At 34.5% G+C, this 209695-nt stretch overlaps 25 protein-coding genes across 31 annotated transcripts; 9 read left to right on the forward strand and 16 right to left on the reverse strand.

Moving 5' to 3' along the window:
- Nucleotides 1-6088: 6088 nt before the first annotated feature.
- On the reverse strand, nt 6089-9773 carry BXL2 (beta-xylosidase 2). 3 transcript variants are annotated; one of them, XM_022048846.2, is made up of 7 exons: nt 9195-9773; nt 8436-8714; nt 8173-8342; nt 7986-8083; nt 7516-7866; nt 7032-7445; nt 6089-6946 (listed from the first exon to the last, which is right to left on the reverse strand). In XM_022048846.2, the coding sequence occupies exons 1-7, from the start codon at nt 9600-9602 to the stop codon at nt 6345-6347; spliced, it is 2322 nt and encodes a 773-aa protein (XP_021904538.1). In that variant the 5' UTR covers nt 9603-9773; the 3' UTR covers nt 6089-6344. The 3 variants fall into 3 exon arrangements, with proteins under 3 accessions (XP_021904538.1, XP_021904537.1, XP_021904539.1); XM_022048845.2 differs by having other exon boundaries at nt 8173-8714; XM_022048847.2 differs by having other exon boundaries at nt 8173-8631; nt 9195-9356.
- Nucleotides 9774-16900: 7127 nt separating this feature from the next.
- Nucleotides 16901-18738, reverse strand: LOC110819534 (multidrug resistance protein ABC transporter family protein). The gene has a single exon (XM_088220310.1). The coding sequence runs from the start codon at nt 17797-17799 to the stop codon at nt 17188-17190; it is 612 nt and encodes a 203-aa protein (XP_088076436.1). The 5' UTR covers nt 17800-18738; the 3' UTR covers nt 16901-17187.
- Nucleotides 18739-18867: 129 nt separating this feature from the next.
- LOC148253683 (uncharacterized) lies at nt 18868-19738 on the reverse strand. The gene has a single exon (XM_088220311.1). It carries the CDS (start codon nt 19568-19570, stop codon nt 19076-19078), a length of 495 nt encoding a protein of 164 aa, XP_088076437.1. The 5' UTR covers nt 19571-19738; the 3' UTR covers nt 18868-19075.
- Nucleotides 19739-21797: 2059 nt separating this feature from the next.
- Nucleotides 21798-29869, reverse strand: LOC110819593 (small COPII coat GTPase SAR1A-like). Its single transcript, XM_022048832.2, has 3 exons — nt 29504-29869; nt 29074-29205; nt 21798-22344 (listed from the first exon to the last, which is right to left on the reverse strand). The coding sequence occupies exons 1-3, from the start codon at nt 29630-29632 to the stop codon at nt 22024-22026; spliced, it is 582 nt and encodes a 193-aa protein (XP_021904524.2). The 5' UTR covers nt 29633-29869; the 3' UTR covers nt 21798-22023.
- Nucleotides 29870-33569: 3700 nt separating this feature from the next.
- On the forward strand, nt 33570-34484 carry LOC110819595 (large ribosomal subunit protein eL29z-like). The gene is made up of 3 exons (XM_022048834.2): nt 33570-33730; nt 33838-33941; nt 34096-34484. Exons 2-3 carry the CDS (start codon nt 33840-33842, stop codon nt 34177-34179), a joined length of 186 nt encoding a protein of 61 aa, XP_021904526.1. The 5' UTR covers nt 33570-33730; nt 33838-33839; the 3' UTR covers nt 34180-34484.
- A 2694-nt stretch (nt 34485-37178) lies between these two features.
- LOC110819594 (Adenine nucleotide alpha hydrolases-like superfamily protein) lies at nt 37179-38401 on the reverse strand. The gene is made up of 4 exons (XM_022048833.2): nt 38104-38401; nt 37872-37981; nt 37639-37757; nt 37179-37436 (listed from the first exon to the last, which is right to left on the reverse strand). The coding sequence occupies exons 1-4, from the start codon at nt 38300-38302 to the stop codon at nt 37358-37360; spliced, it is 507 nt and encodes a 168-aa protein (XP_021904525.2). The 5' UTR covers nt 38303-38401; the 3' UTR covers nt 37179-37357.
- A 9300-nt stretch (nt 38402-47701) lies between these two features.
- Nucleotides 47702-51105, forward strand: PIT1 (RING/FYVE/PHD zinc finger superfamily protein). The gene is made up of 7 exons (XM_022048649.2): nt 47702-47964; nt 48083-48154; nt 48615-48691; nt 49053-49203; nt 49764-49844; nt 50238-50333; nt 50727-51105. The coding sequence occupies exons 1-7, from the start codon at nt 47830-47832 to the stop codon at nt 50829-50831; spliced, it is 717 nt and encodes a 238-aa protein (XP_021904341.2). The 5' UTR covers nt 47702-47829; the 3' UTR covers nt 50832-51105.
- Nucleotides 51106-53821: 2716 nt separating this feature from the next.
- On the forward strand, nt 53822-56740 carry LOC110819535 (pentatricopeptide repeat-containing protein At3g62470, mitochondrial-like). Its single transcript, XM_088219589.1, has one exon. It carries the CDS (start codon nt 54500-54502, stop codon nt 56438-56440), a length of 1941 nt encoding a protein of 646 aa, XP_088075715.1. The 5' UTR covers nt 53822-54499; the 3' UTR covers nt 56441-56740.
- A 9785-nt stretch (nt 56741-66525) lies between these two features.
- Nucleotides 66526-79800, forward strand: CKI1 (Signal transduction histidine kinase). Its single transcript, XM_088219816.1, has 8 exons — nt 66526-66629; nt 66724-66814; nt 75853-76092; nt 76364-77065; nt 77161-77536; nt 77621-78198; nt 78289-79497; nt 79591-79800. Exons 1-8 carry the CDS (start codon nt 66526-66528, stop codon nt 79798-79800), a joined length of 3510 nt encoding a protein of 1169 aa, XP_088075942.1.
- Nucleotides 79801-80446: 646 nt separating this feature from the next.
- Nucleotides 80447-83859, reverse strand: LOC110819505 (uncharacterized). Its single transcript, XM_088219927.1, has 5 exons — nt 83669-83859; nt 82170-82458; nt 81941-81988; nt 80782-81790; nt 80447-80666 (listed from the first exon to the last, which is right to left on the reverse strand). Coding segments are annotated over exons 2-3 (276 nt in total). The 5' UTR covers nt 82445-82458; nt 83669-83859; the 3' UTR covers nt 80447-80666; nt 80782-81790; nt 81941-81987.
- Nucleotides 80570-81934, reverse strand: LOC148253684 (uncharacterized). Its single transcript, XM_088219817.1, has 3 exons — nt 81917-81934; nt 81435-81621; nt 80570-81221 (listed from the first exon to the last, which is right to left on the reverse strand). The coding sequence occupies exons 1-3, from the start codon at nt 81932-81934 to the stop codon at nt 80875-80877; spliced, it is 552 nt and encodes a 183-aa protein (XP_088075943.1). The 3' UTR covers nt 80570-80874.
- An 835-nt stretch (nt 83860-84694) lies between the features above and the next one.
- Nucleotides 84695-113649, reverse strand: LOC110819538 (WD40 domain-containing protein). Of its 2 annotated transcripts, XM_088220970.1 has the most exons (25): nt 113477-113649; nt 113301-113364; nt 110008-110370; nt 109232-109386; nt 107239-107499; nt 106338-106447; nt 106175-106252; nt 105989-106095; nt 105600-105694; nt 105387-105517; nt 105107-105210; nt 104845-104922; nt 104629-104707; nt 104278-104446; nt 95774-95844; nt 93328-93408; nt 93163-93233; nt 90511-90607; nt 90224-90283; nt 89864-89918; nt 89376-89773; nt 87518-89296; nt 86575-87126; nt 86021-86079; nt 84695-85081 (listed from the first exon to the last, which is right to left on the reverse strand). In XM_088220970.1, exons 3-25 carry the CDS (start codon nt 110367-110369, stop codon nt 84868-84870), a joined length of 5166 nt encoding a protein of 1721 aa, XP_088077096.1. In that variant the 5' UTR covers nt 110370; nt 113301-113364; nt 113477-113649; the 3' UTR covers nt 84695-84867. The 2 variants fall into 2 exon arrangements, with proteins under 2 accessions (XP_088077096.1, XP_088077097.1); XM_088220971.1 differs by having other exon boundaries at nt 107239-107478; nt 113301-113649.
- Nucleotides 113650-115389: 1740 nt separating this feature from the next.
- Nucleotides 115390-122359, reverse strand: PRL (Minichromosome maintenance (MCM2/3/5) family protein). 2 transcript variants are annotated; one of them, XM_022048583.2, is made up of 15 exons: nt 122201-122359; nt 122044-122111; nt 121697-121756; nt 121368-121591; nt 120774-120951; nt 120421-120543; nt 120240-120329; nt 119657-119799; nt 119088-119265; nt 118561-118752; nt 118056-118228; nt 117707-117910; nt 117196-117361; nt 116674-116895; nt 115390-115735 (listed from the first exon to the last, which is right to left on the reverse strand). In XM_022048583.2, the coding sequence occupies exons 1-15, from the start codon at nt 122229-122231 to the stop codon at nt 115637-115639; spliced, it is 2151 nt and encodes a 716-aa protein (XP_021904275.1). In that variant the 5' UTR covers nt 122232-122359; the 3' UTR covers nt 115390-115636. The 2 variants fall into 2 exon arrangements, with proteins under 2 accessions (XP_021904275.1, XP_021904276.1); XM_022048584.2 differs by lacking the exon at nt 121368-121591.
- Nucleotides 122360-123128: 769 nt separating this feature from the next.
- Nucleotides 123129-132488, reverse strand: LOC110819512 (Vps51/Vps67 family (components of vesicular transport) protein). 2 transcript variants are annotated; one of them, XM_088219793.1, is made up of 20 exons: nt 132000-132488; nt 131169-131308; nt 131025-131079; nt 130829-130936; nt 130484-130582; nt 130275-130352; nt 129797-129874; nt 129349-129504; nt 127769-127869; nt 127633-127700; nt 126590-126663; nt 126390-126456; nt 126028-126143; nt 125584-125850; nt 125352-125468; nt 125181-125252; nt 125027-125077; nt 124510-124740; nt 124223-124399; nt 123129-123752 (listed from the first exon to the last, which is right to left on the reverse strand). In XM_088219793.1, exons 1-20 carry the CDS (start codon nt 132168-132170, stop codon nt 123633-123635), a joined length of 2346 nt encoding a protein of 781 aa, XP_088075919.1. In that variant the 5' UTR covers nt 132171-132488; the 3' UTR covers nt 123129-123632. The 2 variants fall into 2 exon arrangements, with proteins under 2 accessions (XP_088075919.1, XP_088075920.1); XM_088219794.1 differs by lacking the exon at nt 129797-129874.
- Nucleotides 132489-136912: 4424 nt separating this feature from the next.
- On the forward strand, nt 136913-138174 carry BZIP53 (basic region/leucine zipper motif 53). Its single transcript, XM_022048838.2, has one exon. The coding sequence runs from the start codon at nt 137550-137552 to the stop codon at nt 137991-137993; it is 444 nt and encodes a 147-aa protein (XP_021904530.1). The 5' UTR covers nt 136913-137549; the 3' UTR covers nt 137994-138174.
- A 9355-nt stretch (nt 138175-147529) lies between these two features.
- LOC110819474 (calvin cycle protein CP12-2, chloroplastic-like) lies at nt 147530-148153 on the reverse strand. Its single transcript, XM_022048685.2, has one exon. It carries the CDS (start codon nt 148091-148093, stop codon nt 147683-147685), a length of 411 nt encoding a protein of 136 aa, XP_021904377.2. The 5' UTR covers nt 148094-148153; the 3' UTR covers nt 147530-147682.
- A 734-nt stretch (nt 148154-148887) lies between these two features.
- On the forward strand, nt 148888-154835 carry LOC110819406 (Prolyl oligopeptidase family protein). The gene is given in 11 exon segments (XM_022048575.2): nt 148888-149268; nt 150160-151144; nt 151431-151559; nt 152191-152490; nt 152578-153036; nt 153176-153241; nt 153849-153909; nt 154003-154152; nt 154284-154421; nt 154572-154626; nt 154629-154835. Coding segments are annotated over 11 exon segments (2715 nt in total). The 5' UTR covers nt 148888-148961; the 3' UTR covers nt 154694-154835.
- Nucleotides 154836-157954: 3119 nt separating this feature from the next.
- LOC110819412 (cytochrome c oxidase subunit 5C-2) lies at nt 157955-159768 on the reverse strand. Its single transcript, XM_022048585.2, has 2 exons — nt 159634-159768; nt 157955-158440 (listed from the first exon to the last, which is right to left on the reverse strand). Exon 2 carries the CDS (start codon nt 158410-158412, stop codon nt 158218-158220), a length of 195 nt encoding a protein of 64 aa, XP_021904277.1. The 5' UTR covers nt 158413-158440; nt 159634-159768; the 3' UTR covers nt 157955-158217.
- Nucleotides 159769-160654: 886 nt separating this feature from the next.
- LOC110819461 (uncharacterized) lies at nt 160655-163191 on the forward strand. The gene is made up of 2 exons (XM_022048670.2): nt 160655-161231; nt 162403-163191. Exons 1-2 carry the CDS (start codon nt 160793-160795, stop codon nt 162972-162974), a joined length of 1011 nt encoding a protein of 336 aa, XP_021904362.1. The 5' UTR covers nt 160655-160792; the 3' UTR covers nt 162975-163191.
- Nucleotides 163192-172361: 9170 nt separating this feature from the next.
- On the reverse strand, nt 172362-172688 carry LOC148253685 (uncharacterized). Its single transcript, XM_088219818.1, has one exon. The coding sequence runs from the start codon at nt 172686-172688 to the stop codon at nt 172362-172364; it is 327 nt and encodes a 108-aa protein (XP_088075944.1).
- A 1257-nt stretch (nt 172689-173945) lies between these two features.
- On the forward strand, nt 173946-177392 carry TBL6 (TRICHOME BIREFRINGENCE-LIKE 6). The gene is made up of 5 exons (XM_022048586.2): nt 173946-175049; nt 175181-175373; nt 175668-175858; nt 176746-176904; nt 176995-177392. Exons 1-5 carry the CDS (start codon nt 174307-174309, stop codon nt 177308-177310), a joined length of 1602 nt encoding a protein of 533 aa, XP_021904278.1. The 5' UTR covers nt 173946-174306; the 3' UTR covers nt 177311-177392.
- A 166-nt stretch (nt 177393-177558) lies between these two features.
- SWN (SET domain-containing protein) lies at nt 177559-185422 on the reverse strand. Of its 2 annotated transcripts, XM_088219508.1 has the most exons (17): nt 185267-185422; nt 184764-184865; nt 183945-184216; nt 183498-183659; nt 182939-183023; nt 182611-182754; nt 182480-182527; nt 182327-182398; nt 181294-181925; nt 180587-180737; nt 179799-180019; nt 179251-179382; nt 178744-178831; nt 178605-178652; nt 178398-178526; nt 178151-178228; nt 177559-178069 (listed from the first exon to the last, which is right to left on the reverse strand). In XM_088219508.1, exons 1-17 carry the CDS (start codon nt 185399-185401, stop codon nt 177878-177880), a joined length of 2691 nt encoding a protein of 896 aa, XP_088075634.1. In that variant the 5' UTR covers nt 185402-185422; the 3' UTR covers nt 177559-177877. The 2 variants fall into 2 exon arrangements, with proteins under 2 accessions (XP_088075634.1, XP_088075635.1); XM_088219509.1 differs by lacking the exons at nt 184764-184865; nt 185267-185422 and having other exon boundaries at nt 183498-183664; nt 183945-184107.
- A 3522-nt stretch (nt 185423-188944) lies between these two features.
- On the reverse strand, nt 188945-191148 carry LOC110819417 (DELLA protein RGL1-like). The gene is given in 2 exon segments (XM_022048590.2): nt 188945-189810; nt 189812-191148. Coding segments are annotated over 2 exon segments (1740 nt in total). The 5' UTR covers nt 191029-191148; the 3' UTR covers nt 188945-189287.
- Nucleotides 191149-195759: 4611 nt separating this feature from the next.
- Nucleotides 195760-196976, reverse strand: LOC110819586 (uncharacterized). The gene has a single exon (XM_022048827.2). It carries the CDS (start codon nt 196761-196763, stop codon nt 195915-195917), a length of 849 nt encoding a protein of 282 aa, XP_021904519.1. The 5' UTR covers nt 196764-196976; the 3' UTR covers nt 195760-195914.
- A 9584-nt stretch (nt 196977-206560) lies between these two features.
- Nucleotides 206561-208219, forward strand: LOC110819483 (uncharacterized). The gene is made up of 3 exons (XM_022048698.2): nt 206561-206920; nt 207072-207209; nt 207489-208219. The coding sequence occupies exons 1-3, from the start codon at nt 206826-206828 to the stop codon at nt 208060-208062; spliced, it is 807 nt and encodes a 268-aa protein (XP_021904390.1). The 5' UTR covers nt 206561-206825; the 3' UTR covers nt 208063-208219.
- The last annotated feature ends 1476 nt before the right edge of the window (nt 208220-209695 follow it).

Genomic DNA, 209695 nt, shown 5'->3' on the forward strand with positions numbered 1-209695 from the left:
AATATATATGTATATATATATATGTATATATATGATATCTTAAACCTAATTAATAATCCTAACGGAACAATACAAACCAAAAAATAATCTCAATATAATCCATATATACACACGTATACAAATGTATATTATGTACGTACGTATATATGTATTAATTAATTAATTAAAAAGTAAAAGTAATTAGAACTTTGTTAACGGGAGACGCGCGCTTCCATTCTCTAGACATGTTTGTATCCAAGGAGGCAAAACATGACGTTAAGTCCTAAAGATTCTCTTCTGAATAACACAAACTAATAATACTTGTTATAGATAAGGTCCATACAACATATACATACATATATACACAATTATTTTAACTGTATACATAACTTTCCCCCACAGATAATTCATTATCGTCCCCATTAATTACCATTTGGAGAAAGTATTCTAAACAATGAAAACAAAAAATATAAATTTATTTGTAAATTATATACGTGTAATGTTTTTGATTTATTTAATTAATGAAAAGATTAAGACCCAATAATCGTGCTTTGATCAAATCAATAACCTATATGTATGTATATATATATATATATAGACAAATATGTATGTCATAACGTTTCGATATTTGAAACGGTGTGCAGAGTGGGGACAGGGGGAAGTGTGTGGGGCGCACGTGTCTGGTCCATGAAAATTTCACGAGGCCATGTGCGAGCCAAGGATGTGGAGCTCGTTTACATTACGCCTGATACGGCCAACTAGGCCAGCCAGATTTTGGTAGTCTCCCTCTGGTTTTTCCTCTCACATACACATATACATACACACACACACACACACATTTCACACACATGTATATATTCTCTATTTTCCCACTCTTCTAATCGTACACATACACACACACATATATATATATGTATGTCCTTCAACTTCAAATTAATTTGCAAGCTCACAAATAAGCTGTAATATTAACAAATCTTAAATAATTGTTTGCTCATTAATTAACATAATTGGATGAATTGAATAAAGTTAAACCTTGAAATTTCAGAAATTTTATTATAAAATACGAATGATGGGTGGTGATATATAACAATAACTCTTACGAACAAAGAAACAGCAGTAATAAATACAGATATATAAATGTATATATACACACATACATACATACATACATACATATTACTTATCAGCTGTCTTAATTACATCAATTAATGATTTAATTTATTATGTTATTGGGTGGGATCAATTTATTAAATTTTGATATCCTACAACATTTAAGTTGATTTTGAGTCTCCAGTTGGATGGATCAGATATGGCAGGGCATACAATAGGGATTGAGCAGGAAAGAAAATAAATAACCACTTCAAACCATAAAATTAAAAATTAAAACCATATTACTGCAGAGAATCATCAGTTTTTAATTAATTTGAACTATTGATTATATCATAGTATTAAATTAAAGTTTTTCAAGCGAAAATAAGTTAATAATATTAAATATATATATATATATATATATATATACTTTCAACCATCAATACATTTTATATATTAAACTTACATGTTCTTTTCAAACTGTCAATTATATGATTAGAAGTGAATACATATATATTCTATATAATATATATTTAATCTGTAGAAATATCAATCTAAAAGATTAAATAATTTACCCATATAGCGGGATAACCCACCCAATACATAGATATATATATAGATCCGACATAAAGTCACCATATACATACATACATATATATATATATAGATATATGGAAAATAAAAAGATGGAATATGATCCAAAAAATAAAAGGGAATACATGAAAAAAGGTTGTAGAACAATAATTAGAAACATGTGAAAAGTATTGATAGAAGCATTTTCTGAGAGGGGTTTTTTCCATAAATTAAGAAAGTTTTTGGAATCTTATCAACACCACTCAGCCTTTTGCCAAAGTTTTTATCTTTAAATGTAATTATTACTTTTTTTTTTTTTTTTAATAAGTAATAAAGAAAATAAACTACTTTGCTCTCTCTCCGTGTATTTATATATTGTGTATGTATATATATTTGTTGCTGATCACGGGGGAGATGAACTCCAAAGACTTTTTGTTGCCTGCTTTTTTCAATATTTCCAAATCTCTATGCATAGACTCCAGAGAAATTGACAAAACAAAACTTGAAATGCAAGTTATTTAGGGTTAATATATATGGGTATTTCCATTTGAGGTTGGTAAGGTAATGTAATGTAATGTAATGTATATACACACACACGTATATGCAGACACTATGCAAGAACTTATATAGCGATCAATTTTAATGGTATAATATTTTTAAGTAAACATTAGTCAACTATATGGAGATCGAAGTCAATTAATATATACACATAATTTCTACCATGTACAGAAATTCATGAGATTCAATCTAGGATATTATATAATTGAATATAATAATAGAGTTTGGATAGGATGGGATTGTAGGTAGCAATCAAAGGTGGTATTATACAAAAACATTATCTCTATCTCCCCCTCAAATTTATTTATTTTTTTTTTAAAAAAAAGAAATTATCAGTCTGAGTTCTCAAGGTGGCCACGGCAGTAGTAGTAGACGAAGAATGCAAGTTGTTTGTGTGTATAGTAATACAAGTGCTGTACCTTGCAATGATGGGTTTTGACATTGGAGACAAATATAATTAGATTGCATGTACGTATACACATACATATACATATATATATATATATAGATGAGGGGAACGTGTTTAGAAAATGTCAAAATCACAGGCCATACTGCTCCCATAATTTGAGCATTTACTCGGCCATTGCACATGCCAAATATTCAATCATCACTCATCTGCATGCATGCCCCTAACGTTGATTCTGATCTTCACCCAGTCTCCATGGCTATCCTGAGCTCAACAAATCTATAGAGATAAATGTATTGGGTGTACAAAAATTCATCATTGTAAAATTAAAATATTTTATTTTTAACAAAAATTTTTTGTTTTAAAGAGTTTAATTAATGTTGAGACTGTAAATGAAGTCCCATCCTGCTGCAAAGGAAAATCAAAAATAATTCTCCTGAGAAAGACTTTGGTTATGATATTTAATACATGATTTAAAAAGAGCACATATTTTGTGACGAAATTGTTCGTGATTACTTTTTTTCGTACAAAAAAGTTAATCTGTTTCGATATATTTAGTATGAGTGTGAAAAAGTTGATCAACAAAAATATCGACGACACTAATGTTGTCACAAAATAATTAAGGATGATGAGATAAGAATGCAAGCCAAGTTATTTCGACGATAGTGGATGCCATTGGCCTGCGTTCTGCCTCTGAACTAGATCGAATAACAGTATGTTACTTTTTAAAACATTATGAGATGCAGTGTGCACTTAAAAAGGAAGTAAAAACTAGTTATGTCTTGTTTTTTCATTCGACTGTAACGAAACGAAATGTAAATCTATTAGAGTGTTAAAAATAAATAACTTATAAAATACCTAGTTTAGAACAATGTCGATTCATGCAAAAATTTGCACTATAACCATAATTTAGTTTCTATTTAAACCCTTTAGCTATTAATTATGTTTGAGAGTTAAAATTATCCCCCCCGTTTTTAACTCCTTCCCCCCCAACAGCAACAGCAAGCAATGCATTTATTTTCACTTCGAATAACACCAAAACAATCCCTAAAATAGGAAGACCAAAATGGTAAGTCCAAAATAGCCCCTATTTCCTCATTTATTTCATTCCCAAACAGTAAGTAACAGCACTGAACAGTCCCTAATTGAAGTCTAAAACAGTAAGTTTTGAAAACACAAATAGAAAACCAAACATGTGTTGTATCCAATTGAGAGATCGGAGCAAATTGATAGCATAAGATTTGAATTCCTACCCTTTTTCCCCTCCCCCCCCTCTCACCGTTCTCTACTCAACTTCCTTCCCAGCTCGTCTCTCTGTCCTCTGTTGTTGCTGAGAAAGCAGGAAGAAGACAATCAACGCCCGAGACGCAGGCCTTTTTAGGTTTACTTAGGTAAACGGACTGGGCCTTGCTTTCAGAAGGACTTGGATTTGTGTTGGGTTTTGGATTTTAATTGGACGGGGCTTGGGTTAAGAACAATAGAACCGCACAAAAGATTAAAAATGTTGGGCTGTTTGGGTCTCTCTAATTGGTTTAATAAGATGGTTTTAATGGCTTTTAGCAAAAATGGCCTTTGGGTTTTAATTAGAAAACGAGTTTTTCGGCTTAAAAAATGAGAGATGGCCCTTTAATAAAAAAATAAGTAATAATAGCAATGATAATAATAATAATAATAATTTTAAAAAATAAAAACATAAAAATTACTACAGTCCAAAGGCATAGATCCTAAAAACTTAAACCCCAAATCACCAAACCCTAAACTTTAAATCCGAAAATCTTAAACTTTAAATCCTAAACCATCAGCCTAAAAACTAAAAAGCCTAAATAAAAAAACTCTAAACCCTAAACCATTAAACTAAAAAACCTTAAACTCTAAAACCCTAAACTTTAAAAATATAAATTTTTTAAAAAATACTAAACCATAAACTATCAACCCAAAAACCTTAAACCATCAAACTAAAAGTTCTAAACCCTAATGAAACTCCAAACTCTAAACTATAGACACTAAATCATAACTCTAAAAATCTTAAATTCTAAACACTAAACTATTAACCCAAGAATCCCAAATTATAAACCCTAAACTCAAAATCCAAAACCATCAAACCAAATACCCAAAACCTTAAATCCTAAACCTCAAACTTTAAACCTAAATCCTATAACTTAAACTCTAAATAATAAATCATAAACTCTAAAAATTCTGAACATTGTAAATTCCAAAACTTTAAATCTTAAATCATAAAACTATAAATCCTAAATAAACTCTAAACTTTAAGTTCTACATATTCTGTTAAATCGTAAACTCTAATATATAAACTCAAAAACTTTAAAACACAAAATTTTAAATCTTAAACTTTAAACCTTAAATATGAAAACCTAAACCCTAAGACATGAATACTAAAATCTTAAACCCAAAACCCTAAATTCTAAACACTCTAAACTATAAACATAAACTCTAAATCTTAAAACTCTAAATTTTAAACTGTAAATTATAGACCATAAAATTCTACAACCTTAAACATGAACCGATAAATCCCTAAACATTAAACTTTATACCTTAAATCATAAATCATTATTTTGAGCTATTCATGATCTATACAATAAGAGTTCATGTTATGGGATTCTTCATGCTTCTTACCTTGTTCATTTATAAATTTACGAGCATACCTTAGTTTATTTTTTTATTTTTGTCTTATTTTAAGAAAATTATTTTGCATAATCAAAACTTGGATTTTCTTTTCTATCTTTAGTTTTTTTAATTTGTTATGTTTATCCCGACAATACTTAATTACTTATTATAATATTCTCTTGAATTATGATTTTTTAAAATAAAATTTGTGTTATATTAATATTTATTCGATTCTCTTTAACATCAGGTACATGAATTTTTAGATTTTAAATCTTAATGTCATATTGCTTAATGAATGTTAGAAATATCGAATAAGTAAAAGTAAAAAATTTGAAGTTTGAATTTTTGACTGCATTTGGTACATAAAATTATTTATTTATTTTTATTTTCTATAGTTCGGTATATTTATATGTAAAAATATGTGTGATATTTTAAAATGAAATTAACATTTGAAAAATGAATGAAACAATATGTTTGTTAGAAAATAATAATAATAATAAAGAAAAGTTTTTCATGTTCAAACTTTATACACAAATATTTTTATACATTTTAAAGTTTGTAATTAAATTTTATACATTAAAAAACTAAAATTTCGAAGATTCTAAATTGTTGAACCGCATTTATTTTGGCGAAGGGACAGATATTTGATTGAGACGTACCAAGGAACGACGTGCTACCTTTTTGGGATTTTGGGTAGGGGTGGGCTTTTTTATTATTATTTAAATCTATGGAATTAATGGGCCGCTATTTGTTTATAATAAAAATTAAAATAAAATTGTAATTTGCAAGTAAAAAATAAAAATAAAAATAAAATATTCATATATTTTTATTAGATATAATATTAGCTATAATTAACTGTTTAGCAAATATCAAATTGAATAATGCAATTTATTACACTTCTTTTTTCATGTCATTACAATTTTCATTCACTTGTGTAATTTGAATTATTTGTTACTAAATGGTATAACTTCACCAGTCAATTGTATAAAATAACCTCATCAATCTATAACCTACAATTGCATCACTGCTAACAAGTAATCAAAATACCCAGAAGCAAATTTCTCCCAGGAACAGAAAATTCCATAATCTCTTAAACAATTAATAGAAATAAATTTCACGACTTGATTATTCCCAGAGTTGCAGCTTGCAGCGAGACTCTGTGTTTAATCCCTCCAATATGAAGATGGTGTTCGCCCAATGGAATTCTTCGAATCCCAGATCTATCCACAACGCTCAGATACTTACAAACATGAATATTCATTTCAACTACTCGCCGGCCGCCGGCGGCTACCTGCACTTTCTCAAACCCCACCAACTGTTTTTCCGGCGCCCAGTGACCGGCCGGCGGCGTGGAGAAAACTAGCAGCGTATGAGAACCGTCTTTAGAACCTGTGTTCTTTACCTCTACTTGAACTCCTAACGACAGCCCGCTGCATTTCGCGTGCGTCACTCTTATCGCCTTGCCCGAAACGGTGCCGTTTTGCGAGCCGTGGCGGCCGTGGAGATGGATTGAGAGGACGGTGGGCGCGTTGGCTATGGTGTGGACAAAGTTGCTGTAACTGAGTCCGTAACCGAATGGGTAAACCACAGGTCCCTTGTAAAACCTATATGTTCTTCCTGGGTACCCTTTTGAAGGGCTTGAACGCATTGCCATTTCTGTCATTGCTAAATTCTTGATATATTCTTGTGGGTACCATGTCATTGGCAATTTCCCTCCTGTAGATATAAATTACCGTTAGATAATTGAGAGATAAGAAGGAATTAATTAGGTTTAACTTTGGGTTTTGCTCTTTTCAAAAACCTGGGTTTGTTTCTCCATACAAGATATCAGCAATGGCGGCTCCTCCGGCTTGACCAGGATACCCAACCCATAAAATGGCAGAGATCAACTTATCATTCTTTACAAATGAGAGATCAACAGGTCCACCGGACATTAAAACTAATATGGTTGGACCCTTTGAGGCTTTAGAGACTTCAGAGATAAGATCTTGCTGGTGACCAGGTAAAACCAGCTCTGTTCTGTCCTTAAACTCTGCTTCAATGGACTGGTCAAGTCCCATCACCAAAACCGTAGCATCAGCTTGACGTGCACTATCAATGGCTTCATCGAACAAGTTTTCATCACCACAGGCTACATTACCACAGCCCATTTGATGAATTACCTTCGCGTACTTCCCTATCCCTTGTATGGGACTTGTATATTCACACGCAACACCTAATACCCAAACGGAATAAGCACCAAACCTGATTTTTCAATTAGATAAACACACGGGTTTAATACTTACCAGCATAATTTCCGATCATGGTGACGGTGGCATTGGAATTGGGACCGATGACGGCGATTGTGCGGTGACGCCGATGAGATAGAGGCAGTGAGGAACCATGGTTCTTGAGAAGGACAATGCCTTGTCTGGCGGCTTCAAGGGCTAGTTCTTTATGGGCCAGAGTGCACACATCTCTTGGGCCTAGTTTCCCGTATGCATGGGCTGATGGCGTCCCATCAAACATTCCGAGCCTCATTTGGACCGTCAGCGTGTTACTCAATGCATTGTTTATCTCGGCCTCGCCCAACAACCCTTGTTTCACTGCATCCTCCGTGTGCTCCGCTAAGAATGGTCCGCAGTCTAAATCCAAACCTGAAAATTCAGTTCGTTATTACAAAATTAATAACTCTTTTTTTTATTATAATAATTAATTATAATGGGGTTTTTATTATTTGAACAATTTATTCATATGGGTAATTTTAATTACTAGCCTGCTTTGATAGCATCCGCAGCAGCTTCTTCAGGGGTCGATGTATAATGCTGGTTTTCATAGAACACACCAACAGAATCACAATCTGACACAATGTACCTGTCGTGTCAACCGCTGATTAATTAGTACGATCTAGGAAACGTAGTCAAATGACTGGATGATCAGATGATGACGTGTCAAAATCTTACCCGTTGAGGTTCCAAACTCCGCGTACGGTCTTCCTCAGGAGATTAGGGTCAGCACAAGTGGGAACGCCGTTGACTTGATTATAAGAGCACATCACACTTGCAACCTTACCTTCCTTAACGCACATCCTGAATGGCACATCAAATGTATCCTCGATATCCTGCTTGCTTACCTGGGAAGAAGCTCGGTTCGCACGTGAGAAAAAGTCTGCACGTGCGGACCAGAAAAAAATAAAAAATAAAAAATAAAAGAGAAACAAACAAACCTTAGCGTTAAAGTGGAATCTATCAACTCCATTCCAGTTATCGAGGTCATACGCAGTGAAGTGTTTGCAACAGGCGGCAACCTTCAACCGGTTACCGTCATCTCCCTGTAACCCCTTGACGTAGCTAGCAGCATATTTACCGGCCAGTACAGGATCCTCACCGGGTGTTTCCTGTCCGCGACCCCACCTTGGATCCCTGAAAATGTTGACATTAGGACTCCAATATGTGAGCCCCGCCATGCCTCCGTTGTACATGGCTCGAGCCTCGTCTGACACAACCTGCGCATTTAACTTTTTAAGCCTATCACTGCACTTTCCTCGAATAAAATATGCGCGAACTTGACCACTAAATTCTTGGCTCCCCACTCTTATCTCATCAAAAATATCATTTATAATTATTGACCAAGTTGGTGGATGCTATGGTTGCTTTTCTTTTAACATTATAAAATTAATGTATATGTTGGTAAACTGTAATTCCAGTATATTTTGGTAAACTATAATATATGTGTTAGTATATATATATATATATATATATATATATATGAATCAATTAGAGAGCTCCGTGGGTTCACCGTGCCTATAACCGACCGGGGAAATCAGGGAATAGTATATAGAAGATAACTGCTATTCTGTAAATTGTTGGAAGCTGATATGTTTGGTCACCCTCCCGAAAAACAAGTTGCTTCTCACTTAATAAAACTTTTTTAAAAAATAAATAAAATATAAAATTTACTTCGAAAATTTAAGAAAAATTCTCACCCGTCCAATTTCCTCCCACAAACTAGCATTGAACGAAGCAGCGGTTGTGATCACTTGAGGGAAGCTAGTGGCCCCAGGGAAGGCCCCGCCAAACTTTGTCCCCGGGCCCACATTTGATACTCCGTGAAGAGCCTCAGACCACCACTCGTACCCTTTGATTCCCAGCCGTGGAACCGCCGCAGCATTGTTCACCAGCAGCCTAACTTTCTCCTGCAATGTCAACCGTCCGATCAGGTCATTCACTCTCTCCGATATTAGCGCCGACGTCCGACAAAACGGCAAGTTGTTCGTCGTTTTATCTGTCGGGTCACACCCAAATGGGTCGCGCCCGCGAACTAGAACACCCGAAAGGAAAAGAAAGAGAAGAGTGAGGAACGACGACGTATGAGCAGAGCTTCCGCAAGCCATTATTGTTTTCGTTTTCTGATGAGTCTCTGCCCGTGTCGGATGTGCAAGAATGAAGTGAATGAAGGGGTGTGAATATATAGATGGGCTGGTTTAGAAATGGGAGATGGTGTGTGTGTGTAAGAGAATTGTACGCTTCTTTTAAACTGTGCGAAGTAAAGTCTCCTGTTAGGTTTTTTCTTGGGATGGTAGAGTACTTGAAAAGATATATATTTATTTTTGAGTAGTTGTAGGTAGTGGCTGCCAAATTGAAAACTTAATTAATTTATTATTTTATTATTATTATTTTTAACTTTTTCATGAATTAATTTTTTTTTTAAATAATGGGTAAGATACTTTAGGGTCGGTTTTTTTTTATATAAACTTTAAATTTATTTTAATTTAGCGAAAGAAAAATTAAAAATTCACACTGTCATTTGCTAAATTTAATATAGAAATCAGTGTTTATAGGGGTTTGAATAGATTGTTTTTATTTTTAGACACTGCGCTTTCACAATTCATAACACATGCATAAATATGTGTTTTCAATTCTCTAACCAGGGTTTCTTTTCCAATAAAATGTTGATTAGAATATATAATATAAGGATGAGGATACTCCCAATTTGACTTCTATTATTATTATTATAGAGAGTAAATTATTCAATAATTTTAATGTTTCTATAAAATCTAAAAATATATATAATAAAATAAATATTAAAAACTAAATTATAATAAATTCCAAACTTCAAAAAATAATTGATAAATTACCCTATTATTAATTAATAATTGTGAATGCATTTGCAAGTTAAGCGTCTGTAAGTATTGGCATGGTTGGAAGTCATAATCAAGTTGCTTGAAAAAGGTCCCAATCACAAAAATTCATTTTTTTTCATCAAAGTCAGATATTAGATTTTGAATTTACTTTTTCACATGGGTATGATATTTTTGGGATATTATTTTTTTAAAAAATATTATTCGTATAAACCATTGAAAATTTTATGATTTATGGAATTAAATTTTTAGAATAAAAAATTCAATAAAATTGGTATGGTAAAGACAAAAATAACGGGGATCAAGAAGTCACGAGCTTCAAATGAAAAATAAAAATTGTGTTACTCTAACCGGTTAAAAGTAGGTTGGCTTGAAAGAAAAGCAGAGTAAGGAGTCTGAGTGCCTGAGCATTCCAGCACCATGTCCATGCTTCACGGGATATGATAAAATAAATTTGAATTTTACAATTTTAATTGTTGCGCATTATTTTATTAAATTATAAATATTATTGTTAACTAAATAATGTTGTGATTGAATAAAAAGACCCATCCTAGTTTTATTCTCAAATTTATTAAATTATTTATATAATAAATTATTATATGTAAAGATCCGAAAATAAAAAATAAATAAATTTATATTATAAATACGGAAGCAAATAATAATATTAGATTTAACATTCCTTACACAATAAATTAAAATGTCCAATAAGATTACGAAAATGTTCATTTCTACGAGAATGTCGCCTCAGCCTAGCTGGTTTTGACCGATTTTACGCGTACCCCTGCAGAAAAACACGTTAGAGGCATCGGTTAGTCGAAAAATCACCAAAAAACACCGAACATACCAGCAAGGGGGGTCATCGAATGCGGCAGATCCGTCGATTCTTCTTCGTGGCTGGGGTTCCTTCTCTGCCTAACCTGTATAGAAAATAACGATAATCACAGTGATCGAAAAATTGCGTGAAACGAAAAACGAAAATGGGCTCATCGGATGAATTTTTGGGTTTTGGTCGTAGCGATTCTGTTGCGCTTTGTCTGCGATTTTCGGCTCACCCGTCGTCCCTCTTACTCCGATTTGGCCACAGGGATGCTCGAAATCGAATTTCGAGCGGTTATAAATTTTTTTTACCTATTTTGGCGATCGACAGTGACTCCGGTACAACGGTGATCGGCCTCCTTCTCTGGCCCATGGTTCTTTTTCTCCGGCAGGGGCTGACGGCTAGGGTTTGGGCTCTCATGTGACACGAAGTATTTATATGCATATCGCATCGATTTGGACTGTTCATCGCGATTAATCTTGTCTGTCCGATCGTGCCTAATGAAAAAATGAATTTAAATTGTTTATCACGATTTGATCTCAGCCGTCCGATCGTGCCTAAGAAGAAAATGAATCTGAATCGTCCACGCACGTGGAATCGATCCTAAGTCATCTGATTGCGAGGCATGCAGATTGCCCACGTGGCCTCATGTGTGGCACCGACGTCAGCGTGCCTTGCCATACGGCGAGATCCGATTTGTTGGAGCTGCTGACTCGGTTTTCTTACATGACCGATTTTTTTTTATTTGTACTTTGACCCTATATTTCTAATTTTTCTTTCAAAAATACCATTCGAATCCAAATTTTTACTAATTTCTCTAAAAAGTTTTCAATTACATCCTTACTTATTTTTATTAATAATTTAATAAAATTAAATTATAATTAATTCTTTATTTATTTTTTTAAAATATAAAAATTAATCTTAGACCAAAATTGAAGTCCGGGTATTACAACTCTCTCCCTCTTAAGAAGAAATTTGTTCCATTAAATTTGTCATCCTCTCATTTAGTCAAATAGTTGGGGATACTGCGCTCTGAAGTCTGATTCTAGCTCTCATGTGACCTCTTTCTCTGTGTGATTCTGCCATAAGAGCTTGACGAAGAGAATTTTTCTATTGCAGAGTACTCTGCTTTTTTGATCTACAATGCCCACTGTTACCTCTTCATATGATAGATCCTCATGGAGTGAAGGGGGCTTGTGAAATAAAATATGTGAGGGATCCGAGTTGTACTTACACAGTATGAACACATGAAACACATTATGAACTCTGGATAGCTCTGGAGGTAGTATCAGTCTATAGGTTATCGTACCAATTCTGTTTAAGATCTTAAATGGCTCAATGAATCAGGAATTTAATTTTTTTCTCTTGTCAAACCTACTGATTCCTTTGAAATTGGTGATCTTGAAAAATACTCGATCACCTTTCTCAAATTCAAAATCCCTCATTTGGGTGTTTGCATAACTTTTCTGTCTGTTATGAGCCGTTTGGATGTTCTTCGTGATCTTAATTATCTTGGTTGTAATTTCTTCCATAAGATTTAAGTCGAACAATTTTTTATCATCCATCTCTTCCCAATAGATCGACAATCTGCATAGATAGCCATACAATACATCGTATAGGCTATGTCGATACTTGTCTGGTAGCTGTTATTATAAGTGAACTCTATTAAATGTAACTGATCATTCCAATGGCTCCTGAAGTCTATAGCATAAGTTCGGAACATATCCTCTAGTGTGCAAATCGTCCTATATGATTGTCCATTGGTATGATGGTGGCATGCAGTATTAAGAGACAGTTTTGTTCTCATAACTTGCTGAAAACTAGCCTAAAATCGATAAGTGAATCTAGGGTCTCTATCAGATACTACTGTCACTAACACTCTATGTTGATCTCGGGCCAAAATTCGAGCTTGGGTATTATATTCTCATCATCCAAATAACTACTAAAGCATACCAACACCTTATTTCATATCATAATCAATAACCAAGCAACCAGATAATCAAATAAACCAAATAATCAAGAGGAGCATATAAATTGTTAATTTAAATACATATAATATAATAGCAATTTAGACAGTAAAGAAAAATAAACAGAAAATCAGGACAAATATGAGTTAACCGGTTCCAGCTCTACTAGCGACCTGTAATATTTTTAAATTTTTTCTAATTTTTTACAAAATACACAATTATCGATTATTAATCCTCAATTTACTGTAACCAAGAATAGGGTGAGGGATCCTAACTCGGATCGATATTTTAAAACGTTATACTACTCACTACACCTTCTGAAAGGGTTCGGGTTTCTTGAATTATTACTAAAAAATTAAAATACTCGTCACATACCTAAAAATACTTTAAAATTTTCCAAATCGGTGTCAAAAATCCTTTTCGGCCAATTTTAGGGTTCTGACACGGCGGCACCGCTGTGCTCCGGTGCAGGCTCCACCTTTCATGGTGGTAGTTCGTCTCGGCTTGGGCAATTTTTGCCGATTTTGCACGTATCTTTGCAAAAAAATACAATAAGGAGCCTCGGTTGGCCAGAAGAGCACAAGAAACTGAACCTATCGGCAGGGAGTCTCTTAGTGCGGCGGCTTCGCTAGTTCTCCTTCGTCGCTGAGGTTTCTTCTTCGGTTAACCTGTACAGAAAAAGATGGTGAACACCATGGTCGAAAAATTATGTGAGACGAAAAACAGAAAGGGGCTAATCGGAGGGGTTTTAGGGTTTTAGTCGCGGCGGCTTCACTAGACTTTATATGTAGTTTTTGACTCACTTATTGTCATTTTTTGCTCTGATATGGTTATAGGGATACTCAGAATCGAATTCCTAGCAGGTAGGAAAGAATTTTTTCTTTATTGGCAGTCGGCAGTGGCTCTGGTGCGGCGGCGACCAGGGGTCGATCTCCTTATCTGGCTGCTGTTTCTTTTTCTCCAGTGAGGGCAGGTGCGGCTAAGGTTAGGGTTCTCCTGCGACGCGATATTTTAATACCTATCATGCGTCGATCTGAGCCGTCCGTTCGCGTCGGTGTGGAGCGAGGAGGGTCGTCCAATCATTGCCTATTTAGGCCGATTGCGTGGGCGAATCTGAATTGTTCATCACGATTGATCTCGTCCGTCCGATCACGCCTAAAGAAGAAATGCATCTAAGTCGTTCAGTCACACGGGATTAAATTTGGGTCGTCAGATCGCTGGGCATGCAGATCGCCCACATGGCGCCGATGTCAGGGTGTTATGCCACGCGGTTCGCTTTGGTTCGTCCTGGTTGCTGACTGGGTCATTCTACGTGGCCGAATTTCTCTTTTTTGCATTTTAATATCTATATTTCTAATTTTTCTTTCAAAAACATCATTCGAACTTAAAGTTTCACTCATCTTCTTCCAAATTTCTTTCAATTTCGTTTATAACTTATTTTTCTTAAAAAATTAAATTAATATATTAAATTATTTATATATACAAAAATTTATTCCGGACCATATTCTGCGCTCAAGTATTGCATTATAGAAATATCTTTAACTTTTTTCTATTTAAAAATGAAAGAAAAATAAATATTTAAAATAAATAAAAAATATTAGAGATTATAACAAGTATAAAATTTCAAAAACTAAATATCTATTTAAAAATAAAAATTAAAAAGAAAAATTAATCCAGCAGTAATGATAAAAAAAAAAAAAAATACTAAAAAAACGTAATTAATTTGAGTGTTGTTTGCTCCACCTACCAACTAATAATTTAATAACATGTAAATAATTAATAACAGTCAACGTGTGTTTATTAGGAGTAGTGCGAGCATGTGCGTAGCCAAACCTAATCATGTAGTATACGTTTGTAAAACACCATGATATTCAACCAATTAGATCGGTAATCAAATCTGTATGTACTTAATTATAAAGAATCATTTTGGTCGCTTATGCAAATCTATATATATTAGCCATAATTGTTAGTTTAAGGAGTAATTAATTTTTATTTAATGTTTCTAAATTAATTCACATCAAATATGTAAAATACAAATAATTATTGACAAATTAAAACCAATAAACTGAAAGATAATTGAGTCATGGGACCAAATTCAAATTTTTTTTTAAAAGTATTATTTTATTGAACCGTGAAAATTTTTATATCAATATGAAAAAAAAAAAGTAAACGAAGAACACTCGAACCCCTAAAATTAATTTTTTTAAAAAAGTAAATAAATTATTGAGTTTTTTTTTTGCTCATAAAGAAATTAATTTAGTTTGAAAATAAAGACATGGTAGCTTCAATTTGAAACAAAAGCAAAGTAAATGGCAACAAAAGGCACCCAGTTAGTTCCTGACCACTACTCACTAACTCCCTAGTTGTTTTCATCTGTAACATAAGTTTTATTTATATTGTATTATAATTAATAATTTATTTATATTATTTTTGTTTTTCTTATAAAATTTATGCGGTTATGATATTTTATAGTATTTTAAATCTATACATATAAAATTATAACTACAACTCATATTCAAATCGTTTAGAGAAATACGATCGAATTAAATTTTGAATCGTGAATCAGGATTTCGCTGTTAGGAGAAGAATAAGAGCGAAATTCTTAGCTGTATGGAACTGTAAAAGCATAACTAAATCATCAAGGCTGCCGGCCTCTTTTTTTCTTTTAATTTTTTTTTTATTTTTTATAAAAAAATGTGAAAATAAATTCATGAAATGTCTTAACAATATGAATTGTATCAGTTGGTTTGCTCCTTTTTTGTTGGGTGCCCTACAAAACAACATGTTCTTATCCATTTCAAGAAATTTCACATGATTTACATTTAGATATATATATTTATTAGGTTGCAAGTAGCAATGACCAAGTTTAATTTAACATTCTTACCCTTTAATTCTGCATTAAAATATATTTCTTTTTGGGCGTATTCCCAATAAATATATTGAAATAACTAGAAAAATCTAATTTCTTACCCAATAAAAAAAAATGTAATTATTCCTCTTAAGGTATTTTATTTTAGAGCCATCAATAATTTACAAAAAAAAAAAAAGGAAAAAGTTCACGTGGATAAATCATATTCCGAAATCACTTGACCAAGTTGGTCTCATCCGAATCATTAAAATAAATTTAATCAAATATTATAATTTATTTTTCTCCTTTTATGACTTGAACCCCAAGAGTGCGGATCTTGGCAAGTGGCTGGTCCCCGAATCATGTCTCTATCTCACTGACTCAGTCACCAATCAATCATCAATTTTACTCCTTGCCCCACTAATAATATATACACACACGTCTATATATTAAGAATTTGGAAATAATCGGCACGTATTTATTCTAAAAATTATATTTATTACTTCAAAAATAATATATCATACATTATAATTATAATCAAATCTTAAATTTTTTTTATGGCATGGTAAAAATGAGTTTTAGACTCCATTATTTAACTATATTACAAGTTAAATGTATTATTATTTTATTTTGGTGGTGACAATTCAGTGTATATAGTAACTTACTTTCTATTTTAGATAATAATCTGTTAACTTTTTTAAAATCTATGTACTTAAATTTTTAAATATGAAATTTATAAAAAAACAAAAATAATTTATAAAATCAAATCAGTGAAATTATATGTTATTTGAATTTTTTTTATTTTTTATTTTAAAAAAGTCAGTTATTAAGCATATAGAAATAAAATTGCATCACCCTCTTTCTAAAAGTACCAAAGGCCCACAAGTTATTTTCGACTGCAACAGTATTGGGCCTTATTTGAACAGGCTCTTAAATATCAAAATCTCCTAATAAACCAAACGACACCGTTTTTATGAGGTTCTTAATTTATTTTTACCTCTTACGAATACTCTATTTGTAAAAATGCCCCAACTTACTAAAATCACGTGCAAATTCATCGATTCCCGATTTTCATGACAGAAAAAAGAATAATAATTTATTTAACTGGATATATATATTTCTTCTCACCTGATTATAATCATAGCGAACCAGAGACTATATCAAAGATTCGATTATATAATATTTTTCTGCAACCGAATTCTCTCTCTAAAGCAACCAATGAGACATCTTTGTCCCAGCTTTCTTCTCCGTTATGGTATCCAAGCTTGGTTTCCATCCTTTCCCTGAAATCTGCCTACTCAAGTACTCCGGTATCCCCTCTATATTTTCCGGCATAAACTCCGGCAAACACCTTACCACCTCCACTGCCGGTGGCTTCTCCTCATCACTTTCCACCCGCACTCTCCCTTTTCCACCCATGTTCTTCCCCGCAGCACCTCCAGCAGCGCAAATATTCCCAGCAAACAAAGCAAGAAGCAGCTTTGACGACGATAAACCCATAGCCGACGTCTTCAATGCTGCCTTCACGTCGAAAAGAATCCGACGAGCTTCTTCGGCCGTCAATGCCGCCGGTTTTCCCTGCTTAATCGGCAGCATTAGGTAGACTTTGTTCTTGTCCAGCTTCTTGTCCGCGGGTAATGGAGTTGGCCGCCGTTTCTCGATAGCTGCAGAATGGAGCTCCACCACCACCTGCTGTGGGTGCTCCAGCATTAGCTCCGCCGCCGTCACAGGCTCCTCGAACTCCTGCAGAGTGCCGTCCAATAGGATGACCCTGCCAGTGGTCTTTGCAGATGGACGGTATCTGATGTAGTTTCCCATGACTTGTTTTGATTAATCCGACTTAAATTCGGGTTAGTTATATAATTCTGTGTGTTGGGGAAGGTGGATTTCGTTAAACGGCTCCATGTTGTTGAAGCTTTATTAATGACGGACTCTGGTGGCACTGATTGGTGATGGTAGTAAAATATTATACGTTAAAGAAGATGGGGTTGTTGGGTTTTGATCCGGTCGTCAATTTTTTGACTTGTTCGTTTGTAGGAGACTGATCTGACGGTGGGAAATGGTTTGGAGACGTGTGGGGTCCATGCGTGAAAAAGAAGTCAAACCGGAACGGTTCAACTGTAACTGTATTAACTACTACTAAAAAATATTTTTCTTTTTTTTTAAATTATCAGCCCTGTCATTTTTAATATTTTGTTTTTTATTTTCGCTTGGAAGTTGCAGTAAAATTGGATTTGGTAGGTAAGAAGCACTTGACGATGGGGATGAAAAATATTGATAGTTATATTTCATAATTTAATAATATTGATTATTAAACTAAAATTGGAAACAATATTGTGATTGGTAATCAACCGTAATTTACACATTATTAATTAAATAATATTTCTTATATATTCTCAATATTAATAAATAAATAACAAAAAATTCAATTTTCAAATTATATATAAACTTAATTAAAATTAAAATATTTCTTTCCTAAATTATATTCATATCGAATAAAATTTTAAATTAAATTAAATTCACCTGCATTTTCGAAATGAGTCATAACATAACTTATCACTTCAAATGATCCTACACTTTATACTCAAAATTGGAAACGTAAAGTAGATAATAATGATTCAAATTAAATTGGGTAAATTCCTAAAAAGGGTTATCAATAATATCACGCAATACTTATTAATAATGGGTGGGTAGGAATTTAGTTTTAATTTTATAATATTAATTACTTTGGTTTTAAAAAAGAAAGTTGAAAAAGTTAAAATCGTAGTTAAAGGTTTAATCAAATTGTATTTACGAATCTTTTTAAAATTTATGTATTCTATTTTCAATTTGTTGTGGGAAGTTATAACTACTACATATACAAAAATATACATGTATACATATATATTTAAAAGTAAAATAGCTCTTGAATTATTTAATATTATGATGCTAATTACCGAATTAGTACGCCAAGTACTTTTCATATAATAAAACAGGCTACTGAATTAAATTGAATTCAGATTCGACCTCCTGTTTATATCATCATAACAGAAAATAAAGCAATTTGAGGTGTAAACACTTTAAATTTTAAAATTAATTTACACAAAATTCTTCATCATTCATTAATCGGCTCCAAAACTGGATTCCACGATCGTAAGTTTCTCAACCGGCAACCGGGAAATCCCGAATCATTCGCGCCCAAAACAGTACCTTCAAAACCCTGTATTTCCTCCGTCAATTCTTCCGGCGCAGCCGGTAAAACCTTGGCCCCACTTCGCTTCTTCTTACTCTTCGTCTTCTTCCTCGCGCAAGCGGCCTCCGCGACGGCCATTTCCGCCTCACTCATCTTAGAGTTGACCCGACCAACTGGGACAAGCAAATAGATTTTACCCGCTAGAAGCTCATCGTCGGCTCGCATGGCAGATACCCGGCGAGTTAACCGGAGTTGCTCCGCTGGAGAAATAACGTGGCCGGGCTCGTCTAGCATGAGCTCGGCGGCTTTAATGGGTAGCTGTACTTGTCTGAGGTTTCCCCGGGTGTCAATAAGTTTTGCTGTTTTCTTGGTTCTCGAGTCGTGCACGAAGCAGCCGGTCGAAGTGAAATTCCCCATGTCTATATCTTCTTTCTCTCCCGTGAGTAGAGCTTTGAGTTGATCTGATCAGCCTATCAAAGCAGGATTCTTTAGCTGAGGTTTCGTGTTATGTAATGATGAGAAGGAGTTCTTAGCTTGTGGGTAGCGACTGATGGAGTTGTGTCTGTGTGTGTGTCGAAGTGTTTATGTATGTATATATATACACACACACACACGCGCGCACATGCTTATTAGAGATGCAGCTGGCGGAAGAGTCAAAAGGTCAAAGGTAAAAGGGTAAAAAGAAGAGTGTGTTGACAGGATTTGTGGACGTCGTGTGTTAACGGAGTTTGCAAAGTGTTAGAAACGCGGATATTTAGTAGGTCGTCTTGTGAAAAAAAAAAAAACTTATCCATTCGTTAGGGGTCTTTTAACCTTAAATTTATCGGTTCCAAATGTTGTTTATTGGTCTAATATTATTGTTTGAAAGTGGTGTGCCGTCAATAGTTTCTTTTAATGTTGTTTAGACATTAAGAATGTGCCAATAATTAATAAAATAATAATTTATTAATTAAAAATTTTGTGTTCTTAACTTTTAATATTATTAAAAAATATATAATTCTTTGTTCTATAACATATTATAATTTAGTGCTGACCAACCTATAATAAATTATTCAATTCAATTAGTAATTTAATTTAAATAATATATTAATGAGATTCAGTTAATAAATTATGTTAAGTTTTAATAAATTTTTTCGTCTAACAACGATTAATATATAATATTTAATTTAATTAGATTGATAATTTAAGTTAAATAATATATTTAAAAAAATTATTATATTTAAAATGAATTAAATTTCAATATATATATATTTTATATAGAGTTAAAGTAACAACCTATAATATTTAAGTTAAATAATATATTGGTAGGAGTAGAGTGACTTTAATGTAGTTGTGAAAAAAGTATATATATATATTATTTCAAAGTGATTGATGATATTATGACGATTGTGGTTGTGGATCACCGGGCGACTACTACACGTGGAAGCGCACCATAATATCTTTTTTTGAATGGAGTCGAAGCGTGAAACGACTTTTGAACTTCCACATGAAATGCTTCCACTTGTCATCATCTCGTGTATGGAATAATATTTATATATACCTACGCGCGTGATATGGAATATTCTAGAAGGTGCAATATACACGTAGTCTTTATTTACTATTTTTGAAGAATTGAAAAAGCTAAGGTTAACATTTATTATACAAAAATGTTTTTTATTTTTTAAAATTTATATATTTTTATACATATTTTAAAACGTTCAAAATAATGTTTAAAAAAAATACTAAAAATAGACAGTCTATCCTTAACTTTTTTAGATTTTTATTTTTCTATCTAACTAATTTATTTAATTATTATTTATATATTTTCTTAATATTAACAGTTGTATACAAAATAAATACATGTTATAAAATACTATTAAAAAAAAAATTATTTCTTTGAAAATTCATTAAAAAAAAAAATCAAGATCTATTTGTGTTAATATTAAAAAAAATTATATAATTGAAAAAACATATAAAAAAAAAAAGACCTACAATATACTATGCTCATAAATATTGAGTTGCTCCGGAAAATTAAATGTACGTACAAGTACCAACCTGTTACAATTTTTATTCTTTCAATATGTTTTTTTTTTTTTTAAAATAAATAATGCATTCATTCATCAACTAAATAATATATATATATATATATATTAATCATAACACTTATATGTATAATTTTTAAATGATAACACATATAAGAACACAGTTAAACTGAAATTTATCATCTTTTATAAAATAAAGAATATACAAACTAAAATAATTTAACAATGATATATAGTAACATAGCCCGACAATTCGATTGCAATCTTCAATGTATGTTAATTATGTTAAATAGTGGTTTATAATGAAAAAAAAAAGTTTGAATCAATGCAATTCTTAAGTTCTTCACCAGTAACGAACAGAGCATTTATCAATTATCAGCCAAAGTGCTAACTATTATATACAGCAAACAATGCGAGTATATATGTTTATACAAAACACACACACACACACACACGTGTGATCACTCGCAATTCACAAAGCTCTTGAGATTTTTAACTTTATTTCCACTACTTTATATTTCACATTGCCCTATTGCATACACCAACCAAAATACACACCACCTGGCTGCTAAACCATATAGGAGACTATATGTAGCAAGCTATGAAATTTATGAACAAATTACTACTGCCACGAGGAAATTTTATGGAGCACTGACATCCATACAACCTGCAACACAGATGCAAAACACGGAGACATCATACCTAAGGAGCCCCCCCCCAAGAAGAGCCCAGAACAAACAGCAGGATATTAACAGCGTCTTCACCATGCCACCGGACACGGTAGGTTTCGTGGTGGAAATCCAGGATTTCATGATATGCCTTCTGATAAGCAACCACCAGACTACTCCTCTATTTGATGTACTGAGAGAGCCACTTGAAGCCATCACCGTAACCCATTTTGCGAACAATGCTGCACATAAATACTTCTAATGGACGGATGTTTGTACCTGCAAGATTTATGTTACCCTTGCCTGTGGTGAAATTGGTCAGGCCAAAATGATTTCGTAACTCATCTTCTGAGGCAGCATATGGTATGTCAATCTTGTTTCCTAAAATAAGAAACGGGGCATTGGCTAGAGACTCATCAGAAAGGAGGGCGTCCAATTCTTTTTTTGATTCTGGAAACCTTTCTTTGTCATATGCATCCACCAGGTATATCACCGCATCCACCTGCAATACAGCAAGCATGGAGGGAGTGTAACACTTGAAGAGATGTGAAAGTGAAAATTATAATATTCAACAATCAAATCTGAGAAAGACACCTCAGAAGCAATGAAGAGACTGGAAAACCAGCGGTAGCAAACAAAGCTCCTTTCTTTTTCTTGACCAAGAAACGTCAAGGGAAGAAATGTTTGGGAGAAGGGAAGGGGGAGCAGAAGGTGATAAGCCATTTCCTAGTCTCATTGTGATATCCTAGTTTGGTTCAAATTAAAATATAATCTAATTTTATTCAACATTTTGTTGGCTACAAAACTGTGCCAACCAGCCTACTATGATCTTCAACTAAAGCATCACGGCAACCTTATGATGTAATTACAGGTTCAATAGCACCATAAATAGCTCACTCTACAACTGCAATAGAGTGGAACCTGAATGCTTACTCCTTATGGCACGCCAAGGTCAGAATATAAGGCATGGAAAGGTTGGTCAAACAGTGAAGAAGGTGCATTTGCAGTTAGACATCAATGGCATAGCTCACAGATTGTCAAGGCCAGAACCCAACACCTTCACAGCTGATTACATCCAACAGTAATCCATCAACAAAAGATGGTAACTTGTCTTCGTATATTTCGACTTGATCTAAATTTGACCATTTGAACCATATTCTACCTTCGTAAATATGGAGAGAGCAAGGATAGGTGGAAAACACACCAAATATATACAGGAGAATTGTTGTACTTCAAAATCAAATTTCTCAAAGTTACAAGAAATTATTCCATGGAGGATAAAACCACCAAAAGAACAACCAGAGAAGGACAAGGGAAAAAAGAAATTTTTATGGGGTCATGCCATATCGTTTTTTGAGATTTTTCGTGATAAATGCAGAACATGTTGCATGCTGGCTGTTCACAAAACAAGACCACGTATTTGAATGTGAAAACATATTGCACACTTGAAGCTAGACTAAAAACCTTGGCTAAACAGATACAGATGACTAGGTCAAATGGTACATACTGTTAGGTCCCTGTCAGAGCGTGGAATGGTAAGTAGTTTTTCTGCTTTTGGTGAGAAAGAACCAAGAAGAGTTTTTATAAAATTGATCTGCTTTATTGATGAAGTTGCGGTGCCTTTAAATAGAGTTCTTACAACTGAAATTTCCTACTTCTACATTGCTGGATAAGAATTAAGGATACATGGAAATCAAAGAACAAATCAGAAAATTGCTGAAAATTGATAGAGGGAGAGTGGATCGCGGGATTTGGGTTGAACAGTTCTAGAGGCTGTTCTGTTTTGCTGCAGATTCTGAGTTGATCGGGTTGGCGGTTATCAGTCCAGATACTTCAGATTCTTGGTGGGAATCCGTCGAGATCTTCGGGGCTTACTATTACTCCCCTCTTGCAATTCTTTCGAGTCTTCCCAGGTTGCATCTTCTGCCGGAAGGTGTTTCCATTTCACCAAGTTTTCTTCTATAAATTGGGACCCTTTTTTGAGCCAGCGTGTGTCCAGGATTGCTTCCGGTTGGAGGATGATTCTCCCTTCTTCTGTGGTAGTTGGCAGATCCTTAATGGGGAGGACTGAGCTGCCAATTTTCTTTTTGAGAAGAGATACGTGGAAAACCGAATGAATGCGTGATTCTTGGGGGAGCTTGAGTTTGTATGCTACTGAGCCAATTTTTTCCTCGATCTGATAAGGTCCAAAATAGCAACAAGCGAGCTTTTGGAGGGCTCTTTTGAAGACCATTTGCTGTCGATAAGGTTGCAGCTGGAGGAAAACCCAATCACCAACCTGGAAATCCACATGGTGTCTCTTGATATTTGCTGTTTGCTGCATGCGGTTGTTGGCTACGTGTAAGTTGGCCTTGAGCTGATGGAGTAGTTCATCTCTAGCTGTTAATTGCTGATCAACTTTGTTTACGGCTGTTAGCCCTCCGACATAGCAAGGAATAGTCGGCAGTGGTCGGCCATAGAGAGCTTGGAAGGAAGTCGTTCCGATGGATGAGTGGTAGGTGGTATTGTACCAGAATTATGCCCATGAAAGGATGGCGTTCCACTTGTTGGGCTGCTGATGGGCGAGACATCTAAGGTACTGTTTTCCACATCTGTTAACGAACTCTTATTGTCCATCCGTTTGGGGATGGTAAGAGGAGCTCACTTTGAGTTCTGTACCTGATAGTTTGAAGAATTCATTCCAAAAATGACCGATAAAAATAGGGTTTTGGTCACTTACAATGGAGCGTGGCATGCCGTGCAATTTGACTACTCCCTCAACAAACTTTTCTGCTACTCCTTTGGCCGTGTAGGGATGAGCTAGGGCCAGGAAATGAGCTGATTTGCTGAGGCGATCTACCACTACTAGAAGTAGTAGACATTCAATAAAATCCATGGTAATCTCATCCCATACTTGACAGGGGATAGGTAGAGGTTATAATAGTCTTGTCGGTGATAAGGTTTCTGACTCGGCTCTTTGGCACGTTTTACAGGCGGCTACATATTCTTGGATTGTCTGTCTCATGGAAGGCCAATAAAACTGTTGTACAAGTCTTTTATAGGTTCTGAGTATACCTGAGTGTCCCCCGATAGGTGAGTCATGGTATGCTTGCAATAGTTGTGGGATGATACTGGACTTGGGTGGAATGACAACCGATGCTTGTTGTAGAGTAACCCATCTTTCTCATGGTAGGGTTGTCCCGGGTTTTCTCGAGCTAGCTTGCCTATCTTCTGTATATAGAGGTTGCTTCTGGACTCTTCTCGTATTTTGTCCCAAAGTGGTGTGTTGGCGGTAAAAAGAACATGCAAGGTGGGACTGTTGTAGTTGTAGGAGAGAGCATCAGCTGCTTGATTATCTTTGTCTGGCTTGTACATTATCTCGTAGTCATAGCCGAATAGCTTGGAAACCCATTTTTGTTGTTCAGAGGTTGTAATACGCTGCTCCATCAGATATTTTAAACTGCGCTGGTCTGTTTTGATGAAAACTTGCGATAAAGCCTCCAAGTTTGGACGGCTACTACTATGACTAGCATCTCTTTGGCGTATGTGGACTAGGATGCCTTTACTGCTCCCAAGGCACGACTCATGTAGGCAATCGACTTCCCTTGTTGGGTGAGTATTGCTCCAATTCCTTCACCGGAGGCGTCAGCTTCAATGGTGAAAGGGCTTGGTGAAATTGGGAGGTGTCAGGGTCGGTGTAGAGGTCATGACTTGCTTTAGGTTGGTGAAAGCTGTCTCGGCTTCAGCAGTCCACTGAAAGGACCCCTTCTTTAGTAAGTTGGTCAAGGGTTTGGCCATGATCCCATAATTTGGACGAATTTACGATAATATCCTATGAGTCCCAGAAAACCACAGAGTTCTATGATGGTGGTTGGCCTTAGCCAATTGAGCATGGCCTGAATCTTCCCTTGATCTACCTTAACTCTTTCTGGTGTGATGATATGCCCCAAATATTCCAATTCTTGATGACCGAAGACACATTTCTTCCACTTCACAAGGAGTCTGTGTTGCCTGAGGATCTCAAAGACTTTTCGGACATGGGTTATGTGTGACTTCCAATCAGTGCTATAAACCAAAATGTCATAAAAAAAAACCAAAACAAATTTTCGCAAGTGTGGCCGGAAGGTAAAATTCATAACAGCTTGAAAAGTAGAAGGTGCATTACACAAGCCCAAGGGCAATTACCAAGTATTCATAATGGCCATTGTGAGTCCTGAATGTGGTCTTATGGATGTTGGCTGAATAGACTCAGATCTAATGATATCCAGCAATGAGATCTAATTTTGTAAAATATATGGCCCCATACAGTTCATCCAACATGTCTTCTACGGTGGGAATAGGAAAACGATCCTTGATCATGACACCATTGAGTGCTCTATAGTTGGTACAAAACTGCCATGTCCCATCTTTCTTGCGTACCCGCAAAACCAGAGAAGAAAAAGGGCTGATGTTTGGCCGTATGAGCCCGGAGTTGAGCATCTCATATACTTGCCTCTCGATTTCCACCTTTTGGAAGTAGGCATACTGATAGGGCCGAACGTTGACAAGTTCGGTACCTTCCTCGAGGGGTATCCTATTATCGATGTCTCTTCGAGGTGGGAGCTGATCGGGCTTTCCGAATAGATTTACAAACTCCTTCAGCAAGCTCTGCAATTCTGGTTTCTTCATGGGTTTCTGCAGTTTGCTTTCTGCCACAAAATAAACTGCGTATACAGAGTGGTGGCTGGGGAGTGCTCGGCCAACCTCTTCAAGAGACGCCACCTAGAGTGGAGGAGCGCCCAAATCGCACAGCCTTTGAGGCTTATCCATCTACTTCCATGGTTTTTTTTTTCCAGTCATGCCACCATCCCTAAGGACTCCAACCACTGTACTCCGTCCACTACATCCAACCCAATCAATAGCAGTGAGTAAAAAGTGAGGGTAAAAGGGATACATTGGATGCAAATCAGTACGTCCTCGAATCGGCCGATGCATTTCATGGGGTTTCCATTCGCGACTTTTACTAGAAAGGGAGGGGTCAGAGTCACGGGAAGCTGTAAGTGTTCTGTGACGCGATTGCTAATGAAGTTGTGGGTGGACTCACTGTCCATGAGGGCCGTGACCCTCTGTCTTCATATGGATGTTGGATCCTTCATTGTCCGGGCTGTAGGCCACCCCATGAGAGTGTGGAGGGAAATCTCCACTTCGTCCGTGCCAGCTTCTTCGACACCCTCACCTTCGAGTATTAGTAGTTGCGACTTGCGGCACCGATGGCCTGCAGTGAACCGCTCGTTGCAGTTAAAGTAGACTTCTTGAGCACGTCCTCGTTGCATTTCATCCTAAGAGATGCGTTTTGCCATAGTCGGGGCCGGTAGGGTTTGTTGGTTTCGAGTTACCAACGTGTTGGAAACTATTTGGCCAGGGGTCGAGCCAGTCAGAACTCGCCCCAACTAGTTCAGTCTCTTCTGGCGGTCCATCTGTTCTTCACGCATTCGGGCTAGGCCAACCGCGTCTTTTAAGGTTTTGGGCCGAAACATGCGTATTCTATTTGCGAGTTCGGGCTTAAGCCCACCAATGAAGGTACTTACCAAGGCCTTCTGGGTCCAACTGTGTACCCGGTTGCCCAGACGCTCGAATTCTTGTTGATACTCCCTTAATGGGCTAGTCTGCCTGATGCGCAACAAGGCCTCATCGCACTCCTCGAACTCGGTCATGCCGAACTTGGCCCATAATTCCTCTTCGAAGGTGGCCCAATCAACCACTCGGCCCTCCTCTCTGTTGGTTTTGCTTTGCCACTGCCACCAGTAGTTGGCCTCCCCTTCAAGGTGGAAGGAGGCAAGGGCAACACGGTTCGATGCTGCTGTTGCTTGGAAGTCAAAGAACTGTCCTACCCAATTGAGCCACTCAGTGGGATCGCTACCGGAGAAGGAAGGAAACTCGAGCTTGGTCAGTTTGGGGAAGATCGATGGTCTTCCTTCTTCGCATTCAGGTGCTCTTTCACGTACCAGTTGCAGTGTACCGGGGCGACTCAGCTGGTTGCTGTTGGACACTTCGCAGCTAGACGCAATGGAATCTGACAGACTTTTGAGGTTGTCTTCTATCAGTCGCAGCTTATCAGCAAGCCCAACTTCCATGCGGCTAAACCTATCCTGCAAGCCACCAAGACCTGCTTCCAGATTTTCAATACACTCTTTGTTAGTCGCCATTGTAGTCGAGCTCTGATACCAATGTTAGGTCCCAGTCAAAGCATCGAATGGTAAGTAGTTTTTCTGCTTTTTGTGAGAAAGAACCAAGAAGAGTTTTTATAAAATTGATCTACTTTATCGATGAAGTTGCAGTACCGTGAAATTTCCTACTTCTACGTTGCTGGATAAGAATTAAGGATACATGGAAATCAAAGAACAAATCAGAAAATTGCTAGAGGAAGAGTGGCCGAGCAGATCGCGGGATTTGGGTTGAACAGTTCTGGAGGTTGTTCTGTTTTGCTGCAGATTCTGAGTTGATCGGGCAGGCGGTTATCAGTCCAGATACTTCGGATTCTTGGTGGGGATCCGTCGAGATCTTCGGGGCTTATCATATACAAATGGATTCAAGGACAATGCAAGGAAGCCATCCAGAAGGAAATTAGGGGAGGGTGAAGGAGTACTACTAATATGCATACTTGAACATAAGACAAACATAAAGTGTCACCAGTAATACATAATGACATCATAACTGCAACCATCAATTAGACATGAACAATAAATAGATAAAACATCAAAGACCACCAAGGAACACTATGAAAAGAATTAGGAAATATAAGAAAACAGAAGCAAACATAAGATCCAATCTTTCTGCAGCATAACACTCCATTACAATGATAAAACACTCTGATGACATCCAACGCTGACACATAGGTGGCAACTGCAAAAGGATGTCAAATCGAAATTGGTATGAATAAACAAACAGGAAACCTTTATAGGTGATGAAAATTTCAGAAATGGGTATAAATTGATTTATCTAGAAAGTAAACCTGAGGGCAGCATATAGAAAAAGGCAACAATTGACATTTTCTTTAGGGTTCCTGGTTGGGCCTTTTCCTTGACCTACTTAAAACCGAAGGTAATAGGGTAAGAAGGCCTGAGCAACAAGTGGGTAACGCGAGATCAGTAGCAGGACTAGCAAAGTGCTTAATCAAGAACTGCAGCCATCCGCTAAGGTGCCAACAATTGACATTAATCACATGGACACAAAAACCAGAGATGAACTCAGATGAATCACAGTCAAAGCTTACCTTAGCATAGTAATCCTTCCATACTCTGCGCGCTATCTGATGCCCCCCCAAATCGAACGCCTTGAACTTAATTTTCCCAATACTAAGCTCTTCCGATGTAGGATACTGGGTCGGCTGATGCTGAGCCAGCCTCTGAAATCAAGCCACAATCAATCAATCACTCAAACAATAATTCCCGGTGAAAGCAAAACGGAATAGCTTGGTTGCCGAGAAAACGAATGAAAACAAATATCATACATATATCACAATGAAAACCATGAATCCTTTCGGAATAATTTTAAATTTTCGAACATGCAAAATAAACAGAGTAACTATGTTAGACTAAACATAAACACAAGAAATATCAGTAACCTATGAAGAAGAAGTCGATCGATTAGAATCAGGAATTCCTAGACTACAAGAGCAAAGTAGTAGGGAAACAAAAACAAACCTCGTCTTTCAACATGTGAAGCAAAGTTGTTTTACCAGCATTATCGAGGCCCAGGAACAAAATCTTTGCCTCTTTTTGCCATAATCCGAGCGAAGCAAGAACACTGTAGAACCAGTCTACTAGAAACATGGTTTTTTACTCTTTTCTCTTTTGTAATCTAATCGAAGATACAGAGTGAAGCGAACAAGACTTCCAAATTTACGTCTGGACCTCCTTGGAGCTGGAGACAAAGATGGAGAAGCTGGAAGAGAGGAGGAAGCTGCAGGACAATGAGAAATTGGAAGAGATTAGCAGGAACCTCCGGCCTGGTAAGTGATTGGCATTCTTAGACTAGTTGCGTTGCAGAGCCGCTACTTTCATGTTATGTGACGTCGTTTTTGTCCCACCGTAATTCATTAAAATACTACGCAATGCCGATAAAAAAAAAAAGGTCTCTCATCATCCGAGTTTTTTCTTTTTCCGGTTTTTTATTTGTTTTCTTTAAGTTTAGATTCATTTGCTACCTAAAATACTTCATATTTTTATTTTTGAACTATACGTATATTAATCATAAAAATTAATTAATAGTATAAGAGTAAGAATTATTATAAAATTATATAATAAGTTTCGAAGTATCATCTTTTATATTTTAACTTATCCTACACATGTAAAACTTATTTACATTTTCATAAATAACATATAATTTAAAGCATGTATTTGATTAAATCCATGCACTGAATTAACTTGGCCAGATAGTTATATTTTTTTCTGAATAAACAATTTTCAGTTTGATATTTTAAAAGTTTTTTTCCAGCTATTAAATTATAATGAATCTATTTAAAATGTAATGTAATATATTTATTCAGTCTTTATGAGTAATTTAAAAAATAAATATTTATTAAAATAAAATTATATATACGAGAAAAAAAATACTCCGGTACGTGATTATCGAATATGTACCACTAAGTTACTTATAATTGTGTTAATTTATAATTGTTAGTTATATTTTAATATGTTAACTGTAATAATCATTTATTTTTAAGTTCTTATTTTATATTGTAAATATATTTATATTAATATCAAAAAATAATCTTATATGCATATATAATGTAGTAATTGAAGAAATAAAAAAAAAAGGGGGGGAGGGGGGGAACGACGTTGTTTTGATGAGACAGGTGAGGTATAAATAGGAGACGAAAAAGAAAAGAAAGAAATAAGGGAAAAAAAAGAAAAGAGAAAACAAATAAGGGAGGGGAGGAAAAAGAAAGAGAAAAGAAGGTTCGAGAAAGAGAGAGAAAGGAGTCGGAGCGGAGAGGAAAGAGAAGGGAGAGAGAAGAAGAAAGAGGACGGTGATAGTGCGATCAGCGGGAGGAAAGAAGATGGAAATGGGAGGTACGGTAATTTTAAGTTTCTTGTTAGTTGATGTGGATTTGAAAATTTACTGTAGGTAGAGGAGCTGTGTGAACGTGAGTGGAGGCGTATGGAGGAGGTTAGACCGCGGAAGGAGTGAGAGAAAAAAAATGTGGCGTAGAAGAGAGGTATGTGAGGGAAAGGTGAGGTCGTGCGTGAGAGAGGGCGTATGGAAGAGGTTAGGCCGTAGGAGGAGAGAAAGGAAGGAGTGCAGTGTGTGTGAGTGTGGTCTGTGAGGGAGAGGAGTTATTGTGTGTGCGTGAGTGCGAATGGAGGAGGTTAGGCCGTGGGAGGAGGGGAAAGAAGGAGTGCGTGTGTGTGAGTGCGGTCTGTGAGGGAGATGAGCTATTGTGTGTGATTGAAGGCGTATGGAGGAGGTTAGGCCGCGGGAGGAGAGAAAGGGAGGAGTGCGGTGTGTGTGAGTGCGGTCTGTGAGGGAGAGGAGCTGTTGTGTGTGAGTGAGGGCGTATGGAGGAGGCTAGGATGCGGGAGGAGAGAAAGGAATGAGTGTGGTGTGTGTGAGTGCGGTCTGTGAGGGAGATGAGTTGTTGTGTGTGAGTGAGGGCGTATGGAGGAGGTTAGGCCACGGGAGAAGGGAAAGGAAGATGTGTAGGGTGTGAGTGAGGTTTAAGAGAGGGAGGAGATGTTGTGTGATTACGAATGGAGGTTGGCGGAGGGGACCATGGGAGGAGAGTGAGGTGATTTCGGGATTTGAGGGTGGAGTATCTATAATAGGCCGTGGAGGGGGAGAGAATAAGAGATTTGGTGAGTGAGGTAAATATGTGTAAGGGAGGAAGTAGTATGTGTGGATGTAAAAAGTTTGGGAGGAGGAAATAGAGGCTATAGACCGTGGGAATGAAGTGTCGGAATGGAGATGTGGGGGTGTCTCTATGTAGGACGAGGGGATATGTGGGGTAGCTGTGTGGCGTGAGGGTATGGGTCGTATATAGGTTGGTATAGCTACTGTAAATTTGGTAGTTAGCAAGGGAACGTTACAAGTGTGGGTGTGTTAAGTGTTAGTGCGTGTTTTATGAGGAGACGGATGTAGTTTAGGTACACAGGTTAAAAGTATAAGAAAGCTTCAAGATAAGGTGGGGGAGTAAGGATAGGATGATGTCATGTTGGGTCGGTAGCATCGGGGGACGCCGATATTGGTTGTCGCTACCTATAAAAAGTAAGCTGATCGCCGATGGTGGTGATGGTCAGGAGACTTCGATGGGAATGGATTTGGTCACCGATATTGGCGACGGTAAAGGATGGTATCTCTATGTGTGTGTGTATGGCCTATCAGGGGTCGAGAGATAAACGGTTTATTGGAGGTCGCCGATACTAGTGACGAGTGTGAATATTTGTACGCTTGGGGTGACGTTGGGGGATGTTCACACATGGTATGCATGATATTTAGGATACCGGGATATGTTTTAGTCCTGCGTAGTCCCATAGTGATGACAAGGTAGGCTTAGGTTGGGTGATTGGGTACATATAGAAATACTGGATTTCATATTTAGTGCATATCATAATTGTAACTTAATTTTTACTATACTGAGTTATATGAACTCACCATCTATTGTTCATAGACAATGTAGGAATTAAGTCAGGATTGGAGTTGCTGGTTTCCGAGCCTAGTGTATAGAGCAATATAATAAGGATCTTTATGGACAGAATTGAATGTGTAAAAATTAGTAGTAGAGTTGATAGTATGTATGTTGATAGTGTATACAGTTGTATTTCACGTGATGTTACATGTATGATTGCCGGTCTATCTTAACTCTAAACAATAGATTGTGATGGTGTTTCTATGTGCATGCCTGACTTGAAATGAAATTTTTGTATTTGATAATAGTTTTGTTGTAAACTACGTCATTAGAAATAAAATAAAATAAAAACATTACATATAATAAATTAATACATTAAATTATAAAAAAATATTAAAAATCTCAAAACAAGAATAAATATATACTTGGAAAAATATTAAATATAAGTATTAAATAATAATTTTTGCTACCTCAAGTGTAATGAATAATCTCTTTTTTTTTTCTTAATATTAGAATGGAATGGAACAATTTATTTATAACACAGTCAAATTTTTGTTACTAAATAAACATAAAACAATAAAAAACTGTATAACTACTTCAATTATAACATATTATTTAATAAAATATAAAAAATATACTTTAAAAATAGATACTTTATTCTAATTAACGTCATAAAATAATTTAAATATATTCCAATCCAACAAAAAAAAAAACTAATTTGAAAAAGAAGACATATGATATGTCATTTTTGAATAATTATTAATAATATTTTTTAATAAAATAAACATAAGAATTATTTAGTTTTAAATTTATAAGTAGAATAAGATAATTTAAATTTTAGTATACTTAATTGTAATTTACCAGAGACATCATGTAGCGTGCTTAGTTTTATTACTAAAGTATCCAATAGCATTAAAATTACAAAATAAAATAATTAATTTATAATATTTAATTAAATAAGATCAAAAAATTAATTCATTAATATATTATTAAAATAATAATAATTAAATTAAATTAAATATTAAAAAATATGATTATTAAATTAGATTAAATATCAATAATTTTATTATATTATTAAAAAATAATATTTTATAATGATTAAATTAGTATTAATTAAAAACACCATCTAGTCCATTATTAATAATAGAAAGGAATAGGGGGGCCATGCTCCTAAAAATACCAGGTTCCGATTTGTTTCGTTTTAAACTCCTCATTGAAAACCCTAACCCTAATCAAAAGCAACGATAAACCCTCCTCGTTTGCGGGCTTCTTCTCTCTTTCGAATCAGTTGCCGATCCCTCTGGTACGTCCTGGTTAGCTTGTTGGTTATTTTCCAATGTACTTAATTACCAGCATCTTTGTCTTCCATGTATGTTTAAATCATGAGCGGATTGATATTTTGCTCCGCAGAAATGGCCAAGTCAAAGAACCACACTGCTCATAACCAGTCCTACAAGGCCCACAAGAACGGAATCAAGAAACCCAGAAGGCACAGACATACTTCTACCAGAGGGGTATTCTCTTTTTACAATCTCTCTGTTTAGTCCTTTTTTTCCCGTTGGCTTTCAAATTACCCATAGGTGTTTTATATTTGAAGGCGGATTAGTACATTTAAAAGGTTACGGATTGTGTATCTCTTTTAATTTTTCTTCTTGTTTGACAATCTAGATGGATCCCAAGTTCCTAAGGAACCAGAGGTACGCAAGGAAGCATAACAAGAAGAACGGTGGATCAGCCACCGAGGAAGAGTAGACTCTTAGCTATGCAGTTGTTGCTTTTTATTTTGTTTTGATCCACGTCTTACAAGACAATGCCATGCTTTACAATGACGTTGTTTATCAGATGATTATTCCATTTCGAGATTTAGTATTTGACTATTCTAAAATTATGGTTGGTGACCTATGAATTTGATAGTTAATTTCTCTCTCTGGGATAACTTTAATTGTTGTTGTTTGCACAATGTAAGCTGCTTACTTGGTCCCTCAAAATGTGAGAGGTAGTATGGAAATTTTTTTCTCGTTTCTACTGCAATGGAAATTTTATGGGCATTCAATGGATGTTTTCTGATGTTACTTTAGCACAAATTTGAGATTTTCTCAGGTCCTTAACCCATTCCTGAAGTTACTGAAGCTCGTTATATGATTGATTTTAAAAGGAGTTCATTATAGGTTTTTTGATGGATATTTGTTTCGATATGGTGAATGTTTAAGTGCAATACTGGTGGTTTGTGGCCGATATTGTGGTTTTCAGGCATTTTGCCCTAATTTCTTATTATTCGAGATCAGGAGTTTTATTTTTATTTTCTTTCTGCTAATTTATGGTTTGATTGTATTATCTCAAAAAAAAAAAAATTATGGTTTGATTGTTTTTGTGATGTTATATATGTTGCTGGTTCTACCACAACAATTATGGCAAATTTCTTGATGATTTATTGAAATTTTCACTCTTTAAGATACCTTTCATTAGCATTTCCTAGGTGTTCTCTATTTAAGCACTGTTTGAAACAGTCATTCGGTGGCTTTTATGTCATTTTCTTGAAGGTACTCAAGGCTGTTATGGTTTATACTATGATTATTTGACTGTTATATGAATATTAATTTGAAAAATACTGCATTTTTTGTAAGAATTTGTGGTTTTGAGCATCTTGTTAGGTATTATATCGTTAGCATCTGGAGCCTCTTTTATTCTTTGATTTTTTTTTTCCTACGGAGGGGGCAAAGCTCCTTTGATAATTAGAAACCTATGACCATAAACTCCATCCACCTAACCTCGGTGGAGAGAAGTACCATATAAACCATCATCAATATGGGGAAGTAATCCTTATCATGGCATTATGGTATATGCTTACAATTGTGCTGGTCTCGTATTAGGGATTTTTCTGAATACATGTTTTCAGGTTTCTATGAGTCCTAACGGATATATTGGTATTCTCAGAAGGAAATGGGGAACATATTGGGTAGACTTTACAGATAATGTATATCACCAACGTACATGCTTATGTGACTGCTTGTGCTGGGTTTATGTTTAGGATCTACCTAATTTAGTTTTTCTAGTTTTCTATGGCAGGTCCTCCTACATATATTGATATTCTCGGGGGAAAGTGGACCATATGGATTAATATTTACTGATGTTGTATATTGGTCCTCACTAACAATTAGGATGTCCTTGGGGATATCCTTGGTACGAGGGTACCTTGATCATAACATGGGAACCTGCTAGTTGTGAACTTTTAAGACCTTCAAACTTGGATGGATGTGTTATTTTATTGGCTTGGTGTCTATGGGTTTCATAAGTTGAATATTATTTGCAGTCCTTTTTTCTCCTTAAAGAAGTTAAAATTAATTTGCATTACTCTGAATATCTGCGGGGTTTATTGAATATGTACTGCCGTATGGCATATAAACATTACCATACAAGCACGATTTGTATGGTATTTGGGATATTTTCTATGCACCAGTGAAGTTTGTTGTTTCCTTGAAGAAAATATGTAATCTCTGAAGCCATTTGAGTAGAACATTGTTGAAGGATCTAGAACATCATAAAGGCTTAGTAAAATGGCATCTCAGCTAATGGATGCTCCGTTTGATTATCATTTGTTGGGGAAATAGGGCTTACTAAAAGTAGACAAGATCACTGAGTTTCTGGTAACTAATATTTACCTTTGGCCGTGCAGTAAACTTTTTCAGGATTGAGAAATGATATCTTTAACAGGGCAATAGATGGTATGCTGTTCAAACTTGGAATAATGGGTTTTCTTATTTGAAACTGGTAAGTACTTTCGGTGTGCTTTTACTTGGTGGCATTGTCCTTAGTGGCTTAATTTGTGGGATGCTATTATGATGCTTAGAAGCATCATTTCTTCCTTTTCAGTTTCAGTATTTTCAGTAAGTTATGGTATTGTGTTGGAAGCCTCGCTCATGGTTTCGGACATGAGAGAAAGAAGAGAGGAAAAACAGAGCAAGAGTCAGATTTCTTGAGGTAATTTTGATTGTTTTTTAGATGATCTTCATTCATAGATGAGAGGCCTATTATAGGCAGGTTTTTTTGGCAGGGCATTGCAACGGCCAACGAGCCGGAGGGTAAGAGTCTCTTTCTGTCATTTTTGGTTAGTTGTAGCGGCAACTCTAATCCTAATTCGTTACAAATAAAATGACTATTTTACTCCTGTTCTGTTTGTGAATTTTCCCTTCTGCCCGACTGTAGTAGAGTATCAGAGGCGGCCTCAACATATTTTCAATATGCAATATTACTTAATGATTATCCTATTCAGAAAAATAAGATGACACACAGGGCATTTGGTTTCTTTGAGAGCATTATAATTACTCTTGTTACTACCTTTGTTTGAATATTTTTTTCATTTTAATTATCTTTAGAGCACTTGATACCTTTACTTATAGATTTCTACAGTGTGTTATAGAAATTACTTTGTATAATCTTTGATTTATAGTGACATGTTGATTGGGTTGGAACCGAATCAATTAAATAATATCAGAAACCAATCATAATTCCAGGGCGTTCAATAATTTTTGCTTGTAGCAAGCCATCATATTCCACTTCATGGGACCCTGCCAAGTAGGTTAGAAAAAGTTTGCTAAGCAACTTTGCTTGGATTTTTTAATTGTGTCACCTTCTAGAATTGAATTCTTCGTCTGGTGGGATGTAAACCTCTCCGGTTCTCAGCAACACACAACTCAGATAACCCATCACATCACAAATTTCCAAACACTTTTGCAGAATCTAAATGAGAGTACTTGTGAAATAATAAGATTTAATTTAATAACTGCTTCATAAAAATACACCAAACATGCCCTCTTCTTTTAACATTTTATATATATAATAGAATATATACTGCTTAATTGGGACATGTATGCTCCTCGTTCTTGATAGACTAAGACTACATTGGCTATGGAGAGAGAGGAGGAAGAACAGCTTATTTGTCTTTCTTCACAATCACAACAGGACACTTTACATTCTTTGCACAATAATTGCTCACACTTCCCAGAAGGGCCCTGTTCAAACCAGAGTTGGAATTTTCAGATCATCAGGCAGTTACCCAATTAAGATTATGGGTGAGTTTGAGATGAATTTCAACTATTTTTCAAGAATATATTTGAAAATTTCTACTTAATTTAAACACAAAAATTTGATTCTAAATAAAATTGAAATCCTTTATCTTAAAAAAATTCAGGATTTTTATTTATAATAAATTACCTCTTGAAGAAACCATAACCATGGCTTCCCATGACCAGAGTCTCAGCTTTGAGTTTCTTCACTGTGCTGCATATTACATCCTTGGCATCTCCACTTCTAACTACTCTCTCCACATTTATCTGCACAAAATTTACCAACATCAATAGAGTTCAGCCGCCATACCTCTATACATCTACATATATACATATACATATATATATGGAAGAAATTAGGGTAACTAGTTAACTATTTACATTATATGAAGACTTCCTACACACAGCTAGAGCTCGTTCCATCACAGAATCCACCAAATCACTGCCATACTTTTCCATGGCAGCAATCACATCACTAGAAAACATATACCCTGCAACAAAAATTAACCATTAATTTTGCTAAACCCTATTCTAGAACAATCCACTCATTAAATCAAACCACTAACTAATCATAAACGACAGACGAAAACAAAAGCACTGATGAGTAATTCACCTGCTGCATCAATGGTGGAGTAGACCGGAGGCGGAGGCTTGACGTAGAGGAGAGCAAGAGTGTTGTCAGAGTTAGTAGAAAACAGATTGCTGAGACACCATGAAAGAGCATACATACTCTCTTCGCTCTCGTCTACTGCAACCACTATCCTTCTCTTTTCCTTCTTCGTGTTCATCATCATCCTGGTTTCTCCTTCCATTTCTTTTTTTTTTTTTTATCGAAGAGATTTTTCAGGGCTTCGAAGAATTTGAAGATAACAAGAGAGGTATGGATTATATACAGAGGGTGGGTTTCGGTGTGGCTCCTGGTTTTGGTGTTGGGTGGGTTTTTCTCGTCGGCTATTAATTATTTGTCCTGGTTTTTGAAATGAAAACCGCTGTCCTTTGTCATTATTTCATTATTGAGTTGGTAATAATTAAAAGTTTAAATTATGTTTCAAGTTAATTAAAATTTACCGCCAGTACCACGTCTTACTTGTTGACGAAGAATTTAAACTTATTCAAAAATATAAAATTTAATATTTTATGTATGAATTATAAGTTAATACTGATTAATTTATAATATTTAATTTAATAATTTTATTAATGTTTTAGCACAGTTGTAATGATTAAATTCAATTATTTATGATGAAATGTCTTGTTAATTCAACAGGCATATATAAATTGAGCATTTGATTATATCAAATTTTTATATATAATGTTCAAATAATTATATATTTTTAGTTTAGATGATTCCTTTGACCAAATGCATTTTCTAAATGTGATGAATTTGGTCATAGTCTACATTTTTACATCTCATTTCCAAAGAAAACATTATTAATACTAAGGTTTTATTAAAGTAAAAAATATTAAGTTACAAAAATTTATTTTTATTTAAAAATATAATAAACTGATCAAAATTTTATTTAATTTAATTATTATAAGTCTTAGCGACCTAAATTATTAGTTTTACAAAATCCGAGATGTTTTAGTACACTAATCACGTAGTTTATTCTCACGTGCCTCTTAACGTTCAAAACAAACGGCTTGCAAGTCAAACGGTTAGAGGTAAAGTCAACATGCTTCACCTCACTGTTTGATTATTTAAAAACAATATTGCAATATTTAAATATCAACTAAAATACAATATATAATTAATTGTTTAAATAATTTTGGTTTAGTAATAAATATCATGAATTTGAATTTTACAAAAAACGTAGAATTTATTATGCAATTATTGGTCTGTAATATTTAATTCACTAATTTTTATGTGCACGTAGTACTTAAATTTTAGTAATATGATTATATTTATAGACGAGATAAATACTTCGTAACAATTATATTTTATTAGTTGGTGTAGAGATAACGAATTAATTTTTTTTTTTTTTTTTAATTTTAAAAATTTGAATAATTTAATATTTTTCTTAATAAATTTAAACAATCTACTTGGAATGAGAGCGATCATTCTTGGTGCAGTGCTCGGCGTCAACATCTTCCCAAAGGGTAAGCTGGCTAACATTTTCAATGATCAAAATATCTTCGTGTATATGTGTGTGTTTTTGTATGTCCTCCTGTACTTATCCAGTTATCAAGATATTTCCATTTAAGCACCGAGGATACCCAAGCAATAATTTATTTTATTTTCAAATTTAAATAAAGTATTGGGGTTTATAATAAATTAAAAAATTATATAAAAAAAAAAAAGTATCGGGGGTTCATAATTCATAATATTTGAACAAATACATAATAAAAAAAAAATGACAGCCTGTAAATTTATTTTTATGATTAATAAAATTCTAAACTAAAATTCAAGGGAAGGTGCAGTGCTTTACAGTCCAAATCAGTTGCTATTGCCTGTTCAAAATTGAGAATTACAGGCTGTTTTTGTTTTATTTACTTATATATATTCATTTTCAAATTTCCATATCTTAATTTTTTTTTATGAAGATATTTTTATTTTTTTAAAATATAAATTTATAAATTTTACTAATTAAATAATATATACATACTGATTAAAACAATCTATAAAATTAATCAGGATTTTATCAAATTTATAAAACGATAGGAATATTAATATTTTATTTATTAAATAGTTTACAAATGTTTTCGTATTAAAATTATTGAATTTATTTTTTTAGAAACTCAATCACCGGATTAAAATATAATTACGTAGCTCTAAATGCTTAATCTTTCACTTAAACGAAATAAAGAATAAAATTATAAAGTACTCGACGAAAGAGACACTAATACAAGTACTTTGACAAGTTTTTTCTGTTCGTTAAACGACGTCGTTTTTTTATTGAGTTGTTACTCTGTATTCGGACGTGACGCACTTTAATGTTTTTGTATAAATTATTAATTGTAAATTTTGAAAATGAAGGCCCGACCCAAAACATAAGAGGATTAAACCGGGCCTGCTCTTGCTTCATAGACAAATTACAGTGGGCCGGAACAAATTAACCTACTAAATTTTGCTTCCAATATAATTAATAAAATATTGCTTTTAGTAAAAATACATTTAAAAAATTATATTTATAAAAAAAAAAAGAATGAATATAAATGAATTTTACTGACCACATATTTGACTTCCATCGCGTAGTATACGAAACAAATCCTTAGTTTCATATTCTTTATAAATTTGATTTAAAACATCATGAAACAATTTGATATGCATCCACTGGGAGCATCGAGGCACTGAGAAAACCTTTTCCTAGTGAGAGAGGATCAACAATGATGCACCTCTAGGGAATTATCAAGCTCCCAATAAATGCTTGATAATTAATTTAGAGCGGATAATCTGTGAAAATATCTAATAATAATAAGTATATCCTAATATGAGTACTCTCCTATTCTAACTTTCTTAGAACCTTCGATAATACAACAAGACAACAATAGATTCTCTACCAATATAAGAACAGAATGATGGAAAATTTGAGAATTTAACAAAATGTCAGGGCGAGACGAGTCGTTTGTCATCACGAAAAGTGTCAAGTAGAAGTGCGATAATGCAATGTTCGGGCTCGAAAATCAGCCCGAGATGAATTTTATATTCATAAAATAATTATATAAATAATTAATTTATTTTATTTTATTTTAGTTTTATTAAATTTTTTAGAAAAAATGAATTATTGACGAAATTGAATACAATCTTAAAAAAAAAAAGTGAAATTTTAAATCAAGTGGGTATTTTTGAAAGAAAATTTGAAAACATGGGGTTAAATCATAAAAAGAAAAAATTTGATCACGCGGGACGGCCCGGTCAGTAGCCTCGGTGAATCAGAGCACGCCGCGTGGCAATTTGACGGTCCAGATCTCATCCCGCGCGCATGAACGGTCCAAATGTATTTCCTCTTTAGATGCAATCGAATAGTCAGATTCAATCAAATCGTGTGGTCCAGATTCATTTTCTGAATAAGATAGACTCAACAGATGAGAGATGACCACGTATTCCCAAGCGGATGATGCAGATCGACACAGGGTGGATATTTAAGCATCATGTTCCAAGGAACCCTAACTCTAGCTGCACAGTATTCACTGGATAAGAAGAATCAGACGCCGGAGAAAGAGGCCGACCATCGGCCGTCGCCACACCACAGCCACCGCCGATTGCTAAAGAAGGTAAAATTTTTCAATTTCTGCTCGGAATTCAATTTCGAGTCTTCTTGTTGCTATATTGGAGCAAAAGGGATGGCGAGTGAGTCAGAAACCACGGGCAAAGTCCGACGGAACCCCCGCGGCCAAAATCCAAAATCTTCTCCGATGACCCCCTTCCTATTTTATGTTTCACACGATTTTTTGAATACCGTGTTCACTGTCTCTTTCTTGTTCAAGTTACAAAAAAAAAGAACCCCATACATGAAGGAGGACTAGCAAAGCCACCACACCCGGAGACCCCCTCGCCGGTAGGTTTCGAGTTTTTTACTTTTTTGGTCAACCGAGTGTTTCTAACATGTTTTTTTGCAGGGATATGTGCAAAACCAACCAAAATCGATATAAATTGGTAAAAACTGGTCAGGCCAAGGCGAATTGCTGCGGTGGGCGACGGAGCCGGCATTGGAGTACGGTAGTACCGCCTTGCCGGAACCCTAAAAAATGTCAGAAAAGTTTTCCAACACCAAATTTAGTTTTTTGGGGTATTTTTTGGTACGTGACGGGTATTTTAATTTCTGCATAAAAAATTTAGGAAATTTGAGGACTGTTAGTACCCTGAGAAATGGTGGACGGATCCGGTACATAAAGAATCCTACTATGAACATTATCTCAGTCAGACGGGGTTAAAGAGTTTTATACTGAAAGAGTTTGAGAGATATAGTTCATCTTCATACCAGACACGTTATTGAGGTGATGGTGGATTTGGCGCCCATTACTGAACAAGGTATGGATACGGTTAGGTTAATTGACAAATCTATATATTAGATTCATGAGTAGAAAAATATCCTTATGGACCCCCAGAAGTACCGGTGGACAAAAAATGATGTGAGTTTAATATTATTGTTCATAAATATGTTATAAGAATGATATTCAAATTTATTGTTTTCATATATCATTTTGAAAAACTCGCAACGGTAAGTACGAAATAAACGATTTTCTTTATGTTAAATAAATTTACTAAAATTAATGACTTTATTAGTTGTTTTATAATTTTTACAAACATTCGGTTTCCTGTATCATTGATTAACGTGATATTCTTACTGTATTAGTATAACTCACTCTTCTATTAACTATTTCATATTAAGAAAAACAATATCCAGATTATGATCAGGAGGAGAGTCGTGAGTAGATTAACTCCCGGACCCCATCAAATGCTAGTGGAGATTAACCCCTAAGACATATATTTACCTGTTTTTAATCATTTATTTATTTCTTTTTACGAACTACTATATAAGGTATATTCTCATAACCCTATTGAGCATTCAAATTTACTGTGTAAAGAATATAACCCTAATATTATTATTTGCTCCGCATTTAAAAGTACAAATTCATTTCTTTTAAGTTTCGAGTTATTAATGATGATGTATGCAATTGAAATATCTGAAAAAATATGTAGACTTCAACTTTATTCGTTTGAACATATAATTTGATTTTTTTTAAAATACTGGTTATGTAATTTTTACATTTTTAGTTTAATTTTTAAGTTATTATCAGGGTTATATGTAAAATAAAAATTAAAAGTTGCGGTGAAATTCGTATGTAAATTCATCATTATTTCAAGAAGAAAATAATTAAATATTTTATAAACTTATGAAATTTGAGATCGTATCAAATTTCATATGAAATTATAGTTCTAAATTCCATTAATTTTAAAAATACTTTAGTATTCACATTCTACGCAATAAAATATTCAGGAATTAATTTTCATCATCATCCTGCTACAAAACAACACCAGCTCAAATTTCATCTATCTAAAATTTTCCAAATAGATTTCATATTGTTCGGCGGAATTATTCCAAATATATTTTAAGATTATATTTTTAAATTTTAATTCAATTATTTGAGTAATATTTTCTTTAAAAAATGAATAGACCGATTTTTTAATTTATTATGATTATCTAAATTAAAAAATATAATAATTTTACTTTAAACTTAATCCAATTTAATTAGACTAATGAAATAAGTGTTTAATTTTTTTTTTTAAAAAATTGAACATTATAAATTAATTACTATCATTTTATAATATATTTGTAAAATAACAGTATTTACATACTAATAAAATTCAAACTTACCTGTAGATATCTAATAGCTAAATGACAACTTACTGTACAGTTCATATCATACACAACTTTGAAGCTAAGAATTCTGGACGGTGAATATTTCAACTACCATACCCTACCCTCGTAATCAGCCATTAAATTGACATGCACTATTATATACAATAAGATATTTGAAATGTTTTAAAATTACTACAAATATAATAAAATCAATTATATTTTTAGAGTCCAAAATTTGTTACAAAAAATCAATATATAAAAATATAATATAATATATATATATATGTGTGTGTCGTAGGTTGCGATTAATGAACAAATAAAATTATTTGTAGCGTGCGAGATTATGGATATATAATCCCATTATGTATGTACCCATACAAGATCAGCTGTTTATGTTTCTTTATCTTGCTCGAGTATAATGTGGGTCGTATATATATGTATGTATATAAATTTATATAGATTTCATTTTATTTGTGAAAAAATATACTTAATTATCATGACTGAAATTATAAATTATAAATATTAAATTTTATGCATCAATGTGTTCTGAATATGAAAGTTAAATTATAAATAACCTCCAATTCATTTAAAAGAGTACAATTTTAAATTCTATTAGAAATAATATATATTTATAAAAAAAAAATATGATAGTCTAAATAAATAAATATTTAAAAATACAATTAAAATCGTGCAAATACCATTACACACAGCTAAATACATTTAATTTTTATAAATTATTTGTAAAATCCAAAATATCAACCTAATTCCTATCGTTTACCGTTCGACGCCTTATCTTAAGACTTGGACACCGAGATATCCTTTGTTCGAAATGGACGGCTCAGATCAGTTTATGTGACTGCCGGTTCCTAAATGGCGATTGGGCCCACCTAGTAAAGGTTGGCCCGTTCTATTTAAGTTCCTAAAACATTCATAATCTTGCAAAGAAGGCCCGTAGTGGCATTTGTGCGTTCAAAAAAAAACAAAAAACAAAAAAGAGAAAATTGCAATTTTTATATAATTAGAAATTTCCTTTTTTTTTAAAAAAAAAAAAAGAGAGAAAACGATAAGATCAATGAAGGGATAAGCACATACGTCAGCATCCTAAATGATGAGTCTGCTATAAATATATATCCATAACTGAAATCTAACCAAAAAAAAAAAAAAGACAGAGATTAAGAATAAAATTACTGTAATAATACAATTTTGTGCAAGAATATAAGTTTTGTTAATAATAAATAATATTTGGGCTGAAAAATTATTCACCGTGCAGGTAAAAAGTAATATATAAATTGCCCAAAATTCAAACGTAATCGATGTAACAAATTTTAAAAAAGTAACATCTAAAGTCGTGTAAAAGATCAAACGGTAAAAATATTTTAAAAAAAAATTAATATTAAGTTTACGAGGATGAGAAAGTAAGATAATCGTGGGTCAAAATCGGGGCCCACTAGGTTACAGCAATTGATGATTTCGGCGAGCGCGTTTTCCTTTTTTTTTTTTTTAAATATATATTATTTATTGTGGGGCCCAACATTTTAAATTTGTAGTAACCAGAAAAGCCGAAGAATAACCGTTGATCAAAAATCATGGGTCCCAAATTTAAAACCTCAAAATAGGAGAATATGAATTGGATACAGATGAACCGGCAAACAACCAACAAACAAAAGCCACCCTTTAGTTAAATAATATTCCATTAATTCATCAATCAATAAAAAAACTATATATTAAAATTCATGTGACAATCTCGTACTTAATGTTTTATTAAGAATATAAAATTTATATGTAATATTTAATTTAATAAATTTATGTATTAATAAAATTAGATTTTGTTTTTATTTCATTTTTATAATAACAGTTAATTTTTTTTTTTTTTCATAATTAAAACAACTAAGTTAACATCTAATATTTAATATTTTCACAGTAGAAGTATTATTTGACTGCTCAAAACAAGCTATAATTACAATATTGCCCCTCTATTCTTAAAGCATTACATCATCACTAGTAAATTATTGCCAAGGATAGTTTTGTCCAATTATTGAATGGCCAATCAAAATTAAAAAATAATCTGTTTATGCACAAACTAATTGTTTATTAGCATTATTATGACTTCGACCCTCTTTTTTTAATATTCAAAATTATACGTTCTTATTTATATGAAAATGTTTGAAATTATCGAATATTTATATATTTGTATAAATTTATATAATATGCTTATCATGTATTTTTATAATCTTCCCATTTAATTAATCCATATGTAACATAATTAATTAAGCTTGTTTATGAAATAGACGGATAAGATCATGAAAAATGCTTTACCGTGAAAATAAATTATTATGCATGTCAAATCCAAAACAAACCAAACTATGACGTACCTAAGCTAAGTTTGATTATAAAATCAAATCTATATATATATATATATATTTAAATTCAAATATGTGTAGAATTAGAGTCTTGCATTTGTTTTGATTCAATTTTAAAATTCCAAGTAAAAATTAGCAACACATTTAATATATATTATATAGTTTGACTCATGTCATCAATTTTACAAATAATGAATTTGTAATTTTACTTGTCATTACAATAGTTATAGAAGCAACTAGTTTGAATTGGAATTGTAAGGAAATTTTTATTTAAATTTACATCATATTTATATTATTATATTCGTATTTATGTTTTATGAAATTAAAATTTGACTAAAATTAATATAAATCTATGCGTATAATAAATAAAATACATTTGTAAATAGACATTTAGTAAGAAATGATGAAATCATGGATAAATCGTATAAAAAAAAGAAGAGTTCATATGAAATTTTGTATAGAATTTTAAATGTATAATAAATAATTGAATATGATTAAAATAAACATGCATTCACATACACATATATATAATAAGACAAATGAGTTTGAATTATAATATGAATGATTAAATGTATTGTTGAAGATGATTCTCTTTATATTAAGCATTTATTTCATAAGTTTAAAGGGGGTGGTCCCTTATCACTAAGATGGAAGCCCATATTATGAAGTTTCTCAATTATGATTGGGATGTCTAATTTATCAGCGTCTATTACTTTAATTATTGTGTTACTAATTGAGTTTAATTAGTCGAGTATTAGTTCTTATTATGTGCGTAATTATATATAATCTATAAATAAATTAGGTTATTTATGAACTAAATTAAATAATAAATGACACTTCAAGTTTGGTACAAGCAAAGAATCACATAACAAATGGAAAGAATATAATTTTGATTCAATTCTATAAAAGTAAAAAATAAAATAAAATACATATATATATATTTTTAAATCAAAGATTTTTGTCTCTTAAATGGAACAAGTGAAGCCTTACTTTGACCATATGTTATACGTGCATACATAAAAGGTCAAAAGACATATTAATTCCAGCTCTTTTAAACCGCGTATAAGGATATTTTTAATATAGTTTTGCATATACACGAATGTTTAAATATTAGGAACATAATAAAAAATAATAAGACAACACAAATTAATCCCAAAATTTGAGGGGAAATTCTTAATTTTTGTGATTGAGTATTACCTAATCAGTATTTTATCACATGAATTCAATATTTTTATAGCTGAAAAACAAAATATTTTATCGAATTAGCATCATAAATACATTAATTCAATTTTAAGTAGTAATAAAAAATAATATCATCACACGAATTCAATATTTTATAACTGAAAGTAAAAAAAAATACGTTGCTGTTATTAGTCCTTTATATTTTTTTCTTTGTTTATTTATTGAAAAAGAAGTGAAGAAAGAAAAGTTTTTTAATTTTTAGTTTTCAAATTAAATTCTATATTAAAAGTAATATAAAATTTGAAAACTACAAAGGGTACTTTTGGTATTTCATATTCCGTTTCTTATATTTAAAGTCCAAATTCCACAGAGAGAGAGAGAAGAGCAGAGCATAATACACAATAGAGGAAACCAGACAGAGGAAGTTTTTGAAAAACAGAGGAAACGTCTTTTTGAAAAACCGAAGAGAAAGAAGAAAAATTGCTGTGGGGAGGGAAAATGAAGGAAGTTGTGTTGTCAGTGGATGATCTACAGTCAACTTTATGTACAGCTCACTGCAGAATTTGCCACGAAGAAGAATTCGAGAGTCGCAAGAGCCTTGAAGCTCCTTGTGCTTGCTCAGGAACCGTTAAGGTATTATACCAGAGAAGAAATCAAGATGATGCTGTGTTTCCTGCTTTTCGATTCTAGTTTTTTCTTTTTTTTTTTTTAAATTTTCAGAACTGATTGATGATTTCTATTCTGGTTTCAGTTCGCGCACAGAGATTGTATACAGAGGTGGTGTAACGAGAAGGGAAACACAATCTGTGAAATATGTCTCAAGGTTTGAATTTCAAAATTTGAACCATCCATAACTACGAACGATTTTCCTTTCGATTTTTCTTCGTCTTCTTTTTCTTCTTGTTTCAGTTAATTGTTTCTGGATGAAAAAAAAAAAAAAAAAGTTCTAATAGATTATTCCAAAATATTGTTCTGATCCTCGTTCGGCACGGCGTCGTTTTTGATCATGAGTTCTTCCTTATCGTTTTCTTCTTGTTTTGAATTACTGGTATCTGAGATTTGTCTTTTTCTTTCTGTCCAAGTCTTTGGCAAATTCATGATCAGCTTCTTCCTTCTCAAAATTGATCAGCTAAACTCAAAAACTGAATTTCCCAACGAATGGATTATTTTGTTTCAGCACATATATTTTTTACCTAAATAATTTTTTTTCCTATTACGAAATATCCGTAGAAATTATAAAATTATTATGATTCCTCACGATGATGGATTATGTGATCATGCAGGAATATGGACCTGGATATACAGCAGTAACTCTAGCTTCAAAGAAGTCTCAGCTAATTGAAGCAGCAGTTACTATTCGGTAAAGTTTTCCCTAATTTTAATATTATGTAAATAACATAAATAGTTTAAAGGCGCGTGAATTTACCGTCTATGTCTGTAGCGCGTTTTGGGATATTGTTTCCCTTCATGTCTAAAAATGCAATCATCTTTAATCACTAAAAAAGTGATTTAATTTATATGAAAAAAGAAAAGTTGAACATGCTTTACAACTAAATTGTTCTAGACTCTACGCTTCTATTAGTAACCTAGGACTGGTTGCTCAGAGCATTTCCCTTTCTTTTTCAATATTCTTTTTTTAAAAAAAAAAATATAAAACAAGTGTTTGTTTTTAAAATATTAAGATTAAAAATTAAATATTAATTTATTTAATTATGTAACAGAGATAGCTTGGAAATTCCAAGAAGAGATCATGGCCCACGAAACCCAAGATTAGTGGCCATAGCTGAGGGAGTGGCGATGGAAGCTGAATTTTCCGAATGCACTTCTGCTGCTGATAGAGGCGCATCTTGTTGCAGGACATTGGCTTTCACAGTAAGTTTTTCATTCTTTTTTTTTTTTTTTTAAATAAAATAAATAAAATAACATATTTTGAATTAATTGAACTGTTTGTTTAGAATAATAATATTAAAAAATGATTTTATAATTAGTGTTGTAAATTAACCATTATTCTCGTTTTGAAATGGGCAGCAAGCACTAGTTGTACTTTAGTGGAATTATTTTCTTTGCTAGGGTGGGGAACCAATAAGGAGGTTGACTTGGCAAAGATGGTGGACTTTTAAAGAAGTTTGTAATAATTATAGTTTAATTATTTTGTGCACAAAGTAATTCGATTTGGGGTTATTACCTAAAATTCAGTTATAATTGAACCATTTGCATTTAGGATTAGTTGCTATATTGCTGGTAACCAATATGTGGGCCAGTAGTTGCCTCACGACCAAACGAGGGCCGTTCACCAAACTAATAACGGATGCTTAATTTTACATTCGGGAGGAAATAATTAACGTTTAATTATTACTGATGGATCAGTAAACTAATTTTGGTAACTATGATTACTATGTTTTTACTAATTCCCTGCTTATTTACAATGACAGTTTACAGTGCTTTTGCTTCTTAAACATATCTTTGCCGCGGTAACTGCTGAAACTAAAGATTACCCTTTCACACTGTTTACGGTAGGTACTCAATTTTGAAGAGGGAAATTCACTTCAGTATTTTATGCTTCAATTTTTTTTTTAAATTTAATGTTGTTTGTTGATATCTTTATATGTCTATGAAAATATTTAAAAAAAATTATTTTTAAGGTTTGAAACCTGAAAAATTAGTTTTTTTATGTCAAATGGTAACATATTATACATGAATGTAAAAAAAATAAAGATTTTAAGAAGTGAAAAACATTATAAGTTTGATGTTTGAGTTAATTTTTTCTTTGACATATTATGATTAATTTGATAATTAAATAAGAAATTTGAACCGAGTGGAACATGTTTTTTTCGAACTTTGAGCTGTCATCATCGTTTTTCCAACTGAAAAGGGATTTATGTCTTATTGGGTGTATATCTATGCAGGTATTGATTTTAAGAGCAGGTGGAATTGTACTCCCCATGTACGTATTGATTCGGACAATCGCAGCCATTCAAAGAAGTATTAGGCGACAGTATCACGTGAGTTTCTTTACTAACCACCAATTCATCCTCTCGACCCCATACATATTATTCACCAGAAAGAGGAACGAACTTTAATGAGATTAATTTGAAATGCTTGTATAAAAAAAGCCACCATCACTTTCAAATTTCTAACCAATACAATGCAATTGCTAAGCTACAAAGCCTAGAGACTATGTTTGGTAATTGGTACAAACAAATATTATATGTAAAAAATTATTACAAAATTCATCCTTAATTTATTTATGTTAAAATGATTGGAACAGACATTCTAAATTAATTCTGTTAAATGAAATACATTATCAAATTTATTTTCTTTCCAAACATAGTGCAGACTAAAAAAGTTGTGATTAAACTGAAACTAATTTTTCATCTTTATATTTGGGTTTATAGGGATACGATGATGAAGATGATGATGATGATGACGAGCACGATGATGGCATTTCAACCTTCCAAGAAGATGAAAATCAGCAGCGACAGCAACGGAATATGGTTTAATCCTAAAATGATTCTCACATTTTTTTTCTTTCCTGAAATTTCAACGAGCATTTACTGTGCTCATTTTGTCCAAATCCCACTCCCTCTTTTTTTCCCATGCAAAAAATTAAAAAAAAAACAAAACAAAAGTATTCATTTTTATTCAAGTCTAGGAAGAAAAAATGCAATTGTATCTGTACAGTCTTAATCTTGGATTTAAGTAGAAGTACAGAAACTCTATTTGCCCAACTACCCAGAATAGAAATTAGCAACAGTGTAACATCAACTTTTGTAAGTGGGATGAACAACCCTACTAACCAGACCAACTAAACTAACAAACATGTATTCTCACTTTCAGGACAAGTTAGGCAAGCCAAATGAAATTAAGATAATAAATTTCATATATAGATTACAAGCTTCTACAAAATTTAAACATAAAGTCTTAATTTCACATTAGATAATTAGAAATTTAATTTTTATCATCTGGTAAATATTTTTTGCCATCTCATATTGAAGATACACTTCAATTTTTAACTGAATTCCACAAAACAATGTTGTCTTGTTTTGAAAACAACTTTCGGTACAAGTACGAAAATCCCTATTTGTTCAACAACCCAGAAAAAAAATAAGATTTTAAAATAAAAGTGCTGGTTCTACCATAAACCATAATTTTGTCGATATACATAGGGGTAAGGCGAACAATTTTTCACTTTCTTTGGTTAAAACTACTTCAATTGACATTACAACCCCTTAGCATTATCTCTCTTACCAAGTTAAAACTAATTCAACGTCTCTCGCGGTTTTCATGAATGTGACAACTATTTATACATGGATACAGGAAATGAGTTAGCTGGCGCAACTTACAAAGAGTGAGATTTTGGTTGTACTATAATTACAACTGAAAAAGCAATTCTACCGAATGTCCCTAAAGGGAGCGGATGGAAAGTAGTTGTTGGCACAATCATTTACACTTCGTGCTCAATTAAATGTAATGAAAAAAATTCCATTCTGGTTTTAGATGATTCCGAAAATTGAAGGCTATGTCTCAGTAACAAAGCTGAGTAAGAATGATTCTGTATTACAACAGTGAGTTTAAAAATATACCTGCAGACAGCAAAGTAGGTGTTGAGAGGGATTCAATCAGCTTTGCTGCAGAAGTATCCTTGCTCTATGTTGAAGTTCAACCATGAAACCCATTCCAATACCTTCAGAAGGCTTGAGATATTGCTGACTAATTTCGGGATGAAGACCACTCTTCCTGTGTTCTGATCCTCTTCTGTGTTTGCCACATACAGCCTCAAATTCTTGCCATTTAGTTTAGCAGCAGCAGTTTTTCAAAGCATAGAATCAGGGAAGTCCCGAAATTGTTACAAGCAAGAAGTGGAACATAGCTTAAGGGTAAGGCAATAATATTAAAAACACTGATTGGTAATTTAAGAAAATAAATTAGATGCAAATTTTCATTTTCTGAACAGATGCCCATAAACAAACTTGAAGGAAACTTGAAGTATTTAGATTCATTATGCGATCTGTCAACTTGATGCCTAAATCATACCCAATCTGAAGAAAGGACTAAACAAAACTTCTGCACACAAGTACTTGTGACCTATGCACACAAGTATAGGTCACAATGTATCACTTGAAATAGCCACTAAACAAAACTTCACCTTGTTAACATGGAGACATAGAAGTGCCAAACTGTCTTATCTACTAATCTGAAGAAAGCACAGATTTTGGGGCATGAAACTTTTAAAGATTTACCTCATAGTCTACAGCTAATCAGTGATAGTGAGCTAAAAACATTCCCTTGCACTGGACCTCGTTAACAAAATGCTCAAGAAGTGATTCTCTGTCAAGAAATGAAATTAAGAAACTGAATACTGGATATTGCCACACTAGCATTTTAACAGAACATGCTGAATAAGTGGAAATAACCACTTCTAAAAGCAAGGGCCACTTACAGGATGGCTTGTCCATCTGAAATTGCTGTCATGCTCAAGCTCATCCATAGCAACCAATGAATCAGCAGTTGCTGATGATTGTATTAACCATCATAGATTAGCCATTGGTTTGAACATGCTAACAACAAAATTGCACCTATGGTGTTAATGTGTTAGGCAACTAAAATGCTTTGGGGCTCCACAGAAAAGAACATCATGATAAAATGGATAATAATTCTATTTGGTTGACTTGGTAGAGAATGCAAGCACAATTTTTTTTTTTGAAAAGCAAGTATAAAATTCAACTTTATATGTTTACAGTAATTCTGATGGATGATGTCCCAAAGTCAGAATGCTTAGAAAGATTCATCCCTCCTTTTACTTTTTTCTTATATTCAACAGCTTTAACTTGATCCAATCCAACTCTTATTAGATCTGCTAACAGTACCATATAACATTGCATTTTCCAATATGTTAATCCAAACCGAATATACACTCACCAGGATAAAAGCAGTTTCAGAAAGTTCTACCAAGAATGTTTTTGCCCTGCCACAGGTAAAAGGCCAAAGGTCTCCCCAGCCTGGGCAAACTATTAAAAGGTTCATTCCTGACCAATACACCCAGCTCTGCAACATGGGATAAGCAACTTCATCGCAAAAAGTTAATTGGAACTATATTCATGACCATCACTGAGAATTCGTCAACTTCCTACAAGTAAATCAAAATCTTGGACACTCAAAACTAACGGAGATTGTGGATAATCCGATCACCTATGTTTTCAAAGGAAAATGTAGAAATAGCCATTCCGAAGTTATATGCTTGTAAATGATATAATAGAAAATGCTTGTAAATGATATAAGCAAAACCCAATTCACACTCATGAAACTATGCCAGTCTACCTGCGTTTGTGGAAACCAGCCGTCGCCACTTCATAAACGTCTGACTAGTCTCTGCAAAATCGTTTTCAAAGTTGACTCATTTTCAGATTTAGCTTCTGAGAGCTCTCTCAGGAACTTCTTGATGGGAGTTCAGTACTGAAAGAAAATCAGAAACGCTGCATGTATCAGGAAAATAATCTTGACTAAGAAACTGTTCTGAAAACCAAAAATAAGCAGTGAGAAATTCAGTGGTGAATTTGAAAGCTAAGAAATTCTGTTGTAACTTTTGAATAATTAAGTACAGAATTCGAAAGTACTGAATTCGATTGAAATGTCTGATAAATGCAATGATTGAAAGCCGAAAGGCATAAATATAATAATTTCTTCCCCTTCTTCACCTCCTCATCCTCAATCACAACCCTACTGGATATGGAAGAACCTCGCAGCAACCGCTTGAACTTCTTCCCACTGTCTCCATGATTTTGAATCCACTTAATCGTCCCCTCCCCCAATGCCAACCTAGGGCAGTTCTTTGGCGGCAAAGTTCTGCATTATCGCCGTCTTCATGGGCTTGTCTTTCGGGTTCGTTTATGGGCTTTGGATAGGTACCTATGACCCTAGATCCGAACCCGAACGCGAAACCGAACCCGATACCGAGCCCAATAACCCGAATCCGAATCCGAACTCGACTCCGAGCCCACAAAACCGACTTGAGCTTCTTCAACCTACTCCCAACTTGTTGAAATCAGATCACTCAACTACATTGAACTGAACTAACCGAGCAGACTGTCGTGGTTTTCTACCGCCACCGCCACCGCCACCGTCACCGTCAAGCCGATCTCTAGCTCGATTACTTGTTAATGGCGATCAAATGGCTCTATCTCTATCTGTGAGAAACCCCAATAAAGTTTCAATTTTGCTGCAGCCCTCTATCTACTCTAAATCTCATTTGATAGCAGCATTCGATTTCCATGGCGAGCTCTACTCGAGCGCAGAGTCACATGTTCTCGGAGGAGGAGGGCAAAAACGACGCCGTCCAGGGGGAGGGGAAGTGCGCTTGCCTTGTGGTTGCTCTTTGTCCCTGTCTCGTCTGCATCATTCTTCTCCTTATCGTACTGTCTATAGTCCTTATTGTCAAGTTTCATTTCTTCTGCCACACCCCTCTTCACTCGCTCCTGTACAAGAAAAGTTGCCATTAAAGGCCCAAGAGAGAGTTTTCAGTTTTAGAAAATTTTTATTGTTACCTAGTAGAGGAGACATGTTGGATTTGGGTCATAGAGGTTTCTCTAGCCTTCCTGGAACTGATTCAGGTTCTGAAGATGAAAGCGACGTTAACGGAGAGGATAGAGGCGAGAAGGTTCAGTCAATTGCAGATCCAGATGAAGTTGAGAAGGTCTGCAAGGTGATCGACGAATTGTTCGCATTGGATCGTAACATGGAGGCCGTTTTAGATGAATGTGGAGTCAATTTATCGCATGATCTGGTTGTGGAGGTATTAAATCGATTCCGCCATGCTAGAAAACCAGCATTGAGATTCTTCTTCTGGGCAGGAGACCAGCCGGGATTTACCCATGATTCAAGGACTTATAATTCGATAATGAACATATTAGCAAAGACCAGACAGTTTGAGACTATGATCTCCATGCTTGAGGAAATGGGTGCTAAAAAGCTCTTGACAATGGAAACTTTTACTATTGCCATGAAAGCTTTCGCTGCTGCAAAGGAGAGGAAGAAAGCTGTAGGAATCTTTGAGTTGATGAAGAAGTACAAATTTAAAGTTGGTGTTGACACTATTAACTTTTTACTTGACAGTCTTGGAAAAGCCAAGCTTGGGAAAGAAGCAGAAGCTCTTTTTGAGAAGCTGAAAAACAGGTTTACTCCCAACTTGACAACTTATGTGATTCTGCTTAATGGCTGGTGCAGAGTGAAGAACTTAATGGAAGCAGGGAGGGTATGGAATGACATGGTTGATAAAGGGTTTAAGCCTGACATTGTTGCTCATAACACCATGCTTCAAGGATTGCTGAAGAGTAGGAAAAGATCAGAAGCAATCAAGCTGTTTGAGGTTATGAAGGCCAAAGGTCCGTCTCCTAATCTCCTAAGTTATACAATTATGATTCGTGATTTCTGCAAGCAATCGAAGATGGAAGAAGCAGTCGAGTATTTTGGAGAAATGCTTGATGCTGGATACAAACCAGATGCTGCAGTTTACACATGTTTGATCACTGGTTTTGGCAACCAGAAAAGGCTTGACACAGTTTATAAGCTGTTGAAGGAGATGCAAGAAAAGGGTTGTCCTCCTGATGGGCGCACCTACAATGCTCTAATCAAATTGATGGCAAGCCAGCGAAAGCCAGAAGATGCAACAAAGATATACAAGAAGATGATTCATGATGGAATCGAGCCATCAATCCACACGTATAACATGATAATGAAGTCGTTCGTTCGGACAAGAAACTATGAAATGAGTCAAGAAATTTGGAAGGAGATGATGCGGAAGGGATTTTGCCCGGATGATAATTCGTATACAGTTCTCATTGGAGGTCTTATAAGTGAAGGAAGGTGTGGAGAAGCTTGCAAGCACTTGGAGGAAATGTTGGAGAAAGGAATGAAAGCTCCTCAACTAGACTACAACAAGTTCGTAGCTGATTTTTGCAGAGCCGGGAAGCCTGATATACTTGAAGAATTGGCTCGGAAGATGAAGTTTTCGGGCAAGTTTGAAGTCTCCAATGTCTTTGCAAGGTGCGCTGAGATGTTGAAGAGGAGAGTAAGGGGAAGAGATCCAATCAAACCGGATGGACAATGCGCTTAATTGACTCAGGTTATTACTCATAATTCAGTAAGTTTGCGTAGTATTCACTTGATATTGAAGAGCAATTCAATTATTACACGATCAAAATTATCGAATTACTACACAAAGTTATTGAATTACTAGGAAGCAGGAAATAGAGAGGCATGGTAGATATTCTTTGAAAAAATTACCTTGGATTTGAGTGTTGTACAATCTGTATTTCTTATTCTATATGTATATTTTAAAGTAGTTCTATCTGTTAACTTCTGTTTTCATGGCTGAATTAGCTGAACTAATGTTATGTGATTCTTTGGCCACTTATATTTTCTTCTCATTAATTGGAAGAATCAATTAGTGTATATATATGTATAAGGACTGAATATATTTGATTTCATACAACAAAATTAAATGTTGAATATTTTATTTTGTTGGTGAAGTAGGGTTCAAATAAATTTTTTTAATCAAAATTCATATATTTATCAATCAAAATTCATATATTTAACAATAACACAATAAAAATGTAATTTTTAAAGGAGGACATACAAAAATACAGTTTAATTCAGACAGAAATATTTGATAAGAGATAAATAACACAGAAAAAATTAACACCTTTGAGAGGGATGACGGGTTAGCGGGTAATGAAATGGACCGTACCCGATAAGTAGGTCGGGCTAAATTTGGCCCAATTAGAATTCGTTCCTTTTGACGCAGATCAAGCATGACCCAAGTTTAATATAAATCTGGCCCAATTAAAAATAAAATATTCATTGTAATGGAAATGCATATAACTGCTAAAAGTATTTCATTATATATTAAAGTTTTAAATATTTTTAAAATTATTTAGGCCAAATCTTTGTCTACACTCAAACTGGATAACTTGCTTATATCCAACCCAAGGTTTAATAGTGTTCATTAAACTTTATTTTACCTACATCAAACTATTTTTTTAAAAAATAAATTTCAATTAAACCTTTAAATAAAATAATATTTTAAAATAAATAAATAATAAAAAATGTTTTGTATTATATAAACTAATACCTAAAATAAAAATTAATTAAAATTTAGTGAAATATTTATTTTTAGTTCAAAATAAACTCAACTAAAATCTAAACTCTTAAAAATTTAATGTGAAGACCTGGATGATACTATTCATTTTGTTTAGTATGAGTTTGAGTTAACATAATTTTTTTTCTATTTGGATAGAATAATGAACACTTTTTTTTTTTGTTTTTCAAAAAAATTAAGTTGGATTTGTAACATATTGTGATTATTCCAATAAAAGAATTTAATCATATCAAAATATTCTTTTCATTTAGAACGTAAAAGACTTGTGAGATTTAGTCGAAGTTGATCATCACAACTCTACTAACACACCACTGAAACAAGTCTTCAATTTTATTAAATCAAACATTATATATTATAAACTGCCAGTTTATAATACGTCTATAAAAATGACGAATTCTATGTTTTCGATGAAATTTGAGTTCATAATTTCTGATAAAACTTTCAAGTTGACTTTACCTTATAAAATGACTATAAAAAACTATAATATCTCGAGAGTGGAATTTAGCCTCGAGATGACATAATTTAATTTGCTTAATAATAATAATAAGAGTTAATTTTTATTTTTTTTGAGAAATATAAATTTTGGATGAATTTGAAAATAATTTTAAAAAATATGACAAAATTGTAAATAAAAGGAGAGTATATTTAAAAGAAAAGTTTGAAAACAGAGGCCAAATCGTAAAAAAGGGAAACACAGATATGTGGGATGGCCATGTCAGCAGCATGGCGAGTCAGAACGTGCCGCATGGCGGACACGCTGGCACGGGCTCCACGCGAGAGCCAAATAGGCTATTCGCGTGCCTGGGCAATCCAACGGTCTGTGCTCACTCTCGCGCACACGAACAGTTTGGATTAACTTCCCGGATAAGAGCGATCGGACAGTCCCCAGATCTATTCTCGTATTAAGCGTGATCGGACGGTTGAGGAGGCACCATGTGAACCCGGATGGACAACCCAAATCGAGGGAAGGAGAGTATTTAAGCGCCTCTTCCACTGAAACTCTAACCTTAGTCGCACGCTCGCTCGCTGAAGAAGAAGAAGAAAGGCAGCTAGAGGAGAAGCCTAGCCACTGGTGCCACCACACCGGAGATCCAAATCGTGCTGGTGATTGCGATTTTTCTTCTCATTCTTTCCGTTTCTCCACCCTTTAACCACCTAACAAGTTTTTTTTAAAGCAAATTAGCCGAAAACAGCCACAGCCCGCGAGGAATAAATGATGGAGCTCGGCTGAGCCACCACACCAGGGACCGAAAAATACTCTGGTAAGTTATATCCTTTTCCCGTTCACTCTATTCTCCCTGCCCTTTAGCCGTATAACTTGTTTCCGATGCAGGGTGATCGAAAAAACCACGAACCGTGAGGAAGGAACGATGGAGCCCGGCTGAGCCGCTGCATTGAAGACTGAAAAATGCCAGTAAGCCTCGATTTTCCTTTTTTTCCGTCGATAGAACCTCCTAATTATGAATTAAATAGGTTTTTATCAAGAATCGACCAAAAACAACCTGACCAAGAGGACGAGCCACTGGAGAATGAGGACCCAGCGGTGGAGCACGGCGGCGCCGCAGTGCAGGAACCCCAACCCCAACCCTGGTGAGATGTTTTTATCCTTTTGTCTATTTATTGCGGTGGGGATTCACAGATGATTCTCAGCATAGAAGAGATCTTAACAAGTTTGATCACCATCTATAGAAGGATTGGACGAGGGATTGATCATCAACTCAAGCATGTATTGCTAGCTTCACATTACAACATGTCCCCTGAAAGGTTAACAAAGAGCACCCCCCTCCACACTAAATTGAAAAACCGGACCCCTTAAGCTAAACCAATAAAGCATTCCATTGAATGAAGCCCACTTCCCTCCGTCAAAGCCACTTTCGAAGAAAACCTCTTTCCCAAAGAGATACCATAAGGAGGAAGGAAAACCCATTGAGAGAGAATCTATCAGTTACTTAGTGTGACACAGCTACCTACGCCGATATGTGTATGTGTACAGGAATGGGTGCAGGAGCTACCCTCTGGTGCTTTGCCGGAAGCCCTTTATCCATCTCAATATATGGAAATTCTACGCATAAAGGCTTTAGTCATGTTAGCAGATGTGGTCACAATCATAGGTGCTCAAGATATTGTGTTTGGAGAGGTGGATAGATAGGACTACTAGTTGCTCGATCAGGACCTTAGCTTTATTGCGAGCTTAGAAGTCTCTATTTTTTCGGTATATCACTCCGCTAGTAGTGCAAAAAAATAGAAATCTAACCTAATATCATGAATATCCTTTGAAAGACACTTTTCTTTTTCTTCTTCCTTCGAGTGTCTATCCTTTTTTCTTTTTGATATCTTCTTTTTTTTTTTGGTGGGATAGGACCCGAGTGGGCTAGTTTGTTTTCATCATATGTAATGGAGCCTCAATTAGGGCTCAATCTATATTTTTATGCTATTTTGATGTACGTTTCTATTTTAGCAGAAAAACCCAAGAAATCCAGGAATTGATAACCGTCGAAAAAAGTAGTGAAAAAGATAATGTTATGTACATCGACCCAGTGTAAGAATCCCTTACTCATTTTTGTTGTTACGGTTAAATTGAAGTTAAACTGATAATAAATGAAAATTTTAGTTAATTGATGGTCTTTTAATTAATTAAGTAGAAGTGACCAATGGAGTAAGTAACTGGTCAGTCTATCTCTGTTTTGAGTTCCAATTGCAGTAATTATTTCTTCAGTAGTTTATTACACTTATATGTTCACTGTTATTCGCTTTAAGTCTATGGCTAACGTGGTAAGGGTTCTTAATCTATGTTGTCCGATCACTCTATTGTATGTATGATACATTTATGTCGATATAATACATACTTATTTCACGTATGTACTCAAAAATATGAATTTTGTACTCATGTGTTGTTTGAAATACTGATATACGTGTCTTTTAAAGTTAAACAGTAAATAAAAAGAAAAGAAAAGCCTGAATTAATGGTGTTGAATGAAATGGCCCTACCAGGTGTCTTGAAAAAGAGTATACAGACTTGAAGCATAGAGTGAACCCTACAATAGATGTTACCCTCAGTCGTACGAGGTTGAGAAGTCCCATACTAAAAGGAGTTGAGAATTGTTTTAATTATGTTCATACCGGATGAGGTATTGAGGTGGTTGTGTGTTTTGGCGCCCATTATTGGACGAGGTATGAGAACGACCATTTGATCATAGAGAGAATGTTCGTGTCCACGTATAGTGGAGATCCCTATGGACCCCCAACAACACCGGTAGAAAATATAAAAAATAGAGATGAATATAGTAAGGAATCCAATTTTGGAAAATGACATAAGGTTAATGGTTATATGTCTTTTAGAATGCATATTGTAAATTACTATTTTGATTCTTGCCTTAATAAATGATATTTAAAAATTTACAGGTGAGTTAAAAAAATATTAACGTTTTTAGTTAAACGAGTTTTATTAAGAATGAGCTATATTGATTGTTTCATATTTTCTACAAACTTTTAATTTTTCATATCAATAGTAAGACGTTGATATTTTTACTGAGCTAATGTAGCTCACCCATTATTATTAACCATTTCAGATCAGGATAACCAAGATCTGGATTTTGAATAACGAGAAAACTAGCTAGAAGATTGCCTCTCCGCTTCCCCAGTTTCGAGCAGAGGTTGATCATAATTGTTTTCTTTATTACTTTTTCCATTTAATTTTCTCTAAGGGCATTTCCATAGCCTTATTGAGTATTTTAAATAAACTGTGTAAGGAATGTAACCCTAAATTCTAAACTGCTTCCGCTAGATTTTAAATTTTAGTATTGTTTTATTCCACTACTTTTGGGTTATATTTTTTGGAATCCCTAATAGAGGTTCAGACGTTTACAGTTGGTATCAGAGCCATATTTTTCGGAACTATTCCTTACACATAAGGTTAGAGTAATTTAATGCAACCTGAATCTCAAACCATTATTATAAAATGTAGGTAAATGAACATGAGGAGAGGAAGACCCCTGCTAAATAGAGCAGCCCAGGAAGGATTGCTTCAGGAGGATGTTGATTGGCTCTTCGAGATGCTTGAGAAGCTCATTTATGCTCAGCAGGCCAAGGAGGAAAGAAGGGAGTTATTTGATCCCCCTCCACCATTGCCACAGTATGAACCACCCCCACACCGAGAGGATCCAGTACCCCCATAGTACAACCTAGCTCATCTATAGTACCATTTGACACGACTGCAGTACAATCTGGTGCATCCACCGTATAACCCGGTGCTGTCATAGGGCCACCCGATCCCTCCCTAGCATAATTCAGTTTCCCTTCAACAGGATCCAGCTCCATCTATGATAGACCCGGGCTACATCGAGAGGTATAAGAGACTTAATTCATCTACTTTTGTAGGAGCATCCACTTTTGAAAAAGCTGAGTACTGGTTAGCAGAGATAGAGAAGACCTCTTTGACTATTATGGTGGTTCCTAAACAAAAGATTATCCTCATTACTTACATACTCGTAGGTGAGGCAAGACATTAGTGGCAACTTAAGTAGGCTACTTTACCCACTCCCGTCACTTGGGAATAACTTTTGGCAGCCTTCAATGCTGAGTATCTTTCGGAACACCTCCGACACCTAAAAGAAATAGAGTTTGGACACTTGGTATTGGGAGATTTGTCAGTATCAAAGTATGCTAAAAAATTCCTAGAGTTAGGCTAGTACTTCCCTATGAGCATGAGAAATGAAGGTAGGAAGACAAGAAGGTTTAAATGTGGTCTTCATCGTGAGATGAGACAACAACTGTATGTTTTTGAGCTTGACACTTATTTAGCACTCTTGGCCAAGACACAGTTAATAGAGAGGAACTTTTGTATTTTTTCCTCAATAGCGGGTAACTCTAGGTCCTCAGTTCTGCATCGTATGCCAACACTTACTGCACTGAACCAGCAGAACAAGAGACCAAGACCTGCAACTCAGGCTCCTCTCTGGTCCCCGATAACAGGACGCGCAAGACTTGCTAATACTATGAAAAAGATCATGGAGACTGACCTTGTTATTGCTTCAACAACACCTGTCACATAGTCCAACATTATGCAAGAGAGTGCCTGCGCAATCAGAATCAGACCAGACCCGCAGTTCAGGGTAGAGTCTACACGCTAACCCAACAAGATTCTGAAGCCAACCCAAATATAATACAAGGTACGTGTACTATCTGCAATCACCTTGCACATGTTTTGATTGATACTGGTGCTTCACATTCTTTTATCTCATATGCTTTTACAAAAAAATTAAATGTGTTACCTTAAAGTCTTAATTTTGTATTGTTCGTGTCTATACTTGGGAACGAAATATTATTAGAAAATGTTATATACAAAGCTTGTATCATAGAGATAGCAGGTATGAAATTGAGTGTAGATCTAATAGCGCTTGACATGAGAGATTTTGATGTAATTATAGGAATGAAATGGTTAGCAACGTATCACACTACTGTGGACTGTTTCCACAAGAAGCTGGTATTCAACATTCCACTTCACGAATTAATAAAATTTTAGATATTATTAATATATAGTAACTGTATTATTTATTAAATATCTTTAACTTAGCTATTCTTTTTAATGCTAGGCAAGCCTAAGAAAGAGATTTGCATTCAAGATATTTATGTTGTACGAGATTTTTTGGACGTATTCCCTGACGAACTATCAGGACTGCTAGTAGATTGAGAAGTCGAATTTGCCATAGATTTTCAGTCTGACACACAACTCATCTCGGTTGTCCCATACCGAATGCGTCGTGTTGAAATAGAAGAACTAAAAAAACAGATCAAGAAGTTGCAGGATAATGGGTTCATCCGATATAGTATATCCCCTTCGACAGCAGGAGTTACGTTCGCAAGAAAGAGTGATGGGTTTTTGAAATTGTGAATAGACTACAGAGAGCTGAATAAGATCACAATTAAGAATAAGTATCCTATTTCCAATATTGATGACCTTTTTGATCAGTTATACGATGTCTAAATTTTTTCCAAGATCGATATGCGTTCAGGATACCATTAGATAAAAATAAAGGCAGAAGACATTCTTAAGACGACCTTTAGGACTCAGTATAGGCATTATGAGTTCCTTGTGATGTCGTTCAGATGACTAACGCACCTACAATCTTTTTGGATTTGATGAACATGATCTTTAGGCCATTCTTAGATCAGTTTTTCATAGTTTTCATTGATGATATCCTGGTTTATTCTAAGAGTAAAGAGGAACAAGCTCAGTATCTGATTCAAGTCTTACAGGTTCTCAGGGAAAAGAAACTATATGCAAAGTTGAGTAAGTGTGAATTTGACTTGAACAAACTTCTTTCCTATGACACATAGTATAAAAAGATGGAGTATTAGTGAATCCTGAGAAGATTAATGCAATGATGGGTAGGAAGCAGCTGACATCGGTCAAAAAAATCAAAAGCTTTTTAGATATGACAAGTTATTACCGCATGTTTATAGAAGGGTTCTCAAGTATAGCAACCCCTTTGACATGACTTACGAAGAAAAATATCAAGTTCGAATGGAATGAGTAATGTAAAGGAAACTTTATAGAACTTAAGGAACGACTGATTACTGCACCAGTATTGGCTCTGCCGAGTGGAACAAGTGGGTATACAGTATATAGTGACGTGTCCTACCAAGGACTAGGTTACGTTCTGATGTAGGACAGAAAAGTCATAACTTAAGGGTCTAGTGAGTTGAAAATTTATGAAAAGAATTACCCCATCCACGACTTGGAGCTTGCTGCCATCATTCACATCTTGAAGATTTGACATCATTATTTGTATGGAAAAATATTTAAAATCTATACAGACCATAAGAGCCTAAAATATATATTCATCCAGAAAGACCTTAACATGCGTTAGAAGCGTTGAATAGAACTCCTTAAAGATTACGATTGTAAGACTTTATACCACCTAGGCAAGGGTAATGTAATAGCCGATGCCCTCAGCAGGAAGAATGCAAGTATGTTAGCTCATATAATGGTCTTTGAGTACAAGATGATAAATGCCACATAACATATACAACTCCAAGACTTAAAAAAGGCCACATGTCTAACTTACTTAACAATCCAATCTGAGTTAATTCGGAGAATAAATGAGGCTCAATTAGACGATTCAACTCTAGCAGCTCTCAGAAAAGACACAGAACAGGGTTTGAATTCAGAGTTCTGAGTCTTCGAAGATGGGTTACTCAGGTTCTAGGATAGGTTGTGTATCCTTAGTGATAAAGAGTTGAAGAACGACATCATGCACCCAGGGAGCACCAAGATGTATCAAAACATGCGATCCCGATTCTAGTGGAGTAGGATGAAAAGAAAAATTGATGATTTTGTCTCTAAATGGCTTATATGCCAATAAGTCAAAGTAGAACATCAACACTTAGACATGCTACTTCAGTCGCTGTCAATCCCAAAATGAAAATGAGAATATATCACCATGAATTTTATAACAGGATTGCTTAAGACACGCTCGGGATACGATGCGATCTGACTAATTGTTAATTGACCCATTAAATCCTCCCATTTCCTGCCTATCAGAATAACATATTTCTTGAGCCAGGCTTGCTAGAATTTATATTCTGGAGATAGTCAGATTGCATGGAATTCAGGTGACAGTGGTATTAGACAGAGACCTCAAGTTCATTTCTAGGTTTTGGACAAGCCTTCAACAAGTAATGAGAATAAAATTTTCTCTTAGTACAACATTCCACCATCAGACAGATGGACAATCAGAACAAAATATTCACACACTGAAGGATATGCTCAAAGCTTGTGTTCTAGATTTTGGAGGGCACTGGGACGACCACCTACCCCTAATAGAATTTGCCTACAAGAATAGTTATTAGACAAGTATTGGTATGACTTCGTATGAAGCATTATATGATCGACCTTGTAGGTTATCGATCTATTGAGAAAAAATGGGTGATAGAAAATTGATTTGCCAAGATCTTGTAGATGAGACCATAATGAAGATTGCCAAGATCAGAAAAATATTCAAACGACCCATAGTAGACAAAAAAGTTATGCGGACACTCGAAGCAGAGATTTAGAATTTAAAATAGGCAATCGAGTGTTTCTTAAGGTCATCCCTTTTAAGGACATCACTAGGTTTGGAAAGAGGAGAAAGTTGAATCCTTGGTTCATCGAACCATTCGAAATTTTGGACAGGATTGAGATATCCGCCTACAGACTAGCACTATCTCTAGAACTATCTAGAGTTCATAACGTCTTCCATGTATCGATGTTGCACAAGTATAACCTTGACCCCTCACATGTTTTGTCTTATAAGCCACTTCCACTTCAATAAGATTTATCTTATGAGGAGGTACCGGTGGGTATTTTGGACTGAAAGAGCAGAGTGCTTCGCAACAGAGAAATTCCATTTATCAAAGTTCTATGGCAAAACCATTCGTAGGATGAGGTCACCTGGAAGTTGGAATCAAGCTTCAGGGCTACATATCCTAAATGTTTTGACTAGAGAGCAACGATTTGAGGAACTAAATTTTCTTAAAGAGGAGAGAGTTGTAATATCCCAAGTCCAGAATTTAGACTCAAGATGACATAATTTAATTTTCTTAATAATAATAATAAGAGTTAATTTTAATTTTTTTTTTGAGAAATATGGACTTTGAATGAATTTGAAAATAATTTTAAAAAATAGAGCGAAACTATAAATAAAAAGAGGGTGTATTTGAAAGAAAAATTTAAAAATAGGGACCAAATTATAAAAAGAAGAAACGCGGCCACGTGAGACGACCACGTCAGCAGCACGACAAGTCAAAACGCACCGTGTGGTGGACACGCTGGCACAGGCTCCATGCGGGAGCCACACTGGCGATCAACATGTTTGGGCGATCCAACGGGCCCGTGCTCACTCTAGAGCGTATGAATGGTTCAGATTGACTTATTGGATAAGCGCAATCGGACGGTCCAGGCATATTCGATATAACGGTCCATATCTATTCCCCTATTAGGTGTGATCGAACGGCTGAAGAGACACCACACAGACCTAGATAGACGACCCAGATTGATGGAAATGGAGTATTTAAGCGCCTCTTCAATTGAAACCCTAACCCTAGCCGTACACCCATTTGTCAGAGAAGAAGAAGAAGGGCGATCAGAGGAAAAGCCCAGCCACCGGTGCCACCACATTGGAGACCCAAATCGCACCAGTAAGTGTGATTTTTCTTCCCGTTTCTCTGCCTTTTAACCACTTAATACATTTTTTATGCAGATTAACTGAAAACAGTGGCAACCCGCAAAAAAGGAACAACGGAGCTCGGCTGAGTTGCCGCACCAGAGACCGAAAAACGCTCCAGAAAGCCGTATCCTCTTCTCGTTCACTCCATTCTCCCTGTCCTTCAGCCATATAACTTGTTTCCGATGCATGGTGACCGAAAAATCCACAAACTGCGAGGAAGGAATGGTAGAGCCATCGCTCTGGAGACTGAAAAATACTGGTAAACCTTGATTTTTCTTTCTTTTTTGCTGATAGACACCTCCTAATCATGAATTAAATAGGATTTTATTGAGAATTGGCTGAAAATGGCCTGAACGAGAGGAGGAGGAGCTGGAGAAGGAGGACTCGACGGCAGAGCATGACGACGTCGTTGCCCTGGAATCCCAACCCGACCCCCAATGAGATGTTTTTTTCCTTTTAGCCGTTTTTTGTGTATTTTCATGCTATTTTGATGTACGTTTCAATTTTAGTAGAAAAATGCACGAAATCTAAGAACCGAAAATCGTCGAAAAGCATAGTGAAAAAGGCGATGTTCTGGACACCGACCCAATGTAAGAATCCCTCACCCATTTTTCCTGTTATGGTTAAATTGAAGTTAAATTGATAATAAATAAAAATTTTAGTTAATTAACTGTCATTTAATTAATTAAGTATATGTGGCCAATGGAGCAAGTAACCGGTCAATTTATATATGTTTTGTGTTTTAGTTACAGTAATTATTTTTTCAGTCGTTTATTATGTTTACCTATTCTTTATTCTGCTTACTTTAATTTATTCGCTTTAAGTTTATGGCTAACATGGTAAAGTTCTTAATCTATATTGTCCAGTCACTTTATTGTATGTATGATACATTTCTGTCGGTATAATGCATGCTTATTTCACGTATATACTTGAAAATATTAATTTCGTACTCATGTATGGTTTGAAATACTGATATACATATCTTTTAAGGCTAAATAGTAAATAAAAGAAAAAAATATACGTGAATTAATGGTGTTGAATGAAAGGGCCTTATCGGATGTCTTGAAAAAGAGTGTACGGACTTGGTGCATATGGTGAACATTACAGTGGACATTACCCTCAGTTGTACGGGGCTGAGGAGTCCCATACCAGAAGAGGTTGAGAATTATTTTAATTATACTCATACTAGACGGGGTATTAAGGTAGTTGTGTATTTTGGCGCTCATTACCGGACGAGGTATGAGGACGATCATTTGATCATAGAGAGAATGTTCGTGTTAACATGTAGTGGAGATCCCTATGGACCTCCAACGACATCGGTAGGAAATGTAAAATGATAGAGATGAATATGGTAAGAAATCTAATTTTCAAAAATGGCGTAAGGTTACTTGTTATATGTATTTTAGAATGCTATTGTAAATTGATATTCTGATTCTTATCTTAATAAATGACATTTAAGTATTTACAGGTGAGTTGAGAAAATATTAATATTTTCAGTGAAACGAGTTTTATTAAGAATGATCTCCATTTGTTGTTTTATATTTTCTACAATCTTTTGATTTTTTGTATCAATAGTAAGATGTTGATATTTTTACTGAGATAATATAATTCACCAATTATTATTAACTATTTCATATCAAGATGACCAAAACTCGGGTTCTGAACAACAAAAAAACTAGTTAGGAGATTACCTCTCTACTTCCCCAATTTCGAGCGGAGGTTGATCATAATTATTTTTTTATTACTTTTTCTATTTAATTTTTTTAAGGGCATTTCTGTAATCCTATTGGGCATTTTAAGTAAACTGTATAAGGAATGTAATCCTAAACTCTAAACTGCTTCTGCTAAATTATAAATTTCAGTATTGTTTTATTCCACTATTTCTGGGCTATATTCTTGGAATTCCCAGTAGGGTTTCAGACGTTTACATAAACACTCTTAATTGAAATTAGATAATAGAATTTTCTGATGAATTTATCACAAAATGAGCAAGAAATGAATTAAAAAGGTTACAAAATAAAATGAAGTTAATGAGTTGAAAGGGGAAAAAAATTATTACCAATTATTGGTTTGCTAATTCTGTTATGTCTTTTATGCTAATTGTACTATCAAACAATTAAATATTAAGAAAAGATATTCTCATATTTTATTAATCACATAATATTAATTATTAAATCTCATCGATTCAACAAATTGAAGAAGAATTTACCTACTGAGGAATTTGTTCTATTAAATTTTCGTTCACTGAGAATAAGAAACTAAACCCTACCAATCGGTAGTGTATGTGAAAAACTAAAACTTCTAATGGGCAATTATGAATGAATCCATATTGTTTAAAAGAATGAAATAAATGTGTGGTATAAGAAATTTCTTTTTTACAAAATATAAAAGAAATATTCGTTCCTCTATGAGCATGAAGATATAAAAAATTATTTTTTCGTAAAATCTTATATATTAATATAAAGACTAATAAATTAATAGAAAATAAAATCTAATAAATTTTTACTTTAATGTATAATAAAAAAGAACGACGTACAAAAATAAAACGTATATAACTGAATTATCACTTAATTTATGAGAGAATTAAAGAAGGATGCCTAAGAACATAACATGTTAAGAGCACTGAATAAGTTACTAATGCTCTCACTAAGACATTGCACCTCATATCACTACATTTACATATATTCAAATTGGGAGTGGGAAATATCTACTCTTTATTTTGCGGGTGATGTTAAAAGATAATATTACACATAAAGCACAAGAAAGGCCGATTTAGTGAAGAGCTATGCATGTCTGCACATATGATGATGCGTGTGTATATAGATGTATTTTAATGGAAATGGTGCCGTTTGCAACTAGGATTATGATACATATATGTTTATATGTGCGCGATGAGTAGGTGCATTCCTTTTTACACTCATATAAATATTCTTTTTCTTTATTTTTGAAATAGAAATCAAGAGAGGTAAATGATTGATTTCGAATTTCGTTCTTCCGAAATTCTTTATCTTTTTTACATGTTGATCGTTCTGTGTTATTTATTTATAATTTTTGTCAAGATCTTTGTACAAAAAACATTTTATAAATGAGTAAAAAATAAATTAACGTGGATGAATCGAAAAAAACAAAAAAACCATTTATTTATTTTACTAATTTTTTTGTATCTTTTATACAAATTATAGTATCAAAAAACTAAACATATATGTTTTCATAAATTTAATTACTTAATCACAATAACCACATTAAATCTCATCAATTCAAGAAATTGAAGAAGTTTTGGGTACCCACTGAGTAATTATTTTCTTTTAAAAAAATTTCCTTCACTCAGAATATGAAGCTAATCCATGCCAACTGCCTGTGTATGATTACAAACTCTTGACCAAGAACTTTTTTTAATTGAGCTATTTTTTTTTGTATTATTTTTAGTTACCATAATAATATTTACATAGATAATTATAAAAATAATTTTATTCTCGTGATGTTTGATAAATAGGATATGATCAACATTACTTCGTTAATATTAAAAAAAAATCATAATTTTTTTAAACTTTTTAAATTATTCTCTTAAAAACTGCGTTAACCCGTTTATGGATGAAGGGACACCATTTAAAAGAATAAAAAAAATGTGTGATATAGAATTTTTTAACAAAATATAAGATAAATATAGCTCATATAACAAAAATAATAATTAATTAGTATGTAAAGAAAAGAACATATAAATAACACTAATTTTAAGAGAGAGAAGGATACATGCATAGAATGTAAAATTCTCATTCGAAAACAAAATATTTGTTTCTGCTATGAGTATGAAAATGTGAAAGACTTTTTTTTTTCGAAAAAACTCGTTTGTCAATATAAAACTAATAAGTTAATAAAAAATAAAATATAATAAAATTTTATTTTAATATAAAATGAAAAAATAACACATAAGATAAGTGAAAAAAGTTATGATACTATTTAAAAGAATAATATTTTATATTGATAATTTTAAAGATTACAAAAAAAAAATATTGGAACTCCTTCAAAATTTTGTAGAGTGATAAATACCACTCCTTCAAAATAAGAACATTCTTTATGTTCATATTTATACGAATAGTATTCACTATACTTGTGTTAGTCTTTGGTTTTCATTATATATATATATATATATATATTTATATATGAGAGAAAATAATTTAAATTTTGTTCGACAAAGGAAAAAAAAATATATCCTACAAAAGTAAAAAAGATAATTTTTTTTTTATATTATATGACGTCTAGTCGAGTTAACAAATACCTTTTGCATAAGTGCATCAATTATTTTATTACAAATTTAAAATATTAAAAAAAATTAAAATAAAATTCATAACACGATAAAAAAAAATTAAAAAAAAAAAAATCAGTAAGCATGCTGATAATTTAATTGAATTTGGTGATGATAATGATAATGATAATTGAAATAATATTCTCTTATCACCAAAAACATTACAAAATTTATATGTGAACATTGATTAATTATTCTAATCTAGTTAGAAGATTTCACTCACGCTTGACAATGTTAGTTCTATTCCCCTCTCCTCTACGTGTGATTTTTTTTTCTTTTTAATTCTTGATTGTCATAGTTTTATGATATATACGTGTATGTGTGTATATATAGGACTATAAACTTAACATGGTGGTACTTGAGAGGAAAAAACTTAGCCAGATATAGCTAACTGGATATACTTAAACATCTAATCAGATGAACCGCAAATAATTGATATACATCAATGTATGTATATATGCATGTATCTGTTGTGTACATATGTTTATTTCTTAATCACCCATTAAATAACTTGGGAAATAATGGAGACAAAAGGTATACAATTAAGCAAGATATCTTCTCGGATAATATGACATTAATTATAATTACCTTATAGCAAATCATATCAAATTAAGAAGAAGGACTCGCTAAGCATGTTTTTCTCTTGATCATCAAATTAATTAACAGACCTAATTGATTTTCAAGAGCTGGAAACCATATGTTAATGGCAGAGGGGCAAAAACTAGAAGTAATTCTGTCGCCATTTGATCCTATGAACGAAACGAGGTCGTTCCGAGGGTGAACAAAAAAAAGGTGCCTACTTCTATTAACTTTTTCATTGTATCTTGATATTGTAAATTAGTAGAGGATAAGGGATTTAATCTGTTTTCTTCCTTCATTTTACATTGTATATACCATATGAAAGTTTTCATAAATTGTTATTTTTCAGTTGTATAAATTTAGTAAATATATTTTATTATTATTGCATGAGATTCTGACGGTTACGTATATAACATTAAACGGAATATCTTTAACATATTTAATAATACTAGTTGACGTCATTTGAGTGGAATGTCTTTTAATGTTACAATAAATTTTGTCTATATTGTATGATATCTAATAAAATATTTTTACTATGTCTAACACGTTTACCCGGTTTCATCTGAAATAATCTTTTTAATATTAAAATAAATTTTAATTATAATCACGTGTATATTATATGTACGTATATGCATGAAATAATTATTTTAATGTTAAAATGAACTTGCATGTGTAAAATATTTAATAATATAAATGTTTATCATTTATAATATAAATAATACAAAAAAATGAATATCAATACCGCGAGATTTTAGAAATGAAAATTTTGCATTATACATTATATTGATTGTACTTAAATTTATATATATATATATATATATATGAAACCATTATAATTAATTATGTAAATAATGATACATACACATATTATATATCTTGAGTATATTGTGTTCTTTAGTTGCTATTTATCTTTGTAAAATAATGAAATATCATCCAACCCCCTAAATAATTTTATTTTTCTGATTTTGCCCAATATTTTTCCCATTTTCAAATTTTTTTCCCAAAATCTAATTTCTCTAATAGAACAAAAAAAAATCCATATACATTAATTGTGTAATCCAGTGTGCTACGTGTATGATATACCATCAATCTTCTTGCACTGGTTTTCAAGCTTAACCGTGGATTATGTAAAAGCTGATTTTAACACAAGAAAACCACTTATTATTATTTTTTGACTCGCCAGCTGATTTCAACATACAGGATTTCTCTCCCTCTCTTTATATATATATATAATAAAGTCAACCATGTAATGATTTTCTTTTCCTTTTTTGGTCAAAAAAGTGAAAGAAAGAGATTTTGTAAGTAAATAAAACGAAAAATTAGAAGCTGAAATTATTTATATGCAGCCATTTGTCTTATGTTGCATGAACTCTTGGTGATTCTTTTGTATCAACTCTGAGTTTTTCGCTGTTTTGAATATAAAGGTGGGAGATTGGAAATACCCAATATGACCCTCGCCAACTTTTGTTATATCTGAGAGACATGGCAGTATGTCTATATAAACATGTACTGTATACAAGGATTTCACATTGTAGAAAACAGTAAAACCTAGTTTTCTGAAGATTATAGATTGAAAGAGAGAGAGACAGAGCTTACTACAAAATTTTTCCTTGGAGAAAAAGACATGTAAGTCCTGCTCTACGTATACTTTTACTTTCCTGCATATCTCCTGTCTTTATCATTGTCGTCTAAGTTTCAACTTTCTTTCTCCGGTGATTTACACATCTCTTAATCTTTCTTAATTGTTTTCAATTATATTTTTTATTTTTTTAAATTTTTAAGGGTTTATATTTTAATATATTTCTCATATTTTATTTTGTTTGATCGTACTATTTGAAAATTTATTTTATTTGTAATATATTACCACGAATTGTATACGTTATAAGCTTCCAAAAAAAACAAAATATTAAAAAAAAAAAAAACAAGACGATATACATGCATGAAAAAAATTAAGAAGAATCCCATGGGGAGATTATTTTCTATATATATATAACAGGATTTTTTTACTACTATTACAACAAAAAATATAATTTTTTTTGCTTAGTTTGAGATTTTTTTTTGGCCAGTTAATATACGTTTTCTATTTCGAGATGTATGATTCATGGAATTTTGTTTACATGTTGATTTCGTATAGATCTAAATAATATTAAGTCTTTGAATTAAGTTGAATAATTATAGGGTTTGCTAAAGCATACGTATATTGACAAATTTTGTATATATGATCAATTAACTTAAAATCTATATAAAAAATTAAAAAAAAAAGTTAAATTACATCAATCACACCATATTGTGCTTCTGAAATTCTTTGATATCTATTTCATTTAATTGTTTTCTTATTTCTTCATACATTGTTATTTTATAAGTGGTGTTATTCTTTTTATTATTTTTACGATGATAAATTTATAAAAAAAAAAAGAGAAAAGCATGCAAAATTTCAAAAAAAAAAATTAAAATAGTACTTTTAAACGACGTAAAGGTTGCATGCATGCGTATGATGATGCCGAGTCTCAGTATTTTTTTAAAGATTAAATTTAATAAATGTAACGTAAAAAAAATATAAAATATAAAAGAATAAGTTTTTATTTTTATTTTTATTTTTTAAAAAATATCTAATTTAAATTGGAGATAAAAGTGATTTATAATAAACCAATTATTTTCATTAATTTTTTTTTATTTACATTGTATTATTATTTGAATTATATACAAATAAAATTAGAACTTACCCTAATAGGTAAATTAGTCATGGAGCATGGTCTTCGAAAACTGATCTTCTTGTTCGAAATCTCATATATTCTCGGCTTCTGTAAATATTTGCTCATGTCTTTCTTCCTTTATAATGTCCTATATTTTCCGTTAATTTTCTTCTATATATATATATATATACATATTTGCAGTAATAATCATATTATTCTATTAATCATTGTTTTTACTTGCAATATATACATATATATATAATATATAAAGGGCCGATTAATATATCTAATTTTAAATTCGTTTGGTTAAGTTAATTATTTTTTTAAAGTTAATTATTACCATATCTAAGAGTGAATGTTCACTTTACATAAGAGTTTGTTGCATGCATCATAATTCTCAAAGAAGAATTTATTATTTAATTACCTCTTTTGCAGGAGGATTATTATAGAGTACACACACATATATATACAATATTTCCCATATATATTTCCTATTTCAAAACAAATATATAAATCCAGTTTGTATATCCTATATAAGCAGTTTTTTACATTAGAAAATCTTACATAATTATTAATCAGAAAAATATATAGAAAGTGGGAGAAAATCTCTCAATATATCATACGATAAAGGAAAATAAAAAATGTAATTATTTAATTATTTTCTAATATGTTTATACTGTATTTTATATTTCTTTTTTCAAGAGATATTAACAATTTTTTTTTTTTTTTTGTCATTATCATTGAAACACAGCATGAACCTAATTTCAGTGGCAGCTTCACGCCCAGTGCTCGTCTTCATGCTCCTGGTAACTGCTTTTTATTTATTTATTGTATTTGTTTTTGTATCTGTATATACGTAATATCTGTATCTTTTTTGAGAAAAGAGTTATTTGAATAAATTTATTATACAATACAAGGTAATTCTGCCATTGATGCTGAGAAGCTATCTTTGATTTTCTTCAACTTAATTTGGACTACAAATTAATCTCTATTTTTTATTATTAAACTTTTTGATTTCTGAGTTTCTCTCCTCCATCCCTAAATTCCATTGTAGACTTTTGTTGACTGAACGACCTGTATATATACGTAAAAATATCGTATAACTTTCGCATCTGCCCTATCAAGCAGTCCAACAAGAGCCCTTTCTCATATACTGTTTCATTCATTGTTATTCTTGAAATCCCAGGAATGAACAATTAGAAAACAAAAGCTTTTCTTATTGTTTATAGATAGATATAGAATGTTATTATATATATATATATTATTTATTGTAATAATAAAATAAAGCAAGCGACCCTTTCACGACTCAAACTGCCGGTACGCTTTCCGGCTCGCAACGACTCAAACGGGCGGGGGGCTCTCTATTTGCTTGCAATGCCGGCTGTTCGCGTTTAGTTAAAAGTAGAAGTAGAGGGCGGCCTTTGCCCCGCACTTCAAAAAAAAAAAAATAAATGTAAAAAAGTAAAAAGTACATAAAAAGTGAGAAATATATTTACTGTACTTTGAAAAAATATATATATTTTTTGTGTACTCAGTTTAATACGGTGTCGTTTAAACTTAGTTTTCCTTCACAACTTTTTGTTGCAGGCATTTGTGGTGGTGTTACTTCCCAGCAGTATGATCCCTTGTTGGTACAGGACTGTTAAAGAGATTGAACGCGATGTGAAATTGAGTGGCGAAAAACTTGGTAGTGGACTGAAAGTTGAGCTTGACAATACTTCTAAATTGCTTCATCCAATGAATTCATCCGCTACAAATTTGGCTAGGGTTTTGACTTCATCTCTCAACACCATTGATCTACTCTCTTTCACCGACATTAACGACAAGGTTAGTAAATAATATATATTCATATATACACATACATATATATACATATATACATCTTAACATTTCATTATTTTAAGTTTAGGTTCTTTCATTGGTCATTCATCATTTATATTGAAATTTGATTGAGCTATACATATATATACACATATACATCTTAACAATTCGTTATTTTAAGTTCAAGTTCTTTCATGGATCATTCATCATTTATATTGAAATCTGATTCATTACTACTTATTTTAAGAGTTCATAATGAATGATGTAAAATATGCAGATTGCCCCCGTGTTGTATCTGGCATTTTCAACAGTTTCTCATGTAGTCCAGGTTTCATATATTGGATCAGACGGCTTCTTCTTCTCTTATTATACAAATGTCAACAATGAAACTCTCGCCATGTACTGCAACGCTTCCTTCCCTTCAAATTCCAGTTCAGAGTTGGAGAAGAAAGACTATACTTGGTACACCCAACCTGTAGATCTGAACACTGGAAATCTATACGGTGAAGCCACAAAACAACTTCCCTTGGACATAGTCAACACAGACTGGTTTGAAAAGGCGCTGAGCAGTGGATCCCAAGGATATGTATCCTTAGGAACCGCATGGAAAGAGTCTAAAGACCCTTTAGTTTTAAGTACAGGAAGTTTGAATGGGGCGGCAGTTGTGTCATTAGGATTTTCAGCAAAGGCGTTGACCGATTTCTTAATGCGTGGAGTTAACATCTATGGAGGACATCTTTACTTGTCGACTACTGATGGAGAAGTGCTTGATCGAGGTCTCCCAAATGCTCGTATGGCGTTCAATAACAACTCAATCGATTTTAGTTTATTGGATCCAAATGGTAGTGACCTGGTGAGTCATGTTGGAAACTTTTCATGCTTGGCTAGCAATGGAGGATACAAACCACATATTTTGAAGATTGGAGATTCAAAATATCAACTTTATTGTTCATCAATCGATCTTATAGGGCTCCCAGTGGTATGTGCTAAAAAATTGATCAGTTATTTAATTTCTATGAATTTAATATATATATATACACACACATACATACATAACCCCTATTTTGATTTCAGGTATATGCATTGCTAGTGCCACAAAAAGGGTTAGTGAGCATTGTTAATAAGAACAGCAAACTGGCGTTCCTTCTTCTGGCACTTATGATTGGCGCAGTAATAATCTCCGTTTTTACTTTTGTGTACTTGACTGTAAGAGCTGCAAAGAGAGACGTCTTCTTGTGCGCTAATCTTATAAAACAAAGAGAGGCAACTGAGCAAGCAGAGAGAAAAAGTATGAATAAGAGTCTCGCCTTCGCCAGCGCCAGTCATGACATTCGCACTTCTTTAGCTTGCATTAGTGGGTTGATAGAGATGTGCTCTGCTGAGGTTTCTTCCCATTCGGAGATTGCAGCAAATTTACAACGAATGAATAATTGTACAAAGGACTTAGTTGGTGAGTTAATCACTTCGAAATATGATAATATCTTAAATTAATAATCGAGCATAATATAATTATTTACTTGCTTATTTTGTTCAGGATTGTTGAATTCCATACTTGACATAAGCAAAATTGAAGATGGTAAGATGCAGCTTGAAGAAGAAGAGTTCAACTTAGCCCAACTTATTGAAGAAATTGTTGACTTGTTTTATCCAGCCGGAATGAAGAAAGGTGTTGATATTGTGTTGGATCCTTCAGATGGGTCTGTTATGAAGTTTTCAAATGTTAGAGGTGACAAAGGAAGATTACAACAGATCTTGGTGAATTTAATCAGCAACGCCATTAAATTTACTTCAGAGGGACAAGTAAAGTTAAGAGCATGGGTGCGGAAGCCGTCCTTAAGAAACACAATTGTTGAATCCAACAAGCAGAATAGATTCTTGAAATATTTATCTTGCTTGATTTACAAGAATAAAGATGCACGTAACGACTTGGAAGCCGTGAATGCTATACGAACGAATCCAGATTCGATGGAGTTCTTCTTCGAGGTGGATGACACCGGGAAAGGAATACCAAAGGAGAAGCGAAAGTCGATTTTTGAAAACTATGTTCAGGTCAAAGAAACTGCTCTCGGACAAGGAGGCATCGGTTTAGGACTTGGTATCGTACAATCACTGGTAAGAACTAGAGTAATTTTGGTGTATTGAGATCTTGATTTTAAGTATCTGACAAGTAATGACATAATTCGTATTTAAATTTTGAACCAGGTTCGTCTTATGGGTGGGGAGATAGCAATCGTGGATAAAGAGATGGGTGAACCAGGAACTTGTTTTCGGTTCAGTGTTTTTCTTTTAACAAGCCAGACTCCTGCTTCTAATATTAATAAAGAAGATTTTGAGGAAAAAGAAGATTCTCCATCTTCTTTTCCGCAGAATCTATCGGTTCAAACTGGAAATACTCCAACCCCAACCCGGATTCAGAGTCCTAGGTTAAATATTCTTAGCTCTAGCCCAAAGCTTGAGGGATCAAAAGTTGTTCTCTTAATTCACAACGATGAACGACGAAGAATCACCCAGAAATATATGGAGGATTTGGGGATTAATGTGTCGGTTGTTGATCGATCGGAGCATCTTCGTGATGTTCTCAAGAAAATAAAGTCCAAGCATACTTCTTCTCATAATTCAATGGCGAAAATGGATTCGAGTTCAATAAGTGACATGCCTAGTCCTAGCTCAAAAGATGTGCCTTTAAGTGCTTTAGATGGGAATGATCACAATAAACCATCATTCTATAAAAAGAGAGGTGGCCTTGGTTTCATACTTCTGGTGATTGATGCTTCAGCAGGGCCAGTTAAAGAACTCTATAAGATTGTTTCTGAATTCAGAAATGGTCTTTCTGATGCTTGCTGCAGAGTTGTCTGGTTAAACAAACCAAGTAGCAAGAGTACTCTTTCCGAAGATGACGATGTTTCATTTTCAATGCCTTTGCATGGTTCTCGCCTGCATCAGGTGGTCAAGCTTTTGCCAGAATTTGGGGGCAAATTGCCGGAAGAAATGTATAATCCCAAGGATGATGATGAAACATTTGAAGGAATGTCTAAGCTGAAGAAAGATGACGAACCATATGAAAAGCTTGCTCATACCCCAGAAATATCATACTCTGCACCAAAAGAGATTGAACAAGTGGAGATCCAAGAAGTTGGTGCAAGCAATGAGAAGGGAAAGAAAGAAATTATCGAGAAAAAACCAGTCCCAAACAAAGACAAACCTTTAACTGGGAAAAGAATCTTGGTTGCCGAAGACAATGCTGTGATGCAGATGCTGACAAGGACTAGGCTTCAGCAGATGGGTGCCATTGTTGAGGTCTGTGGAAATGGAGAAGAAGCTGTGCAGAAAGTTAGCAATGGCCTCAAGGATCATGGGGAACATCAAACTTCGTCCTTTCTTCCATATGATTACATATTCATGGACTGCGAGGTAAGAATTACAAATATACGCAGCACCATTCTAGTATAAGAAATATATTATGTAGACTGCGTTGACTAATTTTCAGCTTTGCATATTTAACAGATGCCAGTAATGGATGGCTTTGAGGCTGCTCGGAAAATCAGGGAGGAGGAAAAAGGTTATGGTGTTCATATTCCGATCATTGCATTAACTGCTCATACTTCGGACGAGGCGGGGCAAAAGCCACGTGAGGCTGGGATGGATCTTCATCTTTGCAAACCGCCAGTGAAGGAGAGTCTAGTTGAAGCCATCAAAAACCTCGACAGTAAATGAACATGTGTGTATATGTGTCTCTATTGTGCTATCTTTCGTTGTATGGCCATAGAGAAATATATGTGACCTCCTCAAGTAACTTAGCAAAAGAAATATATGTGAAAAAAATAGTGTAAAGTGCTGAAATATATAGTGATTAGCTAAATAAATTCAGTGTCTGAATAAAAGAAGAAATCAGCTTTTTGATCAGTATGTTGCATTTTTATCTATTCCCTCAAAGTAAAGGCCAAAGTAACACGTATAACAACAAATGAAATCACTTTTTGGTGGTAAGAAGAGAATGTTTACCAATTACATGAAATAAAAAAAATAAGGTAAGTTTGTCTTCTTGCATCGTATTAACAAAAATAGGTAAGAGATTAATGTAATAATAACTTGCTTACTTCAATAATTTTTTACTTTTCACGATAGTCCAACTTACTTTCTTAAATTTTTATTATTACATATCTTTTTACTCTATAGAAGATTTATAAGATCTTATTAACATATTAGTAAATATGTAACTACTTGGTACCTGGGTTACTAAAATCTTAATGCGGATTATTAATGATAACTTCGTCTTCCTATCTAAAAAACAGCATTAGTCAATTTAGCACTGCATATATGTGTAAGGTTTACTCCATTGATGGAAGATAAAGTCCACAACTACAAGCCAATTGATATTTGATTTATCAAATTGTGGTCCACAGAAAACATACAACTGCCATTTGGGTAATGATTAATTGAATCCATCAATTCACCAGAAACTAACAAATTCAAAGCAGCAAACTAGTTTGAACACTAACATCCACAATTGGTTAAAAAGTTATGAAGTGCCTTTACCATAAGATAGTCATACTCAGACAAAAAAGGTATTTCTCCATTACCTGAAAATGGAAACTTATCAGGTTGACAATGAAGAAAACAATAAGGATGTTTACAACCAAAAGGCTGTAAGTTACTACTTCTGTTTATTGTTTGTCTGTAAAGATGAAGCCATACCATCTGCTCTCCTCTTGGCAAACACACTATTTCTGCTTTCCAGATCCTCATCATCAACATCATCATCGAGGTGTTCATCTCTGCCTGCTGGGGTTACTCCATACATTTGGCAGCCTTTCTTTTCCTAGAATCCAACTTGGCTTGTAATTTCCTTTCAACTGGATCATTTGAAGGATGGAATTTGAATTGACATGATACTTTTACACTGAGTCCAAGCCTTGGAGGTCTGCTCTCTGATTCTACACTTGTAGGTTCATCCTCCACAGAAGTCATGCTATTAACCCATTGTTCAGCCAGTTTCAATGTTTTGTCCATTGTAACAACCTGAGGAGGTCCCTTCTTTTTGGGTGTTGCTGTGCTCGTTGCAACTTCCTTTTTCCGCAAATCACCAGGAAACCAAGTGTCTTTCTTTCTGCTTTTTCCACTCTGTGGTCTCCCTCAATTTCTCTAACCCAAAGCCCTAGCCTTCACCACACACAAATTTCTCTCCCCCTTTTTTTCTCTTCCTCCGCTTGCTCTCCCCAAATCACCTTCTGATTTCACTCTTTTTCAAACTCCCTTTTCGCTTACTCCTCCCTTCTCCCTCTCAGTTCACTCCATCATCTCTCTCCCTAACCAATCCCCTTTGTTTTCAGATTTTTTCTCTCTCAAACCCGAAGTCCACACTCTCTCTTCCGCCTCTTTCTCCCCCTTTTCTCCTTTTTCAAATTTTCCCATATAGCTGAAAGAGGCTTCAGAACCCAAAGCACATCGCCGACTTTGAAGCTCTTCCTTTGTCTGCTCCCTTTCAAACCCAGTTTTTTCTTTGCTAATGCTTCCCTGTGCTTGGACTTTGATTTCCTGCAACCGCGAACCACAACCTCTGATTCTCTCTAGATTTCTTATCGGACTGACGTTCTTCCTCTTTCTCACTTAAAGGCCTCCTTGACCAATGACTACCACTCTCCCACTGTGCTATGCAAGCTTCTCTCCCATCTTAGCAGCTTTTCTCCCTCTTCACATTATCGATCTGGACATAAGATAGTCACACTCAGAATAAAACCAGCACAGCCTAACATTCAATTTCAATCCCAATTCAGCTTGCCAGGCATAAAAACCATTAGTTTCCTCTAGTAGAAACTATGATAAAGCAAACCAGCAAAGCGTACAACATTCTTACTGAAAAACAAGAAGTGTAAAGCTCCAAAAGCTGATCTATCCCAAGTATCTGCAAAGAAGTATGAGCTCAAAATTAGTTTGCAACATATTTTGCATCGATTCTCATAATAAACAATAACTTAACAATATCTCATTGGTAAAACTTCGGTGAAACAGAAAGGAAATATAGGATTGCATGCATTATTGCATTCAATACTTGAAAAAAAAAAAGATACCAAAGAAAAACATACCAAGTTAATTTAGTTTTCTTTGACTTCGCATGAGGCTTCTCTTGGGCTTCCTCATCTTCTGAAGAACTATCAACTAACTCATCAGGCACATCATTTGGAACGTTATGCTTGGTGATAAAATCCTTGAGTATGTTCATGGTTTCCTCTTTCACTGAAAGTAATTGCTCAGAGATACTGCCACCGTTCCTGTTTACAGAATATTTTTCTGATTCAAGCCGAAGTGTGACTTTAACCCGAGGGTTAGTAGGGATAACCTCATGAGTCTGAACATCCATGATCACCTTGCAAGCTTCAGATTTTTGCCATAGTAACAATTAGTATCCAGTGTCTAACTCTTCAACTATAATTAAACAAGAACTCCCTAAACATAAATTTTAAATTAAATGTTTTTCGCATTCACAACAGTTAGAAATGGAATCAAACACCACAAATTTATTGATTTGATTTTAGAAGTTATCAGTTCAGGAAAAATATAAAGCAGGAAGGCGTAAGACCCTACCGTATAATGCAAGCTATTAAATAATTTGCATAAAACATTAAAATTCTATCTAAGGTGTCAGTACATTTGTCCTTCATTCATCACTAATTAAGATGTCTACAAACCATGGGTGGGAGATTTAAAATTCACCAAAAGAAAAAAAATATAGACTAGAAACCACAAAAAAGGAAATGAAGTAAAGTACAATAAATAAAATGAATACTTCATGTTACTTCATGCATCCTTTTGACATTTTCTTTTCAGATTTTTATTTTTTGTCTCTCGTTTCTACTTCTTCTTCATTATCATTTCTAATCGTTCTGAGTTCAAGAATCCCAATTTAATACAACTTAGATGACTCAAATTAATTCATCCTTCTCTTTGCATCAGATATCCCCAAACCATGATTTAAATAACATACTAAACATTGAGTGTGCAAAAATCAGAAATTTAAAGAACAGAAAAAATCATGATAAAAGTTGAATTCACGTGACTCAGAAGCACAAAAGAAACGGTGATAAAGGAAAAAAAAAAATAGTACTAAAAGAATGATGACACACACGAGAGAGAAGCACAAAAGAACAGCAATACCCGAAGTAAACACAACCGGTAGACTAATTAATTCCTAAATTAGGGTCTAAATTAAAACTACAAATTAACCATAATCAAAAATAGAAATCCAACTCAATATTAGAGATTTATGCTGAGCAGTAATACCCAGAACAAATTTAAGTGATTTCCACAATCATTTCATTACCTGCCGGTCACTAAGAAATCCATATTTCAGTTCATAAACCAGAGCAAACAGTGATAAAAAAAAGCAAACGCATATATGTAATGACTCATTTGACCGAATTAGACGAACAATTTCATGCACTGTTTACTTAATTCTTAAATCCTTGTACATAAAAACATCAACGTATATTCATCCTTTCGTATTGTTTCAAGCAAAGCACGCATATTTCGATCCAAGATGGTATTAAAGAACCAAATAATTTAAAAGAAAAAAAACATATCTTACATTGGACTCAGACACTCCAAACCCCACGGACCTCTTAGAAGAGTCGATGAAAGAACCCTACAATTGCTCCTTTTCTCCTCCACCAGTTTTCCGTTACTCTTTCATCCCCAGGAACATTCTTCCTCCAGGCGCTAATTTAGTGCTCCGCGACCTCACATTCTTCACGTGTACCCTTCATCATCTTCACACAGTTCTCTCTTTCTTTTGTTTCCAAAGCTTTAAGAGGAGACGACGCCGTTTCCTTTTTCCCACTCTGGAGCTGCATTGGCCCTACTTGAGCAGCTAGATTGGGCTAGGCCACATAGGCTAAGCCCGGGTCAAAGATAAATTGGGTTTGAGTTTAAGTTTATTTAAAACAAGAGTAGGTTTTAATAATATAAAGGAATGGACTTGGGGAAAAACAAGCATTTTGGATTTGACTATGAATCTGATTTGGATTTTTTCCAGTTTATTTTATTATTAAAAGTACATGTCTCATTGAAGAAATACTTTTTCTGTACGCTCTATTAAATACAAAAATTTTGGGCTAACTATTATTTTAATTCTAAATTATACTTTCATTTTTTTATTACTAACTAATAATATGTTTTCATTTTACAGTAAGAGTCAAAATTATCATCAAGGTTTTTAAATTAAAATATTCTATTAATCTTTTTAACATATGTACTTTTTGTTTTTTCTGAAAAAATCGTATACATTATGATAAAAAAAATTTTAAATAATCAAAAATCATAATACTAATAATTAGTTGTTGATTTTCAGTAAAGGAATATCAATTTATTCGAATAGATCCAAAATCAAACCATTGGCCTAAGAAAAAATTGTTGAGAGTTTTCAGCAGGAGAAAAACCAGTAATAATTTATTCTCGTTGGAATCATTTCTACTCAAAACACATCCACATCCTCACCTCCACTGATATTTTACTGTGAAGATCAAATAGTTCTCATTCTTTTTCCGGTCTTCCCCTTCTCCTTCATTTCTCTCCGACCAAACTAACCCAACGAAAATGAGAACGGCCGAACAGCTCTCTTTAATACCAATGCAATAAATTATGGGCCAAGAATGCGGAACATCTGTACATTATGCAAATGGTATGCTAACTTTTTCTGTTCTATTCTATCCTATCAATTTGCCTAAAAAGAGTATGTTTTACAAAATTGGATAGATCAGTTGAAAAAAATCATATTTTGTACATACATTATTTCAACTTTGTAAGTGACAGCCTCGAAAACAATTTCAAAAAATAATCTGACAGCCGCCTCATCTTTGACAACACCTGAGTATTTCTGGCAAAATAAGATTGGGCATTTGACATCATTACCTCTACGTCGTGCTCTACCGCTTCAAAATTCCGATAGTAGTTGTTCACAAGCCTCAAACGGATCTGTTCAGGATATAAAGGAACTGGAAACCTGAAATAATTTTAGATAAAAATCGTCAATGCCCATGCTCACATCAGAAAACAGTCATTTTTCATATTTTAAACTAAGTTTATTTCAAATATTAATCTGAAGAAACAAAAATATAAAATAATATAAATAAAATAAAAATTTTAATAAAGTATTATAATTCTAAATCAAAGGAGTTATTCCATTATTTAGATCTATTTTTGAATTTAGTTCAATTATTCATCAATATCTGTGAAGAACTACAAATAGAATGAAAATTAAAAAGATTTGAGCTAAACAAAGCACTTCTTATTTTTCTTCCACGTTCTAACATCAATTAAAGGAGGTGCAAATGATCAAATTGATTATATTCTCGAAAAGGTTGTGCATCTCATTCAAATCCCAATACAAACTTGAAGAGTTCAGCACAGGGGCGGTAAACGTGCAAATATCTTTCCTATTAAACTACCTATCTAGAATTGAAAAATAAAACTAACTTCTTCACTTAGACAACAAATTAAAAACTCACTGACCTAGCAACAAAATTTACATGCTCAAAATGATAATTAGTTTGGTCAGCTTTTGATCCACTTGTTTTGCTACCACCAAAGAGCTCAAAATATGATACTTCAAAGATTATTTAATTCAACTATATACCAGCCTTTTCTAATGCACCACCTATATGACATGTATCAAAATCAAACAAACGATCAAAGAGTGTTTGAGCTCTCTGGGAAGGTAAGAGTTAGAAGCTGGATTCCATCCATAACCCTGCTGGCTGAGTGAAAATCAATATGTTTAGCTTTCTGTTTTGTACTTTTTTGCTTTTTTTTTTTCAACTTACAAGATTGGATTTTCTCTCGCACATTATGAGTGGCCAAGAGAAATGTTCCAATAGCATAATCACATCACAGCAAATGGGAACAAGGAGAGAAAGGGAAGAAGGCACACAAAAACAGATACCTATTACAGAAATCCAGCTTCTGAGCAGCATCGTTCAGTTTTTGAATTCCATAATTGTCCTGCGGCAGTTACAGCAACATTTATCAGGAATTTTTGGGAAACAAAAAGGGAAAAAACCTGAACTGTCCGCCATTTTAAAAATATGAAACTAAGCCTGCATTTTATAATAAAGCTTTACAATTTTCATTTTCTATCATACATGCATATGATATGTACCTATTTTAGGCAAATGTATAAACATGTATGGTTGTTAAAAATTTTAACAGTTTTCTAAAAATGAATGTTTTCTAATGTTCGTCACACATGACATGGAAGTGCTTACCAATATAGATATAAAACGTTTGTGTACATAACAATACATATACATATATAAATATATATGAAGTGGAAATTAAAAAATGTTTTTATACATAACAGTAGATATATCTATATAAATATATGTAAAATAATGAAAAGTAAGAAATCTTTTATGTATCAAACACAGCCTGAATTTTCTGGTGCAAATTTTATTAATTTCAGCAGATAAGTTAAAAGATAGAGTGATTTATGCTTACAGAATGCTCTAATTTCTCAAAAGCAGACAGCAGCTTGTCTCTGATAGCACCATCAATATGGGACCCCTCCCATGGAATTTCAGGATCATGCAGTTCCCACGGACTATGATAATACTCTTCTGAACCCTTGTAGAGGATAAGGTACCTTTCCCATGGACTGTCACAGAAATTTTCAGATTTGGGCTCTGTAGAAATAATTCTACCTGCCCACCAACTCCCACCTTCATCATCTCCATTCTTCCACCACACCAGGCATTTATCCCTAACAGTCCAGTTTCTTTTAATTGCAGCATCATACCTGGTCTTCTCGACAATGAAATCAGCAAAGTTAACTAGTTCAGGCAGGGTCAACTTGAATGTTATACCACTGACACGTGATTTAGGATCCACAAATTTAAGGGTGATTTTACAGCAGCTCTCCCCAGAACCTGGATATGTGGCATAATCAAGTTGCTCAACCTTGCATATCTCAACTGCCCTTAGAGAATCCTTATGTGACTTCCAAGGACCCAATTCTGCTAAGCCTTGATTCTCAACAAACTCTTGATGGCCCTGAAGAGAGATTCAAATATTAATTCAGAAAACAGGAATACACTTCAAACCATGTTTGCTTCATTTCCTATTCTGTATTAGGATATCTTTAATATTTAGAAATGGATCATAATTTTATATTTGACAGTTTAAAAAGTTGAATGCCTATCTTAAATTCCTTGAAGATGAATTTTTGAATCTTGGCTAGGTAGGAAAAATTCAACCGACTTGAACAAAACTTGGACTTAAAACTATTCTCATGTCAACCTTATCTCATTTCTGTTATATTCTTATTTCTACTTTCTGGAATTAGTATTTTTGAACTGAAAGTAACTTAGATGTTAAAAGGTGTAAAAGAACAGTTAGAGCATACCAATTGGAAGTTCTTTCAAAGAAAAAAAATATAAAGTACCTGACGGATGTATACAACCTCATCCCCTAGCTGAGGGATGTAACGGTAACCCTCCTCATGCTCTGACAACATCAACCAAGATAACTTTCTACAAACATTATTTGACTTCTTTGCAGCTGAAATGTCTGGATTATTATCAGAACCTCCATATCGCTTACTTCTGCCAGACCTTGATCTGGCCCCCACTCTTGAACTCGATGCCGATTCTCCAGCTTGGAGCTGATCACATGCTCTCATTGAGGACCTTTCTAGTTTCTTTGATGGAACCTTTGATGCCTGGTTTACTCTTACCTTCAACTTACAAGCTCTAGTATCTGGCTCCTCTAAAGTTGCCTTTGTCTTCATGGATCTTGTTCTGCATATTGCTCTGCCAGAAGCTTCAGAAAGATCCCTTTGTAGAGCATGAGAGTCAATGGCATGTGAATCATGTTGTTCAATAACAGAACCAGTTCCATAGTTATAAAGCTTGTTCTTTTCATATGAAGTTGATCTGCTAGAGCCTTCGCCATTTTCTTGCATTTCCAAAACCGCATCCTGATCCATGGATGAGCTCTTTTCAGTCATTATATTACCTGCATTAGTTGGACTATCTGTTGCCAATCTTAGTTTGGAAGGACTGCTAGCACTCCTCAATTTTCTTATTATTTTAAATTTTGTTGATTTGGTTGAAGGATTCACTTCCAGTTCATGTGAGTGGTGCATGCCACCGGATCCATTTATTTTTGATGGCTTGTAATTTGTGTGTTCATTTGGTCCGGGAAAATCCATGCTTTGCATGTTGAGATTTCCATTACAAGTGACCATAGAAGCACCATCTTCAGTTTGGTTTGCTACAAAGTGTCTTGACAGATCCTTATCCCTGCACAAGACATATCTGTCATTATAAGTTTCTTGTTCATTTGAAAATTTTCTGTGTTCATTCTCAGACTTAACGAACCCATTGAGATCAACTCGATCATCTTCAAGGAAATCAACCCCTGCATTAAGTTCCTTAGCTGCATCAATTGGGACCAAATCTGCAGATTTTGAATGTTTGGTTGTCCGCATCTTGACCTCCCCCCATCCGACTATGTTCTCCTTAGCATCTGCAGATTTCTCGAAACGATTCTCAGCCTTTTTAGCTTGCCTAATATCTTCATCATCCAGTCCATCAAAGCTTTTGGATTCCACATCAATTGCACCTGCAGAAGTTGATGCCAGATCTTTGGAGTTGATACGAATCTTGTTCCCTTCCGAGGCTTCTTGTGGAGATCTAGAGGATGCATGTAATAGAACAGCCTGATTGTCATCTTTCAATATGGTTTCAGTTGGAGTCATTGGCTTCTTAGAATCACGCAATGAGAACTTAAGAACAATTCTCTTCCTGTTCCCATTTTTCAAATGAGATTCAGGACCTTCACTAGGCTTTGATACATCCTTTGACTTGATAGACGGTTTTTCCTCTTCTATATTTTTCTGTTGCATGTTTGGCATGTTTCTGTACGCTTCAGAGCTCTGCATGTCTGAATCTTCTAGCACCAACTCACTATTTGATGAATCATCATCTAAGTCATCTGAGTCATCCCCATCTGTAGATGTTCCAGTAATTTTAGAGAACATGGATCGAGCATTGCGTGCAGCAACTCGCTGAGGTCTCAATGTCTTTGCTTCAAAAGATTTCCCCTTTGAAGTTCTACGCCCAGTTTTTGGTTTCTTAGTCTTACTACTCCCAGATACGGAACCATCATGCTCACCCAAATTCCTCTTCTTGCTGCGCTTTCTAGAAGTCATTAACTCAGCCTGAAAAAAGGAAATGAGTCCCATATACATGTAGATAACAATATAACAATAGAATTGGTACAAGTCAGACAAGACTTACTTCACTGATGTGTTTTCTTCTTCTTGATCTGCGAAGGCCGTCTCTGTAACCACGTTTAACTTCAATATCTTCACCACTACACTCTGGATCACTAGAAGCACCAGAACAGAGACTTCCCTGTTCAGCTTCGCTGGAGCATTCTTCAGTAACATTGTACTCTGAATCATTATCATCACTTATAATTTCATTTTCAGGTTCCCAATACATGTCTGTAAACTCAGGTAATGGCTCAATCGTTGGTTCCAAATCCGCCAACGGAGGCATTTCATAATCCTGCCCTATGGAGATATCAGGGCCAACAGCAAATTTTATAGAAGAAGGTCGCCACTCAACACCAAGCGCTCCAAGCCTGCGTTGCTGGTACACACTCTGATAAGGCTCTGGATATGGCATCATACCTAGCTTTCCAAACAAGGTATGATATGAGTATGTGATAATCTCAGAATAACATTACGAATAACCCATATATCAAGAAGTAATGAACATACTCGAATCACAGAGAGGATCCTGAAGGTTCCTTCTGTGTGGAACAAGCTGTGTCTCCTACACAAGAAAGCAAATTGTAGTTAAATGAGTAAAATAAAAAAAATAAAAAAAAAGTTTTTACCACCAAGCACTCATATCCACACACGCTATTGTTATTAAGATAAGATTGGGATTTTAAGTTCATGGGTGAAAAAGTTGGTTTTTTGTGAAATTAATCTAAACAAACATTTAGGGAAAAAAAATTGAGGGGAAAAAGACTTGAGAAATATAGCAGCTTGTGCAAGTATAATGCATAAGAATTTACACGTAAATTTCAACCATAAATTTCAAGATTTGCAGATGAATTAGAAGTTACAACTAACCTGATCAAGAACATTTCCAGCAGAATCTCTGATAAGGGGCCTATAATCCCCAAGAAAGAACTGCCAGGAGATGTAAAAACGAAAAGAAAGCCCAAAATAATTCAGCAACATTAAAATGATGAAGAAAAAAGAAAAGAGTTGTAGATGGAAGCATGCTCTGTAATCATATTTTTCTAGCATTATTTGAAAGGGCGAAGACAAAAGTGCAAGAGAGAAAGAATTAGGCATCCCCAGCAAAAAAAAAAGAGAAAGGCCAAGATAAAAATATATAATCAGTACTGTAGTACCTGATCATATTTGGCATCCTCTTGAGACTCACCCTGGCCTGTGTTTAGCAGATATATCTGCCCAACTTCATCTGAAAGTACAATCGATGTCCCATCTCTACATGATAACAAAGGAAAAACTAATTTTGAATACTGTGAGAGAGATGTGGCCTAATATTTTAAGTTCACATGCAACAAATGGGAATTTAAGAAAGCAAAATACCTAACTGGGAAATTAAGCGCTCAAATATAAATCTAAAATGCATACAGTTGAGGTCAATAACATGGTCAACACTATAATTTAACGTACCTCAAAAACAGTTAGGATGAAAAATAAAATTGCAAAAATGGTAAAAATAAATAACATAGTAGGATTTCATCATCCAATACTTATCATGGATGATCCCCCATTAAGGATCATCAAGAGAGTATAGCCTAAACCTAGCTATACTTATTATAAAGAAAAGAAAATATCATCAAGAGGGAACGAGCATCTTAAAAGAGGAGAGAACATATCCTCCTAGCAATAGAACAGAAGAAGGAAAAGAGGGTGTGACGTCAACATAAGATAACCTCCCAATTCTTTTCTAGAATATGTGCAGGGCAGTTCAGTTACTAAAGACCCCGATATTGTGTTCTAGCTACAAAACCTAAAGAACCCCTTCCATAACATGCTATATCCCTTCCACACCTCAAATAGCCCTCAAAAACAGGAGGGCAAATCTAACAAGCCCCAAAGGGTGGAAAACAGTTCATCACGAAGCTCTAAAGCCACTTCACAGTGTGAAAATAAATAACTTTTAGTCTCTAATGCCTAGGAACATATAGCACAAATCTAAGGGAAATAGCTTTATTGGTTCGTCGCATCTAAGACAAATAACCATGTTTGTGCTATACGGCATCAAGGGGGTGCCACTCATGTATGAAATATTTAAATCTCAGTTACAACATCAAATACCTTCCCAAAATCATCCCACCCATAAATATCATGATCCAGCAAAAGAGTCCCAAAAACATTAATCCATGTGTCCCTAAAACATTTGTAATAAGCACAGAACGTTGAGATAAAGACATTAAATTTTTGGGAACTTTCACTTTCTAAGAAGGGATAGCAGTACAAGTTAGAAATGTAGAGAACGATTTGAAAGAGGCTGAATTTAAAGAAACTATCAGTCAAGTCTGATTATCAGGTCTAGGCAAAGACTCAAGCAACATAAGGAAGCCATAAAGTCTGAAACCTCCCTATTATTAGATATCTAAAAACTTAGAAAGTTAAAACTTCAGGAGAAAGTAGTCTTTATTAAGTAACAAAGCATAAGTACGATGGTGATATGAGAAAAGATCATAAAGGCAAGGAAACAAAGTAAAAGAAAAAAGGACTCTCAATCAAGTATCCTAGGACGAAACAGGAGACAACTCCCCATCCTCAACTGTTGCAGCAAACAAAAAATGAGGATATAATTGAAATGTAAATTTCCATGGGCTTTGTTGATTCTTCTTCGGCCCTATTTCCCCATTTGGACAAATACCAATTCCTAATGAAAGCACAATTTAGTCTATTTAAATTATTCCAAATTATGCTTGAAAAAGAAGGTCAATAATTTACAATAAAGACTTTTTCTCTTCCATCATTTGGATGTGCAAAGTTTGTGTCACATGTATAGATAAAACTAGCGGGAATCAGCATCTAGTAAGTATCTCTAGGTATTTAAATAAAAGGGAAAAATTATAATTTCACCACTTTTAGTTTGGTTTTTTTCAAAACCCTCTGATTGTTTCACAAGCATAATCAGGCGAAAACCATGGGCCAAAGGGCAACAAGAAGGTCTATTTAGGATGAGTTATAGGCTTGGCAGGGTATATAGGGAAATACGAGAAGGAGAAAGTTACTATATCGTCCCTGTGACTACCTCATGGATTGTCTGGAAGAAACAGAACCATATAACTCAGCAGATGTAATTTTTTCTGTTGATAAAGTTATAGGCTCTAGGCTCTGATTTTATCTTTTGTTCAAGGGTTCATTCTCTCACTATTAATGAAAACTTCGAAGACTATATAAATATTTTGACTAAGCTGTAAATTCTCTTTTTATACACGAATGATAACGCTTGGTGCCTTGCCTATACTCGTTCATATTTTCCTCTAAAAGAAACCTATCAAAAGATATACCATTTGTCCAGCGGGGATAACACTCTTACTTTACTGACGACGTGAGTATCTAGTGGCTCTAATCCTATTACATGCTGAAGATTCTGTTGTAATTATCAATAAATAGATAAATCTGAAATGTTATTTACAGAATTCAGCATATTATAGAGGTTCGAGGTTAAGTCTGAGATAGGACAGTTTGCTGGGATGAGGAAGAAAGATGAGATATTTTCTTACTTCTTTGAGAAAAATGAAGAGCCACATGATACTTAAATAGTTAAATATAACAGTTTTATCACTTTTATCTAGTGATCCTCGGAGGTAGCCAACTATTTTACAATTACAACAAAATTTAGTTGAAAAAGGCTCCACAATAAGAACTGAAAATTGAAGTTAACAATAAGGTAATGTAATTGTTCTATATATGATGCTAAGGAAACATTTTAATAATAATAATACCACCACCAACACTGATGACATAACATAACATAAACTACAGTTCTATGCCATTGTAAAGCAACTTACTGAGAAAACTTCCCATCAATCAACTTGAAGCGTCCAATTTCATATATACGAATGGGTGTGCCCTCCCAGATCTAGAAATGCAAGACATAAAAGAAATTAGCAAACAAGCATGGAAGAACATTTTCTAAAATTCAACATGAAGTACTTTAAGAAGCAGGAACTTACATCCCAGATTATTGTTTTTCCATCATAACCGGCACTCATGGCTATTCGGGGATTGAAAGGATGAACATCCAGGACATATGACTGCGAAGAAAAAACAAAAATTAAAAAAATTCCAGTTCAATGTTTCCTCCAATGGGAATCCTAAAGCAGCAGATTTCTAGATGTGAAAACGCTATATCATCTACTACAAAAAGTCCCTTTTCTGTTCAAACACCAGTCACCACACTAGCTGGGCATAATCATTGACCATGAATTGTCAAGGAACACGCAAGAAGATTAGTCTTGTTATCAGCCTCATAATCATTCAACTTATTAATCAACTTGACATCTACAGGAAGCTAATGCTTTTTTATGAAGGCAGCACCCTTGTCCCTTGTCAATAAAATTTCTAAAATACAATAATATCATTTTAACTCGATCCTAACTTATGAGGAAAACAAGCTCCTTATAAATATATAAAGATACTCACCATTAACTCTGTTTGTGCCTTTGGAAATAATAATAATAATAATCAATGTACTTAAGAGTTAACTCTTTTCTTATCCCACCCTTGTCCAACCTTTAGAAAAAAAAAAAGTAATGATACTAGTTGAGAATACTTAGAAAGCTTTGTTAGCATTGTTGAGGGACACAGTTTTGTCAAGGTCTTAATAAATTAAAGATCTTAAATAATAAAAATATGTAGATAGATAGACTAAAGATATTAAGTACCAATAATAATTATAATTTTGTAAAAAATTTTAGCACAACTCGGGTGGTAAATCCTCAAAATGATGTTTCTCCATGAGTTGTGTTATGGCTTTTAGGCTAGCAAAAACATATAAAGGGCATTCTAGATAGTAAAGTTATGTAACTACACCAGATATCAGTTTTATCGTCAGTGTGCTAAGTCAATTCATAATCACATAATTAAAGAATATATAGAGATAGTATTTGGGATTCTCAAGTATTTAAAAATGAATTTGAATAAAGATTGTTTTTCAAGAAAAACATAAGTCAAGAAATTGAAATATGTATTGATATAAACTTGGTTGGTTCTATAACTGATAGAAGATCCACATCTACATACTGCACGTACATTTGGAAAAACTCTAATTACTTGAAAAAGCAAGAAGCAGTCCGTGGTATCAAGAAGTAGTGCTAAGGCTGAGTTTAGAGCTTTAGCACATGATATCTATGAAGGAATGTGGCTACAGAGGGTATTAGGTGAATTGAGAATTTCTTCTTTAGAACCTATGAAAATATTATGTGACAATCAATCCATAATAAACATAACAAAGAACTCAATTCATCATGATCGAACTAAGTATCTGGAGATTAGGCACTTTATTAAATTGAAGCTAGAGCCAGAAGTGCTATCTTTGTGGTACACTCAGTTTTGCTATCAAACTGCAGATATTTTAATCAAGCTATTACGTAGGAAGACATTCAAAGAATTGAGTTCCAAGCTTGATTTACTCAATATCTTCAAACCAACTTGAGGGGGAGCGTAGAAATCCAACTTCTTGTAGAAGTTCAATTCATATATATATTGGTATTTTAAGAAAAATCCCCATATAAAGCAAAATTATAGTCAACCTTGATAATTAGAAATATTTTTTATAGAACTAATATTTATATTTAGTTTCCTATTAAAAGTCTCTCTAATCTTTCCTATATATATTCCGCTGTTCTAAATTAAGTATCATGAATAAAAATTCAGTAAACATAAAATTTAATTACAAATTTCCAAAAATAGAATAAGCAATTAAGACTTTTTAGAGCACTATATAGAGAGTGAATAGTGCTTATTCACCTCGTTTGGCATGAGTAACACTAACAACTGCAGGATAGACAATGTGTTGCCCTATACCAAAAAAAATTACCAGCCAAACATTTGATAGAGTAGAGTAAGGGGTCTTAGATACCATAACCTACCCATACACAACATACCAAACATAGTCTAAAGATACTCTATTTTAAGCTTATTCTGCCTCAAAAACAAAGAGAGATAAAGATAGAAATTAATTTCATTCCAGTTTAAGATCTTCTTCAGCATCAATACAGCAAGAGACAGGAAAAAGAAAATGGATAGGTAATCATCCAATCATCAAATCTTTTAAATGAAAGAGGTCAACTTCATCAGATCTTTCAATAATAGAGATCAAAATTGAGATGTCAAGTTAGAGGGGAGGCAGGGAGGGATGGGAAGGAGAAAGGGAGGAGAGGGACTCATCAAATCTTTTAGTAACAGGGATCAAAGTTGAGATGCCAACATAGAGAGAGAGAGAGAGAGAGAGAGAGAGAGAGAGAGAGACAGAGAAAGAGATGGGGGGAGGGAGGGAAGGAGAGACAGACAGAGACAGACAGAGACAGACACAGAGACAGAGAGAGGGAAGGAGGTGGGCCAGTGCCCTCATCATCAAATCTTTTAATGAAAGAGGTCAAAGTTGAGAAATCCACTTACTGATGCAGTGTGACCAGTCAAAGAATGCACTAAGCTACCGTCAACAGCATTCCATACACATATCCTGCAATCTGAACAAAGAAAACACAGATTTAGGCCAGCACTACTTGAAAGGAGCAACAACATGGAACTGTCACTTGGGAAAATCTCTATAATTCTATACATATTACAAGACAAGGAGCAGTTTTTTTGAATGAGAAAGACAATGAGCATTCTTTACCTGAAAGTAAAAAGTAACTTTATAACAATATCATTGCACATTTACAAAAGAAGAAAAAGGTTAAGCACTACTTTCCTAAAATATTTAAAGGGAGAGGAGAGTTATGTTTCAGAATCAGGATGCCGATAATTAGATCAAAACCTAAAGGGAAATTCTAACCAATCTTCTGAAAACTTAATAACTAACTACTAAAACTGCAATCATTGCATCCTGTGCATCTGTTAAACCAAAAAACACCAACTTCTATAACTTGATGAATGACAAGATTAGCTTTAGAAGTGGGAATGCTAGAGTTTGGAAGTGCATCAACTTTAATAAATAAAACATTCTAGTCTTTTGCCAGCATGATATTGATTAGTCAACAACTCCACGATACTTTCATTTGGCTTTTCTTTGGGAAAAGAGAAAGTTAGTACTTCACTTTGCTTTCAGGCCAAGATCAAAAAGCACATGGGTATCTCTGTAACATGTGCATGGAATTTAGCTAATATGTCTGCATCATGCTAGGCAAGCACTAAACCTGCAACCTTGCTCCCAGCCATTACTATGGACGGTTGAAATTCCATTTGGCTGTTTATTGGGAAAGGTTCAGTCCTAGAGACAGCCTCAGATTCATGCAACAGATTCTTGAAACAGTAGTGTAATTGTTTATAAACAAAATGAGGGATTTGGATGACTAGCATGGTTATCCAACTTAATCTTATAGGCTATCTGATTCAAGTAACTAGCAGGGTAAAGTAATTGAGTAACCATTGGAGTACCTCACCTCTGAAAATATTCTATCTTGAGTCACAACCACTACTCTTCAAGCAAATTCATTGTTACAACCCCACCAAAATGTTAGGATGTAAATAATCCTATTAGCGGAAAATCAGTTTAGGAAGTGATAGGTTATCCAAAATCTCAAGTTCTTGTCATTAGTTTCTAAGTCATTGAACTGGAGGCCTCATATTTTGCGTCCTGATCAAAAACCATTAGACCAATATCTCATGAATGGATAACATAATCTTAGCATCCAAAAATTTGGAGCCTATGGTAACATAATTCAACATTTAGAAAGTTGGAGCTCTCAAGTTATAACTCCCCCAAGAGAGCTTAATGGGTCATCTTTTCCATGAGAATGCAATTTACTTTTCTTAAAAATGGCCACCAATCTAGTTTTATATATTTGGATCATCAGTTTTTCTCTATCATCACGGACCCCAACACTGTTGTGAAAGCAAAAGAAAAAAGCTCAATTTCAAGATATATTTATTGCCTTTTTCTAGTTTTTCATTTTTGAAAAATGCAAATTTTCACTTTCAGGGGGAAAAAAAGGTTACAAGAGGTAAGGTCCCGAAGAAGTTCTCACTTCTAAAAGTGATTTAGGACAACCTCACTTTGATCGCAGTTAATGTAAGATAGTTTAGAAAATAGCATAAAGAAGGGTGATAATAGAAAGGAAAACAGGAAATAAAAGTTAAGAACAAGGGATACAGGAGCCAAGCAAGACTAAAGGGAGACTAAGGTGGATTGGTAGTACAAGTAGAGTTTATTTGTCTACATGGAGTTTTGGGGATAGAATCTAGATATTACACCTAGAATTTCTTAGACATTACATCAAAAATGTCTGAAGCATCACACAAAATTTTTTACTGAATCACAAAATCAAAAAATTGAGAAACTCAGAAAGTATTACTGAGCAACTAAATCTATTCCAAAAAGTGAATACAAAGATATTGGCGGAGAATAATGGTAGTGCTGTTTGAGATAGCAAGGAAAAAGTGCATAGACGGAGAAGTCCAGAGCGGCTCTGTCGTGAAGAAGCTAGCGCTGAACCCGGAAAAATGTCAAGAAGTTTCGCCAATTTTTCTTTGTTGTCCTAACCGCCAAACAGAGTTGAAAATGAGTCTGAAAGCAAAAGAAGATATGAGCTTCATCGAAGCAGCAAAGGGAAGATCGGGGCAGCGGGTAGGGAAGACAAGACCCATTTCCAAGACAGGTCGGGTGTATTTCAAAATTTCAAAATTTTAATGCCCAAAACGTGGAGGAAGATCGTTGTTTCGATGAAGACCAAAATGCATAAAGCAAAAGTCATTCTGGTCAAAAGGTGAAACGAATTGGGCCTCAACGAGGAGGACCCAGTTTAATGAAGGAAGATGATCATCGGTTAAACGTTTTTCACAGATTGAGAAAGCAAAATGGGTCATTCGAACTGAGCCTGGGAGATGGGTTAAAAAGATGGGTCATGAGTTAAAAATTTGGATCTATAACCCAGAGAAAATAGCAAAAACCCACAACTGGGTGTGGGGGAGATGAGGGTTTGGATCGATCAGCAGCAGAAGGAACACAATTATGGAATCCAATGGCGGAGAGAACAACAGAGAAGGGGGGTTTGACTGACTGGATCAGGAGGAGCAAGTTTCAGGCTGCAGTGAGGGGAGAGAAAATATCATTTCTGTGGAGGGCCGCAACGAGGCCAAGATCACCGTGACAGATCCCTCCAGAGTCCTGGCGGTGTTTCTGAGGGAGAATGGAGCGGTGTTAGTTACTCCTAAGAGGGAAGATATAGAGGAGGTGCAGAGGAGGGTGTTGATGGTGGAGGAGATGCAGGGGGAGAGAACTGGGAACCCGATTGAAAAAGAGAAATTCAAGATAGATACTCCAAAATATTCAGCGGATCAGTAGCATGCTAGGAGTCTCTTTTGATGGTTTAGAGGAACAAGCTATGTAAGTATTCAAGAAGATAGAGAAAAGAAGGAAGGAGAAGGTGAGAGAAGAGAGGCTAAAAGAAAAAACAAAAAATAAACAGGGGTAGAGGGTTCCAGAGAATTAAGAAGACTACAGTCTAGTATTAACTATGATAATTTAAGTAAATGAGACAAGAAGGGAGGGGGGAGATAGGGAAAATCTTAATCATATTTGGTCATATCATTTCTTGAAATGTAGAGAAATAGATGACCATAAGAAAAGACAAATAATTAGGAGCTGCATGGGTAGATGGAAATCAGATGTGATTTACTTGTAGGAATCCAAAATGGAATCCATTTATGATCAGATTGCTTGGAGCCTTTGGAAGACTATGAAGATAGGTTGGAAAGACCTACCAGCAAGAGGAGCATCTAGAAGGATTTTAGTCTTATGAAAGGAGGGATCTATTAAATGCAAGGAGATTTTGATGGGAGAAGTTTTCCATCTTATACATGTTTGAAGATCGCAGAAATTAGTGGAAATAGATGTTCACTGGTATTTATAGCAGATGTGAAGAAAGAGAGAGGCTTGTTGTGGAGGGACCTAAAGGAATGCAAACAAAAGTAGTACTTTCATGAATACTGGATGGAGACTTCAACACAATTTTGAACAGAACTAAAAGATCTGGTGAACACATCTCGAGAATTTGTACTGAAGAATTAAAGAAGACTCTTAACAGACTTGATTTAATAGATTTACCTCTCATGAGAGGTAAATAAACCTGGTCCAATCAGAGACTCAATCTGGCATGTTGAAGAATTAATAGGTTATTGGTTTCGGTTTTCTGCCAATTTCAAGCAATCATTATAAGCCAAAAGCTTCTGCAACAGACCATATCTAATCACTTTCCTACTTGCCTTGTCAAAATAGGATCAAGTGGTGCCCTTTCCTTTCAAATTTGAAGACAAATGGCTGAAGGCTAATGGTTTATGTGATAAGATCAGTGAATGGTAGCCAGTGACAATGGTGAATAGTAGAGTCAATTTTATCGTTGTTCAAAAGATAATAGTAGTGAAAACCAAAATCAAAAAGTGGAGTAAGGATGATATGAGGAGTGAAGGTATGCACACACAATTTTTTTTTTCTTGAAATATATGTACATCCAATCTTTGTTCCAAGATATTGAGACAATTTGTAGGATGGAGGACGAGAACGTTTTGTCTATTGAAGAGTTAGCTTGCAAGGATCTTTAAAGACTGAATTGACAAATAAACTACAAATGGAGGAGATTTTATGGAAATAAAAGTCGAGCCAGGTGGATTAAAGAGGAGGATAGAAACACAAAATTCTTTCATAGTATGACAAATCATCAGAGAGAGATTAACTATGTGGAGGAAATAGAGATTGATGACTGGATTGTTAAGGATAACGAATAGTTGAGGCAAGCGGTTAGGAAGTTTTTCTGTAGATTATATGACAAGGAGTTTGGGTGGAGGCCCAAGTCCGATGGAATCACTTTCAAATACTTAGATGAGTTGAATCGTGTCTCGCTTGAAAGAGAGTTTACTGAAGAAAAAAAATTTTAGGGACTCGTGTTATGTAGAAAGGATAGTCCCTGGTCCAAGTGACTTTAATATAAGTTTTATTCAAAAATTGTGGCACGTATGAAAGGAGACCTAGTTGCCCCATCTCGCCTGCACCATCTTCCTCCACAACTTCTCCTCCTCGAAAAGAGACCTCCATAACCACTTCCCTTGGAGAGCACAATTCATCTCTCTAATAGATCTTAAACCAAGGCCTCCCTCCTTAACGAGTTTCTTCATCTCTTCCCACCTAACAAAATGATATTTTCTATAACCCTCTCCATTCCCCAAAGGAACCTACATTAGATATTTTCAGGTTTAGCCGCAATGCTAGCCGGAATGGTTAAAATGGAAAGTTGGTATATTGGTAAATTTGAAAGGGTACTCTTGATCAACGTGAGTATACCCCCTTTTGATAGGAAATTCTTCTTCCATCTTGCCAACCTTTTTTCAAACAAGTCCATAATAGGCTTCCAAGTTTTCACATCTTTGAATTTAACCCCAAGTAGTAAACTAAGGTATTTGATTGGTAAAGTAGTGACCTTGCATCCCAACACCGTAGCCAAACTCCTTTCATCCCCTCTATCGCTAATTCTTACCAATTTCATCTTCCTCATATTAATTTTAAGTATGGACACCATTTCAAAACAAAGCAAAACCTTAAATGCAGCAATGGCTGCAGATCCGGTTCACAAAAAATTAATGCATCATCCGCGAAAAATAAGTGCGACAGCCTCACCCTTATATCCTCACTCCCTACCTCAACACCCTTCAACACATTCAACCACCTCGCCCTATCCATCAACTTGCTGAATGCTTTCATAACCGTAAGGAAAAGTAAAGGTGACAAAGGATCATCTTGGCGAAGACCTCTTGAAGCCTTAAAGAATGTCGACGGACCTCCATTCACCATGACAGAAAACAAGGTTGTAGAAATACAGTTCATGACCCATTTCCTCCATTTACAGCAAAAACTCATCCTCTCCAACATATAGTTCACAAAAATCCGAACACACATGGTCGTAAGTCTTCTTCATGTCAATTGTACAAATGATACCCTTTTTTTCTGCCCCACCAATTAATCAACAATTTCATTGGCAATCATAACAGCATCAAGGATTTGGCTACTTTCTATAAATGCATTCTGATTTTTCCCAATCACCAACACATTAATAAGTTAAACATTTGATCTCGCTGAATTAAATATTATGGATTGGCACCATTCGTCTATAATAACCTACAAAGTGGTGATTTATAACACATTCTCTCCCAAATTCCACCGCAAGGAAATAATTCACTGCACCCATGTCCTTGATCTCAAAAACATAAGTCAGTTTCCTTTTAGTTTGTTGAGCTCAATATCATCATTTCCTCTCAAGATTACATCATCCATATCAATAATTAAAACAGCAATTTTACCTTCAAGTGAATATTTAAAAACACTATATCGGCTTCACTTTGACAATAGCTATGACTTTTTATAACTTTGCAAAAGTGTTCAAACCATGTTCTATGGGATTATTTGAGGCCATAAATAGACTTCTTTAACTTGCAAATTTGTTGGAATATATATCTTTCTTGAAAACTGGATGGTATTCATAAAAACTTCATATTCCAAATCTCCATTAAGAAATGCATTTTTTACATTCAATTGATATAGATGCCAATTAGAGTTCATAGAAAATAACAATAGTATTTGGGTTGAATTTATCTTGGCAACTGGAGCAAAAAGTTTATCGTAATTTATTCTGTAGGTTTGAGTAGAGCTCCTCGCAACAAGTTTTGTCTTGTATCTCTCCACACTTTTATCAACTTTGCATTTAACTGTAAACACCCATTTGCAATCTATGATCTTCTTGTCTTTTGGCAAATAAATCTCCTAAGTTTTGGTTTTCAAGAAAATTCATCTCAAGTACCACCAGCCTGGAAAATTCAGATCACCTAGGGCTTCCTGAAAATTTCTAAACAGGAGGTAAATGCTCTATGATTCCCAAAAATTTTGTTGTCAGAGCTATACTTGACAATAAGATATTTTGTGCAAATTTGGATTCCTTTTCTTACGCTACAAGCATATCAAGGTCCGAAAAAGATCACCTGATGAAGTTATAGAGACTAGAGTAGGAGATACAATTAAAATTGGAATAGATGGAATTACCTGAAATATCTGGGGAATCATCCCCTCGGGCTTTGATTGATTCTGTATTGGGATAATAGCCCAATCTTTATTCCTTTCATGACTTTTTTTTTCTATTATAAACCATAAGCTCATAATTAAAATTATGATGATCCTTTCGTAGTATTTCTCCCTTGTTGTAGATACATCTATATTTGATTTCTTGACTAGGATCCTCATTATTTCCTTTATATAAGTTTCCTTTACTTCCAACAACATGATGTTCATAAGATGAGGTTTCAAGGATTTTATTAGGTAGTGGAATAGACATTTCCCAAAAATTATCCCTCCTAAAGAAATTTTTAGTTGGAATAAGGGGTGTTTTCTAGAAAAGAGATATCCATGCTAATATGGACTTTCTTGATGATAGAATTGTAATACTTATACCACTTTTCATTAGAAAGATATCCTAGGAAAATTCATTTTTTGTTCTAGAATCTAGGAAATGTATCTTACCTGAAGGGTGATTTCTGCTGATTCCCCTGTTTCCTCCCTGCTATCCTAGCCATAACAACCCCAAAAAATACATTTCCTAAGAAGAAATATTTTTCACTTCTTGTATCCTATAAATTGACATTATGTAAAGTACTGTCTGGAGAAGCATAAGATCAGAAAAGTCACTCTTCAAATATTCTCTCTATTTTTGTTCTCTCAATCTATACATTCCGAGGGAGGTGTTATCCAAGGTTGTTCATAGCTTCCATGCCACCTTACATTGAATGAATGGATGGTCATATGTTTCCATCCCTCTCCAGCACATTACACACATTGGAGACAAAACTCGATCAGAACTACGAACTTGTAACAGCTCATTGGTGTTTAATCGTAACTGCAGTCCATGGAACTTGTAACTGCAGTCCACAGAACACCTTCACTTTAGAAAGATCCTTAACTTGTCAGAATGCCGTTGAAGAAGGATTTAGAAGTGAATGTACCTAATAAATCTAGAGACAACACCCTGCTATCTGACTATTAGGATGATTGGAAAAATTCTAATAGGCTCAATAGGCTAAGGAGTTCTCCAGTTTCTCTGTCATTCAAGCTGTGAAAAAAAAAAGTAGAAGTTTCAACTTTCGTTACCATTGGTGAGGCAGAAAACTAGTCACTTGGGCCTTTGTGGCGTGAAGAAATTCAAAATAAATAAGGAAATTATGTACTTAGGGGGTAACAAGCAAGAGATGGCTTTGCGTGGGCTTTGAGCTAGGTGGATCTCCTGGCCATTGCATCCCATCCATCCCATTGAGTTCCATGGATATTTTGATCATTTTATGCAACAAGGAATTTGGTTCCTACAGAAAACCCTATAACCACTTAGCCAACAATGACAAATTCCTAGATTTTAAATTCTCAATACCCAAACCTTTAAACGTTCTAGACTTACAACACACCTCCTAATTCACCAAATGATCTCTGTTCCTCTCCAACATTACTATAGAAATGTTCTCATTACTCCCTCTAGTCTCCCACTTTATGTGGCATAAAGTGATGCTAGATAGACAAGTCTGACCATCACAAATAGAGCCGTTTTCAAGCTCTAACCACCTAGACACTTTACGTATCACCCCATCCCAAAGTGAATTACACCTAGGCTTCTCACTTAAAGGATGTTTAAGTAGAAATTCTACTCCTAATAGAAATAGGAAAGCTTAATACTAATGAGAATAAAATCCTAAAGTTACTATAATTATAATAATAGATTCCTAAATAGTTTAATAGTTTTAAATTTAAAAATTTATGATTTATAATCTATTTAGATAATCTATAGTTACTTTATTCTGCATCAAAGAAGTGTCAGAAAATGGCTCTTTTATTAATGCTAATCCTTCAATAGATGGGTCTTCATAAGTCACTACTTTACCCATGATAGCTGCAAGCACAAAGCGATTATCCAGGCTCCACACAATCATATTGACACCACGAGGAGTTGGAAGCAATCTTTGGCGCGGGCCTCCTCGAGGTGGTTGAGGAGGCAGTGGGGGAGGTGGAACCTTTAGATGATATGCCCGCGTCCAGCGTCCAAATTTTCCCTTAACAATGAAAAAGTTGCATGAAAGGAAGAGCTAGTTAACAAATTTAAAATTTATAAGCATTAAACTAAATTACAACAAAGCAAACTCCACTCAATATAACATTCAAAACGGTTATTCCAAGGAATCCTATCACTAAAAGAAGCATGCATTGTCCACAGGCATTGGTTTAGATAACTCACATGAGATCTACGGGAACGTGGAATCCATATAATTGCACTACCATCACGAGAACAGGTGACTATGTTATCATGACAAAACCTGAACATCAAAGTCAAGGGTGCAGTTCTTATAAATCTGAGGAAAGACTTTTTTTTTTGTATGGGAAAGGAAGAAGTTGAAACATCTCCTAAAAATGGATCATATCCTGTGAACTCAAACTGAAGATATTGACAGACCAGTAATTTTTAAATTTTGGAACGTTATCTTCCTTCAAAATATCAGATGTTGAAGACCTTGGGGCCACAGCACATCCACTGCAGAAGAAAGAGAACAGACCATCATAAGATCTTGTAGCTTTCACAAAAGAAAAGCAAAAAACAAAAAAAAAAACACACTTACGCACATAGCTGAATGTGAGACTGGTTAGTTGAATGTAATCAATAATTCTTCCTATGTGTATAAACTACAAAGGGTGACATGATTCTCATGGAGACTTACCTAAATTGGACATAGTTGACATCATTCTCATGGCCGCGTAAAACATCCAGCTCATGAATTGGTTGTTCAGTGTTTTCTGCAGTACCCTTAAGGGCACACCAAACCTGAAAACATCTTATCCTTGATAAAATATCCAAAAACTAGTTTCTGGAAACTACAAAAGAAAATTGAAAAACAAAATTTTAAAAAAATACCTCTTTTTAGGGGGAAAAATAAAATAAAAAAAAGAAGAACAAACCCATTATAAAATTATTTGGAGAATTTAGATGTTCAAACACACCCTTGCATATGTGTCCGAGCTACCAGTAACAAAAACAGTTCCATTGGCATTATATGCACAACACAGTATTCGACGAATCTGGGGATTATTGCTTGCAGGGGTTCCATTGGTAGAGGGACCATTGCTTTTGCCTGAAGACAATTTATCAGTTTCTATATGAATTATTACCAATCAAAAACAAAATCAGCAAGAATACAGAAGCAATCATCTAACCGCTGATGGCATCGGAAGGCCTTGGTACATAAATAACTGGCCTAGTGTGTGAAGATCTAACATCCCAGATTCGACAAGTTCCATCATCGGATGAGCTACATTATTAGTAAAGTCAAAATATCAATGCAAAATAATAAAAACCTGCCAGGTGATGTTGTAATACTATCCTTGCCCGAAATATGAATCCCAAAAGTTTAAAAGGAAGCTTCTTTTTTTTAGAAAGAAAGAAAGGATCTCAGAGAAAGATACTTTTAAGAGTCAGAAGTGGATCACGTGACATTAAAGAGAACTGACTTTGAATTAAATTATTCCACTTAAAATAACCACACAGATCAATTAATTGGAAAAAAAAAACAGCTAACTGCAATGACTCTAGAAGTGGAGCTCACGATAAAAGCTGGAAAACAGAGCTGGGCTTGGGACTAAAGGCAATGGCAGTAACAGCTCCAGTATGCCCATGTAAAACTGAAATTGGCACTCCATCTGGCAAGCGCCACTGTCAATAACCAATAAGAATTACTCAGTTGTATTAACCTAATAATGAGTAACTCAAAAGCTACTACAAGTATCCTTACAACGCGGATCACAAAATCATTTGAAGCAGATGCCACCAAAGCATTGTTTGAACTTACAGCCAAATCTGTTATGTCACCCTTCAGTTCATAAAACAACTAAGTGAGACATAGCTTTAAAAGCTACATTGACCCTACGACACACCACATAGGCAATATAACTCACTTCATGTCCACGGCAGCTAGCCAAGCAAAAGGCAGTTTCCATTGACCAAATTTTTACAAGACGATCATCAGAACCGGTAATAACATATCTCCCAGAGCGATCAAATATGGCTACAAGATACAAGCATGGCCATCATATCAGTCCTTTCCTTTCTCAGAAAAAAAAAATATGGCATACAAGAAAAGAATTGAAAAGGGCAAAAGATTAAGAACAACTTCTCTAACCAATTCTCATCAGCCCCCTTAACAATAAATTCCCCAAGTTTACTAAATGTTAGAGGATGCAAAGCATTATATTAATATGTTAAATCAGGTTATTTGTCCTCAAGTACACCAACCAAATTACTTTCACTGGAAACTAATGATTTTTCTCTTACCCTCTCACCCCCAATGTAATACTCATCCAAGAGTAACATACTATAGAAAAATCACAGGCAGAAATACCCAAAATGGAGATATCAGTTGCCATCTGTTTGGTCTGGATCTAACTTACATCCTACAAAACTTTTTCAACAAGAGAATATGAAGAAAATGAAGTAAAACTATATAAGTTGCTTTAGACCTATTTACTTAACCCTGAAAGTTCATAGCAGACAAATCATATTAGGAAGTTCTACTTATGAAATTTTCAAAGATAAGAAGAGGCATAAAGAAGTCTGCAAGCCAAGCTTTTGGCACCATTGCTATTATCTTAAGCCAAACACTCTCCCCAAGAAAATTGATCTAAAAAACTGATCTTCGCATTATAACCAATCTTACAGAAGAACTAGGCAGAAACTACATCAGCATAGCTGTAAGTACACAATTATAATTTGAGAGGATATATGAACATCATTTGCTAGAGTTGGATAACGAGGACACCAATATTTGAAATGCAAGTTCATAGGACAGGAAGACCACACCGCAATAGACAGCATCACGATGTCCCCTAAGCTTTTTTATATTTTGCATCTTTTGCACCATGGTTGATGGCTTAGCAATGGCATAACATGCAGAACGAATGGATGGGGCACGATGGTGCTTTTTGAAACCTCCACCAATTTCTCTCAGACTTAGCCCACGAACTTGATCAGCTTGCATGTGTGGCCAGCGCAAGAAAGCTGGCAGGGGCTTAACTTTCTGATATACTGGATTTCTATCACCTGCAAAGATAGAAAGGAAAACTTCGAGAACAATAAAAAAATATCAGGTAAAAATCTACGGGAAGAGGAAGAGGATCCTGAAAGCAGATATAATTAACACCAAGAAATACTTGGTAAAGTCAAGTTTATCACGTGCAGAAAAGAAAGGAAACCTTTCTGAAACAATCCAGATAAGATAAAGTCAAATTTAGAAGGTCTCAAGCAGAATCCAACATTTCTACTCTATTTTGGTTGAATAAGATTGGGCTCGTTAAGAAAAAACCAACAACCTTGAGTAAGAAAGTACTCAAATTTCTCACTGAAACTCTCTAGATATCTATTCTTCCCTTCAAACTATCATTTTATGGCGTGCAACAAGAGCATAAATAATTAGTACCTTGTGAATAGGAACAAGTAATAAAGAATACAAGCAGCTCATGTGACAATACAACAGACACCCATGAACAAACAAAAGATCTAAACATGAATAAAATACTTAGCTACGCAGCTATATCTTCTTCCCATGAGTGAATCTCTTGTAGACTGCCACCAAATTGAAAAATTCCTCACCCCTAAATCTAAATCTGGCAAATTTGTACGTACTGATTTTTGCTGACTAATATATTATTCCCCTCTCCATATGGCCCTTGTCCTCAAGCGCAAAGGTGGGGTAGCATACAGCAAAGTGATCCAGAGCTTCCCAAAATGCATTAGCAGGAGAGAAATCTTTCCAATGAATCAAAGCCTCATCAAATAGAGGTTCCTCAGCTCCTTGAATGCTCTCTAGAGGAAGTTTATTGTTGTAAAATTCGGCTCAGAGGACAATGGGCAGACTGCTAAGAACACCATATGTGCTCTTGGTTATAGTTCATGGATGTGGATTAATAGGAACTGGAATTTTTTACAAGTGGTGCAGAGTCAGGTTCTAGTTTGATCATTAGTGAACTGACATGCCTTTTTTTTTTTAAATATCAGACAAGAAATGTTATTCATAAAGGTATCAAGGGGATACCGTCCATGTACAAAGTATATATTACAATTCTATTAAGTGGTCCATGATCCACCCAAAATCATCTCAATCTTTGATGTCATGACCTAATAAAATAGAACGAAAAATAGATCCGCCTATTGTTAATTTTTGTAATATTAGTCTCTATACTCTCAAAACCTCTTGCATTTCTTTCATTCCGCACAACCCAGTGTACTGACAGACCTTTGAAAGACATCTTGCCTAGAATTTTCTCCATTGCACGCACAAAGAAGGTAGGATCTGGGGATGATTAAGAGGGGAGTCATGACAGTTCTTCTTGGAATATCGCTTTCACCGAGAACCTCAATGATTTAGAGTTTGAAGATTAAATTGTCTTATGGCACTGCTCAAGGAAGCTAATAGGTAGTCTCTGATCAGTGACATACCTCTCTGGAAATTCAACAAGAGGGGTAAGTTTCCCTTGAAGTCCTGCTACCTACATACTTTCTTCTACCAGAATTCGGACTTTTTCTGCAGAAACAGGTTTGGAGACTAAAGCATCCCCTGATATTGTTATTTTGAGAGGGAGGCCATGTGGTTTAAGCTTCTCCCATGTGGCTCCAACATTTCAAGCAACATCCAATCTTTTCCAAAGTATTCAACAGATTGATTAAAGCACTCCACAAAAAGCAACCAACACCACTAGAATGTTCAGCCTAATTTGGGTTGAGTTGAATATTGAATTGAATTTTCATTGAAACTATCAAATTAAAGTCAAGTAAACTACGAAGTTAAGTTACATACAATTCAGAAGCGAAAAAGAACCAAATCCCAGCAGTGTAGGAACATCAGCTGCATTTGGAGTATTTTGCCCAATCTCGCCACGCAAAGGAGAGGCTGAATACAGAATCAGTTGCTTTAGAAGCTTTACCAAGTGATCCTTCTCGATGTGAGGATACCTAATGGTAACAAAATGGCAACTTGATAAGTCAGAAGAAAATAGCATGACTCACCATGAAGAAATGAGTTAAATATCTTTTGAAAGGAAAAGAAATATTTTAGATAAGGAAAGAGGAAGTACAATCATAGGAGGATAAGCTAATCCAAAAAGAAAGACAGGAACAGGGGAAAGATAAACAAACAAACAAACATTAGAAGATAAAATATATTAATATAAATCAAAACAAAGAACATGTTGATATCCACACATAAATTTTGAAGTAGGAGCTTTCTACAAGCTTGGCCTCAAAATATGTGTACAAAACTATGGACCCAATATATCCTGCTGGTCTATCCCCAGTCATATTAAACTCTAGGAATAACTACTTACAGTCTTTAGATCTTGTATCCAAATTCCTAAGAATACTATTTATGTTATTTCCGACATCCATCTAGGTAGTGCCGATAGAAGAGTGTTAGAATACATCAGTACACATTGATTTGAAAAAGGTTTGCGGACTCTTACCATCTTTAAGCTTGGGTAAACTACTTATCTGAACATACATGCATGAAAATTGAATATTTGGAATAAATTTCACAATGAAGTTCTAAAATTAAAATAAAATGAGAAGCATAACTACCTCTCCACCAACTTATCATAACTTAATGGAAAAGAGATTCCATCATCACTATCATTCCCACTATGTGTTCCACTTCTTGAAAACCAAGCATGATATCTTCTGGGTAGAAGCTGATGTTCCAGAAGCTCATTACACAAGTGTCCAAAAGTTCTCTTGCAAGGACCAGCGGACAAGAAATGCATAATAAGAAAGTAAATTTCTCTGTGGTCTATATGCATATTGCTTCCAACAGCATCACCAGTAACTATCTCCTGTTGCTCACACCGAGAGTTCTCCCGCACCACATGTGAGATTTTAAAAGATGCCTTGCAAAGAGAAGATTCACCACCAGAAGATCTACACTTCCGATTCATATTCTTCATTCTGGACGACAGAAGAAACACTGTCACATACTTTTGTCGTAACTGATACGATTAATTATTATATATGCAGACAAGACATTGGCTTAAAAACAAGCAGCATTACAAATAACATTATGTACAAAAAGAAAAGCAACTATTCTTTCTCAATTGAGACTTATGAGTGCTATTGACCCAACAAAAAATAGTCTAAGTAATTAGTTGTTACCAATTATCCAAAAATTTAACTTAGTTGGAATGAACTAACGTTATTGTTTATATTCTAAGAAGGAATTCCACATTGCTCAAAAAGATATGCTTAAATCAGCATAACGATTTCAGTTACTTAGGGCCTATTTGATCCAACTAGTTTGTGTGCTATAAGTTGTTAAAAAGTATTGTAGAAGTTATTTTCAATAAAAGCAGTATATTGTTTGTTAAACTAGTTGGAAAACTGTTGTTGATATAAAATATGATATTGTGTTCAATTAATCATGACAAAGAATTAGTACCAAGTGTTGAAATAATTAAAAATTGCATATTAATAAAAGATAAATTATATGAATTATTTAAATATCATTTGAATTTTCCAATAATTTACATATTATTTTATTTAATTATTTTATCTATTTTACTCAACTAAACTTTTTATTTTTAATCATCAGTAATTAATTTTTAAAATAAAAATATATACGTAACTTATAATAAATAAAATTATTAGAAACAAAGTATTATTATTTTATTTTAAAATTATTAAATTAATGAAACATGTAATTAACAAATATACTCATTAATAATATTATTACCTACTATAACACAAGTCATATCTTAGAAACATATATTTTCAACTTTAGATTTTACCATTATTAAAAGGCAAAGACAAAATCCATTAAGAACAATTATATTTTTTACGCCTGCAAAAACTTTTATATTTCGCAGCAAAAGTCTGGCCAAATGGATATTTGTAAATTTTTTACGTAAAAAGTAAACAGTTATGCATTTAGATAAAGTGTTGATTAAAAAAGATAAGTAATTATTTCTAGTAAAAAGATTAATTAAAAACATGTACTTATTATAAATATTTTATTGCTTATATTACCATATTATTGTTAATTTTAAGAAGATATCAAGAAGGTGATTAGATAAACTGATCAAATAAAAGAATAAGAACCTAAAAAATTTAACTAAAGTCAACTCTAGAAACCAATAAGCGTAATGCTGCTTATGTTACCAAAACTGAAGGTTAGGTGGGATGCTTAAAACAGTTATAAGCAGCAAAAAACAAACTCAATCACTATCAAACTCATCTCTCAGATGCAAGTGAGATTAACGCACTTAACACATAACACAAATCAAACAAGACATGGCAGACAATCTAAACTTAGAACCTTGACTCCAATACCACATCAAGACTTAGTTTTAGAAAGTCGATTCTTACTACTTATGTCCTCTCTATTCATCCTCTCTATTCATATCAAAAGATTGACAATACAATTACCAACATTCTGTCACTAAGTCCTACAAAATAAGTGAAAAATAAAAAAGAAAATAAGAATGGAAAAACAAAAGGCCTAAACGTAAAAGCTCCTTCCAATCTCTTTGCAAGCTAGATAGTGAAATATTTCTGAAAAATCCGTGTCCCCCAAGGAGATGCCAAAAACACAACCATATCCCAAGCAAAGAAACCGATGCAGCATAAAGCTTAGTTAATTCCTTTCGTCAAGACAACATAAAATGGTAGTTAAGAGAGCTTCGGAGGCTGTTTCACTTCCATTAAATTTTGCTTTGTAGTTGCTAGATCTCCGATAGGGATATTGTATGAAACCTCATTGAAATTTTGGCTTGTACCTAATGTAACAGTATTTTTTTGCTTGAACATAATAATCTTGATGCCTTATTGAATTACTTTCTCATAAAGAAAAGATTTAAGTATATGCAATGCATGGGTCATATAGGGACGCTTGATGTGCCAAACACATTAAATCCAGTCTCTTGTACTTAATGCTTGAATTTGTTAAAAAACAATCAAGTCTTGAAATGTATCTTGGCATATTGTCATTTCCCATCTTTAGTCTAATTTCTTAGTTCCACCCATCACATATTAGATTTTTTCCACAGGCTAAAAGTTGTAAACTTAGAAAGACCAAGTTCAAGGACCCAAATATAAATAAACAAAGATACACCTAAGTAGTAAGAGCCCTCTCACTGCAACGCCACCTCTCCCAGCTGAATTGATGAATTCTCATATTCCACATGTTAAAATGCAGTTTCTCAAATTCACAGGTCCTTGTAGAGTATTGAAAGAGAAATCCACTTCAATCCCTAGTACCATGAGAAATTACAATTCGATGGACCCAAACGATTCCACTGAGATTATAATATCCTGATATAGCTTAAGTAAACAAGGAAATAAAACAATGAGCAACTGAGTTTTCTATTTATCGCGGTACGACGTCTTTATTACTTTCTCTTAAAATTCTACCTGAATTTATTAACTGAATTTCCTTAAAACTTTTGGGAAACCAAAGTCAGCAGCGCCAATTACCTTAAGGATAACGAATCAATCACCTTTAGTAAGCAATAACTGCTTCAACACAAAATTACTCTCAATGAACTACACTAACAGATAATAAATCGACTGCTTTTAGTAAGCCATAACCTACTCAAGCTGAAATTTCCTCTAAACTTGAATGTTTCAGCCACTAGAATAAGCAGATGACCAAACTAAAAAGAGTAAGAAACCACAGCAAAAATTGGGAAGACACAGAAGCAGTCGCCTCCTCCAAATCCCAAAACAATCATTAGATACCTCCAAACATGAAATTCTCACCAGCTTCCAATTAAAAAATGGCATAAACATCAGAATTAAAGGACTGGAGATCTGATCAACGACACATGTAACACCACAAAACGAAACCTAAACAAAGACTTCCATTCACAGCGCCGAGAAATTACCTTTAGTAGAGCAGCCGATTTCGGTATCGAAAACAATCGCGCGAGCAGCAGTTGATAGCGAGAGCTTGAGGTTTGGAAATCAACAGAGGAAAAAAAAATTCAAAAACAAAGCATGAAATTCAATAGCGAATTCGAGAGCTCTAGGTTCAGGGATATAGAGAAATAAAAGCAGTTACATTTTGTATGTTGGCTCTGTTTGCTTGGAGAATTTTCTGGTGTGGCTTTATTTTTCATACATGTGCAGTTAAGAGCAGAGACAAGAAGAAGAAGAAGAAGAAGAGAGAAATGGAGGGATTCATATATACATATTCGTTAAATAAAATATAATAATTATATATTTGAAAGAATTCTCCACTGTATGTATAATTTTGTTAGAGAGAAAAATCGGAGTCGAGAGTAAATACGCTTGGCCATATTAGATAATTAGGAACCTCAAAAGATTGCAAAGACAAAATGCTCCCTACCCTTGAACAGGAATCCAGTGGAAAATTCTCAATTCGAAGCAGGGGTATATTTGTCTTTTCATCTAACGTGAGATAGTACCGCCAGTTGTGTATTCACCCACTTTGGTTTTTATACTTCCAGCTTCATATTTATTTTTCTCCCTTTTCTCACGACGCCTTAGTTGGTACAGGTCTCGGATCAGTTGAATGTGTTCCACTTTTTGCAACGGAAATTCAAAAATAAATGAAATCTTTTACTTGATTTTAGTAATTAATTTATCAGGAATTATATGGTATTTATTATTAAATTTATTAAAATTAATCAAATAAAAAATTATTTCTATTATTTTATCATAATGTTTCTCACTCAATAAAGCAATTCTTACAAAAACAAAAATTACTTTTTATGTAAAATAAAATGTAATAACTGGTAACATGCTAAAATGCAACTAAACCTTATGAATTTATTTATAAACATCCTCACATTTACACTCGATGTTTTTTTCTCGAGCTGAAAATTTCTATAGACATTATAACTTTAATTTTGAACAAAAATTTGAGATACATTATTTGTATTTATGGATGCTTTTATTAATTCAAGTAGATAAGAAGAATATTAACACCTAAAAAAAGTGTCTTTTTAAACCAAAGAAAAAAAAATTAAATAAATAAGTAAGATATTATCATTGTGATCTAAAAATTCAATAAAGGAAAATAACTAAAAAACATATATTTTAATTACATACACAAAAGATTACAAATTTTGTTGTTTAATGGTAGTTCATTAGTGCTGTAATTTTTCTTAAAAAAATTTTACAACAAAATTTATAAAAAATTTATTTTTACATAAAATAGAATATAATAATTCAAAAGATAATAAAAAATATTTTTAAATAGAATGCAATAAAATCTTAAGAATTTTCTTTTATCACGTATGAAAATTACAGTACTAATAAATTTATAAAGGATTTATTTTTACGTAAAATAAAACGTAATAACTCCGAATATAATAAAAAATATTTTAAATTAAAATGCAACAAAATCCTAAGAATTTATTCATAAACATTCTCACATTTGCACTCTTCTTGTTTTTTTCTTTTAAGCTAAAAATTCTTGTGCAACCTCATAATTTTAGATTCGAACAAAATTTTGAAATACATTATTTATATTTATGGATGTTTTTGTTGACTTAAGTAGATGGAAAAAATATTATTATCATAAAGAGTCTTTTTTTCTTAGAAAAAATAATTAAAAAAATGAGTAAGATACATATTATCATATTCGGAAATTCAATGAAGGGAAATAACTTAAAAACATATGTTTTAGTTATATATACACCAAGATTGAATTATTATAAAATGGCAACAAAATTATTGCGCGGCACATAATAGTATTTTAAGTAAAAATTGAGCTACTGCAATTTTGAGTGAATATCACTCAGATTTGATTTGTTGAATTATCGCAAAATGTTAACTGCCTAATCACGTAGACATCCAAAACATGACAGATTTCCGGAATTACATTGGGACAGAGCAAATGCATTCATAAAAAATCAATGTTCATATCAGAGAAGGGGAAAACCATGAAAATTTCAAGAAAAACAACCACTTCAAATGTTTTTGCACTTTAAAAGGGAAAGATTCCAATCAGCACAATACAGCTTTCTATTCAAATTTAATTTCATAATATAATACAAGACGGCTGCAGTTGTAAGTACTTTTGTTGCAAAGCAAACTCACTACAATAACTCAAGGCATTTCTGTAGAAGTTAGTAATGATCTATCCTGTAAATTACTTACATGTTTATTTTTCTCAATGGAGTTACAGTCCCGAACTGACCCTAGTCCTTCAGAAAGATTTTGCTTCACTTCGATAAATCACAGAATTCATGCATCAGATAAAACGAATATCAAAGGAGCGTGGATCTATCTGCCACACATTTAACGTTGCATACTCCTCTAGACATTCCTTCAATTGAGCTTCACTGTATCCCTGTTGATAAGGAAACTCAATGAATTAGAATATTTCTCTTTGAAGTCAAACTATTGCACATATACAAAAAAAAGTCATGAAGCCAAGCCATCAAGAATTAAAAGATAATAACCAACATCATTAGAAAAGAACACATCAGTTTGTATAGTGGGATATACCAGAACCTATATTGGATGCACAATTTGAATATAGAGATCAATCTAAATTAAGATGCATGTGCTAGGCAAAATGGACAGATCGATTAGCATTTTTTTTTTTTAATTTTCATCGGTTGCAGTAAAGCACTGGATAATTGTATAATATAAAATAACATAAAGACAGTCCAGAAAATATTGTACTACTACTCAGTGCTCTGGTTGGTGCACAAAATAAATGACTAATTATTATTAAGTTATTACGCAACTTCTAATTGTCATGAGTTTCTTCTGGATGCATCAAACTTTCGTGTCCACTACCAAAATTTTAAATTAACAAACATGGAAATAGCTGGTATTCTGGTAACTTGTACTGTACCTATCTAGTAAAATGAACAAACACTAACTAATAGATAATGTTCTTCACCCAAGTTTCTTACATTGAAGATCAATATCATTTCTTTTGGGGGCCATACCCATAATGAGGTACTCAATAATCATAATTAAATATGTGGGCATAGTTCACACTTACTGATTCTCATGTATGATACTAATTCCAACATATATATGGACTTCATTTTCCTGGCATAGGAGCTGAGTTAAGATGAAACTAAACATTTGACCGAGTGCATTTCAACAACTCCAGTAAGTATGTTAACCCCCTTCCCATTAAAAAGATTAAAAACAACAAACAAAAACATGAGGATTTTTGCAGCCATTTTTCTCACCTGACATCTACAGAATGGGAATTCTGTAATCAAGGTAACCATGCATCAAATTCAACTCCATAGTTAAGAACTGTACCTTTCTAGAAATCCAGTTTAGGGCATTAGCATAGCTCACTTCTGTCTTGTCAGTCCTTGCAGCTTCATCTCGAAGGATTGAATAGATATCAGAGATAGCATCCAGGCCAGATTTCTGACGGTCATCAGTATACAAAGAGAATTTTGACATCTGCATTAACCTAAGTGCCTCATCCACGTCACTCTGTGCCACAGTCTCTGAAAACCGTAGTCTTGCCAGTGCCTGTGGATAGACTTTAGTTAATATCATCTGGAACATTGCAACTCAAAGTCACAAGCAACAGCAACATGCCAAGCAGCACACAATCAACCGCACAAATGAACAATTGGATTCCATTCTCTACCTATAATTTTTAACATGAAAACTGAGTGTAAGCCCAGAATCAGTACAACTAGCACATAATTCAGGACTCATCTTTCCACATCACCGAATGACACCCTTAAACATTCCCAGCATGGAGCAACTCGACAAATCAAAGCAGGTGCATCTATTTCAAGGGTAAATAAATGATATCAGACTTACAGCTGATATTCGCAGAATGCTAAGCAGAGTTCGCGCGGTTGTATAGGAATGTGGGGCATTCGTTTCAGCTTCTTCTCGCCGAATGTTAGAATATGCTGTAGCAATATATTCTTCCAGCTCCCTTGGAACACAAGGGGACAATCTCCTTGCAGCTGAAATATATGCACTACAAACCAAAACATGAAAATTCAGTTTAAAAAACATTCCCTCTATAGATGAGCATCAAAAAAATGCATAAACAAAAGATAGTGCGAATAAGTATTAATTTACCAAAAAAGGGAAAGTAAAATATTTGTTTCTTCAAATGAACATAAAACAAAAGCATTATTCACACCATATGTTTACAGCAATCAATAATGATGGCTTTCATATAAAAGCACCCATGTCGTCATGTTATATATGTGTCTCTACCAGTATTAACAACCAAAACCAGAACCCACATCTTCAGGTGGAAATATTTCCAAAAAATAACACACCAGTTTGTCAGTAGTCTTCAGTGCAAAATACTTACCGAAGAATAGAAGGCTCAAGTGGAGTGAACCCAAGGGCAGGAGATTCTTTATTCTGATGCACATAAACGACATGCCTAGCCATTTCAAGATCGCAATCCATGTCAGCTCGATCTAGGATCAGCCACAGAAGGTCAAATCTTGACAGAAGGGCTGGTGGAAGATTTATATTTTCAGCTGGAGTTCTCCTTAGATCATATCTTCCCCTTCACAAGTGAACCAACTCAATAATTAACACTTAAGATCTTGCATGCAAATATGCATTTTCATGCAAAGTTCTGTACTTTTCATGAGAATGACTGTTGTAGGTCAAAATAAACAATCAACAACATCAAGAAACAATATGAATACCAGGCTGGATTAGCTGCAGCAAGAACAGCAGTTCTTGCATTCAGAGATGTGGTTATCCCAGCCTTGGCAATGCTAACAGTCTGCTGCTCCATAACTTCATGTATTGCGGTACGATCTGACTCATCCATCTTGTCAAACTCATCAATTGCACAAATACCCATGTCTGCCAGGACCTGAAACATAATCAACATCAACATCATTAAACTGCAGAGATCATCGAAAGGGAAACTAAACAAAAGGCTTACATTTGTGACGGCACATAGGTGGCTTATAAAAGAAAATATTTATCCTCTCACAAGAAAAGACAAATATATTGAACAATTGCTCTTAAAACTACCATATCACCAGAAAAAGATCTCCTTCCAGGATATTGATTAAATTCATATTACGTGCAATAGGACAATATGATATTTACATTTTCTTATTCCGCCCAATAATAGAATGATTACAATACTGTACCACATATAGAATAGACTTTCAGCAGAGAAATGTATATGTATCTCACCAGAGCTCCCCCTTCCAGGACCATCTCATTTGTTACTGGGTCTTTTTGAACTGCTGCAGTCAGACCAACTCCACTGCTTCCTTTTCCTGTGGTGTATACCCCCCTCGGTGCCACATTTATTATGTGCTTGAGAAGCTGACTCTTAGCAACTCCAGGATCTCCCATCAGACATATATGTAAATCCCCTCTGATCTGCATTTACATTAAGCAACATTTGAAGAATTTGATGTGCCAGAAATAAAAAACTGATAAATCATAAAATGACTAGAACAGAAAGCAATGCATGTTCAGAGTCCTCCTACAGATTGAATGTAAAAAACTGACCACCTTAACTGAGGAAGTAACCTAGAAGGGACCTAACAGAAAGAATATACTGAAGCCTTTGAAACTAAAACCTTCTAAGAAATAATAATGAGAAATTGTGCAACTCTCTGTGGTCTTTCAGCTTGATCTTGTACTTTATCACGTTAAAAAGAAACCTTAATCACGTTAGATGAGTAGGATCATCTAGTACGATGGCAAAATACCTTCATCCCATCCTTCAACTTCCGGTGAGGAGCGCCCACAAGAAGTAGAAGTAAAGCTTTTTTAATATCTTCATGACCATAAATTTCGGGTGCTAATGATCGTGCTAACTTATCATAAATGTCACCATCCTCAGCTAATCGTGCAATTTGTTCTTCCTCGTCTCCTCGAAGTTCATACCTGCAAGAACACAACTAAGCGTGTCAACAACTCTTTCTTGCTTCAACTTGGGGAATGTTAAATAAATGAGGAATTGTAAGATAAATCATCATCCAAATAAATCAATCAGTAATTTCTGAATTTGCCATCAGAAAGTGCCTAAAATAAGGAAAAAAACATTCATAAGCCATGCCATGTATGACAAATCCTGAATGGTCTTAGTATCAGATACAATAGTACATACATTTCTGCATCATATCCCTTAATTGCAATTTTTATTATTCCAGTAAATTAAGCTTCTGTTTTAGACACGAGTTTCTGCATACTACATGAATTAGAAAGCATTAGAAGATTGGACATCCGAATGCTCGAATGCTGCCTTATGGTAATCAAGAATTAGAGATTGACTTACTCCTCATATTTTTTCTTGAAATGTGTGATAGACATGGCCTCCAAATATGTATCTGCAACTAAACCAGCACGCAATGCCCTAAAACCAGTATAAGGAATTGGAAGAAAGATCCCTGATAATTCAACAACATCGCCTGGAGCTACCTGAAAAAATTCAAAATTTGTTTGCTAAAAACTGGACATACCAGTAGGATAAAATAGCAATTACCACAGTAAGAACAGATATGCAGCCATAACATTTCAAAAGGAGCAATTTTAAATCTTTGTATAAAAAGCAGGGATGAAACTTTGAAAACTGCAATTATTCAGGTTGATGAATTATTTAGCATTAATAATCATCACGATCAAATTATTCACTGACTCGTCTTTTATCCTCCGTCTTGGAATATAGTAACAATGGCTCATAGGGACAACCAAATTGAGTAGTCCATTCACTATTATGCTAGCTGTTAGGTAACGGCATTATTTTGATGGCTTTCCTTCATGCTAGCGTATAGATAATAGCTTATGTTGTACTGATGTCAGGCAATGGGAGTTAAAAGAAACAGTGTTCCCTATTTCCATGGAGTGAGTAACAAGCTGACCTTTCTTGTAAGTTCTCCTCTAAAATGAACTGTCATTGACCGTGGAATGTGGCCTTTTGGAACATGTTCAGCCAACTCTTGAATCTTGGCCTGGAAAAATCATTTTTACCACCAAAACTTCTGTATAACTGATTTATATTTGAAATATAAAATACAAATATTATCAGATTAAAGGGAAAACCTCCTGAAACTTCAGGAACTTTGATGCTCTGAGTTGAAGAATCAGGTTTCCCTTTACTCGGTTTGTTTTGCAGCGCCTGGATGGACACTCAAACAAGGGCATGAAGACTCGAGCAGTTACTTCCTGTTTGGAGCATAAGACGAAAAGAAACATGAAAAATGAACTTGTCAGAAAATAATCAATCCATTTAATGCCCCAGGAGAAAAAAATAGACTCCAGATAGAATAATTATTTCCCCCCACCCCCCAGGCAAAAGAAAGGATATAACTTTATAAGAAATTTCACATGAAACTAATATTTTCCACCCAAGAATGCACCAGTTGAGAAAGTTCCGATGTGATAACACTAATTACCTGGTAAATTTCAAAACAACATTCTTCACATGTATATACAGCAACCTGCATCAGTGGCTTAACATCTGAACAACGAGTTACAATACCAGATATTCTTACAAGCTGACCAATATTAGAAGCCTTGACCTCCCTAATAGTAAATGCTCGCCCCTTCGAAGGTGCTCTGATATAAACCTCACTGGATCAAGATGGGAAAGAATTTATTAGGCAATTACATTTAATTAAAATATCAAGGAGCATTTCTAGCATCAATAAGAAGAATAGAATACATTTTTATAGACTACACAAAAACTACATTATATTCAAAAACAGCAACTAGAGTAATATGGACCATGTCATTCTTTAGCAATAAGCTCTACTCTCAACTCCCTCTCCACCATCATGTCATATAGGCAATTCTTTCAGTTGCCACATTATGATGAAATCAAGCTACATATAGTAACACTATAGAACTCAAATAGGCCATTTAAAAGAAACTTAGCAGTCAATCAATCTGTTAGATCAATTAGATACATAACCCAAAGAGATCATCATCAGGGGTTGGATATGCTTCAGTCAGGATTTTAGCAAAAAGGGCTCCACATTCGAGCTTACAAGTAACGTTTAATTTCTGGAGGCATCTTCTCAAGGGAATCAGAAGCGTCAGCACTATCTGGCCTATCCTCATTTCTCTGTGTCATCAATATGTCATGATCATCATCATGAAGTGCCTCCATTGGCTCTGGCATGAGCTCATCAACTGCAGCAGAAAATATTGCAATGTATCTGCGGGTATTTTCAGTAACCCGACTGAAAAATTCTTCATCCAGGTCCTTGTACTGTCAAACATTTGCAGAGTAAAATCCTAAATCTCTCCATAAGGGAATAATTCAAAAGTTACTAAGATAATACCAAGAGCAGAATGGCCAGACCAAGAAACTTACGTTAAATAAGTCCTCAAGATCAATATGGATAGCTCGAATTTTGCGGTTTGCAACTTCTTGCTGATAAGTAACAAAATTAGGATTAATCTTTCAAGAAAAGACGACAGATTATGGATTTTCCTAACAATCACAATAATTATAATATTGAGAATGGAAACTAGGAGACTCTTTGCCCGATTACTTTAATTGATAGTATATATGCATAATTGTAATTAACAAAAATGTTTCAATAAAAAAAAAAGTCCGTTTCTAACCTAGAACATTATTCTCGGTGGCCAACCCGAGATCTAGGGTTTCAGAGAAAAATGACGACAAGGAAAGAATATGATAGATAAAATGGAACTCACTAGGATTTCCATGTACTTAGCTCTGCCATTCGCATCCGCGAAGTTCGAAAGGAACTCCTTCGCGAGTTCTGGAAAAAGACAAAGGACGTAAAGAAAATGAAAAGGCGAGGAACTGATACAATCGCACACCAAAGAGAAAGGAGGAGCGACATGTTACCTTTTTCTGCATTGAAGTCAAGGTCCTTCATTGTTCACCTCTCACAGTCACACAGAACGAGCGAGTCGGGTGAGAGAGAGCGAGAGAGAGAGATAATGGGAATGAAAGAGAAGGCTGAAATTGGCGGCAAAATGCGAGAGAAGAAAGTTTGGCGGGAAATTTAGGAAGGTATATGATAGTACAGTTATGATTTGTTGTGGCCGAGTTTATTATAAGATGGTATGTTCTGACTTGATGATCAGTTGGGATTATTATAAGGCCACAACATAGAATTCTAACTACTTGGTGAAATTTATTTATCTATTTGATCAATGTGGATTAAATAGTTTGCCGAAGATTCTTATTTTTAATTTAAATAATTAAATATGAGAAGGAAAAAAAAGGTCTAGTATTAATAGAATAATTTATCTACTTTCTAGATATATTTAATTATTTAAATTAAAAGTAACGATTTTAGTTGTTAATATCGCTTGAAGAAAAATTATTTTCCGGCATCAGTACCGACAAACTTCAATCTCCTGTTCTTAATTTGTTGATATTTTAAATTTATTTAATCATACACAGGCATGTAATTTATATATGAAGGTTTAAATTATTTAATTTTAGAATTATTTAAATACAGTTAAAATTAAATAAAAATTTTAAATACTAGCTTAATTTTAAAATTTGAAGAAAAGCCACTTAAATAAAATTAAAGAGCAAAAGTACAGTTTGATGAAAATTATGATATAGATAAGTAAAACTAAAGAAAAGTTACCTAAACAATTAAAACATGACAGCATTTGATTATCAAATAAATTTGTACCAACATGAGCATTGAATATTGGTTAATACAATGAACATATATCACAACCATTAGCATTTTTTACTTTAACATTAAAAATATTTTTAGATCTTCACTTACTGAGATTAATTTTTCTTCCAACAATTTAAAGAACGAAACTTTTCACATTTACTTCTGACCAGTATCATCAAGTATTTAACCTTTTTTTTTTAAAGGATGTTCTAGACATGCATGAAAACCTAACGGTTATACTGAGCAAATTAATCTAGTCTCATATACAAAATAAAATTTAGAAAAAGATAAACCAATATATGGTTCTTAAATTATAACAATTACAGTGTTCATGCCTTTTGGTAGGGTCCATAGATTTTGGGCGAATTCCGGCAGACTGCAGGCCACACGGATTCCAGCTGCAAGCTTAAAGCTGTGCCTACTTTCACAGTGATTTGGAAATGAAGACTACGTCGAAGTTTTCATGATCACCAGAAATACGGATCAAAATGCCCAAGGACACGAATGGAAACTTCCAAGAAGCAACCAAATCTTCACGGGTCACCAGAGAATCATGTCAAGTTCTTGCTGAATAAGTCATTATCCAAGCAAAGAGTATCAGTTCGCTCTAGATAACTCAGGTAAGTATTTCATCGATCATGAGGAAAATGACTTATCTTCCCTTGATTTTGCCAATTTTGCTTGTATAAGTTTGTCCAAAATGGGAGGCTCCAGAGGGACTGGATCAAGACAACGCTCTGAAGCAGCAACAATCACCTATGAAACAACAAATGAATCTGCTATGAACTTCAACAAAAAAACGAAACAATAGCAGCTGAGACCATAAGAGTATTTTAACATCTTATTAGTACTTTCATTAGTATTTTAGCATTTTGGAAACATAAAGCAGGTCCGGAAAGATCAGGCAGAACAGCCAATGGGACAGTTCTGGCCTTACTACTAAAATATCATGTATCACATAGAATGATTATCTCTACTTAAATGATCCCCTCCAATGAGCCCTTACTCTGTTCCACAATAAGTATATAACAAAGATCCAATCTAGAGGCCTAATAGAATCCTGGCTTATCCATTTCTATATGACATTATTGAACTTTGACAGCCCAGCGATAAAGGAAGTGCTAAAGGAGATGCAAAGTAATGCCTTTAGTAAAAAGGGAAAAGTGGAAACATGCAAAAAAAAGGAGTCAGGAACAAAAACAGTTTAAAATCCAGAGGCAAAGTACCTCGTCAAGCAAAAAGTCAATGGCAGCTTCATCCTGAACAGCTTGCTTTACAGGATTTCTTAGGAACTGAATATCCAGCTGAATTTGCTGAAATCCACTTCGATTAAAAGTCTGAAGTCTGACAAATTCTTGCAAACTTTTAAGACAAAGTTTTACTACAGTTGTTACAACTGATTCCTGCAATTTACAAGTAAACTCCATGTTAGTTGCTTTGATACATCAACAAGGTACTAAATTTCTTACCTGTTATACAATGGATGTAATGAAGTACTTAAAGTTTCTCTTACCTGTGTATATTCAACCTTGGTGAAAATTTCAACTTTCTGTTTAAACAATTTTGCAAGATGCGTTTCTAAAAGCTGGCTCCGGGCCTTTTGTGTATTTGAGCGACTCATTTTATCTTCACGTAATGGATTACTACGTGATGAGGCAGTGCTTCCATTGCTGTCAGATCGGCGATGCTTACGGATGAGTCCTTGGGGTAGGATCTGCTTCACTTCAGTTCCTACTGCTTCCAACTAGTGCATCAGGGAAAACTAAACTAGGTTATGCATCTCATTACTATGATTTCATTCAATAAATAGGTTATACATCCCAAAGTTTTCATCTTTTCATTCTATTAACAGACCATCCATCCCATTATTTTCATTTTTCATCAAGTATCATGATTATGCAGATAACCACACAAAATTCAAGATAGAAGTAAATCTCTCGTATGAGCTTTTTTTTACGAACTCAAATGATAAATTCTAAAAGAAGAAAACAATAAGTTCGTGTAAAGAAAAAACCAGAGAAGCAGTAAACCTCTTGAAGAAACAAATCAACAAACATATGAACTTCCCGTGGCTCCTTGTGCTGCAGAAAATTCAAAATGTCAGAAAAAATTGAATAGCAAAAACATAAATATAAAAGGAACTATCTTCCAAACTCATAGAGTTCAGCCATACGCCATGCCGACCTTGACCCAATTTGGCGTTGTGAACCTCTTTCTCAGGAGAACAGATATCCTCTGGGTTCTCATATTTACATACTGAAAAATAAACAACCAAGAACTTAGCAAAGTTTCAAATATATAATGCACAAAAGATATTAACTGGAAATATTGTTAGAGGGTTCTTTCAACTAATACATGATGCAGAAACTTTTCACCAGCTGAGCGAAAACTTCGACAAATCTCTCCAGGAACAAAGGCAGGGCCATTTTCATACCCACGAACACCTCCACCAGAGAAGGAAGTAGCTATTTCCTGAATATCAAATGCATGGAACTTCTAAAATAAGGTCCCCATAGCAAAAAGATAACCATAAATGTAATATATTTTGAAGAAAGAGTTGATGTAAGATTATTAGCTGATTTCTTGCCTCGGTAATTCTTGGGATGGCAGTTTGTTCAATGAAAACTGAAAGTTGAGCCAACACAAGGACCAGACCAGCGAGAACTTTTTCGGCCACTGTTCCCCCTGCCGCACCTTGATCCCGAGTGGAAGAATTATTTCTTCCAGAAAGCATGAGGAAGTGATCATCAAGTGACCTGAAGAAGTCTTGAAATCCTTCTTGAACTGAATCAATAACCAGATCTCTCAGCTTAACCAATAGCTCTAAATTGTCGTCAAGAAGTTGACGGAAGTCCTGGAATGAGCAAACAGAGTAAAGAATAGAAAAGGTAGGTGAATATGCATGCCAATAAGCTACAACGAGTCAGGCATTGCAGGCAATAATAAGGCAGGAAAATGTTTGATATCAAGAAGCACGTAAGAATGGCTGATGATTTCCAGATGAATATAAGAACAGAGTTTCGTGAGTTACCAGTAAGATATCCATGCTACCTTGAAGCACTGCCTTTTTGCTGGCCTCCAAGCCAACCTGTAAGGAGTTTTCCTCCTCCCCATCCTTATGTCTAACATGGACTTTCAGGAGGGCATCTGCAAGTTCAAACAAAAATTAATTTAGGCTTCCATAATTCTTAATTAGATGAATATAAATTATTTCAACTATACACACGTCTAATAGCCCAAGAAACAGAGTACCAATCGCTTCCCATAAACAACTACCAGATGTAGAAGTACATAAAACGACAAATTTAAACTTCTTTCTTCTGTTTTATTATCGGGTATGTAGGGATGATTTGGACTTGAAAAATATTTTGAAACTATACTAGTAAAAAACACCTGAGATATCCTGCCGAAGATGCAAAAACGTGCTGGTAACATACTGTTGGAGAGTAATCTGGGCAGCCTACAATAACATGGGGTAAGTAAGTGGGCTAGTTCCATTCTTCAAAAGGAAAGCAGCCTAAGTTTTACTCAAAGAGGATTATGTGGGATGCAGGGAAATGATCTACAAGTTGAAGTGACATTTAAAGGAAGACCTCCAGAGAAAAGTCAGGCAATACAGCCTCAGTTAGCACTTCATCCATCAGGAGCACATCTGTCCATATCATTCCTGCATCCAATTGACATTTCATTAAGGATTGCAACAAATTGAATTCAAATTGCAAAGTCAGCAGGAAAATGGAAATAACAGAATTTAAACAAGTAGCTATTCTTCCCTCTTGCCCCCTAAGAAAGGCTATAGTACAAAAGAAAAGTGAATTCAGAAAATATTTAAGTGGGTTTTTCCAAAAGAAAACAATTACAGATCTTTATGAAAAAAATGGAGATCTAGGTGTTTTGTCCAATTTTCATCGTGCAACTTCGCATCCATGAGACTAATTAAGATAGAACTAGCTATGGTAAAGTGCAATACTAGGAGATCAACTGTTACTCAAAGAGGGCTTGAACATCCTTTCCACTTGAAGAACAAGGTGTAATGTCTACATCAATGCCTAAAAATAAATACCACAGAAGACTCTCACAATTTGAGAGACCTAAAGTGCCCATGCCAAAGCATTAAATCTGGAGTTTGCAAAAGAAAAGCATAAATATGATCTCTCATAAAGAATGAGAGAAGACAGGAAATTCTAACGCAAAGGTGTTCCAGTGGTAAATTATATAATCATATCCAAAGCCTTTTTAATTCAAGCTTTGGTATTGGCTTCATTCAACAGGAAAAATATTCTGCAGCTGTCGCAAAAAAGATAATTTCTGGTGGTCATAAGCTTGCTGCTATCCTTCTTGATTTTCATATTCAGGAGGAAATTTCGAGCAGCTAATGAAGAGCAGAAATAAGAGGGAACCAACAAAATATTATTTTATCTCCTGTCAATTGCATCATTAGAAAGCTAAAATACAATGCCACAAGCAGGCTCCTCAAAATTAGAGAAAACAATCACCCCGAGAAGAAAAAGTTTCATTGAAACTCAACTAATAATACAAGGACGCCAAAGTCATCAACTGATGGACGAAAAGCCTCCAAAAGAAGAGACTTGTACAGTGTATGAAGAGATGGAGTAAGCTGAATCATACTACTTACGGAGAACACCCAGTAAATCAGCAGCACAAATCCGTCCCTTTACATATTGCTCAGTGGTTTCAAAATGTCTGGAAAAAGCAGCAATCAGTTACAAACATTGTGATTTTATCAATTAAAGGTTAATGAAGCACATTACGTGGTAATCAGATCTCGTGCAAGCTTAATCAGCTGCTTTTCTGAGTCAGGAAATATTACTCGATAAGCACGGATAGCCTCAGCAAACTCACGAACAGAGGCCTGAGAAGAAAATAAAAATAAATCTACGAGTCTTATAACTGTCATAAATAAAGTAAAGAAGGGAAGAGTCATCCGCATGCTTCTAAACAAACATCAACCATGAAAATGAGTATGTACAGGCACTGCAAGAATATTGAAGGTCTGTGTGCCAGAAGAAAACACCACCAAACTCAATTCCATACAGTTCGAGGACGAGGGGCACACAAATATGTACAGAATCCAAACAGCAGCTTTAACCACTCGCTGATGCCAGACAGGAAGTTTCTTCAAAGGACTTGAAATAGCAATCCTATATTCTCACTTTTAGTTATATTTAAGGCAAAGTACGGATTGATATTCTTTGGTTTATGTTTTTCATATTTAATATATTCTGTTTACTTTTAACAGTTTCAGTACTTGTTGTATAACTCTCTAGTCTAAACTTTTCCCAAAAACTTGTATTCTACATTTTATTCTTTAGTTTTATTTTTTTATTTTTGGAATATTTTGAAGTTTTAGGTTTAATTTAGTTTTTCCATTTAGAAAGTACAATACGAGGTATCCATGTTTCAAGCTTCTTAAGATTTGATTGTTCCCGTGTTGAAGTCAACAGTGTTGTATTACCTGACTGAGTTCAAACTACAAATATCAAAACTATTTGATATAAACCACGGAATATCTAGATGTAATTTGTCCTATCATACCACAAAAGATCTGGTTAACATACTCTGACATGAAAGAACCGCAGAAGTATTCATTTAGCATCAAAACTGAGCATGTACGAAACACTACCATCAAGTTTAGGGACTTTCACAGGTCTGGATCAACTCAGAACCAACCAGAACTTCATAATCCAGCCCTCACCAAAAATTAGGGCCTGAATTTAGCAATTTAATTATTTTCTTGAACAAAATATCTAGACAGATCAGTATAATAGTGACTTAAAACTGCAAAAATAACCAAAGCAAACCAATGAGAGATTTATGGAGTAAATAGAGAATGAGACCAAACTGAAACTAAAAGTTAAATCTTTGATCACTTGATAGTTTTGCTATCTATCCTTCATTAGGGTAATAGAAGAAAGAAACTTATTTCTCATATACCTTGGCTACTTTGTCAGTTATTATGGAAGAGAGAAATAGAAGAGCCTTTAAAAATTTAGGTTTCAGTCTCTCAAACCATCTGCTTTGTGTTTATGGGTCATCCTCTCAACTGTGATGAGGACCTTGGAACCTTACTGATATTATGACTAAGCAATAAATTCCTACTTTTTAACAAGGCAGCAACCCTCCGTGTCTGGTTAATTGTTTCATTTTTCCTCTAAAAAATAATACAAAGTACATAGAGTTACTGCCAGCAAGAAAATAATACACATCAACAAAGTTATGTGCACCATATTCCCACCTAATACCTGCATGCTTTTTTCCCAACCCAGTTCCTTACATCCCAGATGCAGCTCAATCTTAAGAAATATGAACAAGCTCCCTAGTCTGTACGTACCTCATGAATGGTTGCAGGGTCAGAATCGAGAACTTTTCCTAGTTTGGATGGATCGTTAGGATCCATTGAAACATTGTTTAATTCATCAGTCTTAAGTTGAAGATCCCCAAGAGATTGTTCCAACTTTTCAAGTAGTTTTGCCTTTAAGCTATCCACCTGACAAAACATGGGCAATGTGTTTCACTGTATGCACAAAAATTTGAAAAATACTTGCATGATCATGGAGAAAATTCGAATCACTCTGATTTAAAAATTACTGCCAGATATTTTAAACTGCAGGAAAATCTGAGATTCAACATCTATCATCAAAAGGCAATACAAAGAGAGTTCCAATTATACATTTCAGCAAAATGCCACGCATAAATGATAATTTAAGTTTTTTTCCCTTTGAATGGTGAGATATGAACCAGCTAAAAAATAATATGATTAACAGAAGAAGATGTGATACCGGGTAATCCAACTGCTTTAGAAGCATAGCAGCTTCAGCTCTTGCTTGTATGGATTCAGAATCTGAGAATAGCTTTCCCTTTAAAAGAAAGGAAAAGGAAAAACATGAGGGAAGTTCTTCTGTCAACTATAATCTCTTGGTGTCATATAAAATAGTTGGAGACAGATTTTACCTTCACAAAAGAATGGAAGGTTCCAGGGGTTAGGAAGAGCTAACCCCATCCCTCTTTTTTGACATAAAAACTGTAAGAGCTAACCCCTATCCCTAATAACCCATTCATATTGAAGCAAGAGAAAGAACACGTAGTGACAGTGGGTGCAATGATGCCGAAGAATACAAGTAGCCATCTATCAATGCGGAATATTGCAAGGGCAATTATGGATCCACTGCCCATCCACTTTATAATTTGACTTGGGAGTAAGATCATGCCATTGTGCCAAGTTGACTCAACATACAAAATAAAATGTAGAGGATATACCTGCAAGTTTTTTGTTATTATGGCAACTGCTTCTTCAGATGCTCGTTTACAATCTTGGAATGATGAATCACCATATTCCTAGTAGAGAGCATGCGTAAAAACATTAGAACTTATTCTCTGAAAAACAAGGAGAGGAAAGAAACTGTGCTCTTAATACAAAATATTACACAAATATCAGGACACAAAATCAAAAGACCAAATATAATGACCTTAAAAATTGGCATTGCACCAGTGTATAATCTGACAGCATCAGCATATGCTTCTGATTTGATGCACTTTCCAAGTCTTGCTGGTAGATCATAGATGAACTGCACTTTTCCAAGAAAGAGAAAATTTGTGTAAACTCATATATAGCCAAATATCATTTCATTTTCTTTTTCTTGGCCAGAGGGGAGACGAGCACAAGTAATATTTTCATGATCACACTGAACCTAAGCCAACAAGAAACCTTTGTTTAGTAGCTTTCAAAAATATCCACTTGGATTGTATATTCTTTATCATCAACACCCATTAATCCTTTTAACAGTGGCCTCTAAGTGGTTGAATGTTCATACCTGGACTTTACGCAGAAGATTACGCGTGCGATGTAATTTCTCTATATGTTCTCTCTTTTCAAAAAGAGAAGTATTGACTCTATCACTTCTAGATTGCACTGACATGATCTGCAATGATCAAATAAAGGAAATTGTTCACCACAGTCCTTTTTTTAATCCATAAATTCTATAGAAGTGTGTAGAAAGCTTTACATGCCTTGTCAAGGAGTTGTTCCATGTTTCCTTCCATCCCCAAAATGTTACTTTTCATCCTGGAAAATAAAAAACAAAACAGAAATAAACAAACTCCCGCGGCTGTCCTGACCTGCAGATTAGTAAGAGGTACACTTGAAACAACTACCTTTTGATTGTATCTGTTGCACTGATAAACTTGTTGTAATTTTCATAGACCAACATTTGCAAGTCAGTATCTAGATTTTTTATCTCAGCTGCCATTTCAACATGCCTCTGTAGAAGCCCTTCAAGATTTGATTTTTGTACCTGCACAATTCAGGGTGTGCACATAATCATATATACTTCTCACACGCCACCTCATAGATTCAGCAAGAAAACAGCTGCTTTAGACATTACTCATTATAATCATCATATCCCGCAGAGTTTTCCCATGGACCCTTTAATACATTCCAAAATCCGAAGGATAACTCTACCTTTCTTATTGTTCATCTCAAAGTTACATTGAAAGAAGAAAAAAGATCTGGCGGTATTATTTCTATGCAACAAAGACCCTTCCCAAACTTCATCCTTGAGTTTAGTCTAAATAACCCTGAGTGACTATAACAAACTGGTAGGAAAAAGAAAATGTAGCATTTTTTCCTTATTAATGCGTGTCAACCATCTTCAAAAACCAAATGATCAATTTAGCTCTAGACCTACTAAATAACCACATCAACCTTACTTCAGATGCATTCCTTCACAAAAACCATTCAGGCACAGGTATTCAGGGAGTTCCATGTACCAACTTTCTTCCGAGTAATGTTCACTCCACAATCTCCTAAATATCAAGACCAGAATGTATACTATAGAGTTACCAAACAACAATCAGTCCACCGCTCATCATACCTCAACACCGTCACATCAACTAGAAAACTTTCCAATTCAGTATGTAATTCTAAAATAAATAAGCATCAAATTCTTCTAAGGAAATAAAAGTATGCTGAATATGTTCACACACCAGGAGATTCATGTACTGATCGGGATCGAAGGAGGTGGTGTTAATGGCGTCTAACGTGCTTTGTTTTCCAAGGGCATTGATTGACATTGAAGGATCTGGAGAGTAGAAACTCGATAAGAGATCTCTCATTCTCTTCGCTTTGTCGTCCAAGGGAACATCGTCCACCCCCATTCTTCTTCTTCTTCCTGTAGGCGTCACTGATTTCCTAGTACGAGACTTTTCCCGTATACCTTGTAGTCCTTGATTGCGGATTCTAGAATTGGATAAGTGAAGAATTTGATTAACAGTTCGGGATTTCGCAAGCAAGCTGGTATGAATCTTCCGGGACGGCTGCAAGTCTGCAACCAACAGCAGGCCGGATTCAGATATTTTAACGTCCGCTTTGATCGACTTGTGTACAAAACGAAGTCGTTTTATAACCCACAGAGTTTGCAGGAACTTCACCGTCTGTACTGCATATTTTACTGTTGCTGGCACATCTGAGAAACTGCCGGTTCGTTCGGCCGGTTTGTCCGATTTGAGTTGGGCATTTTAGTCAACTGACCGAGATGAGGAAGACTCACGGGTCAATAAGTTCAATCCGGTCCGCTTCGAGTCCTTTATTCGGCTGGCCCATTAGGCCAAACATACTGAGCTACACGCTTTCTCCAACCTCTTTGGTCTAAAGAAAAATTGGGCCAATAAATATCTTTGTTTTTTAATCCTTACGGTAATTATATTGCCCCTCCCAACAATATAATATAACGATTAATTTTAATTTTAACCTTAATTGTATATAATTTTCATTTTGTGATTTATACTTTGCTTTTATTAATTCATGTACATAATAAAATAATTTATTATCAATTATTTTCTTATACTTTCAACTAAAAATAAATTTAATTTTAAACTTAATAAATTAAAATTAACAAAAAATCAAAAAAAAATTACAAAAAATAGTATTTATATTCTTTTCGCAACTCATCTTTGTTCTATTTTTCTGTAATTCCAAGCCGTAGCCAATGGGAGACAGGACATGTTTTAAAACGTGTCAATTAAGTACCTGTCATATTTCTCCTTCGTTCTATTGGATTAGACCAAAGACTTTTTGTCCCTTGGCCGAAGTTTGTAGTCAAAATATTTACCACTAATAGACTATAAAAATAAGAAGAATAATTAAAATTAAAATTTGTTTCTGATACAAATTATTTTTCTAATACAATAATAACATATAATTATTTTAACAATAATTATTGAAAATTAAATTAAATTAATCTAAACATTTATCAATTTATTCATAAAACACATCTAATTTTACTAATTTATTTGCTAATCATAATTACTAACATAATAAGAAATACTCCTTAAATAAACAAGATATAAATTATTTGTTACGTATATAAATTCATCATTGAAATTAATAACAAGACGTGTATTGAATTAAAACATTTATATTATCAAATAATGTTTTTAAAATTTGTTGTATTTTTATTAGAACCTCCAAAATATTATAGTATTTTTTAAAACTAGTCATTGGCCATGTGTATTAAATGTAGTCGGGTGGAAAAAATGAATTTTTGGTGTAACGTGCTTAATAATTTAAGAAATTTTGCTTCCTTGGACTTCTATTATGCGCATGTATTCGTACTTCATTGTTCGTGCCCTCGCATGTGCCAAATTTGAAAGGAAAAATAATTGATAATTTAGTTTTAAGACTATGTCCAAAATAAATTAACTTTATTTTTATATAAATTTTTATAGTAAAATTAAAAAGCTAGGTTTTATTTATGATGTCACGTAAAACGTGACTTGCCATAATTTTTTAATTTTATTGATATCATTACTCTTTCTATCTCCCTTCTCACAATTTAAATGAGATTCTCGATGCAATTTAAGAACTTTAAATGAAATCATGAATCTTTTAATTATAAATTATTACAATCTTATGTAGTAAAATCACTAAAATATATTGTACATATACAAAATTATGTCACATTCTAGTTATCAAAAGTAATAATATTGTAAACAAAATTAAATTCATACCGAAAAATAGTATATTTATAAAATTATAAAACATCTAAGCCATTTAAAAAATAAATATTAAAGATTAATGTATGAATTATAATTTATTTTATTTATAGTTTGAATTCAAATAAGAATTTATCTTTAATTATATTTAAAATATATTTATTTATTAAATATTACATTATTAGTGACAATTTATATTTTACAATATTTGATTAATGTTTATTTTTTAGATTATGGTATATTATTTTTTATAAAATTTGAATAAGATGTAAATCTATTTAAAAGCACATTAAGTTGTTAATTTTTGAACGATAAAAATTAATAAAAATTTAAATTTTATTTGCCTACAATAAATTTCAACAAGTAATATAAGAGTCTTAAATAACGGTATCAAAATCAGGTTAGTTATAAATATGTGACAAAATAATATAGAGAGAATAACAACGAAAAAAATAAATTAAAAAAAAAACAATGGAGGGAGTTTTCATTGCCAATATATCAAATAAGTCTTTATCAATATCAAAAAGTAAAAATTGTTACCATGTGAAATATGCAAGAAAAACAATCATGATGAAAAAAATTTGTTAACAAAAAGGTAAATCACAATATTTTTATTATAAAATATTTTGACATATATAAAAAAATAAATTGCATGTTGAAGAATGAGCAAATAAATTTTGCTCACTAAGAATATCTTTTTTGAAAATTGAAGATAAGTACTCCAAGAGATTTTAGTGAGAATTGCATTAACAGTTGAAGAGAAAAACTTTAAAGTATGAAATTAAACAAAATATATTAGAGATATGTGCTCCAATAAAATAAATTTGGTGATTCTAATTTCTACATTAAGGGTGAGTGTTAAAAATTAATATAGAAATAATAATTTATTTTATTTATTTATTTGAATTCAAATATAATTTATCTTTAATTAGACTTATAATATGTTTATTTTCTAAATATTATGTTACTAGTGATAATTTATTTTTTAAAAAATTTGATTAATGTTTATATTTTATATTATGATATATTATTTTTAGAAAATTTGTATTCGATGTTACCCTATTTAAATACACTTTAAATTATTAAATTTAAAATAAGTGAATTCAATACAAATTTAAATTTTGTCTACCTATAAAAAATTATAACAACAAGGTTATGTCTAACCTGTATTGCTTTGTGAAGATATAAATTATGTTTTCCAATGAAAACTTTGTTCATGCAACAATATTAGATGGTAATGATATCATAATTGACTATTTTATGTAATATACGGATTTCTTTATTATTCGCATAGGACTAAATTAATGACTGAGTTTTAAACTATAAGAAAATATATTAATTTTGTATGATTGATCACAAATGATTTTAATACTATCACATTTAAAACAAAAAAATAGTACAAACTAAGATCATATCTCTATAATATATTAAAGATTTAACAAAGCTTGAAACGAGCTTTGGTTGATTGACTTGAGGTTCATTAGGGACTAGTTTTCTTATAATAATATACGATGTATGCTGACCAATATAAAAATCATACTGGATATTGGTATGGCCAATCCAAAATGAATATAAATATTTATAGATTTAATTTATCAGTTATTCATATATCAGTAATATTTTTAGATAATTTATCACTATTATTTTTCACATAAATAGTTTATAATGTAAAATAAGATATTTAGATTTGAGAAAGTTTTAGTTAATAATAGGCTCTTATAAAAACGTAATAAAAGATGCACATACGAATGTACTTTTTTGCTCAAACAATAGTATATATTACCAAAAGATAAAACATGTTCAAAAATCTCTCATCAATTTAAATAAATTTAACTTTCGAAGTATCAAAATTAAAATAAAATTATATAAAAAATAGAATAAATGCTATTCAAGAATTTATCTCACAATTAAAATCTATAAAAATAATTAAACTTGCATATCAAATACAAGAAATACTCAATAGTGAAGAATTGTTACGGAAAAAAAGGTCGAAACAAAATCAAATTGTACAAGGTAACATTAATACGAAGTTTTTGATAAATATTTAAAAATATGTATTTTCCTTTGGTCTATTGGAAATTTAGAACTATTATATGTGTATGATAAATTAGAATGTCAAGCTCTAAAATTTTGAAAATTGTATGCATAGATTTTAAATAAGTTTAAATAATTAGATTGTCAAATGATTTTGAATTAAGGAATGATATTGTAGACAAATTGAAATATATATCCTAGAATTTATGGATTTGGAATTTGACTTGAATTAAGAATAAATAAATTTGAATGAGATTTAGATAAATTTATACAAAATTATTATGTTGTAGATAAATTGAAAATTTTGAATTATGATTGTAATGACATGTATTGAGTAATTTTGTATTTGCCTTCGGATTTAAGAAATCGAAATTTTTTAATATAATTTTGTAATTTGTATTCATTATAACTTTAGTTACATTGTATTGTATTAATACTATATAGATATATTATTTTTTCTTTGTAAATTTAATGTAGGTATAGTGTAAAAATATATTAATATCTTAAATATATATTTTTTATAAAAAAAACTGTTTAATTTACAAAATAAAAATATTGTATAATACGATAAATCTTATGTAATATTAATATATAAGATGTATTATTATTAGAATTATTTTGAAGGAAATATTTTACTTCCGATTACTTTTCTGTCCGGACACGGTGAAAAGAAGATGAAACCACGACGAAATACCGTTGGAAACAAAAAACCACAGCTGGCGTCACGCTGCACGCCACATATGACACCGACGCCACTAATTTTGAAACGCCAAAAATTATAAAATAATATTAAAATACTCCCCACTATCTCGCTTTAATTAATTAAATATTCACCCACCTACTCCCCTCCACCTCTATAAAAACCCTACCCTAAGGCCTTCTTAACCTTCTCTCGTTTCGCATTTCATCGGCGTTTCTCTCTCGAGCGTTTCGTTTCTTCCAAGCCATCGTCAGCTAAGTTTTCCTTCTTCTTCTCTCTTTCATTTCTCCCTCTTTCCCTCTCTCCGTCTCTCTCTCTTGTTCGTTCAAGGTTTCGAGTTTTTTATTTCTCTTCGGTTTTGATCGATCTGGTAGTCTGAATTCTGAATCTACTGATTTGAGCTTAATCCTAGGTTTGCGAGTTCGTTTATTTGTTGATTCCCGTTTTTAGTCCTTGTTTTTGCTATCCGATTGAGGGTATCGGTATAGGGATTGTATAAACGTACCAATGATCTTAAATTTTCTATGAGTTACGCAATCTTCATGCGTCGGATTCGAATCCTGCACTCATTCTCGGTTGTGTTTCTCTACTGGTTCTACGTTTTCTCATGAAGTAATTCTCTGTTTTCATAATCTTTTGACCTCATTTTGCAAATCTAACATTATTAATTCATCTCTCCGAAAATTTGAAAAATCCCAATCCTTGTTGATTCTGATAAGCAATCCTGCTTAAACATTTGTTAAATCAACAAGGAAATAGCTTATCTTGTTGATTTTATCGGAAAACTAGAAAGGAAAAATAGTTTAGAAATGGCGTCTGTGCAGCGGCAAGCGAGTTCGGGATCTGAGACTACTGACCCGCGATATGCGTCGATCGTGGATGAAAGGAAGAGGAAGAGGATGATATCCAACCGGGAATCAGCCAGGCGGTCGAGGATGAGGAAGCAGAAGCAGATGGAGGATCTGATTCATGAGGCGAGCGTCCTGCAAAGCGATAACAGAAGAATCATGGAGAAGATTAACGCCACCACCCAACGTTACATCAACATGGAATCGCAGAACAATGTACTGCGAGCTCAAGCCATGGAACTAACTGACAGGCTAAGGTCTTTGAACTCTGTTCTTCAGATGGTGGAGGATGTTAGTGGTCTTGCTCTGGACATTCCCGAGATACCCGATCCTCTGCTTGAGCCATGGCAGCTTCCTTGCCCCGTGCAGCCAATCATAGCTTCTGCTGATATGTTCCAGTGCTGATGTTAATCTCCTCGTCTTGGAAGTAAAAGGGAGTGTTTCTGGGTCATTTCGTGTTCCTTTAGGTTTTCTGTTGTGCCTTTATTTTGAAGTAACCGAGTCTAAATGAGGTCAAAATCGGTGTCTTTGACCAGGAATTGCTGATTATGTAATGTGTTAGGTTTAATCAAGTTCTATTTCATTATGGGATGCTTTTTGTTGATAATTATATCATGGGTTGCTTCTGAATATTCGATATCTTTTGGTTTTTTATTGAATGTTTATTAGCTGGGTAAGAACTAAAAATTCAAACTGCACATATATTTTGACCTTCTGGGTTCTAATGTATGTTGTTATGCCGGGATTTAGAATACAACTGGAGGAAAAATCGAATGTTTGAGAACTCAGGGGATGAATTCATGAATGGAGATTTTTTCTGCAATTTAGATATTTTTTTGTTTGAATTAGTTTGGATTTAGGCATGTGATTGAATGGCTGCCAAATCCCTTTTGGTTCAGTTCTCGTTTTCTTTGTTAAGAGGATATTTTTACAAATAATCAATAATTCTATAGGACCAATTTGAATATGTTAAATATCTTATTCATTATTTTATTTTATTTGAAATTTCTAATATATATATATATATTTAGATTTTAATAATTGAAACAAGCATTAAGAAGCCTGTAAATTTATTGAAAAATAAGTTTCATATAAACAGTGAGTCCTTGGTGTTTATATATTTGTAAATTGAAAAGTAGTGAAATAATTAAAATGATATATAAATGTAAGTTTAGTAAATTTTTAACCGGTGTATTTTGGTTAAAAATTACATATAAAAAAGTTCTTAAATTTTTTACCGTAGCTAATTAGCGATGAGAACGTTAAATTTTGTACTTTAATCCTGTATTTAAAATTTATAATTTTTTATTTATTGTGGATTTAAATAAAAGTTATTGGATAATTTTAATAAATAAATAAATAAAATTATAAAAATAAAAAAGAAAAAAAATATATTGTCTTAGGGTATTCATGCCTCAAATGATGACACGTTTAATTTATGATTCAGCTTTTGTGATGGTGAGTTATTGAGGAGATTTTTAAATTAGTTGGGAAACTTCGGTATGCGATAAGGATGTAAATGCAAATCATGATCTTTGCCCACTGAATTTGTTTAGGCCAGCAAATAACATTGTAGAACCTGTAATAAATTTATATTACCAGTTTTATTTAAAATATAAAAAATTTATATATATATATATATATATTATAATTAATGTTTAATTTATAATATTTAATTTTTATGAATTAATAATTTAATTTATTAATATATTAATACAAATAATAATATAAATAAATTTTGTTGAATATGAGTAATTTATTATGTTTAATGAGTGAAATAAATATTACATAACAATTATTATTTTTTAATTAAAATATTCAGAACATACTAAAAAATCGATTAGTTTTCTCTCCATTTAAAAAAAAAAAACTCAACTTTAAGTTTTAATTTTAAATTAATTCTCAAAATTTAACTGCTTTGGTTCCATTTGGGAGGCTGAGTAATTGAGACAAAATAAAATTTGGGATGAGAATAATTAGTAGTTTTCTAAGTTGAATATTTTCAGTCTTTTTTTGACCTAATTATTTTGAATTAAATTTAAATGTATTTTTTTAATTTTTTTTAATAAGTGGAAGTTATTTATATTTTAATAGATTTAATGCATAATTTACTTGATTTTGTTTATAGATTTAATCTCCAAATGATGAATTTTATTTATACTAATCATGAATAAATACTGAAAATGATATCAATGTATAATTAATTTAAAATTATAGTACTTTTTATTTAAAATTTTACCTTATTTATAATTTTTTAATTCATTTTCTATCAAATTTAATTTCAACATTTATATTGCAAATAATTAGAATAAAAATAAACTGTGTTTTTTTCCCCAAATTTCCCTTCCGAATTAATCATTCTTTCTATAAATTTCTATAGTTTAATTCACCTAAAAAAAAAAAAAAACACATTCCTTTCACTTAATATATGAAAAAATCAAATGTAAGTGTAATAAAGGTCATGAATTTCAGATCTTTAATGTTTAAATGTAATTTTAACCAAATCAATAATTTATTCTGTGCATTACCAAATTTTCTATTCAGTTCCTTCTTAAACATTTATAATTAAACACAATTAAAAGCAACTTTTTTTCTAAAAATATAAAATGCAAATTTATAAAATAAAAAAAAATGTCATAAAAGTGTGGAAAATAAAAAATTATGCATGAAATATCACATAAACAAGTAATTAAAATAGTTAATTTTTTAATTTACAACATGATTAGAGATTACAATTTTTCAAAAATTTGCAATTATACCTCTTATTTTTTTCCTAGGGTGCAATCGCATTATTGCTATTAACAATGATTGTGGTTTGTTTTAAAAAGAAAAAATTATTTAGTTTAAAGTTGGTTTATGATAAGATTTTAGACAAAAATAATCATTTAGCTTACATCAGATTATAATAATTGATAATTTATCAATAATTTATAATGTAAAGATTAATATAAAAAATAATAATTAAATACATGCATATCATTTTCATGCTTACATAATTTTTTATTAGAAAGAAAAAAAAAACATGTCAAAATTTTAATTTATAATTATAATATCCGTAATTAATTTTTAAAAAAATTAAAATTAATGTATAAAATATAATTTTTAAATGTATGAATTTTTATTTAATATAAAAATTAGGAAAAATTATGTGGATGATGAAATTGAAACTAATTTTAGAAAAAAGATATGAAAATTTGGATTATATATATATTTTTGAAAGAAAAATAAGAAATTAGGGAGTTAAAACACAATTTAGGAAAAACGTGTCACGTAAAACTGCCCAATCAACAGTCCCGATGAACCGGAGCGTACCGCGTGGCAAGGCACGCTGATGCGGTGCCACGCGGGAGGCCATGCTGGCAATCCACGTGCTCGCGATCGGACAGTCTGGATTTGTTCCTGTGCGTATGAACAATCGAGATCCATTCCCTCATCAGGCGCGATCGTACGGTTCAAATCAAATCGCGATAAATGGTTTAGATTTATTTTTTATTTTAACGCGATTAGACGGTCGAGATCAAATGCGATGGACGACCCAGATTAAAGAAAAATGAATATAAATACCTTACATCACACTGAACCCTAACCCTACCAGCTAGCCCCCCTCCCCCCAATGGAAAAGAAGAACTAGTTGCCGGAAAGAGAGCCGACCACCGTCTGCCACCGTGCCGGAGCGACCTTTGACTGTCAAAAAAAGGTAAAAAAAATTTCTCACTCAAAATTTAATTTTGAACACCCCCATGACAAATCAGAGCAAAATGACAGGCCGATGAGCCAAAAATCACTGGTAAAACTCGACGGTGTCGCCGCGAAAAAATAAAAAATCACCTCCAATGAGGTCATTCTCGATTCTTGTTTCGTGCAATTTTTCTATAATTGTATTCACCATTCTGTTTTTGTAACAACCCCGGAAATCTAAAAGGAAATATATAATAACTTAATAGTAGAAGCGAAATAAAATGGTTAAGGTTTACATTCCTTACACAATAACTTAAAAGTACTGAATAACATTATGAAATTAATTTTTTGAAAGAAACACGATAAATAAGGAAACAAATGAAAAATAGAAAATATCTAGCATCTACTCGCAATCTTCTTGCGAATCGGGCTCTATAACCTGGTCCTCTTTATCTAAAATTGTTAAATAAATGATGAGTTACACTAGCCTAGTAAGGATATCACACTATATCACTGGCACAGAAACAAATGTTGGTAGAAAATCGAAAACTACTAATTGAGTATTAAATTTAGTAAATTCATTTATCAATCATAAAATCATTTATCGTTCACTTACCAAAGAGAAATTTATGAAAACAATATATAAAAATAATAATACCATACAGATCATAACTTCATGAATAATCAGCAACATAGAACATATTATAAATCCATATCCATTAACAATAAACCAAACCATAATTGTCTCTATTTTTACTAGCTTACTAGTATTCATGGGGGTTCATAGGGATGTCCCCGCTACACGTGAACCATTTCCTTTAACAATTTCAATTACAGGGTTGTCTCCATACCCCGTCCAGCATGAGTACAAAATCATTAAACCTCAATACCCGGTTAGGTATAAGGGTGAAACAGGTCATCCTCATACTCCGTCCGGTATGAGTGTCAAATTATTCAATCTCTATATCCCGTCCGGTATGAGACAACGTTCACTGTAGGATTTTCTATGTACCCGGTCCGTCCACAATCTCTCAGGATATCTGGTAAGGTTGCTGTTCCATATGTTTATTTAATCACACCACTTTTCCATTTTCCTTTCGCTTCTATTTCTAAATCAAATATAATCACATAAGCAAATAAACATACATTAGGTAATACAATTATGTCTCAAATCCCAAATCAAACAGTAGTCACGTAAGGCAGCAATTCATGCATTCAAACTAAAAAATAAATCGATAAGACACTATCATGCTTTTAGATTATAAAATACATAAAAAGAGATTAACAAAGAATAGTTTCCAGTTTGGGCTCAATTAACAATCAGTAATTAATTATGCATGTTTACTAAAATCGCACAAAATACCATATTATTATTTATTTAGACTTCAATTCTATGATAGAAAATAGAGTGAATGATCCTTACTCGATTTGACACCGAAAAGCTAACCGGTTCACTGCACCTACGGGCGGTCCCTAGGTTCACTGAATTTTTTTATGGGAACTGAAATACGCTTATAGTACCTACAAATGTTTTAAATAAACCCAAAATGAGTCCCAAGGCCCACTCGGCCAATTTTGAAAACTTGGCACAGCGGCTTCGCCGTGCTTCGGCAACGACGCCACCACTCGTGGTGGTGGTCCGCCTCGAGTTGGCTGTTTTCAATTATTTTCAGTCAAATTCAACCGATTTTATATCAATCCCTGTGAGAAAATACACTTAGGGGCCTCGGTTGGCCAAAAAAAATATAAAAACCTGAAACTCATCGGCAGCGGGGCGCTCCAATGCGGCGACTCCTCTGGCTCACATTGCGGTTGGGTGTTTTACTCCGATCAACTTATAGAAAAAAGAACGATGATCACCACGGTAAAAAATTTAAGCCAAACGATAATCGGAAAGGCCCTCATCGGAGGCGTTTTATGAAATTATACGCAGCAGTGCTGCCAGACTTTGCTGGTATTTTTCGGCCAATTGGCCGGTCTTTTCACTTTGATTTGGCCATGAGTGAGTTTAAAATTGAATTTCGTGCAAAAGAGAAGGTTTTTATCTTCTTATCGGAAAGAGTTCCAAAGCGGTGGCGAGTGGCAGCAGTCGTCTCCTTAGCGGCTGAGTCGTCTTCTCCAGCGAGGGGTTCTTGCGGCTAGGATTAGGGTTTGGTGTGGATGGAGGTTATTTATAGCCATCCGCTTTTGATCTGGGCCATCCATCACGTTTGATATAGACTGTCCGATCTCGATTAAATAGGGAGTGAATATGAACCGTTCATAGCAATCCAATCTGGGCCGTCCATCGCGATTCACTCTGGGCCGTCCATCGCGATTCACTCTGGACCATCCGATTGCGTTGGAATCTGGCCGTTCGATCGCGTTTGGGAGGGAGTGCATCCAGGCCATCCGTGCACGCGGAAACACACCTCAGCCCTTCGATCGAGGGCATGCGGATCGCCCACACAGCCCCCCGTGTGACATCCCGCATCAGCGTCTCTGCCACTTGGCACGTCTTGGTTGGTTGGGGCTACTGACCTGGCGTCTGATGTGACGAAACTTTTTAAAATTATATTTTGTTCCATATTTTTTAATTTTTCTTTCAAAAATATCCCAAGAATCAAAATTTTCACATATTTTCCCCAAAATTATTTTTAATTAAATCATCCATCAATTTTATTTAAGTTTTTTACTGTAAATTAAATAAAACAAAATACAATAAAATAAAATAAATTAATAAAATTTATATTTATTAATTATTTAATCACCACAAAATATTTGTAGGTGTTACATTATTTATTTAGACTTCAATTCTATGTTAGGAAATAGGGTGAGAGATCCTTACTTGATTTGACGCCGAAAAGCTAAACGATTCATTTCACCTACAGGCGTTCTCTAGATTTCTTGAATTTCTCTTCAGGAACTGAAACGCGCTTATAATACCTACAAATGTTCCAAATAAATCCAAAATTAATCCCAGAGACCACTCGGCCAATTTTAGAAATCCTGCACGGCGACGTTTTAGTAGTCGTGCTCCGGCGACGGTGGTCTGCCTAAGGTTGGCGGTTCTCAACCGTTTTCGACCGAATTAAGTCGATTTTGCATCAATTCTTGCGAGAAAACACACTTAGAGGTCTCAGTTGGAAAAAAAATCACAAAAACCCGAAACTCACCGGCGGCGGAGCATTCTGGTGCAGCGGCTCCTCCGGCTCACGTTACAATTGGGTGTTTTGCTCTAGTCAAGCTGTAGAAAAAAGAACGGTGATCACAATGGTAGAAAAATTATACCGAACGGGAATCGGAAAGGGCCTCATCGGAGGTGTTTTGTGAAATTCTCTGCGGCGGTGCCGCTGGACTTCGTCGGTGTTTTCTAACCAATTGGTTGGTCTTTTCACTCTGATTTGACTATGGGTGAGCTTAAAATTGAGTTTCGTGCAAAATGAGAAGTTTTTACTTTTTTTGGCGGTCGGAACCCTTCCAATGTGGCGGTGAGTGGCGGCGGTCGGCTTCCCGGCAGCTAGGTCATCTCCTCCGACGAGGGGTTCTGGCGGCTAGGGTTAGGGTTTGGTGTGGATGGGGGTTATTTATATCTATCCGCTTTTGATCTAGGCTATCCATCGCGTTTGATCTGAACCATTAGATCACGATTAAATAGGAAGTGAATCTAGACGGTTCATCGTGATTCACTTTGAGTCGTTCGAGCACGTTTAAATTTGACCGTTTGATCGTGTTTGGGAGGGAGCGCATCCAGGCCGTCCGTGCGCGAGAACGGACCTCAGTCATTCAATCGCAGGCACGCGGATCGCCCACGTGGCCCCCTGCGTGGCCTCCCGCATCAGCATATCTGCCACTTGGCGCATCTTAGTTGGCCAAGGCTGCTGACCTGGCATTTGACGTGGTTAAACTTTTCAAAATTGTATTTTAGTTGTTGTTTTCTGATTTTTCTTTCAAAAATACTTCCAGAACCCAAATTTTCACACATTTTCGCAAAAATTATTTTCAATTTAATCCTCAATCAATTTTACTTCATTTTTTCATTAAATTAAAATTAGAAAAAACTATAAAAATTATATCTACAATTTAATTCAAATTATATTGAAATAAATTTGGGTGTTACAGTTTTTCCCAGGTTGATCGAAGAAAAATACTAAACTGCGAAGGTGAGCCGGCAGAGCCACTGCACCAGAAAATTCCACCGCAGGTAGGCTTATGTTTTTCGACCTTTTTCGGCAAACCGAAACTCTTTAACATTTTCTCATATGGATGAGTACAAAATCAACTAAGACTGGCCGAAAATGGCCAGTCCAAGGTAAACCGACGTCGCGGTGGTGGTGCCGTCACTAGAGCATGGCGGTGCTGCCGTGTCGAAATTTCAAAATTGGCCGAAAATGGATTTTAACTCCGATTTTTGGGTTTTCTTTGGGTATTTTTAGGTACTTGAAGCGTGTTTTAATTTTCAAATAAAAATTCAGGAAATTCGGGGACCGCCAGTAGGCGCAGCTGAGAGTTTAGCGTTTCAGACGCTGATTCAGGTAATAATCTCTTACCTTATTGCTTATTATGGAACTGAAGTTCAATTATAAATAATGTGGTATTTTGTACAATTTAAAAAATTTCGATAATTAATCACATATTACTAATAGAGCCGAAACCAGTTATTTATTACTGTTGATCCTGTTTTAACTGGTCGATTGATTTTACAGTTGTTAAAAGCATGATAATACACTGAAATTGGTAAGATGATTCGGTTGTATTTTATTGATGCATATATTGCTTATTTTGCGTGAGTTGCAGTTAAATTGTGAAACTGAAATTTAAATGTAAACAAGAAATTGGTGATTAAGTGAATGAATGAATGGTAGCCTTACTGGATATCCTGGGAGATGGTGGACGGACCAGGTGTATAGGAAACCTTAATGTGAATGTTGTCTCATACTGGAGGAGATATCGAGAATTGATGTTTTGGCACTCATACCGAACGGGGTATGAGAACAACCCGTTTCACCCTCATACCAGATAAGGTATTGATGAATAGTATTTTTAGCGCTCATACCAGACGAGGTATAGGAACGGTTGGTTAGTTGACAATGTTGAATAAGGGTTCAGGCGTAGTGGGGACATCCCTATGAACTCCTACGGATATCAGTAGGCAGATAAAAAAGAAAAGTTGTTGTTCTGGTTAATTGAATATAAAATTATGATATTATTGTGTGATTGCCTCTATAAGTTAGTTTTGGTAGTTTCGCTACTGTAAGTATATTATAAATGATTTTATTTACGATAACTAAAATTACTTAAATTAAGAGCTCTATTAGTTGTTTTAATGATTTTTACTAACTTTTATTTATGTATTGGTGAGTAGTATGATATTTTTACTGGGTTAGTCTAACTCACTATTTCATTAATCAATTCAGATCAAGAGGACGAAGATCCAGATCCTGATTCATAAGAAGATTGCGAATAGGATGTCCAATTATTTATTTTCTATTTATTTCTTTAATTTTTCATTATTATTTTAGAATGATTACTCTCGTATCCATATTGTTATTATAAATTATTGTGTAAGAAATGTAAAAACTAACGTTATTATTTCGCTTACGCATTCAATTTATAATTTAGTTTCTTTATACTTATGGGTTGTTACAATAATGATTATATTAATTAAAAAAATATAACATTCACATAATGTATATTTTACGTATAATAATAGACTCATTAAAATTTAACAACATCTAATTTCATAAACATATTAATGAATTAAATTATTAATTTAATTAAATTAAATATTATACACTAATACTCACAAAGTGGTATTTTTGATTAAATTTAAATTTGTAATTTTTAAATAAAAATACAAAAAATATTAATCACCAAATTACCGGTTCATGTTTGAATAGTTATCACATCAATAGATTGCGCGTAGAAAGTTTACTGGTTTTAGGGCCCATTAATCGCTTATCTGGACCAACTAAACGGCCTAGAATGTGTCGGGTGGTTTCAGCCTCCAGAAAAACTCAGAATTACAATTTTGCATGGTTACGTTTTCTAAGGTGTTTGTATTATATTATAATTAATACATATATATATATATTCAAAAAATAAATGAAAACTGATAAGTTTAAATAAAATATGAATCTAATTTCTAAAATCATACTTGGATTAAAATTTAAACTAAAATAACAGAAAATTTCAATAAAAATAAAAAAAACATCAAAATTTACCAACTTCTTTTTATATTATATATATATATATATATATTTTTTTTAAAGAAAGGTGGTATATGGTATGTTAATACTTTCAATTAAATATAAAACCATAATATTACTTCCATCATATGATCATCATAAGCATCTCCAATTCCACCTTAACAAATAAGTTGACTAGAAAAAGAGAATAAAAAAAAAAAATTAGAAAACCATATCTCACGATTCCATTCAGTCTTCATACGTGCGGCACTCCTTAGTCTCCGGGTTATCCTTGCAGAAAGCTTCCAGGGGATCCGCCGCTTCGGCTTTCTTCCTGTCCCTCGCGTGGCTAGCCGCCGCGCTCAGCTCCTCCACCTCGTCCCACGAGGCCGCGCACTCCCCCGTGTCCGGGTTGCTCTCGCACATCTCCTCCGCTTTCTTCACGCTCTCCGCTAACCTCTCCGATATGCCATCCGGGGCGGTTCTCGCGGGTCGGAAATGAACCAGCCGACCGGATCCGAAGTGGATTCCGGACTGCTTTTTCCATGGTTGGTTCAGGTAAGGAGACCTTATGGAGCGAGGAGCCTTCGGCGAGTAGTCTGTTGCCTTTGCAAGGACTCTTGAACTGGTTGTGAGGTTAATTCCAGCTATTGCCGCCATTTTTTGTCGATGAATAGTAGCAGCTTGGTTCGGTGTTGATGATTTAAGCTTTCGGGGTGAGATTCTCGACAAATTATATTGTAGGCTGGAAATGTTTTCCCAACGCAGAAATCTTATCGAGTGAGAACCAATCATATGCTTACACGTCACCGTAAAATGAAGATATTTCTCTTTTTTTTCTTTTCTGGGAAATATCAACCTTTTCTTGGTGTTTTTTTTTTTTTAAATTATTAAATTATAAATTTTAAAAATTATTAGTACCTAAAAAAGTGCGTCTATATTATTATTCTTAATCATGCAACACATAAGGAAATCATATTAATTAATTTTTTAAATTCAGGCAATTGATTTTTTAATTGTTTTGATTTTCCAATTAAAAAAAGTTTCTGTCACGTATTTTTGGGACTGGAGAGACGCTTGTCATCGGACGGGTGAGAAATTCTTCGATATTTCGGTTGAAGTAGAGGCTTTAGATATGGCCAAGTGTTCACTAATTTAAAATAAAATGAGAAACCAATTTAAATATTAATTTAAATATGAATTCATAAAAAGATAAAATTTATACAAATAAGATTTATCACTTATCAGTTTCATATATAACAAATAATTCAAATTAATTAAAATTTTAAAAAATAAATCTTAAATTTATTTGACGATAAAATCCAACGTACTTAGATTGAAGTTCACAGTCGTAGTCTGCTTCTCCAGCCCACACCAAAAGCCACTTCATAAAGCCGGATGGAGGATACCACACGACTCGACTCCAGGCCCACACACTAATCTTTTTCTTTTTTAAAAAAATTATCTTTTTCTAAATGATTGTTCCTAAGAAGTTTCATCAATAAGAAGTAGAGTTTTGAGTCCCTGTATGATGCTGCGTCTTCAAAAACTCTCGAATCGCTTCTCTCTCCTCTCACTCTGTCCTCTCTCTTCTCCTTCATCTCGTCCAGTCTTCGTCTCTCTCAAACTCGGCCGATTCGACTCGGTCCGTACCCGCGGCCACCTGAGAACTCGCTCCAGGACCTCCGTCCGTACGATCATGACTGTTTCTGGTGGTGCTGATACTACTACCCCTAGGCTTCGAGCTCTTGTACCTATGAACGCTGGTGGTGGAGAAGATGTTGGTGGAAGTTACGCTATTGGCTCCGTCTCAGCTTCTGCTGTTGAAGATGATGGTACTTTTGAGATCAAATACAATACTTTTTATCTTTTCTTGAAATGTTGCTCGGAATAGGTTCTTAGTTGTGAAGAATTGTGGCAGTGTAGGTGCTTGATTGATTCTCTTCTAGTAGTTGACCTGTGTTTATTTGGATTGATCGATTGCTGGATGACGTTAGTGCGAACTCTATCTGAAGTTTAATATCTTGAATATGTGAATGGAGTTGGATTTGCCTTGTTTTGATTGATTCTCTTGTACGGAAGTATTTCGCGAAGCAGAGATTGTGGTATCTAGTAGTTGACCTTTGTTTCTTTGACCGGAATGTTGAATTTAGTATAACTGTTTTTAAAATTTGATGTATTGACTCTTTTAATGAAGTTGGACTCCGTTGTTTGCTGAAGTATTTTCCAAAGCAGAGATTTTAGTCTCTAGTAGTTGACCTTTGTTTCTTTGAATAAGTTGATAGCAGGCTGAATTTAGTGTCAGCTGTATTTGAAATTTAATATCTTGAATCTGTTGATGGAGTTGGATTTGCCTTGTTTTGATGCATTGAGCGAAGCAGAGACTTTATTTTATAACTTAAATTACATACTTTCCAAATAGTAGTAGTTACGTACTTATTTCTGTTCAGTCTCTCAATATCTAACTTGTCCTTTCTCTCCTCGGATTCGTTTGATTACTGAGCTGATTATGTCTGGCATTATTATTTTAACATTAGGTATGAATGTTTTGTGGTACTGTCTCTGTCCTGTGATCCAAAGCTTAATGGTATTTTATCAGATTGTGTTTTTCCTAACCTTCAATGATCTTTGCAAGACCATACTTGTTTAAAGATTTTTGGATGGAGGGGTGATCAGAAGCAAATATCTAATAGTAAGCGATGCTTATTTCGATTCATAATATGCAGAGTCAGCAATTGGAGTTGGATATCGTCTCCCTGTTCCAGAGATTAGAGATATCGTTGATGCTCCACCACTTCCTGCACTTTCCTTTTCACCTCAGAGGGATAAACTACTGTTTCTCAAACGGAGATCTTTACCTCCATTAGCTGAACTGGCCAGACCAGAAGAGAAGCTTGCTGGTATCCGCATTGATGGGAAATGCAATACTAGGAGCAGGATGTCATTCTACACTGGCATTGGGGTCCATCAACTAATGCCTGATGGTACACTGGGGGCAGAGAAAGAGATTCAAGGCATCCCTAATGGTGGGAAGATAAATTTTGTCACGTGGTCAAATGATGGTAGGCATTTAGCCTTTAGTGTCCGAGTTGCGGAGGAAGGTAGTGCTAGTAGTAAGCTTAGCGTGTGGGTTGCTGACGTGGAAAAAGGGGAAGCTAGACCACTTTTTCAATCACAAACCATCCATCTAAATGCAGTTTTTGACAACTTTATTTGGGTAGATAATTCCACTTTGTTAGTTTGCACAATTCCTTCATCTCGTGGAGACCCTCCAAAGAAACCTTTGGTTCCCTCTAGTCCAAAGATTCAATCCAATGAGCAGAAAAGTGTTATTCAAGTAAGGACCTTCCAAGATTTGCTCAAGGATGAATACGATGAAGAGTTATTTGACTACTATGCCACTTCACAGCTTGTATTGGCTACTTTGGATGGGTCAGTGAAGGAGATTGGGCCACCAGCTGTATACACATCTGTGGACCCTTCTCCAGATGGGAAATACCTTTTGATTACTTCCATTCATAGGCCATATTCTTTTATTGTACCATGTGGAAGATTTCCCAAGAAGGTAGATATATGGACAGCTGATGGGAAATTTGTTAGAGATTTATGTGATTTGCCCCTAGCTGAGGACATTCCCATTGCATTCAATAGTGTGCGGAAAGGAATGCGCTCTATCAATTGGAGAGCGGATAAGCCTTCTACGCTCTATTGGTATGTAACTGGAATTTATGTTAAGATCTCATTAAATTTTACAAAAAAATTGGTTGTGCCTGAAATTTATGTTAAGCTCTCACTAAATTTTACAAAAAAGTTGGTTATGGAACGAGGATGAAGTCTTAAAAGTGCCAGTCTCCATGTAAAACTTGCATAGAATTTTGGATGGCAGCTGAAGTTCCTTCTGTGTGGTTCATAGTCTGTGTGATAATCTAACTTTTATGATTAGATGTGGATCTGATTTTTTAATGTAATTTTTTTACAAACTTTATCGAGTTTTTAGGGCAGAAACACAAGATGGAGGTGATGCCAAAGTGGAAGTTTCTCCACGTGATATAATCTATACACAGCCTGCTGAGCCACGTGAAGGTGAACGGCCAGAAATTTTGCACAAACTCGATCTTCGTTATGGGTATGAATGTGCTGTATTTCTCCATTTGATTTGTCCTGCATAAGTTTCTCCTACAGATATTCATGTTTTAAGTTACTGATCTTTTCAAAGTGATGCTTTCGAACTTCGTGAGAGACTTTTGTTTCGATAATTGGCAACCTTTTCGACATTGTTATAAAGCATCGTAGGCTTGACTATTGATAAAAAATATATGAGCTAGAAGCTGACATTTCCATATCTGATGAATTCTGACTTTGTGAGATACTTATAGCTCTGTCCATCTTTATGTTTGATTTCCATACCTAAGGTTTAGTTTGTTTTCTGTAGATTCTAGATCTTTATCTTTATTCAAGCTATTTTCGTGATGATAGCTTAATAACTTTTTTGAATGATGACACCAATCATTCATTTCTTTCTGAATCAATAGTTTCTGACACGACATAGTTGTATTGCATGATCAGTACATCAAATATTGAAGAAAGTTAGCCTGTGGTTTTGGCATAATTTTTGTTATTCCATCGTTAGTTTCCAGTTGCAGTTTTTTTTTTTTTGAAATAAAAAAAGAACTCCTTAAGTTTCCAGCTGCAGTTTTAATTGTACAAAGCTCCTTAAGAGCACTGTTCTTATGTATATCAACTCCTTGTGTCCTCAGAGGGATTTCTTGGTGTGACGATTCCCTAGCTTTGGTTTATGAGTCTTGGTATAAAACACGGCGTACAAGGACATGGGTGATATCTCCTGGATCCGAGGATGTAAGTCCACGCATACTGTTTGACAGATCATCAGAAGATGTGTATTCTGATCCTGGCTCCCCCATGTTGAGGAGAACTGCTACTGGGACCTATGTGATAGCAAAGATAAAGAAGGAAAATGATGAGAGAACTTATGTTTTACTGAATGGAAGTGGTGCTACACCAGAAGGGAACATCCCTTTCCTTGATTTGTTTGACATGTAAGTATCATAATATGTATACGGTCTTCTTCCCCTTCTCATTTAGTAATCACTGGTGCTGCTGTAATCTAAACCAAATTCTTCCAGAAATACAGGCAACAAAGAACGAATATGGGAGAGCGACAAGGAAAAATATTATGAGACTGTTGTTGCTTTAATGTCTGATCAGAAAGAAGGGGATTTAGGTATTAACGAGCTGAAAATACTCACCTCCAAGGAATCAAAAACTGAAAATACCCAATACTACATCCAGCAGTGGCCTGACAAAAAAGTATATCAAATCACAAATTTCCCTCACCCCTACCCTCAATTAGCATCATTGCAGAAGGAGATGATTAGGTACCAAAGAAAGGATGGTGTGCAACTTACTGCAACATTATACTTGTCACCCGGCTATGATCCATCAAAAGATGGCCCTCTTCCTTGTTTAGTCTGGTCTTACCCCGGAGAATTCAAAAGCAAAGATGCTGCTGGTCAAGTTCGTGGTTCTCCAAATGAATTTCCAGGCATAGGTCCGACATCAGCTCTTCTTTGGCTGGCTAGAAGGCATGAAACTGCTTCTTCCTTGGTTAATTTATTTATTTATTTTTGGTATTTCTGTGTCCATCTGAAATGCTTTGCGCTCCTACTAGATGCTTCGATTCTAGCATGCTGGCTCACATTTTGGTTACTTCTCATCCTGCAGATTTGCTATATTGTCAGGACCAACAATTCCCATTATTGGTGAAGGTGATGAGGAGGCAAATGACAGGTGTTAGATTTTCAGTCTGTTCTAGATTTGGGTTTTCTGCACCATTATAAGGTTTTGAAAACTAATTTTGTTCACTATTGAGGAATGAGAATAAAGATACACTAAGATGGACATTTTTCATAGGCAACGACTTTCATGGTGAGGTGCTGAAATATTTTTCATCCAACTGAAAGGGAAATGTTTTGGAAATGTGGTTGAGGATTCAAACAAGTACAAAATTACATAGAAGAGGTGCCAAAAAAAATATGGAAAAAGATAAAGTATTGGCATTGCTTGTGAAATATGTTTGAAGAAAGAGAAAAAAGAGTATGCCGTGTTTACTTCACCCTAGGAACAAATGTCTGTTTCCATTTTCTTTCCTTCCCTTCCCCAATCTCACTACACTCCCAAGCTAATGTTTCTTCAAAATGAATTATGCCAAGCTATTATTAGATGAGTTCTCACATACCTTTTCTCTTTTTATAATAATTTTTATTTTTGTTGAGCTTTTATCCGAATCTACAGGAGTACCTCTTCCGGTTTGTTAGCTACCATACAAACATTTAAGTAGCTTTGCAATATCTGGCCCTAGATTGTTTATGGACCATTAATCAAATGTCTTAACCAGGTATGTAGAACAGTTGGTTGCAAGTGCAGAGGCAGCTGTTGAAGAAGTCATTCGACGTGGGGTAAGCTGATTCTTTGTTTTGTGAATTATTAGTTTAGTATATTGATCTGAAAATTCTTGAATCGAACTATCTTCTGGTTCTGCTCTTTTTAAGGTGGCTCATCCAAAGAAAATTGCTGTTGGGGGACACTCCTATGGAGCATTCATGACTGCAAACCTCCTGGCACATGCCCCTCATCTTTTCTGTTGCGGAATTGCTCGCTCGGGAGCTTACAACAGAACGCTTACACCCTTTGGTTTTCAGGTGGTACACTAGCATTGATAGATTTTAGCTTTGATGCTTTCCAACAATTGAAAAATACATATGAAGTTTCTCGTTTCTTTCATCTATTACCTTCAAATAGGTTGGTGATTCTACTATATTTGTTTCTGCAGAATGAAGACAGGACTCTCTGGGAGGCAACTAATACATATGTAGAGATGAGCCCTTTCATGTCAGCAAATAAAATTAAGAAGCCAATCTTGCTTATTCATGGGGAAGAAGATAATAACCCAGGAACACTAACCATGCAGGTCAGAGATTCAACTCTTCTTTTTTGTTGTTCCAGTTAAACTGTTAATTACCTTTCGACTAGAGAGCTGACCAAGCATCTTTCACATTTTAACAATAGCATTTTTTTTACTCTGTTTAATTGCCACTTGTTTCATTTGTGCATTCTGCAGTCAGATCGCTTCTTCAATGCACTAAAGGGTCATGGTGCTCTTTGTCGTCTTGTTGTACTTCCTTTCGAGAGCCATGGTTATGCTGCACGAGAAAGCATTATGCATGTCCTCTGGGAAACTGACAGATGGCTAGACAAATATTGTGTCTCAAACACTTCTAATGTGGATGCAGAGCTGGATGCATGCAAAGCTGATGTAAACAATATAATCACAGACTCTGAAAACAAAGCAGTAGCTGCCACTGGAGGTGGCAGCCAAGAACAGACAGACTTCGAACATGATGATCTTCATTCAAAGCCAAGGTCATTACTATGGTAATTGTTTTTTCTGTGTATGTTTATTACAACTAAATTTGTTTTGATTGAAGTAAATATTATCCCTAAGTTTTGTTTTTCCTCCTGCTTTGGTTTTGTTTTTGTAATAATTATGTGCATGAAAGAAGCAATTTTATCATTTTTTTGGGATATTTGTTTGAGATTCTTTTAGGGAACAATTTGCATGAAACACGAATTAAAACATGTAGCAGAAAGCATAACCTATTTACTAGTAGCTTGTTGGTTTGCCTCTACTTTCTTTAATTGTGAGTCTGTAAACACTTGAGAGCTAAAGAGGGGGAAATAGTTGAGGTAAAGGAAGAACAATAAAGGGTAGCGATCACTCTCTGCCTTATTTTAACGTCTAAAATTTGGGAGGAAAAAATAGTTTCCAAATTAAAAAATTGTCCTCCCTGTATTTTTTTGAAGAAAATAAAGATTTAATGAGAAATGAAAGGTGCAAGGTGCCTTTCCATTTTGATTCTCTTCATTGTAAACAACGGAGAAAAGGTTAATTTTTTTGGTCAGTAGGTTATTTGGTGTGTGTGTGTCTTTTGTTAATCACATATTGACCTTTGCTTAGCTATTGCTTCAGGAATAATATGCAGGGAAATTTTATAACATGTTCTTGCATCAGGAATCTCCTCTTGTAATCACTTTGTTTTCCACTTTAAAATCCATTTTTGTTTATCATGTCATAATTACTATATTTGGAAGGAAACAAGGTATTTTGTGAAATTCATTTTGAAATTCACATTTAGCTCGACAAGGAGGGAAGAAAATCTTATTGGAAGATGACAAGAGAATTTTCAAGTAGAATTGAAACAATTATATTCTAAATTCCATCAGTTTTAATAAAATTTGGAGTCTATTGTTTCAATAGCATTAGAAATTTCCTATTAGCTTGATTGTTATCGTCTTTAAGATGGAATTTTCCACTGTTTCCTAATTAAAATTTACTGTCAATTTTTAAATAATTTCCACACAAAAATTTGATTCTCTCCGAACATAGTCTTAAACCAGCCTTGCAAACCTCCTAAACGCTTGGCAGCAATTCTCAGTATGTGATTGTAATAATTTATTTCTTTCCCTTCACGTCCACTAGCAGTCATCTTTGCATCAAAATATAGCTTTGTAATCATTAATCTTGAATCGTGCAGATTATTTCGTTGATATTTACTAGCCAGTTGGGAGGTCATTCAATTTGATGTGTGGATGCTAAATTATGCTTTCTGAAGATCCAGAGGACTGCTCACGAATTTGATCATGTACGGTAAGTCTGCTCCTCAAATTGACATCTATACGCAAAATAACACGCTACCTCAAACAGGTTTTTTCATTGTTTGGGTTTGGCTCCTTGTGATGATCACATCAAATGAACAGTTGGACAAACAACGTGTTGATGCATTTTTGGACTTAGTTTGGTTGTATAATAAGAACTATGCTCTGAACCTTGTCAAAATTTGGCATCTCAAAATCGATTTTATGGGTTTGTTCAGTAGTTATAACTTTATCTCTAGTTCAATATCTTATTACCAGTTGGTAGTCGTGCCGTATATGGGCCGTTCTGCCTCTCTCTGAATCAACCTATTTCCGTCTCTGATATGTTTGTTCCAGACCGCCTTTGCGCAAAACAACCTTAGCAGTAATAATGCAATTACATCGTGCAGAACAATGGATTTCGGGAACCGGACAGGTACAATGTAACCGAATCCACACACAGAAAAATGTGATGAGAAGATCAGAGCAGATTGACATTATGGTCTCGTTGGTTTAAATCTAATATTATTTTCACTCTATTTATAGTTTTCAGTTGCTGCATGCATATAATTTAATCATAATTTTCATATGTTGAATTTAAGAATGATAAGCTTTCAAGATTTACGTGCTCGCACCTGACCATATACTGAATGATAAATTTGTACTTTCTTTTGTCATTATAATAATTAAAAACCTTACTTGAATTAAACATAAAATAGAAGAAAACATTAAAATACTAATCATTCAAATTTTTATCTCATTATTATTATATTCGTATTCTTATTTTTTTTATAAAAAAAAAAACTTAAACTAAACATAGTTTTAAATAGCGCTTGGTAATAAGAAAATAGAACAAAAGCCATTAAAAATTGGGATAAATTTTTGCAAAATGGTATAGCAAAGTTGTCGGCGCTACAAGGATAAATAATTTCCTATAAAACTCTCTTCATTTGTCTTGCTTTCCAACTTATTTAACATCAAATTATATTGTCTCTTAATTCTTTTAGTTTAATTTTTATAGTAAATAGATTTTAGTTTTCAATTTGAGTATGTTGATTTAATTATTAATTATTAAAATTTCAATAACATTGATTTTACTTCCGTCATCTTTTTACTAAAACTTAATTGATATATTGACTTATTTTTATTAATTAAGTCCAGGTAAATTAAAACAAAACACAAGTTAGAAATTATACTGAGTATTAAAATAATTAATTATACACGGTACTGTTACATCCAAATTTACACACACTAAATACTCCATTTTCCTTTAGTTGAATCATATCTAAAATACACCATCAATCAGTTCATATAAGGCATTAAAGATGCTGTTTCAAGAGACTCACCCACACTTATGGAAGTAAGTATATGCAGCACCGAAGTTCAAAAAATATGTATCAATAAAAAAAGAATAGCTTCTTCCTCCATTTTCCCACACCAGGGACCGAGTTCAGCAACTCATAACGAGGACAGTCGGACAAACTCAAGTGTCAAAGCATAGGGCATAGCACCCAGTAAACAAAAACAACAATATTCAGGTCTAAGAAAATGTCCATGAATGCTTCAAGTTGAACATCAAATACAAACAAAACGCTAAACTCCTTGGATCACCAGAGACATTGCATAGACTTTCTTATTTTGGTAGCCATAAAAGAATTTAGGAATGTAAATAAACTACTGGGAATCTGGGTGGTAATGAACACCAAATGACATTTCAAGCAACCATAATTCTATTTAAAAAAACCACATAAAGATGCCACAGTGACGAAAATTGCAACAAGCTTCATGACATTTAAAGAAGATAACAGATCATCTCAAATACAATTGGTTTATTATTTAGAAACCCAGACCAATTTTTCTCATCTTACATCTAAGACCCAAATAGAAGCAGCAAAAATCATCAATACTGACATTTAAAGAAGATATCAGATCATCTCAAACACAACTGGTTTATTATTTAGAAACCCAGACCAAGGTTTGCTCATCTTATACCTAAGAGCCAAATAGAAGCAGCAAAAATCATCAATACTGCAGAAATTGTTTAACAAATCAGAATAGAAACAATCGAATTCCTATTCCTCTGCAGCGACAACACTAATCTCGCCTTTCTCAAGCAAGTCATAAAATGCCCTTGTTTTCCTTTGCTCATTCCAATGATGCATCTTCCACAAACCACCAGCAGCCAAACCAAGTGTGATACCTATAATTATCTCCTTCACAACACTTGGTCCTTTCAAGGTAGCATGAGCTATTTTATGGGCAGCCATTTCACTTCTCTATTTAATTCCAGTAAACCTACAACCAATGAAAAAATTTCTTTCTTATTCTGCTAAATCACAAAAGAATTACAAATACGAATCATCTAAAGGAAGACAAAACTAGATACTACTTCTTTGCAAATTAAAACATGGCTCTTAAATAACCATCATTTCCGAATTCTTGGTACAAGAAATTTCCAGCATCATCACATACAGGCTTAATATTTAAAATTAACCTCTAAATATAGCCATAATCCAATAACTACACATGCTGCTAATACTTACATTCAGTATTTAAACTGACATCAACAACAACACAAGGGAATGGTATGAACAAAGGAAACTTGATAGAAACATCAAAATTCACAAACGTTGCTTTTAGTTCAACTTTATTATGTTTTCATTCAATTCTTAAATCTTAATTATTTGATATGCAGTTAGTCATAACTTACATATTTGATACATAATTAAATCATCTTCACTGATATCTTCAATTTCACAATAATAGATATCTTCACTTGTTATGTCAGAATCTGAAAATTACCTAACTTGAATTGGAGACAGAATTGACTTAGAATTAGAAAATAATTTTCATTCAAATTTCTATTTTATTCTTATTCACAATCCGTGAAATGGAAATTCTAACTAAACTCAGCCAAAGGCTCAGAGCATATTATACAAGAAACACCGCCTGCCATATCACCATTACCAATATCGCCCCTAATATATTGCTATTCGGCTGCTAATTCTGACAGTAAGTATTTAGACTGACATGAAGAGTAACATCAATAATCAAAATGAACAAAGAAAAGTTAATGGCAGCGGAAATCATAATTCATAAAGATCTACCTAGTCCATCATGTAAGAATTCGACAGAATATGATACAAGAAACACCCTATCATTATTGCCATATTCCTCAAATCAAGTTGCCAATCGAACCTAGATATGCTTTTTCTCGCCCCAATACTCGATCCTAGACATCACAAGCCATGGCTATAAAACCCAATCTTTAAGAATCAGAAACTTTCAATGACATTCAAAATCAAAAGGCCAGATGTAAAATCAGATGTCTAAATTTACACGTCATACAGACGCGTATGTATCTAACACATGAATCGATCAAGAGAGCCTAATCGCAGAAATCAAAAAGTACAAGCAATTAACAGAGCAAGGGCGAAAGGCTAATAAATGGAAGAAAATCGGAGAGATGGGATTAGATTAGGGTTTACCTGAGCCGGGATGAGAAGGGAAGCAGTGGTTGATTTCAGACTGCGAAAACTAGAAATAAGAACAATTATCGGCTTGGCACTTGAGAGTTAAAAAAATCTCTATTTTACGCTTGTCGATTATGTGGGCTTCTTAGAAGAAGCCTCGTAAGCAAGCTTGGGCTTGGGCCCTCTATCTCTCTAATTTTCCAAAATTATCACTTAAAATTTAAATTTATAAGATATCAGTCTTTTATTTTTTATTTTTTTATCATTAATGGAATTTATTAATAAAATTTACTAAATTTCTTAATTTATTCCAAACATAATCTAATATTAAATCTACACTTAAAAAAGTGTATTTCAGTTTTATGGAATTATATAAAAACTGAATTTTTATTAGCATACTATTGTTTTGTGTTACTGTTGAAAATAAATATAAATTTCTAAATGAACTCTTGTGAAAAATCTCATATTATTTACAATGCCATCTAAGATTACATAAAATTTTTATAATTCGCACAAAATATTACAATGTACATATACGTTTTACTATAATTTTCATTTTAAGAAGATTAAAAAACTAAATTAAATATTTTAATTAAAAAAATTTAATCATTTTATTCAAATACGTGATAATTCGTTTTAAATAAAACGTAAAAAATTTTATTTATATATTAATAAATTAAATTATTTATTTTATTAAATTATATATAATAAATTAAATATTATTAACCAATAATATATTTATAAAATAAAAAATTTTACATCGGAAATACAATTTTAACTCATAATTTAAGCAAAAAAAAAAAAAAACAATATTTAACCATTTGGACATGATTTTAGGTGGTATTTGCTATACTGCTTAAAAAGAAAAAAAATACAAATTATATTAGTATTTGATTAAACTATAAGATATATATATATATATATATTAAACGATGATTAAACTATATTATGCATAGTCATCATCTAACATATTATTTTAAGTATGAAGTTGTAAAAGTTCCAAATATACCCAATAAACAAATATAGTAAACAAGAAAAGACAAAAAATAAAAAGAAACCAAAATCCTTTCTTTTCCCACCTTCTCTCGCCCAACATACATCCGCCGCTACCCGTTCCTCTTCCTCTTCTTATTCTTCTTCTGTCTCCTAGTTTCAGGGCAGAAGGAGCTGAGAAATGGCGTTTTGTAGATGCTGCTCCGCTACATCACTCATCTTTTTCTTCCTCGTTTCAGCCATCCCTCTCGCTTTCCTCGTCTCCCTGGAACTCGCCAAGCCAGCCACCCATGTCTACCACTACCACAGCTCCGGATTCTTCCGCGAGTGCGCCAAGTGGGACCAGCCCAACCGCCGATTCATCGTCTCCTTCTTCGAAGGCGGCCTCGGCCAGATTCCCCTCCCCGACAATCACCATCCTAACGCCGTACTGCAGGAATCCATCCTCGTCAAGGACGTTGATCTGACCGGCAATGCATCTCTCGGCTTCGTCATCGATTATCCAAGGAATCGCGTCCTCGTCGCCGTCGCCGACGTGCTCGGTAATCGCTACAGCGCGCTGGCGGCATACGATTTCTCTTCATGGCGCCGTCTCTTCCTCACCCAGCTCAACACCCCTAGTAAGTTTCCCTAACATTCATTTTCCTTTTACCCTATCGTTGTTGGTTCTCTATGTGCGAGATTTGTTTCTGTTGCGTGAACCTTAGTCTCCGACGTCCGTCGTCCGTTGATTCTGTTGACCGACTAATTCATCATCTGGGTCGTCGACTACTGATTTGATATATATAAAAATAATTGATAATAATTGATTTTGATACGGCAATTACTCCTTTCTAGTTGTCGTTAGCCTCATCTGTTTGTTTATTATAAATGGCTGCTTCACCAACCAACTGAGAGAGCATATTGATATTCGGGAAATTACAGTTTGACCCACCCTGTTTTGTTATTTATTTTTTAATCCAAAAATTTATGATTTTTTATAACAGTTCGGTCCTTAACTTTCTTTTTTTGTTGTTGATACACTAAATTTTGAAAAATTAATATTAGTATTTTGACAAACTCTTCTATTAAGACAATCCCGTAATTTGTGATGTAATAAATAAAACAACCACTTATTTAATTTTATTTTGTTTAAAAAATTTAAAATAAAAATATAGCTCGCACCCACCCTTTTAATAATTTAATCAAAGTAAAATTATATTTATATAAAATTAAATAGATTTAGTCAGGAGAGAATTATTTTTGTTCTAAGAGCTTTTTTTTTTAATTAGGAAAGCTGTAAATATTAATATATTTGTGAGGAAAAAAAAAAAAAAGTTGGTAGGGATAAGCAACCTACCTTAATGGTTTGATTAGTCAAAAAATTGGTATTATAACTTTCAGTCGCATAATTAAAAATTTAGAACTAAATGGTTGACAAAATGATGGGACATTTTTGGTTTTAATATTTAAATTACAATATTTTCATAATAAAAAGTCTAAACTATACAAAATATTCTAATATTTATATGATTGTGATAGAAGAATAATAATAATAATAGTAATAATAATGTTTTTTTTAATTATATATTTACACAATATGTTATTTTGTACTTTTTAAAATTATTTTTATACATTTATTATAGTTTTCCTATTTTTTTATTATACAAATTTAGGTACTCTTTAAAGGAAAATTATTTTTATGTTGTTAATTTTTATTATTTTTAGACTCAAGTAAACTAAAAATAATAATATTTAATTAAATACGATTAATTATATTTAACTAAAAATAATAATATTTTTATGTTGCAGTTGATGGGAAAACGTTTGCAGACGACGTTGCGGTGGACGCAGAAGGCAATGCCTACGTCACGGACACCACCGGCAACAAAATTTGGAAAGTTGACGTTAACGGAAAACCCCTATCCATCATTAAGAGTCCTCTGTTTCCATCAAAACAGTGGTACGGAGACATGCTATCCTTAAACGGCATCGTTTACCACCCTGATGGCTACTTGATCGTCATCCATACCCTTTCCGGAAACTTGTACAAAATTGATATATCCAAGGGAGACGACGAAGTCAAGTTAATTGAGGTATCAGGTGGATCGCTTAGGTTAGGAGATGGCATAGAGCTGTTATCCCCAAGGCAACTTGTTGTCGCTGGGAGTTATCCTTCCGGGAGACTAGTGGAGAGCTCCGACGGGTGGGAGACCGCCGCCGTAGTCGGGAAGTTTAGGGGGCCGGTACACCGGATTTCGACGGCAGCTACCGTTAAAGACGGGAAGGTGTATTTGAATCACATGGTGGGAATGGGGTATCCGAGGAAGAAACATGCACTTGTTGAGGCTGTTTTTTTGGGCTTGAGGGCACATTCGGCCTGATGAGGAGTCAAAAATGATTTGGGGCTAGGGGGGTGTTTGGATCTGCAATATTTTATGACTTGGCGACCTTGTGGGTTAATTGCTTTTGGGTTTATGGGTTTTTGAAAGGTTTATGTAATGTAGAAACGATGATGTTGTACTGTTTCTTTGTTTTCAGGATGAGAAGGCTTCCAGTCTAGAGTGGTCAAGAAATAAATTTAAGAGTTCATTTTTTAAACTCTTCGTTATTTTAAGTATAAAGATTTTTGGACCATTTCCCACATTTTGTTTTGGAGTTATGAATTTAATAGAAAATTCATTTCAAATAAATACTAAAGTTCAATATTGTTTTCAAAATTCTAAAAGTAAAGAAGAAAATTATGACCTATTATCTATGGGTTTTCATGTTTTTTTTTGGGTGACTTTCAAAATTATAATTATTTTAATATCTTTTCCTAATCTTTTTTATTTATATTAATATGAGGAAAAAAAAATCAATCCAAATGGACACTCAAATATAATGTTATTATAGAGAGATAAGAGGATATGATTATCATCTTTTAAAATTATTTAAACTTGTATTTATCATTAGTTAACTCTATTACTCATTTTTCACTTATCTCTTTTTACATGTATATATATGTGTATAATTATTCAAAACAAATCATCAAGATATTATCCAATTCTCATCTTGTTACATGGTATTAGAGTTGATCCCGTCAATGATAACTTCATCTTCCTCCTCAACCTCAATTACCCCATCACACCCCACCTTTTCCGTTAAACTCAAAGGCAACAACTACCTTGCTTGGAAAACCCAGTTCCTATCCCTGCTCAATTATCAAAATCTAACGGGTTTTGTTGATGGTTCTAATACAACTCTAACCAAAATTATATCAAACGTAACAAAAAAAAATGAAATCATTCTTAACCCATAATGCCAAACCTAGTTCCAAAAGGATCATATGCTCATATGCTGGCTTTTATCCTCATTATATGAGGAAGTTTTTTTTTGTTCCATTTGCATTACCTCGTCACTTTAGGTCTAAACTACCCAAGCCAATACCTTTGGTATATCCCAAAACAGGCAACTGCGGCTTAACATTGAACTGCAATAGCTCAAGAAAAATGATTTGTCAGTTTTATAATACATTCAAAAGGCCAAATCTTTAGCTGATGAATTGGTCTCCGTTGGTCATACTATGAACCCAGCAGAATTTAATGCAATTATCTATTGCAACATTGACAGAGAATATCACAATATTATCACTGCTCTCAATCTCCAACTTGAACCTGTAACCTTTAATGAGTTACACAGCCATCTGATTGCTCACGAGATTCTTCTCAAAAGCAACAATGAAGTGCCATTTGCTAATTTTACTATATGAAATGCAGCTCAACAAATAACTTTAGCCATAATAAGTCAAACTCAATGAATAGGTGTACGAGCTACACCAATAACCGACAACCTAAGAAGAACAGAGGCTCATGTCAAATTTGCAATCTGCGAAATCATACTGTAGATCGCTGTCGTTGTAATTATGAACAATCTGTAGGCATGACATCTAATGTACAAGCTAACTTGACTCAAGTGAATCCTAGAGCACATGCCAATCTAGCATAATCTTCTTGCAATCAATAATATTGGCATCAACAATCGTTTTAGGCGGTCGATTCAAGTACCAATTATCATATTACACTGAATCTTCAAGCATTGAATCACGTGAATACATATGATGGACATGATCAAGTCCATGTAGGTAATGGACAAAGTTTGACCATAACTCATGTTGGTAATCAAACACTTTCTTATCCTTCAAAATCCTTTCAATTAAACAATATTTTATATGTTCCATCTATGACTAATAATCTTCTTTTTGCACATCAGTTTTGTCTTGACAATAACTATTTTATTGAACTTTGGCCTAGTTTTTTTGATGTTAAGGACCAAACCACCAAGGAACTCCTCCTCAAGGGACACAATAAAAGGGATTTATACATCTTGCCACCTCAATCAATGAAGAGAGCTTGCATGGCGCACCTGAGTTTTGATGATTGACATAAGAAATTAGGACATTCTCATTTTATAATTGTATCTAGTTCCAATTCTTTATGCAGTAAATATTATGCTTGTATCATGGGCAAACTCACAAAGTTTCACTTACCATCCATGGTATATACTAGTATAACACCTCTAGAGTTGATCTTTTCTGATCTGTGGGGTCCCTCCCCAACAACATCAAATTTAGGTTTTAAGTATTTTCTTATTTTTATAGATAATTTCACTAGATTAAGATGAATCTACTTCTTAAAGAATAAAAATGATGTTTTCAATTGTTTTATCTCCTTTAAATCACTTGTGAAAAATCAATTTAACATAAAAATAAAATCTTTTCCATCAGATTGGAGAGGTGAGTTTCAGAAACTACACTCATTTTTTAACAAAAATGGTATTTTACACTGAATTGCATGTCCACACACTTATGAACAAAATGGAGTTGCTGAACAAAAAATAAGACATATTGTGGACATTGATCTAACACTCCTTGCTCACAGTCATGTTCCATTTCAAAATTGGCTATATGTCTTTTAAACTGTCATTTTTACAATTAATTTACTCCCAACTCCGGTTTTAAATAATATTACTCCATACTTTAAACTATTTTCCAAAAAATTTAATTTCTATGATTTGTATACTTTTGGGTATACAGTGTACTCACTTTGCATCAATATAACAAGGTAAAATTTGCCTTCAGAAGCAAACCATGTGTTTATTTAACTATCTCACCTAATCATTGTGGTTATATATGTCTAGATAAGGATACATATAGACTTTACATTGCTAGACATATTTCACTTGAGGAAAACAAATTCCTTTTTCAATCATCAACTCATTTGGCGCCAACACAACTACCTTCAACAGATACAACTTGGTCAGCTGCATAGATTCCTAATTATTTGCCTCCTTCACATCCTTCCCATCTAGACAATGTCTCCCATTCAAACACATCAGCCTTGCAAAATTTATCTTCAACAGAATCCATTCAATCCCCCAAAATCCTGGGCACTTATCTCCTAGTGACGACCAATGTCCTCTGCTTAATCCAAATCTAGAGATTAGGTGCCTATCACCTAACCAATCATTGGCCATTCAAACTCTTATCCAACCATTAAATGATGATAATTCTGTATCCCCACCTGATTTAAATTTAATGGTTGATCCTACCCAATATCTTACCTTCACCGAAACTCAATCACCTTCTACTGATCAAAACTGAACCCATCCTATGATATTACGTCCCTCAACCTTAGCAAACGACATACAAATCATGCACGTTGTTCTCCAAAAGCCCAACCATCTCCCAACTTCCTTCAAATTAAACCTGCCACCTTTAAGCAAGCCTTTTCATATCTTGAGTGGTAAAAAGCCACGCAATCCAAATTCAATGCTCTAAAAGAAACGAATACATGAAAATTGGTACCTAAGCCATATAATGCTAACATTGTTGGAAATAAGTGGGTTTTCAAGATTAAACGGAAGCCAGATGGATTGATGGACAAATATATAGCCTGCTTGGTTATTGAAGGCTTACACCAACAGTCAGGCCTTGATTACTAAAAAACTTTCAACTCAGTCATTAAGGTCACTACTATCAGATTAATTCTTGTTCATGCAATAACTCAAAGGTGGCCCATTAAACAGTTAGATGTCTGAAATACATTCCTCCATGGGTTCTTGGATATTGATATATACATGGACCAACTTAAAGGGTTTATTGATTCTTCACAGCCCAATTTTATGTTGTTTCAGGCAATCCAAAGGCGATATCTCACTTTTTTTTTTATAAAAAAATTACTATAGATTCTAATAAAATTTTTATTTTGATGTACATAAATAATATACTTATCATAGAAGACTCAGTTGTTGTACTCAATACATTAATTCAAAAGCTTCAACATGAGTTTTCTGTGAAGGACTTTGGTGATTTTTCCTTCTTTCTTGGAATTAAAGTTCAGCGTACAAAGCATGGACTATTTCTTAACCAATACAAATACATATGGGATCTCTCGAAGCAAGTTGGAATGACAAATGCCAAAATGTACAGTACTCCTATGTCTGTAACACTGCCCCTTACAAAATCAGATGGTCAACCACTTAAAGATGGTTCCATGTATCAGAAGATTGTTGGGGCCTTGTAATATGTTACTCTAATAAGACCAGACATCTCATTCACTGTAAACAAGTTATATTAGTATATACACACACCATCTGACACTCACTGGGCAATAGTAAAATGGGTCATACGGTACTTAATGGGTACATCTTCTTTAAGTTTATTTTTTGATACAAAATCATCTTATCAATTGCAATGCTTCAAAGATAGCGATTGGGGGGGACTGTCATAATGATAGGCGTTCCACAAATGGCTTTGCAATCTACTAAGGTAGCAACTTGATATCCTGGGTATCGAAGAAACAACAAATAGTAGCCTACTCCTCAACAGAAAGTGAATACAAATTACTTGCTAATGGCACGACTGAATTACTATAGTTGTAAAATATGATGCATAAACTTCACATCCCATAATGATCCTCTATAATCCTTTGATGTGATAACACGGGAGCAATTTATCTCACATCTAATCTAATATTTCATGCAAGAACCAAGAATATCGAATTAGATTTCCACTTTGTTCGAGAGCAAGTGGCTATGGGCAATCTTCATGTTCGGTTTATCTCAACAAGTGATCAACTTAGTGATATTTTCACCAAGCCCTTGCCTATCAGTCGGTTTCAGTTCCTTAGATTAAAGGTTGGGTTAGTCTTTTTACCAACAATGACTTGTGGGAGGGTGTAGAGAGATAAGAGAATATGATTATTCTCAATCAAAATTATTTAAACTTAGTATCCATCATTAGTTAGCTCTATTATGTATCTCTTGCTTATCTCTTTCTACCTATATATATGTATATAATTATTCAAAACAAACCATCAAGATATTATTCAATTCTCATCCTGTTATAGTTATAATTTTTTGAACTTTTAAATATTGTGAGACATTTTTGATAGAAAAGAAGAAAGAGCAAAAACGGAACAAAGAGAGAGCAGAATGACAAAGAAAAATATTTCATTCTGAATACTATTTTTGCTGCTTACAGGAATACATATATTGCTACTTGTGTTGTACTGTAGCAGAAGAAAACAAATACATATATTGCCACTTGTGTTGTACTGTAACAGAAGAAAACAAAAATAGTTACAATGTAATTAACTAATTTATTAATTAGTCTTAATACTCCCCCTCAAGATGGAGAGTACAAATTTATTGTACCCATCTTGCTCAACAAATTGTCGAATTGCGTAGGATAAAGTGCCTTTGTCATTAAATATGCCAGTTGATTTCGAGTGGATATGCACATCGTCTTCAAGGTACCATCTTGAATCTTCTCACGAACAAAATGATAGTCAAGTTCAATGTGTTTTGTTCTTTCATGATACATTGAATTTGAAGCAATGTGTAGAGCTGTCTGATTATCACAGTAAAGTAATGCAGGACCTTGGTGTTGCACCTTTAAATCTCGTAACAATTTCAGAATCCAAACGATCTCGCAAGTAGTGTTGGCCATGAAGCGATACTCGGTTTCAGCAGATGATCGAGAAATGACTTGCTGTTTCTTTGATTTATATGAGACTAATGAAGACAAAAAAAAAACACAATAACCGTGAGGGATCCTCTAGTGTCAAGACATGTGCCCCAATCAGCATCAGAAAAGGCCTTAATCTGAATGACAGATGATGAAGGAAAGAAAAGACCTTGTCCAGGTGTCCTCTTAATATACTGGAGAATCCGTAAAGCGACTTGAAGGTGATTAGTCCAAGGAGCAGCCAGAAACTGACTCAATCTATTGACAGAGTAGCATATGTCAGGGCGAGAGATGGTTAAGTACAACAGTTTTCCAATCAGTCGTCGATAGCTGGTGATATAACTCAGAAGTTCGCCATCATTTTTAGACATCTTGATACTAGGATCCATGAGAATAGATGATGGTTTACAACCAAGATATCTAGTTTCAGTTAACAGATCCAACACATATTTTCTTTGGCATAAGGTGATTCCTGTGTCGTTTATTGCAATTTCAAGTCCAAGAAAATATCGGAGAGTCTCCAAATCTTTCATTTTGAAGTTTTGTCTGAGTGTAGCTTTGAGCTCTTCCACAGTCTGATCGTCATTACTAGCAATAACAATGTTATCGACATATACCAACAATGCTAGGAAGGTTTTACCTTGTTGCCAGACAAATAGGGAGTGGTCACATTGTGACTGATGGAAGCCTTTTTGAAGTAATACTTGTGAGAACTTATGAAACCACTATTGGGAAGCCTGTCTCAACCCATAGATTGACTTGTGTAGGCGTCAAACAGGTTGATGTGGAAGAGTCTCCCCCTCTTGAGGAGAATAGCCTGGAGGAATAATCATATAAACTTTTTTGTGAAGGTCACCATGAAGGAAACCGTTGGTGACATCCAACTGAGTCAGGTGCCAACCATGGATAGCAGCTAGTGAAAGCAAAATCTTGACAGTAACTAATTTGGCAACAGGAGAGAAGGTGTCAAGGAAATCTGTGCCAAATTATTGTGTGTAGCCTTTAGCAACCAGATGGACTTTGTGTCTTTCTACGGTTCCATCAGCTTGATATTTAACTTTGTAAACCCACTTGCAATCAATGGGTTTCTTCCTAGGAGGGAGGGAAACAGTGGGCTAAGTGTTATTGTTCTCTAAGGCACGTAGCTCCACGTTCATAGCATTCATCCAAACATCAGACTGGTTAGCCTCATAAAAGTTGATAGACTCAATATGGGAGGAAATGGCACAAATAAAGCTGTGGTATTGGGGTGTAAGTTTGGTATGAGTAAGGGACGAAGAAATGGGATAAAGTGCATGTGTATCTGTATGGTAGCAGTGATAGTAAGACAAATAAGAAGGTGGTCGTGTTATACGTAGTGGGCGAGATGATAGTGTTTGGGAAGACTCATGTTGTGAGCGGACAAGTGTATCAAGAGAACCTGAGGAGTGTGTAGACGTATGGAGAGGAAGAGGTAACACAAGATCATGAAAAAAATCATTGTGAATGGGGTCAGGTGAGTGAGAGAAAAGAAACGGAAAGATATGTTCATGAAAAATGAAATTACGTGAGATGAAAATTTGATTGCTCTCGATGTCGAGAAGTTTATATCCTTTGTAACCCGAAGGGTAACCAAGGAAGACACAAGCCCTAGAACAAGGTGAAAATTTATGGCGATGACTATCGAGAGTTGAGCAGTAGTATAAACAACCAAAGATACACAAGTGATCATAGAAAGGGTTTTTTTGAGTTAAAAGTTTAAATGAAGTTTTATTAGATAACAAGGGGGAAGGTGTACAGTTGATTAGGTAAATAGCAGTCAAGATGCAATCGCCCCAATACACAAGGGGAACATGGGATTGAAACAGAGAAGTATGTGCCACATTTAAAATGTGTTGATGTTTTCGTTCAACAACAGAGTTTTGTTGGGGAGTCTCAACACAAGAATGATAAGAAACAATACCTTTTGACTTGAAAAATGAATGAAAATTCAACTCATGCGCATTGTCAGATCGCACAGATTTAATGAAAATATTATATTGTGTAAGTATGAGAGTATAAAATTCAGGAAAAATGGTAAGAACGTCGGACTTTTGACGAAGAGATACACCCAAGTAGTCCGAGTGCAATCATCAATAATTGTAAGAAAATATTTGTACCCTTCGATAGTGGGTGGAGAGAAGAGACCCCAAATGTCGATGTGAATTAGATCAAATGGATGGTCAGATAATCTATTGTTAGAAACGAAAGACAATTTACGTTGTTTAGCCAAATGACAAATTTTACAATGAGAAATATTCGAAGTTTGTAAGTCTTCATTAATATACTGAATTTTTACATGGGAAGGATGACCCAATCTAAAGTGCCATAGACTACTTTTAGAGTTAGTGGAAACATAATGAACAACAAGAAAAGGAAAACATCTAGTAGTTAAGTAGTAGAGGTTGTCAATTCGTCTGCCCTTCCCAATCAACAAGTCCCGAGTGCGGTCCTGGATGACACAAGAATGAAGAGAAAAATTAATTGTGCAGTTGTGGGTAGTGGTCAACATGTTGACACTGACAAGCTTAAAAGAAAAATGAGGGACAAAGAGAATATCATGCAGAGTTAGGGTGTCAGTGAGGAGAGTACTTCCAACTTGATTGACTAATGCTGAACTACCATTTGGTAAAGTGACTGGTATGGAATGCACATTTTTAAGATTTGTGAAAAGGGTAGGTGTGCAACAAATGTGATGTGTGGCTCCAGAGTCAATGATCCAGCATTTAGAGGTAAGTGTGTGTGTGAAGTTGGAAAGGCAAAAGGGTGTGTAGGATATACCTGCCGCGTGAGGATCAAGAGCGGCGTGACTTGTAGAGAGAGATAGGCTGTCCGGAGAGATGGCGGAGTTCGGTTGGTAGAGACATGCACATAGGTGAGCAATAATGTTCTGAATTTGTGATGTGCTTAAGTCATCGACGGAGGTAGCGAAATTAGATGTTGGTAAGCAGTCGTCAACAGAGGCGGTGAAATTCTGCACTGGTCTTGCAATCGGGTACGTGCCTGAGGAGGAGGAAGAAGTGTGTTCTGTTAAAAAAACTTCATGGGCCAAGGCTTGGTTGGTAGAGAAGAACCTGAGCATGGATAGGGGGCCAGTCGGGTTAAAAGACCTAGTTCCAGGAGTGGGCCAAGAGATAGCTGGAGGGTTACGGACTTGGGCCTGCATTTGGACTTGCCCCTCATTAAAATCAGCTGAAACATTGCGAGTCTGGTTTTGGACTTGGACAGGTCCATCATTAAAATGTATTTTAGGCTTGGGCTTGAGGCCTGGTGGGTAGCCATGCAGGCGGTAACACCTGTCCATAGTGTGGCCCACAAGTCCATAGTGTGAATAGGTGGGTCTTCTCATTCCTTGAGTTAGAGCAACAGAGAATCCGGAACCGTGACCCGTTTCTGCGTGTGTGTCGAACCCGATTGCACGGTGCCACTCTTCCTGCACCACCAGTAAGAAGTCTTTCAAAATGGATGGAGAGCATTCCATCATCAAAATTTGGGCCCTAACAGTAGCATATGAGGGATTTAATCCCATTAAGAAAATCATGACAAACTCTTGTTCCTGATAATCATTCCACGCCTTCATGTTTCCGCATTGACAGGTTGGAGCTGGTTGAAAAGTTTTGAGTTCATCCCAAATTGTTTTCATTCGTGTGTAGTATGTGTTGATGCTGAGTGACCCTTGAGCAAGGTTGTTCATGCTCTATTTTAGTTGGTAGATACGCGGTGCATTGCTCTACCGATAACGAAGCTACAAATCGGTCCAGATGGATTGTGCATTTTCATGGTATAACAAGCTGTCAGCTATCTCCTTTGTTACAGCATTCAGCAACCAAGAAATCACCATACTGTTACAACACGACCAAGCAACGGCATGGGAGTCGGTGTTGTTCGGTTGATCGTAGGTTCCGTCTATGAATCCCAATTTAGTTTTGGCGGTCAGTGCTATCCTGATTGCTCTCTCCCATGTGTTGTAGTTATTGCCATTGAAAAGATTGGACACCAAAACTAAACCGGGGTGGTCGGCACTGTGAAGGAAGAACGGGTTTTGGGGGTCATCGGGCTGATCTCTAGCCATTTGAGATCAAATGTTTTGTAGCTCAATCACTAAGCTAAAGATGTTGGTTAAAGATTCATTGCTCTGATACCATGATAGAAAAGAAGGAAGAGCAAAAACGGAACAAAGAGAGAGCATAATGACAAAGAAAAATATTTCCTTCTGAATACTACTTTTGCTGCTTACAGGAATACATATATTGCCTTTTGTGTTGTACTGTAGCAGAAGAAAACAAATACATATATTGCCACTTGTGTTGTACTGTAGCAGAAGAAAACAAAAACAGTTACAATGTAATTAACTAATTTATGAATTAGTCTTAATAATTTTGGATGGTATTATAATCTAATTTTCATAAATTTTAAAATTCTATAATTTTTTTAATGAATTTAAAAGAAAAATTTACTGAAAGTGATACTTGTATTTAACGGTACAACGTGCTTTTAGAATTTTAAATATCATGAGCTATTATTATAATTATTTAGGCTCTTTTTTTTTTAATTACAAATAAATTTGAAGGTAATAGACAGTTTTACCATCCTCATGAATTTAAAAGTTAAATTGCTTTAAAACTAATAATCAAATTTAATACTAAAAATTATGAGTTATTACCTTTCACAGTATCCTACAATTTCATATAATGTTGGTATATAAATCTTAATGTATTTTTTAATATCATCTCGTGGGTCTTACAAACTTGCTTTAATTCAAAAAGAACAATCAAATCTTTAAGGAACTATTGAGTTCAATCTTCTTTGAAGTTCAGAATCCCCTGCATTATTATTCACACTGTTCCAGGTAATTTTTTCATAAAAGATGAAGTTATATATTTAATATAGAAAAATAATTTCTCATAGATTTGTATATATATATATATATATTTTTTTCTAAAGTTTTTAAGTATTGTCTGCAAGTTGTTTTTGGAAAATTAAAGATAATTTTTTAACATTATTTATGTAAATATAATAAAATATTTATATTTTTAACATGTATAAAATTGAAATTTAACATGGAAATATTATAGTTTTAATGGATCTATTTCATCCACTGACAAAATCTACCACCAATTTTGTTAAAAATATTATCCCGTCTTTGAATAATTTAAAATATCAATCTGATACATATTGAAAAATATAAATTTATATTTTATTCAACTAAAATTTCACATGCTACATTTATTAATTACATGAAAATTTTAGATAGTAGTCCGAATTTAATTATAATAATTAAAAATAACTGGATCCATAAATTCTTGACACAGTGAGGCGATGGCCAGAAAAATATTTTAGCCAGATTGACGGCCATAACCAGTCAGCCAACTTTCCCATCACTCCCCTGAAAATCCTCAAACCACTCCACCGATATCCACTCTGTCATCCATTTTTTTTTTTTTTTTGAATATTTTCTCACCTTCTCCACCGTTATCACTCACTCTCATTACTTCACACGCATGTGTGTACCTTTTCTTCTTTCTCTTTTAAGTATTACTATTCACTTTCGCCAAATCCAGATTTACTCTGATTCGAAGCATCTTGATTCTCTCCGCATGCTTTCCTTCCAAATCAACGAGAGAATCTTAGTTTCTCACTCACCCAGTGGAAGAAGAGCGAGATAGCTTGGAGAAAACGGGACAGTGGATATGGAGAGGCAAAGAAGTTTCTCACTCAAATCAACGAGAATCTTAGTTTTCTCTTTGACAATGTCTTCTTCTCTCGTCATCCTCGCTTTCTTCTCGATTTGGGTAATGAAATCCAACCCTTCTGTTCATGAAGAGATCCATGTTAACTTCAACAAACCCTCGCCTACTCTGGGTATCAAACCCTTCACTGTACAGACCTTGACTGGCTTCAGAGGAAATTTCTCAGCTGTGAGTTTGAATAGTTCTGTTTGGATCTATGCCCATTTGAATGCAACTGAAAATACTCCCGGGCTTCCTGACACTCAGGCTATGGAGATGGTTAGTGAGCAAAAAGATGGAGTTGGAGGCAGGTTCACTTCGTTGCAGGAAAATGCACCAGGGTCTCCATCCGGGGATACCGAAGTTCGAAGCAACGTGGCGATTAAGGAGAAGGAGATGAGAGCAACTTCATTTAAGAAATCTGAGCCGTCATTAACCAGTGAAGAGATTAAGGAGAAGAAGCTTGAAGCTATTCCATCGAGGAACAATGAATCAATCCAGAGTAAAGCGAGGATTACAGACAATAGCAAAGAGGAGGAGTGTGATGTTACGAAAGGAAGGTGGGTTTATGACGAAAGCTACCCTTTGTACACGAATGTCTCCTGCCCTTTCATTGATGAAGGGTTTGACTGCGAAAGCAATGGGAGATTGGATAAAGACTACATGAAATGGAAATGGCAACCGCTATACTGTGAGATTCCCAGGTGAGAAATTAACTTTCCTTCTTCTTCTTACTCTTCAATAATATATTTAATTAGACCGAGTTAACGGGTGAAAATTGCTTCTAGATGAAGTATTGATTTAAGATGTGGGGCTTATAGATTATGATTATCAGGTTCAACGCAACAATAATGCTTGATTTGATAAGAGGCAAGAGGGTAGTTTTTGTTGGTGACTCCATCAATAGAAACCAATGGGAATCCATGCTTTGTATGCTGATGGGAGCCATTAAAGATTCCAAAAGAGTTTATGAGACCCACGGGCGAAGAATCACCAAAGAGAAGGGTGATTATAGTTTCAGATTTGTGGTAATGAAGCACGAGAAAATTTATGCTGTTAACTTTTTAACATTTCATGGTAATTCAGTAGAAGCTTGTGTAAGAATTAATTGACATTGTATATCTAACTGAATTTGTATATAATGTTAAGTGATTATTACAAAAATTTACTGAATTGCTATAAATGTTAGGAGATTAACCAGAGGCATGGTGCTTCTGAGGTAGCATAGTAGAACCCATGAACACATATTATGTTATTTACTACTTTTATTCCTTCCATTGTTTTTTTTTTTTCAGTATTTGATATAGAAGTTGTTTTAACAGGATTATAAATGTACTGTTGAGTACTATGTGAGCCATTTCTTGGTTCATGAGAGTAAGGCAAGAGTAGGGCAGAAACGGCGGCCAACCTTGCGAATTGATGCCATTGATCATGGATCATCAAGATGGAAAGGAGCTGATATTTTGATCTTCAATACAGCACACTGGTGGTCTCATCACAAAACAAAAGCTGGGTTAGTAATACTTACATTTGCTGTTTGTAGTCTTGGTTTTGGTGCTTAAACAGGCTTTATAAGGAAATCTTATAGTCTTCGGAGGCATTGGGCATTTGTCATAATTTTCTATCATTTCGTAGTAATTTAGTAACTCTTTATAATAGTAATTACCATTCTTAAGTCATCTGATTACTAAATTATTTAGAGTTACTAATATGCAATGTTTACTGCATTATTTAGAGTTACTAATATGAAATGTCAAAAAAATTATTGAATCATGATACCTTTGAAGTATTATTGCAGCATCAGACTTCTTTATTTTCACTATTCCAAGATCCAATATGCTTGTTAGAAATAAGAAGTGGTTGCATGTTGATATTTATGCAAGCAAGAAAGATGTTCTCTAGATTAATTCATATCTTGACTAAATTAGTAGCAAGTGGCAAACCAGAGGATTTAACTACCAAAATCGCTTGTGATTGATTTGCCGCGAGTACTTTCAGTAAAAAGGCAAGATGGGATTGTAAATGGGATCATGTTGTTCGCTGTCACTTTTAGATATACTTTAAATTTAGTTCCCTTTTTTATTGTTTTTAAAAATGGTTGATTTTATTGAATAGTTTCTTTTGCTGTCATTATTTAGAAAATGTATATTTTTCATGCTAAACGATTTTAGCAAACATCTTAGATGAGTTTTTCTTAAACAAATTTGTGTACATATCAGGTCATTTTATATTGTCGTGCATGTAAAGAAATTGCCTACTCTTTCCATGTTCAAATAGTTAAAAAATCTTAGGGTACAGTTTCCATTCTTTTTTCCTCTTTATTTTTGTTGAACTTGCAAAGCTAAAACCAAAACTCTTGTGCTCTTGTCATGTTCATAGTGTGTGTTAACCTCATGACAGGATCTACTATTATCAGGAAGGGAAGCTAGTGCATCCTCAACTTGATGTGTCAACAGCTTTTAGAAGAGCTTTGATGACTTGGGCATCATGGGTTGATAAAAACATAAATCCGAAGAAAACCCAAGTTTTCTTTCGAAGTCCAGCCCCTTCACATTTCAGGTTTGCCATTCATCCATCTTTCCTGAACTACATTTATCCTTTGCATCCTTGAATGAGTTACTGATCAAGAGTAGATAAATCTGTTAACAGAGGAGGGCAATGGAATTCTGGTGGCCACTGTAAGGAAGCTACTCGGCTGTTGGATGAAATCTCGGTCATCAGCTACTCAGAGAAGAATGCAATTGTTCAGGAGGTAATAAAGCAGATGAGAACCAACGTAACTTTCTTGAATATCAGTAGTTTGTCTGAGTACAGAATAGATGGTCACCCTTCAATATATGGAGGAAAACCGGGAAATCACTACTCTTCGAGTATTCAGGATTGCAGCCATTGGTGTCTTCCAGGGGTTCCGGATACATGGAATGAATTGTTGTATTATCACTTGCAATCTAAAAGGAGAGGATAGTTTGTATTGAAATTTTTTTGTTTTGTTTTTCCAGTGTGTATATTGTCAATTGCAAGTTAAGAGTACAGAGTGTTCTTAGGTGGATTGGTCCAGATAAAAATGCAAGGGAAAAAAGAAATTCTGCAATTTTTATCCAAAAAATTGGTAAAAATATTGTTATATTTTATTTCATTACAATAACATCATCAGTATTAGTAATCCATGAACGTACACGACATCATAAATTAAAGCAAGTATGACGCTCATCATGAAGGTAACATTTTCCACTATAATCCCAACAATTCCAAAGAAGTTCAAAATCTCCGCAGTATGAAACTGCTAGAAAAAAATTCTAGCTTATTACACTAATAATATACTAATATTTGACTTTCATTGCCTGTTTATCTTATTGTCCCTCCTTCATAATTGGCATATTTCAGCATCTATACACAAAAATCATAGTACAGCTTCATATTGCTGTCTGCTCAAGAACCAACTCCTCTTTCTCATATGTTGTATGGATTAAAACTATGAAAGAACTATAGAAACATGCCCTAAAATGTACATTCCAAGCAAGTACACAGTGCATTAGTGAGATTGGTGTTTCTTTGCTCTACCTTGACCAACAGATGAGTCATCTTTCTTTGAACCCTCAGGTTTTCGGGCCCATGCGGGTGCTTGGGCTGGTCCATAATGGTAATCATAGAAAATCTCTTCACTAGCTTCAATACGCTCCTTGGCAAAGATGCCAACTCGGTGATCTCCTGCCACAAGCATTACCTGTACAACATCCAATGTATTATCTCAACCAATGAGAACTAACTCAACATATGGATGGAGCAATTGCATAAACCATCACACCTTGGCATAGCAGTTTGGCTTTGATGAGTGGTTTGCAAATTTTAGCTTGTCTCCTTTGCGGTAAGCATCAAGGACATACTGCAAAGAATCAGATAGCTACTTTTAGATCTCTAACAATGCTTGCTTTATCACACATCGTAATTAGGCTGCGGGTTTAAAACTGAAAGAGAAGCATTACTGCAGAATATGGGCTTCAAAATTTGTTCTAGTTGGTGCTGTGAGCTATGTAAGAAAAAAGGTCACTTGCCTGATCATTCAGGTCAAACAGGAATGATGAGTTTGCACGGTCATAAATTTTGCCGCGTTTATCAGCTTCATGGTGGGAAATCAATTCACCAGTATATTCTCCAAGATAATCATTCTTGTTGACAGGATTCTGAAACAACTAATCCAATTAACCAAGCAGAAATAGCAAATAGCTAACACCACATAATAGAAGAGGGGAACTTTCAACCTTTAAGAAAGCACCCCATCCAGCAACATCAGATCTGGCCAAGAGAATCTGTAGAAGAGAAGATGGATTAAAGATATAAACAATATTCTCATTCAAAATCACTATCTCAACATCAACTTGAGAATTATGAATTGCGCACCCTCTGCTGTTGCCTTAGGAGCAATCTCATGTTTCCGCACTGACCATCTCCTCTTTTAGGTGGCTCACCCAATGAACCATCTCCACAACTGTGTAACAGTATAAGTACAATATTAAGTGTGAATACAAACAATATAATTTCCTTTGGTTGTCTTGCACACTAGCCATATATCTAAAAAAGTTGTCCCCCCTTTTTTGGGATATTCTCTCACTTTGTCCAAGTACTATCACCACAACCCTACACTCTCATTAACGCATCCTGACATCATTATTATCCTGCATTCAAGGCCTCACCAAATTAGCATTTCTTTTTCCTCTAGTAGCATTGACAGATATCTAATCCTCTATAAGAACTCTTCACTGACTTGTAAATCAATCATTAGATGTCTGCCACTTCCATTTGAATAACAAGGCTAAATATACTACTCGTGCTACGACAAAGAATGCTAATTCATTGGCCAAATAAAGGAAACAATAACTTAATAGAACTAAGAACTAATTCCACTACCTAACCCAACAATTTCGGCAGACATCAGGATCACATTCACGCCCAGCAGCAAAGCATGGGCACTGCCTGCTTCTGCATTGACTCTTTGCACAGTGGCAACCTCTGAAACGATTTTTGCAACTCTTGGAGCACCTGAACAAATAAAAGCTATCAACTGAATAAAATTCCAAATTGAATTTCTTTACTTACTGTATTAAAGTGAAACTAAAGTAATCTTAGGTCGACAGAGAGGCCCAAGAAACAGTAAGTATGGAATTCCATGCGGAATAATATGAGAACAAAAAAGGTTCAGTTAGCACAAACTATTATCCATTTATAGTTAATTAAACAAGTCCTGTCTGTGTTTCTACAACTACTATATTGGTGAAAACATTTTTATTCACATTCTTAACAAGCTGTCCAAAATGAAATGTTGACTGAAACAAACATGAAATATTCAATTTGAGGCCTTCCACTGAAGAGGACCTCAAACCCCTAGAATAGCATTACAGGTTGTTCTATACCATCACAGATCCTGTTTGCAACTTAAGCGAGAAAAATTAACATACCCACAATACTTTTCGCAGCAAGTTCCATGACTTAGACAAGGACATTGCTTCCCACATATGGGCTGGCATCCACATGGTGTATAATGCTTACAAAATTCACTTTTGCCATCTGCAATTCTTTTCCAACTTGATGGGTGGCCAGCAGACTTCCAAGAATATTTCAGCTTTCGTGTTTTGCCCCTTCTGCGAAGTAACCTTCCTCTTGTTGGTATTTCTTGCTCCTACCATAGTAGAGTAAAAGGATAATAGAATGCACATTAACCTTACCAGGCTCCAAAATGCAGTATACCATTGAAAGAACAGTAAAGGCTAAGTTAATGGTAAGTCCATAACATTATTATTGACAATTTATAGAAAGATACAAGTCAAAGTTAGTAAATTCAGGTTCACTCTTCCTCTCTATTTTGATCCAGAGCAACTTATTTCTTCCTTAAAGCTCTTCCTACTGTCAATGGACCACTTTTTCTCTGTTTGCTTGTCTGCACTTCTGACTCAAGCAAACAAAGCAAACAAATCTAAAATAGCAGGTCCTTGTAATTGCTAATTTTTCATTTCACTCTGAAGTAGTGGCTCTTATACTCTGTATTTTCTGTGATTTAGAATATAAGCATTGATATAAATTGGTGAAAACAAGTTGCCTTTGCTCAAGAAGGCAACTAACAAAGTCAATCAGAGATGGTACCAAATGTACAATGTCATAATGTTATGCAAAATGAAAGCCTATTTCCTTCAAAAGACCAATGACAACTAAGAAAGCTTAAAAAAAATATCACAATTAGCATGTATACCAAATTATCTGAGTCAGCTTTCCCTTTGTCCTCTGAAAATGAATTGGGTGTAATAGATCTGTTAAGAACTGAAGATCCATTGTCACGCATGTAAATTGATACTTCTATGCAAGTCTTCAAGCCGGAAAGTAGGTTTCTGGCTATAAGGCAACTGCATGCATGAATTGTGTATTAATCACAAAACTAATAATACTAATAAAGAAAAAACAAGCCTTCGTATAGATACAAAAGAAAAGAATCCAAAGCCTGCAATAAATCAATATCTAAATATAATGAATCAGGTCATGAGAAGTTTGTTAAAGCAGAAAGCAGAAAATGAACGATATATGAATTGCACAATAATCACTCAACTTGCCCTCAGCAATTTTGTAATCACAATGACACCTCTTCAAAGTGATCTATTATTATTATTTAAGAGCACTCCATGCATGAATAATCTTCATAACTTCGTGAATATGTTTGCAAGGAAACCAATAAGTAAGAGTCATAGTAGTGTGTGTGCTTTTTTTTCTGGGGATTTGGGGGGGGGGGGGGGGAGAGGCTGAGGGAGGGAGAAAGTGCTGCTGTCAGATACAAGACACTTAAAGAATGATTTCTATGTCAACCAAGGAATTAAGTAATGAAAAAAATGTAACTGCTGTTTCTTTCCAGCTACATGTGTGTAACAATGGTAGTGAAACAGATGAATAAGTTATGATCTTGCTTACCTGTTTCTCCCAAATATTTCTATTCCCTTCAAATAGAGTTCTTTCTCAATAGGTTTCCATTCAGACGATGACTGCCTGCATTCTGGCATTTCTGGTGTGTTTTCATCTGATTCATTACGAACATTCCCAGCAGTCATTCGAACTTTACTTTCTTTGGGGGTTCCACTAGCTAGGTGCCTCTTCTTGACACTGGAACTGGAAATTTGATCCATGCTTGATATAGCAGTATTAGACATCAAATTTACATCCAAAGCTATCAATGTCTTCTGTTTCTTGCTCGAAGAATCCTGGAGACTGTTAGAACTGTCTTTTGAGTAATCTTGCGCTATAGTTTTATCTTCTAAGGCTCTGCGCTTTCCCAAATCTTGATGGTTCTTCTTTTCCATGATGGATGAATTTGTATTTACAGCTTCAGCAGAAACTCTTGGGCTTGGAACAGCTTCCAGAATTAAAGACATTTCTTTCTCAGAAATACATCTTTCAGGTGAAATGATCTCTACACCATCGCTCAGATGTGGCTCTTCCACATTAGAAAATGTTGCACTACTGGTATTCTCCTCTAAGTTTGCACACTTTACTCTACGTAGGGTGCTAATACTCGAAAATCCTGGCATGTCTTTGACATATCTTAACTGTTAACAATTTATATGGAAATCAGACTTCAGATTTGCCATATGAATACCGCACAATATTGGTTGTGCTTATAGAAGAAACTTTGCTTTTTGCTGATAGATGTCTAGTGGTCATCTAGCTATGTCCTCAAGTCATTTAACTAACCAACACATTCTTATAGGTCCAAACACTAGTTAAAAATCAAAGCAAAAGAGACTGGTATGACATTTATAGCCTAGATGAGGCACGTATATAAAAACAATGTCATCTTGGTGGACAGGAACCTGATTGAGTTGAGGCAAAGGGAAATACAGTGCCCATATGCGTAGCATACAAGACAGACACAAATGAAGACACATGCAGAGAGAGAGAGAGAGAGAGAGAGAGAGAGAGAGAGAGAGAGAGAGAGCGAGATAGATACTTGAAGGTAACACTGATCACTGCATGGGTTCCGGTCATCTTCATACTCAGACCAGTATGGCTGCTTTTCACTCTGACAAGCAAAGGCCTCGAATTAGGTGAATTACTAAACCTTCAATTAGATGGAAGTAGAAAAAGAAATAATACTGCTTACAGGATTGATTAAAGTTTGAGAACAGCCATGCAGACGACAATCAAATACCTGCTAGACAGAGACAGGGAGGATGACCATGGATAGTGTACTAATTCAAATGATTATGTCAACCATTGTCAGACACCACTTACCAAGCAACGACGACAAAATAGGTTATCAAAAGAATCTAGAGCAGCACCAAGGCTCTTGTCTAGAGATATACCCCGTTCAGATCCAGAATCCTCACAATCTCTGAAATCTTTATCATACTTCTCTTTGAGCCTCTTGTACCGGTCCTGCGGCAGATCCCCCAACACAAGTTCAACTCCCATCAACAATGAGATGTGTCAAACAGAAATAACAGCTTAGGAGAAAGTAAAACTGGTGAAATAATAAAAAACGGCAAAGAGGGAATCAAAATGCCAAGTGCCTTCCAGTAACTAAGGTCTTGTTAATATGTAATATGCAAAATAACTGTACCTGAATGTCAGAAGTTTTTACACCAATGAATTGGCTGACAATGTTCAGTACTTCCTCATCTAGCTCATTCTCCTGAAAGACCATCCTAGAAAATTCAAAAGAGAAAAGAAATGCATGAATTATCGCTAATCACAGTTTGATAAAGATAACAGTAGGTCAACTTTAAAATAAAAGAATAGACATCTGCTGCAGCTAGAAAATGCCTCTTTTACTCTAAATATACAGAGAAGAATTTGTATCTATACCTCAAACTTATTAAATTTTAAGTAATTGTGCAACTACGAACAAAGGAAAGTAAATTAGGAAAAAAAAAACTGGGATGAGATTTTCAGCCTTGTAGCATCCTTCTATATCATTTCTCAGTTTGATTTTTCTTTATCCTTGATATTTCCCTCAACAGAATGAGTTTCCATTCTCAATGAATTGCTAACACCTTCGCTTCTCATTTGAATATTGGTTGATATTAATGGAAGACAATGTGAGTCTTTGAACATGAGTTTTCTAACCAAAATTTTCTTTATCACTAGAAATTGTAGTTTATTATGTTTCTTGAACTTACCATAAAATGCGATCTTCACCCTCGGAAAATTCATGTTTTTCTTCCTCATGTTCTAGAAGTTCCTCTTCACTGTCACTACAAACCAGCGCTTCACTGCCATGTTGGTCATAATAAATACGTCTCCTCCCAACCACAGACTGGTCTTCGGCCATTCTCTGATTTCTGTGCTGTGCAAGCATTTTTGAGATTAGAAAAGCAAAAACAAAATCTTCACAGAAACAAGATGCCATCTCCCACCCCTCACCCCACAGAAAAATAAAAGCTATTCCTTAAACATCTAAATCAAAACCTGTATAATAACATCAGCAGAATACTGAAGGTGATATTTGAATATTAAGAAAAAAAGAGAATTAAAATCAAGAAACCATCCAATCAAGGTAAAGATGAAAATAAAGCATATACACACACACACACACACACACACACATATATAAATTTCTGACATACTTGTCCAAAAATATCCATGTAGTGTATGATGGTATCATTTGGATATATGGCAGTTTGATGCTTGTTGATATAACTTCATGACTATTAGCATAATCTTTATCTCCCACCCCTTGAGCAAATCTATTGAACTTGCAGAGAGGATTTTGAATTCTTGAAGACAGCGTTTTACCAATCCCATTCTCCTCCATGGAGAAAGAACTCCGACTTGATGCTGCTGTTAGAATATGAGAAACATAAGTTTCTAGTTTCTTTCTGTTACTCTCAACTCTTTGCTGCACGTAGTATTGAAACTAGTTAGTTACAGTGTCTGGCACCATGAACCAGTTAATTGACAAAACATGCACATTTTGACAAGTAAAAAGTAATTCCAAAATTCATGGTTTAAAATTCTGGTAGAGTAAGAGAAAGTTCACAAACACAGCGCAGCAATTTCTTCATGGTTAATTAAAATCTTCACATCCTGATGCTCGATAGGTACAATTATAAAAGAGTGCATATTGTTTTGTACACCTATTAATTTTGCATGCCACCTGATCAAAGGAAATATCTTTCAACTTGTAATACTTATCTCATCCAAAAGCAGCTCTCTTTAATTAATTACAGAAAATGGCTTCTTCATAAAATTGAGCTTACAGTTATAGAATTATCATTATTCTTATATACATAATGTCCAACAATATGAATGGCTATTAAAGGTAAAAAATTGTAATTATAAGTGCCTAGATGATAACTGATACAGAAGCTCAATGTGAAGAAGAATTAAATAACAGAAATAGAAGTAGCATCCACCAATTCAAAAAAACAAAGTAAGATTCTTACTTGTATGGAAAGAACTCTCTCTGCTTGAATTTGCCGTTTAAGGTGATTTAATTTATTTTGCAAGCCTCCAAAACCATCAGCAGAGTGTTCCCCATGGGATTTCTACTCAATTGCCAATATAAAAGAAAATCAACATCTAAAACTGAAAATCTAAACCGGTTTAATTAGCGAAAATGACTAGATATGGAACTTTTTTCCATGATCGAGCAATGAAATGTAAGAACTAGAGTACACGACACCATTTTCTCTTGAAAAAATTTTGAAAAAGAAAAGTTAACTCCCTAGGGCATTCAATATAGAAAATCATAATACATTCGCCATATCTGCAAAAGAAAATACTAGAAAATAAATAAGAGTGACAAATTAAGAAAATTCAATCAACTCTGCCATAAGTGTATATGATCAGAATCGCGTAGAGTTTGATAACAGGGAACCGATAGGATAGAAAAAATCAGTAGAATAAGTAAATAATTCACGATAGAGAAGGATAAATGGAATCTAACTCTAGATTTCGAGGAAGAGTCGCTCGTCTTGGACACCATAGCTTCTCTGCTCCTCGACTCAATTGAGAGAGAGGGGGAAAGAGAGGGAGAAACTGAAGAATAAAAGGGGGCAGAAAGCAAGGTAAGGATTGACATGTTACGTGTCAATGACGCGGCAGTTACGATTAGTATATTAGTGAGATTACAGGTTACCGGTTTGTTACCGACAACAAAATTATTAATTATTTAACTAATAAATAATTTTTATATAATATTTTCGATTAAAACTTTATAGATTATCCGCGTGTTACTTGTATATTTTATTAGTAATTTTTTATAGTGAAATTCTAAGCTGTCAGTAATGATTTGTAAATTTTATTTGTTATAAAAATTTTATACGTGATTCATGTTTTACCAATATATTTTACTGTAATTTTTTATTGTAAAATTTTAGATTATTCAAGTATTATTGACAACTAAACTACAAATTATTCAATTAATAAATGACTTCTATATTTTGTTTGTACTTTAAATTTTAAAATATAAGTTTAATTTTGAGAAAATATGTTTAATTGTTGTCATATATTTATTTAAAATTATATTGAATCTAATTATAAAAATAAAAATTTCATACTTATTATAAAATTATGTTAGCATAGCATGTAATTTTTATCCCAATCGAAGTTATCATGACCTAGGTAACACCTAATCAAGCATACACCCGTTGAAGGCCCCTAGAGTGGATGGCCTTCATGTGACGTTTTTCCAGAACCAATGAGAGACTGTAGATGAGTCGATATGTGCAATGATCAAGAGTATCTTCCATGGCGAACAAACTTTATTATTCTTATTACCCTCATCTCTAAAGTTGATCAGAGACTATTAAAGAATTTCGTTCGATAAGCTTATTAACGGTGTTATATAAAATTGTTATTAAACTCATTGCCAATAGACTCAAGCATCTAATATCTTTTTTGGTTGACCCTACCTAAGCTAGCTTTGTAGCCGGCAGGAATATCACGAATAACATTGTTATTGTCTAAAAAGTAGCTACTCTATGTGACATTTGCAGGGAAAAGACAAGTGAATGACCATTAAGGTGGACTTAGAAAAAGCTTATGATTGCATCCGTTGGAAATATGTGGAGGACACTCTGCTTGATGTTAGTCTCCCTCCTAACTTTATCAGAATCATGCAGTGTATCTCCTCTTGTTCCATGCAATTGTCGTAAAATGGCTGTCTCACCCAGAAGTTCTGGCCTACTAGAGGCATTCGATAAGGGGACCTGCTTTCACCTTACATATTTGTGTTATGCATGGAACGACTATCTCATTGCATCAACACATGGGTAAGAAATAGTACGTGGAAGCCAATTCGCCTTAGTAAAAAGGGTTCTGCTCTCTCACACCTCTTCTTTATAGATGACCTAATACTCATTGGGAAAGTCACTGAAGACCAAACTCAAGTTATAAAGGAAGTCTTAGAGGATTTCTGTGCCAGCTCGGGCCACAAGGTGAGTGCGACCAAAACATTTACTTTTTTTTCTCACAATGTTACCATGGGTGATGCTAGCCATCTTAGCAAGATATTTGGGTTTCAAGTCTCCAATAATCTTAACAAGTATTTGGGAGTTCCATTGCTACATGAAAGAGTTAACAAAAATATTTATCATTACATTCTTGAGAAGATTAGCGAAAAGCTATCTGGCTGGAACACTCACTTTATTTCCTTTGCAGGGTGTTTAACTTTGGCCAAGTTCGTCCTCATGACTATCCCTGCTTATACTATGCAGGCCACGGTCTTGCCTAAATCCCTATGCGATCAGATTGAAACAGTGGTCATAAAGTTTATCTGGGGTCAGGGGAGTGACAACCAGAAAACCAGTAATGTCGGTTGGACTGACATGTGCATGCCTTACGACGTTGGGGGGAGTGGACTTCGGTCTATCTACAGGCAAAACTAAGCTTTCCTGATAAAACTGGGTTTTTCTATGGTTGCGAAGTCCGATCTACTATAGGTCCAGGTCCTCACCCACAAGTACAGATGGTCTAACTTATCGCAGAGTTACAAGTCGACAAGCCCAATCTCTCATCTTTGGCGCAACCTTAACCATCATTGGACAGACCTTCGTATTGGCATCAAATGATCAATTGGATCAGGGAGAAATGTTAGGTTTTGGGAAGACTGCTGGTTAGGGGACCGAGGGCCACTTAAGCTTTTGGCTTTCGCACCCATTGCTAAGCATGATCTCTATAGATGTGTCAAGGATTATGTGGTGTCATCCGACTAATGGAACTGGGAGGCCCTGCACCGGGTGTTGCCGATGGACACGTTGCTCTAGATGGTTGCGATACCGACCTCTAAAGATGATATTATCCTGGACTCTTACTTTTAGGGTAGGACGAGCTCTGGATGTTTCTCGGTTAGCTCGGCTTATACCCTCCTAGAGAGTGATCATTGACACCCAGAGGATAGGAATTGGAGAGACATTTGGTGTTGGTCAGGTGTTCAACAGGTGCATACGTTTATCTAGTTATCTACTAATGGGAAGATCTTGACGAATTAGAAAAGATACTGACATCATATGTCCTCTACTACGGAGTGCAGTAGGTTTAGAGACCTTATTGAGGATGTGGATTATGTCTTCTGTAATTGCAGCGTGGCTAAATTGTTGTGGTTGAAGATCATACCTGCTGAAGCCCATTTAATTTTCTTCTATGGTATTGTTAATGAGTAGTTCGTGTTGAACCTCAAAATAACTGGTCCTGGTATAAGACAATTCAGGATTGGAGAGTGACCTTTAACCTTACTTGTTGGAGCTTGTGGAACCACAGAAATAAGTTTGTTTTTCAAGAGAACGAGAGTAGCATTGATGAGCTTGTTAAGTATATGTCTCTAATGACTGATTATACTTTTTTTGTTAATAATATGAATCTTTACTTTTTTTTTCTTTCAGATATGGCACACTAGTCAGAAGAACTTGTAGCTTGACATAAACCTCTCAAGGATTGGTGGAAGGTGAATACTGATGGTACTTATCGTACGGTTGCCAACCTCACCTGCTGTGGCGGACTTATTATGGATGATGATGGTGTCTGTTTGAGAAGCTTTAATAAGAAGATTGGCAAATGTTCTGTGCTTTAGGCCGAACTTTGGGGTGCTCTCGATGGCCTTCTACTTGCTTGACATGCTGGGTTCCATAGTATTATTTTAAAAATGTATAGCGTTTTAACGGTACAGTTACTTACTAAGGAGGATTACAGTACTAATGCGTATGTTGCCTTTATTCATGAGATCAAACACTTGCTATTGTAGGACTGATAGGTCGGGATCCAACATGTCTATTGTGAAAGAAATAGATTCGCTGATTGGTTGTCCTTATTCGTGAGATCAAACACTTGCTATTGTAGGACTGACAGGTCGGGATCCAACATGTCTATTGCGAAGGAAATAGATTCGCTGATTGGTTGACAAATGTTGGCTTCTCTCTACTGATAGACATCCACTATCATGTTCAAGTGTCGAATGATCTCCAAGAGCTATTCACTGACGATATTATGGGTGTTTCTTGTCCCTGAATGTGAATAATGATCTCTTAGTTTTTTTTTTCCTTTTGCCTTTTCTTATACCACAAAAAAAAAAACTAAATCGAAAATAGAAATTACAAACTCTCCTTATCTAAGAACAAAAATATACTAATAACACATATATAAATATATTATATAGATATCAATAAATTTTTATAAATTTGATTTTCGTTATATTTTAAGATGTCATTCTGGATTAATTTCGGTTTACCATTTAAAATTATTATTAGTGGATTTAAGTATCTCAAGAGTTGCACATCTATAAAAAGCTTATGAATGGTGTATAAATAAGATGATTTAGGACAACTATTTTTTTCTGACTTCTGCAATTAGGAGTTTTATTTTACTAACAATCGTTGGAAAGGTAATACTTGTGCTTTATCATTTGTCCCATTAAATCTACTCGTTTACTCACATCTATTAGAAAGTGATATTTTTATCTATCATTTAACTTACTAAACTAATTCGTTTCGATAATTTAGAAATGCCTCCCTAAATCTATCTCGAGAGAATTTCCAAGCAGAAAGTGAATGAATCGGAGTCCCCTTCCACCCAACAATCATACTCTTCCCATTCTTCTCCAACGTACAATAACCAGCACAGGCAAACTGTTTGATTATTAACTCAACTTGATACAAAGACGACTCGCTGAGTCCCATCTCCATCATTCTATACCTTGCAAAAAACGCTCTCCACACATCTATTTTCACACTTCTAGCCACCCTTTCGCTGCCTTCCATTGCCACAATCTGTTCGATTCCATTCTTGAATATCAACTCTGTCACCCCTCTCAATTCCAACTCATCCGCCATGCAGGTTTCAAGACAATCAAAGAAGGTGCTGTAGAAGAAAAGACATTCGACGAATCGGCTAACGAACACGGGCGAGTTGTGATTCGCTTCCACTTCGATGACCACCATGATTGATGGGTTGAGATTTCTTATCACCCTCATCAGATTCTCCAAGCAACCGGGTCTCCATCGTGCGGAGTATCAATGGACAGTATACGGCGATGGCTTCGTCGTCTTCGATTTTGAAAAGGGATTCTTTTATCTCCGTCATATCTGGCACGTAAACTGCGTGGAATGAGAACGGTAAGTTCATTGATTTAGCGGTGGTTTTGAGCCTCAGTCCCGTCTCTTCGATTTTCTCTCTGCTTGATTCTACTGCAACAGCAGTTATCTTAAGAAGCTCGATGGGATACTTTTCTTGTTCTACAAGAGCTTGCATCAAAACTGTCCATTGGACTCCAGTCCTGATCTGAAGATCAATCAAATGGAGTTTTCCCGGCGAGCCTACGTTGTCCAACAGAGTTTGTACTCCGGCGAAATGGGTTGCCTGAAGAAATGGGAGTCTCTGGTACAATCTTGCAAATGTGCTGCTAGTGTTCAAGTTTAATCCATGATCAGATTTGTTTTTCCCTTTTGCTCGATCCAATTTCTTTGCTGTGACTCTCCCCGTTTCTTTCTCGATTCGTTCTCGCAGAGCTTCGGCGAAACAGAAAACGATTAGCTCGACAGCGTTGCCGTTAGGTGACGCCGTTAATTCACAGTACGAAAGTAGCTTGCTGGCGCGTTCGAATTGCTGATAACCCGCTTTCTCAGCTGCGGCGAGAAGAAGATGGACGAGCTCCACGTCTTTCATTTCTTCCTTAGAAAAACCCGAGAGAGCATAGCCAAAAGGGTGCATCATAATTGAAAAATCATCGTATCTCAGATCAGAAAATTGGACGTATCGCGCTGATGCTGCTCTGATGATTTCTTCAGTCGACTGCTTTTGGGTACTCCTCTGCTTTGCCGAGACGATTTGGAACTGGTTGGATTTCAATCTCCTCAACCCGTTTCCGTAGCTGTTGAGAAGTTCCAGAGATGACAAACCAGAAGGATGGGTCATTTTGTTAACAGATTCTGCTCGGTGTTCATCAGTCTCCAACTGCTGAAATTCACCAGGTTTAAAAGGGTTTGATCTGGTCTGATGTTGACTTGATTGATCATGCTCGGCTAGATCAAGAAACTGAGGTTTGTTGGGTATGTTTTCCTGGAAAACATTTCCAGATTCCCACGAAAAAGAATGGAAATTTTCCAGGGGTTCTACTCCAATCACGTGCTCTTTCTCCCGATAATCTTTTAACGAATGGCTAGTAGTTTGGGTTGCTCTGAGATCTGATGAAGTGTAAGAGAAGAAGCCGCTTGCCATGCTGAGATGGAAACAGAGAGGAGAATGATTTGCGTCTTATGATGTAGGAGATGTGGCCGTACAAAATCTAAAAAATGATGAGATATGACTTTGCTCCTTATGATATTTTCTATGTTGAGTAGAAGACAATTATCTAAAAAAAAAAAAAATGATAATAATTGTTTGACAGTGAGCAAGTTATAATATTTAATTTAATAAATTTAAAATTTAATCTATTAATATATTAGTAATGGTTATATTGATTAACAAATTATTTTTTGTTTTTTTTTTGTGATAAATAATATTTTTTTTAGTTAGAATACACACAACAAATAAATATCAAATTTGAAACTAATTCTATTAGACTAAACAATGCAAGCGTTGTAGAGGACATGGGTTTATTTGTCTGTGGGCCGGTTTCTCTGTCATGTCTGATGTTGAGGGTTTCCCGGTTTAGACTTTAAAAAATTAAATTAAATCTTATCTAACATGGTTTATACAACTAAACATAATTTGTTTAGTTTTAATTAATTACATCAACTTTTACAATTTAAATTTTTCAATACTAAAAATATATAATTAACTATATTGATTGTGTTTTAATTATGTATAATAAAATAAATTTAAAATTAATAAAAATTATAGTCAGCAAAAAGGAGCCAGATGGAACGTATAAGAATGTTCAGATTTAGATCATGTAGAGGAAAAGGATGGGGATGAGCCCAAAACAATCTGGGTTAGCAACCCATTTAGACGTCTTGGGCTGCATAGTCCAACGAATATCGAGTATATATTTTTTAAGAAAAAAAAATAAAATAATTAGTGTAATACCCAGAATTAATTTTAAATCTTTAAAATTAATGTATAAAATTTAATTTTTTAATTTATGAATTTTTATTTAATGTAAAAATTAGGGAAAAATAGGTGTAGGATGGAATTGAATATAATTTTGTGAAAAATGAGTAAAAATTTAGATTTTGGGGGTGGTTTGGTTTTGAAAGAAAATTCAGAAACTATAGGTCAAAATGCAATTTAGAAAAAATATGCCACGTAGGACCGTACAGTCAACAGCTACGACGAACCGGAGCACGCCGCGTGGCAAGTTACGCTGACGCGGTGCCACGCGGGAGGCCACGCTGGCGATCCGCGTGCCTGCGATCGGACAGTCCAGATTTGTTCATGCGCGCGTGGACGATCCGAATCCGTTCCCTCCTCAAGCGCGATCAAACGCGATGAACGGTCTAAATTTGTTTCCTCTTTAAACACGATCGTACGGTCCAGATCAAATCACGATAAATGGTTCAAATTTATTTTTTATTTGAACACAATCGGACGGTCCAGATCAAACGCGATCGGACGGTCCAGATTAAAAGGAGACGGATATAAATACCTCACTTCACACCAAACTCTAACCCTAGCCGCCAGCTCCCCTCCTCCCCCCACTTTCCCCTACCAAAAAAGAAGAACCAATCACTGGGAAGGGAGCGGATTGCCTTCCCCCACTGCGTCGGAGCCACGTCCGACTGCCAAAAAAGGTAAAAATTCTCTCAGTCACTCGAAATTTGATTTTGAATATCTCCATGGTCAAATCGGAGTAAAAGGACTGGCAGATGAGCCAGAAACCATGAGTAAAGTCCGGTGGCGCCACCGCGAGAAGAATAAAAAATCGCCTTTGATAAGGTTCTTTTCGATTCCCGTTTCGTGCGATTTTTTCACCATTGTATTCATTACTTTGTTTCCCATAGGTTGACCTAAGAAAAATACCCAACTGCGAAGGTGAGTCAGCGGAGCCGCCATATTAGAAGATTTTACCGCCGATAAACTTCTATTTTTCGATTTTTTTCGGCCAACCGATACCCCTTAATGTGTTTTTTCGCAGGGATGAGTACAAAAATAAGTCAAAATTGGCAAAAAATGATTAGTCCGAGGCAAATTGCCGCCACGGACGATGGTGCCGTTGTCGGAGCATAGCTGTGTCACCGTGCCAGAATCCTAAAATTGGCCAAAAATGGTTTCTAACACCGAATTTGAATTTTTTGGGATATTTATAGGTACTTGGAGCGTGTTTTAATCTCCGAATAAAAATTTAGGAAACTTAAGGACCGCCAGTAGGCACAACTGAAAGTTTAGCATTTCGAATATAGATTCGAGTAGGAATCTTTTACCTTATTCTCTATTATGCAATTAAAGTTTAATTATAAATAATACGGTATTTTGCATAATTTAAAAAATATTCATAATTAATTACAAGTTACTAATGGAGTCGGAATCGATTATTTATTACTGTTTGTCATGTTTTAACTGATTGGTTGATTTTACAGTTTTGAATGTATGATAATACACTGAAATTGATATCCTTTCCGGTCCTCTCGTACTAGGAATAGGTCCTCTCAATGCTCTAACGCCCACACCGAATATGGTCCGAACTATCTCACAACGTTCTAAACCCAGCTTACGTACAGCTTTAATGGGCAAACAGCCCAACCCTTGGAATATACTACAGCCCCACGTGGCGAAGAGCCGACATCGAGGTGCCAAACCTTCCCGTCGATGTGAGCTCTTGGGGAAGATCAGCTTGTTATCCCTAGAGTAACTTTTATCCGTTGAGCGATGGCCCTTCCACTAGGCACCATCGGATCACTAAGGCTGACTTTTGTCCCTGCTCGACGGGTGGGTCTTGCAGTCAAGCTCCCTTCTGCCTTTACACTCGAGGGCCAATCTTCGTCCGGCCCGAGGAAACCTTTGCACACCTCTGTTACCTTTTGGGAGGCCTACGCCTCATAAAAACTGTCTACTTGAGACTGTCCCTTGGCTCGTAGGTCCTGACACAAGGTTAGGCCAATTCAGATTATTCTAATATTTTCTTGATGCATGTATTGTTTGTTTTGCGTGATTACAGTTAAATTATGAATCTGAAAATTAAATGCAAACAGAAAATTATTTGATTAAGTGAATGGACGAATAATAACCTTACTGGATATCGTGAGAGATAGTGGACGGATCGGGTGCATAAAGAACTATACCGTGAATGTTACCTCATATCGAACGGGGTATCAATAATTGGTATTTTGGCGCTCATATCGGACAACGTATGAGGACAACCCGTTTCATCCTCATACCGGATGAGGTATTGAAGGATGGTATTTTGGCGCTCATATTGAATGGGATATAGGGACGATCGATTTGTCAAAAATGTTAAATAAAGGTTCACGCATAGTTGAGACATCCCTATGAACTCCCATGGATACCAGTAGCTAAATAAAAGAGAAAGTTATTATTTCGAATGTTTGAATATGAGATTATGATAATCATTTTGTTATTGTCTCTATATGGCAGTTTTGAAAATTTCGCTATGTAAGTGTACAATAAATGATTTTATTTATGATAAATAAATTTACTTAAATTAAGAGCTCTATTAGTTGTTTTCATGATTTTTACCAACCTTCATTTCTGTATCGGTGAGTAGTGTATCATTCTTATTGGGGTAGTGTAACTCACTCTTTCATTAACAATTTCATATCAAGATAACTAAGATTCAGATCTTGATCCACAAGAAGATTGCGAATAGGATGTTCAATTATTTACTTTTTCATTTATTTCTTCGATTTTTTATTTTTTATTTAGAAAAATCATTCTCATAATCCTATTGGGTATTCTGAATTATTGTGTAAGGAATATAAACACTAAAGTTATTATTTTACTTATGCATTCAAATTTATAATTTATTTCCTTTTAAGTTTCAGATTGTTACAGTTAGAGTATTTCTAGATTATTTCTAATTGATTTTTAAAAAAATTCAAAATAATGATTTTAATTAATTAATTAATTAAATCGATAAATTAATAGTATTACTAGAAATATTTTTTATTAATTTAATTAATTAATCAAAATTATTTTTTAAAATATTTTTTTATTAGTTTAATTAATTATCTAAAATTATTTTTTAAAATATCCATGAACTAACATATTTTGTTTTTTTTTTTTGGTTAAAAAATAAAAGAAAATCTTATGTTTAAAGCAGATAAAAAACTTCAAGGATTACATGTAACAAATAAATTAAATATTAAAATTTAACGAGTATTAAATTTTGAAGACTAAATTAACAACTTATTAGATAAAAATCATAAAAATAAAAATAAAATATATTAATTATATATATATATATAGAATGTACTAACTCATATAAGCTTTTCCAGCTTCTGATATTATTTTTTCTCGCTGTATTTTGTAGATTAATCAATAACTCTTCCTTATATATACCCTCAATATATGTATATATAATTAAGTCAAATTAAAATAATTGTGTTCCAAAGTATGTATATGCATGATCAAATCCCCATTCATAAGTCGGCTAACATAAAGTCTTCCTTTGTATCTTAAAATATAATTTATCATAAGCTAATTAAAAAATTTCTTACAACAAACATTTTATTTAGTATATATCTAGACTAGTTATTAAATTAATACAAACTTAGATGTCTACCTACACACACACACACACATATATACCCTGAATTATAATTTTCTTTCTTTTTTAGTTATTTATTGCCCCACCTTCCTATTAATTAATTATTATAGAATTAATTAATGACTTAGTCCCCTAATCCATAATAATTAAACAATTAACAACTATAAAATATTTCAAGAACATAAATGAATTATTCATCTTGTAACTGATTAATTTAAATTTTTTTCAAAAAACAATGTTTAAGATGAATTAATCAGAATTTGTCAACCCATGTCACCTTGTAATTAGTCTTATATGACACATGAATTATAAACAACTTAATTAAAAATTAATTACATCAATTGAAAAAAAAATATATATATATATATAATCTTTTCTATTTTACATCGAAAATAAATGTAAAAACTCATTTGAAAACCAGCAAAAGGTAAATTGAAATTTAGACCTTGTCGTCAAAATCTCCAATTGGGTGATTATTAGAATGATTATTAACCCTTCTTACCCTCTCACAGAGTAAAATCATCCCGAACCACATCATGCCTTTCACCAATCGAACCATCCCAATCGTCACAGCCAGGTAATACAACCACCACCCAACAAAGTCACCTACTCCGATTCCCATTCCCAGATCCTTCTTAACTTCCGCCACGATAACCAGCGCCTCCACCTCGTCCCGCAACTTCCAACACCACAGCCCCCCCAAGCTCATCGCTACCGCCACCCTCTCCGCCCACCGCTCCGCCCCACGCGCCCCAAATATCGTGTCGTCCACCACCGGCTTCACCACCGTCCGATACCATAGAACCGCTATCTCATGCAGACCCAGAAAAAATATAATCCGGCTCAGTAAACCTCTTTTAATACCAATGTCGGAGCCTTCAACTCCTGCTTCTATGCTACCTTCGATGCCTAAACCTACGCACACTTGTAATGTACAGAGCAAAATCCATCCTGCGTATAGATGAGGTCGGTCAACTCGGCCAGGTGATGACTCGTTGATGAAAGTGATCTTGCCGGTCAAGCCGTGGACAAGAGTGGCGAGGGTGATGAGTGAGACCAGAGCGTAAAGAAGAGCTGAGTAGTTGGTGTAGAGGAAAAAATAGAAGAGAAAGGTATGAGGGGAGGAGGGTTTTGCTGAGGTGATGGTTAGGAGAAAGTGAGCGGAGGATAGTCTTGCGAGAAGGAGAAAGGAGAGAGGAAGCAAGAGACTGAGGAGGACGATGGTGATGATTTGAAAGGGAAAAATTATCAGTGTCTCGGATCGTTCTTTCCAGTTTAGCCAACCCATTTTCCTTTTTTTTGTTAGGGGATAAACTGATCTGATCAAGCAAAAAATTTGCTTATAATTACTGATAAATAAAACTCTTTTCTGTGTTAGACGACAAAAGAAGATAAGTAGAAGGTGTATATATGTGAAATGGAGTTGCAAGGAAGGAAAGCAGAGTGGTTGCCACGTCCATAGTTTAAGTTGGTTGACATAAGGACATGGTCTTCATTACAAAGGAACATATATACAGACATATTTACTTATATATATATATATATATATATATATATATATCCATAAGTATGTTTATTTTTATATTATATACATAAAGAAGAAGTCCCTTTTCTTTTTCTGCTCGAGCGGAATCCAACATGCTTTAATTAATATAATAAGATGTAGTTAATCATGTTATATATGTATGTATTTATATATAAATATACGATGTACTTCTTGAAAAATGCAGCTGCTGCATGCGGCCTGATCTGGGTCATTTGTCTAAAGGGTGTAATTGGCTTTTGCGTTGCATGTTTATTAGTTTAATAACAAAACGTTGCTTGTTTTGGAGAGAAAGGTAAGCATAATATATATATATATATATATATATATATATATATAAAGGGGTAGACCTTTTTATATATCAAAGAAAAAGGAAATTTCAAACAGATAATGGTCCCATTCCTTGTAATTTCATTCGTATAATATGTATTAATTACATTTGGAATTTTCTTACATGCTTAACATTAATAGGACAATTGAGATACATAATAAAAAAAACATGCAAATAAATAGTGAAGGTGAAATGAAGAAATGCAAACGAGCTCTTGTGAGATTGCAGGAGGAAGAAGCTGTGATGAAAAAGTTTGGTAGATTGGGTACTAAGTTAATGATGATACTGTAATAACTGGGATTTTGGGTTGTAAAAAAAAATGATAATAATAATAATAATATATATATATGTACGGAAGAGGGAGAGGGGTGAGAAGGAACGGTGTAGATTGTGAGATGGAATGGACGGCTAAGATGATTAGTAGGTGGGGTATAAATAGGATGAAGAAAAAAAAAAAGAAAAAGGGGAAAACAAGAAGGGAAAATAGGAGACTGGTGATAGAAAATTCGAGAGAGAGAGAAGCAGGAGAAGGAAGGGACGAGAAGAGAGGAAAAGAGGAGTTGGTCGAGGACGGGAGAGAGAACTAGAGGAGGAGGAGATGATTAAGGCGATTGAGTGAGCTACAGTGGTGCGGAAGACGATGGAGATCGGAGGTATTGTGAATTTGAATTTCAAATATGGAAATGGTAAATTGTAGTTAAACTTGTTATCTAGATATGTATACCGGTGGATTGAATTCTAGCCGAGAGGGAGAAGATCAACGAAGATGAGCTATAGAAGGGGCAGGACTTGTAGAGAGAATTAGTAGAGGAGTGAATAGGGAGGGGAAGAACGGATAGGCGAAAGTGTGGTGAAACAGTACAAGAGGTACGAATGGGAGTGCGAAAGAGAAAATTGGATAGCTCTAAACTTCGGTGTATATGTATGTATATATAAATATATGTATCCGAGTGTCAACAGAGGGAGAAGAAGTGTTAAATTTAATGATTTTTTCTGTTGAGTTTAAATTCAAAAAAAGAAAATCTACCGTGAAGTTGTTTCACAGAAGGATACGTAAAATTCCATGCGATGTGTATGCATGATTTTCGGTCGATCTGATTTGATCGGTTGGTTGATGTAATCTGGTTTTGATCAGTTGGTTGATGTAATCTGGTTAAATTTGTATTTATATATATATATATGCTGAAATAAAAAGAAGATATTACTTCTTCTCTCCAAAAAAGGGCACGCCTCTTCAAAACAGCAAAATAGAGGCAGTTGCATAAGCTTGCTCTGTTTTGCTGCCCTTTCTCTCCTCAACTTTCTCTCTCTAAGTTTTCTCATTCACAGAGCCTCCTTTGAAGCTTATTCGCTTTCGATCAACAAGTGGTATCAGAGCTGTTATCTTAAGGGACCGGTAAACCAATATACCCTCAAAAAACCCAATGACATCCACTGGAACAACACCCCCTCCACACTTTAATGAAGAAAACTACCATATATGGGCAATCAAAATGAGAGCCCATCTGAAAGCCTTAAGTCTGTGGGATGTTATTCTGGATGACAGTGATCCTCCTCCACCAGGGGACACTACCACTATAAACTAAATCAGAAGGCACGAGGAAGATAAAGCCAAGAAACCAAAGACAATTGCTTGCCTTTTCTCGGCCATTTCGGATAGAGTATTTTCAAGGATTATGAACTTCGAATCACCAAAGGCTGCTTGGGAGAAACTTAAGGAAGAGTTCGATGGGGGAGTCAGAAGTAGGAAGGTAAAAATCTTGAGATTGAAGAGTGAGTTTGCATTACTCAGAATGTAGGAAAATAAATCAGTGAAGGACTATGCATCCAAACTCTCGGACGTGGTAAACAAAATGAGACTAATTGGGGAGGATTTTTCGGAATCAAGGGTAGTAGAGCAAATTCTTATCAGCTTGCCCCCCAAATTCGAGTCTAAAATCTCAGCCTTGGAGGAGTTTGCAGACATTGAGACTATCTCCTCGGCTGAGCTGATAAACAAGCTTCAATCCAGTGAGCAACAGGTAAATATGCATGTTCGACAACATACAGAGGAAGCCTTAATTTCAACTCAGAACAAAGGCAGCTCTTCAACACAGATTCAAGGAAAAAGGAGTGAATGGAATCAAACTGGAAACCAAAATCCCAGTAAACAAAAGAAATATTCTGAGTGCAGTATCTGTTCCTTGACAAATCACTCAGAAAATGAGTGCTAGTACAAGGGAAAGAAAACAGTTCGGTGCAATTTTTGCAAAAGGCTTGGTCACAAGGAAAATTTTGTAGACAGAAACAGAAGCAGGAAGGATCACGACCAAAGTAGGAACAACTGCAAGCCAATATCACCAATGTGTCATGTGAGCCAAGTGACACAATTCTTGTTGCGCTAAGTAAGCTGCCAATGGAGGATGATACTCTCTGGGTGGTGGACAGTGGATGCACCTCCCACATGTGCAAGGATGAGGGCTTATTCGCATCACTTGACAGAACAATCACAGGCCAGGTCCGACTTGGAAATGGTATGCTGGAAACCATCAAGGGCAAAGGCAACATAGCCACTGAAACCAAGGAAGGTAGGAAACTTATCACTAATGTAAATTTTGTTCCTACCCTCTCACAGAATCTTCTCAGTGTGAATCAGATGACTGATCGAGGCTACTCGGTGGGATTTAAGGATAACTGCTGCAGGATATATGATCATGAGGATCGCTTGATTGCTTTCATCCAAAAGAAGAATCAAGTTTACTCATTGAAACTCAGAGAAGTAGTTGAGAGGGCCAGTGTTGCCTCTTTAACTGAAGGTGAGATTTGGCACAGGCGCCTTGGGCATTTTCATGCGACTGGGCTACAACAACTGCAGAAGGGAGGTCTAACCAAGGACTTCCCAAATATTGCAGTCACTAAGATAGTATGTGGTGCATGTCAGATGGGAAAATTGGCAAGGAATTCATTTCTTTCGCAAGCAGATTGGAGAGCAAAAGAGAAGCTAGCACTTATCCATTCTGACATTTGTGGTCCAATGACAGAAAACTCCATGAGTGGTTGCAGGTATTTTAGCTTGTTCATAGATGATTTTTCCAGGATGATTTGGGTTTGTTTCCTGCAGAATAAAACTCAAATTTTAGGTGAATTCAAGAAGTTCAAGGCTATTATAGAGAAGGAAAGTGGCAGTGTACTGAGGTGCCTAAGGACATATAATGGGCTTGAATTCAATTCCAACCAATTCAATGATTTCTGTTCTGAGAATATGATCAAAAGGCAGCTCACGACACCATATTCTCATCAACAAAATGGTGTCTCAGAAAGGAAGAACAAAACCATTGTGGAAATGGCAAGAAGTATGCTTATTGACACGCACCTGCCTAAAGCCTTGTGGGCTGAGGCAGTGAACACTATTGTGTTCCTGCTCAACATGCTGCCTACAAAGGCTATAAAGCATATGACACCGGCGGAGGCCTGGAGTGGCATCAAACCATCAACTAAGTATCTAAAGGTGTTTGGATCCGTGTGCTACTGCCATGTCTCGGATGACAGGAGATCCAAGCTAGAAATGAAGGCTGAATTGGGAGTATTTTTGGGATACAGTACTGAAGCAAAAGCATATAGAATTCTAAACCTGAAAACCAACAAGCTTATGATTCAAAGAAATGTAACGGTGGATGAAAACAGCTATTGGAATTGGGAGAAGCAAAAAGTCGAACGAGACTGTGTCACAGTTGAAGAAGGAAAGAAATCAATGACAGTATCAAACCCAACTCAGAGTGATGAACAAGATGAAGAAGATGAAGAAGGTGAAGCAGAAGAGAGAATAAAAATGAAAAGTCTAACTGACATCTATGAGAGGTACAACTTTGCCTCAAAAGAACCTTCCTCTGTTGAGGAAGCACTTCAGCAGCAAGAGTGGAGACTTGCCATGGAAGAGGAAATCAAGATGATCGACAAAAATAATACTTGGTCTCTGGTAAAATCAAGTACAAACAAAAAACCTATTGGAGTAAAGTGGGTGTTCAAAGTGAAACTCAATCCAAACGAGACAACAAACAAGCACAAGGCACGGCTTGTGGCAAAAGGGTACTCCCAGCTTCTAGGAATCGACTACACAGAGACCTTTGCTCTTGTGGCCAGATATGAAACAATTAGACTCATTCTGGCCATGGCAGCTCAGTTTAGTTGGAGTGTGATACATTTGGATGTGAAATCGTCCTTCTTGAATGGCAAGCTGAATGAAGAAATTTATGTTGAGCAGCCACCAGGGTTCATTCAACCTGGAAAGGAGAGACACGTCTATCTTCTTCACAAGGCCCTATACGGCCTCAAACAGGCTCCACGAGCCTGGTATGATAAGTTAAATACATACTTACTCCACTGTGGGTTTGAGAGGAGCATGACAGAAAATACACTGTATGTGAATAGAGATGAAGATAGTCTTATCACTGCAGTATATGTTGATGATATACTGGTGACAGGCAGCAACAAAAGGAAAATGATAGAGTTCAAGCTGAAATTGGAAAAGGAATTTGAGATGTCTGATCTTGGGGAGGCTACCTACTTCCTGAGAATAGAGATTCATCAAAGCAACCTGGGTATTTTTCTTTCACAAGGCAAGTATGCCAAAGAAATTCTAAATAAATTCAACATGAATCACTGTAAATCAGTATCTACACCACTGGTGTCCAACTTGAAATTGTCAAAGGACGAGAAAGGTAGCAAAGTTGAAGAGGAGAATTACAGAAGTCTGATTGGGAGCCTTCTGTATCTCACAGCTACCAAACCAGACATTTTGTTTGCAGTAAGTTTACTTTCAAAGTACATGGCTTCACCGAGGGAATCACACTTACAAGCTGCCAAATATGTGCTGAGGTACTTGAAAGGAACCTGGAATTTTGGTGTTCAATTCAAAGCAAGAGCTGAGGGTGGATTAGTCGGCTACAGTGACAGTGATTGGGCAGGAAGCGTAGAAGATGCACGTAGCACAATTGGGTACTTGTTCAATCTAGGCTCCAGTGTTTTTTCATGGGCATCTAAGAAACAGGATATTGTGGCTCAATCCACAGCTGAGGCTAAGTATGTAGCCGCAGCTACAACAACTAACCAAGTAATTTGGTTGAGGAAGGTGTTCAATGATGTAAAGCTAGACAAACAAACACCTACAGTGTTGTATGTAGACAACAAGTCTGCAATTGCCATTGCGAAAAATCCTGTAATGCACGGGAGAACTAAACACATCAACGTTAAGTATCATGCTATACGTGAGGCTGAGAGGAATCAAGAAATAAAGCTGATACATTGCTCCACTGATGATCAGCTTGCAGACATTCTAACCAAGGCCCTGTCTAAAGCTAAATTTGAGGAATTGTAGGAAAAGGTGGGGATTAGTGAAAAAAGTCATTAAGGGGGAGTGTTAAATTCAAAAAAAGGAAATCCACCGTGAAGTTGTTTCACGGAAGGATACGTAAAATTCCATGCGATGTGTATGCATGATTTTCTGTCGATCTGATTTGATCGGTTGGTTGATGTAATCTGGTTAAATTTGTATTTCTGTATATATATGCTGAAATAAAAAGAAGATATTACTTCTTCTCTCCAAAAAAGGGCACACATCTTCAAAACAGAGGCAGTTGCACAAGCTTGCTCTGTTTTGCTGCCCTTTCTCTTCTCAACTTTCTCTCTCTAAGTTTTCTCATTCACAGAGCCTCCTTTGAAGCTTATTCACTTTCGATCAACAAGAAGTCCGATTAACGTAGAAATTAGGGTAGGAAATGTGAAAACGTGCAGGTGAATACTTGTTGCCAATGAGAGAGAATATTGGGAGGCCTCTAAAGTTAGGCTGTGAGTGGATTAGTGTAGGGGATTGTGAATGTAAGAGCAGTTAAAAAGGACCATTAGGAGAGGTGAGAGAGAGAGGGAGAAGTCCGAAAGTAATACGTGAGGGAGATGAAATAAAGCGATATCAGTGGAAAGGGAGTGGTCTAAGAGTGGTCTTTGCGAGAGATGAGAGAGAGAGATACTAGTGAGAGGGAGTAGTTCGAGAGGGACTCTTAAGGGAAATATGAATGAGAATTACATCGTGACAGGAAGGGTGTGTATGTACAGTCTGAGAGGGATAATTGAGGGAGTTAAGAGATAGGGATATTAATGAGAGGAAGTGTGTGTATGTGTGTGTGTATGTTATAGGATAGAGTTGATGAGTATGTATAAGAATTCGGTTGATTGTACATACGTGTGGATATTAGTATGAGCTAGTTTGTGTGTTTGTCGAATATGAATGCCCATATGAGCTGTTCTCTATGTTTGTTGAATATGTATGCATTTATGATGTTTGACTGTGATTGTGGAAATTGTATAACTCCACTAATGGTCTGTTAGGGTGGATAAATATGCTGATGTTGGCTATTGGTGGTTGTTTAGTACTGGAGATGAGTGGGGTCGTCGATGTTGGTGACGGTTAAGGGATTGCCAGTAGGGTAATGGTGTGAGTGCATGGCCAATTTAAGATTGAGGATTGACGAAAATTGCGAACGAGTTGAGTTACTAATATTGGTGATGGAAGGAAACGGTAACAGTGTGAGTGGGTGGCCAGTTGGGGGTCGAGTGGTGAGAAAAAGGGGTTGCTGATATTGATGATGGCTGAGGGAGTTTTATTTGGGAATAATAGTGTGGGTGAGTGGCCAAATCAGGGTCGAGGGAATAGCTACGTTGGAAATGTTGGGGTGGTTTAATGTGGTGACTCCACATGGAAGAGTTGATAATTTTTCATCAAGGAGATATAGTAATTACGGTAGGGGTAGATGAGTAAGAGGAGGAGAGTGTGGGTAGAAAAGGTGGTGTGACTAATGGAAGGGGGAAACTAGGAGATTACACATTTAATTGGATTTTCATGCTATGTTTATGATTTGAATTTACTTTGCTGAATTTGTGTATACTCATTTCTTATTACTTACAGATGAAGTAGTACTGGAAACTGGATCAGAGCTGCGTGCTTCCGAACTTAACAGGTAAAGGAGACAGGGCAGAGAATATGATTAGTGAAACGGAGTAATTACATAGATAGTAGTAAGTAACTCATATTGAAACGAGAAATTGTGAATTAGTAAGCTACTGTAAATATGGATATACAATGGAGAAACTTTAGAAATTTGAATAATTTGATTTGAACATTTTTTATGTGTATGACCGAATTTATTTATGAGATGATACATGTTATGATACGTATGATAACAGGATTGTGGTAACGCCGCTGGAGCAAAAATAAAAAATAAAAATCGAGATGTCACAAATACATACACTTGAGCCAGCATAATCTAATCCTACAAATGTAATGGGCATGTTTTCATCGCATGTCAACATAAAAGGTAATGAAAAAATAGAGGGTTAAGGATTTAGTATTTAAAAGTTAGGGTTTAGAATTTAAGAAAAAATAAGTAACAGAGTTTTGACAGGGGAATGAACGAATCGAAAGCAATAATTCACTTTTTAATTATTTATTCACCCAATTTTTCTTGCTAATAAGTGTTGCAATAGTTTTTTTAAAAAAATTAGTTTAAATATTGAGCTAATTCAACAAAGGCATGTTGTATTGCTCGGTATAAAAAATTAATTAATTTAAATAATATAACAATTTTAAAATAAAATTGATGGTTTGAATTTCAATTTTATTTTAATATTGTCTCAAGTAAGTTATTATTTTTTCTAAATTTAACTCACCAAGTCAATATTTTTAATTTATTAAATAAATAAAAACTCATTATCAACCTGTCGTTTTATGTGTCTAGTAGCTACTAGTTTGAATTAAGTCATCAAACTATTATAATTATCAACAAATTTAAATATTACTTGGTGCTTTAATAATACAAATAAAATAAAATAAAAATCTTATAAAATCTAATTGGAATTAATTTCATTTTCATTTTTAAAATTTTTTTATAATAAAATAAATTAAACTAATTGTATTCGTAGAATCCACCCCACAACTTTTTTTTTTCTTTTCTTCTTTTTGATTTTGAAGAATTTAATTTACTCAGAATAAATTAGTTCTAAAAGAAAGTGTCAAAAATCAGCTTCAAATTTTGTATATTAATAATATTAAAAAATGAACTGAAAAATAAAATAATAACAAGGAAAAAAAAAAAACAACGACGTGCTTGTTTCTCATGGCGTCTGCCAAATTAAATGAATTTCTTTGTTAAGAGGGCCCAGGGAACACGGTGTTTGACCAACGAGTTTGAACGGCTAAGATGCAACGGTTTGGTAAGTCAATTTCTTTCTAATTAGTGACGTCAAAATAAAAATAACTAATATTGTTGTTTTATGGGAGTGATATTTTTCTTTTGATTATTTATGTGCGAAAATATAGTAGCTCGTATATTATTGTACACAATATATTTAATTGTATTAAAATAGGTCCTCATAATTGTATTAAAAATGTGCGGTAGAGTTAAAAGAGTAAATTTTGACGTGTATAATATAGTTTATAAGTACATACCTAATTATTATTATTATTATTATTATTCATTTGTATTTGTTTCTATAAAATAAAATAAAAAAAAAAAACTACCATGTGTTAGGTGGGGGCCGGTGAGGAAGTTGAACACTCCCGGGGCTTTTAACATAAGCTCAGTTTTAGGCCCAAGATTACCATTTAATATATTTATTAAATATAATTACTAATTAAAATAAAATTGAAAATAAAGAAGGCAGTAAGTAAGTAAACAAATTCAAATTGAATTATTTCACGAAAAAAGGTAAAATCACAATAAATAAATAAATAAATAATAATTGAATCCACGTGTCGAGAGGAGAATGAATTTAGAAAAATAAATAAATAAATAAATAAGTAAAATTAGCCGAGCACGTCTTTCCATTTAAAATATCTTCACCACATTTATGGGCAACAGCGTGGAATATGGTTTATTTTATTGCATGGTGGGGTGGATGCGGTGCTGCTGGTCGTAATTGAATCAATTGTGCCTGGCTTATATGATACATTGTAATATATTACAATTACATTAAAATAATAAATATTTATGACATTTATTCTTATTAAAAAATAATAATAGCTATGAATTTTTTAGTTATGTATGTGATTTGTTTTCGAAATATATATATATTAAAAAAATTAATAATAAAAATGACGATAGATAAAAAAAAAATAATAAAATTATTATTAAAAAATACATATATTATATTAATGGAATGAAAAGATAGGAAGAGAAAGCAACTTGATGGGAGGGAGAAGCCGGGAGGGTTTTTGTCATCTACTCTTTTATCTAACTCGCTCCTCCTCCTCCTCCTTCTCCTTCTTCTTCTCCTTCTCCTTTATTTATTTTCTCTCTCCTAATCAATTAAAGCTCTTGTCATCTTCATCCTTTTGCTTTTAATTCTTTACAACAAAAAATCTCCATTACCAACTCTCCATTTCCCTTTTTCTCAACTGGCTTGCCAACTTGATATACACACACTTGAGCTAAAGCCTCGCTGCAGTCATGGATGAAACTACTGATCATCGTGGTCTCTCGGCCAAATTAGATTCAGAGGCTTCCGAGCTTGAATCGCCAGCAACTCCCGCATCTAAGAGGAGGTAGCTAGCTTAATGAACACACACACACACACACCCATACACATATACATATATGTACTACGTGCATACAAGACGTGTGTAAATATATATATATATATATATATATATAGTCTGATCTTTCTTTTTATGAGAAGTGCATTTTCTTTTACAGGAAATTGGTTGAGAAGCATGTTGTTAGAGTTAAGACTGGAGAAAATGTTGGGAAGCTTAAAAATGAAGGGCCACCTTCAGATCTTTGGTCATGGAGGAAATATGGACAGAAACCCATCAAAGGATCTCCTTATCCAAGGTATTTTTTTCCCCTTTATCTCTCATGAATTTCCTCTTTCTAGTCTCTTCTATGTACTTATATATCACGTCCTCTGAAAAGCCTTCACTCGAATTCAAAGTGCTTTTTCCAACTTCAGATTATTTTTATTATCCCAAATAAATCTGTCTTTCTCCTTATAAAAAATTACCCTTTAAACATCAAGACTATGTAATGCTTCGTGTTCATGTATATGTGTGTGTGTATATCGTGTCTCTTAATTTAAGATGAGCGGCTTAATTAGTTATGAATTACTTGCAGAGGCTATTACAGATGCAGCACATCGAAGGGTTGTTCAGCAAAAAAACAAGTGGAAAGATGCAGAACAGATTCTTCATTCCTCATCATAACCTACACTTCCAGCCATAACCATCCAGGTCCTGATATCGACATGACCAATACCGACCCGAAACCCGAAACCCAAACCCAATTACCCACCCGAGAAGATGATCCTCCAACCCCAAAACAAGAACCCACTACCACGAGAGATGATGATCAAGATCAGGAAACCCACGACGACGATCATCATCAATATCACAGCTTTCAGTACTTACAACCAACATTAAACGAGTCGGAAGACGGTATAATAATCAACCAAGACGACGATCCGATAATAAATCCAAACGAAAAACTGGATTTTCTCTTGGTAGAGGAGCCGCTCATCCCTTCTTGCTCTCATCTCCTGAATCTATCAAGCAGCACTGAGAAATCAGAAGAGAACGATTTTTTTGACGAGCTTGAAGAGCTGCCTTGCACTTCTTCTTCATCCGGCTTCAGAAGCTTCATGGGAATTGGCAATGTTTTTGATGAGAGGATTCCTGTTGTGCCTTCTTGATCTAGGCGCTCTGAGATATCTGACGCATGTATCCATGGAAATTAAAGATCGAAGCAAATGTAAATTAATTAATTAAAAATATTTATATACATATATATATATATATATTTATATGAGAGATGCCCTATAGCAGCTACTTATAGGTCTTTTTCTAGTACACCCAGCTCCCATCTAGCATTTTGTGGTTATAATTGATTTCTAAATTTGGGTTCATAAAGAGAGAAAGTAGTTTATTCCCAAGGATCTGCACCGTTTTTGAGATAAAAGTATCTTTGGGAAATTTCTTTTACATATTAAAAATTACATTTTCTATCTAATTTTAAGATGTAATTTTTGAAGTTCTAATTTTATATAGAGACTCACTAATTGTAGTAATTAAACAAAAAAAAAAAAAAACTAATAGGAATTTGAAGAGTACACGTGGGGGTTTTTCATATAAAAATACACTTCAATATTTATTTTTATAATTTAAAATTGTATTGATTATAATTTTAGGGAAGTTTTAATGAGATGTATTTCTTATTAAAAATTTGTGAGAATTTTAGGATTAAAATCTCATGTGGATAAAGACAGACACATGGGGATTATTGGGGCTTATTGTTCTTCTGTTGGTTGGTTGGTTGTCTCTTTGTTTCTTTCTGGATTAGTTGAATGATACCACGAGACTCACGAGTGAGAGGAGTGGTTGAGTGCTCTATTATATTGATATTAATATAACATCTTTATAATATAAATACATAAACACGCATATATATATATATATATATACACATTAAGTGGTTTCCACTTTCCTAATCTTTTTTAAATTCTTGAATTAGGCTTCTTCTTTTTGGGAGTGATTGCTTGGATAGAGGAGGTCTCCATCATATCCATTTTGATCCGTACAATATATATATATATGTATATATATATATATATATTTTTTTTTACAGTAGTGGGATTTTTGCATATAATTAAATACTGTTTTTACCTGGTTAAAATTTGAAGTAAACAAATTAATTAAAACATTAAATAAGATGGTATTGATGTGGGGGGGGGGGGGGGGGGGGGAAAGGTGGATAGATGGTGGTGGTTTGGCAGTTACAGATTCCATGTGGAAGAAGCCAAATTTTAAGTTTTTTAGGGGAAACCAAAAAGCTTGTCTAAATTTTTGTGGTGACGTGGCTGCCGCCCGTGGCACGTGTGGATCCAACCACGTAACAATAAACACGGAGGTTGGGAGATGGATGACACGTGTAATGTGTCCGTTGTAGAAATTAATAAATTCTATTTATCCGGATAGGGTTTAATAAATTAAAAACAGCTCGTTTGGTCAGGCTTTAATTATATTTATTTATTGTTACATTAAAGACATTAATCAATAAGCCATCTTTTTAATATTTTATATTTTATATTTATGTTATAAAATGAATTAAGTTATAAGAATTTAGTTAATTTATATATGTTATAAAATTTATTAAAGTCCAATGGACGTCCCGTAACACCCACCAAAATCATTTTTTTTTAATTAATAAATATAAATTTTTTATTTTATTTTATTTTAATGTAAAAATAGAGTAAAATTGATGGATGATTAAATTAAAAATAATTTTAAGAAAAAAAGATGAAAATTTGGGTTTTGGAATATTTTTAA

This window comes from Carica papaya, chromosome 5, assembly GCF_054855325.1.
Source record: "Carica papaya isolate Zhongbai chromosome 5, ASM5485532v1, whole genome shotgun sequence".
Taxonomy (NCBI): Eukaryota; Viridiplantae; Streptophyta; class Magnoliopsida; order Brassicales; family Caricaceae; genus Carica; species Carica papaya.

Excerpts from the sequence above, each read along its gene's own strand:
- LOC110819505 (XM_088219927.1), bottom strand. The coding sequence starts at position 82,444 with ATGGATGTTCAGACTCATGAGGTTATCCCTACTAACCCTCGGGTTAAA.
- LOC148253684 (XM_088219817.1), bottom strand. Across the intron at positions 81,222-81,434 it reads AGAGAGAGTGTGGACTTCGG|GAGGGAGACCACAGAGTGGA; the intron begins GTTTGAGAGAGA and ends GTTAGAGAAATT.
- LOC148253685 (XM_088219818.1), bottom strand. The coding sequence starts at position 172,688 with ATGGCTAGAGATCAGCCCGATGACCCCCAAAACCCGTTCTTCCTTCAC.
- SWN (XM_088219508.1), bottom strand. The coding sequence starts at position 185,401 with ATGTCAATCCTTACCTTGCTTTCTGCCCCCTTTTATTCTTCAGTTTCT. Across the intron at positions 182,755-182,938 it reads TAAAAACTTCTGACATTCAG|GACCGGTACAAGAGGCTCAA; the intron begins GTACAGTTATTT and ends GATCTGCCGCAG. Across the intron at positions 178,832-179,250 it reads TGCCGAAATTGTTGGGTTAG|TTGTGGAGATGGTTCATTGG; the intron begins GTAGTGGAATTA and ends ACTGTTACACAG.
- LOC110819535 (XM_088219589.1), top strand. The coding sequence starts at position 54,500 with ATGGCTCTATCTCTATCTGTGAGAAACCCCAATAAAGTTTCAATTTTG.
- LOC110819534 (XM_088220310.1), bottom strand. The coding sequence starts at position 17,799 with ATGGGAAACTACATCAGATACCGTCCATCTGCAAAGACCACTGGCAGG.
- LOC110819586 (XM_022048827.2), bottom strand. The coding sequence starts at position 196,763 with ATGGGTTGGCTAAACTGGAAAGAACGATCCGAGACACTGATAATTTTT.
- PRL (XM_022048583.2), bottom strand. The coding sequence starts at position 122,231 with ATGAAGGACCTTGACTTCAATGCAGAAAAAG. Across the intron at positions 121,757-122,043 it reads CTAAGTACATGGAAATCCTA|CAAGAAGTTGCAAACCGCAA; the intron begins GTGAGTTCCATT and ends GTTACTTATCAG. Across the intron at positions 119,800-120,239 it reads GAGGAGAACTTACAAGAAAG|GTAGCTCCAGGCGATGTTGT; the intron begins GTCAGCTTGTTA and ends GAATTTTTTCAG.
- LOC110819412 (XM_022048585.2), bottom strand. The coding sequence starts at position 158,412 with ATGGCTGCCCATAAAATAGCTCATGCTACCTTGAAAGGACCAAGTGTT.
- LOC110819474 (XM_022048685.2), bottom strand. The coding sequence starts at position 148,093 with ATGGCGGCAATAGCTGGAATTAACCTCACAACCAGTTCAAGAGTCCTT.
- LOC110819512 (XM_088219793.1), bottom strand. The coding sequence starts at position 132,170 with ATGGGGGTGGACGATGTTCCCTTGGACGACAAAGCGAAGAGAATGAGA. Across the intron at positions 126,664-127,632 it reads TGATTTACTGGGTGTTCTCC|GAATGATATGGACAGATGTG; the intron begins GTAAGTAGTATG and ends AATTGGATGCAG. Across the intron at positions 124,741-125,026 it reads TTGATTTGTTTCTTCAAGAG|TTGGAAGCAGTAGGAACTGA; the intron begins GTTTACTGCTTC and ends CTGATGCACTAG.
- LOC110819593 (XM_022048832.2), bottom strand. The coding sequence starts at position 29,632 with ATGTTTCTAGTAGACTGGTTCTACAGTGTTCTTGCTTCGCTCGGATTA. Across the intron at positions 29,206-29,503 it reads TTCACATGTTGAAAGACGAG|AGGCTGGCTCAGCATCAGCC; the intron begins GTTTGTTTTTGT and ends GCTTGATTTCAG. Across the intron at positions 22,345-29,073 it reads GGAAGGATTACTATGCTAAG|GTGGATGCGGTGATATACCT; the intron begins GTAAGCTTTGAC and ends GCTGTATTGCAG.
- BXL2 (XM_022048845.2), bottom strand. The coding sequence starts at position 9,602 with ATGGCTTGCGGAAGCTCTGCTCATACGTCGTCGTTCCTCACTCTTCTC. Across the intron at positions 8,084-8,172 it reads GGAGTTTGGAACCTCAACGG|GTACATTGTGTCAGATTGTG; the intron begins GTAAGATTTTGA and ends TTGACACGACAG. Across the intron at positions 6,947-7,031 it reads GTATGGAGAAACAAACCCAG|GAGGGAAATTGCCAATGACA; the intron begins GTTTTTGAAAAG and ends TTATATCTACAG.
- LOC148253683 (XM_088220311.1), bottom strand. The coding sequence starts at position 19,570 with ATGGGGAATTTCACTTCGACCGGCTGCTTCGTGCACGACTCGAGAACC.
- LOC110819595 (XM_022048834.2), top strand. The coding sequence starts at position 33,840 with ATGGCCAAGTCAAAGAACCACACTGCTCATAACCAGTCCTACAAGGCC. Across the intron at positions 33,942-34,095 it reads GACATACTTCTACCAGAGGG|ATGGATCCCAAGTTCCTAAG; the intron begins GTATTCTCTTTT and ends TTGACAATCTAG.
- LOC110819538 (XM_088220970.1), bottom strand. The coding sequence starts at position 110,369 with ATGAAGAATATGAATCGGAAGTGTAGATCTTCTGGTGGTGAATCTTCT. Across the intron at positions 95,845-104,277 it reads TGTGCTTGCAGCTATCATGG|ATTGCAGGATATGTGTATGG; the intron begins GTAAAGTAGTGA and ends TTCTTTGTTCAG. Across the intron at positions 89,297-89,375 it reads GAAGAAAACACATCAGTGAA|GCTGAGTTAATGACTTCTAG; the intron begins GTAAGTCTTGTC and ends TCCTTTTTTCAG.
- LOC110819483 (XM_022048698.2), top strand. The coding sequence starts at position 206,826 with ATGGATGAAACTACTGATCATCGTGGTCTCTCGGCCAAATTAGATTCA. Across the intron at positions 206,921-207,071 it reads ACTCCCGCATCTAAGAGGAG|GAAATTGGTTGAGAAGCATG; the intron begins GTAGCTAGCTTA and ends TTTCTTTTACAG. Across the intron at positions 207,210-207,488 it reads AAAGGATCTCCTTATCCAAG|AGGCTATTACAGATGCAGCA; the intron begins GTATTTTTTTCC and ends AATTACTTGCAG.
- TBL6 (XM_022048586.2), top strand. The coding sequence starts at position 174,307 with ATGGAGAGGCAAAGAAGTTTCTCACTCAAATCAACGAGAATCTTAGTT. Across the intron at positions 175,374-175,667 it reads ATTATAGTTTCAGATTTGTG|GATTATAAATGTACTGTTGA; the intron begins GTAATGAAGCAC and ends TTGTTTTAACAG. Across the intron at positions 175,859-176,745 it reads CATCACAAAACAAAAGCTGG|GATCTACTATTATCAGGAAG; the intron begins GTTAGTAATACT and ends ACCTCATGACAG.
- CKI1 (XM_088219816.1), top strand. The coding sequence starts at position 66,526 with ATGGAGTATTTAAGCGCCTCTTCAATTGAAACCCTAACCCTAGCCGTA. Across the intron at positions 77,066-77,160 it reads ATCTTATAGGGCTCCCAGTG|GTATATGCATTGCTAGTGCC; the intron begins GTATGTGCTAAA and ends TTTTGATTTCAG. Across the intron at positions 79,498-79,590 it reads ACATATTCATGGACTGCGAG|ATGCCAGTAATGGATGGCTT; the intron begins GTAAGAATTACA and ends CATATTTAACAG.
- LOC110819461 (XM_022048670.2), top strand. The coding sequence starts at position 160,793 with ATGGCGTTTTGTAGATGCTGCTCCGCTACATCACTCATCTTTTTCTTC. Across the intron at positions 161,232-162,402 it reads CACCCAGCTCAACACCCCTA|TTGATGGGAAAACGTTTGCA; the intron begins GTAAGTTTCCCT and ends TTTATGTTGCAG.
- PIT1 (XM_022048649.2), top strand. The coding sequence starts at position 47,830 with ATGAAGGAAGTTGTGTTGTCAGTGGATGATCTACAGTCAACTTTATGT. Across the intron at positions 48,155-48,614 it reads TCTGTGAAATATGTCTCAAG|GAATATGGACCTGGATATAC; the intron begins GTTTGAATTTCA and ends GTGATCATGCAG. Across the intron at positions 48,692-49,052 it reads GAAGCAGCAGTTACTATTCG|AGATAGCTTGGAAATTCCAA; the intron begins GTAAAGTTTTCC and ends ATTATGTAACAG.
- BZIP53 (XM_022048838.2), top strand. The coding sequence starts at position 137,550 with ATGGCGTCTGTGCAGCGGCAAGCGAGTTCGGGATCTGAGACTACTGAC.
- LOC110819594 (XM_022048833.2), bottom strand. The coding sequence starts at position 38,302 with ATGGAAGGAGAAACCAGGATGATGATGAACACGAAGAAGGAAAAGAGA. Across the intron at positions 37,758-37,871 it reads GTAGGAAGTCTTCATATAAT|ATAAATGTGGAGAGAGTAGT; the intron begins GTAAATAGTTAA and ends AATTTTGTGCAG. Across the intron at positions 37,437-37,638 it reads GGTTATGGTTTCTTCAAGAG|GGCCCTTCTGGGAAGTGTGA; the intron begins GTAATTTATTAT and ends TGGTTTGAACAG.